The 288,358-nt window shown below is 44.0% G+C and overlaps 2 protein-coding genes across 26 annotated transcripts; one reads left to right on the top strand and one right to left on the bottom strand.

Moving 5' to 3' along the window:
• Positions 1 to 74,541: 74,541 nt before the first annotated feature.
• GPR12 (G protein-coupled receptor 12) lies at positions 74,542 to 80,103 on the top strand. Its single transcript, XM_008536448.2, has 2 exons — positions 74,542 to 74,753; positions 75,487 to 80,103. The coding sequence occupies exon 2, from the start codon at positions 75,502 to 75,504 to the stop codon at positions 76,504 to 76,506; it is 1,005 nt and encodes a 334-aa protein (XP_008534670.1). The 5' UTR covers positions 74,542 to 74,753; positions 75,487 to 75,501; the 3' UTR covers positions 76,507 to 80,103.
• A 66,034-nt stretch (positions 80,104 to 146,137) lies between these two features.
• Positions 146,138 to 268,186, bottom strand: WASF3 (WASP family member 3). 25 transcript variants are annotated; one of them, XM_070578692.1, is made up of 11 exons: positions 268,046 to 268,186; positions 215,795 to 215,888; positions 211,145 to 211,588; positions 189,234 to 189,376; positions 168,640 to 168,774; positions 166,396 to 166,549; positions 162,929 to 163,046; positions 157,656 to 157,831; positions 153,280 to 153,546; positions 151,544 to 151,911; positions 146,138 to 149,434 (listed from the first exon to the last, which is right to left on the bottom strand). In XM_070578692.1, the coding sequence occupies exons 4-11, from the start codon at positions 189,364 to 189,366 to the stop codon at positions 149,277 to 149,279; spliced, it is 1,509 nt and encodes a 502-aa protein (XP_070434793.1). In that variant the 5' UTR covers positions 189,367 to 189,376; positions 211,145 to 211,588; positions 215,795 to 215,888; positions 268,046 to 268,186; the 3' UTR covers positions 146,138 to 149,276. The 25 variants fall into 25 exon arrangements, with proteins under 25 accessions (XP_070434793.1, XP_070434806.1, XP_070434791.1 ...); XM_070578705.1 differs by lacking the exon at positions 157,656 to 157,831 and adding an exon at positions 154,395 to 154,561; XM_070578690.1 differs by having other exon boundaries at positions 211,145 to 211,324.
• Between the last annotated feature and the right edge of the window lie 20,172 nt (positions 268,187 to 288,358).

Here is a 288,358-nt window from a genome sequence, read left to right as displayed (position 1 = left end):
AGGACACCCCCTTGCCTTTTGCTGATGATAATATAAAGAGAATGTGGGTCTGGGTTGCACACGGGGTCACACCAAGGTACCCACATCTACATGTAAATGAAGAGGGAGAACCCAGGAAGATCTAGAGTCACAGGAGCAATTAAATCCATGAAAGGTTAAGAGTCTAATGCTTTTACCTGCCTCACGAGCATCTACTATGTGCCAGTGACCATGCCAACTGATTTATGTACATTATCTCACCTTGTCTTACCCCTAAGAGGTATCTATTATTATCCCCATTTTAGGCATGAGAAAACTAAGATTCAGAAAGTTTAGGATCTTGCCCCAAATCTAGGCTTTAACTCAGGCCTTTCTAACTTTAAATTCTGCCGTCTTGGGAGTGATGTCAGCAACATGGCAGAGTGAGTGGTTTTCTTTGTCTCTCCCACTTTGAACTACAACTAAATGGACATTCATTGATCAACAGAGGATACTCACACAGCACCTCAGGATGCCTGAGAGACCCATGCTGCTATGCATTGGAAGGTGGATGGACTAACCCCAGGAGGAGGTGGAGATAGGTGAAAACTTTCTGGCCCTCAGACAGCCTAGTACCTGTAAGTGACTCTCTCCTGGCTAACATGTCCATAGCACCACTGTGGCCCTGAGGGTAGACATGTGCATCAGCACGACCATGGAAACAGGTGACCACAGGCCTAAGCCCCCATAATTGCTCTGTGGACCCGTGGGAAAATCCACATTCCCACAGCAGCCCTAAGGAAAGTCTCTGGTTGGCCCTAGTGTAGAGGCCCCACGGGCCAAGCACAAAGGCTGGGCAACCTTGGAGCAGGAGTAGCTCAGATGGGTGAGCTACTCGCCGGCTGTCTTAGATGCCCATAGCTCTACTGCAGCCCAAAGGGGGCAAGTGAGACCCAGCGGGATCAGAAGGCAGCAGAGCTGTGAGTCTGGTGAACCAGCTCCTGGCTTCCATGAAAGCCCATAACACTCCTGCAGTCCCTAAGGAGGGAGCGTGTTGAGGTAGGTCTGTGGGAGCAGGCAGCAGCAACCCGAAGCCCCCATGTGGTTGTTCCCACAGCTTATGGGAGGTCCCATAGGGCCACTGTGATCCCAAGGAGTGTGCCAGGCTTGGTCAGGAACAGCTGACAGGGATCCTTGTTGGCAGAGATTATACAGTTGCCGCTGCCTCTCCCCTGAGTGGCAGCAAGTGGAAGCAGTAACCAAACTCTCTCTATGCAGAGGCACAAATGCACACCATCAAGCAGTATGAAAAAAATATATTAAATCTTCAGAACAGAAGGAAAAAGACAAGTACCCAGAAAACAATCCCGAAGGCACAGAAATCTATAACCCAAATGACAAATAATTCAAAATAGCTATCATTAAAAAAACTCAATGAGTTAAAAGAGAATACAGATAGACAACTCAACGAGTTCAGGAGCTATGTCACAAAAGAGTTTGACACTACAAAGAAGAACCAATCAGAATGTGGTAGATGAAAAACACAATGGAGAAAATTAAGAAAAATCTGGACTCCTTGAATAGTAGGACTAATAATATGGAGGACAGAATTAGCAGTCTGGATGATAGGAATATAGAAATGCTTCAGATATAGGAGGAGAGAGTACTATGACTAAAAAGAAGTGAAGAAGCTCTCTGAGAAATACCCAACTCAATTAGGAAATGCAACATCATAAGGATTATAGGTATCCCAGAGGGAGAGGAGAAGGGGAATGGATCAGAAAGTTTGTTCAAAGATATAATAGCTGAGAACTTCCCAAACCCAAGGAGGGAGCTGGAAATCCATGTGACAGAAGCCAATAGATCTCCAAACTTTATCAATGTAAAAAGACAAACCTCAAGGCATATAGTAGTGAAGCTTGCAAAAGTCAATGACAAAGAGAAAATATCAAGGGCAGCAAGGCAGAAGAAAATAACCTACAAAGGAACCCCTATCAGGCTGTCAGCAGATTTCTCAGCAGAAACTTTACAGGCTAGGAGAGACAGGAACGATATATTTAAAATTCTGAAAGACAAAAACTTTCAGCCAAGAATACTCTATCCAGTGAAAATATCCTTCAAACATGATGGAGAAATAAAAACTTTCCCAAATAAACAAAAGTTAAGGGAGTTCATCACCACAAGACTCCCTCCACCCCACCCCGAGACACACACACAATAAATACTCAGGAAGGTCCTCATACATGAAAAAAAAGGAAGAGGTTACAAAAGGCTGAGCAAGGAGATAAGTAGAAAGACAAAATCAGAAAATTGCAGCTTTCCATCAGAACAGCTTAGCAAATGCTTAAGTATAACATTAAAGATAAATGTAAGGGAAACACCAAGAATAAATACAATCTTGTCATTTTAACCACAAACTCACAACACAAAAGAAAAAAGATGTGACAATAACAACTTAGAAAGGGAATAGGAAAAAGATGGAACCAGCTTAGTCTAAGAAAATAAGAGGCTATCAGAAAATGGACTATCTCATCTATGAGATGTTTTATAGAAACCACATGGTAACCACTAAACAAACAATTAGAACAGAGACACAAATGACAAATAAAGGAAAAACTAAGAAAATCAACATAGAAAACTACCTACGTGGATTGGTAGTCCGAAATTCATGGGATGAGAAACAAAAGAAATGCAGCAGAACCAGAAAACAAAAGATAAAATGGTAGCATTAGGCCCCCACATTTCAATAATCACTCTAAATGTAAATGGATTGAATTCTCCAATCAAAAGACACAGAATGGCAGGATGGATTAAAAAACAAGATCCAACAATATGCTGCCTCCAGGAAACACATCTCAGCCCCCAAAACAGAGACTCAGAGTGAAGGGATGGAAGACGATACTCCAAGCTAATAGCGAACATAAGAAAGCAGGTGTCACCATACTTATATCAGACAAAGTAGACATCAAGGCAAAACAGATAAAGAGAGACAAAGAGGGACAGTTTATAATGGGACACTCCACCAAGAAGACATAACATTTATGAATATATATTCACCCAACACAGGAGCACCTAAATATGTAAAGCAACTATTAACAAAACTAAAAGGAGATATAAACAACAATACAATAATAATAGGGGACCTCAACACACCACTAACACCAATGGTCAGATCATCCAGACAGAAAGTCAACAAGGAAATAGTGGATTTAAATGAAAACCTAGACCAGATGGACAAAATAGATATATATAGAACACTCCATCCAAAAACAGCAGAATACACACTCTTCTCAAGTGCTCACAGGACATTCTCAAAGATAGACCATACGTTGGGAAACAAAGCAAGCCTCAACAAATTCAAGAGGATTGAAAGAATATCAAGCATCTTTTCTGACCATAATGCTATGAAACTAGAAATCAATTACAAGAATAAAGCTGAGAAAGGGACAAAGACGTGAAGATTAAACAACATGCTACTGAATGATCAATGGATCATTGAAGAAATCAAAGGAGAAATCAAATATTATCTGAAGACAAGTGAAAATGAAAACACACCAGATCAATTCATTTGGGATGCAGCAAAAGCAGTCCTAAGAGGGAAATTCATTGCAACACAGGCTCACCTCAAGAAATAAGAAAAATCTCAAACAAGTATCTCAAACTACACCTAACAGAACTATAAAAAGAAGAACAAACAAAGCACAAAGTCAGTAGAAGAAGTGAAACAATAAAAATTAGAGCAGAAATAAATGAAATTGAAACAAAAAAGACAGTAGAAAGGATCAATGAAACAAAGAGTTGGTTCTCTGAGAAAATAAACAAAATTGGCAAACCCTTAGCCAGGCTCATTAAGAAAAAAAAGAGAGAAGATTCAAATAAATAAAATCAGAAATGAAAGAGGAGAAATTACAACAGATACCACAGAAATGCAAAAAATTATGAGATAATACTATGAAAAACTATATGCCAACAAATTGGACAACCCAGAAGAAATGGATAAATTCTTAAACTCTTACAACCTACCAAAACTGAATGAAGAAGAAATAGAGAATCTGAATAGATGAATCACAAGTAAACAGATTGAAACAGTAATCAAAAACCTCCCCAAAAATAAAAATCCAGGACCAGATGGCTTCTCTGGAGAATTCTACCAAACATTCAAAGAAGATTTAATACCTATCCTTTTCAAACTATTCCAGAAAATTGAGGAAGATGGAGCACTCCCTAACACATTCTATGAAGCCAACATCACCCTGATCCCAAAACCAGACAAGGACAACACAATGAAGGAAAACTATGGGCATCATATCACCGATGAGCATAGATGCAGAAATCCTCCACAAAATATTGGCAAACCGAATACAGCAATACATTAAAAGGAGCATACACCATGATCAAGTGGGATTTAAACCAGGGGCACAGGAATGGTTCAACATCCATAAATCAATCAATGTGATACACCACATTAACAAAATGAGGAACAAAAACCACATGATCAACTCAACAGATGGAGAGAAAGCATTCGACAAGATCCAACATCCATTTATGATAAAACCTCTCAATAAAATGGGTATAGAAGGAAAGTACCTCAACATAATAAAGGCCATATATGACAAACCCACAGCCAACACCATACTTAATGGGGAAAAATTGAAAGCCATCCCTCTGAGAACAGGAACAAGACAAGGATGCCCACTCTTACCACTCTTTTTTTTTTTTTTTTTAAGATTTTTTAAAATGTTTTCTTTTTCTCCCCAAAGCCCTTTAGTACATAGTTGTGTGTTTTAAGTTACGGGTCCTGCTAGTTGTGGCACGTGGGACGCCGCCTCAGCATGGCTTGATGAGCTGTGCCATGTCCATGCCCTGGATCTGAATGGCAAAACCCTGGGCCACCACAGTGGAGCAAGCGAACTTAACCACTCGGCCACAGGGTTAAGTTCTTAACCACTCTCACCACTCTTATTCAACATAGTACTGGAGGTTTTGGCCAGAGCAATTAGGCAGGAAAAAGAAATAAAAGGAATCCAAATAGGCAACGAAGAAGTGAAATTCTCGCTGTTTGCAGATGACATGATCTTATATATAGAAAACCCTAAAAAATCCATCAGAAAGCTACTGGCAGTAATCAACATTTACAGCAAAGTTGCAGGGTACAAAATCAACTTAGATAAGTCAGTAGCATTTCTATACTCTAATAACGAACTAAGAGAAAGAGAACTCGAGAACACAATCCCATTCACAATCACAACAAAAAGAATAAAATACCTTGGAATAAATTTGACCAAGGAAGTGAAAGACCTATACAGTGAAAACTACAAGACTTTCCTGAAAGAAATTGATGATGACATAAAGAGATGGAAAGACATTCCATGTACATGGATTGGAAGAATAAACATATGAAAATGTCCATACTACCTAAAGCAATCTACAGATTCAATGCCATCCCAATCAGAATCCCAATGATATTCTTCACAGAAATAGAGCAAAGAATCCTAAAATTCATATGAGGCAAGAAAAGACCCCAAATTGCTGAAGAAATCCCGGGAAAAAAGAACAAAGCTGGAGGTATCACAATTCCTGACTTAAAAATATACTACAAAGCCATAGTGACCAAAAGAGCATGGTAGTGGTACAAAAACAGGCACACAGATCAATGGAACAGGATTGAAAGCCCAGAAATAAAACCACACAACTATGGACAGCTTATCTTCAACAAAGGAGCTGAGAACATACAATGGAGAAAAGAAAGTCTCTTCAACAAATTGTGCTGGGAAAACTGGACAGCCACACGTAAAAGAATGAAAATAGGCCATTTTATGCCATTCACAAAATAAACTCAAAATGGATCAAAGACTTAAAGGTAAGGCCTGAAACCATAAAACTTCTAGAAGAAAATATAGGCAGTACACTCTTTGAGATCAGTCTTAAAAGGATTTTTTTGGATACGTCTTCTCAGATAAGGGAAACAACAAGAAGAATAAACAAATGGGAAGACTGAAGAGCTTCTACAACGCAAGTGAAAATAGGACTGCAACAAAAACACAGCCCATCAAATCGGAAAAAATATCCAATAAAGCGTTAATCTCCATAATATATAAAGAACTCACACAACTCAACAACAAAAAATCAAACAATCCAATCGAAAAATGGGCAGGGGTTATGCACAGACATTTCTCCAAAGAAGATATACGGATGGCCAATAGGCACATGAAAAGATGCTCATCATCACTGATCATCAGGGAAATGCAAATCAAAACTACACTAAGATATCACCCTACACCTGTTAGAATGGCTAAAATAACCAAAACAAAAAATAACAAATGTTGGAGAGGTTGTGGAGAAAAATGAACCCTCATACACTGCTGGTGGGAATGCAGACTGGTGCAGCCACTATGGAAAACAGTGTGGAGATTTCTCAAAAAATTAAAAACAGAAATACCCTATGACCCAGCCATCCCACTACTAGATATCTCTCCAATTGAAATCAGCAATTCAAAGAGACCTATGCACCCCTATGTTCATTGCAGCATTATTCACAATAGCCAAGACATGGAAGCAACCTAAGTGCCCATCTAATGATGACTGGACAAAGAAACTACAGTATATATATATACACACACACACACACACACACACACACACACAAATGGAATACTACTCAGCCATTAAAAAGGATAAAATTGTCCCATTCACAACAACCTTGTGAATGGACCTTGAGGGAATTATGTTAAGCTAAATAAGCCAGATAGAGAAAGACAATCTCTGTATGACTCCACGCATATGTGGAAGCTAAACAAACACATGGACAAAGAGAATGGATTAGTGGTTACCTGGGGGAAGGGGAATAGGGGGTGGGCACAGAGGGTGAAGTGGTGCACCTATAAGATGACTGACAAATAATAATGTACAATTGAAATTTCACAAGGTTGTAAACTATCATAAATTCAATAAAAAATAAAAATTCTGCCCTCTGAACCTCTGCAGACGGGGACCAGGGCTACAGGCAAAAACGCAAAGCAGGTCACATTTGTCCTCGGTGGCCTCTCCACAGTCCTGTTATGTGTGACACCCTCTCCCCCATGGTGGTGACCCCTGTTTCTCCCTGCACATGTACACATGCACACACCCTCAGTTATCTCAGTGCCCCAGCCAATAGCCAGCCAACCACCAGTCATATGAATGGAGTCACCCTAGACTAACTCAGCCACCCCATCTGACCTCCAGCTAACCAAAGAAGCATGAGGGAGCCCAGTCAAGATTGGCAAAGCTTGGCCCACATCAGTAAAACTGCCCAGAAGACTTGGAGACTCATGAACAACAGGAAATATTTCTATTTTTTTAAGCCACTGAGTTTGGGGGGGTGGTTTGTTATGCAGCAACAGCTAACCAGTACAGCTCCGTGCACAACAAGTATACCCTGTCCCACAGATATTATACAAAATGCATCCTTCTAATATCAGCCGTAATGAAAAAGTAGCGTTACCTCAGCCATATGAAGTCAAACCAGGCCTAAACTGGATTCATAACCTACCTTTTCAACACATAGTAAAATAGTACTCGGATTTTGTGACAGCCTAGGCTGCATTTCATATAATTTAGATCTGTTTAACCTGCATTTTACTTATTAAAGAGAAGAAACTAAACTTTACTTTCAAAGCAATACTTCTAAAATGTCAGGATCAAACTTTAAAAAGCAGTTTCTTGAAGGCTTGTTTGCATTCCAGGAAGCCTCTGCCCACAGTCGTGTGGAGAAGGCACTGTTCTGCCTCTCAACCGGCTTTGGCAAAATCGGGGCTCAGGGGTCTCCTTCTGGTACGAGTCTCGAAAACAGCGCTCTCCCACGAGGAGCCATACAGGACGTGCTGTAAAATGCCTCTTTCGTTCCTGCTTTTAGCTCCCAGCCCCCCTTCCACTGCTGGCTCTACGCTGTTACGTGCTGAACAACTTTCATTTTCCACTTTAAAACATTGTTCAGAACATAATGATCTGTCACAGAGGATCCAGGGTTCTGCAGGGCGCAGTTTCAACCAAGAGCAGAGCTAGGTCTGCAGGCTCGTGTGCCCCCAGATTCATGTGTTGAAATCCCAACACGCAATGGGAGGCTAGCTGGAAGTGGGGCCTTTGGGAGGTGCTTAGGTCATGAGGGTGGAGGCTTCGTGAAGGAAATTAGTGCTGTCAGAAGACAGGCTCCAGCAAGCTCCAGGAAGAGAGTCCTCACAAGGATGCAACCATGCCAGCACCCTGACGGTGGACTTCCCGGTCTCTAGACCTGCGAGCAATAAACTGTTGTTTAGGAGACAGCCCGTGGTATCGTGCCACAGCAGCCTGGACGGACTCAGACAGTTTCACCAGCTCGCAGGCTGTTAAAGAGTTTCTAAGGGAAAAGTCACTGTTGAAAGAAAAACAAGCTGTTGGTCAGAAGTTAGCATTCTCCACCCAAACATTTTGTTGTGTTTCCTTGGTATTAGCTAGTTGATATAACACTGCAGGTCTAGACAAAGTTTCATGTGTGCTTGTCCCTGATCCGTTCCACTCCCTCCTTCCCTGAGGTAATCACTGTCCAGAATCCCCGTCACAAGCACAAGGCTGTTACCAGGGATTTTTGTGAAAATCTCTGCTAAAATCCTATCTACTATAGCTACAGCTATAAGAAGATCAAAATAAAAATAAAATAAAATGAGAATAACGCTCTAAGAAACCCAAATTCATTCCTAATTATTCATCATACTGTATTGTAAATTATATATACTGTAATAACATATACTGTATTATACATTATATTATAGCATATTTTATGGAATATTTACTCTGTGCTGGATACCGTGCAAAGTACTTTTCACATTTTCATTTAATTCTCACAATGATTCCTTGAGAGAAATATTTTTACCCCTGGTCTGCAGACCATAAAACTTAGCTTAAAAAAGTTGTTCATGGACGTAGAACCAAAGATTTACATACGGCGAGTCCATGTGACTTTGAAGCCTGTGCATTTGACCTCAATCAACTCTTTAAGATTTTCTAGATTTTTATATAAAGCTCAGTAGTAGACTAATTGGTATTCAGTTTTGAAACATGTTCTTTTCATCTTTTTAAAAATTGGAATAATAATCCTTGATTTTTGGAATCCCTGAGTTCTAGCATTCCTCTTCCTCAGGCTTTTAGAGGGGATGGCTCTGAGATCCCATCTGGAAGCTGTAACCAAGACAAGCTGAAAGCCAGCTCATGTTTTAAGATTCAGCTTAAACATCACCACCTCCCCAGGAAAGCTCTTGGCCCTCCTCCGCCTTCTCCAGCAGGTGGAACAGCTGCCCCCTCGGCACGTCACTCCCCTGCTTCCCTGGGCCCACTCCCAGCAGAGCCTCGCTGAGAACGCTTCTGCCGGTCCACACGTTTCCATAGTTGCGTCTCCCGCCCACTGCCATCCCCTCGAGAGCAGCCACTGCTCCTTGCTGCCATCACCTCGTCCTGAGCTTGCAGAGGCACACAACAGTTCACGTTTTTAAGCCTGGCGAATGAATGGACATTGACTTACCTGAAGCAGACAGATAAGTTGAAGCAGAATCCTTGGGTGGCAAAGCATTTTAAAAACAGCGTTAAAAATAAAAGATCTGTCCTGAGGTTCAGGAAACAGGGTTCTAGTCTTGACTCTGCCACTAAACAGCTTTGGGTTAGCTCAGCCTCAGTTCCCTCATCTGTAACAGGAGGTCGTTAGAAACTTTTAAAGATTCCTTCTAGCTCCAGCAACCTATAGTTCTTAGCAATAGCTCGCTACGTTATTTTCAAGGCTAGTGTAGTTCCAGCGCAGTTCTGAGACTGTTCGGCTGCAGTGAGGGTCCTGCTTGTTGAAGTGCGTGGGGGAGTCCTAAGTCTGGAGCTGTGACACAGATATGGTATCCATGTACCCCGAGCCCCAGGGAAACCCCGTCTTGTGTCTGTTGTCCTGGCCAACTTTGAATGGTGCGCTCATTTCGCTCTCAGCATCCTCTGGCCTGGACAATAAGCCATGCGGTCACCCCAGTCATAAAGCTCTAAAGACCAGGGTCGGGGTGTGGCCTGTCAGCCCTCCATGCCCATCTGTGTGCAGAGAGGCATAAACGGCTCAAGGGCACAGCACGTCTTTGTGGGCTGAGTACCCAAGCCCCTAAAACTCTTGTTAGAAGTTCTTTGGGAGGGGAGTTCTGTGCATACAGGAAAGTCTGAAGGGCGTCCTGAGGAGAAGCACACATCCAGGCCTCAGGGATGCTGGGATGGACCAGAGGTTCCCACCCTCAAGGAGCCCAAGCACATACAATGTAATAGTAAAAATTTCAAAAGCATAAAAGTAACCAAAAGCAACTTAAAAAGTGCCACACAGCAGGTGCAGCAGACAAGCTAGGCGTCCTCACTGAGGAGTGATGCGGTCAGAGAATGCGTACAGATGCTTGGGATCTCCTGGGAGACTGCCCCAGGTGGTGGCATCCCGCAGGCAGCCCAGCAGAGTGTGGTACTGACTTGCAGCATGCAGGGCGGCAGCTGCCCCCAAGCAGGGCCCGAGACTGGGGCCCCCTAATTGGGTCTGGGGGCTACCTGTGTCCCTGCTTGCTGGACGTTTCAGCCCCCTCCCTGCAGCAGAATTTGGGGACACAAGGAGGCCCTTGGTTAGGCACAGTGAACACAGGGAAACCACAGAGAATTCCCCCAAAAGCATGTCCATCGCCCAGGGGCCCTTCTAGGCAAGGTGGAAGGAGTGGGGGGCGGTCTTGGGCTCTCTCCCAGCCAGACATCCCCCGCCCCCCAACCATCACACGAAAATATGTCTTGAGTATTGCCGTACCCAGCTGCTCACCTGCTTAACAAAACAACCGGGCTTCCTGTTAACAACAACCCCTCTCTTTAGAAGGCCATTTCCTTGGGTAGGTTTTTTGAGGCTTCAAGCCTGACCACAATGCATTTCTCTGTACAAATTCAGTGCATTCTCTTCAAAAAGAATTTTGATTTTCTCCATCTTGTTATGTGGGTCAGCTGAGGCTCAGAGAGATTAAATACTTTTCCCAAGCTTTTACAAATCCCAGTCAAATTTGAGTTTGAGCTCAGGTCTGGCGCAGGCACTTCTGGCCCTACTATTCCACGGCTCACCCATTCAGAAGGAAACAGAAGTCTGCGCTGGCCCAGGTGACACTGGTCCCCGTGGTCACCATGGCAATGGCAGATATATTCCATGTCCTCCTGTGAGAGGGATACTAAAGTGATGTGCCAAATCCATACCAGTAAAGCATTTGTTGATCTCTTTTGAGCTCAGAAGACCCTCCAAAAGTCCCGGCTTCCACAGGGCAGTCAGAGCTCCGGGCCCGATGGGAGCGGGGAGGCTGCAGCCAAGCCTGCGAGTTGCCTGCACTCCTCTGCCCACCTTCCCCAGCGCTGCAGTGGGGCGTGCAAGCGCATTCTAGCATTAAAAGACGCTCAGATACAAAGCAAGGACGCGGAAAGACTCCTGTCCTCTAACCGAAGCTCTGCCTCAGCCTCGGGGAAAAAAAAGCCCAGGTCAGACATTGCCATGGGAGGGGCGGTGTCGGCTGGACGCTTCCTATTCTCTGCTCTACGTTCTCTTTCCTCCAGGGCCTGTCAGGCCTCCGTCGGTGGCTCTGCCCTCACAAGGAGCCTCTGCCGACGTGATGGCTCTGTCCTGATAATGTACCTAGGAGACAGTCCCTGCCTCCAAGATGTCCCCGAGCCCACCTTAGTATTATCTGATTATCTGTGGTAATAATATTATTATTGACTCCACGACCAGACTACCCCGGCTTAGGGTAATGAACGCCGTTACCATTTCCCAGACCACAGGCAGGATGCAAAGTTCTTCCTCCCACACTGGCCTTTCATCTTTGCCTCCCTGCTTCCCAGCCTACAAAGGCTCGCCTTCAAGACCGTCTCTCTGAGTTTTAGTATCTTCAGGACTCTGCAATAACTCCACCACTACAATAATCATAAAAGGAAATAATGTAAAATGAAAGGTGAAAGAAAATTAAAAGAAATGCCTTTTGGGGGGCGGTGTTTGTGGGCTGGTCTGACTCCCTTGACACAGGCTCCTGGGCCTTCTTCCTTACCTCACCGATTCATTTGTAGACTCGGATGATGGAACCTACCTCACACGGTGGGTCTTCAAGGACCACAGGATCTGGCCCAGCCTCTGGTCAACTGCGAGCCTTGCTCCTTGTTTACCCACAAGCAAGTTCTTATCAAGCACCTGCTGTACAACCAACTCAGTGCTCCTTGGCTCCTTGAGTGTGACCCACAGCTGGGGCGGCATCTCCCTCCCCAATTCAGCATCTCACAGAGCCTGGCATGGCCTACCATCTCCCCTCCCCAGCCCCACTGCCTGACGGTACATTTGTCTTGAATGCCGGTAGTACCCCCATCACATTGGTGGTCCTGTTCCTGACGCTGAGCTCCTGAGACCAAGGACTGCGGACTATTCATCCTGGATCCCCAGGTCCCAACCTAGACCATGTGATGGCATCCCAGACATGGGTGGTCCACGACCCCGGACACCAGATCCTCTCCCAATTCCTCTCTAGACCTAGACACCCCGTCCCTCAACTGCCTAGAGGAGAAACCAAACACTGTGAAGTCTGCTATTCGCCCAGGCTTTTCACCAACTTTCTTGGATGGCTGTACCGCAGAAGTAGAAACTCTCACCCCTTTTCCTTGAAACCTGAGCCAAGGCGGCCTCAGTATTGTGCCCCTGACCCCCTCCTGGCCCTGCCTGGCCCTGCAGGGCTGAGGACAGCCTTACCCCAGAAGAAGCACTCGCTGCAGCGCCCCTGCCCCAGGAAGGGAGGAGAGAGGAGGATGCCCCACCTGGAGAAGTGGAGCGTAGAGCCCGTGTTTGCTCCTGCTCCCTGAGGACCCTGGAGATGTCCCCAGAGCCCCCCTGTGAGGAGCTGTGACTGAGGAGGGGGGCAATGGAGGCAGGTGGGATGTATAGGCAGGTGCCGGCCTCTCTCAGCAAATGTATGGAGTTCAACTGAAATTGTCATGGAAAGTTCAACAGGCCTCAGCAATGTCGAAGCTGAAACTGCCCCGAAGCCTTGTCCTTGGCACCCCATAAGGGAAACCCCGTACCCATTAAGCAGTCACCCTCCATTCCTCCTTTGCCACAACTTCATGCTTTTGCACGGGGGTATTCGGCATTTGTTTTTAAACGTTTAGCTTTATAGCGCCCGGAGCCGGGCTGCCCCAGAGGAAGAAGGCTCTGCAGCTGTGAGGGGGAGGCGCCCCAGGGAGGGCAGTGGGATTTCCCAAGCTTGGGAGGCTGAAGCACAGCAGGGGTCTGCACTCCACCTGCCGGGGCTGCCCTGGGGGCCGTGGGACCCTAATGGCAGTAGCTACGGCCCGGGAGAGGTGGGAGCCTCGGCGCTGATCCTGAGCAGCCTCCTCCCAGGCCCGAAGGTGCAGACCCTGCCTCCAGAAGTGCCCAAGGCCGCGGGCAGAGGCACAGAAGACGGGCAGGGACTTCTCCAAAGCACAGCGGGCTCCCAGAGCCTCTTGTTTCCCTCGTGATGGTCACCCTCAAAGTGATGGCGGTTGGGGGCTGGGCCAGGTGTGAAATGACTGAGAAAGACGAAGGGATGAAACCCTGCTTGCACGTCACATGTCTTGGAACAAATTTGTACCCACTGTATAAACACAAGGTATCTGTGATTACCAGAAGGCCATTGGCCTTCTTGATTGAGACCCTACATTTTCAACTTTATTAAAACATTTACTTGTTTGTTTCTTTTCTTTTCCTTTTTTTTTTGTGAAGAAGATTGGCCCTGAGCTAACATCCGTGCCCATCTTCCTCTACTTTATATGTGGGACGCCTGCCACAGCGTGAGTTGACAAGCGGTGCGTGAGGTCCCGGCCTGGGATCCGAACCCCGGAACCCTGGGCCGCGGAAGCAGGAGGTGCGAACTTAACCACTACGCCCGGCCAGCCCCCTTTACTTGCTTATTTCTTAATTATCAAGACCTGGGCCTGGGCTCCCGTGTTGGCTGTAGGAGTTAGTCTCAAGGGAAAAGGAGAAATAAAATGAAATAAAAAGGCTCAAGGGTTTCTGGACTTCTATGGGAAGTGACAAGACGTTGTGAAGGAGGACACTAAGAATGGTGCCCCGACAGGCACAGACATCAGAAGACTCAGCGGTCACAGCCCAGGCTTCGCGGAGGCGCGGTCCCTCGGCCGCTGCGTGAACTCCTGCCGTAGCCATGGTTACCGCGGAGCCGGGACTGAGGCTGCGAGCAACCTGGGTGCGCGATAGACTTCTCAAAACAGAGATTGAGTCCAGCAGTGCGGAATATAGATAGTAAATCAGCCCCACATCCCTGATTATTTTTATGCCAAGCTAATTTTAAATGCTCTATTTCTATAAGAATCAGTGAGACTTCCACCCATCTGCGGCTCCAGCTTCTTTTTCTTTCTCTCTTCTCACAGCCTGTTTTTTCACAGCACGAACTAAGATCTTGGGAAACCACATTTACACCCCAGATGCCTCAGGCAGCCATTTCTCATACGCTGCAGCGCAAGCTTATTTCTCCGAGGACAAGGACATTCATCATGATTATTGTTTTTTTAAGGCTTAATCTCCAGTGATGCTCTCTCCCTCTGAATTTGAATACTGCCATTTCCTCATAAGAATTTCACATTGTATCCCACGGAAAACCACAGGGGTTACTTACAGACGGGAGGGAGAGGAGGAAGCCACCCCGGAACCGGTGATCGGGAACGGAGAAGAAGGCTACAGTGAGCCAGGTGGCGGGACGCGGGGGCCACTGCGGCCTCACTCCGGGGGCTCTTCCTGCGGACCGGTCTCTCTGTGAGGAGCAGGGATGCCGTCTTGGAGGTCGCCTTGCCTGATTCTTTGAATCACGTCTGCCTTCTCCACTAGACTGAAACCTCCACAAAGCCAGGGTCCTTGTCTTCCCCCCCAGGCCACTTCAAGAGTCTACCACAAGGCTGATGCTCAATTTATTTAAAGAATAGGAGTGCCAGCTTGTTGATATTTTCCAGCAAATTTAAAAAACATTATTAAAGTCTATTTTGTGCAAGGCACTGGGCCAGGAACTTTGAGATTATGTATCGTTCCTTGTTCTTACCAGATCATGCTATTGGCTAACTGGCTCTCTGGAAACCTTCAAGCGAAATTTTCCAAGAGAGAGGATCTGGTCCAGTGAGCTGTGGCCTGTTGGCGAGTCCTGGGCTCAGAGCTCCGGAATCTGTGCCCATGGACCCCTGGCTGGGTGGGTTTGCTGACAGAATATAGATGGCCCAGGTCTACCCCAAACATTTATGGGGCTCCGGCAAGAGCAGAGAGGAAGGCCCACTTACATTGGCATTGTTTTGATTAGAAATTAAAGTAAAGAATATGAAGTTTCAGAGATCTTATTTGATCTGTTCAATTTGTTGATTTAATTAGAATAATTTTCTTTTCTATTTCCGTTTCCATTGTCTTTGTTAGAAATTAAATTTTTATTACATAAAGAATTGGTTACATCCTGTTGGTAAATTCTATGTGGGCTGTGCTCACCAGAGGTCTGCTAAATTCCATTGTTTCTTGCTTTTAAAAATTTAAGCAGAGTGTCCCTTTGAAGTTTTTCTGTTTTTTAGTTTTATTTTTCCATTTTTATATTTCCCAAACCTGTCACAAGCTCAACTGCACTCATGCTCAATGATTCAAAGGATTGAAAAAATACATAGACTTGTATTCAAAGTGTATAAAATTTGAATGTATTTCATCAAAAATGTAAATTAAAATTAGTTTGTTTCAAAACACTCATTTTCCTTTTAAAATATAGTCATTTATGAAATTTTAAAAGCAAATAGGTTACGATTCATGAATATCAAAAGTGTAAGCCAAAATTATTTAAACAAATCTGTAATTTTTATTTATAGTTTCAAAAAAGTGATTAAATCTCATTACACATTTTTATAAAAATAAAGCCATTTACAATTCTAGCATTCAGTGTTCACCCAGTTGCCAAGGCTGAGACTCGGTGTCATTGTCTTGCACACGCATTTGAGAGTGCTACGAGGGGTCCAGGAAGCAAGACCCCGGCCTCCCCTGGGAACACCGGGCCGGCCATCACCTGCCCGGCAGGTGCGAGTCCGACCCGAGGAGAGCAAGGAGTGGGCGTCGGCTCCTGGGAATGAGACTTTGCTGCGCAAGAATCGATTGCATTTATGCCGAAAGGAAGGGTTTCACAACTTAATTAATTTGTCTTTCTCTTATCTAGAAGCTTCCACAGCTCAAATCCCACCTACACTCTGACGTAGCGTCCTTTTCTGGTGTCACACTGCAGCTCCTGCAAGTCTCACAGTATTGGAGCCGCTGAGCAAGAGAGTGGAACGGTGTTTGGAGCAGCGGGGAGCACAGAGCCAGCACGGAGCACGGGGTCCTGCGCAACAGAGGTGCTTGTGTTCCTTCCAGAGTTGATTTTGCAGGTTTGTGATGTGCAGGGCACTCTGAAGCAGGTCCCATGGCAGGGGCCCCTCTTGCTCAGGTCTAAGGGCAGTGCTGTATTGGCCTGCCCCATAGAAACCTGGAGAGAAGTGGGTCTTGCTCTGAAGAGGTAGACTGAGGGAACTTTCCAAGTCTGGGAGAGCATCGTCTGCCATACTTACAGGACTACAAACCCAGGGCTCTCTGCACGTGCATTGGAAGGCAGGCAAGTTCCCTCCAGGCCCCGCCCAGTCAACTTCAGCACAGTGAAATTAGGGGCCCTGCAGAAGGCCTCCCAGAAACCCCACTGCCCTAGAATCAGAGCTCTCCCAGACCTCGGAGGAGAGCGAGCAGCACGCTGCGCTGGCAATGCAGGCCTGTGAGAGCTGGCACGTGTTTCCTGCAGGCACACGGGGGTTATCCTAAACGCTTCTGGCCTCAGGGAAGGTGGGGTTGAAGGAAATTACTTTTACTGAGTTTGAGTTGAGTGTCTGGTAGCCAGGCAGTGTCCTGTGATTAAAACCATCTTTAGTTGGGTTTAGTCATGTTTGCGCTCACAGGCCCAAGACACAGGGATGTTTAACAACAAATGCTTGGAACACATGACAGACAGCATTTTCACCTTCCCTTTCGTGTCACCCAACACTTGTGAGTTCTGGAACATCTACCCTATCCAGCCCACTGATTCCTGCATTAATAATGGCGACGGCAGGGCCTCCCAGTGGTGCAGCGGTTAAGTGCATGTTCCAATTCGGTGGCCGGGTATTCTCTGGTTTGGATCCCAGGTGCGGACAGGGCACCGCTTGGCATGCCATGCTGTGGTAGGCATCCCACATATAAAGTAGAGGAAGATGGGCATGGATGTTAGCTCAGGGCCAGTCTTCCTCATTGGAAAAAAAAGAGGAGGATTGGCAGCAGTTAGCTCAGGGCTAATCTTCCAAAAACAAACAAATAAATAAATAAAATGGCGATGGCTACCATTTACTGGGAAACTGTTGTGTAGGAGCCCCGTGCAGGTGTTACCTTTAGTCCTCACAAAACCTTGCAGGAGGGGCTGGCCCCGTAGCCGAGTGGTTAAGTTCGCGCGCTCAGCTGCAGGCAGCACAGTGTTTCGTGGGTTCAAATCCTGGGCGCGGACATGGCACTGCTCGTCAAACCACGCTTAGGCAGTGTCCCACATGCCACAACTAGAAGGACCCACAACGAAGAATATACAACTATGTACTGGGGGGTTTTGGGGGAAAAAAATAAAAATCTAAAAAAAAAAAAACCTTGCAGGAGAGGCGCCATTATCCACCATCTTACAGCTTCAGCGGTTCAGGGAAGATGAGGAACAGGGTCAGCCACGGCTCCTCAGTGTAGAGCTGGGACTGGAGTCCAGTCTCCAATCAGTGACTCTGAAGCCGTGTCTCCCTCCCTGCCCCGTCCAGTCTGTCTTGTGCCATTTGGACTCGGGCCTTCACAAGAAGCTGCAGCCCAGCAGAGACCATGGTCTGCAGGTTCCCCAGGTCCTGCGGGCACCTGCTCTCCCCATAGCACCTTTGTGGGGCCCCACGACAGACTCCCACTCCTCCGTTCCTGCACTTGCCTCTGCTTAGCTTCTCCCGGCGCCCCATTGGTTGGGAGACTGAGCTCGCCGGTCCTGACTTGCTCTGCGGTTCTGGCAACCCGCCCTGCTCCAGACTCCACGCACGTGGCCTGGGCCTGCTCTCCAGGGCTCCAGGGCTGTCCACTCCTCTCTCTGCACCAAAGACCCGAAGATCCTTCACTCCTGGCCCAGAGGAGTGTCCAGACAGAGCCCTCTGCCTTTTCCTCCCTCTCCCTTCCCAGCTTTGATCCCCAAATTTCTTCTGCAAAGTTTTGCTCTTCCACAGGCCACATTTTGAATGAAAAGCCAAAAAGAGGTCAGGAAATTCAACATTTATGTGTATTTGGGCCAAGTCTCCTGGAAAGGCACAGTTTCTCAGGGTCTTACGGTAACAAACTAGAGGCAAAATGTTTCACTCAAGGAGCTTAGAAAAAAATTTTAACCAAGTGTCCACCATGTATACCCCACATACCCTGTTTTAGTCAATTCAAGCTGAGACAGCAAGATACCAGGGATTGGGCGACTTAACCCACAAACATTTATTTTGTGCAGTTCTGGAGGCTGAAGTCCAAGACCAAGATGCCAGCAGATCCCATGTCTGGTGAGATGCCTCTTCCTGGTTTGTGGATGGCCACGTTCTTGTGTGTCCTCCTCATATTGGGGGAGAGAAGTCATCTCCCTCGTGTTTCTTTCTCTAAGGGCACTAAACCCATCACGAGGGCTCCACCTTCCTCATCTACTCACCTCCCAAAGGCCCCCACCTCCAAATACCATCGCACTGGGGATTAGGGCTTCCATGTGTGAATTTTGGGGGACACAAACATCCAGTCCGTAGTACCCGCACACTATGCATGCATTGTCCAGTGAGCTGCAACCAGCCCTAAGCAAAGCCGTGCGTGGGCTCCTAAGGCAGCCCCGAAACACAGCAGGGACCGCGCTACGCAAACGCGGGGCCGTTCAAAGCTGGGTTCCCTGAACCTCAAGCTTGGGTGGAGAATGAAGGAGAGGGCGGATGCAAGTCTTCAGTTGTGCTTCCGCTGATTTGGTTTGAGTATTAGGCTTCCTTTCGATGAAGTGAGGCCTGGGTAGCATCTGGCCCCTGCAACCTTAACTTGTTAGCACTCTAAGCTAACAAATTGAGCACCTAAATGCAGACACGAGCAGATGGTGTTGCAGGCACTCAGTACCCGCAGGGAGCCTTGCACCCCGTCTGGCTTTGGAGTTATCACGCCGCGCCGGGGTCAGCAGACAGGCTGTTGACGGGATCGCAAGTTCAGAAGCGCGCGTCCGTCAAGCGGGAAGAGTCCGGACTCCATATTGACATCTTCCAGGTGACAACATTTAACTCTCGAATTGCAAGCTGTCTCTGGGTCCAATGTCTAATTTCCAGACCAATGGAGACTGTCACCCTGTGCCTGTGGAGATGTCCCACTCCTCTGAGAGGGCTGCCTGGCGGTGCAGCCAAGAGGCCCTTGCTCAGACCTCAGCCTGTTTCGGGGGGGTTGGGGGGGGGGGGCAAATCCACCTGCGGATTGGAGGCTGAGTTATGTCCCAGTTTGGGACAAATCTCAAAGCAGATTTTTAAAACTTGAATGAAAATTTAAAAACTACTTTCATTAAATTACAAGTAAGACGCTGAGTCCCCCCAAAAAGTAGATTTTTTTATAAAAAGTTTTAATCTTTTCAATTCAATGAAAATATTTTAAAAAATAGTTTCTACTTAATCTCTATTCCATTGGCAGGCCAGCGCGTTCCATTCCAAGTGGTGGGAGCATTAGCACCAGCAGGTGGAATCGGTTCCTCCAACGGTTTAGGACGAGTGTGCCGGACACGCTGTTGCTTCCTGCGGATCACACACCAGCCTTCTCCACTCCGCTCGCAGCCCAGCGTCACAGCTGCGTGGACAGGGCTGCCCGTTGGAGTTGGCCAATGGAGGCAGGGGGGAGGGGAGGGTGGGCGAGGGAGGCCCCGGTGGGCAATGGCTGCATTCCTCTACCAGGGGCTGCACTCAGACCCTGCACCCTCTCCTCCGGCTCAACTCTGAGCTTCCATAACCCCCTCCTCTCCTTGTCCTGTCATGCCTAGGGAGGCGGTGGCTTCCCGCTGTCCTTAGTCCCGGGGCAGGGATTTCACCCTCCCTTGTTGGATCACCTTGACCCTGTCAAGAAAGTCCCTTGGTCACGCTCTCCTAGATTATCCTGGTGTCATTGAGCCATCTGTCTCTTGCTAGAACCCTGACTGACACAGGCAGGAAAAACCTATTGAGAGCTTCTGGGTAAGTTGTCTCCACGTTGTCTGCCAGTTGAGCCTTAGTTCCTCTGCCAGGTAGATCTGTTCACTCTGCAAACATTTACTGTATGCCTTCTACTGTGGAGATGCCTGCAAATAATTTAGAGATTAGAGTGGATATCGGCTCAGTCTTGGGCTGGGTGCGTGGGCAAGGAGGGCTTCCTGGAGGAAGAAACTTATATAATCCTGAGTCTAGAAGATGAATAGAAGACACCAGAAAAGAGGAGGAGGGATAAGAGTGTTCTAAATGTGGGGAACGGAACGTGCAAAGGCCCTGAGAGCACTAGGAACACAGTATAGTGGAGGAACTGAGTTTCTTCAGAATAGTTGTCACCAAGGAAGCTAGGTGGCAGGATGTGAGAAACCAGCTCCAACAGGTATTGTAAACATGGGAGGAAATGTGATTTTATACTAAAAGCAGCTCGCAGCCATTGGGGGCGTTAAGGCAGGTGGATGTGCTTGGATCTGCATCTGTAAGAGTCTTTCTCACCACAGAGCGGAGGAGCAGATGGGCAGAAGCGAGAGGAGCAGGGATGGAGTTAGGAGGCCCTTGAAGAAGCCCAGGTGTCCGGATCTCAGACAGTGGCCGTGGGGTTGCAGGAGGTGGATGGCCTCACGGGTACTTGGGAAGTAGATGCACCTGCCTCTGCAGCCGCCCCGCCTTCACGGCCTGGCTCCGACCGTGGGTCTGAGGCTCCCTGAGGCTGAGCTGCTCGCTTGGAGGTTCCTTGTGCCTCTGCTTCCCCGAGTCTGTTCCCCTCTTTGCCAATCTCCTGCCCAGGGCCCCAGGCCTGCCTCCCTATTTCCCAGCTCTGGCTCCTCAAAGCTCCTGTGAAAGCACAACAGGGACAGACGTGTGTGTCCGTGCAAGCCCAGCACGTGTTTTTAGAAGTGCCTGCTGTGGGCTGGGTCTTCAGGGTGTGATCTTATCTAAGCCTCATCATAATTCTAGAACATTTTTATTATTATTCCCATTTTCCCAACAAGAAACAGCAGGTCCAGCCTACTAAGCGTGGTGGCACAGTGACAGAGTGACGGCAGACAGGAGATAGGTGTGTCTGGCTCCCAAAGCCGTGCTTTTCCCAACAAAATGCACTGTGTTAAATGTAACTCTATTAAGAGACTACATTATGTAAATGCCTGCGAATTAATGGTTGTGAGTATAGGCAGCCTTGATCCGGGAGGCCCCGTCTTGAATCTCGAGCAAGACGAACTTGCTCCCACTTAGCATCAGCCGAGCCTGAGAAGGAGACTTTTCTTTAAACGTAGACCATCTGCAGAGAGGGAGCCGTTCCCGGCTCCTTGTGGCCCCCGCCCCCTATGGCTTTTTTCCTCTTAGCCCATCACTGTTTGTTTTGAAGCCAACAGAAAGCTCACACCTCACAACTTTTGTTCTGCAATTTTAGCACCCAGCTGGTGGTTTCACTGCTTTTTCAAAGCTTTCAGTCTAGCTCAAGACAAAAGTGTGGTTAGAAAAGTAATGTAACTTTTTTTTGATCTCTAGAAAAATGTTTGCCAGTTCATCATAAAACTGTGAGCTCTTCCCAGGCGGCAACAGTGTACCCAGCTCCTAGCACACAGCACCTGCACAGAAAATGCCGCCAGCCGGCACACCCGTCCTCCGGGAGGACAGCATCCGCCCCTTCGCTGCCTCTTCAACAGCTCGCCGTGCTCTGAGCCTGGACCACGGAGCAGCATCCTCCGATCCCCTCTGAAAACTTTACCTTGCTCCTGAAGGATGCACCCTGACCCATTTCACACCCTGATGTCTAACTTGCTGCTGGTCCTCCCACCTTTGGATTCACAAATCGTTCTCCCCAGAGGTGGACTTTGTTGTGGGCTGAATTGTGTCCCCTGAACTTCCTGCATTGAACTCCTAACGGCAGCATCTCGGAATGGGACCTGATTTGGAAACAGGGTCATTACAGATGTAATTAATTCAGATGAGAGCATACTGGAGTAGAGTGGGGCCCTAATCCGAAGTGACCGGTGTCCTTAGAAAAAGGGGAATTTGACCGCAGAGACACGCAGACAGGGAGGATGCCATGTGAAGACTGGAATTGTGCTGCCCAAGCCACTGAGCCACCAGCAGCTGGAGAGGGCCTGGCACAGGTCCTCGCCTCGAGCCTGCAGAGGGAGCATGGCCCTCCCGTCACCTTGATTTTGGACTTCCAGCCTCCAGAACTGGGAGACAATAAGTCAGCCAGTCTGTGGCACTTTGTCACAGCAGCCTAGCAGACAAGAGGGCCTGGCTCCTGGCGCCGGCCCTGCTTCCCCGGCCCTGCTTCCCCGGCCTGGATCTTGGCCTTCTCCCTGGCTCAGGACTGCTGCCCTGCTTCCAGCTCCTCTGCCTCTGGCCGTTCTGAGGGATCGGCTGCCACTCCTGGGTTGTGCGGCATCCAGTGCCCAGGCTACACTGGCCCCTTGAGCAGGAGCCCGGCATAGACATGCAGAGAACTGTGGCCCAGCTGCTGCATCAGCCTTTGCAGGTCATCATCGGTCTCAGAGGTGCCCCTCAGAGGTAACTGGGGGCAGCATAAGGGAGCTTGTGGTGTGGCTCTTTGCTGGGCACCGAGGACCCCACTCTCCTGTGCTCCACTGCTTGGACCACTAGCTTGAAGAATGGGGGCACCCGGGAGTGAAGGAGTCTGAGGAGGAGGCCCAGACCTCAGTATAAGTCTCCATCTTGTGACTTCCACACAGACACTGAGCAGGGAGGGTGTGGCGTTCACACCTTTCCTTCCTTTTCTGACCCAGACTGACTGCACAGCCCTGGACAGGGCAGGTGTTGGGGACACACATGAGGCCCTTTCCCAGTGGCCACTTTGCTGCCCTCATAGGTTCACCCAGGCTAGCCGGTGCTCTGCCCCGGGGCTGTGATGGTGAATGCTGCAGTGACGGAAGGCAGACGTGATGAAAACGTCTAAGTGCCTGGGTGCACTTAATAAACGAGGTGTTGCACCCTCTTTCAGGGGCCATTTCTTCCTCTTGTTGTTTAACTGGGAACCACGGTGGTGCGTGTTTGCCCTGCAGCCTGCAGAGCCATCTCTGAGGAACCCGGAGACCTTGCCTGCAGTGGGATGGCAAGATCCTGACCAGGCATCCATGAGTCCTTGAGGGAAGACCAAAGGCTAGGACCCCGTGGTCATCTTCCAGATGGGCGTTGCTGGGGGCCTGAGAGAGGGGAGGAGCCATGGCAAAGTTGTGTACTGCCTGGTCAGGAAATTACTCCAATAGTTAAGAATTGTTAGAGAAGAAAGCACAAAGCCAGGCTCGGGATGACTGGCAGTCCCTCGGTCTATTCAGAGGCTCCCGACACTGTGTCTCTAGGCTTTTACTAGGGTGGTGCTGGGGCATCTGGTCACCCTGCCCAGCAAATGGGCAGATGAGAGGCTGCTGTGTCCTCCTAGAGCCACAGGCCCCAGGAACAGGGACAAACAGCTAGGAGAACACCCAGATATGGAGGTGGGCGGGACATGTACCTTGGCATCAGCTAGACCTTCGTGACCCTGGGCAGGTTACTTCACCTCCCTGAGCCTCACGTGTCGGCTGTGAAAGTCAGGATCGTGCCTCCCTTTGAGGATTGTCGTAATACTGAAGACAAAATCATATATGAAGAGAACCTAGAACCTGAGAGACCCTGGACCAAGAACGGCTATTACTGAGAGAAGCAAACTCTGCTTATTTGCCAAAGAAAATACAAGGGTGGTTTAGGTCTAAATGTCCCCGAAGCCCCGCCTCTTGTGCTTTCTGGAAGTGTGGCTTCAAGCGTCCCCACGAGATTAGCTCACAGGGCACACGGAGCAGGGTTCCCTGGCACTGACTACAGAATAAAAGTTATTGTGAAGGGAGCGAGTGATGGACGACCAAATCTCCTGACTGATTATTATGTAAAGTGAAATTTAGAGAGGAAAGAGTTCGTAATCAGATAAAGCAGAGAAACTGACAAAGAAAATTGATTTGTGTCCTGAAGCGCTTAACGCAGGGGACACAGAGCCGGTTCATTGACCAACGGCAGGTGGTGCAGGCCGAGCCACCATGGGCGACCCGGACCGGCCCAGCCAGGCCACAGAGCTTGCTCCTGTGCAAGAGCCGCGCCCTTACTGGAGGAAATCAAAGGCCATCTTCCTTTTCCTTAACAGAACCACGATGGAAATGTCAAATAACTGCACACACTTTATGAAAAATGAAAAATCCACAAATGCAGGTATCTTAATTCCACTTTTAAACATATATCCATTCACTTCTGAATAGAATACCATAAGCAAAAATTTGAGTCTCTTTGAAAAATAAAGTAAATAAAGTTAATTACTCATTGCTTCTCCTGACCTGAAATTGGTGACAGCTCTTTTGTTGAAAAGTGACATTTCGTAAGATGCTGAGTGTGAAAGCTTAACAGATGGTAAACAGGTTTTCTACCTCTCCCAACACGTGACTATTACAGAAGGAATTGTGGAGTTTAATACTGTATTTAAAGCCAACATTGAAAATTTCATATGTCAGTTATGTCTCTCCCATTAATAGTCATTTTTTGTCTTCTCAGAAATATACTTCTCTATGTGGTTTTTTTTTTTATTTTGACGTCTATCAAACTTGCAGATATAGATATGAAAATAGATAGGCAGCTTTCCTAGGTCAAGAAATACAATGCCGTTTGAGTTATAATCTGAACTGACAGAGTCACTGGAGACCCCAAGCTCCTTCAGCAGGTCAGGAGAACGGTCCAGTTGGCTCCATCAAGCACCAACTTTGAGACTGTAGATGAGTCACTGACCACTCCGACCCTCAGTAAGGCTCACCTGTAAATGGGGAAAACAGTAGTATTAATTGCCAATTATAACATGTTGCATACGGTAAGCCCCTTACTGTTTGTCGTTAGAAAAACGAGATGCCATCTAAGGAGACAGCTCACCAGGGCCTGTCTCAGGCCCCTATAGGAAAGGGTTTGGTTTCAGTTTCAGATTCAGAAACTGGATTTTGCTCAGTCTTTTAGGGACAACCCCACCAACCAAGCTCAGGGAAAACTGCAAGGGACATCCTTGGAGCAATGGCCTTCATGAGGCCCAAGAACCGGACACCGCCATGGGATGTACTTTATGATTTGTGGTGTCTCTGTCAGTCAGGTTGCAGTTGCAGAAGACAGAAACCACCCTGGCTATTTTCAGCATATTAAGATTTAATACAAGGATTCGTGTTCTTACAGAATCTTTGGAAGGTCAGCAAGTCACGGCAGTATATCCCCACAGGCTCCCAGTTCTGCTCTTAGAAGATAAATACAAAGGGTACCTTTCTCTCTTTGTACCACCCTTGGTTGCTGAGACCTAGCTGTAAGTCACAGGCCACCCCCTGTGGACCCTCCCCCTCCAGTAAACGATGCCAGCTTTGGGACCAAGGACCGTTCAGAGAGATGAGGCATCCACAGCTCGGGCACTGAGCAGGAGCAGTCGGGTAAAATCTATATATCGCTGTCACTGTCTTTGGTCACTACAGGGGGAGGGAAACCCTTCCTTCCTGTGGCCTTTGTCCACTGCAGGCCTGTGATGGTCATCTATTTGCAATCAAAGAGAAAAAAGGCAACTTTCAAGAGTGGAGGCAGCCTCTGTTTGGCAGCACCTAGAACACAAATAGACATCAGGTGAAAAATTAGCCACTTGCCATGAGAAATACAGCTGCCAAAAAGACTAAAGTACTCAGACAGGGGTGGGGCCATAGCGCTTTCTCATAGGAGAGTCCAGGTGCCTTCCCCCGGCAGCACTGGGGCCACAGGGCCACACTCTGGCCTCCTGACTCCCCCATCGGTGGGCTCCATCTCCACCTGTTGGCAGTCTGTCTTAGGACCTCGTGCAGTGCCGTCAGTTAGAATTAGGTTGGCTTCATCCATTCACTTGAGATCCACTTGAGATGATCACCCTTTCCTGAGGATCCCCTTTGCCTGCCAAAACCGCTCCTTAGGACATGATGTTTCTATAAAAGTCTGCTTCTAGCCATTCCAGTTTGGTTCTCCCTAGTTTTGCTCCTAGAGGGAAACCCCATCCGGACGTTCAGAGGGCACATTACAATCCCCGTGAGCACTTCCGACCGTTCCACTTTGCAGCAGCACTAAGAACTGCCACCAGCTTCACAATCATCTCTTTCTCCATCCCTGAGGAAGATGCAGGGCTCAAACCACACACTCCTTCACGGGCATTCAGAGGTTGTCCTTTCTCGGAAAGGTGGAAATGGATACAGGAAGTGGAAGGGTAGGAAGAAGGAATGCCGTCTTACTAGACCAGAGGAGGAGCACCTGAGGTCGGGACCAGGGAGAGGAGCGGGAGGAGGCCCCTCTGTTCTGGAAGCTGAGGAACCTGGAGTTTGGGTTGGCATAGGAAAGTTAATGCAATGCAAAGCAGAAGTTGAGATGGAATACAAGGCTGCGTTTGGCTTTTCTCTTCATTTGCGTCTCATCTGTCTTCTTTGCTTACCTTCTTTATTCGGCTCTTTGATGCCCAAGGTGTTCATCAGTGTGCTTTAGGTTCTGAAGCACAGAGCTAATTTTTGTGTTTGATTTCAGAAATTTACCCCAATATTCTACTTATCTACATCTTTAAACAGTTTTTATTATTATTATTCAATTTTCATTTTTAAGCTTCCTGTTATATGTGTGTTTTAACTTTTAGAATCATCTCAAAATTATTTTGTGGGAAAGTAAGATAACAAAGTGTAAATGACAAATAGCTAAATTTTTCTTCGATGATTTTTACACAGGTGCTCTGCTGCAGTATGGTATATGGGAAAGAAGCTATAATGATTTCCGCTATGGGTGTTAATAGATTATATTTTAATCAACTCGTGTATTCGTCTATTTACTCTACAAAAAACTATCTTAGGCATCTGCTCTGTGCCGGCCTCCTACTAGCTGTGAGGGATACGGAGATGAATGTAACGTTTGAGTCCTGTAAGAACTTACCGTCATGGTCGATGTTTCTCAAAGTGCAGCCCCTGGACCGGCATCGGCATCCCCTGGAAACTTGTTAAAAATGCAAATTCTTGGGCCCCAACCCAGACTCATTGAATCAGAGACTCTGGGCGTGGAGAGGAGAGCAGCAATAACCCGTGTTTTGATAAGTCGTGCAGGTGATTCTAATGCAGGCTAAAGTGTTAGAACTACTGGCCTAGGGGAAGATGGCAGAGACACAATTCCGTGTGATAAGTCAGCCAGAGCTGTGCTCCAGGTGCTCTGGGAGCCCAGTGGCAGTCACCTGGGAGAGCTGGCAATGCCTCACAGAAGAGGTGATGCGGTAACTGAACCTGACGGGCTGTCTGGGGCTTCGCCAGGGAAAGAAGATAGGGAAGGGTGTTGTAGGCAGAGGAAGGACAAGAACATGTGAAAGAGCATGTTGGCTTCAGTAACTACAAGTATTTCATGGTAGAGGGATTTTAAAAATAGGATACTGAAAATGGAATTGGGTTGATCTAGACTGAGTTCTCAGCTGAAGGGGAGAAGGGGGAGTCAACATCTTAAACCCATCTCACTGATTCAGCCTGAATTTCTCTCCCTCTTTATGGCTTTGAAAGGTTAATATTATTAACAACACACGTCTTTGTCTAAGGTTGGATGTGCCAGTGACATCCTACATTACTTTTATCTTAGAATACCTCGTAGTCGCATTTCATGACTAGGCTACAGCCATGAAGTGATAGACAGACACAGGTCCTTTATCTTCCCCACGTCTGCTCTGTAGTTTTGCGTTTGCTTCCCTTTGACATATGATGGCAGATATTGACAGCCCTGAACCTGTCCTTGTCCTAACCTATTTATCTCTACTATTGCTTTATTAGCGACAACTCTTTGTTTTGTTTTGTTTTAGTGGTTGCTCTAGGGTTTACTCACAGTCTGTCTGCAAATAATGTTCCTCTGCTTTGTGTAGAGTTAAGAACCTTCCAGCAGCGTGCTTCCATTCCCCCCACCCCGCCTTTGTGCTATTATTATCATACCTCTTAATTCTACATGTTATAAACCCCACAATACATTATTACTTTTGCTTGAGGCAGTCGGTTATCTTTTAAAGAGATTTGGAAAGTGAGGGAAAAGTATATTTTCCGTTTACCTGCACATTTACCGTGTCCACTGCTCTTCATTCTTCTGTATAATGTCAGTTTTCCATCTGGTGTAATTTTTCTTCTGCCTAAAAGAACCTCTTTTAACATTTCTTATAATGTTAGTCTGCTAACGACAAATTCTCTCAACTTCTGGTTGTCCAAAAAAGTCTTTATTTTGCTTTCATCTTTTGAAGATGTTTTTGTGCAATATAGAACTTTATGTTGACAGTTTTTCTTTCAGTGTTTTAATGATGTCACTTGATGGTCTTCTGGTTTGCATAATTTCTGGTGAGAAATTTGCAGTCTTCATTCCCTTTACATAATATGTCTTTTTCTCTGGCTGCTTTTAACACTTTCTCTTGAGTCACTTGTTTTAAGCAACTTGATTATGATGTACCTTGGTGAAATTTTCTTCATGTTTCTTTTACTTGGGGTTTGCCGAGATTGTGAGTTTATAGTTTTCATCAAATTTAGACATTTTTTGGTCATTCTTTCTTCAAATATTTTTTTTCTCTCTTCCTTGCTATGCTTTTTCCCCCTCACAGAACTCCAATTATATGTTAGATTGCTTGATATTATCTCACAGCTCACTGATGCTTTTAAAAATTTTTTACAATCTTTTCACTTTCTGTTTCATTTAAAATATTTCTACTATTATGTCGTCAAGTTCATTGATGTTTCTTTTGCAAAGTTTAACAGATATTACTCTCATCCAGTGTATTTTTTATTTAATATATAGTATTTTTCATCTCTAAAAATTTGATTTGGGGCTTTTCTATATCTTCCATGTCTCTCATCACGTTTAGGTTTTCTGTTTTAACATCCTGTATGCTAATTCTACCATCTGTGTGTCTTAAAAATCAGTTTATATTGTTGATTTTTTCCCTCATACGTATCGGTCATAATTTCCTGCTTCTTTGCATTCCTGGTCATCTTTTATTGGATGATGAAGAGCATAAATTTTACGGATTATGTTGTAGTTCTTTGTACATTGTTGGGGTTTGTTCTGGGGAGCAATTTAATGCTTCAAGGCTTGCTTTTCTGTTTTATTAGGGCAGATCTAGGACTAATTTGGTCCCACCACGAAGGCAATATCCTCTGAAGTTTCTCCTCAGTACCCAATGTATCACGAGGTCTTTCCACCCTGACTGGTGGGAGCACAAATTACTTCCAGCCTTGTGTGGTCCCCTTTGATTTTGCACCGACTCCTCTCTGTTGGTCTTTCCTGGCCTCAGGTGCTGTCCTTGCACACATGCACAGAGCAGTCCTCATCCTAACACTCCACAGGACCCCCTGCAGATTTTTGGAGTTCTCTGTGTGTGACGCTCTCCCCTCTCTGGTATTCTGCCCTGGAAATCCTAGCCAATTTGTCCTCCCTAAACTTTGAACTCTGTCTACTCCTCTCAACCAAACTGCCAAGTGCTCCTTGGGCTCGGTCTCTCTGAACTTCAGCCTGGAAACTCTCTACAGGCAATAAGCAGAAGCAATTGTAGGCCTCATCTCACTTATTTCCCTGCTCTCAGAGATTAGCATCCTGTGCTGCCTGTTGTCCAATGAATGAAAACTCTTATGTCATATATTTTGCCCAGTTTTCTAGTTGTTAAGGTTGGAGGAGATTCTGTGACTCCATCATGGGCAGCTGGTGTGGAAGTTTCCCCGTCTTAATTCAGGTGGTGCTTTCAAGGACTGTGTGTTACAGTGTCTCAAGGGGCTGAGGAGAGAAAAACTACAAAACTAAAATTTAATGCCCTCCTCCTCTTGTTGGGGGTCCTCGCTGTTTATTGTTGGGTGTGGGCTGCTGTGGTGATACAAGCGGGCTGAGCACCGGGGAGACTCGTGGACAATTTGAACTGTGTGTTGAGTTTGATGCAGGTTGCATTTGTAAGTATTTCGTCCAACGAGTTAGGCTGGAGATATCACATCATATTGTGTTTTCCGAGATATATTGGGAAGTCTACACGGTACCCTGGGAGTCTGCTGCATAATTGGGTGTCCACCTCTACAAGGTTTTTCTTGCTATCCTGAAAAAGCCCCAGCTACTGGTATGCTTATCATTTTCAGTGTGGGTACAGGACAAAGTGCGTGAGAGGGAATCTTGGAGAGGATGGTGGAAAAGAAGGCGAGGATTGATCATGAAGGCCTGAAGACCAAGCCAGGGAATTTTGACTTGTACCACATAGTTACTGTGGAGCCACTGAAGGAGGGTGGGCATTGAGAAACATGTGAGCTGGTGCTCGTTGTAGAAACATGATTTCAGAATCTATTGGTGCAGTAGGTACAGCAAAAATAGGTGTCGAATTCATATGCTGTTCTATAAAATCAAATAGCCAGTGGTTTCATGAATCTGAACTTTGAGTAAACTATTCTATACGTATTTGATAAAAGGGCTTTCAGTATGATCAATTGCAGGGAGGAAGAAAAAGAACAAAGGTACAGAGACAACTTTGCAAATGCACTGCTTTTAAAGGAGGGAGTCTGATCCTCAAGCAAAAACGGAAAGGCTATGGGTTCACAAATCATAAGTAGGATTGAAACGAGCAGAAAATCAACCAGAAACACTTTCTGGCTGATAGGGGAGCAACACCCCCAGAGCTGGACTAAAGGGTGGATTAGCCGGGCAGCCGGGCTCGATGGGGCTGAGCTAAATGTAGTGAGGTGGAAAATATTTTATTTTCCAGAACCTTTCTCAAGTTTAGCACGTCCTAGGTGTGGCTGAAAGGAGTGTTTTGATAAGTCACTTTGGGGGGCTAAGGCCCCAAAAAGGTGTGCCCCCGACATCCTGAGATGTTTGAGAGGCTTCTTTGTAAGGAGGCGGGTCTGGTCAGCTGCAGAGGTGCTGTTTCCCTCAGCCGTGTCTGCTGGTGCTTCTCGGCAGGGTGATACTGCCTCCCTAGGGGCCTTCAGGAACGTAAGAGGAGGGGAAGCTATTGGCATTAAGGAGACAGTGGCCAGGGATGCTGGGACGCCTGCAACGCTCAGGAAAGTCCGCATGATGGAGAGTAGTCCCACCCAGATGTGATGGTAACGAGGGGACACCAAGTCCTGCCAGCGGTGGTCTCTGTTCATCCCTCATGCAGTACCTGCTCTCTCTCCCAAGAAATGGTGAGCATGTATTTAAAGAACACTGGTTGGAAGGGATGCTAAATTATCCCGCCCGAGTATGCTAAATTATCACCCTGCCCAGGGCATCCACACACCCTGTTTGTCTTAGAAGGGGCGACCAAGGGAGATTTCTAGCCCCCTGAAGCTCAGTGCTGTGGGAGTTTCTACTCCTGCTTGGAGCCAGGGGAGGAAACAATGTTCCTTCAACCTGTGGATTTAGAATACCGTAGCATGTGAGTTTCCCCAGGTCCAGGTTAAAAACCAAGATCACAAAAATAGTATAAATAGCACACCTTGGCTTCTGTCCTCACCCCTGCCATTTTTTTCTTCTTATAGGGGAGGTCCTTGAAGTGGCTGCTGCTCAGGTCTCTGATGCTACATATGTGACCAAAAGCCAATGAGAGCCCCTGCAAAGTCACAGAAAAGCACCTCCCATCACAGCAAAGCTGCTGTTTCCTGCGCCTGCTGATGCCTAGTCCACATGATCAGTACCAGGCTCCCCAGTGAGCCTCCGCTGTGAGCCCAAACCCTCTCGTACTGCCGATGCTGCAGTATAGAGTGTTCTGGAGTCAACGCATCAAATCAGACTGGGATCTTTGCCAATTCAGGGAGACTCCTTCTCCCTGTGTCAGTCCCCAAATTCCCCATGACTTTTGCGGGGACTGTTCTTCCTGGTTTTGCCCACACCCCTTCCCCAGGGCTCAGAGTGGAACAAGTTCATGGGGCCGGGCAGGAGGAAAAATAGGATTGGGGCCCTGCTGTGCCCCCAACAGCCCACTAGCTAGCATTGTCCTAATGCACGGAACTCCTTCCCTTGGGTTTGCTCCGTCCCAGCAGAGCCCCTGTTCTGTCACATAAATAGGCACCTGGCAGCCTGTGCTATAAACGTCCACACAAGCCCAGACTTGCCTGAAACTCTGATAAACATAGGCTGTGTCAGGCCAGACCCCTCCCCTCCCGGCCTATGGAGGGTTTAAACTGTGTTTAATGGCGCTCTCCGCGGACCTAAATTGCTCTCTGAATCGTTCTGAGATAGAAAAAGAGACTTTTAGGGGAGAGGCAATGGCTTCCAGGCCCCAGCGGCCTCTCCATGTGCATTGTGGCGGGAATCCATCCATCCGTCCTGGCCTGAGGCTGTCGGTGTGACCCACCCAGCTTTCAGACCCTCACAGGAGCATCATGCGTAGGACAGCAGGTGAGGGGCTTAGGGTCCAACTGAATGGAAATTGCTTCTGGCTGTGAAAGTGTTCCGGTTCTCTTCATGGGTGAGGGAAACAACGACAATTTGTACTAAATTCTGCACTAGAAAATAACATTAATAATTTGTACATTATTTGGTGCATCAGATGGGAAAAGCTACTACTGAAATTCACCAGGCCAGAACCCTGATGGAAGTACGCCAGCAGGGAGGGCCTCTCCATCCGTGGCACCCTGTAGCGGTGCCCAGAGGGCCCTGTCGCACATCACCCACCGGGAGAGGGAAAGCCTTGAGCCTGACTGAGCCGTGGTCTTGAGAAAGTTAATGTCGTATCCAAATTTGCTCCAGACCTGGGGAAAATTGGGTAGCCTCTCTCTATATATATATCTATAAGAATAAAAACAGTACCTGCCTCATTAGTTGTTGTGAGAATTCAGAGAGTTTTTACACCAAAAGCACTTATAGTGCATTACAAGCGCTCACTGAATTTCCAGTCCTGTCTCCCTGATACTCAGTCATCTCTGTGGCTGCAGAAACAGTTGTAGTCGAGCCTGTATTCCCTATTTTGCGTGTAGATGCTCTCACGCCAAGATATCTGTCCTAGAACATCCACTTCAGCATTCTGCACCCTAATGACGAAGTCTTAGCAATTGCTCATATGCTTGCTTACAGTAGTATTTGCAAGCGTAGAGTCTTTCCTGATTTCTAAGGAGGGCTTTGCTTTGCCTGGATGTGAGCTTCCAAAGGCTAGAGGTGCCCCGGCTTCTGTGCCTCTGCCTCTCTCATCTGAGTGCCTGTGTCTGGGCCTATGCTTCGTTTGCCATGACAGCAGTTTCTTCTCCGAGGGCTGTTGCTGCCCTTCTGGATTGGCACTTTGTTACAATGACAGAAGGGCTGGAGTGTGGTGGGTGGGTGGGGTGGGAGGAAACCCATTCTCCCTGCTTGGAGTTGGAACTGAAAGCAGGGTTCCGACTGTCCGGAATCTATACATCATGATCCTTCTGCGCAAGAGTCCTGAACATCTACCAAGAGAGCTGAGCTCCTAGGTCTTACTGAACCCGGCAGACAGTTAGCCATTGATGATTAAGTAGCCAGCAACTAAAGTTTTTTTCCTTTTTGCAATTACTGATTATAGCTTCTAGCTGTTTAACACACCCATTATTAACTGTGCTGCTTAGGCACTATGCTATCTGACTCCCACTAGGCTCCTATAGCTAACATCTCCCCGGAGCCTGGGTCACCATGGTAATGGGTTTGCAAGCTGCTTTTAAGGAATTAGAACTCCTTGTCCACTTCAGGCCAATTGAGACCACCAACTCATCAACTGGGGCCACACAGATGTCTGATAAGTGACCTTTTGACGTCAAGAGGCTAAAAACTCCACCCTCAGATCATTCTAAGGCCACCATTTTGTGAACATGGGTCCTATGAAGAGGCATGAAATCTGACCACGCTTGTGCAGATGATCAATTACCTCACCTCTCCTCACCTCCAATCATCTACCTCTACATTTCAGATCACCTTGCCCCCCATCCCATAAATATCCCTGAGTCCCTATTTTCAGGGAGGCAGATTTGAGACTCATTCTCCCATTTCCTCACTTGGCTGCCTTGTGAGTAAACCCTCTCTCTGCTGCAATCTCGTCGTCTTGGTGTTTGGCTTTCTGGGCGGTGGGCAGAAACGAACCTGGTTCAGTAAACTTACTGTCTCATCATGTCAAGCCCAAGGCTGTGTGGGTTACACCTGCATTTCTCACAGATGCATGGGAAAGTGGACAGGGATCCCAGAGAGGAAGGCTGCCTAGGATGTCTCTCTTCTCTGAAAGATCCTCTCGCCTTTGTCTATCATAAGATGGGAGAGCCACAAGATGCAGCCTGCCTGGATCCCTTAGTCACCACCTGGAAGGGAGCGGCCTTGGAGAGTCACTGGATCCTCAGAAGACTGTGTGAGTGGGAAATAAATTCCTACACGTTAAGTAGCCCAACTATTCTGGCTAATACAGATAATCATGGCACTGTTCTAAGAGCTTTACATATGTTAACGTATTCAAACTTCACCATAACCCCGTGAAGTAGGTACTATTAACACTCCCATTTTACAGATGAGGAAACTGAGACCTCTAGAGGATAAATAACTTTAAAAAGTGTCAAATGAATACAGCAGGTCACACAAGTGCTGTAGGAGAAACCCCACAGCATTGCTAGATAGGACCTTGTCCCTTTCAGGAGGTACTTAATGTCGTTTATCTCATCATCCATGTGGGTAGGTCAGACAGTATCTTTACCCAGAGTTGAAGCTATTGATGCTGAGAGTGAAGGTGGGTACATACGGATGCTCTTACTGTCTTTCTACGTCATCTTCTGTCATAGAATGCAGGCACCAAGCCTGCAGAGGTCATATCTGCTCATTCTGCTTCTGTCTTGATCTAGTAAGAAAACTAACCTAAAGCACTGCCTTGACTCAGAGATGGGGGGCAGGAGGGTGGTGGGGGGACAGACGGACAGACGGACAGACAGACTGACAGATGGAGCCTGTGGCGGAGCGGTGATCAGGATGCAAATTCTCTGACACGGGCTTTTCTGCTTTGGGAATCACCGGTCCCAGGGCAGCTCTCTCTCAGCTGCAACCTTATTTTCCTTAAGAGCCAGCCTCCCACCTCACCCTCAACAGACACCGGCTCCCCCTCCAATACAAAGGGCAGAGGAAGGTGAGCAGCCTGGGGCAGGCATCCTGCCTTCAGCTGTGGACGAAGGGCTGCCCCAGCCTCCCTCCAGGGGAAGACGTGCCACCTCCCGCCTCTCCAGCAAGGCCCCGATTCCTGGCTTCCCCCTCCTGTGACCGAACTCTGTGGCTCTAGGAGGGGAAAGGAGAAAAGAGGAGATCCTTTTGTGACAGGAGGCAGTTTCGTTAGTTATACCTCTGCTCTGATAATAATGTTTTTTTCTATTTATTTTATTTTGAATAATTGACCTTAACTATTTTCTTCACAGGAGCAGAATAGTGACATTTTAAATCCTTCCCACCATATCATTAGCAGCGCTGCTGACAGCCCTGGCACATCTTCCAGAGCCAAATCATTGTTAGGGGGACAAGTCAGCAAGAACTTACTGCTCATGGAAAAAATATTGCCTACTTTGTCACTGCGTTTCCTTTCCAATCTTATGTTAACTCCTCTGCAGGGCTTAGGAAAGTCCATAATCAGGAGTCAGCGACCCTCACATCTCTTTCTCACAGCAAGGGTGGGTACTGGGTCACAGGTGGGCTTGCAGCCGGAGCTGTTCTGACCCCAGAGGGGCGGAGGGGACAAGAGGAGCCTCCCTGGGAAGCAGGGCAACGAATACCCACACGTATCAGACACGATGATCAGCGTCTCCCTTCTCTGTATTCATAAACAAAGACAATGAGAGACACTCGCTAGTGAGCTAGAGAACATACCAGATGTGTGTCAGAAAGCTAAGATGGCCATTGGCTCCTCAGGGCGTGAGTGTGTGTGTGTGTGTGTTGTGGTTTTCAACAAGACCATTTAAAAAACACAGGTAAAAGATTGTATAGACAGGTGATGCTCTGAACGTTAGGAAGCGTGGAGGAACAAATGTTGTTACATTGGTGTGATTTGAGCCAGTTGCTCTAGACAAATAGCAGAATTCCTCGTAGGGAGAGAGCTGATCTTTAGTTTGGGGGAAAAAAAATACTTGATGAGATTTTGTTCAAGGACCACAAATATAGGACAAGTCCGGGAGAAGGTCATACAAAGAGGGAGTTAAACCTCCTGTACAACAAACACACTGGTTATTTTCATAGTCTTCTTGGCCCACATTGCTCCTCCCTCTCTGCTTGTTCTGTGTCCAAGGAAGCTGGCCTCCAGGAGTGCATCTCCCAGGCTCCCCCGCCCTGTGGCTGTCACTGGGCTCAGATGACAGGAGGTACCTGCAGGAAAAAAGAGGAGGAGAGGAAAGAGAGATGTATGTGTGTATCACACCCCCTGCCCCCAATCCCTACCTGCCGCCAAGGGCCCAGTGTGGGCTGCCTTTCTGTGCAGCCTTGGCTCCTCACGGGGCCCCTTCTGTGGCTGCAGTCCTCACCAGGTTCTGGCAACACTGGTCAGACCCAGGGGTGGTAACCGCCTCCCGCCATTGCTAATCCCTGGGGACTTCACCACCTGCTGTTACTTCCCTTTGCCCCTGTGAATAGCCCCTTCATTAAACTGTCTTCAGTCAAACGCTTTCATCCTCTATCAGCTTCCTGCTGGCGCTCTGGCTGCTGTCAGTTAGCTGGGTGATATTATGATTTATAATAAGAAATACGTATTTGGTCTTTATCCCCGCTTCTGGCACAGAGCTAAAAGCCTTGGAATTTCCTAAGTGATGAGAGTGACAAAGGGATCTTTTGTTGTGTTAATGAGGTTACTTTGGGACCTCACCTAAGGATGGGGGGCCGGTTGCCAGGAGAACCACCCACATAGTTAGAGAGTGGGAACTTTCAGTCCCAGCCCCCTGCCTCTGTGGAGAGGAAAGGGGCTGGAGGGTGAATCCATTGCCAGTGGACGATGATTTAATCAGTCGTGCCTGTGTGCTGAGGCCTCCGTAAAGACCTGAAGTGACAGAGTTTGGAGAGCTCCCCGGTTGGTGAACACGTGGAGGTTTGGGGAGAGTGGCGCTCTCACGGGCATGGAAACCCTGAGCCCTTTCCCACATGGCTTGCTCTGTGTCTCTTCATCTGGCTGTTGATTCGTATCCTTCATTATCCTTTGTAATAAACTGGTAATCTAGTGAGTAAACTGTTTTCCTGAGTCCAGCGAGCCCAAGGAGGGAGCCATGGGGCCCCAACAACCTGGACCTGCAACTGGCCTCTGAAGTGGAGGGCGGTCTCGTGGGGCTGAGCCCTTAGCCGGTGGGATCTGATGCTGTTTCCAGGTGGGTAGTGTGATAATCGAGTTGAATTCTAGGACGGCAGGCTGGTGTCGGAGCTTCCTTGTTGGTGTGAGGGAAAAACCCCACACACGTTGGCACTGAGTGCGGAACCCTTAGCAGGGATGTTCAGTTGTCCCCTGAGACAGAAGTGGGAGGCGGCTGTGAAGACAAGGGGGCGAGTGTCAGATTAGGCCACAGGAGCGACTGCTGAGATTAAGTGGCTGTTTTAAGCTGTTTCCTGGTTGGGATTGTTTTCTTCTTCATGTCGTTTTATTTATTTGTTTGACTTGTTTATTTACTCTAATTCTCCATTATCTCCACACTCTCCAAACCTTTATTAACGGTTAGCCGCACTAACTAGCCGTAGGTTAACAGGACTTTGATAAGTGCAGGAATCCAGGTCCCTTGCACATTTTAGGGCAACATGGACTGAGAAAATGGCTCGTTTAGAAACAAGCTCCAGAGTGGGGTTAGAGGCCAGACCCCCGGCTGCAGATGCCTCCTGCCCGAGAAAGCTCAGAAGTGGGGGGGGGGGGGGGGGGGTGGGGGGGGGGAGGGCGCCCCCGAGCTCCCTGCGGCTGCGGCGAGGCCAGCACGCTCTTCAAGGAAAAGGGAAACCCAGAAAACTCACATTATAACTTAAAAAGAACACTGTCCAAGCCTATAACCACAGTGACATGACGTATAGGCAATCTTTGTCAGAAAGCTATGAAATCAATGTCTGAAATTTTGTTTCAATTTAAAAATTAAACTTTCCAGAATTTTAAAATAAATTATGTCATACACATGGGATCTGGGAAAATAAAATCAAAACCAAAATACAGCAGGCATGAAAGGCACAGAAAAGCACATAAAACTCAGGATCAGCCCAGGGCGCACGATCTCCGCCTTAAGCATAACAGCTAGAAAGAGCACATTTCAGGAACAGACATGGCCTTGCCTGTCACAGAAAGGCCAGGGTTTACAATGAATTCTGTCATGAGCTTCCATCTAGAATAGTTACTAAGCGTGTACATATTTTTTAAAGAAAAAAAAGTAGTCTAAAGCAATGGTAAAATGTCTTGAATTTCCACAAACATTTTATAAATATAAAAATTACGCAACGACGGGGCTGGCCCTGTGGCCGAGTGGTTAAGGTCGCGCGCTCTGCTGCAGGTGGCCCAGTGTTTCGTTGGTTCGAATCCCAGGCGCGGACATGGCACTGCTCATCAAACCACGCTGAGGCAGCGTCCCACATGCCACAACTAGGAGGACTCACAACTAAGAATATACAACTATGTACCGGGGGGCTTTGGGGAGAAAAAGGAAAAAAATAAAACCTTTAAAAAAAATTGTGCAATGACTACCTGTTTCAAACACCCTGAATTATATTCAAACATGACAAATGTTGACTAATGAAGGGGGTGCGTCTAGAACCATTTGGCCATTTGATAGTTCTTCTGCCAAGGGACGCCGTCATCTTGTGAACTTCTGCTCAGGAACATTTAGCTATCAGGAATAGTCAACAGTGCTAGAGCCATGCTAGTATTATCCCCCATACCCCTACACTCCCATCCTGCTCCTGCTCTCTCTCTCTCTCTCACACGTGCACATACACACACACACATACACACACACTGAGCAATTACCCTCTAGCGTTAGAATGTTCTGGGGCAGAACAGAGCAACAGACATCCCCCAAGTCACCAGAGCTCAACCTGAGCTGAGAAGGGCCTTCCATGGCTTTAAGGCCTTTCCCATTCTGGTCTCCCCTGCCTGTCCAGTCTTGTGACCCCCCCACTCTCCCTCTACCCGCATCCTAGTCTGCAAACCGGACCAAGGCCCAAAACACTCCTACATGTCCAGGCCTTTGTGTCTTCTGCCCCCTGCCTAGAACATACTTCTCGCTTCTCTCCCTGCTTCCCCATAGGGGCTACACAGTCTCCGAGTCTCCACTCGGGTACCAGCCCTGCAGGAAGCCATCCCGATTCTCCAGCTGATTTTATTTATTTAAAAATAATGACTGAGGGGGCTGGCCCCGTGGCCGAGTGGTTAAGTTCGCGCGCTCCGCTGCAGGCGGCCCAGTGTTTCTTCAGTTCGAATCCTGGGCGCGGACATGGCACTGCTCATCAGACCACGCTGAGGCAGCGTCCCACATGCCACAACTAGAAGAACCCACAACGAAGAATACACAACTATGTACCGGGGGGCTTTGGGAAGAAAAAGGAAAAAATAAAATCTTTAAAAAAAAAATAATAATAATGACTGAGTGCCAAGTGCCCCCTTCTGTGCTCCCAGGACACCTCATGTCGCTCTAGCACTTACCACACGAACTGAAATTATCTGTCCTCCTCTCCACCTTCTGCCACTAGGCTATACACCCCTAACCCGTGCTTGGCATGTAATAGGAATTCAATGAACACGAGGCGAGTGAGGGAATGGAGTGAATGAACACGCCCTCTCTCACGACCTCAATTCATAATCTGGCCACAAGGACTCTCTGTCTTCTTTTTCACACACTCAAGTTACAAACCCTGAATGATGGTTTGTTCTCGAATCTATAGGGCTAGGTTTACAGCTCAGAATGATCCATATTATGAATGTTTATTTGGATCCTCATTTGAGCCTGCTTAAATCTCTTTATATATCCAGTCTTCCCTTAAACGTTATTCCACTGAAAACATTCTAGAATTGACTACCAACAGACACAGGGAAAAAAGCATGGGGATGACCCTCCAAAGACTCTCAGCTTCTAGTCTCAACTTTGCAACCGACTAGCCCTGTGACCATAGTCAAGAAACTGTTTATCTTCGCATTTCATTTTCTCATTTGATCCCAAAGTTGTTAGACGAGATGATGTCATTTATTCAAGAGTGATTGCAGAGTACCTATCCTGTGGTAGGTCTTGGGTTACAGTTCTGGAGTTTACAGGAGGAGGGCGGTGGAGGGACATATGCAGAAGCCAGGGACCGAGCTTCATTTGGCTCGGAGCAGTGGTGACAGAGGCATACACGGTGCCTAGGGAGGGACACAGCCGGTGCTGCTCTGATCAGGCCAGGCGGGTGCTAGGAAAGCTTCCACAAGAGAGTCGTACTTAGTGTACGTCTCAAAGGTCTTGAAGCATAGGGAGGAGTTAGCCAGGTTGAGGGAAGATGGCAGAAGGGACCCCAGCTCAGTGAATCCCAGGAGAAATGGTAAACAATGCAGAATGAATTAAAGACGAGAGTGAGGTTACAGGAAGACTGAGACCCATGACAGTGACATGGCCCTGGGTTCTCTCAATCTGACCACATCGCTGAGGTAGGCAGACACCAGGAGGGACTAATAAGGGGACCTGGTCTAGGCCTGGGGGGCTGTCATGACGAAAGGATTTCTGAGATGTCATTTTTGCTAACATGGGAGGTGGGGCAGGAGTTTGTGGCAGGGAGAGCAGCAGGGTGGGCGGAGGGGCTGGGTGGGCACCAGGTGCAGGGATGGAGCCGAGGGTCGGGTCTGGCTGGAGAGTGAGGGGCGCTGCCTGTGATCACAGCCTCCTCCCTCTTTTGCACTTTTCCACGTTCCAATGCCTCCTTGTTTCTCTGCAGGATTTATGTGCATGTCACTCCCTAGAGAGCAGATGTGGGGGTTCCAGATCTTGGAAATGCTGTACCTGCTCAGTACCTGCAGCCCCAACACAACAACGCAGCTGAAATTCAATAAACTTCAGAAGGAGCAAAGGCTCTCTTCCGGTGGTACAAACCCCATGCCTTTATTTGCAGCTCACAGGTCAGTTTTTCTTAAGGGCAGTGAGGCTGTAATGACGTTCTCTAGATGAGAAGAGCGAGTTTTGAATCTGTCTTCCCTGAAAGCTCCATCTGTAACAATGAAAACCATTCCGACCCTCCTCAGAGGGGAAATGCATAGAATCTCGGAAGAAATCCCAGATAGTGATGGTCCTCCGGACCCCGTAGGCAGTGTGTTTGCTCACCAGCGTGATGCCGACCTCCTGTCTGTGTGCCTGTGAGCAATGCCCATCCTCATTTCCAAAAGTTTTTACAAATGACACAAAATGTAGATTGTGTGTGAAAAAACCCAGATGTCACCATCGCTTGATGTTAAAAGGGTGAGGATGTTGTTATCAACACAATATGTCCTGTGTCCTGACGACAGAAAGGATGCTGGTAGGGGACCAGGGTCCTGAGCGGGGCTTCTTCCAGGAGTGCACTCCTGCCTCACCCTACACGTCCCACACCCCACTGTGTGTGTTGAATCAACCTGAGGAACAGCATCCTCTTGAAAGGTGAGTGCCCAGTTGGAACATGTGCAGAAGGACAGAAATTTCCTTCCCTTTAAAGTTATGAAAATGGTCTTATCTAGCCTCCAGGCTAGATACTCAAATTGAATTTTCAAATTCAAGTTATTTGAATTGTAAAGTGCCAGCAGGCTGTGATGGAATCTACTGCAGAGAAGTTTTGCTTAAACATTGGATGTGAATGGAGGATGTTTTTAAAAAACACTCAAACTTTTACATAAATCATCTCCTGAAAGGTGCTTAAATTAAACGGCAACTGTGAGAGTCACTCTTCTTGGAAAAATCTAGTTACAACTAATAAGATGTGCTATCTTAATATGTAGTTATGTTAATCAAGTGGGTATGACATTTTTATAGCTAAATGGTTTCTGTCTTTTCATCATTGACTTTATTTGTTATTTTTATTATGGTTAATGGGAATAAGCATTTAAAGAGTCGTCAATGTATATGGCAAAATAAAAATTGTTATAAAGGAGGTTTCTGATGAAATAACAAGCAAAAAGGCTACTTTTTGCTGAACTGATTGTCTACACCTGTAGGGAGAACTCCAGGCTAGCCCTCAACTGCAGGTTAGTCCCGAACCTCTGGCCCCAAGGTAAACACTGGGCTCTGTCCACTCCCTGTGTCTCAGGGAGCCTCTTCCCCGAAGAGCACACCTGCTCATCTGACAGTCAGCAAACATCCATGAAGTCTCTGTGTGCCGGGTATTATTTTAGGTCCTGGGACAGTAGCTAAGACACAGCCCCTGCCCTCACTCAGCTGTAGGTCTAATGGGGGATAGAAATAAATAAAGCTGGTGTGTTGAGAACTGTTCTGGGGTAAACCACGGGGTGCTGGGAGCTCAGAGGACATCTGCTCGCACAGGCTTAGAGGATCCCAGAAGGCTTCTGGAAGGAAACACAGTCTAACCTGGAAACCCAAAGATGAGCCGAGCCTATTTAGGCAAGGAAGGCAAGAGAGAGTATTCCAGGTGAAGGAATGGCATGAGCAGAGGCCTGTAGTTACAGGTCATTTAGGGAACTGGAGGTTAACAGAGCAACCCTGGCAACCACCAACGCCCAACCACGTGTTTGTAAGTTCAGACCCCTGGCTCTGGATCTCTGAGTAGCAAGTCAGTCAGATAAACTCTACCGAAACTCCGTTAAAGAACCACCCAGAAGATAGTGACAGACACTTCTGAACAAAGTGGGTCAAACTGAGTTGAGGTAAATCCTTAAGTTAAATAAATATATTTTCACAGAAACAGAGCTGGTGGCTTCCAAAGCTTCTGTGTGTTTCCATCTTGAAGTGGTTGCTGCATCCGTGACCGAAGTCGGGATAAGGGCTGAGCTGAGGAGAAGTGCCGGTGGAGGGAGTGGGAGGCGCCGAGCAGGCAGGCGGGACAGGAAGACAGCTGCCCGGGGATGTGTGAGCCCTCACTGCCTGCCAGCACTGCAGACAGCTGAACCGAGGGCACAGAGCCTTCCTAACCTTGTCATCGCAAACCCTTTCAAGCCATTACGTTTGATTACATGAGAGAGGCCGGGAAGTTAATACACGCACATGCTTTGCTGAACAGTTAATGAAATCACAATGAAAGAATTCAATGACCACATCAATTATTAACATAAAATTTAACTTAATAATGAAGAATAATGTCACTGCCTTCATATCTTCCTAAGTGATGCCTTGCTCTTTTCATTCAACAAGTGTTTATTGCATACCTACTTTCCGTCACACGTGAGATGCTGAGTGCTGGGGATACAGAGATAAATAAGACCAGTCCTGGACCTCAATGGTGAGACGGAAATCACCACAAACAACTGGGGAAGAAGAACACCCTTCAGCCATGTTTCTGTTTTCTCCCCTGCGATAGCCTATTTCCTGTGTGTTCCTTTCCGTCAGTCTTTTTCCTAGAAATCCTCCCTCGTAGTCATAGAGTTCTGTGCCCTGAGGGGTCCTTAGAGGTCATACAGCCTTTTGTTTTCAGCCTGTCTGGATCCTAAGGTTTCTCGGCAGTGCCTAGGGGCCACTGGTGATAAATGCCCATGGTTCTCTGCTTACTCACTCATTCATTTGACCAAGGTATAGAAGACCTGGTTATTCTAGCCACAGCATGAGACATTGAAGGCTTGGCGGTGAGCAAAGGCTGGAGATCCAAATGCTGATGGAGGTCCCTGTCTAAGTGGCTTTTAGAGTTTGTGGGGAAGGACATTAATGAAATCATATCGCCAATGTGTACTTACAACTGTGACACGTGCATGAAGAAGAAGTACATCTCACTCGAGGATGTGGAATAAATATGGGATCTGACCCAGGCAGCAGGTTCTGGAAAGGCCTGCGGAAGTGCGGGTTGACAAGAGGCCTGATGGGGAATGTGCATTCAATGGGGGAGGGGAGGCATTCACGGAGAGGGATGGTGTGTATCAGTGGCTCGAGATGGGAGGGATTTGGGTGTTTTCAAGAGAAAAGAAGAAAGTGATGAGATGGAACTCAGAGAGTGAGGTGGATTGTGGAGCAAAATGAAGCCGAGTATGTAGGACCCTGTAAACCACATTATGGATGTGGGTCTTTGTGCTCAGAGCGATGGGAAGCCATTGAAGAGGAATTTAATGGGAAGAAGCACAGGGATGTTGAGAGGATCACATCTGAACTTGAAAAGTTCGCTCTGGCTCCAGTGTGGAGAATGTACTGGAGGGCACTGCTTGAGAGTCATGCTTGGCAAGGGAGTTATTGGAAGTGGTTCAGGCAAGACATGATGCTGTGTGGACTCAGGAGCTGGTGGTAGAAAGCAGGTGTAACAGCTGTGACTTGCCCCATGACTCCCAAGGGGTGGGAAATGCTCCCTTTCTTTTTTTTTAAACTAAACCAGATTCGGCTCCAAGTGACCACTCAACATCGGGAGTGAGTGATAACCTGGAGCCAGGTTTTATTTGATTGTCATGCTTTCCCTCCCCATCCCTGGGGTCACTCCAGGGCTTACACATGAAAAATGGGCCAGAGGCGTCATAGAAATTTTTCACAGCTTACAGTCTGTTTCTGTCTAGAGAAGACTTCGCTTAGCTGCGTCTATTGCCTGATTCTAAAATGAATTTGAATCTGCATGAGCCCAAATGCCAGCCATCTATCCTTGTCTAGAAGTCAAACCGTAACAAGGGGTGCTGGCACCTGGAAACATTTATTTGAAGTATTTGGCCACAAAAAATAGATTGCTTGTAGATCATAGTTCTTTAGATTCTAGCTTTTCAGTTGCTATAAAATTTTACAATTGCCACCAAAGGAAGGCACTCTCTATGTGTTTAAAATAAACCCAAACAACGTCCCTGCAAGTCTGAGTGCACTCTGTGTTCTGTTGCAGAGCTGCTGGTCAGCATTCACTGTGGCCTGTGCTTTCTGTCCTGCCCTTCATAGACCATTTGGAAGTGGAAAGCTCTGCCAGTGGGATCAACCTCCCCACCTCAGCTTGGCCATGCTTCACCATGGCTCCCAAGACGAAGGTGACAAATCTGAGTTCCCAGGCATCTCTGCAGCCTCCCCCATCCAGGGCCCTGAACCCTGGGCAGTGCAGTGAGCATGGGGCAGGGCTCTGCCGCCCCTGGACCTTGCAAACCTGTCGCCTTTCCCAAATACCCTCACCCTTTTCCCCTTGCAGCCTCCACCTCCTCTCCCTTTTGGGTAAGTTATACCAGCCTAGATATTTCAAATAAAGAGCTGTGCAGCTTGGGGCTGGGGTGATTTTGGGGGTTACTTACCCCAACCTTGCCTGAAACAGAAAAATCTTACCCCTAGGGCAAGGGAACCCACAACTCTGGAACCCAAAGGCCCAGGGCAAGAGGAAAGAATACCTTTTTCCATTACAGATGAATGGAAAGTGCATTCCCACTGCTGCAAAAAAAGACAAGGCACCAATTAATCCATCAGTGAGTCACACTGTGTCTAGCTCTGCCTGGCTCCATATACTGCCATCTCCCTGCCTCAAGGCAACACTTGGAGGTCAGGCAGTTCCTGTGGTCTCTGGGCCCACCACTCCCTTCTGTGTGGATCCTTTCTCAGAGGGAGTGTTTGTACTGCCTGACCGCTCCTCTGTGAGCAAGCGGATTGGACCAAGGATGCACACCTGCGGGGCCACTGCATGTGACTGTGAAGGTTGTACCTTGGATAGGACACATAGCCCAGGGCAACGGGGACTGAAATCCAGGCCATACCCAGCTGCAAAATGGCACACCTTGGCTGGAGGTGCAAGAGCCTGGGGAAGGGACTTCTTTTTGAATTTGTCCATCCAGAGACAGACCCTTTTGTAACTATCTGTCCTGGAGGGGAGTCTTTTTCCAATTAGCATGAAGACGCTGCAGGCGGTAGCAGGAGCCCTGGGCACTGGACCCAGAGAATGGGACAGTTGCCCAGGAACTACCCTGATGCCCAAAAGCTCTGCTGAAAACTGACGCTCCATACAGGATGAGGACTAACCCAGCTGGGCAGAGGATCTTAGGGAGTGAGAATCTTACAAAAGAGGATCTTAAATGATTTGGAGAGACTGAGAGGGGGTTGCAGGGACAGAGCACAGAGAATTTGGTAGTAAGTCAGAGCCACGAGGTGGAGCCAGGCTGGTTAGTGGCAGCATCAGCGTGGCCAAGCCACACTGGAGATGGGGCCTGGCTAGGAGCAGTGGGTGGGTACCTGCTCCCTGGGGATGATGACTGGGGTGGTTCTGTACCCTAGAGCTGCAGGTGGCCACCAGGCTCCTGCCAGGTGCTGAGTGGCACCTGCCAACTCCAGGCTGCTGCATGGCCGTTGACATTTCCTTCTTCCTCTCTTGTACCTTAATAATGAGACCTATCACTTGGGGCAGCCTGAGGGTTTTCTTGGTCCTGGCAGCCTAAAGGAGTACAGTAGCCAGCACAAAGTACGAGCGTGAATGGGCGAGACAGCACACAGAGAAGTGCAGACAACTCCCACTGTAACACACACCCGAGGCCAGGCCACTACTTGCCTCAGTGCGGCACTGACTTATTCTCCAGTCTTGGGTCCTGAGCTCAGTGAAGAGCTTCTCAGCTGCTGTTTACTGCCTCTACTCCATCCACCAGCCCATCCTACCACCGGGGTCGTGGGTCCTCACAGGACAGCGAGTGGGTGTGTGGCATGTGATATAGAGAGGAGGTAGGACTATGGAGCTATCCAGCTCCTGTCCTGACAGAAGCCTGCTTCTAAAACAATTCCTTCACAGCACTTGTTGCAATCGCGATCATTGTTCGTTTATTTGCTTGATATCCGACTCCCCCACCAGGTGATGAGCTTCCAGAGGACTGGGGGCCTCTTCATTGTACCCCTCACGTCAGGCTGCTTAACACATGCGTACCGAGGGGAACTGAACACGGTGCAGTATACGTCTACAGAAATATTGTTCTCTACAAAATAATCACCTTGGTAGGCATTTTTCCCTAAATGTTTTAGAAAAAGGCTTTCAGAATTGTCTTCAGAATTAGTTTAGATGCTTCATGAGAAAAAGAAGCCTTAATGCTTTATGCAACCAACAGTAAATGAGAGCAGGACCACATTAACATACACAAAATCAGCTAAAATCTAGCTGATTAGAGAAATGCTTTTAAGTGGCTGACTCTTGCACTTTTAATTCCCAGGGTTCCTACTTGTCTGGCCTCTGCACCCCTGAGCTTGTTAAAGCCGGAGAGCTGACCCGCTGCTCTAAGAGCCGGAGGCTCGCGTGCACCCATCAGATGTAGGAAAACTGCATTTCCTTTCTGATGAACAATAACTCACTGGCAATACTTAAAAATCCATATTATGCTTTTGTTCTCACTTTTGTTGTTCATATTCAGACTTTAATTCCACAGCCAAGGTTGTCCATACTTGGTGTGGTCATGCTCAGGGCGAAAGAGAATCATCAGCCCTGGGGTTTCTAAGTCCTGTCACCTCCCCCAAGTCACAAGTGTGACTCTTGGACAACGACCTCTGCTCCGCTTATAGGGAAATGTAGATTCCACCGTGCGGTTGGAGCACAGCAAACCTGAGACCACCCCAATCACCCACAGCTCAGCTCAGGCTTTTCATGTGCTCCCGTGTCTTCCCCCTCAGGACATAGATACGGGGACCCCAAGACTAAAGGGGATCCTTGGCTTCCCTGAGGAATTAACTAAATGGGCTCCAGGTGAGAAGAAAACACTTTGCATTGAACTGAAGGTCATGAGCGCCATTCCAGACTTTTCCAGCTTTTGCTGAGTGTCAGAGGAGCGTGATTTGACAGGCACCTGCCCATGGTGCCATTTCACAGGGCCCCACGTACCTTTGAGGACAGCATAGCAGGGCTCACCAGAGCAAGGCAGGTTGTGTTGGCTGGTCCCAGAGGGTCAGCAAGCACGCCTGCATCTTCCTACAGCTTTGCCCCAGCAGGAGCTGTGCCTGCAGAGTTCTGTAGCTTGGCGGTCACAGGGTCACCTCCACCAGGAAACATACATGAAGTGCAGAGAACATTCGCCTGAAAGCCAGACGGTCTGCGGTCTCTTCCCTGGACTGCTGACCTTTGGCTGTCTAAGCCCTGCACTTCTGCTGCCTCGACCTTTGACATTCCTGCTTCTCCAAGCCTGTCTGAACCCCGAAGCATACCCAGTGCCGTCCTTATCGCAGGAGCCTTCCTGACTCCCAGTCCCTGCTTTTGGTCCTGGTTCCTGACCCAGCCCTGCTAACGCCCAGATCCCAGGCAACACTGAGCTGGGGGGCTTCGCTGGGCTGTGGGAGAGCAGTGCAGCACACGTGAGAGAGACTGCAGAACGTGCAGCCAGAGATCCTGGCTCCAGAGCCTCATCGGTGACATTTGTGCCCCAGCCCCATCTTCTGACTCATGTCCCACCTCACTCCAGCCCTGCTCCTTGCTCCATCAGACTAGACTTCACATGGCTTTTGAGAAAGTCATGCTTCCATACCCGTGGTTAATTTTCCACAGGGCAATATGAATACTTTTCTGAAGAAAGGCAATATGTTGCTGTACAAATCTGCTATATAAGATTAGTTTTAATTTGAATTTTTAAAAAAATCCTTACAGATTTTTAAACCTTATGTCTTTGCTGCAGTGGCAAATTTATTACCAGAAATGGGCTTCCATCTGTAAGGAAGTATGTATCAGGCACCTTGCCAGCTGTTTCACTCTATCTCACTTAATTATTCAACAAAGTGGATATTGGCATTTCCATTTACAGATGAGGAAACTTTGGCTTCAGGAAGTTAAGTAACTTGCCCAAGATCATAGGAAGTGGCAGCAACAACCAATATCAAAGGCAAGAATAACATGATTTTGTTGTTAGGAATTTTTGCTAAGATGTATACATATGTTTTAAATGCTTCTCTATGACTATAAGTATTGACTAAACATGTCGATTGGGACAGCAGCCTAAGAGCCTCAAGGAACTCTCCCCTTGCCAAACAGCAAAAGCCTGGAAGAGACACAGCAGTTGACACACTGCTGGTCTCACAAGAGGTCAGAGAGTTCTCCAAAGCTCTCAACATAGGTTCAGGCCAGAGCAACAACCAGCTGGACTGGGGATTATGCAGGGAGGCAGGCAGCCAGGAGGGGTGGAGGTTGTCTGTCAGGAATAACTGATAGCAGCAATTCTGTGGGGAAACGGAGTCAGACAAAGGTCAGGCAGGAGAGTCAGGGACTCCCAAACTGAGCCTAGACTCCCAACAGGGGCTGAAATAATCCTCAGTTGGTGATGCACCCTGGCTTCTGGCAAAAGATGAAGTGAATACTCTCTGCAGGCAAGCTTCCAAAACCCCCAGTTTAGGCTCACAATGCCCCATGGATTAAGATCAAGCAATGAGTTCACAATCCAAGATAACAAACACAAGAAAGCAAGGTACTGTGACTGAGAGAGTTAGCAGAAACAACAGACAACAGATTTAGATGGACAAGGACTGTGGACATTGCAATTGTCAGAATATAGACTAGCTATGTGTTACTAATAAGAGAAATTAAAAATTCAACCACAAAGATTATCAATTACCAAGAAATGGTTAGCAACAATGTGTTTTAATAATTAAAATTCTGGAAATGAGGAAAACTACAATAATTGAAATAAAAACTTAACAAATCGGTCAAACAGCAGATTAGACACAGTTGAAGAGAGAATTGTGAACTAGGAGTTATACCCAAGGAAATTACCCAGAAGTTAAGGATATGGAAAATATTAAAGAGATGGTAACAGAGATGGAATATTGAATGAGATCATCTAAGATACATCTAATCAGAATGCTAGAAGGAAAGAAGAGACAGAATAAAGAAGAGATAATACATAGAGAGATCATTTTCCAAGACTGATGAAAAATGTGAATCTACAGATCTAGGAAGAACAATGCACCCCAACCAGGAAAGACCTGGTTAGATGGAAAGATGGATAGCCTCCTACTCAACAACAGGAACAACCAGCAACCTCTATCTCCCCCTTGTTCAGGTCCAGTCCACAGCTCAGGGGACCAGGAGTTAGGAAAATGAGGGGGAGCTTGGTATGACTTTTAACTTTCCTTGTTCCACCTCCATCCCTTCCCCACACCTTCTGCCTCCTGCATGTTTAAGATGGGATGGGGAAGGAACACACAAATGAGAGGAAAAAGGGGGCCTTTATGTTCAGCTGGCATTGGTAGTGTTCCCACTTGTCTGGCAAACGCCTTCTGTTTTGAAAGACTTTCAAATCCTTGCTTTCCCTTCTGGGGTACTTTTGTGAGCTGCACTCCTGGGCTACTCTGTTTTGACCACACCTTTAGCTCCTGCAACTACTATACACCTACAGCCTCTTTTGGCTATAATTCCTTGTCCCAGCAGGCAGCCCCGTTGGTAGGGTCCTTCAGAATGACATGGGCCTGATTTCCCTGAATGGAGACCCTCCTGCTTCCCTGCCCTTTCAACTGTCTAAGGGCAGCCTGCTCCCATTGATGCCCTCCTGGCATCCTCTTCTAGAGACATCCAGGAGAAGGACATGTAACCGTCTCCCTCTGCGTGTGTGCCCCTGCATTCCCAGGAACATGTTGTGCTCTCTCAAGAACCTCCTGCTCTGGTAGCAGCATGGGCTAGGCCTAGAAGTTGTCCCCCTAGCTCAGCAAGCATTTGAAAGCAAAATGAGGGGCCTACAGGTAACCTCAGTGTCTGTGAAGCCTTCTCCTGGGGCTCCTCACCTGGCTGCAGGTGGGTGGGAGAAGCACCCTCTCTGCTCTGCTGTGGAGCAGGGCCACCACTGCCCTCTGTGTCCGTGAATTCCTTTCAAAAACTTCTCCTCAAGAAATCTCTAGCTTCTTTGTCAAGACTGAGGTAGTAGTTACTGGACTGACCTGGCTATATTTTAACTGCATGAATGGGTCTAGAAACTTCCTTTTGAATAAGGAGTTCTTGTCATTTTTCTTCATCAGCTTTGTGACCTTAGCCAAGGTTCTGAGACAAGAGATACATTAGTTTGGTTGCTTGAAATGGATGTAAACAGTAAAAGAACTGGTCTTAAAGAAAATTACTCTGTGTGTGAAGCAGATACAGACAGTCTCCTACTTATGATGGTTCTACTTACAATTTTTTGGCTTTGCCATGGTGCTAAAGTGATACGAATTTAGCAGAAACCGTGCTTTGAATTTTGAATTTTGGTCTTTTCCCAGACTAACGATATACAGTACAATCCTCTCTCAGGATGCTGGGCAGTGGCAGCAAGTTGCTGCTCCCAGTCAGCCCCGCAATCACGAGGATAAACAACTGATACACTTACAACCACTCTGTATCCATACAACCATGTTGGTTTTCACTTTCAGTACAGTATTCAATAAATTACACGAGACCTTCAACACTTTTTATCAAATAGGATCTGTGTGAGATGATTTTGTCCCACCTGTAGCCTAACGGAAGTGTTCTGAGCACATTTAAGACAGGCTAGGCTAAGCCATGATGTTCGGTAGGTTAGGTGTATTAAATACATTTTTGACTTACAATATTTTCAGCTTATGATGGGTTTATCAGGACGTGACCCCGTGAAGTCAAGGAAGATCTGTGTTGGACAACTCTCTAATTTTACTTAGGATGCTGACTGTGCTCGCAGGCTGAGAATAAATAGCAACAGACACACACACATGCTCTGCTTCTGCACTTTCCTTTTATATATTGGCTGTCATCATTTTTTCGTATCTCACTAAAGGATGGACACAGATCCTCAGGCTTCCCTTCTCCCTCTCACCCTCCAACTCCATACTCCCTACTTTTCTTCTCTGTCCCAACAGGAAATGACTTGCCTGGCTTTGAGTCATCAGCGCGTGGTTCTCACACACACACACACACACACACGTGTGGTGCAGCTGTGAGGGCCAACATTTGTTCCTGCTGGCCTCACACAGAAGAACTCCCAGACTGGCTCTGTTTCTCTTATCATTCGCTTCATCCAACACTTTTGCTCAGAATTCAATGCCATGGGAAAATGGCACACATCTGAAGCCTTTTCATCCAGAAAACAAGTGCAGAAGTGGATCTAATTCTCACTTAGGTTATTTCATTTCCCAAAGAGAGAACCATACAGATGAAACAGCATGCCAAAAGCAATTAGATTTTCTCCTTTACTCATCATTTTTGGTAGCTATTTTCCTCTGGTATGCTAAACAGATCTACAGCCCCTGATTGAAAACCTTTGAGGCCAAATGTGTTTTAGATTTCAGAAATTGTCAGATTTTAGGAAGGTAGTGTAGTGCAAATAACATATTTTATGTCACAGCCCCGGGGTCTAGGACAGTAACTCATAATTAAACTCATTAACATTTCTGTAGCAAAGGTTATGAACAGTCACCCTACACGTAATGAATTAAGATCATAATTTCCTTCATGTCGTTTCAGGTGAGATTTTGCCACCAAATGAGAAAGACAAAAAAACCTCTCAGGTTTTGGACATTGGAATTGCAAATAATGAATTATGGCCTATATTCCCAGTTTTTTACTTGCCCCATAAAAACCAACTACTACATCTTTTTCTTCCTTATGTCTTCCCTCCTTTGCTCATAATTCTGGTCTGATATCGGAGCCTTTTCCTTGTCATTCCTCAATCTTATGATTCTTAAATATCTCAGCTATAACTGTCCAACTAGTTTTTCCTTTCAAATCCTGTAGCTGTGACCCCCTTTGCACACAGAGAACATTCGGGCACAGACAGAAGTGGTCTAGACTTGGATTTTAGGCTTCTTGAAACAGATTTTCTGTCTTACACAGCTTTGCAGACTCCACAAACTGAGGGACTTACCAAAAAAATAAGGCCTCTGGTGTTTGATGGGCTAACACTTAAAAGGACATTTCAAGCAAAGCTCACTCCCTCACTCCTCGTTCATTGGTTAAGTCAATGAGGATTACCTAATGGTTCCTAAGCAATCAGGCTCACAAGACTCCACGAAGACTGCTTTCTGGTTGCGGATGACTTTCTGAAGTAGCCTGGAGTTATACGAGACTGCTTACGCCAGGAAACAAAACCCTCAAAACACAGCCCAGCAGAACGTAAGCAGATGCTTCAGACAGGGGGACGGAGTTGTTCTACCCACCGGCAAAGGCTGATTTTATATCTCTTGGGTGGCCTCCGTTGTGGGTCGTGGCTCCGTGTCTTACGCAATTCACTCAAGAATTACTAATTTTATTTGTGCAAACAAATAAGCAGCATTATTCTCAATAGTCAAAAGGTGGAAATAACACGTGTCCACTGAGGTATGAACGGATAAACAGAAAGTGGTATATACATATATGGAATATTATTCAGACTTTGAAAAGGAAGGAAATTCTGACACATGTTACAACATGGATGAACCTTGAGGACATTATACTAAGTGAAATAAACCAGTGATAAAAAGAAAAATGCCGTATGATTCCACTTATATGAAATATCTAGAGGAGTCAAGTCCAGAGAGAGAGACAGTAGATGGTGGTTGCCAGGGGCTGGGAGGAGGGGACATGCGGTATTGTTATTTAATAGATACAGAGTTTTAATTTTGCAAGATGAGAAAGTTCTGGAGATTGGTTGGATAACAATGTGCAGATACTTAACATGACTGAGCTGTACACTTAAAAAGAATTCAGATGGTAAATTTTATGCTATGTGTGTAGTCATGTGCCACACAACAACGCTTCAGTCAATGACAGACCACACATAGAATGGTGGTCCCATAAGATCATAGTAGAGTTGGAGAGTCCCTATCACCTGGTGACAGCGTAGTCGTCCTAACTTTGTAGCGCAGCGCATCACCCACGTGCTAGTGGTGATGCTGGTGTAAACAAACCTACTGCGCTACCAGTCGTATAAAAGTACAGCACACACCATTATGTACAGTACATAATACTTGACAGTGACAAATAAACGACTATGTTACTGGTTTATGCATTTATTATACTAAACTTTTGAAATCATTATTTTAGAGTGTACTTTTTCTACTTATAAAAAAAAGCTTACTGTAAAACAGTACGCCGTGTTATGCTGGCAGCAGACTCCTACATCTTGTGTTTACTGTGTCTCTTGATTGTACACTTTCTCTTGTGCTTGATTTAATCTCATGTTGTTTTGTTCATCGTGGCTCCTAAGCGTACAAAATCCACCACTAATGTTGCCAGTAAGAGGCCACATTGAGTAATTGACCTGGAAACAAAATTAAAAGTGACTAAGGACTATGAAGGTGGAAAATCAGTGATGGTTATTGCTCGTCAGTCAGGGGTGTCCCATTCCACCATAGCTACAATCTTGAAGGACAAGAACAAAGTGACAGAACTGTTGAAGGATCTGCTTCATCACAGTCAAGGAGACTAACAAAAATTCGAGAAGGGCCCATATCAGACATGGAGAAACTTCTAATGACCTGGATTGAAGACCAGACGCAGAAGTGCGTCCCTCTCAGCACATGACAATCACAGCCAAAGCAAAAAGTTTGTTTGCAATGTTGAAAGAAAAGGCTGGACCTGACTACGATGCTGAATTTACTGCTAGCTCTGGGTGGTTTAAACAATTCCAGAATCCTTACTCATTACATAATGTGAAAGTGAGTGGTGAGTCTGTGCGCTGATGTGAAGGCAGCTGAAGAAGTTTTAGAAACTCGAGATAAGCTGATTGTGGAGGAAAATTACTTGCAAATATTCAATATGGATAGAAACTTCCCTATTCTGGAAACAGATGCATGAAAGGACTTTCATCCATAAGGAGGCCAAGTCAATGCCAGGTTTCAAGGCTCTTAAGGACAGGATAACAGTCTCAACTGGGGCAATGTTGCAGGCTAAAAATGGAAATCCTTTGTGATCTGGCACAGTAAGAACCCCAGGGCCTTCAAACACATCAGTCAGCACACACTGCAAGTGTACTACAGGAGCAGCAAGAAGTCATGGATGACCCAGCTCCTCTTCCAAGATGCCCTCCTGAATTGCTGTGCCAGCGAAATGGAGAAGTGCTGCTGGAGAATAACATACCTTTCAAGATTTTGCTTATTGTTGATAATGCTCCTCGCCATCCTCCTTTTATTGGTGATCTTCATCCCACTATCAAAGCTATGTTTCTCCCTCCAGACACCACCTCTTTGATCCAACCTAATGGACCAAGAAGTTATAGCAGCTTTTAAGGCCTTCTACCTACAGAGGACCCTGCCCAGGCTATTGCTGCAACTGAGGAGGACACTGAGAAGACACAGATGCAATTCTGGAAGCGTTACAACATCTATGACTGCATCAAGAATCTTGCTTGGGCTTGGGGTGATGTCACCAAGGAGTGTATGAATGACATCTGGAAGAACACAATCAAGGGGTTCGTCCATGACTTCCGAGAGTTTGCCAAGGATGAGGAGGTTGCAGAAATCAACAAGGCTGTGGCTGAGATGGCAAACAGCTTTAACCTGTGTGTGGATGAGGAGGACACTGAGGAGCTCCTAGAGGTGGTTCCTGAGGAATTGACTAATGAGGAGCTGTTGGAACTGGAACAGGAATGTATAGCTGATGAAGAGGCAAAAGAAAAGGAAACTGCAGGAGAAGAAAAAGAGAATTCACAGTAAGGGGTTTAGCAGAAGCTTTTGCAGCCCTCACCAAGCTCCTTGAAAAGTTTGAAAACACGGACCCTAACACCAAAATGTTTTCATTAATAGAGAGAAATATTCGCGGTACATTATCTGCTTACAAGCAAATCTATGGTGAAGAAACAAACCAAGTAAACTGCCATGGACATATTTCTGAAACGAATGACACCTCCTCAGGAAGAGCCTCAGGCAGGTCCTTCAGGAGGTGTTCCAGAAGAGGCATTGTTATCATAGGGGATGACAGCTCCGTGCGTGTTATTGCCCCTGAAGACTTTCCAGTGGGACAGGATGTGGAGGGGGAAGACAGTGATATTGATGATCCTGACCCTGTGGAGGCCTAGGCTAATGTGTGTTTGTGTCTTAGTTTTTAACAAAAAGGTTTAAAAGGTAAAAAAATAAAAAATTTTTAAAGTGGAAAAAAGCTTATAGAATAAGGATATAAAGAAAGAAAATATTTTTGTACAGCTGTATAACGTGTTTTAAGCTAAGTGTTTTTTGCGAGTCAAAAGTTTTAAAAAATTAAAAATTTTATAAAGTAAAAAGGTTAATTTACTATTGAAGAAAGAAAAATATTTTTTAATAAATTCAGTGTAGCCTGAGTGTGTGGTGTTTATAGCGTCTAGAGCAGTGTATGGCAATGTCCTAGGCCCTCATATTCACTCACTGCTCGCTCACTGCCTCACCCAGAGCATCTTCCAGTCCTGCAGCTCCATTCATGGTAAGTGCCCTTTACAGGTGCACCATTTTTTATCTTTCATACCATGTTTTTACTGTACCTCTTCTATGTTTAGATATGTTTAGATACAAAAACTCTTAGCACTGTGTTACAGTTGCCTACAGTACTCAGTGCAGGAACGTGCTGTGCAGGTTTGTAGCCTCGGAGCAAGGGGCTGTACTGTGTAGCCTGGGTGTGTAGCAGGCCACGCCATCTAGGTTTGTGTAAGCACACTCTGTGGTGTTCACGCGCCAACAAAATGGTCTCATGAAGCATTTCTCAGAATGGATCCCTGTCATTAAGCGACACATAACTGCATTTTACTACAATTGAAAAAGAAAGAAGAAAAGTCTGACACAAGTTACAACACGGATGAACCTTGAGTACATCTTGCTAAGGGAAATAAGCCAGTCACAAAAGGACTAACACAGCGTGATTCCACTCACATGAGGCACCTAGAGTAGTCACGTCCACAGAGACAGAAAGCAGAAGCGGGTGCTGGGCGTTGGGGGCGGGGACTGGGGAGCTGCTGTTTAGGGTTCGGGGTTTTCGTTTGGGAAGATGAAGGGGTTTGGGGTGGATGGTGGTGATGGTTGCACAACGTGAATGCACAGAATGCCACCAAACTGCATACTTAAACATTTGTTAAAATGGTACATTTTATATTACGGATTTTTACCACAATAAAAAAAGGAACTGCTGACAAAGATAACTCTTGTTTTGCAGAAATGCTTTCTGTTTCAAGTGCTAACATGAACCCAAAATGCTAGAACAAGTCATTGACATATATCTAAAACTAAAAAGCAAGAGAAAAAAATGGAATCAATTACCTTCACTAAGAAAATCTTCAAAATGGTCTTGTACAGTTTGCTTTTGTGTGTGACCATTTTGAATTTATAGCAGTAATGACTATGCAAAAGGGGAACCAAGTAAATCTCAGCTTTAAGAAAACTAGGACAGAGTATCATTTATAGAAACAGGTGCAACTGGTTTTATTTGGAATTTTTTCTCAACTATCTTCATGATAAATAAAAGCAGGCACCATGTCAAATGAACCAGAGAACTTGGCTCACAGCTGTTGGCAAATTGCTAAATTCCAGGAAGATCAAATTTGCCTCAAGTGTCTGCAGCCCTGAGTCTTGGCCCTGTGGCTCCTGCTGCTCCAGCGTCTGCATCCGCTCTGTGGCCATCGTGATGCTCCACGGCCCACACGGTGATTGTCCCGGTGGCTCTCCACAGCCGTCTCGCCTTTTACAGCAGCGGTTGTCAACTTTGGGCACACACAGAATCACCCGGGAGACTTTTTATGTCCCAAGACCCAGCCCTGTACCCCAGTCCAACAAAATCAGACTCTGTGGGACCCACGGTTGAGAAGACTGTTTTAACGTCATTCTATAATCCGTTACGTGATATCTGCAAGAGTAATAAAAACTACCTATGTTTTCTCCTTAAAAAGATATCCTCTGTTTTCTGTCCTCTCTGTGCTTCTTCCCTTAAAAATCCCACGAGTTCACATCCCACTCCCATTCTACCTCACTTCTCGAAATGATTGGTTGAATTTTCATGTAAGAACTGGCTTCCAATGAAGAAATATTTATTCACCACCTACTCTTCTAGACCCTGGGGATATATTGGTGAACAGGACAACTTGCCGGCCCTCCTGGGAACGCGCCTTCTAGAGGAGGCAGGCAGATCCCCTTTGGGGCCCAACACTCATCGTTCTAGCTGGAAGGACGGCTGGCTGCCATGACTCACAGCTGAGCCCTTCTCCAGGCTGCCTCACCCAGGGGCAGCCCACGGCCAGTGACTGGTCCATGAGGAGTGGCGTGCAAAGGCCTGGTCTTCTTGCCTCAATCTGGGGCAATCCAGAGCCATCCCAGAGCTCCCCATGGGACTGGCAGAGGCTTCTGTTTCCACTAACCCTCAGTTCTTCTCCCTCTGCCCAGTCCTGCTTTCCTTGCCCCCACCTGTGAAGGTGGTGATCCCAATAAACTTCCCGCATGCAAATCCCCACCATGGGCAGTTTCCCGGGAAACTTGTCCCAAGACTGTGTGGATAGCAGGGAGGCAGCAGGAGAGAGAGGCGAGATAGAGAGGTTGAAGACGTGTGTTGGAGGTGGAGCCATAAGACAAGCTGATGATCAAACGTGAGCTGTAAGAACAAGCAAGGAATCAAGGATGCCTTCTAGGTTTGGGGCCTGAGCAACAGCGTGGGTGATGCTAGTGCTATTTTGTGAGATCCTGTGGGGAGAACACTGACCACAGAAATTTTGGTGTATCCAAAATAAGGGCTTTCAACTATAGTTTGAAAAGTATAAAATATTCCCCTAATAATAGCTACTAGTTTTTTGTGTTCTAAGTATTTTAGATACACTGGATTCCTTAACTCGTTTAATTTTCACAGCAGCTCTGCAGGGCGGGTACTAGTTTCCTGTTCCTGAAACCCCTCAGACTTCTTATATCTCACCATTCTCTTCTTCCACCTCTGGCCAATAGGCTACACTGGTCTTCTCTCCTTTCTTTGCATGCACCAACATCCTGTGACCTCCGGCCCTTTGCATATGCTGTCCTCTAGTTGGAGTGCTCTTCCCCTCCTCCTCCACCAACATCACCTCCACTCTTCTGGCTGTCACCTTCTTCAAGTATCACCTCAAAGCGGCTTCTCTTGTCCTCCCACGTTTAATCACATTAGGTTCTTTTGGTCTCACAATACCCTAGAATACTCTTTTATTGATTAACTTTATACTATTCTTTTGCTGAATAATCCTACTATACTTAATATTTCTTTTTTTATTAACCCTATAGCATTTCTTTGATGATTCACTGCAATTATAGTTAAGTGGCTCTTTGTGTGATGAATCTTTTCCCTGGCGTACTTTCAACTCCTTGAGAGCAGACTCTGCCTTGCTCTGCTCTCGCCCTTCGCACAACGCCTGTCACATAGTGGGCTCTCAAGAAATATTTGTAGAATGAATAATGGAAATATTAAGGCTTAATGAGATAAAAACATGAATAAACACATTATAATTTGCTGACTCAGGTTGGGTGGGCTGCTCCATCCAACTGGTCAATAATGTCTGGACTAAGCCAGGAGACCCCAGAGCTGAAGAACACTTCCCCAAAACTGAGTTTAAACATGGGTTCCTGTAACACCCAGTTCTCCACTGGGACCCCTCCCAGAACAGCAGGAAGATGATAATGTTCTCTCCACCCAGGCAATTCCAGAACAGATTCAAGTTGACATGTGAGCTCGACATGATGCTACAGAACAGGGGGTGGAACCGGAGCTGTGGGCAGGAGGCTCTGAGAATGTACAGTCAGCCAGAATCCTGAGACTGAGATGAGGTTGTTCTAGCTGAAGAGGTCTTTTCTAACCGATGAAGTATTCACTAGAAAATCCATTTTATTTCCACCCTCACAGTAAATCTTTCTAAAGTGGATTAGTCCAACTTCCTGCAAGAATAAATACTATTTGCTAAATGAAATCTAATTTTTTAGTGATGATAGAAACTTACAGGGACCCGAGGTGACAGCTCTGACAATCCAGGGCTGTCATGGTGAGATGGAGAAAGCCAGGCATGCAGAAGGGAACGCTCTGGGTCTGTGAGCTGAGGACCAGTCCTGCCTCTTCCTCACGCTCAGCCAGTGAGGGTGCAGGGCCATCAATCCTCGTGGACCTGTGTGTCTTCATCTGCAAAATGATGGCACGGACCCCATCAGTGTTTGTCACGTTATTTTGACTGAATGACACAGCTGAGTGATCGCTGCTCAGAGAGTTCATATATACACGTACATGTGGATGTTCATACACAGAATTGAAACAAAAGCAAACATATGCTTTCTTTGATTTTTTTTCTGCTTTCTTTTCTGAGAAATTCTGCTCGCTGATTTCATGATCCACTAATGGACTGCCAGGACAGTTTGAAAACCACCACCCACACCTCAGGTTTATAATTCTCAACAAAGAACTGGCTGAGGAAAGATAAACCTTAACTTGCACTGGGATTAATTTGTTGTTTTGAAAATTGAATGTGGTAGTATCTTTGTCATTTGCCTCATTCTTACAAAAGTTCAGTGAAAAAACCCACTTTCTGATTAAGAGGGATTTCTGGAATGGTGGTAATTCTGGCGGATTGAGATGAATTTAAAACTCCCGCTGCCCCTGCGGTCCCGTAGGATTCACGTCGGGTGAAACGAGAGAGGGGCACTCAGTGCACATAATCAGGGCACAGGCTGGCAGCAAAGAGAATGCGGAGGACAGCGAGGAAGCCAGCCGTTTCCTCAGCTCCCCGTCACCCCATCTGGCACTTTGGGGGTTGAAGTGGTCGTCTCCACAGCTCCTTCCCCTTGTAAACGTCTACGACTGTGGCCCTAGGTCTGCAAATCCCTGAGACCTCACGTGGTTAAAGGGTCTGAAACTTCATGGGTGACAGTGGACGCAGATGACAATGTTCTGCTCTTGCAGTGGGACCCACGACTCCCTTAAGCCTGCCTTGGACAAGGAACCCACCTGGGAGCGCAGGGTGACTGGAGACATTGGTGGCTCAGGGACGAGGCTGGACAACAGAGAGACAACATGGAGACCTTGCCTTTGAGACCTCCAAGCGATTACATGATATAAAAATCTGCTAACTCATTTTCCTTATATGCTGGGGCCCTGAGAAGCTTCAGTGTGCCAGGACTGGAGAGCTGAGGCCCACAGCCCGGTTTAGGCACAGCAGGCAGCACACTCACAGTGATTATCTGTCAGCCACGTGGGTGCTTCTTCCAACCTAGAAAGGTGTGGCTGCCTTTTTGGATCAGAAAGTTACGACTCAAGGAAAAGGACGAGGCCTAGGTTACCCTCAAGTCAGGGACAAAGCTGAGACCTGCATCCCATCTCTCAGCTCTCGGTGCGATCCCTTAAGGCTTATTCTGGGTGCCTGACTGGAAGGAGACTGTCAGGCATGAGAACAACGTCTCGCTGCGAGCACTTCATGAGCACCTGTTTGCGCCCCGTCCTGCACCCAGGGCTTCACACGCGTTAATTAATTTAATCTCAAAACATAGGTGCTATGAAACTGGTACCATTTTTATCCTGGTTTCCCAGCTAAGCAGACTAAGGGTGTTTTCACTTCCTCCAGGCCCAGAGGCCTTTGAAAGCCCAAATCAGGCAGCGTGGAGCCGAATGTGTCTTATCGAATGAAACCAAGATGGCCTTTGCCCAGCCTCCTCTGAGTCATGGATAAACACATTAGAGAAGGAAACGAATTCAATTGAGCTAATTCAAATTTCATGCCATTTAATTTTAATAGGAAGAATATTAACTCATAAATAACACTTTTAAATAGTTGAAATATGAATATGTGCAATTCAATGTTGAACTGAAGACATTATTTCAACATCATTTAATCTGATTTGTCCCAGGGGAAACGAAGGAGGCATTTTTAGTGGCCATAAAAGTAGTTGACTGAAATTCTAATAAATCTTGGAACAGATGAATCAAACTTTGTCCTACTACTGACGGTCAGAGCCCAGAACCTTTGAAGGATAGAGAGGCACAGCCTGACAGGCGGGTGACCCCTCCTCTTTCCATTGTTAACATCCTGGAGTCAGGCGCGGGGCACCCGGGAGGCTGGTCCCGTCACAGGGTCACAGGTTGCTCCACTGTAACGCAGCTCACTCCTCTTTCTCCCTCACTACGCTGCGAGCCCCGGGAGGGCAGGAGGCACATCCTTCAGGGTCTTGTACCGGTAGCCTCCAGGCCAATGCCTTTGGATGAATTATAAATGCCGATGGCAGTAGCCAAGCAGACCCTGACCTCTGGTCTCACACAGGCCCCTCCACCTAAGGCTTCAGCAGCCTGCGGGTCCACCCAGACCTCACCCTGCGCACCCAGCAACAATCATGAAATAAGCCAACTACATACGCTCCTAACTTTTACCAACCCGATGGCAGCATTTCCTGTTAAATTCCAGGAAATGTGCAAAAACACTCTAAGGGGGCTGAGAACATGTCCCTGGCTGAGAAAGTTTGTGAAGCTCTGGGTTAAACTCAACGAAGTGTTTCTTCACGGAAGACTTCTCGGAGGCTTTCACATGCTTCTAAGGTCCATGGTTTTCCTCGAAGGACATACATCATCAGCTTTTCTGTCTTAGTTTTGGTTCCCCTAGAAGAGAGCCTGGGAGAAAGATTTAGTATAAGTAATTTATTTTGGATGTGATCCCAGGAAACATTGGTAGGGGGTGGAGAAGTGAGAAAGGAAAGAGAAAGCAGGCAATAAGCAGGTTTTTTGAGGCAAGTTGCCCGTCATGGACTGAATGCTTATATCTCCTCAAAATTCCTATTTTGAAGCCTTAGCCTCCAGTGTGGCTCAATTGGAGACAGGACCTTTACAGAAGTAACTGAGGTTAAATGAGGTCATAAGGGTGGGGCCCTGACCTGATCGGGTTAGTGTCCTTATAAGAAGAAACACAGGGACTCGCTCACTCTCTCTGCACGCACACACAAACACACCAAGGCAAGGCCATGCGAGGACTCGCTGAGAAGGTGGCTGTCAACAAGCCAGAAAGTGGATCCTCAGCAGAAACTGAGTTCTGCTGGAACCTTGGTCTTGAACTTCTAGCCTCCAGAACTGTGAGAATATAAATTCCTGTTGTTTCAGTTGCCCAGTCTGTGGCACTTTGTTATGGCAGCTCGAGCTGACTAATACATTCCCACTATGAGTAACTGGAGCTGAAGCCAGCTAAGAGTCAGAGCAAAACACGCACCAGGGGCTTGGTTAGACCACAAGGAAACACACTGGAGAGCTCGAGTTTGAAATCTCCAAATAATAACAGGATATAAAGCAAGCTTTTTGTGCTGGAGTGGTTGGCATACTCGGAACTGAGGGGGCAGTGCAACCAGAGCAATTTACACGTCATCCAGGCTGTGGTGGCTTCCTCAATCTGAAAAGACTACAGCAACTTGTTAGTCCAGTTAACTGAGACCCAGAGAGGAGAGAGGGAGCTGGGGTATATATACACCAATTCTGACACACACTCATTGGCTGACGGCTGCTCCAAGGGCACAAACTTCCTGGCACCTTCACCCTGCAGAGCAGGTGGCAAAGCAGGCTCTAGACCAGAGAAAGTCCTCAGACAGGAGATGCAGGTGCTGGGTGCTGGAAGTTGGCTGGTGAGCCCTGAGGGGCAAGGGCACATGCCCGAGGCATCAGTGCCACCTGGTACACTTTCCAAACACGGACTAGCATCACATGGAACAGTAATGTTCCTCGACACACATTGGAAAGCTCTGTTCTAGTCCAATGTCAGGTCCTCCAGAAGAGCTTGACCTCCTGCCAGTCTGTCCATCTGCTCATACTCGTCTGTGTTCACCTGCAAGGGCTGCCATAACCAAACGCTACAGGCTGGGTGGCTGAAACAACAGAAATTTCACAATTCTGGAGGCTAGAAGTCAGAGATTAAGTGGCCAACAGGGTTGGTTCCTTCTGGGCCTCTCTCCTCGGTTTGTAGATGGCCGCCTGCTCCCTGTCTTCAAATGGTCTCTCTTTCTGTGTCCTAATCTCCTCCTCTCATGAAGACAGCAGTTAGGGATATTGCCCTACTCTAATGACCCCATTCTAACTTAATCACCTCTTTAAAGGCCCTGTCTCCAAACGCAGTCACATTCTGAGCTACTGGGGTTAGGACTTCAACATAGGAATTTCAAAGGGACACGGTTCAGTCCCTAATACCATCTATCCCTCTGCTGGCATCAAGGCAAGTCATTTGAAAAAAAAAAGGGCTCTGAAATGAGCAAGACTTGCCTCACACCTGGTCCCACCGATGAGCACGTCTGAAGGAATGTGTTGCTCTGACAGGGAGTTCTTCAGTCCTGGTGGGAAACCCTGGCCGAGGCCCACCCAGCATTGCCCGGAGAGCGGCTGTCCGGCCATGAGCTCTTAATGCCCCAGGCTCCCTGGGCTGCCCTGCCCTGCAGTGAGACGCACCCTGCAGGTGACCCTAGTCCAGCCCTGCAACCTGCGAGTCCCCGAACATCCCGTTCCATTTCCGTTTTCATCCATCGGCAATAAGGCCCCCCTATGCACTAGGCAGTGCTCTAGGCACAGGAGATACAGCAACAAACCAGAGCTAGTGTTGTGGGCAGGAGAGAGATGAACAACCAGGTAAGGAAATGAAACACCCAGCATATGAGTGGTGACAAGTGTTCAGGAGAGAAATGAAGCAGCAAGAGGACTAGGGGGGATCAGGGGTGCACAGTGTAGACGGGGTGGCCAAGACCTCATAGAAGATGTGACACTCGAGGACAGACCTGGGGGAGGCAGGGGCCGGTCATGGAGCAGTGGGGGAAGAGCCTGGTGCTAGGAGGAAGGAGAGTGGCCGGAGGGCTGGATGGTTAGGGACAGCATGAGGACTTTGGCTTTACTCTGGGCGAGATGGGACCCCATCGAGGGCTTTGGCTGGGGGGAAACATAACATCACTGAGGTGCACTGAGAACAGGCTGGAGTGGGGTGAGAGAAGAGATGCGGGGGCTCCTGGGAGAGTCCAGGCGAGGGATCGTGGCCATTAGGATCAAGGTGGGAACAATGAAGGAGGTGAGAAGTGGTAGTTTTTTCCTTTTTAACATTTTTATTTGATCAATCTTATAATTCATTGTTTGAATTTATTTTCTACAGTGTTCCTCTATAATGTTTTTAAAAATAGACTTTATCCTTTAGAGCAGTTTTAGATTAATGGCAAAATGGGGCAGAAAGCACAGAGAGTTCCCATATAGCCCCTGCCCCTACACACGCACAGCCTGCCCCACTTCAGCATCCCCACCAGAGCCGCCACGTGTTACAGTTGACAAGCAGCATTGATGTGTCATTATCACCTAAGTCCATATCTGCATTAGAATTCATTTCTGCTGTTATACATTTTATGGGTTTTGACAAACATATAAGGACATGTGTCCACCATTCCAGCATTATACAGGATAGTTCCACTGCCCTAGAAATCCTCTGTGCTCCACTATTCATCCCTCCCTCGCAACCCCTGGTGACCACTGATCTTTTTACCGTCTCCACAGTTTCGACTTTTCCTGAATGTCACATGGTTGGAACCATACAGCATGTAGCCTCTTTCCACTGGCTTCTTTCACTTAGTGAAATGCATTTAGGTTCCTCCATGTCTCCTCCTGGCTTGATACTTTAGTGCTGAATAATATTCCACCGTCTGGATGCACCACAGTTTATCTATTCACCTACTGTAGGACATCTCAATTGTTTCCAAGTTTTGGCAACTACGGACTCTGGATGTGTTTTGATGGTAGAAGTAAGAGAATTTCCCGACACGTTGAATGGTTTGTGGGCCATGACTCCAAGGAGGATGCCGAGGTATTTGGCCAGCACAAATGAAAGGGCAGGATTCACGTGGATCCCGCTCCCACAAGCAGACGGGGAGATGAGGCACTAACAATGGCCACAACAATAACCATAACTATTATTTATGGACCCATAGCTTTCTGCCAGCCTGGGATAAGTGTACTGTGAGTGTGATCCCAGGTCACGCACACACCAGCCCTGAGACAACATGCTGTTAACATTCTCATTTTACAAGTAGAGAATGGAGGTGAGTTGTTTACTTAGTCAAGGTCACACAGGTCTGCTCATACCTAGCTCCTGAGACAGTAAATATTTATTCTATGATAGTTGGCATTTTGATGGGAACATATCAGCCTAATTAATATAAATCTCTGCAAACCAGGGTATATTCACAGAGAAATTAATGTCACCATGTGAAGATTCACAGAAGGCAGCCGGCTGGCCATTTCCCCAACAACAACATCCAACATGCCAGCATCAGTTGCATGTTTTCTAATTCCCATAGAGCGAAGGCTCGGGGCAGGTCGGCACACAGGTGTGCTCCAGAGACACACGCGGTCAGCACAGAGAGTGGAGGAACGCTCCCCACTGCCTGAAAGAAAACTATACAGCATCTGAAAATTTGCCTGGACGTTTTCCCTATGGATTTAACAAAAAGTACGAAATCTCTTCCATGGTTCCTTTGAGTGGATGTAAAATCACCACGTCCATCTGTGGTTCTCGAGAGCCATCAGATGACCAACCTGGACTGTGCCGCTTTCCACCCATCTGAAAACGGGTGTTCAGAGAAAAGTCAGAACAATGCAATGCAGTCAGTTTTCTTAAAATCAGAGGTACTTCACTTAAAGCACTTTCTTTTTGTTTGAGATATGTCTTGAGTGTGTGCTAAAAATGTCCTTTTTACTATGAAAGAATAGTGAAAGTAATTAGAGCTTTGCTTGCTTAAATGAACTCATTTAGCAAGATAAAAGTTTGGAAACTCCCTGCCAGTCTCTCTGTTTTGTTGTTGTTGCTGCCGGTGGTGAAATTTACCAATCCAAGAAATCCAAATTTCTGGGTACCACTGATCTTCCATAATTGATGTAAACTCAGTCGACTGTAAAGCAACCAGAAATGTGAGCCTCAGATGTCGGATGACCAAGGATTAGAACGGGTCAATTGTATTAGCAAGCAAGCATGCTCTAACCACCTGCCCACATATTACCCTGGGCTAGGTAGGCATCATCCAGAGACAACCATAGAACTAATCCTTCTTCTGCCAACAAGACCACCGCCAGAGTTCTTCCAGTTGCACATTGTTCCACCCCGTGTACACATCTTGCAGAATCTGGGGTGTACTTAGCAGCCCCAACCTGTCCGGGTCGCTGAAGGAGTAGAGTCGGGCAAAGATACATTACGCCCCACAGAAGCCAAAGGCAGAGCACTGAGCCAGCCTCCCGGGCCCTGGGGGTCCCTTCCTCTCTGCCTCTCCGCCCTTCCTCTCTGCCTCTCCGTCCTCTCATTTCACCCACCAGCATTTCATGACAGCATTTCCAGAGCCACAGGATAGGGGACACGCCGAACAGTCATGTTTTGGTTAAAATTTATTGATTACTATTGGCTGCCTAAGCCTCTTGATACAGTAAAGGAAAATTTGGAAGCAAAGCGGCACATCATCCAAATATACTGTTTTCCTCCTTTTGGCCACTCTTGGACTAGCCTTCTAGTTCCTCTTTTTTTTTTTTTTTTGAGGAAGATTAGCCCTGAGCCAACTGCTGCCAATCCTCCTCTTTTTGCTGAGGAAGACTGGCCCTGAGTGAACATCCATGCCCATCTTCCTCTACTTTATATGTGGGACGCCTACCACAGCATGGCGTGCCAAGTGGTGCCACGTCCACACCTGGGATCCGAACTGGCGAACCCCGGGCTGCCAAGAAGCGGAACGTGTGAACTTAATGGAACCACTGGGCCAGCCCTATTTCCTCTTTGAAAGAAGGCACAGTGGGAGGATGCCATAATTTTAAAATCTCTTTAGAAGAAAAGGCCATATCTTTGCCCACTGTACACATTTCCTCCAAACCTCACAGAGCAGACCATCAGATACACTTGAATGTAGGTCACAGGAAAAGAGAGAGATTGAAAACACATGATTCACAACCCATCGAGTGACACATCCCCTGGGAATGTTCCTTTGCAAAAAAAAATCCCCTGTGTTGTCAAGCTGGCCTGGAAGACGTTCCACTCCTCACCTCAGCTACAAAGCCTCTGGGTTGTGTGAGCAGTGCTCACTCCTTAGTGATTTGCAAAATCCACGCCAAGCCTGACCACCCCGCCTCTCTCCTTGAGTCCTTGTGCAAACATAACAAGAGTGTCAAGGCCCAAGAAGATGCCTTTCCAGGATCTCTGACCCATGGAGCAAGGCAACCTTGAGCTGGCAGCACGCTATCATTCATGGCTACAACACCAAAATCAGGGCTGACCGTCCTCATTACCAGGCCAGACAAGAGCAATCTCTCTTCTGTTTACAACCTGAATGAAACTCCAGGTGAACACTTCCTTTTCACATCCAAACAACAGTGGCCCAGGTCTCCACTGACTTGATTGCTAAAAATTAGAGGCCCTTGGGCCAGCCCCGGTGGCCTAGTGGCTCAGTTGAGCACACTCCACTTTGGCGGCTAGGGGTTCGGTTCCTGGGTGCAGACCTATACTGCTCTGTTAGTGGCCACGTGTGTTGCTGGCCCACATACTAAAAAAATAAATAAATAAAGGAAGATTGGCATGGATGTTAGCTTAGGGTAAATCTTTCTCAGCAAAAAAAAAAAAAAAAAAAAAATGAGATGCCCTTAAAGCATCCTCTAGTGATCTGGGGAGTCCCCAAGAGGTGTCTCAAGCTCAGCCTCCTCATCCTCACACGTCCATTTCATCCTCCTCTGCTCCCACCTACCTCAGGTGGAAATGCTGACCCTGCTCGTCAGGGGGTGACCCTGGCACGGATACTGGTGCCCATCTCTGTCCACTCTGATGCTTCTGATGTTCTGGGTGAGAGGAGGTCTCAGGATTCCAGCAAGCGGCAGGGGCATGGCTTCCCTCCGCCTGGTATCAAACGCCTGTGCCCACGGTACTAAGTGAAGGAAGTCAGCCTGGGAAGGCCACATACTGTATGATTCCAACTCTATGACTTTCCAGAAAAGGCAAACTATCGAGACAGTAAAAGACCAGTGGTGGACAGGGCTTGGGGAGATGGAGGAACATGTGGAGCAAAGGGCATCTTTAGGGCAGTGAAACGATTCTGTATGGTAATGTGAAGGTGAAGACAGGATATTGCGAATTTGCCAAAACTCAAAGAATGTATAACACTAAGAGTGAACCCTAATGCACACTATGGACTTTAGTTAATAATAGTGTATCAATTAAAAAACACACATGAGGCCGGCCTGGTGGCACAGTGGTTAAGTTCACACATTCTGCTTTGGTGGCCCAGCGTTTGCTGGTTCGGATCCCGGGTGTGGAACTACTCACTGCTTGTCTAGCCATGCTGTGACAGGTGTCCCACATATAAAGTAGAGGAAGATGGGCAGGGATGTTAGCTCAGGGCCAGTCTTCCTCAAATAAAAACACGTGAACAAATTTATGCTGAAGGTCAGAAGTAAAAAATGGGTCCCCAGAGCTGTGTTACTTTCAGAGGCTGAGAGAAAATCTGTTTCCTTGCTCTTCCAGCTTCCAGCGGCTGCCCACCTCCTTTGGCTCCAGGTCCCCCTCCTCTGTCTTCAAGGCCAGCACCACAGCATCTTCAAATCTTTCTCCTTCTGCTTCTGTCCTCACATCTCCTATGACTGACTCCAGTCCTCCTGCCGCCCTGCTAAAATGACCTTTGGGATTATATTTGGGGCTCACTTGGACAATCAAGAATAATGCCCCCATCTGGGGATTCTGAACTTAATCACTTCTGCAAAGTCCATTTTGCAACGTAAGGTAATATTCACAGGGTCCGGGGATGAGGACCAGGTAGCTTTAGGGGCCACTATTCAGCTGACCACAAGGACCAAGAGGCAGGAGGAGGAGCTTGAGGAAAGGCTGGTACAGGAGACGGAGGGAGAAGAGCAAGGGGCACATGACATCTCAGGGTGAGCAGAACCGCCCCTGCCCGGCCGCCGGCATCCTAAAGCACTGGGACAGACTAACCAGCAGCTCAGAATCCAAAGAAAACTAAAATAATTGCTCCATGCACCAATGAGAAGAAAATATTTCTAGAAATAATTCCTCAAGTTATTCTGCCAAAAAAAAAAAATCCCAAATAAATCCATTAAAAATGCCTATTAAAAAAGTTCACAGTGGCTCTTTCTGGAAGTCAGAATACAGGTAATTTTACTTTTTAATTTTAGTTGCAGGCCCCAAAATTTCTATAATGACTACGTATTACTTTACAATCAGAAAAAGACATTTAATTTTTAAAAATTATACAATTTTTAAAACACAAAAATATATATAGAAATGAGGCAATGCTGATACCGATGACAGAGCTCTCCTTTCGCAGAATCTCAGACTGAATGTTGCCTTTATGTGATGTTTCCTTTCTGTCTGTATCTCTTTGATCTTCCCATGAACTCTGCTCCTCCTCTATTAAAATGGGAAGTCTAGAGGGACTTATAAAGGGGGAAAGGAGGAGGTGTTATGATTTTTCATAGGCCCCTCACCATCCTCAAATAGCAGCCAGGTTTTGTTTAAATCGAAGATTAAATATAAAAGTGCGCTTTGATCCAGCAATTCTTCCACCCTTAGGAACACACCTAACAAAAATAATTACATCTGTGCGTCACATGACGTGTCTGAGACCCGTCATTGTGGTTTTATTCACAATAGCCAAAACCAGAGAACAACCCAACGCTGATCAACAAGCGAATGGATTAAAAAACTGTGGCATATTTCACAATAAATACTACACAGCAACAAAAAAGGATAAACTACTGCTCCATGCAACAAATAAATAAATCTCACAGAAATAACGGCGAGTGAAAGAAGCCAGAGAAAAATGTATACACACTGTCTGATTCCATTCATGTGAAGTTCACAAGCAGGCAAATCTAACCAATGGTGTTCAGGTGTGGAAAAGTGGGGTCCTTCTCCCAGTGGGGCTGATAACTGGGGGGGGGCAAGAGGGAGGCTTTGGGGTGCTGCTATTACCAGTATTATTACCAATATTATTCTATTTCTCAAGAGGGTTCATGATGACACAGGCAGATTCTCTTGGTGTCTCATCCTGCTGCACGCTTGTGAATATGCACTTTCTTCATGTAGGTTCTCCTGCAATACAATTTACTGTAAGATAAAGAAAGAAAGAAAAGTTAAACTTTAAATGTTTTATCCTCAGGTGTGATATAGCGCCTTGGCTAGGCAGAATAAAGCACGGTCAGTCTGGTTCAGGTTAGTGCACCAGTGAATCAAATATATAGAAACTGACTAGTAATCCTCACACAAGCAGGAGAGAAGCTGCCTAGGAACGTTTCCACACAGACACCATGCGCTCTGTATAGTACTGGCTTGGTTTACGACCTGCTCCAGCCAGCAATCTGGGACAGCCCCATGACTTACAAATTCAAGTACAAGGAAGGGCTAGTAAATGTGGGGACAGGGTTGAAGTTGGCAAAGACACAATGTATGATTAAGATGGGCGCAGAGCCTTTCTCATACAAAACAGCAATTGTTAGTGTAGGCTGTGAACATGCCAGACCATGCTTGCAGGTTTATAATTTCTTGCCAAAGTTATTAAAAAAAAGGTGACAAAAATGATAAGTGATGAAAGGTAATGAACATCACATGCTGAAGGCGTCTGCTGCAGTGTCCTGTAATGGATGGTGACTAAATTGAGAAGACAGCATGGCAGACAGCTACTTTATGACCTACATTACTAAGGGCCATGCAAAATCTCTTGACTGCCTGCTGGATTCCAAGCTGCAGAGAACATCAGTTATTCCACTGCCTGGTGTCCCACCTCTCTTTTCCTCCTTGGGAAATGACTGTTCAGCAAAGTTTAGATGGAAATTCCATTGCAGGACTCTATGCACGATCTGGGCCTAGCCAACAGATTCATTCCATCCCATTAGCCGCACGGTTGGTTCAGAGCAGGGCACACACAGGCTGGGCCAGAGTTCTCCGTGGGAATTCCTTTCCCCAGCTAGGAAGATGGTCTCAGCGTGCAAACTAGGGGCTGCCTGGGAATACTTCCACGGCTGCATGGGGGATGCCTGTCTAGGAAAGCACAGTTCGAGGCTGGCACACACAGAGCAGCAAAGATAAGAAATAAGTCAGGAATAGGGACTGACTGGGGGCCTCAGCACACAGGTAGAATTCTCTTCCTGCAGTTTCTCCTTTGTCTCCATGAGCTACGCCGGGACCTTTCCCAGACATGCCAGACAGCAACATCCATTTTGAATCAAGCTAGCTTGATTTGGATTTCTGCCCCTTGGCAACAGAAGTCCTAACAAATACACCAATAAACAGAGAAATAGGAGTACAGTAAAGCTTAAATTCTTTTTGTTGCAAGTAATCATTGAAGGGAGAGGAGTAACTGAGCAGAACTGTGAACACATGCTGATCCTGGCAATCTGGAGGAGCTGGGCACCCACACTGCTGTAGCCCCTGGCTCCTCGGTTCTGCTGTTTAACCGTATCCAACCGTCAGGTGCAAGTTCCCTCAGTTTCTTCCTCTAACTATTCCCACATTTCACTGCAAAAACACGCATATCTCTGCCATCCACCTCATTGCCTTTTTTCTTCCCCAACCCTCGATTTTTTCTTTTTTCCTATTTCCTGAACACATTAAAGAGGGGATAAATTCCACTACTAACAGCTCTGTAGGTCGGCCCATCTCAGTGCTATTGACCAGAACCGTGTCTGGCTCATGCTGTGCATTTACTCTCCCTAAACTGCACTGCTGTTGTGAATAAAATTTTGGCAGGTAATTTGAACTGTGTCATGCTGAAACTGCCATGTGTATGTTTAAATGACTATTTTTCATCGCTTTATTCTCAAAAGCTTCAATTCATCATAGAAATTGAGAGGAAGATGTACATCCCTTTATTACAGCCTTTGTTACCTAGTATTATGGTTGCTTTTTACGTGCCTGTCACCACTAGGCTATACATGTCTGTGAGCAGAAAGACCACGTCTTACTGAATTTGTGTGCCAGCCCTTGGCGTGGTTCTTTGGCAGGTACAGGTGTCTGATGCCTCTCCACCAGGCACAAGCGATTCTTAAAACTCCATAGAACCTTGCTTCTCAAAGTGTGGTCCGTGCACCGGGAGTATTAAGGTCACTGGGAGAGAGGGTTGCAAATGCAGAATCTGGGCCCCAACTCAGAACTACTGATTTGTAGTTCAGAACTGGAGTGCAGGGAGAGCTGAAGTGGTCTTGCAGAGGCAGGAGCCGACTGATGGAAGGAGCAGAGAAGGGGGAAGAAGTCAAGGGTGGGTGAGCCTACTGGGCTGGAATAAGGAGTGACAGTGAGCACCAGGGGAAGGCAGGACCGCCAGAGTGTGATGCTCCTGTAGGAAGGAGTTCTAGGGTCCTGTGTCCTGCAGACCACCTCTGTTCACACAGGAGCCCCTCTGCGAGTGTGGAGAAAAGCTATTGGGAAAAGCTTCACTGCCGACAGGGAAAGAGCAGCATATGGTGCCTTTTCCTTCTACCATGTTTGAACTGGGAGATCATCTTTAAACTTAACACCTTCTAGGTGCTCTGGCTTTTGTATCCAGGGAAGACATAGGCTCATAAAAGCAGCCAGCTGGCTATCAAGTCCTTCATCTTAGAAACTAGTGATGTGTTAAAATGAAAAAATAAATTGACACTGCCTCCACAGTACCTAAATGAATTGGTTTTTGGGCAGCATCTGCGGGAAGCTTCTGCAGGAACTCAGTAAATGATTTCCATTTGAAAACATAGCTCAAGGAGCACTTAATAAGTGCAATTTGATGATGATAATGATGATTCACATAGCAGCACCATATATCCGGTTAAGCAGATGTTCCCAGGGAACAGTAATAATGATCCAGGTGCAGGACACACCTAAGGAAGGGGGCCCCTTTGGGATCGGAATACAACGTGGTCCACAGCAATTCTAAAATAGCTGGCTGAGCATTTTGCTGCTTTAAAGATCTGCCCCCCGAACTTGCTCCCCCCGCACCCCTGCGGCTGATCCTCAATACCACCCCAGCAATGCTTTTGACCGTGAATGTGGCAGTTTAAAGAAAGACGTGCAGAAGCTGGCCGCTGGAGCCTGGGACTCCCCAGGGAGACCTCAGGAACGAAATAGGTCACTGGGCTCCCAGGCAGCGCTCCCCTGCCCTGCCCTGGCGCAAGCCCCGGACCGCCGGCGGGGTGGGATGCGGGGCGCAGCAGGCGGGGAGGGTGACGGTGCAGTTCTCAGCCTCCAGGTTCTCCCTCCCTCCCGGAAAGCGCTCGGGGTTCTCACCGCGCAGGGCCGCCTCGCCTGCCCTCGCGCCCCGGCGCAGCCCCGACCCGTGGGGCACGCGCTGGCTTCCCGGGGCTCCCGCGGGCGGGGGCGAGCGCGGGGCGGGCGCGGGGCGGGGGTGCGCGCATGCGGGGAGCTTGGGGGCCGGGCGGGCGCGCGGCGGGGAGAGCCGGGCGCACGAGCCCAGCCCGCCGCTCACCTGCCGCCCGCCGCTCACCTGGCGTGGAGCGCGCGCCCCGCGCCCGCCCGCCGACTCCCGGGCGCGGCCGCCGCCCCTCGCCGCCACGGGCCCCGCCGCCGCGCCGACATGCGACACCGATAGCCCGCGCGCTTCGGAAGCACCAGAGGAGCCCCTCGGCCTGGACGCGCCAAGGTGACCCTTTGTTGACCCCCGCCCCCTTGGGCCGCCAGTCCCGGCTCCCTGTCTGTCTCCTTCGCGTCCGCCGCCCGTCCCGGCCGCTAGGGGAGTGGCGGCAGTGCATGGGCATCTGTCTGTCTGTCTGTCTCCACACCTCCATCGCACACACCTGCCTTTTGTGGCCGTGCCCCTACTGCCCCGTGCACCCTGGGGAAATCTGGGACCCCTCTTTGTTCTGGCTGAGGAGTGTGTATGAGCGTGTGCACGCGCGCGAGGGATTTTTTTCGGAGGGTGGGAGTTCGATGGAAACAGGCGATTTAAATATTCCATCGAGGATGGCGGCCCCCGGCTCGCGACTTGTCGCTGCGGCGTGGTCTCCTCGGCAGCAGCTCAGATGTCAAACAGTTGTTCGTTTTCAGCATGCAAGTCGTGATTTTCACATGTGTGTTCCCAGCACTTTAGCAAACAGACCGCCGCGATTCCGTGTGTGCTTGCTTCACTCACGCTCGTGCTTTGAAGTCTGCTCCTGTGTTTTCCCCAGTGCCGAACGGCGTTTTTTGTTGTGGGTTTTAAGTCACGGAGACTTTGGCTTTTGTTTAATTTCGTAACAGTTTATAATTCACGAAGCTCGTGGCGTTTGATAGTAGTATCTGAATAGGGGCTGGCTTTCTGTTTGTGTGTTTTTTGCATGATCTGGGATTGTCACCTGCTGTATCTAAACATTAAAAAGCCTGTCTTTTCGTTGAAGAGGACAGGGGTTAAAATGAATGAAGACCTGAAGGTCAATTTAAGCGGGCTGCCTCGGGATTATTTAGATGCCGGTGCTGCGGAGAACGCGTCGGCGGCCGTCTCCTCCCAGGTTCCTGTCGTAAAGCCAGAGCCAGAGCTGGTTGTCAACCCCTGGGACATTGTGTTGTGTACCTCGGGAACCCTCATCTCCTGTGAGAATGCCGTGGTGGTCCTTATCATCTTCCATAACCCCAGCCTGCGAGCGCCCATGTTCCTGCTGATAGGCAGCCTGGCTCTTGCAGACCTGCTGGCCGGCATTGGCCTCATCATCAATTTTGTTTTTGCCTACCTGCTTCAGTCAGAAGCCACCAAGCTGGTCACAATCGGACTCATTGTCGCCTCTTTCTCTGCCTCTGTCTGCAGCTTGCTGGCTATCACTGTTGACCGCTACCTCTCCCTGTATTACGCTCTGACATACCATTCGGAGAGAACGGTCACGTTTACCTATGTCATGCTCATCATGCTCTGGGGGACCTCCATCTGCCTGGGACTGCTGCCCGTCATGGGCTGGAACTGCCTCAGGGACGAGTCCACCTGCAGCGTGGTCAGACCTCTCACCAAGAACAACGCAGCCATCCTTTCTGTCTGCTTCCTCTTCATGTTTGCGCTCATGCTTCAGCTCTACATCCAGATCTGTAAGATTGTGATGAGGCACGCCCATCAGATAGCCCTGCAGCACCACTTCCTGGCCACCTCGCACTACGTCACCACCCGGAAGGGCGTCTCGACGCTGGCCATCATCCTGGGGACCTTTGCTGCTTGCTGGATGCCTTTCACCCTCTATTCCTTGATCGCTGATTACACCTACCCCTCCATCTACACCTACGCCACGCTCCTGCCCGCCACCTACAACTCCATCATCAACCCTGTCATATATGCTTTCAGAAACCAAGAGATCCAGAAAGCCCTCTGTCTCATCTGCTGCGGGTGTATCCCACCCAGTCTCTCCCAGAGGGCACGGTCACCCAGCGATGTGTAGCAGCGTTCCATGTAGGAGGATCCTGCACACTGAGTTCTGCACTGACCGAGCACTCCTGCTGCCTGGCCAAGAGGCTGAGATGCTCCCCTCCCTTCTTTATGTTGGAGTGTCTCTTAACCACAGAACACTTAGCATTCGTGAAGCATTCCTTTAGATGAGTTAAGTGATTGAAGTGAAAATCATGTTACCCATGTTTTCACCCTTCTAAAAAGATCGTTGAGTGCTTTGCTCAATATTGTTTTCTTTGGGGGTGCGGGGGGGGGGGTGGTTTTATATTTCCTTTAGAGGACTGCTGGTGGGTGGGAAAGGAAAAGATATGATGTGGCCACGATATTATAAAAGGTAAACTGTCCCAGAGTTCTTACCTGGTCTTTAAAATAAAACTGAGTTATTGAGGAAAATGGAGGAGAAGTTACTTTTTCCGGACTTTTTTTTTTTAACATCAGGGTAGATTTTCAGTGCTGCATGTATCTAACAGAATACAGTCTCTTTCAAGCCAATTAAAATAGTTTACATGATTATGTTTGGAAGAGACCTGATTTTATTAACGTGAACTCAGTAATAAGTTACCCACACTGAAACCAGGACCCCATTCTTATTCATTCTTTCTTTACTTTTGGCAATTACTTTTCACAGGAATTGCTTTGGTGTTTCAATGAATGTTGTAACCCTTTCTGCATGGTTGCCTGTGTCAGCTAGACCACTAGTTTCAAATGTTGCCATGTAAATTCAGAATCAAATGAGTCATTTTTCAATATAGGTTTTCAATATATCCTTCTAAAATGAGTTAGGAAGTTTGCTTTAATTTACATATGAAGTAGGATTGGTTAGATTCACCATTATAGTTTCTTAAGCTACAGTCTGATTGTTTTCAGGAAACAAAAGAAAAAAATTAATAACATGTATTGAAAGTAGATTAAATTTATTTTAGTCTATTTTGAAAATAATTCAATGTAAAGCTATCACAAAATATGAAAAACATCACCTTTCCTTTCTCTCTATATCTAAGAATGTATTATTAGTTATTCTTGATTGAGACAAATAGAATTAAATGTTGTAGACCAAGTATTTCTGGTTCCTATTGTCTGTGGTGTGAAATGCATTTGAAACAGGTGGTCTATTTATCGGTTAGGTTTGTTTGTGAGTGCATAACATACATACCTGACTGTGATATCTGTCAGCTATATCGTGTAAATTCACAAGCAGAATGACCATGTGGCTGCTCATGGGAAGATAAGTTTGAACTCTTCTTCCTTCTTTTCACCAAAAAACAACTTAAATGCAATAAAAACTGCATTGCCTGTTTTCAGAGAGCAAGGATTTAGTCAGGAAATGGCACAGAAGAGATAATTTTAAACATATCGTAAAATCCTTGCGTCTGGGCATCACTTCTGTTAGCACAGACAGATATTTTGGGCACAGATACCTTCCCGACATTTGTGATGGATTTATCGCTGTGTCTCTAGAGCCAGTGGAAGAATTTCTGTACAGCACATCGGCTTAGCCCATTCAGATGGTGCAAGGCCAGTATTTCAGAGTCCTTGGGGAATCATTTGTAATAAATTAACCTCATTGGTTTGTCCCAAATGTTATGCCCATGGTGGTCTCAGGACCATTCTGGCAGCCCGCATGCTGATGCCATCTCTCCAAAGCCCCTTCTTATGTAGCACAAGTGTGGATAAATCCTGTACTTGGATCTGTGCCTCCTCCCTCAGGTTGCTTACAGAAGCAGTGGAGGGACTGAAATGTTTCAGAAGGGAGAAAGCATTTTCAATACGTATCACTGTATGATCAATTCCATCAAGTCGATGCCTTTAAAAAATTCTTCAACATATGATGGAGTTGGTAATTGAATTTGATGAGTCTGTTTGTTTTTAACCATTTAAAAGTTAATATCATCTCCATGTGAGAAATGACTAAGGTAAGTTGGTTCTGACATGGGCTGGGAAATAGATCCGTGGTGAGATTTTAAAGCAATAAATGATGCTTTTGTAGAAATGGGTGGTTCCCATTTGCATGTCTCTAATGCTAAGAATTATAATGATAATAATATGCACTGTGTTCACAACATGTTGAGTGCCAGGCCCTGTACTGGCTGCTTTACCGGCTCTGGGGCCATAATCACCCAAACACACTTTTACAGATAAGAAAACTAAGGCTAGGAGAAGCTAAGAAATTTATCCGAGGCCACAGAGCTTCAAGGGTAGAACTCGGATCAGAACCCAGGTTTTCCAGAGTCCACGCCTGTCTCGACCCTGCCCTGGGCTGCCCTTGATGCCTCACCGGATATGAGGGCTGAGGGAAATGATGTATAACATGTTGCTGTCACTCGGTTTTACGTCTACAAGTAAGACATTAGCTTCCTGTTTAAAATTACATGTGACGTGACTGTCAACGTGGTGGGACATGAAAGAGGTCTGTTTTCAGTGTTCTCTTCCTCACTAAGCATTTTCCTGCCTTTGGAGCCAACCCCCAGAGCTCTGCACGTTGCAATATTTTTGTGCAAAGGGGTGAGGGCACTCTTATTACACAGAGAGCTTTCCTTCATTTATTATTTTAAACTTCATATGATACACTTCCTTCAGGATGTAATGGTCTTATAAGTACCAGTTAAATGGTTGCTATTGACCCCTGTTTTTAAAGCATCTGATTTCAACTAAGATTTTTCAATTCAACTATAACATGTCCTTACTGTTTACTTTAAATTGTGAAGATTTTTGGATGTTTATGTGGTTTCCTACAAGGCTTCTTTGCTTCTATGGGGTTAAGAAGAAGTGTGCACATGTCTTGATATATGTGTATATGTTTATGTATGTGTGTGCTTGTATACATATATATGCATATATGTTCAATAACATTAACTTTGCAACAGGACTAAATACATCATGGAGAACAATCATGTTTCCTACTGTCCTGAGGTAGCATGTCATCTTTTACCCATGTGCTTAACATTTTTAGCTACCAAGGAATTTGTATTATTTCCAGTAGAAAGAGTTATCCATGTAAGGGGGACAATTCAGTGACCTGCCAGGATCCTTGCTGGAGGCTAATTACCCAGGTTGTGGCTGTCCAGGGTTTCGTTGCCTTTTATCCCTGTAACTTTATTTCTTTGCGTCAGCCAGGTTTGTTTCTTGATGGTGAATGGGGCCATCTTCCTTCCTGGTTCCTGGAGGCAGAGTGGGGTGGGGGAGGAGGGGAGCACCTCCTTCCCGGGAGCCTCAATTGAAGGGCTCTGCTCAGGAGGGGAGAATTCCTCAGTTGACTTGGTGTGAAGGAACGGTCTTGGAGTCTCCCAGAATTTAAAGCATGATTTAAAGGAGTTTAAAAGAAAAGATGAGAAATAAAGATATTTAGTGCCAACAAAAGTATCTTGGAGACTTGGTAAACTTTTTTTTAGAGAAATGCTTAATCTATTAATAAAATAATTGACTTTATTTCATGACATTAGGTTGACTTAACCATTTCCGATGTAAAATACATATTAAGTACGTGACTACCGTGGTGTCATAGTGAAGAGTGTTGTGTTTCCACTTTGATTCTATGCCTGTGGTAATAAAGGAACAGATTGATTTCTTGCCCACTTCAAAATTTTAATGATTTTTGCATGGTTTTGATATCTGACTGGAACCTTAAAATTGGGTTAGAACTTCTGGAATCACCAAATGTAGTTTATATACATCAAGGAGGTAAAAACATGGTTTGAATTAGCAGACAGACCTGTCCTCTAGCAAACAATGCAGAAAAAAAAGAGTGGTAATTTTGACTAAGGATCCTCGAATTTTAGGTGTTTAAAGGGCATCTAATTCACCTGAGAATCTTGTTGAAATGCAGATTCTGCTTTAATAGGGCTGAAGTATTGCTGAATTTCTAACAAGCTCCCAGCTGGTGCTGATGCCGATGGTCTGTAGACAACGCTTCGAGTTGCCAGGACAACTGTCATACCCTCAGCATCTTATAAAAAAACACAAAAAACTGTGTGTGTGTGTGTGTGTATATATATATATATAATATATTAACTTCTGACAAGAATAAGCAGTTTTAAAATATATACACTTCATATATATGTATTATATTTAATATATTATGATATATAAATCTATGTAATATATATTTTAAAAGTGTTTATTCTTGTCAGAAATTGATAGATAACTAGTCTGTGCTCAGTGGATATGAACTTTGAACTTTTCCTAGAATTTCTCAATATCTAGTAAAGATCTACAAATATATTTTTCCATGTTAATGTTCTCACTTTTTAAAATCCTAATGACCATTATCTTGAGGTAACTCTTTCAGAAACTTTATCTATATATATATGCATTGTGTCTCTGTACGCATGCGTGAGTACACCCCGCAACAAAGGTTTCCACCTTCATTTTTTCAAGAAGGACTGTTTTCTCTATGACATATGTGGTTTGTGTTTGGGGGGCTGTGTGTGCTTGCACGAATTCATCTTGAGATGATTGAGGTAAAAATTTTTGTTCTCTATGTTCTAAAATTCAACTGAAATCATCCTAAAGCAACCTTTTTCTAGCCAGGTACATCAGAGAAATTTAAAAACATCCCACCTTGACGTTGACGTTTATCTGTAATCTTTTATTATTTTTCAGCGTCAAAAATACTATTTATGTTAATAGCTACAATGGTCATTACGTCCACTGTGCTTCCTTTCTGCCCAAGGAGGCGAGGACATTTTTTCTCCAATAGAAATATGAAGTACATAGTTGAAGTGGATTTTAATATATAACTTAAATGTCTCCATAGTATAAAATATTCACAGAAGAAATCTAGGAGTTTTTTAATCATAAAGATTCAAATAGTATCATCAAGCACCAGTGAACAAACTTTCAATTGAAAATAAGTTTGGAGCAGAAATGAAAACATTTCCCAGGGCGCGGATTTCCCTGGTAGTTGGCTATTTGAACAGACAGTTAAAAGTAGAATATTTTAAAAGGAAAAGGAACATCTTTATGGCATTCTCTGAAAGGCTTGGATCTGCATTTCTCACCACACAGTGTACTTTGAATCTGTGGGATTCTCTTGGGTTGGTGACAGTGTCATAACCCTTTCACAAGAGGGTTGATGGCCTGTCCTTCACAGACATCTTGGTTATTGGACTAAAACCTGAGGGAAATGGGTTTGATCCAACTGTATCCTTACTCCTTCCGGGATCCTTTTGAAATATGAGCAGATTTACTCTTGGACACTATAGAATCTGACAGTTGGAAGAAAACTTATGGAGTGGAATTTTCTGTGTGGAATCTAAATCATCGAAGTCAAGATATCTTCGGAAGCTGGAGTCCGGCACGTCCTCTCCACGCTGAGCAGTGCGTTAGCGCTCCTAGCCTCAGCCTCCTCGGTACACGCTGATTCTCTTGATGTCGGCCCAGCGCTGGAGATGCAGAGACACGCTCGTCACAGTCAACATTTGTGTATTGAAAATATCAGTTGAACAATATTGTTCTCTTCTTCAAATAAAATTGTCCCAATTACTTACATCGTTTTTTCTGATTTATTTTATCTTGTATCCTTTTGATATTTTCTTGATCCTTTGCATCGTCTACCATTTTTCTCAGCCTCTTCAACTCTAGTAATCCAAACTGGGCTACAATAGCCACGACGTGTAGAGCTGCCAAGGGCAGGAGGATCCGTTACCCCGGCTTCTGCTTGCTGTGTAGCAGCGGGCCTCTGAGTGTGGGCCCCCACCGGCAGCATCAGCATTTCCTGGGAGCGTGTTAAAAGTGCAGTGTCCCCCTCACCCCAGACCTGCTGACTCAGGGACTCAGGGTGTGAGACCCTACAACCTTCTCACAAGCCCTGTAGATGGGTTCTGATGCAGTTTGAGTTTGAGGACTATGCCACATGGCTCTGACTGAGTCCTAACATTGGACTAATAGAACTAATGACATTAACATCTCAGCATGACTAGGACCCTCAGCCTTTTCTGCCAGCCATGCCAGGCCATCCTCACGTTGCGCCCTGAGAGACAATTCTGGTTCGCAGTGTGCTTCCTCGCACGGATTGCTGGGCCACTTGTTGCTGTTTCCGAGGTTGTTTTCTAATTCCTCAGGCTCAATTGAACTTCTGCCCCTTCCATTAGGACGGTACCACTGTTATCCACCACAAAGGCCATGGTGGATGACAGTGAGATGACACATGACATGGTGGATGACAGTTTAATTGGTAAAAAGACAATTCAATGAGAGGGAAAAAGTCCAATCAGACCTCTTTCTTGGCATCATAGAGGCCAGTCTGTCCTTTTCCTGTTCATGACCTATCTGTGAACTTTCCAGAATATTCCACAGTCAGATCAGTCATCCAGCTATGCCTTCTGTATCCACACTCACCATCTCCAGTAAGTGATTTGTATGCGCGCATGCATACATGTGTACACAGGCACGCTTACATATGTACCGTCACACTCTTCTCCCTGCTCTGTCACTGTACGTACTTCCACCTCCGTTCTCTGATGCCCAGATGAGGAGTCCTCAGTGAGGTTGATTGAGTGTCTGACCTTCAGGCTAGTTCTGTGGTGTCCCAGAGGCAGGGCTGGGCGAGCCCAAGTCAGGACAAAAACACTTACGTGATTCCTACTGAACATGGTTCCTAGGATGCAGGTTGGTTGACATCACATCCCCCCCTTACACTAACTTCATGGCCCTGTGGCTTACAGTCCAGAAAGATCAGGAAATAAGAGTAGTAGTCGGATTTTCAGCAGGACTTCCGTGAACTCAAAAATGCTTATTATTAAAGACGCTCTGTTTTCTAAGTTCAGGATCCCACGTGAGCAGCAGCAAATCCATCAGTAAGGACACAGAAGGCCCCTTCCCGCTCTGAATAGGCTTTGGGACGGAGGCGGCTGCTCGCTCAGCCCAGTGACCAAATGGTTCTTGGATGTGAGTTCATTTTACTTGAGGATTTGGGATGCTTTCAAGTGAAAATCCGGATATTTCGGAAACATCTGAATCCAGAGGTTATGACCAAGGTAACTAAGAAGACTGGCCTGGCTGCCCCGCGCGCTCACCCAGGAGCCCCGGCTAGACGCACCTGGATGGGCCCGGGGCCTCGCTCCCTCTGAAGGCTCTCATCCCCACGAAGGGCCTCGCAGGGACAGGGCCTCCTCCCCACCCCACCCCCGGGGAACTGGACACAAGCACGCCGTGGGCGGAGCAGAGAGCAGGGCGGGCGGGGCTTGGGGGCAGCGGACGCAGGCTGTTCTGGTTCAGGCCTCCACTCTGTGTAAGGTGGTTGTTTCAGTCCAGGAGCAGCTGACAGGTCCCGAGAGTGTGTTCCACACGGTGTGTTTCGAAGCGCATTTCACTCTACCGAGTCTGACTGTCAGCGGGAAGTTTCTTCCCCTTTTCAGAATTTGTTTCACATCTAGTCACAGCTGGCTCTTACTGACTTATTCCAGGAGGTCCCCCAGGTTGAAAACCTAACATCTTCGGGGCCCTGCCTCTGCCTACAGACCTGGCAGAGTGACGGACGTGGCTTGAACAAGCAATGTTGACACTAGAGGCTGTTTCTATTGCAGTGAAAATAGGTTTATAATTGTAAAAGGAAAAGATGTAAACCAGTAATTATGTAGTCTTCATTAATAAAGTGACTAGGAACAGGGCTCTGGACACAGACCTCTGGGCTCACGTCCCCTCTCTGTCACTTGCTGTTGCTGGGTTTGGGGCACGTTACTTGCCTCTGGATCTGGTTCTATAAGATGAGCATGCTACTAGGACCCACCTTGCAGTACTGGGTGAGAGACGACAGGTGGAGGGTCAATATAGTTTAATGTAGGCACAAACCTACTTGGATGTTACTTTTCATTAGTGTTATTATGACTATAGTCTTGCAGTGCTTAACGACAAGGACACGTTCTGAGAAATGCATTGTTAGATGATTCTGTCGTTGTGCGAACATCACACAGTGCGCTTACACAAACCTAGATGGTGTAGCCTACTACACACCTAGGCCATATGGTACTAATCTTATAGGACCACTATCGTATGTGCAGTCCATTGTTGACGGAAACATTGTTATGCAGTGCATGACTGTAATACTGCTAATATGACTTCCACTATTTGGTGAGCTAGGTACTGGATAAAAGTTTTACATACATTATCTCGAAGAATCTTTTCTTCTATGCTATGAGGCATGTATTGATATTCTCCATTACAAATAAGGAAAATGATGCACAGAGAAGTTAAGTGACTTGCCTAAAATCACACAGCCTTTGTGTGGGTCACTGTGCTAAGCACTGTGAATACTTAGAAACAAGCAGTGCCTGCTAAGAAGTGCTCAGTCAAATTAACAGAGTGGCCTGTGTGTGAAAGGTCAGATGGCTCTGGAGGTAGCCTAGGCTCAGTGTCAGAGGAGTGGCGCAGATACACCGCAGACACTCAGAGGCCTGGATAGTGTGCTGTGGAGTGTAGACAGGCTTCTGAAGGCAGTAGGCTGCTGATGGGTCTCAAAGGGCAGGGTGGGCCTAGGTAAGTATAAAGAAGGCAAAAGCATTCTCTGGGAGCAAGAGCTGTGGTGGAGTCAGGAGTCAAGTGCAAAGGATTTGGGGCTGACTATACAGAATGTTTTTAATTACATTTAATTTAGGCACCAATTCTTTAAAAAAATTTCTGAAAACTCTATTGAAATGAACTTCAGCATAATCACTAAAAGCCCACGCAGGTGCTTCGTAAACTTTGTGAATGTAAGATTTTTAAAAATTTATTCATGTTGCATTTGTATAGACAGGTATTTGCATGAGTAAAAAAACTTTTAGAGATATTTGTGTATTTATTTTTGAGGAAGATTAGCCCTGAGCTAACATCTGCTGCCAATCCTCCTCTTTTTGCTGAGGAAGACTGGCCCTGAGCTCACATCCGTGCCCATCTTCCTCTACTTTATATGTGGGACGCCTCCCACAGCATGGCTTGCCAAGCAGTGCCATGTCTGCACCGGGGATCTGAACTGGCGAACCCTGGGCCGCCAAAGCAGAACGTGCTCACTTAACTACTGTGCCACTGGGCCAGCCTCAGAAACATTTATATTTTTTTAAATCTGTTAATTTATGTGCAGACTTGTCAAACATAAAACATAGCACGGATTTTTACGTTTTACATGGATCCTTTACATGTCTTAGTGGTCACGGAGTCCACATTCTCAGGCTGGAAAGGACTTTGCAAGCCCCTCCATTCCCTGACGAGGAAGCCCAGACTCAGGGGGGCTGTGACCTTGCCAAGGTTGTTGGCTCAGAGGCGACAGACCCAGAATGTGATTCCTTATTCAGAACTTCTTTCTGGGGCAGATTTTTATTGACAAGGAAATCTTGAAATGTGAAAAGCCATGTCTAGTGTTCCCTCCTGAGACTGAATAATTTGCTGTTACTACTGACTAGCCAGCCCTGGTGGTCCAGTGGTTAAGACTTGGTGCTCTCACCGCCATGGCCTGAGTTTGTTTCCTGGTCAGGGAACTACGCTACCTGTCTGTCAATTATCATACCGTGGTGGCTGTGTGTTGCTGTGATGCTGAAAGCTGTGCCACCAGTATTTCAAATACCAGCAGGTCACCCATGATGCCAAGTTTCAGGAGAGCTTCCAGACTAAGACAGATGAGGAAAGAAGGACCTCGCACCCACTTCCAAAGAATTGGCCATGAAAACCCTATAGCCACGAGAATAGCGGCAGAGCACTGTCTGATGTGGCGCAAAAAAGACCGGGCGGAGTTCCGCTCTGTGCTCAGGGTACTAGGAGTCTGAATCAACTTGATGGCACTGCCAACAGACTGACTATTAGAAATTATAATGATAATTTGAATGATAATTATTGCTATAAGGGCCAACACTTTCTGAGCATGCACTGTGTTAGGCACCATTTTAAGGGCTTTATGTGTATGTTCATTCTTCATGTCCTCAAAGGTGGCAGCTGAAAGCATAAATTCCAGCCTTAAAAAGAGGAGTATTTATACATGCTTTTAAAAGCAGACAATTCAATAATTAGTGAATTATTTTTAATGTCAGTGTTTCCTGTTGATGTTACATATTTTGGATTGTATAATTTTAGTTGGTAAATATTTAGTATAGAACCATCCAATCTAAATGGTTACTTATTTTAAAAGCTTTATCAGCTATATATTCTATCTATTTTGATCACCTATGAAAACTCTGAAGCAGGGCTGTCTGATGGAACGTTCCGTGATGATGGAAGCGTTCTATGTGTGTGCTAGCCAGCACGCTAACTGCTGGCCTCATGTAGCTACTGAGTATTTGAAATGTGGCTAGTGAGACAGAGGAACTGAATTTTTAATTTTTTAAATTAAATAAAACCATATGCGACTAGTAGCTACTGTATTGGGCAGCACATGTCTAGGTATATGCTAAATTTCTCATGGAGAAAACTATAAGAAAGACTATTTTAAAAATAACTACAGGGGGCCGGCCCAGTGGTATAGTGGCTAGGTTCTCGTGTTCCACTTCGGAGGCTTGGGGTTCATGGGTTCGGATCCTGGGTGGGGACCTACACACCAATCATTGAGCCATGCTGGGGCAGTGACCCACAAACAAAGTGGAGGAAGATTGACACAGATGTTAGCTCAGGGACAATCTTCCTCAAGCTAAAAAGAGGAAAATTGGCAACAGATGTTAGCCCAGAGCGAATCTTCCTCACCAAAAAACAACAACAACAAGATAAATGAATAAAATGTCAAATACTGAAAATATATTAAATTCTTTCCTCAATGTCCTCAAGGTTTCACCTGTGGGTTAAAATCAGCTTTGTGTGATTCACATGATAATTAATGCACCTTATTTTAATTTTTTAAATGGCACAAGTGATTCTTCATTAAATATCACAGTTGCACCATGCTGTAACTCTGTTGCTGAATTGAAAATGTACAGTTTTCTAGCTCTTGTTGTCATAGCTTAGTTCAAAACAAAACAAAACAATTTAAAAACAAAACAGTTGTCTATGAGATTCTGGTCATTTTATGTGTGGTATGGATGACAAGTAAATTTTACTTCCTAAAAAGCTTGTGCATTTCTTAATGTTGAATAGATACATTGATTGTTTCAGTTTCTCTAAATGTGCCCTTTAGAAACAAGAGATCGCCTATCTCTCTAATAAAGTGTAAAGAACGTAAAATATGTATATAATCATTTATATGTGAGTTTTCCCTCCTGCCCTGCCCACCTGTTAGAAGGCAGAGGTTGTCTCAGAATCTAGGTGTAGGTTTCAGAAAAACAAAACCTCGAAAAGGTGGCAAAATTTCATTTAATTACATCTCTACAGAATCCTGATTAGACTGATTTTTGCATAGACTGAACAACTTAAAATGTACAAAATCTGAGACAAAGACTGCAGGGGCTGAGCCACAGATTAAGTTGCAAACAAATAAAACTTACATGTATCCCCAAAACTGAGTTCTGATCTTGCCTTTGAAGATGTAGCTTGTTTTAGGACTATTTCTAGGCGGATGTGTATTGCAGTCTTTCCTGGGCTGGGGAGAGCCCGGGGCCTGCCTGTGGGCACAGGGAGGGAGGGGCACCAGCCTGCTTGTCTCTGCGCCCCACCGTGGCCCATACTTGGGACATAATTTCAGCAGGCGCACAGCCCTGGGAGGGTACATGTGGAGAAAGACCAAACCCAGGCAACACACCTCTCCTGTGGGTCAGAATTCGCGGCCCCTCTTCCCTCTCCCAGCAACCAGAGTTCGTGCATAGAGTCATTCTGTGCCTGGAGCTCCTGGTGGTGTTCCCTCGCCAGCTCTCCTGCCTGGAGGGCAGGGTACCAAGTCAGAGGAAGAAGGCAGACACTGGGTTCACACGCCGGCTGAGATGGCGCGCTGCCCCCTCACACATCACTGATTTTTTCGTGAGCTGCAAGTGTTCGAGTCCAATTTCAGGGCAGTTAGTCCACAGCTCCTTCCTCTTCCCGACAAGGAGAGACTGCAGAGGATGGGAAGGGAGCCGGAGCGCACCCTCCTCTCCGAGTCTGGCTTCAGCACTCCCTTTCTCTCTGCGCATCTAGATGGGGGGACACACAGGCGTGCCCTGGGAGGAGGCTGTCTCTGCCAGTGGCGACTCGTGTCCCTTTCTGCCGGGGGTGCGGGGCCTTGCCCTTCCTGGCAGGAACTTCTGGGGGGTCCACCTGGGCCCAGCCCCACCGCAGAGAAGGAGGGACTGTCTCCAGCCACGGGGCTGGGGGGAAAAGAAACAGAGAAATCTACTTCTCTCTGGTCTAAAACATTTTGCACAAGTTTGGGGTAGAATTATTAGGGTGTTGTAAAACTGTATGCAAACTGAGGTGGCCGTGGCCTCACGAAGGGTCTCCCTCTGTCTCTGTCAACCAGAGACAGGAGGAAGGCCTCTCCCCACACAGCCCATGTGCCTGACAGCCTGCTCCTCCCCCCGGGGGGCCCGGGTCCTTTGAGCTTTCAGATCGAGGATGAAGCTAGTTAGGTAAGACCTTGGATGCCGGGTCAGATTTAGAGAACGGTCACCCAGAAACTTCCTGGAGCGATGGACATGGGGCCAGTATTACAGAGAATGATTTCCCACGGCCCAGTCCCCTGGGGTTACAGCAGCTCCCAGAGCCACGAAGGAGAGCAAACAGACACAGCACACCATCCCCAGACAACCGAACCGGCCCTCTCCACTTCTAGCCCTCAGGATCTGGTGGCTGTATGTGGGAATGTGTCCTCACCACAGACTGGCAGTGTGGACAGGGCCATCCTCTCAGCTCACATCCTCTGTCCCGCATGTGGACGCTGAGGTCTGGGTCAGATCCATGTCACCAGACATGCAGAGTGCCACACCATCTCACCCCTTCTTACAGTTGGACCACAGCCCAGATCCACCCCCGACCCCGCTGGCACTTTTCTTTTAGACCATCCTGGGTAGAAGTCATGTTCTCGAGCTGGTTGCAAGGTACGTCACCTGGACCGACTGTCCTGTGCTAACTAGGGTCGTTGGTCGGTGACTGCAGGTGGAGAGACCTGTCGAATCCTGGAGCTCTCACTTTCTGTCTTTGTCACCCCAGCTGAGTCACTCCATTTCTCTAAGCCTGAATGTCCTCATCTAGAATATGCTAGAAGATGATTAGATCATGGAGACCCAGCCGCGTCTAACCTGGGCTGAAGAAGTGGAGCTGTTTTTATTATTGGGAATGAAAATTCTCCCGAGTGTCAGCATAAGCAAGGATCCTCTAAGCTAAGAAAGTCAGATATTATTCCCTAAACAGGTGACGAAGCCCAGAGAGGCAAAGGGAAGTATCTAAAATCATAGCCCGAGGAAGTGGAGTGGGGCTGGCCCGTCTCCCACTTCTCAGAGCAGAGCTCTTTGTCAAAGACCGGTCTAGGGCCACAGGGCTGGGCAGCTTAGCAGACTTCAGCAAGACTTTTGTAACTGTAAAGTCCTATATCATTGCCGACACTTCAGAAAATTCAGAAAAGCACCAAGAGGACACATAAATCTATAAGTCCTCTCCCCATTAATAACCGCTTGAAATGGTCATGTATTTCCTCCCATTATTTATGAATGCTTCTCTGAAACCTCTGATCATACTGTTAAAGTGACGACAGGGAATGCTCACAGACCAGGAGAAGTGCCACGTCTTTACCTGCGTTTGGTCTTACAACCCAATTTTTTAACTTGCTGTTTTGTCACTTACTGTACAGTGAACATATTTCTGTAGGTGTGGCCTATGTAGTCTTTATAAAGACTATGTAGTCTTTAACCACATACTTTTTAAAGACTCTATAGAATTAGATCAATGGAAATATTGTTGTTTATTTAGCCATGTCTCTTTTTGTTGACTATCCACATCATTTCCAACTTTATTCTTGGAAACATGCTTTAAGGAATATCCTTGTGCACGTGTTTGCCCACACCAACGATTTTTCTTAAAAAGTCCTAGAAGAATTATTGTATCACAGTTCCAGATAACCATTTACAATCCTGCCAGCAACACATGCGAGTGTTCTCCATAGACGTCGATTCTGTCCTAGATACATTTGAGCACACAAAGGGAGGACAAGACGACTTTGATGACTCTCTTGAGTGAGTGTCTTGCCCTGCAGGTCACACCCTGGTGGTGGCTATTGGTGGCTCTGTCTCAGCCTAGAGCATGGGGTGGGGGGAGACTAGTAAACTCAGAAGTGGGGCTGAGAGGCCCCTTTCCTCTCACCTCTGCCCCCTTTAGTCACATTTCTACGGGTCCATTGTGCCCATTCAGGGACACCATATTGGAAAATGATTGGAGACAAATTGGAGTAAATTCAGTTTTAAAGGTGGTTACAGGGTCAGGAAATAGACCCAACGAGGGAAGATTAAAGGAATTGGGTTATTTGTCCTGTTGAAAAGGAGGCCAGTAAGTGACCTAATTACTGTCTTAAAGTGATAAGGAACTTTAAAGAGAGTGCTTTTTTCCATATTAGTGAAATACTGAATCAGAAGAATAGATTGTCTTAAAGCAGGACTCTTCCAGTTGGATGTGATGAAAATGTTTATTTAATCCTGATGACAACTTTTGATGCAGGTGTCATCTCTGTAGGTGTCATCTCTGGTTTACATCAGGGCACTTAAGGGCATTATTCAACTTGCTAAAGCCCCAGAGCTAGTACCCCTACCCCTGTTGTAAACCCAAACACCTAGCACTGAGTCTGGAAAGGAGTTTGTGCCAGTAAACATTTCCTGTCTGTTGACTAAAGGTGGTAGAACTAGGACTTGAGCCCAGGTCTGCTAGACTCCAGCCCGCGCTCTTACCCACGCAGATACACCGTCCCCAGTGTACAGTCAACGCTTGATGCATTTTAAAGCATCAGTGTAACCTAGACATCAGCTCTTCCCTTGCAAACGTGACATAAACCATGGTCCTGTCATCGGCTCTCATTCCCAGCACTCTGTGACACACTTTGGTCTCCTCAGCACTTGCGGGTTAAGGCAAGGGTCCGTGGTACAGTGTGTCATCTCATCCCTAGTCCTCCTTGGACATGCCTCTTCTCCAGACCTAATCTCCGGCCACCCCATCCCAACAAAGCAGGCTTCCCACACCCCTCCTTCCTGGGGTGGCAGTCAACCCACATCGCCCTCCCTCAGCCTCTTTCAGGAGGAAATCCTTTCTTTGCTCATCCCAGCTCTGCAGCTCGTCTGTTGTGAGCAGCAGTGGGCCCACAGGCCCCAGAGCCCGTCCCCTACCTGAATCCTGAGGAGTCTGTGGGAGCTTTACCTTCCCAAAGTAGGTCTTGTCCAGGGCAGAGGCTCACAGCTGCGGAGAAGAGGGCGTTTACTCCCAGTCCTCTTATGTAATAACATGCATCAAGATAGAGAAACACTTCCTTCAGCATGGGCCACACAGACCTCCTGGCAAAGCTCCTCCCCCTTCGCAAGCTGCCTTGGGACCCCCACTTCCCTGCCCACCCACCTCTAACCAGCATCCCCAGCATTGTTCCAGTAGGTCCCGTGAACCACCTCTGGGTGGGTCGCCTGGGCCCCGGGCTCCAAGATGCTAAAGGTCAGTGGGTTCGTCTAAGAAGAAGAAAAGGCCACTTGCCTGGAGCTGAGCAAGCCATCCAGGCCCAGCTCAGGAGCCACTTCCTGGGTTAGGAGTGGCCAGTGAGGTGTGCACAGTTTCAGGAGGAAATGAAGGTGGACAAGCACGATGTCATACCAAAACTCATCTTTCATCAGAGAGGAGAAGCAGTTTGATTTTCTAAAGCATCCTCTGTGCCTGAGATTCAGTTGAAAATGTGGGCTTAGAACCTGTGTAGGCAGAAGAGAGCATGTGTAATTTTGCATATAGTCTGTCCCTCCTAAATCTCAAAGCTCAGTGGCCGGGACCTGTGCCACTAGCTGAGATTCCACTCGACAGAGCTTGCATTTCAGGCAGCCTTTCTGCCCCGACAGGGTGCGCGGCGTCTCAGATGGTTCTCAGTCCACACTTGCTCCTACGTTTTCTTTCTTGGTTGGTGGAGGAGCAGTATTTTCCAGTTAGAGAACACCGCATGAGAACGTCTTGAGGCCAGAGAGTAACAGAGCGCCAGCTCAGTACCCACGGCGGGGGATCTTCCCGGTGACACACTCCTGAGCCCAGTCACCTCCACAGAGGCTGTAACTCCTCCCGTTTCAATTTCACTCAAGAAAACAGCCTGGGATGCAAGTGACAATGACAGTCACCCTGGAGACGACCTTGAATCTGTTTTAAGTGATTTGGAAGAGTAAACAATTCATGCCCCAGCACCTTCTTGACAGTCACAATTTGCTCAGGACACACGGGCGGGACGTTACACTGTTATGAGAACTTCTGAAACAGAGGATAATATTCTCCACCATCTGGAGGGACAGCATTCTTACCGTTTCCACAGGACAAAACATCGGCAGGCAGAGCGACAAGCTGAGGGCAGAGGGGTCTGCTGCTGCTGACAGAGGGGTGGGCCACGGGATCAGACCCCGGGAGGCAGGAAAAGCTGAACAGAATTTTGGGAGAAGTGTGAACTCATCTTAGTGATGATTTACTCAGATGCTGCCTCAAACTCCACATCCAAGCAGATGGAAATTAACACTTTGGACTAACGCACATCTGTGAAACCCTGTGCACATGTAGGAGACGAGGTTTTCCACAACAATCCTCTTCTAAGGAGAACAGGACTCCACTCACTCACTTCCTCCTCCCCCGACTCCAGCCCAGGACAGCTTCCTCTCCAGGACAGGAATGGAGAACTGCAGAGGCAGGAGGAACCCGAGGAGAGACATGGAACAGCCCTGTGGCCTGGGTGAGGGGTCAGAGCTGGGGAGGGGTCAGGGGCTAGTGATGAGTGTTTTCCTGGAGTCTTGCTGTGGGTTCATGAATTGGGTCTGCTTTGACGTTCCTCAAAAGATGTAAAAAATACTGGACTGTTCCAATTAAGGCAGGGTGGGGGCTATTATACATGCTTCCTGCGATTCAGTGATTTAGTGGATCGAGAAAAATGCATCATGCCCCTCTGACTGCTCCTGCCAAGGTCACTGGTGGTTTTTCTGTTGCTAAATTCAATGGGTACTTCTGAATCTGCATGTTGCTTAGACTTGCTGCTGCTTTTGACATGCCGTCCACAGGCTCCCTCCATCCCACTACGCTTACAACCTCTGCCCGTAGCAGGCCTGTGGCTTCAGTTAACACCTGTGAGCTGATGTCTCCCAGACTCAGTTGCGGTGGCCATGCCTTTCAGAATGTGACCCAAGCGTGTCTCTCGAGCAACTTACTGTTGTAAAGTGGGAATAATAAAGGCACTACCAGGTAGGTTTTACTCGTCAAGCATCACTTGAGCCCCTATTATGTGGCCAGCCCTCTTCTAGGGACCGGGGATGCAGTCACGGGGCCAATTAGGGAAGGGCCGGGAGGAGGAGGCTGCTCTCACACCTCCCAGCGCAGAGCTTGGTGCCAAGTTGAAGCCTTTCTCAAATATTCCTTCCCAAATGATCGCGAGGCCTCCTGGGTGCCAGCCAAGCCCCGTGCTGGGTGCTGGCAGTAGAATGGTGGGACCAAGACAACCTGAGTCCTGCCCTCGCGTGGGGAAGGAAGAGTCTATTCCACGTTAGCCTCGTAGTGTGCTTGGTGTCTCTCCCCTTCTAGCCACTGGCTTTCCTCCATCACAGCCCAGACTATCCTTGGTTGTCCCTGGTTGGTGACAGGTCTGTCTCCCCAGAGAACTGTGTGTCCTGCAAGGACCCAGGGCAGAGTGTCCGGAGTCCCCAGCCTAACCCATGGTGGGTGTGTCCTGCACTGCGCAGATCCCCTCCAGGACCCAGGCTCATTCGCCAGCTGCTGACAGCTCACGGCTGAGTCCCTCCTGGGCTCCCATCCAGGGACTGGCCAGAGGAGCAGGGTCGAGGTAGAGGCCTGGCACCCTTGCCTCAGTTCAGGATTACTGAAAGGCCGTTGCTCCGTGTGCCGGACCTGCTGTCCTCACAGGAGCTGGCGCTCAGAGCTCTCCTCTGCAGCATCCTGCGCCATCTCTGTCTCAAAGTCTGTTTCCCAGGGAACCCGATCTAACCAGCAGGCATTCAGGGAACACTCGGAATAAATGAACAAGGCCCATTCCACCCCTCAGCCGGTCCAGTCTGTTCTCTGGCTAGATTCATACATGTGTGAGATGAAGCGGAACGATAGTTATTGTAGCACTGTCCACAATTCCAAAAGCAATGGCAAAATCAGGCCTAAATACCTTAAGTTCTTCCCATACAACGACTACAATGCCCCATTAAAGCTAAAGAGACAGCTCTTCTGTAAAGATATGGAACGATCACAAGCATGTAGTAGTAAGTGATGAGGAAATAAACGACGACCAACCAACCAGAGCAGGTGAAGGCCATCTGTCCTGAGCCGGCTCAGTCGCCATCACTGCGTGTGGGCCGAGACTGAAGGCAGGCAGGGCTGGGGAAAGCTCCAAACCGAGAGAAGGGAGGCTCCGGGCAGCCCTGATGGCGGCGGAGAGCTTGGGGCAGCTCAGGCGGGCGACTAGAAGCGGGCGTCCTGTATGATTATTAGGGGACATATTTGACTTTCTCCGGTTGGTCCTAAGTTGGAAGCAGGGACAAAAATTAGGGAAAGCTTATTTTTCTCGTCAGCAGAATCTTCTCTAGAGTGAGAGCTGCTTTTGTTTGAGTGAATGATTGCCTGTTCAGAAGCCCGTGGATGCCTAGACTAAAAAGACGGACATGAGCGGCTCTGCAGAATGGGGGGGGGGGGGGGGGCCGACTCAAAGGCTGAGCGGGAGGAATGGTTGGGAGATCGAGAGAGACCCCAGGACTGGCCGCTGCAGAACGGCTTTAAGAGAGAACAGAAATATCTAAAGGGCATTAATGCTGCTGGTGGTGTGGAGTGTGTGAGGGTGGCCCTCTCGCCGCTCTCCCTGTGGACTCCTGTACAGCCAGCCTTGCTCCGAGGGCGCTCCGGGAGGGGCTCGCCGAGCCCGGCTGTGCGCGCGGTCAGTGGGAGTCGCCCGAGGCCGCCGCGAGAGAACAGACTCGTGAAGCGTGCACAAACCTGGTTCTTCAGGTCACATTATCATAAGGTGAGGCGTGCCTTTTTAGAATTTTATGTCTACTCAGATACCGTATTTTCCAAAGTAGACCTTAGTTGTAGTTTGGCTTTCAGGTAACATTATCATTTCAGTAAAACAGCGGCCACGGAAAAGAGAAATTCTTGAGAGGTATTCCAAAATTGTGAGGGATTCCAAAATAGAGGATTTTAAAATCAGCCTCAGGCCACATTCAGTGCTCCTCTTTTCCAGATAGTTCGTAAGACACCAGACTTTTAAGGTGAGCCAAGGCACAAAATATCCAAAATGATGAGTAATCCAAAAATGTGCCCATCCATCAGAGTTCTCATTAAGGTGGGACTCAGCTTAGCCTTACTGGGACTCGGGGTCAGCCTCTTTGAGAACAAATGGCCTGGGTCTCCTGAGGTCCTCCCCTCCTTTGTTTTAGTACAGAAATTAAAACTACCCAGAATAAAACTACACTTACTCACCTTCCTTGCCCCTAGGGTGGCCAGTGAGAGATATAAGCAGGACTGGTGTCTACACTACCTAGAAATGTACTTGAAAGAAAAACACCCTTTTCCCCTTCTTTCTTCTAGCTGGCTGGAATGTGTATGTGATGGCTGGATCTACAGCAGTTATTGTAGCCATGACATGAAACCCATGTGCTGAGAATCACGCTAGAATGACCTGGGTCCCCAACAATGTGGCATGCCATACCAGTCTGTACTGGTTATACCAAGTAAATTGATTCCTCTCATTATTAACAAATTGCTCTTCAGATGCCAATTTATGGTTCTACCAGCCAGGTGTGCACTGCCCTCAGACAACTTTTATTCTGACTCGTCTTTAAGTAAATAATAGAAGGATTCCCCCTCTATTTGTTTAAATCACTGTTATTTGGGATTATCTATCCCTCACACATCAACTCAATTTTAGTTAACCCTAGCCCCATCCCATGCATGGGAGAATCCCGGGTCCTCCTCAGTGCACTCCCCCTAACTCTGGAGACCCTCAGGGGAATTCCGTTTCTTCGAATCATCTTTTGTTCTGATTTCCTGCCTCTGCTGAACTTGCATTCTCCGTATGTCTGATCTCTGTCCCATTTTCTTTTTGTAAAAACCTAGAAAGTGGCTGGGAGAAACAGATCCAAGAAATCCAGAGTTCCTTGAGCTGGGACACATGCAGCAAGAGCACTTGCCACAGCAGGCAGCCGTGAGAGGTGCTGAGGACGGGCCGAGGGAGCAAGGGAGCCACCACAGGCTGACCCCGCAGGGGCAGGCCGAGCCATCTGGAGGGCAGGAGACACATCAGCCCTACTAGGTCAAGCCAAACCCACCCCAATTTTTATCCCAAATTGTCTGCATCAAGATCACAGCCAAACCTGAGCTTGGACTTGGATCCTCAAACTTAGATGTAGATTTACACTGAGGAACAGCCCAAAACACAGAGGTTAGAATTCAGGGCAAAGAAGTAGCTAGACGCCCCCAGCAGAAGGTGGGTGGGAGAGGGGAGGGAAGGCAGATGTAGTAGACGACATTATTGCCTTTGATTGACCATTCCTGAATGCCTCCCAATACCTGGATGAATTCCCCACCGCTCCTTACAAAGCCAAGGATGCTGGAACGTCACTCTCCCAGTATCCCTTACAACCAGGCCAGGCATGTGCTGTGGGTTCTGCCAGCCAGATGCACTGCCTCTGGCTTGAATTGAAACTGGTGCTGAGAAGCAGACACCCTGCAAAGCCTGGGCTGGGGACAAGCTGTGACAGCCGCAAATGCCTCACTCTGTCCCACAGCAGCAGGTGGACAGGCAGTGCTGGTGTCCCTGGCCAGTGCCTGGTGGCAGTGCCATCATGGGGCTCCTGTCGCATCTTGTGCTCACCAGCAGGCTGGTGTCCTCACAGGACCAGTTCTGCAGAGTGATTGTGGGCATTTTCCTGGTGACAGACTCTGAGGCTGACTCTCCAGCACTTTATCTCCCTGTTCCTATTCCTTAAGTCTCAGAGTTGGGACCTATGATGGTTAATTTCATGTGTCAACTTGACTGGGCCACAGTGTGCCCAGACATTTAGTCAAACACTATTCTGGGTGTGTCTGTGAGGGTGTTTCTTGATGAGATTAACATTTGAATTGGTAGACTGAACAAAGTAGATTGCCCTCTCCAATGTGGGTGGGCCTCATCCAATCACTTGAAGGCCTGAATGGAACAGAAAGGCTGACCCGCCCAAGAGTAAGAGAGAATTTCCTCCTGCTTGACAATCTCGAGCTGGGACATCAGGTTTTTGCTGCCTTTGGACTTGAACTGAAACACTGGCTCTTCCTGGGTCTTGAACCTGCTGACTTTTGGACTAGAACTATGCCATCAGCTCTCCTGTTCTCCAGACTGACTGATCTTGAGATTTGTCAGCCTCCATAATCACATAAGCCAATTCTTTATGATAAATAAAAATGCATTTATGCATATATATATAATAAATATACATCCTTTTGGTTCTGTTTCTCCTGAGAATCCTGACTAATGTAGGACCAATCAGAGTTGGTTTTTGTTGCTTGAAGCTAAGAACCCTGGCTAATAAATTGGCACCGGGAATAGCTGCTGGCATCAGGCGTCTGGGGAAATAGGAAAAATTAGGGACTATAAGCAAAAGACACCTTATTAGAAAAATGGGCAAAAGTCTTCATAAAAGAGGATAGCCAAATGGGCAATAACATATGAAAAGGTGCTCAACTCCACTTGTAATCAGAGAGATGCAAATTAAAACCACAGTGAAGTAGCAGGACACACACACCAAAATGGCATCACTGAGAAAGATGGAAAACACTGGCGAGAATGCGGAGCAACCAGAATGTTCATACGCTGCTGGGAGTGTTACATTCTTGGAAAGAATTACGTTCTTGGAAGATCTCAAGCTGAAATAGGCACGCTCTGTGACCTAGCAATTTTACTCCAGGTGACACAGTGGATATATTCGCCGAGAGACACGCAACAGAATGTTTATAGCAGCTCCACTCGCAATAGCCCCCAGGTGGGACCGACCCAGTTCACATCAAGAGTAAAACAGATAAATAAACTTTATGCACATGACGGAATATTCCAGAGATCAGCAAGCTACAGCCCACGGCCTGTTTTTGCACAGCCTGAGAGCTAGGAATGGTTTTGACATTTTTAAAGGTTAGTAAACTGCACCCCCCCCCCCCCAAAAAGGAGAAGATGATGATGTGACAGAGATGACATATGGCTTGCAAAGCCTAAAATATTTATTATTTGGCCCTCTGCAGAAAAAGTTTACTGACCCTGGCAATACTCTATAGCAATGAAAACAACCAAATGACAGCTCAACAAGCAGAATGCTGAGTGAGAGAAGCTAGACAGGAATACATGTGGTATGCTCAGATTTATAAAAACTACAAAGCCAGGTAGAACTAACCTCAGCTGTTAGCATCTTCCCCGGGAATGGGGGCAGTGACTGGAGAGGAGATGACAGGGGTTCTAGGACAGTGGCACTGTCCTGTTTCTTCATTTGGGTGCTAGTTACATAGGTTTCATTTGTGAAAATTCAGTGGTCTGTTTATTTCTGATTGCTACAATTTTATGCGTGTTTGTTGTGCTAAAAAGTTCAAAACAAAAAAGTACACTCTCACCTTCTCCGACCACGTTCAAAGTCACTAGACAGGTCTGGCCTCCATGGGGGGAGAAGAGAGAGGCTTTCAAACAAACAAACAAGAATAGGATTAAATATCTACTGAGGTGAGACTGTTTTAAAAAACAAAAGTTGGTGAAGACGTATGGAATCTGAACTGTCCTTTCCCTACATGGCAGGAAAGTGGGGTTCAACACAGCTCAGAAAAAACTCGCAAATACAATCAATTGGTCTCTGACAAAGGAGCAAAGGCAATTCAATAGAGAAAGGAGAGGCTCTTCAACAACTGGTGTTGGAAAAACTGTCCATCTACGTGCAAAAAATTAATCTAGACAGACCTCACACTTTTCAGAAAAATTAACTCAGAGTGGATCATAGACCTAAATGTAAAATGCAAAACTATAAAACCTCCACAGGATAACATAGGAGAAAATCTAGGTGATCTTGAGTTTGGTGATGACTTTTTAGATACAACACCAAAAGCACAATCCATGAGAGAAAAACATCGATGTTGAACTTCATTAAAATTAAAAACTTTTACTCTGCAAGAGATATTATTAAGAGAATGAGAAGACAAGCCACATGAATTCAAAATATACAAAGAATTATTAAAACTTAATAACAAAACAAACAACTCAATTTAAAAAATGGGCAAAAGATTTGAATAGACACCTCACCAAAGAAGACATGCAGGTGGCAAATACGCACATGAAAGATGCTCCACATCATGTGTCATCAGGGAAACGCAAATTAAAACGACATTGAGACACCACTACACACCTCTTAGAATGGCCACAACCCAGAACACTGACAACACTAAATATTGGCGAGGATGCGCGGCAGCAGGAGCTCTCGTTCATTGATGGTGGGAAAGCAAATGGTACAGGCTTGTTGGAAGACAGTTTGGCAGTTTTTCACAAAATTGAACATAGTCTTACCATATGACCCAGCAGTGGTGCTCCTAGGTATTTATCCATTTGAGTTGAAAAATTATGTTCACAGAAAAACTTGCACTTGAGTATTCATAGCAGCTCTACTAATAATTACCAAAACTTGAAAGCAATCAAGATGTCCTGTTATAGGTGAATGATAAACAAACTATGGTACATCCATATAATGGAATATTATTTGGTGACAAAAAGAAATGACCTCAAGCCACAAAAAGACAAGGAGGAAGCTTACATGCCTATTACTAAGTGGAAGAAGCCAACCTGAGAAGGCTGCGTACTGTACAGCACTGGGGTTGATAGGGGAAACTGTGTGTGGGCAGAGAGGGGACATGTGGGAACGCTCTGTACTTCCTGTGTAATTTTGCTGCAAACCTAAAAATGCTCTAAAGAAAAAAATCTATTAAAGATTTATCATTGTTTTTTTAAAAATACAAAGTTGATGAAAAGATGTAGAATCTGGCCAAGTTGTCATTTCCCAATACGGCAGGAAGAGGAGGTTCGAATGAGGAAACCGAGAGTATCCTGTGTCCAGAGCCCAACCCAGCATGTTCCTCAGGAGAGCAGTGACTTCCACCCGTTGCAGAGGAGGAGCGCTGAGCCCAGACAGTTTCCTAACTCGCCCAGGGGCCCACAGTTGAGACCAGCAGAGCCAGGATTTGAATCTAGCTCTTCTTACGATGAAGATCTTCCTATCATGCCACAACCACCCCCGCACCGCGCTTCCCTTGATGGTGGAGGTGCTCATGGGCAGCAAGCTATACGAAATCAGAAACTCTGATATGACTTGCACAAAGTAGGCACTCGATATGTTATTGTTTCAGATGAACTGGGAAAAAATGAAGTTTCCGTAGGATGAGCATTTGGGACAGAGTCAATACGCCCGACTCTTATAGAGATGAAAGTAAAAGCACAGTGCCATAAAGGCAGACCAACCACAGTCAAGGTAGTCTAAATACTGTATTTAGGGGAAAATAAAGCATAGTCTAAAATAGTCCCCTCCATCAGCAAGTCGCTGGCACAGGCCACCCACCCACCCTTCCTTGACTGCCAGCTCACAATAGCCCAAGTGTGAGGTCCATTGTTCAGCACTAATCTCTACTATTAGAGCTGTTCTTTGGGCAGACACGGTTAGAAAGCACATCACGACTGTTAGAACATGAGCTGCTGTGTTTCTGAACACATGCAGCACGGAGAGAGAAATCGGAGGCTAACTGTGGGAGCTCAGGCCTGCAGCTGTGCAGAGGGCGCTGCCCCTCCACCGACATGCCCTGGGCCTCCTCCGCAAGGAGGACTCGGTGGGGCCACCCAGGCACAAACATGATGCTCATTGTTGTCACGTTGAGCCTGCAGGGACTGCTCTGAGTGTCGGCATTTTGCAGAACAGCAGAGGTCACTGCCCCGCACATGTCCCACGGTCCAGTTGCACTCAGTTATACACTGCAAGCCGGCTTTGCGTGCGGGCCTGCCCTTAATAGTCAGTTCCAGGAAATGTCTGAAGCCACCACGAGGGGGACTGTGCAGGGAATCTGTGTTGTCCTAACAATCTGGAGGCAAACAGGGCACGTGCCTTTAAATAGTGTGAAGGTGCAGAAAGCCCTTGCCCTGGGAATGAGTGCCTGGTGGACAGGCCTCCAGGATCGGAGCTGGCTCATTCCAGGCAGTCTGCCTGGCTCGGTAACTGATTTTGATATTGACGTGAGGGGGGTATAAGGAGGGATCATGCTCCCTGGGTCCCCTCTCCTGCCAGGGAGTGGTAGATGCTGCTGAGGTCGCCTCGCTGGGCAAAGCAGATGCTCCTTCCACCTCACAGGCTCCTGAGGATTCTGTCAGAGGGGACCACGTCCTTCCCAGGGCAGAATTTTGTGCCAAGATTGTGTCTCTCTAAAGCACATCGGTCTGGCGTTGCCAAGACCAAGTTCCAGAGTATAGGGGAGATGAGCGAAGCTCGTGGGTGACGTGATGCTCGTGGGTGACTGTTATGGTCTCAGTCTTAACATAAATTGCAGGACCCATGCTGTGATCCCAGGACTTTGTCCATTTCACCTGCAGTTTCAAATGTATTGGCAGAATTGCTTCTTATCGTTTTAATGATTGCAGGTCTTTAGCAAAAAATCCCCTTTATAATTCCTGACATTGGTTTTTTTTACTTCCTTTTTGTCTTTAACAGACTTGCCAGGTGGTTGTGAGTTTTATTAGTCTTCTCAAAGAACCAGGCTTTGGCTTTCTTTATCCTCTTTTGCATGTTTATTTTACTGAGTTATTATTTTTGGCTTTTATCCTTATTATATCCTTACTTCTGCTTTCTTTGGCTTTATTTTCCTGTTCTTTTTGAAACTGCTTGAGATAGGCTCTTAGGTCATTGACTTTAAGCATTTATTCTTATCCAATATAAGCATTTAAGGCTATAAATTTTCCTTAAGCATGGCTTTAGCTGTGTCAAAAAGTTTTGATACATAATAGTTCATCATAATTTAATTTAAAATGTTTTCTATTTCCATTATGATTTCTTCTTTGTCCCATTGGTTCTTTAGAAAAGTAGTGCTTAATTTCCAAACAAATAGCAATTACCTTTTTTTTTTTTTGAGGAAGATTACCCCTGAGATAACATCTGTGCCCATCTTCCTCTATTTTATATGTAGGACGCCTGTCACAGCATGGCTTGCCAAGTGGTGCCATGTCTGCACCCGGGATCCAAACTGGTGAACCCTGAGCCACTGAAGCAGAGCATGCAAACTGAACCACTACACCATTGGGCTGGCCCCACAATTATCTTTTTGTTAGTGATTTTTAGCCTAATTGGGTTGAAGTGAAATAAATATCCTCTGTATGATTTGAATCCTTTGAAAATTTTGAGACTTACTTAACAGCTCAGCATATGGTCGAGGTGTCACTGTATCCTTAAAAAGACTGTGTATTCCACAGCTGTCGAGTGTAGTGTTCTAATAGATTCATTAAGTCGTTTGCTCATTATATTGTTCATGCCTTCCATAGTCTTACTATATTTTAAATCTATTTGCTTTATTAGTGTCCAAGACAAGGACATTAAAATCTCCTACAACAATTGTGAATTTGTCTTTTTAACAATTTTGCTTTATATATTTTAAAGCTATATTATTCTGTGCATGTAAATTAAGAATTATTGCATCTTTCTGGAGTAGTAAACCTTTTATTATTATGAAGTCTTTCTCTGTACGTATGATAGTATTGGTTATTGTTTTCCTTCTAAAGCATAATATGTCTAATATTAACAGAGCAACACCAGCTTTCTTTTGGTTAGTGTTTGCATACTGTATCTTTTTGAACCCTTTTCTTTCAAACTTGCTATATCGTCCCTATATTTTAGATGTGTCTCTTGTAAACAGCACATAGCTGGGTTGTGTTTTTATCCAGTCTGGCAAATTTTGTATTAATTAGAGCATTTATCACATTTACAATTAATGACATTGTATGTCACAGATTCTTTTTTATTATCTCATTTTTATTATCTCATTACACACTTTTTCATATTCTTCTAGTAGTTACCATGGAGATTACAATAACTGTCCAGATGCGTCCATGTCCAATATTAACTGGTTGGTCTGCTTATTTCTGCTGTGGCTGCTTCCTGTTCCTTTTTGTCCTCAGCCCTGGGCTGGGGAACGGGTTTAACCAGGTGTCCTGGCAGGGCCAGAGCTGCGGCTCAAATCGTCCAGCAGGTGGAGTCCTCACTTCCTCAAGAATCTGCTTGCCCCGAAGACTTTCAGTTGGGGGACAACACCATCTTTGTCTCCAGCTGGCTCTCAGATGTCTATCTGCAGGCCCATTTGATACATGTGATGGGGGTGGCAGCTGAAGTCAGATGTCAGTGAGAGATATCAAGGCTCCTGAGAGAAAATTCACCCCAGGGGAGGAGGAGATTCTGCAAGACACACAGAACCTCTCCAGGTCGATGCTCAGAAGGGTGTTGGTACTTAGACTCACCCACTCCAAGACACCCTGGCCACATGTGTGGCCCCAGGTGGGTGTGTGACCTGAGGAGCAGGATTTGCAGACTCTGTGATGTGCTGGGTCACCCCACAGAGGGTACCATCAAGGGTTCTCTTTTCTCTGCAGGTGTCACTGACCAGGAGGAAATTACAGGGACTTGAGATGTGAGCAGAGGAAGATCTGGTGCACCCGGTGGAACACTGGTGACCCTGCCACTCCTCCACAACGGACCCGTGCCACCTGGCACTGATGTTAGTGTTCACATGATTTCTTTTAAACTCACCAGCAGGTAAGCCAGATACTTGGGTGCTTGGTGAAAGCAAAGAACACAATCTAAATGTGAAAATCCGCGTGGGGATATTTTGTCCTACAGATTGTGAGAAAGGGGCTTGACATCACCAGGCAACCTGCTCCTCGACTTGACGGAACAGCACAGGATGCGCTCTACCCAAACCTCCCAGGAATCTAATCAAAATTACATCTAAAGCCGCTTCAGTCATTTTTCAGAAAATCTCTGCCACCTTGAGACAGGATGTTTTTCTCTTATTGCACCCATTTCGCAGCTACCCTGGTGAAGCTCCTTTCTGGAGGAGAAGAAGGCCCCGCGACACCTCCCCCTCGCCCTCTCCCCGACCCAGACCCACGGCTGGTCAGGGAGCCCCGGCGGAGCGCTTGCCTTTGTCGCCTGTGGGAGATGCAAACCACAGGAGCGCGCTGCTGCAAGTTCCCCGCCCTGGCCTCCTACTTAAATGCCAACAAACCCAGGCCAGGCTCCTCTGGCTCTCAGGACATTTTGGGACCTTCTCGGTAAGCCTGCCCTGTCCTACCCAGGAAGCCTCCTTATGGGCGTGACAGACCTTTCCGTGCCGTCTGGCGTGTGCGCGGTTTCCTCACTATCAAGCCCCGAGCCGGCTCTGGCTGAGCGTCCGTCCTGAGTCTGTGGGGCGCGCTCCACAGGCCGCGGACGAGCAAGGGGCTGGGGCCCAGCGCAGGGCGGCCCACGCCGCCGTCCCCGCCCGCGTGTCGGCAGAGCGCCTGGCACTGTTCGTCTCACGGATGCACGTCGGGGACCAGGGGAGAGTGGGGCCTGGGACTCGGACCAGGCAGCTTCTAGCCCAGCTGTGCGCGTGTTTCCAGTGAGAGCAGGTGACCGGCGTGCTACGTGGTTACAGAGGTAACACTACCTCCAGGGCATCAGATGATGCAGGACAAAGCCCAGCGTAACTAGAACCACCTGTGCTAAATGTTATAACGATGAAACAATGAATACGTGACCACTCCGCACTGGAAAATTCCACAAAGCCGTGTCCTGCCTCCTGTCTACCAGTGCCTCCACTTCCGGCCCGCTCCGCCTGGGCGCTGGATGCCCCAGGCCTTGCCCGCAGCCCCGAGGGCTGAGCGAGGGAGGGCACAGGCGCACTGGAGCCCCTCCCGGACACGCGGCTGGGGAGCCTGACGCGGCCTGACACTGGGAAGAGCACGTGCGGGAGGCGGGAGGGCCGGCAGCTGCAGGAGCCCGCTCACTGGACGGACACGCGGCTTCAGCAATCCTTTCCCCTCTTTGTCGTAGTTTCCTCAGGTCTCACTGGACGTCCAACGAGACAACATGTGCCACAGCACCTGAGGTTTAACACACCCTGAATTTTAGTTTCTTTCCTTCCAGTCTGTACTTTCAAGGGAGTTGTTAAGCTGTTCTGATCGTAGTCCCACCACCTCCGGCTGGTGCTCCAGAACCCCCCGACTCCCTTCCCTGCTGGGGAGCCCCGGAAAGGGCGCCAGGAGGCCACGGGGAGGCACGTGCGTGGGCTCTTCCCCTCAGTGCTTTCAAACTCCCCTTTTTGTCTCAGGCAGAAGTGGTCATTGCATTAATCAGGAGATTTTTGGGTGACACGAGTGGATTTTTTGGAACTGAAAAAAAATGTTAAGGCTCTCAAAATATTGTGAAAAAAAATCTGAATAGTCTCCGTGAGATCTGTGTTCTTGCTAGCATTAAAAAAGGATTCTGAACTATACAATTCAGCCCTGCCTCCTTATGCTGGTTTCAAGGAAAAAAAAAAAAAAAAATATATATATATATATATATATATATATATATATATATATATGTCTTTTGAGGGAAAGATCTTTGGATAAAATTATGCAGGTCAGGGGGCTGGTGTAGAAAATGGAGCACTCGAATCTCCAGCGCCAAACTAGCCCTGGACTACCTACCTTGTCTTGAAAGTCAAGTAAATCTAAAATTTTGGGTTTTCCCCTAACTCACAACTGATCCCAGTGTTACCCGTACAGATCCACAAAACTCTGCGCTCACAGACAGCAGCCACCCAATTTGCAAGACTAAATGTCCCCTCCAGGAATGCCGTCCCAGGCAGCAGGCTAGAAACCAGAGCCCTGGGCTGTGGCTCCATGAACTAAACGAAAGACAGCTGCGGCTGGGAGTGCAGGCGGGGACCCTTCTCACCTCGCACTTGTCACTTGTTCACACGGCTAGGATTGCAAGGAGGTGCACCGTGTGCTCCTCAGAAGACATGTGCGTAATGCCTTTTAGCTAAATTTGCTGGCTGACAAATTCATTCAGATGGGTGAGGCATGCTGCTGCCGGGCCTCTAGGGAAGTCCATCCCGGCCCTCAAAGAAGCTGAGTCTTGTGACAATCTCCTGGTCTGCTAGGGCTGCCAGAACAAGGTAGCACAAACCAGGTGGCTTAAAACGACAAACATCTACTCCCTTGTGAAGCATACATTCTACTGTGAGAATGGACACAAAGTGAACAAGAACATTGGTAATTAAAATTGTATTAAGTGCAATGAGAGAAGGGAGCAGAAGGGAGCTTCTTCGATGATGCTGTCAGTGAGAGCGAATGGCCAGGCAAAAGGAGCCCCACGTAGGAAGGACCTAAGGGAGGAAAGAACTTGACACAGTTAGGGCTGAAACCCAAAGGCCGTGGATCTGAGCACAGTGAGCCTGGAGGATGCGCAGGTGGGTGGCCGCAGGGGCTCCGGGGCTGCCCCGTCCAGGAGGGAAGCCACTGTCACAGGAGGCCGCTGAGCACTGGAAATGGCACTGAGCTACATCATACACGTAAAATACACACAGGATTTCAAAGACTTAGTAGAAAAAAATAATGTCAAATAGCTCAGCAACTTTTTATGTTGATTTCATGTTGAAATGGTATGATTCTGGATATGCTGTATTGGGTTAGATAAAATATATTATTAAAATTAATTTCACTTTTTAAAAACGTTTCAACCTGGCTGCTCGCAATAGCATTTCTAGCTACTAGAAATTGTGTCTGTGGTTTGTGTTATGATTCCACTGGAAGACACAGCTAATTGCAGTGGTTCAATCGGGGATGCTACGCCATCACATAGCCACTCTGTGAAATGTGGATTGCAGTGAGCGGAGGAGAAGGAACAAGACCAGTGGGAAGGAGATGACGTGAGACACCAAGAGCCAGAGAGTCAGGGAGATTAAACTCTGACCCAGATAAAGGATTGGCCCTTGAACATGGAGAGAAGGGGAGAAGGAGATAGAGTCAGACTAGAGTCAGTCTGGAGCATGCGTTTGCATGACCCAGCACTGACCCACATAACCCTGTGCATCTGGGAAGAAGTCTGATCTTGAGCTTTCTTCTTTATTATCGAGTCTTATGTGTGTAGCACATAAAAATTTGCCTATGTCCCTTAGCCTGTTTTGATATATGTGTGTCAACTAGAGCCACCCGCCATTACTTTTAAGATCTGGGCAAATACCTCATCTCAACCTTTACATTAATATTGGGAATATTTCTATTTTGAGCCAGAGGGCAGGGGATCAATATTTTGATCATTCCTTCAGGAGCTTAATTCATTGTGCATCATCAATATTTATTACAACTTCATCAACAGGAAAAGCTCTGCTTCTTAAAAAAAAATCTCTTTGCCCTTTGCAGCCGTGGAGCTGACAGAGCCTGTAGCCAGGAGCCCTGGGAGCCGTGACACTCATCTTTCTCCTGAGGTTACGTGCTTCTCTTTGTAAACCTGCATTTTCTTGGGACAAACACATCTGTGATGTTTTGAAAAATGACAAAAACTCAGCTTTCAGGAGAGAGAGTAAGATCTCAGCATCATCCCTCTTTGTAATGAAGAGAGATAGGAAAGCTGTGGGCCGAGCGAGTGACTCAAGAGAACATTAGGATTTAGGGCAGGAAGGGCCAAGGGCTTCCAAGATAAGAGGGTTGTTGATTTCAGGTCTTACATTCAAGTCTTTAATCCATTTTGAGTTGACTTTTGTGCATGGTGTAAGATAATGGTCTACTTTCATTTTTTTGCATGTGGCTGTCCAGTTTTCCCAACACCATTTACTGAAGAGACTGTCCTTTCTCCATTGTATGCTCTTGGCTCCCTTGTCCAAGATTAGCTGTCTGTAGATGTGTGGTTTTATTTCTGGGCTTTCAATTCTGTTCCATTGATCTGTATGTCTGTTTTTGTGCCAGTACCATGCTGTTTTGATTACTACAGCTTTGTAGTATATTCTGAAGTCAGGAATTGTGGTGCCCCCAGCTTTGTTCTTTTTTCTCAGGATTGCTTTAGTTATTGGGGGTCTTTGGTTGTTCCATGTAAATTTTAGGATTCTTTGTTCTATTTCTGTGAAGAATGTCATTGGGATTCTGATTGTGATTGCATTGAATCTGTAGATTGCTTTAGGTAGTCAGAATGGCTATAATAACTAAGACGAAAAACAATAAATGTTGGAGAGGATGTGGAGAAAAGGGAACCCTCATACACTGCTGGTGGGAATGCAAACTGGTACAGCCACTGTAGAAAACAGTATGGAGATTTCTCAAAAAATTAAAAATAGAAATACCATATGATCCAGCTATCCTGCTACTGGGTATTTATCCAAAGAACTTGAAACCAGTGATCCAAAGAGATCTCTGCACCCCTATGTTCACTGCAGCATTATGCACAATAGCTAAGATGTGGAAGCAACCCAAGTGCCGTTCTACGGATGACCGGATAAAGACGTGGTGTATATACAATGGAATACTACTCAGCCATAAAGAAAGACAAAATCATCCCATTTGCAAACATGGATGGACCTTGATGGTATGATGTTAAGCGAAATAAGCCAGAGAAAGACAAATGCTGCATGCTTTCACTCATATGTGGATGATAAACAAACACATGGATAAAGAGAACAGATTAGTGCTTACCAGAGGGGAAGGGTGTTGGGGGCTGGGTGAAGGGGGTAAAGGGGCACAGATGTATGGTGACGGACAAAAATTAGCTTACTGGAGGTGAGCACAATGAAGCGTATTCAGAAATTGAAAAATAATAATTTACACCTGAAACTACACAATGTTATATAGACCATTATGACCTCAGTAAAATTACTGGGGGAAAAAAAGAGGATTGTTGAGTTGAAAGTGCTTGTGTTGGGATCACCTTTCAACACCCCTACCCCCGCACCAAGGGGCATCAGCCCCAGATTGGTCCCTGTGATGGTTAATTTGGTGAAACATTATTCTGGTTGTGTCTGTGAGGGTGTTTCTTGATGAGATTAACATTTGAATCGGTGGACTGAGTATAGCAGATGGTCCTCCCCAGTGTGGGTGGGCTTCATCCAAGCCACTGAAAGGCCTGAATAGAACAAAAAGGCTGAGTAAGAGGGAACTCCTCCTGCCTGATGGCTCCGAGCTGGAACACCCTGTTTTTTCACTGCCATAGGATCCAAAACTGAAACATCAGCTCTTCCTGGGTCTCAAGCCTGCCAGCCTTCAGACTGGAACTACATCACTGGTGCTCCTGGGTCTCAGGCCTTCAGACCAGATGGGAACTATACTACAGGCTCTCCTGGGTTTCCAGTTTGCTGATGTACCCCACAGATCTTGGGACTTGTCAGCCTCCACAATCATGTGAGCCAATCCCTTATAATGAGTCATATATGTCTGTATGTGTGTGTGTATATATATGTACATCTATTTATTCTATTTCTCTGGGGAATTCTAACTAACACAGATTTTGGTACCAAGAAGCGGGGCGCTGCTGTAACAAGTATCTAAGAATGTGGAAGCGGCTTTGGAACTGGGTAATGGTGGAGACTGGAGGAGTTTTGAGGTACACACTAGAAAAAGCCTCGACTGATATGCAGGGTCTGTTGGTAGAAATATGGACGTTAAAGGACATTCTGGTGAGGTCTCAGACAAATGAGGAACAGGTTATTGGAAACTGGAGGAAAAACCCTGTTACAAAGTGGTAAAGAACTTGGCTGAATTGTGTTCTAGTGTTTTGTGGAAGATAGAAATTATGAGCGATGAAACTGACATACAGCTGAGGAGATGTCTAAGCAAAACGTTGAAGGTGCAGCCTGGGTCGTCCTGACTACTTACAGTAAAATGTGAGAGGAGAAAGGAGAACTGAAGAAAGAATTGTTAAGCAAAAAGGAACCAGAATTTAAAGACTTGGAAAATTCTCAGCCTGCCTATGTTGCAAAAAATGGGGAATCTTGTTCTTAAGAGAAGGATTTAGCTGCAATATCACTCAATAAAGAGATTAAGAGATGTTTTTTCAGAGATGATGGAATTGTTTCTTTTTCCTGCTCCCAGTCTCTGAGCCTTTGAGGCCTCCACGATGATGTATTTGGATGTCTTGGGCCTTCCGTTACCAGAGACCACCCCAGTCCCTCTGCTCGGGTGCAGACCCCAAAGGGCACGTCAGTTCCATCGGCAGCAGCTGGCTCCTCCTCAGCTGCTCATGGACCCTTCTAAAGTGGGTCCGGCTGGTGGTGTTTACTAGCCTTCCTGTAGGAAACCCGTGCACAGTGCTGGCAGCCATAGCTTCCCCAGGCGACCGTGAGGGCAGGAGCGAGGGGGGTCCTCTCATCACTCACAAGCTGGTTTATTTGGGATCCAGTGAGGCCCTTCCTCCCATTATTACTTGTCGTCATCTATAGACCAAGCCACCCTTATTCCAGAAGGTGGGGCAGGAATAACACACTGCCCACTGCCAGATGCGCCCGTCTTGCCTGGGCCCTGTGGTGCACTTGGCTTTCAAAGAAGACATGAGACAAAGGGCCGGGAGGATGCTCAACTTGTCCCCAGTGGGCTGGTTAGAAACAGAGGTCCAGGAGCCAGAATACCAGGGTTCAAAGCCTCTTACCATGTGACAGTCATAGGCATGTGAACTCAATCCTCAGAACGACTCCCCCTTCCCATAATACAGATGGGGAAATTGAGGCATGGAGAAGTTAACATGTGGAGAGAATTTAGGAGAGTGATCATAGCAAGTCCAACATAAACGTCAGTTATTAAAAAACTGGCAGGTGGCTAAGGGCTACACACGGGATTAACATGGTTCATCTTTCTAAAACATCAGCTCTTTCCACTCCCTGTCTTTTAGTTAATTGGTAGAAAGCCTCAGACATTGTTCTATAGGCTGTTTTAATAGAACAGTAGACTGGCTGAGAAGCAGGCTAAAAAGTCAGGAGTATGAATGGACAGTGTTAAAGTTGATGGGTGGTGCTACAGAGTGCAAAATTATCACGTTCAAAGAGAAAACCCATCTCGCCTCAAGTTGCCATTGGATCAGTTAATCCCAGCATTGAACTGGGTGAATGGGCATAGACTGCTCAGACTGCAGGCAGTCATGATTCCGAAGCTGCCATTGTTAGCTGTGCAACCTGTGAGGCACAGAGCCCCTAGCTGGCTTGTCTCCGTGTTAGTAAGAGGGAGAAAATAGTTCCATCCTCCGTGTGGTTTTTGTGAGGATTCAAGGGGATTTTATTTACTAAATAACAATTCTATACCATGATGTGCCAGACTCGGCTCTCAGTGCTTGATAAAACATTTGCTTATTTAATCTTCAGCATAAGCCTATGAGATGGGTAATATTATCCCCATTTAACAGATGAAGAAGCTGAGGCTCAGAAAGCTGAATAAGTTTACAGAGAATAACATTGCCAGGGGCACCCACAAAGTTTGGACACTTAAATTTTATCTCATGTTCATGTCTTCAAATCAGTTCATGGGGCTGGCCTGGTGGCACAGTGGTTAGGTTCACATGCTCCACTTTGGTGGCCTGGGGTTTGCAGGTTTGTATGCCTGGTGTGGACTTACACACTGCTCATCAAGCCATGCTGTGGCAGCATCCCACATACAAAATAGAAGAAGATTAAAACAGATGTTAGCTCAGAGACCATCTTCCTCACCAAGAAAAAAGAAAAAAAAACAGTTCATAACTGCAGTATGCGGGCCACTTTGCCTGTATCCCCTGGGCAGGGCACTCGGGAAGCCAAACAAGCAGGTGGAGAGACGACTCTTTGGACCAAGGCAGGAGAACACAAAAGCACCCGGCCGTGCACTGGAGATGGGAGGTGGAGTGGGATCTCTTGAGTCTCCGCGACAGGAGGTGACCCAGCCTGTCCACTCACTTATTCCACAGAGGCAGGGACCAAGGTCCTGCTGGAGGGGCTGTGGTCCAGCCAGATCCTGCTGTTGGACCTCAGGTATCAACAGGAGCCAGGAGAAAGTGGGGCTTTCCTGGGAGTGCACAGCCAAGGCCAGGCTGTTCCTCAGGGGAGAAACAGGTCTGATGCTGGCTTCTTGTCTCATGGAGGCAGCAGGGAAAGTGGTCCAGCAGACCACAGAGACTCTGCAGGCCCTCCTGGGAGTGGGGTCAGGGGTCTCCCAGAGCTAGATGGAGAATTGCTGGAATTTCCAGTTTGAGTGACAGGAGCTATCAGTTTGAACTGAAGGGGACAGAGACGGGACAAGATGAAGGCAGGCTGTGCTGTGTGTTAGACATTTTGGAGTCTATGGGATGGGCTGATGCAGCTGCTAGGCTGTGGTTGTGTGCTATTCGTCAAGAGAAGGAAAGAATGACCTCAAAGTCACTTCAGAAGTCACCACGGCTGCCTCCTTGCTTTCAAAGGGTGGGGCCACTGCTGGGTTTCAACAGGCCAGGCAGCCTCTACCCAAAGCCTCGAGGATGGGACCACCCCACAGAGCCATGAGGGCAGGACCCACGCGAGGATGGGACCACCCCACAGAGCCACCGGAAGATGGGGCGTCGGACCAAAGAACCTTAAGATCCAATGGGGCTGCCTGGCTAGATCTTGGACTTGCTTAGGAGCCGTCACCCACTTCTTCCTTCTGAGTTCTCCCTTTTGGAGTGGGAATGTCTGTCCTATGCCTGTCCCATTACTGCATGCTGGAAGCACATAACTTGTTTGGTTATGTGACCAAACCAGCTGGAGAGAATTCTGCCTCAGGATGAATCGCACCTCAAGCGTCACCCATATCTGATTTAGACGAGACTTTGGACCTTAGACTTTAAGGTTGATGCTAGAATGAGTTAAGACTTTGGGAGCTGTTGGGAGAGAATGAATGTATTTTTCATGCAAGAAAGACATGAATTTGGGGGGCCATGGAGGAAATGTTATGGACTGAATGTATCCTCTCAAAATTCCTACGCTGAAGCCCTAACCCCTAGTGTGACTCTATTTGGAGATGGGGCCTCCAAGGAAGTAATCAACGTTGATGAGGTCATGAGGGTGGGGCCCTGATTGAGGGCATTAGTGTCCTTATAAGACAAGACTCTAGAGAGCTCCTTCTCTCTCTTCTCTCTCTCTCTCTCCTCTCTTTTTCTCTCTGTATGTGAGGACACGAGAAGATGGCTGTCTGCCACCCAAGGAGAGAGCTCTCGCCAGACACCAACCCTACTGGCACTTTAATCTTGGACGTCCAGCCTCTAGAACTGTGAGAAAATAAATTTCTGTTGTTTAAGCCCCCCAGTCTAGGATATTCTGTTATGGCAGCCCTAACAGACTAACACAGTCCTCTCTGGCTCTATCCCTTATTTGACAGATGAAGAGACTGAAGTTCAGAGTGGAGAAGTAGGATGTAACTCCTTAGAGGGACACCTGGTGGCACCTGCATTTTCTGACTCTTTTTCCGGTGCTCTTTCCACTGTAACATCCTACAAGTCTGCATTTCCCAGTAACCCTCCCTTTCATAAAATTCTTCCATGGCTGCTGCTCCCTACAGCAGCAAGGCCTTCACACGATTTCTACTCAACCTATTCTAATCTAGACTCTGCTGACCCTAGACTCCATGTGGCCCTTAATCTGATTGCATAAAGAAGATTCCCAGAGTTTCCTCATGTTGCTAGATATGAATACTTCTGTTGCTAAAAAGAGCAAAGCCATTTTTATTGACATCCTTCTATTCAACAGAACATATAGTCTACATGAACCCCTTTACTGTTTCCAATTTTATCTGATTGTTCTGTTTGCTATTGAAAACTCTTGAAATAAACATTGTTGAACATTTTTTAAAAATGTTAACAGTGGCTGCCTCTGGGTGGTGGATATGAGCTATTTTTATTTTTATTTTGTATTCTCTTCTGTATTGCTGGTAGCATCTTTATAATCAGAAAAAATAATGGAACAATTTCATTGGGATGAAAAGAAACAAAGTTTCTGCTCAGTGCTCAGTGCTGTGTCTGCAGCGTCACAGACAATCAGTGAGCGAGTGTGGCCTGAAGGAATGGGTGACCACCAGTGGACGAGCCTGTCTGCACACTAAGTCACACTCACGCACACAAACTGAGTGGGTGAGGGCTGTGGGTCGGTCTCTGGGAGACAGTGTGTGAGTGGCTACAAAACGACCTCTGGTCTCCGCAAACCAGGCATAGGGGGAGCTTCCCCATCTTGATAAAGAACATCTACCAAAAACCTACCGCTAACATTGAACCCGGTACCTGAGGGCTTCTGTAGGTACTCAGTAAGAACATGATTGCCTTGTGACCTTGTTCCCAACGCAGACATAGATGAATCCCGTCAATTTGCTGTTTTCTTGTTTGACTTGAGGTTGTGACAGGGTCTCGAGGCCTTGCGAGCTTGTTTGCAGGAGAAGGAGAATGCCATGGGGGAGAGTGCCATCACTGGGTGGCCATCCGGCCCTCAGCAGCGGTTGAGGCCTGGAAGTCAGACTGCCCAGGGGCTTAACAGGAGCGACCCCTTTGCTTCTCCGAAGCTCCTCCTGCCGAGCCCCCCAGCTCTATAAACCCCCTGCCTTCTGTTCTTGGGGAGGTGGATTTGAGGGAACCCAGGCTCCCACCTTCTCATTTTGGCCAATTTGAATACATTTTCTCCATCTCCAAGCACCGATGTCTCAGCGTTTGGCTTGCTGCGCATCAGGCCATGCGAGCTTGAGATTAAGACGTTCGGTATCGACATCTCACTCAATGGCGAGAAACTTGAGGCTTTGTTGCTAAGATCAGGAACAAGGCAAGGATGTCCCCTCTCACCACTGCTTTTCAACTGGCACCAGAAGTTCGAGCTAACGCAATAAGACCAAAAAGGGGCTAGGGCATACAGACTGGGAAAGAAGAAACAAAACTGTCTTTATTCGCAGATGACGTGATTGAAAGAATTGGCCAAAAAACCTGCTGGGACAGTGGTAAGCAATGATAGCAAGGTTGCAGGTCACAAGATTAATAAGCAAAAGTCAATCACTTTCCTCTACACAGCTAAGAGCAAGTGGAATGTGAAGCTGAAACCATAACACCATTTACACGAGCACCCCCAAAATTAAATAGGTATAAATCTAACCAAATATGTACCAGATCTGTATGAGGAAAACTACAAAAGAAAATTGAAGGAAGGACCAGTGGGTGAATGCTGGGACTTGAGCACGTTCTCAGCCTTGGCTGCACCCTGGAATCACCTGGGGCTCTAAAAAGTCCTAATGCCTGGGTCCAAGCTCTCAGCCTTGCAGTCCTGATGTACCTGGTCTAGGGTACAACCCGGGGATTGGGATTTTTAGTCTCCCCAGGTGATTGTTTGCAGCCAGCATTGGGAAGCATGGCCCAGGTTACCTAAGGCACCCCTTTCCCACTAACCAAATGAACAGAGAAACAACCACAGACGGCTTTAAATGATCACAATATCCAGTTTGCATTATGCTAAGAAAATTCAGCTATCTTGCTATTTTGCTTACCCTAATCATCATAAAATTGTAGTGCATGGCATAATTTGGAATCTTAATGAGAAACGCTTTCTTAGTCTTAATTGGATTCCAAGTTACATTAATCCTTTATAAAATCTCTCAGTATATTATGCTTACTATGCCAAAAATATTTTGTTAGCACTGCATTTTAAACATGCGAGAGAGAAAAAAAGAACAGAGCAGATAGCTCACTTTAAAATACTCTAAAAGGCAAGAGCAGCCCCTCGCACACGCCAGCACTACAGACGTGGATGTAGTCCAAGCTCGCTTTGTAGAAACAAGACTTCTGCTTGCAGGAAACAGAAACACCAGCCCAGGAAGGAGCGAGACTCAGGACGTGACTCTGCTCGTTGGCAGCCCCGCGCCCCTGCCTGGGCCGCCTCTCCTCTTTGAACTTCCATTTCCCGGGTTGGTGAAGAGAAGGCCCCTAACTCTCTCTCACTGCCTAGTACGTGTCAGGCACTGGGCCGGGCGCCTATGTTTGCTGTCCCACGGTCTTCCCAGCAACTCTGTGAGATAAATATTATAAGACTTGCTTTAGTTCAGGGGAAACTGAGGCCCAGGCATATTAAGTAAATCATCCAAAGTCACACAACCAAGACAGGCAGAGACAGGAGTCAAAGCCAGGTATCTCTGAGTCCAAATTCTTTCTGTCTACACCACTCTGGTATAAAAATTCTGACTGAGATCAAAGACCAGTTCAGAAAAACAAAAAAAAAACAAAACAGTTCAGCCATCAGACATCAAGCCGAGTGAAACACGCCAGTCACAAAAGGACAAACACTGTCTGTTTCCACTTCATGACGTCCCCAGAGCACTCAAATTCATAGAGACAGAAAGGAGAATGGTGGCCGCCAGGGGCTGGGGGAGGGGGTGTTCAATGGGTGTTTGATGGGCACCAGGTTTCCATTTGGGAAGAGGAAATGTCCTAGAGATGGTGGTGTGATGGCTGCCCAGCAATGTGAATGTACACAATGCTCCTGAACTGTACACTTAAAAATGATTAAGATGGCCAATTTTACGTTATGTATATTTTACCACAACAAAAAAAGATAAAAATATATTTTAAAAATAAAAAAAAAAACAAGTTCAAGGAAATGAGCACATAAAGGGATTGTGACCCACTTTATAGCAGGAAAAGCAGGGGAATTCCTAAGCCTGTGACTGCCAGCCCTTCAGGTGGCTCCTCCCACCCAAGGCTGAGACCACGGGTTCCTCCTCCAAGGAGCTGGAGGAGAGACAACCCAGAGCTCCTGATGTCATGCACCAGGCGGTCGGTGACAACTCCTCGATGACTTTTCCAAACGCCACCAAGAAGCCAACAGCATTAACTGTCATGAGGGGGCAGTAAGACAGAGGCTCTGTTTCAGGCTTACGCCCCTCATCTCGGAGGGAGGGACTCATCTCGTCCCCGATGAGGACAAACACATGACCGAGGGCAGAAATGTTCCACTGCACAGAGCAGCGGGTCATCCAGTGCGGGCCTAACCAGCTGCAGCCCGGCAGCCGGGAATCGTCAGCACGGCCCCAGCCAGACGGCCTGAGTCAGAGATCCAGGGAGTGGCCCCACACTCTGTGTTTCAATGTGTGCTCCAGAGCATTCTGCCGCATGCTAAAGCTTGAGGACTACCTGCATACATCACTCCCCGGAGGGAAAACAGTCAGTCACCTTTGTACCCACAGGGGCTTTTGCCCAAAGCAAAAAAAAAAAAAGGCAGGGTTCTTAACCCTTGGTTGTGTATTAGAATCACCAGCAGAGTTTTTAGAAAAGATTGGTGCCCAAATCCCACCCCTGAAATCCTGACTTAATGAGTCTGGGGTGGGAGGTCTAATGAGGACAAGGATGTCTAGACCACTTGACAACTTGCCCCTGCCCTTTAATCCTGTGCCAGCCCCGACCCCAGTCACAACTTTTCTTCTGACCCGATCTGGAAAGGTAGGGGCTAAGTTCCTGAGGAGGGGGAGAAAGAAATGCCTGCTCAGTTTAGTTGAATAACAGTAGGAGAGTAAGCGTCTTGGTACTTCTCCCTCATGGTTATTGCACAATTCTGGGCACAACATAGAAAGCTTGACCTGCCAACATAAGAATCAGGGTTCAGAATGATGTATTTGTGAACCCCCAAGGGGAGGATGAGCAAACCATGAAGATAACTGTGGGATCAATAGAACATAGGGAAAGTTTTGAAGGAAAATTAGGAAGATTGTTGATTTCCAAGTGGAACAATCTCCAAACAGCTCCCTTAGACTTTGGTTTATTTCACAAAGACTTAGACTTTCCCAAGTGGTAAATAAATAGACCCTTCACATTTTGTGGTGAAGAGTTAGAGAAACAGAGAGACGTGAGAGGTATAATGATAAATGCAGACTCGATGGGGATGGTCTTAATGGCCCTGGCAAGTATTGTCAAAGTAGCCAGCACAGTCAGCGTGGTCAGGGGTCAGTGAAAGAGATGTGACTAGTAATGTTGTTGACTGTTTCCGAAACCAAGGAAACCAGAGTCTGTCCTTAGAGAACACGGCAGATCAGGAAGGGAAAAGTATGACCTTGAGAAAGGAGTCAGTGAGCAGCATTAGAAGAGTGCACAGGGGAAATAAAGACCAGTGTGAGATCACATGGCACACAGATCACAGAGGGCGGAGAGACAGGGCAACTGCAGCAAGTTGGGAGCAAAAATAATAGACAGCTCTTCCCAGGAAGCGTAGCAAGCCCAAGTCCTATTATTATTAGAGCTTGAACAATAGAGATAGTGAGGAGGTCCTGTAGACAGTCCAGTGTGAACAGCCTGTTCACACTGAACATCACTTCAGTGGGCTGACTCAGGTGTGCTGTTAATTGTCCTACTGTGGTCTTACACTCTACCCCTGTTCTACTGGAGTCTATAAGAAAAGGCAGAACATTTTCACTGTCTTCATACAGAATGTTAAACCTTGAAAGGCAAGACTTATGCTGGTGAGAGTTGGGTGTTTAGGAGTTGCTGGATGTCATTTTCTTGTGAAGAAATACTAAAGCATCTAGAACTGCTCCTCTGCTCATGCCACTGTAGGATAGGGTCACAGAAGGGCTCTGTCACATCAAATGACACCAGGGATTCCAGGAGCTAGGCGGAGAAGCATGTAAAATGAAGATAAATAGATCATATCTTATAATTCAGAAAATCCAGGTTCATATTACCCTATTTCCTTTTTTTTTTAAAGATTTTATTTTTTTCCTTTTTCTCCCCAAAGCCCCCCAGTACATAGTTGTATATTCTTCATTGTGGGTCCTTCTAGTTGTGGCATGTGGGACTCTGCCTCAGCGTGGTTTGATGAGCAGTGCCATGTCCGTGCCCAGGATTTGAACCAACGAAACACTGGGCCACCTGCAGCAGAGCATGCAAACTTAACCACTCAACCACGGGGCCAGCCCCTATTTCCTTTTTTTTTTTTTCAATCTTCCCTAGGTTTAGGTAAAGTCTTCCTTAAAGTCTAGCCCAGTCTTAGCCACACCCTGGGGATATGAAGATAATAGTCATAAGTCTCTTCTTAACTGAATGAGGAGTAGTAACTTCCCAGAAAACCAGCACGGTTTAGCAGTGTAAACAAGCAAGAGAACCCCAAGGGGAATGGAAATATGCAAAGTCTAGCCACCCCTCCCATAGAGACTCTCCCTCCATCATTAATTTTGGCAGATCCGGGTTAGATTTTTATTAGTAAAAGCTAGTTTCCTTAGTGGGACCCCAAGAAGAAGAGAACTAAGGAGCAGGAAAAGAGAAAGTGATCCTCAAGGATCAGAAGCAGGCATGAAACCTTGGCTCTTGATGCCCACAGATCATGGGACATATGAATTTTACTGTGTCTCTGGGTTTAAGCTTATATGTTCTTTTCCAACTAATTCCATATTTTCTATTTTTAAAAATCTGAGTGTTACTCAGAGAAAACATGAAGGAACGTATAAAGTGTTTTGAATTAACAGAGTTTCTGGAGGTCACACAGTGCTGAAAGACATCATAGATTTGACCATCCAAAATGGAGGGATCCCACAAAGCACAAGCATTCAGATAAAATCAGAGAAAGGAGATTAACTCCTTCAGGCCAAGAGTAAGAGCTGGTGTGAAAAGCCCAAACCAAGCCTTGAAAAGATCAAGTCAGTAAATAGATAACCTGCCAGAACAAAACACAACACTCTTTAAAGAAGAAAAAAGTTGAGACTTTCGACAACGTTATGTCCGCAATGCCCAACACAACTTCAAAAATAAATAATCACACAGAGAAGCAGGAAATATGAGACATAATCAGAAGAAAAATCAGTCAATATAAACAGACCCAGAAATGACACAGATGTTGGAATTAGCAGATAAGAACTTTAAGACAGCTATTATCAGTAAAGAAAAAGATGGATATAATGACTGGACAGGTAGAGAGGCAGTAGAGAAGTGGAAACAATTTTTATTTTTATTTTTATTTTTATTTTTATTTTTTGAGGAAGATTAGCCCTGAGCTAACATCTGCTGCCAATCCTCTTCTTTTTTGCTGAGGAAGATTGTCCCTGAGCTAATATCTGTGCCCATATTCCTCTACTTTATATGTGGGACACTTGTCTCAGCTTGGCTTAATAAGTGCTGCATAGGTCTGTGCCCAGGATCCAAACCTGAGAACCCTGGGCCACCAAAGCAGAGTACATGAACTTAACTGCTAAAAAACAAATGGAAATTCTAGAATCAAAAAATATAATCTTTGAAATGAAAACTTTACCAAGTGGGCTAACAGCAGACATAACACTGTAGAAGAAAAGATCAGTGAATATAAAGACATGTCAATAGAAGACTATCAGAACTAAAGCACACATACACAAAAAAGTCCTTAAAAAACTCAAACAGATGCTCAGTGAGATAGTTTAAGCAGTCTATCAAATATGTAATTGGAGTGCAAGAAGGAGAAAAAAGAGACATTGGGGTTAAAAAAATACAATCAAGGGGATAATGGCTAATTTTTTCCCCAAATTTGAGGAAAATTATCAACCCACAGACACAAAAAGCTCAGCAAATCCCAAACAAGATAAGCACAAAGAAAACTACACTTAGGCATATCATCATCAAGCTGCTGAAAGTAAAAGAAAAAGAAATTTCCTTTTTTTTCTTTGAGGAAGATTAGCCCTGAGCTAACATCTGCTGCCAATCCTCCACTTTTTGCTGAGGAAGACTGGCCCTGAGCTAACATCCGTGCCCATCTTCCTCTACTTTATATGTGGGACGCCTACCACAGCATGGTGTGCCAAGCGGTGCCATGTCCATACCTGGGATCTGAACCCGCGAACCCCGGGCCACTGAAGCAGAACGTGCGAACTCAACTGCTGCACCACCGGGTCGGCCCCAAGAAAAAGAAATTCTTAACTGCATTTAAACAGAGAAGACGTATTACATACAGTGGAATAACGATAACAATAACTGATTTCCCATGAGAAACAAAGCAAACCTGTACTGAAAGGAAAGAAGAAAAGTCAACCCAGAGTTCTGAACCCAGGCAGAACATGTTCACTGTCTTCATGCAAATGTCAAAACTTGAAAGGCAAGACTTATGCTGGTGAGAGTCGCAAATGAAGGTGAAATAAGTTTAAAAGTGAAGGTGAAATAAATAATTTACTTTCAGAAAAACAAAGGCAAAAAATAGTAGTAAAAATACAATAGAAAGAAAGTTCTGCAATACAAGAAAGGTTAAAAGAAGTTCTTCAGGCCAAAGGGAAACGGTGCCGGGTGAAAACATGGATGTGCACATGGGATTAAAGAGAGCTGCGCATGGCGAACATGTAGATAGACACAAAATACGTTTTTCTCATTTTTTGAAAAGCTAATAGACTGTTTAAAGCCCCCAAAAATGTATTACATGGTTGACAGCATTTATAGAAGTAAAATGCATAACAATAGCACAAAAGTCGGGAGAGGGATGAATGGAAGAGCGCACGGTGGTCAGGTTCCTCTACGTGAAGAGGCACAATAGTAATCCAAGGGACACTGTGAATAGTAAGGAACGCAGGCGCATCCCTAGGTTGCAGGGCCTGGAGCAAAAGTAAACGAACGAAACCATCAGGTCTAGTAGAAAAGCCAATGGAGGATGTAAAATGGAATACCGAAAAATACCTGATCAATTCAAAGGCAGGGAAGGGGGAAAAAGGAATAAAGGATAGATGGAACAAACAAAAATGAAGAGCAAGATGCTGGAATGAAAGCCCACTACAGCAATAATTACATTGAAAGTAAATGGAATAACACTTCAATTAAACATCAAATATAAAAAGACTAGACTCTCCAATTAGCAGACATTATCAGATTGGATGTTTTTTAAAAACCCAAGTATAGGGCTGGCCCTGTGGCCGAGTGGTTAAGTTCGCGCGCTCCGCTGCAGGCGGCCCAGTGTTTCGTTGGTTCGAATCCTGGGCGCGGACATGGCACTGCTCATCAGACCACGCTGAGGCAGCGTCCCACATGCCACAACTAGAAGAACCCACAACGAAGAATACACAACTATGTACGGGGGGCCTTGGGGAGAAAAAGGAAAAAATAAAATCTTTAAAAAAAAAAAAACCCAAGTATATGTTGTCTAGAAGAAATGTTCTTTAAGGGTAAAAACATATACAGGTTAAAAGTAGTAAGATGGGAAAAGATATATGACACAAAGTCTAGTTACGAGAAATCGGAGTCACTATCTTAATATTAGACAAAGTGGACTTTGAAACAAAAAAATCAAGAGAAAGTATTTCAAAATTAGTGTTACTCAAATAAGGAAGCACATTCCATGGTGACGAAAGGGTCACTGCAGCAAGAAGATGTGACACTCCTGACTGTGTGTCCGTCTGCTAAGGAACTCCAAAATGCATGGAGGAAAAGCTAACAGTGCTTAAGGGAGAAACAGACAAACCCAAAACTGGAGCTGAAGATTTTAACACGCCTTTTAAAGTAACTGATACAACAATATTTCGGTTACCTATTACTGCACAACAGGCTGGTGACTGGGACGGAGGTCTCCTGACACCAAATGCAGAGTTTTTCTCATTATATTCCTCCTCTCTGAAGGAAAAAAAATTTACTAGACTCAGGTTTGGGGAGGCCTTTATAAGTAGACAAAGGTAAAAATAATAAAAGACAATTTTGGCAGATTTTACACTTTAAAAAATTTTCACCCCAGAAAACACCCTCGAGAAGATTGAAAAGTAAGCTACCATTGGGGAAAAATACTTACAAAACTTTAATTCATCAAGAGCTAATCTCCATAATATATAAAGAGTTACTGCAAATCAGTAAGATAAAAAACCTAACGTACCAATAAGAAAATGGGAATGAATATAGACAATTCAAGAAAGAAGGACTGTAGTCAATTCCTGAAAAGAAATGTTAATTACACCAGGTCTCAAGGAATGCAAATTAAAATATTCAACACCATTTTTCACTTATATTAATAAATATTAAGCAGAATCATGATGTACAATATTAATAGCTTTGAGAATGACACTCTTATCCATTGCTGGTGGGAAAGTTAATTGACATGATCCAGCTGAATGATGCTTTGGCAGCATACATCCAAATCCTTGAAAGTGGCTGCAGTCTTTCACCCAGTAATGCACTTCCTAGAACCCATCCTGAGGGAATCAGCGATCTGTAGGGTCTAGACAGAATAGATATACAAAGATGTGCACCAAGCTATTGTTTGTCACAATGAAAAATTAGGAACAACATCAATGTCCTGCCATATAGCCCCATGACACTTTGTAGCAATTTAAAATAATTTTTAGAATAACATGATCATGAGACGAAAAGCACAAAATATTTTAAGGGATAAAAGAAAGGTATGAAATGGCATGTAATGTGTGATTTGGTTATTTTAAAATGCATAATCAGGCCCAGAAAATGTGATGGGAATGACACGTATCAAAATGCTAAGGAATAGAGATGAGTTTCTTTTCTTTTTTTTTGGATTACTGTACTTTACAAATCCTCTACCATAGATAAATATTATTTTTGTGTCCAGGAACAAAAGATTGCTTAACTCTCTCACCCCAAAAGGAGTAAAAGTGGATCTGACAGAATCCGTGTCTGTTTCCCTCGGGAAGAAGTGAAGTGGGGGAGGGGAGGAGGGAGCCATGACACCTCGGTCGCCTCCACTTTTCACTCTGGCTCAGCCTCTGGTCCAATTGTGTCCTGTACCAGAATGCTGTAGCCATCAGACTGCTGTATTGGTCGGTGTTCAATTGCAAACAACCAGAACCCACCCCAGCTAACTGAAGCAGAGGCTTCCTTACCAGTTGTCAGCTGTCGTATATAAGCACTGACAGGGCTGGAGCAGCGGGAGGCTGCGCCCTGAGGACCCTCCCGGAACAGCCTTGCTGAGCTGCTCACTGAAGAAGCTGTTGACTCGCCCCTAACAGGAAGCTGAGGGATCAGTAAAACGTCAACTGCTGGCTCCACGCAGCCTCTGCTGTGGCCCATGCCTCCTCAACGCAGGCAGCTACGGAGCTGGGGACCAGACGCCAGGACCTCTGCTGCCGCATCTGCACGAACTCTACATGCCTCCACCACCTTGCTGGGATGCAGAAACAACAGATGAGGCGGAAGAGCAGCCTCTGTCTCAGAATGTCCATGTTCTCCGAGAAAACCCTGCAGTTCCATACAGCCGAAGCTGAATCCTCAAGCCAAGTCCAACCTCTGCGGGAGGGTGGGGATGCAGCCTTAGGCTCTGCAGCTCTTTCCAGCAGTGAGGCAGCGGCCAGGGAGAGGCAAGGGAGCTGACTGGGCCAGTCTGCTCTGTCTTCCATAATGCATTTGGCTGCAAGGAAAGAGATTACCCACATGAAAGTGGCTTAAATCGTAAGGACATTTGCTGTCATGCATAATAAGTAGCCCAGAGGGAGGCAGCTTCAGGATTAATGAAGTCAGTGGCTCAGTGAATCCAGGGCTCCTGTCAAGAACTGGGGAGGGTCGGATATTTTATCTTACTTGCACACTCGTAGGTTAGCCTGCCACGGTTCCATGGACGTTGACTGCTACGGCCCCTGCCTTCACACACCAATACCTAGCCGAGGTCTCTTCAGGCTACCTTGTGAACAGGGCTGGAGAATTGATGTGGTCTTGAGTGAAGAAAATATAGGAGAATTATTAACACTTCTCAAGCAACTCAGTCCTTTTACCGGAAAGTCAGGCTGCTCCCATAAGCTCCAAGCTGCCCTCTCCCAGGCTCCAAGGCTGAGCCACGGCTCCGAGGCTGCGCTGGTCTGCTTCTCGGGAGAACCCTGACTCACACAGGGGACGTGAAGAGACCAGTGATGATTCTGCATCTGGACAGGCTCATGCCGTGTTACCTCTTTTTCTGCGTGGTGGGAAGAGGGTTGCTCATGTCACATGGCAGCCACCAAAGTCCAAGTAGACACAGAACTCAGGAGACCCGGCCCCAGGGAGCTCTTTCCTTCAGAAAGACCACCGCTCTCACACTACAAATGTTCACCTGGCTGGCTGGAGGATCATGGGACCTCTGCTTCAGCTCTGTCCAGTCGGTCGGTGCTGTTTGGCAGAAGCAAGGAGGAGATCTGGCCACAGCGAAGATCCTTGGAGGCTTGGAGCTCTCGGAATCCCCCACCTCAAGCCCTGCATTCCCCAGGCAGGGAAAGGTCACGTCCCACAAGGGACTGTGACACGGAACAGGCCCCCAGCTGCTCTGCTCCTGCCTTTGTCTGCCGAGCTTTCTTACTGAGCACAGACTGAAGGCAGAATCCTCCTCACAACACCAGACTGCCCCAGAAGCTTCTGCCCTGGGGAGTGCGCCTTTACTGCTCAGGATAAACGAGCCCAGGCTCAGGAAGCAGAGAGCTGCCATGGGCGATCAGGAGTGTGCTCAGCCAGCTGGAAGGCTGGGCCATGTGGAGGGCTCGCGTGGCGAGCAGATGAGGTCATGTTCGAGAGCAAAACTGACATGTCCGCTTCCTAGAACCGACCCTGAGAGATCCGAGGAGCTCGTGGACGCGGGGCGGCTCCCTGTCGATGTGTGTTGACTTTCACAGGTGGATTTTAGCTTCAGAAGAGACTTGAACTTGAAAACGATTAGGCTAACCTCCGTCCACCTTGCCCTTGACAGAGCTGTGCTGTTACTGAACCAGCTCTGTTGAGATTCGCACACTGTCACATATTTAGGATCAAAAGTACTGATTCGGAAAAAAGTCCTCCAAAACCTTAAATAGAAACCCCACCTGCTGCATTAATTTACATAAAAATGGCTTACCTCCAACATCAGATTGGCTGTTAGCATGGATGTGCTTAATTCTATTTCTGGGAGAAAAGAAAAGTACTCCGAAATCTTCTCCAAGACAAAGCAGAAAACTAAAGAATCCTGAAGAAACTGCTGACAGGAAGACGATATCGTGTAAGGAGTGGTTTCTCAGACCCAAACAGGTAGCACAGGAAAGTGGGAAACCAACTCGTTCTTTTACTTGAACCGCCTTAGGCCATTTAACCAGAGGGTAGGAGAGAGCCCAGGAGGCGCCCTGCTCAGCGCCTTCTCTCCTCCATCATAGAACTGGTCCCTCCACTCCTGTCAGCCAGGGATGTGCAGGGGGTGCGAGGGTTGGGGAGGGGAGGGAAAGTGGACAGCGATAGACACTGCTGAAGCCACAGCCAGAATCCTCCATTGCCATCTGTGGAGGGCCTCGGGCGAGAAAATGGAGCCATCCTTGCCTTCCTCTCTCCCTCCCCCTCCCACGTCCCCAAGAGCGACTTTGGGGTCCCAAAGCTCAGATTCAGACAAGTCTATGAGTTTCCACCTTCACTCGACTCCCCATCCCTAAGCCCAGCCCGTGGGCCACGGTGGCCTCGGCTGGGTGCTCTGGCTTACTCTTGCCTTGGTTTCTGTCTTGTATGACAGGTCGGCAGCCCCGAATGCCGGACTGACTTACTCTTCTTTTTGTGACTTCTTTCTCTGTGTCAGCAGCTCTTCCTCAGCTTCATGAAACAGAGAGGACGCCCCGGAGAGAAGCTTCCAGGGTAGAGAGGCCACTCCACACACACGGCTGCTTAGTTTGAAGTGACAGCCTCCTCACGTTTAACCCGCGGCTCTCTTCCATACAGTCCTGCGCTCCATCGAGGTCTCCTGAAGCATCACTCACGCCTGCTCAGCCAGCCTTTAGACAGCACGTTGAGGTGACACTCCACGGAGACGCAGCGTCTTGCTCCGGAGGACTCACCTCCAATCCACTTGTAATGATCCTTGCGCTCGTGTGCAGCAGGCACCGATGCAGGCATTTGAGGTGCGTCAACTCCTGTAATTTTCACTACAACCTGTTAAGCACGAGCTGAGTATCACGCCCATTCTGCGGAAACTAAGGCGTGGGGGTGAGTTCCTTGTCCAAGTGCGCCCACCTAGTGAGTGGCAGAGCTGGCATCCAACCCAGGTAGTCCTGGCTGCAGAGCCACCTCACCTTCCCCAAGCCCTGGCACTGGGGGACAGGCCTGTGGACAGAAGGAGGCCCCGCAGTGAGAGAAGGGGAAGCGAGCCTGAGGAGTCTGTAGCCGGAGGCGCTCTGTCCAGGAGGCGGGAGGGAGGCAGAGGGGACAGCGGCGGAAGGTGGTAGAGCGGCAAGAGTCAGAATTTCCTCAGCACTTTATCGGCGCCCGGCCGTGCCAGGTGAGGGACGTGGACGAGCAGGAGGCAGCGTGGCTGCTGTCCCCACGTCGGTCGGTTGGAGACGGGGCAGCGCGGGCCCCGGGCCACTGCGCGCCTGGCTCTGCTGTGATCGGCGCCCGCCGAGGGCATGCAAACGCCTCGGTGGGACCCAACACCGCGGCAATCCGCAAAAGCTACAAATCAGGACTTCTTGTAAATTCTCTATTTTTATTTGAGACCTGCATTGACCAGCACCCTCGGGGGCCAGCTTGCCCAGAGTCACCCGGGAAGCCAGCCGTGGCCGACTCCAGGGCGGGCTCCTCAGGGAGGAAGTCAAGGCGCCCCGGCCATTGGGACGCACCTCTCAATCCAGATCTGAAGACCTTTCGGGTGCAGGGGGACAACTTGTTAAACGCCTGCTCCTCTCAAGTGGGAATGAGGACCCAGGTAGAAAAGGGAAAGGGAGCCGCGAAGCTTCTATGCGCAGCCTGCAGGCTCCCTCCCGCAGCTTCCATCAGGCAGGTGGTCCCCCATGGAAAGGCCTGTTTTCAAGCAGAAGGAGCCTTGGGAAGCAGAAGCTTTAGGGCGGATCCCCTAATTCCGTGCCCTTCTCTTAGAAGACTCCACTGACGGACGGGCTGGGAGGGCCGTGGGCTGCAGGTCTCTGGAGGGCAGGCCCAGGGGAGGTGCCCACCTAGGGACTGGGAGGCCAGGTAACCTGAGGACAGGGGCGTGACAGGGTAGCGGGGAGGACCCCAGGCACCACTCCTGGACCCGCAGGGGTGCTGAGGGACCCTGGGGCCTGGGGACGCCTCGTCGTAGTCCTTTCAAACACACTCAGACACAGGGAATCTTCCTGAGGCGCTCTGAGGCGCCACTGACACCCTGTGGAGAGCCTCTGAACTCCTCTAGAATTGCTTCCCACAAAGGCTGGCTGGACCATCTCAGCTCATAAGCACGGGGTGACAACGGCACTCAAACCACGACTAGCACAGGCCCCGCCCTTTCTGTCACTGACTTTGGGTTCATGATGCTCACAGCCACACTGTGGGGTAGGTGTTATTCTCACCACTTTCCAGACAAGACAACGAAGGTTCAGAAACAGTGAGGGACCTGCCCAGGGCCACACAGGAAGTGACAGCAGTGAGTGACTGGAGCCCTGTCCCAGGTCAGGGCCTCCCGTCCATCCTGTGGCCTCCACAGTCCTGGGGTGCACGTGCAGGCCCAGTACTTTGCCCCACTGCCTGCTCTTTCCCGGGACCACATGTCTTGATGACTGCAGCTTCACAGTCAGTCTGGAAGTTGGCCAGTGTCCCCCTCTGACTTCGTTCTTCTGCTTCAATATCATGCTGGCTCTTCTGCCTCCACCTCTGCAGACCAGCCCTGGCCCACCCACGCCTTCGACCAGCAGTGGGCTCCTTCTAGAGACCAGCCCCCCATTGTCCCCCCACTCTAGCCAGGTCAGGCCGCTGTCAGACGAGCTCCAGCCTGCCCACGTCCTCCAGGGATGGTGGGCTCTCCAAAGACCAGCGCCGGCCCACACCCTCTGGCATGGTTTGGTTTGGTTTGGTTGGTTTGGTGCTCGCCACCAGCAGCCCGCATGCTTCTCTGGCAGCCACCCCCTCCTTGAAGAGGCCTCAGTCTTGTGGGCAGGGCTCCGTCTCCTGGTCCCTGGTTCCTTCCTTGCCCACTCTTGCTCAGCCTAGAAGCAGCAGCTGTTCCTTTGTACCGCCCACCTCTGGACTTCCTGGGGTCCTCTTTAACCCCTGTTAGTGATTAACCACCTTGCCTTATTCTACTTAATAACTGTTTATTTTAAAATATCCCTGTTCAAATAACTGACATAATTTCTGTCTCCTGATTGGACCTTGACTGACACAGCCCCTTACCCCCAGCGTGTCCCCGCAGAGCCAGACAAGGAGCCGCTGGCAATGCAGGCATGTTGCTGGGGGATCCCCAGCTCCAGGGCACCAAGCAGAGTGTGTGGGCGGGGTGGGGTGGGGAGGGGGTGGTTTGAGGATACGAGAAAATTGTTCAACAGCAGGAACAGAGGGTGAAATAAAGATAGTCTCAGAAAACATAATAGTTTTCCATCAGTAGAGCCTCACTAAAGAAAAGTGTGAAATAATGTACTTCAGGAAAAAACAAAATGATCCCAAATGGAAGGTCTAAAAATACAAAGAAATGCTGAGCAAAAGTAATGATAAAGATTGGGATAAATCTAAAAGAACATTGACTACATGAAACAATACTATCTTATGAGGTTTAAAAAAAAGAGAAGAAAAACATGTAAGTCAGACAGGGGTTGCTGTGGGCCAAACTATGCTCCTCCAAAATCCATGTGTTGAAGCGCTGACCCCTAATGTGAGGTGTCTGCAGACGGGGCCTTTGGGAGGTGATTAGGGTTAGATGGGGTTATGAGGGCGGGCCCCCCATGGTGGGATTAGTGCCCTTGCAAGAAGAGGTATCAGAGAGCTCCGTCTCTCACTCTCTCTCCCCACTTATCATGTGAGGACACACAGAAGGCCCTCGTCTGTGAGGCAGGAAGAGGTGCCTCACCAGACTCCAGCCCCACTGGCACCCTGCTCTGGGACTTCCGGACTTTAGAACGGTAAGAAAATAAACTTCTGTTCTTTAAGCCACTCAGGCTACGGTGTTTTGTTATGCAGGCTGAGCCGACTAAGAAGGGACGCATGGAATGAAGGCCCTTTTCCTGCGCCCGAGGAGTGCATAGACAGGGCCGGTATCCAGGCTCTGGGTGCTTGCACATCAGCCCGAGCGACTGGCCACTGTGGGTTCTGATCGGTCCACACGTGTGTCATAAAACAAATACTTTTATTACCGCAGGGGAAGATTATTGACTAACTCTAGACTTTGATAAATTAAGTTTCCATATTGTAATTCTTAGAGTAATGACTCAAAAAATGGAAACGGTACATGAGTTTCTAACTTGTTGAAAGAAAAAATAGAATGATTTTTAAAAAATCAGTCCAAAAGAAAGCAGGAAAGGAAGGAAAAAGATAGACATAGGAGACAAAAAGAAAGCATAACTTCATTTATTAGCTCTAAACAGCACATATGAGCGGGCATATTAAATTTAAATTTTTCCACTTAAAACATAAACTATCAGAATGAGGAAAAAGTCCAAATATTTGCTAACAAGAGACATATCTAAAACATAAGAATACAGAAAGTTGAAAGTAAAAGGATAGAGAGAGATATACTAAAAAAAATGTTAATCAGGGGCCGGCCCGGTGGCCCAGCGGTTAAGTGCGCACATTCCGCTTCGGTGGCCTGGCGTTTGCCGGTTCAGATCCCGGGTGCGGACATGGCACTGCTTGGCAAGCCATGCTGTGGTAGGCATCCTGCATATAAAGTAGAGGAAGATGGGCATGGATGTTAGCTCAGGGCCAGTCTTCCTCAGTGAAAAGTGGAGGATACGCAGCAGATGTTAGCTCAGGGCTAATCTTCCTCAAAAAAAAAAAAAAAAAAAAAAAGTTAATCAGAAGAAAGCTAGTGGAGCATTATTAATATTAGGCACAGTAGATTTAAGGCAAAGACAATTACTAGAAAGAAGCTTGTGCCATAATGATAGAAGCTTGTTCAGGAGAAAGAGGTAAAAGTTTGGTTGAAAGAACAGATTCCAGAGTTGGCCTGTTCCAATCTCAGCTCTGCTCCTTGCTGTATGTGTAAGCTTCAGCAAAGTGGCCAGTCTCTGCAGTTTTCAGTTTCCGCATGGAGCTGGGGATTCCAGGAGTGCCCCCTCCCAGGGTGGACGTGAGGACAGCCAAGCTAGGCTATACTTAAGGTAACTGGAGCAGCGTCTGGCATGTACGTACACAGTGGCCATTGCCTACCCTAATAGCATGCATCAAAATGTGTGAAGGAAAGGTAGGCAGAACTTCAAAAATGAATAGATACTAGCCTAAATTCTTAGTGGGCTATTTTAAACACATCCTCTCAATGATTAAAAAAAAAATAAGTAATGATATAAAACAGTTGACAATACAAAACATAAAAAGCATTGCATTCAATTACTTCATATACATTATTTTCCAAAACTTGCTATACACTGCTTTACAAAGTAAATCACATCAAATTTCATGCAAAGCATGCATAAATCAGGCAAAACATATTCTGGAACTACATGCATTAAAGCTAGAAATCGAAACCAAAAAAAGCTAGAAAATTCTCACATGTTTGGAGATTAAGAAACATGCTTCTAAATAATCCACACATGCAAATCAGAAAAATATCTTGAACCAAACATTAATTAAAAGAGTTCATGTCACAATTAATGGAATTCAATTCAGCAGAATTTAGAGGACAACTACAGCCCTGAAACGTGTGTACAGTCAGGCATCGCTTAACAACGGGACACATTCTGAGAAATGCGTCATTAGGTGATTTCGTTGTTACGCAAACATCACAGGGTGCACTTACACAAACCTGGATGATGTAGCCGACTACACACGAGGCCGTACGGTACTAAATTGCATGGGACCACCATTGCATATGCAGTCCATTGTTGACTGAAACGTCCTTATGCGCTGCGTGACCATGTTGGAAAAGAAGAAAGGCTGAAAAATAATGAACTAAGACTCCATCTCAGGCAGCTAGAAAAAGAATGGCAAAATAAACCCAAAGAAGGGAGAACTAAGGAAATATTAAAATTCAGAGCAGAAATAAATGAAATTGAAAACAAACATAATTGAGAGAATCAACAAAGCTAAAGGTTGTTTTTTTTGAAAAGACTAATAAAATTGAGAAAGCTCCCGCAGGCCCGAATAAGAAAAAAGGAGAGAAACCACTCATATTGCAGTAACGAAAAAGGGGCAGCCCCTAGCTGCTGCTGGCATTAAGAAAGATAGGAGGGTCTACGGGGCAACTTTTCCTCCAAATTTACAAGAAACAGTCATATTTCCAGAGCAAGATAATTTATCAGAAATGACTCAAGAAGAAATAAAAAATTTAAATTGCCCTATAAACATTAAAGAAATTGAATCAGCAAAAACCTTCCACAGAGAAAAGCCGGACTCAGCAGGCCTCCCTCCCTCCTGAAATCCACCAAACCTTAAACCAGGGACCCCAAACGCCAGCCTTACACAAGCGCCTCCACAGAACAGGAAAGAACAAAAATACTTCCTTTCTAACTTCGTAAGGCAAACAGAACCGTGATACCCAAACCTGACAGTAGTTTAAGAAAGAAAAATTGTAGATTAATCTCACCCAAGAACATAAACACAAAACCTCTAAGCAAAATATGAACAGAGTAATAGAATCTGTAGTCGACAGATTAAAGGTGAGAAATCACAGGAATGTCTAAATCAATACAGAAAGTCATTTATAAAATTCAACACCTACTTATGATTTCTTTCAAAAATCTTATCAACTAGAAATTGAAAGGAACTTTATTAATGTGATGAAGGGTTTTTTTGTGACATATCTACAGCAAACAGCATATATAATAGTGACCCACTAATATAGTAAGGCAAGAAAAAGACATAAAAGTTATAAAGATTAGAAAAGAAGAAGAAATAATGCTGTAATTATTAAGTGATATGAATGTATACATATATGTGAATATGTACATATGTGCGTGAAACATTTAAAACAAAAGAAAACAGAAAGTTAAAACAAAAAGTTACTGAACATGTCCCTGGCAAATATAACCCAAAAGAAAGCAGAGGCCTGCCTGGTGGTATGGTGGTATAGTGGTTAATTTTGCGTGCTCTGCTTTGGCAGCCTGGGGTTTGTGGGTTCAGATCCTGGGTGCAGACCTACACACTACTCATCAGGCCATGCTGTGGTGGCATCCCACATACAAAAAATAGAGGAAGACTGGCACAGATACTAGCTCAGGGACAATCTTCTTCACCAAAAAAAAAAAAAAAAAAAAAATTAGAAGCTTTCAGGTGGGAATTCCCTTGTCTCCCCACCACCAAATCAACCAGCCCACCTGCCTTTTCGCCTGCCTTCCTCATCCTCACTCCCATTACAACCGATCAGGTGCTCCTCCTTCTCCCTGAGGCCCGTCCATCCACTGGGCCCTTCCATTCACACATACATATTAACACTTGCTGTGGACCAGCCACTGCTCTGATGGTGGTGATAGAGTAAAAAGAAAAGAAAGAAAGAAAGCTAGTGTAGCAATTTTGGTATCAAAACTGTTTTAAGGCTAAAATTTTAAAAATCAGTTAGAAAAGGAAAGAATATTATAAATGAAAAGATAATCAACAATTGAGTTAGAGATTCTTAAATGTGCCCTTTGAAACTGATAGAACAAGCTGACAAATAATAATGAAAGTATGGAAGATTTGATTAATGTGTCTAATAAGCTTGATCAATTAGATATTACGGAAGGAACACATCGCCTTCAAGTGCATAGGGAACACTCAGAAATGCAGACTGTACGTAAGGCCACAGACAGAGGCTCAACTCAACACATGCCAAAGAATGAGCATCATTCCAACTATCTTCTCCGACTTTATATGAAATAGAATAAACCAACACCGAAAGGATCAATTTATAAAATCAATCCCAAAATGAATGAAAACTAAAAATAAACATAACATGACAAAATAATCTTTGGAATAAAGAAGAAATAAGGGAAATTATTAAATCCTTTAAACTGAATGACGATAAAAACACCACATGTCAAAATGTATAGAACAAAGAAAGCTAAAGTGATATTTAAAGGTAAAATTGGTTTTAAAAACACTCATCAGAAAACAACAAATGAGTTAAGTTCTGACTCAATAAACTCCAAAAAGAATAAGAGCGAACCCAAGCAAGCAAGCAAGCAAACAAACAAAAACCCCAAAGGGCAGAGTAGAAATAAAAGAATTAGAAAATAATGCAGAAACAGAGATGATGAATAAAATCAAATAACTGGATCTTTGAAAAGAATCCTAATGTAGACAAGCCAGGAGTAAAACTACTCAAGGAAAGAGAGGAGATTCAAGTAAACAAAAATATAAAGTAAAATAAAAGATGAAACGGACACATTTCTATAAAAGTTAAAAATGCTTAAAGTGACACAAGGAGTAGAAAATCCGAATAGATCAACAGCCAGTGGCTCAAAACTCAACAACCCCTTGGGACACGACCTTTTTCTCCCCCACTGAACAGAGGAGGAAACCACAGAATTGGTCATTTGAGTAATTTGCCTGAGTCACAGAGCAAAGCCAGGATTGTCAGCCAGCAGCCTGATTCTAGAAGCTTCACTCTTCACCTCCTGCTTTACTGTTTTGCCTTGATAGGACAGCAAGAAGATAAATTTTATGATGGTGAGCAGCAGCTATGTCTTTCTTCTCTATATCCCCATGTCTAGCATGCCAAAAACATTTTATACATTTAAAAATAATCAGTATGTTCTTTAGATAGGCGAACATTCACTTGGTTACAAAATTCACAAGCACTCAGAGGGTCCACAGCGGAGATTCCCCTCCATTCCAGCCCCCAGGTCCAGCCCCCATGCCCTGTGCCTCCCCCGAGGGCATGCTATCACTTTCTGTTGATCCTTTCAGGAATGTTTATGCACATATAGAGACAAATATTATTTCTCCCTCTTTTATCCAATGAATAGCACATACGCACTTTTTTCCGCTCGTTGTTTCTTAACTTTAACAATGTATCTTGAAGATCACATCAATTCCTTTTAAACATCCTCCTTCTTCGCGTGGTTCCAGAATATTCCATTGTGTCTATACTATAATCAATATTCTATTGACAGAACAGTAGGATGTTTCTAATCTTTTGTTATTTCAAACAACGTTGTGGTGAATATGTCATTTTGGACATGTGCAAAGAAATCTGAAACATATCCCTGTTCCAGTTACTAAAACATATCTCTCAATTACTAAAGCTGTATAACAATTACCCCAAATCTTAGTAACCTAACACGATGATGACACTTATTTTTGCTCAAATCTGCAGTTTCCAGGGCAGAGCTCCGCGAACCGGTCGCCTCTACTCCGCTGGACATCCGCGGCGGCAGCTCCTGCCCGCTCCCAGGGCCGGCAAGAGATGCTGGCCGTTGCTGCGACCTTAGCCTGGACCAGACCCTTGCCTGCGGCCTCTCCAGGTGGCCTGGGCTTCCTCACAACGTGGTGGCTGAGCTCCAGAAGCGGCATGCTGAGAGAGCCAGGCCTCGCTCCTCTTGCGACCTAGCCTCCAGAGTCAGGCAGGCAGCGGGCGGCCCCCAAACCCCACCCCGCTTCAAAGAGAGAGACATAGAGCTGCCTCTCCATGTGCAGTGGCAAGGTTCTGGAAGGGAATGTGGGCTCAGAAATACTGTGGTCACATTCCTGGAAAATCCAGTGTGCCACGGGTATACTTCTAGATATGGAATTGCCCCATCACAGGTATGTACAGTTTTAATTTTGACCGATGTTTGCTAATGCCCTTCAAAGAGAATGCGTACCAATCCGCTCCCAAACTCAGTGCACGAGAAACACGTGTGTTTTTAATGAAGGAATGAAAAAAGGATTGATGGAAAGAACAAATGAGTGAGTGAGCGAGCGAGGTGAACGCACGAACCTGAAGCTGCTCTTCAGAGAAGCACGTCATCATCCGGCCACTGGAGGGCAGTGTGTTCCCGCAGAAGCGTGGAGGCGCCTCTGAAAGGTTTATCCGGAACACTCCAGGGACATTTGCTTTAGGAGGAAGGGGCCAGAATCTCCCGCCATCCAGCCCCCCCCTTGCACTTGATAGACTGGAGCAGGGAAGACGGGAATCACAGCTTTCCATTTCTTTTGTTCTTTATTACAGGAGACCTCTGATTCTTGTTCAAAGTCCGCCCAGAACCACAGGCCCAGAGCTCAGAACTGACCTATCCTCTTCAGAGGCCTCAGGGGGGTTGAGGCAAGTCCTTCAAAGGCAGGTTTCCAAACGGTTTTAGTTTTAAGCCTGCAAATGCCGGGGATTGCTGGGTCCTGGGAGAACTGGAGATGTTGCCCGGCAGAGGCCCCCCTCCGGCACCTCCCCAGGGTGACTGCAGGCCGGTCGCTCCTTCCCACGCTGTCCTTCATGTAGGACCCTTGGGCGCTTCCAGGGACGGCTCGGAACCACCGAGAGCCACACCTCGCCTGCCTTGTCTCCCCCACCCAGAAAGGGCCGGTGGCCCAGGTGTGGCATCCTGGGGGCATCAAGCAAGGTTTTGCCCCCCAGATCTCCCCAGGCAGCCCCACCCTGCTTCTCTCTGTCCCCATCGTCTGCTTGCTGAACTCCACATCCTGAGATCCTCGGCCCACTCAGGTCACTCATCCGCACAGCGGCCTGTTTCCTGACATCCCCGCCTCCTCCCCTCGGTCCTCGCTGGGCCTGCTCTCGGAGACACCCACCTTCCTGTCTCCCCATCCACCCACTGGCCAGGGTGGAGCCACTGCTGCCCGAGCACAGAGCTGGCTGCGCACGAGCTGCTGGTGTTTCACACGGGGACGGGTCCCCAGCCGCAGACGGGTCAGGCTGAGCAGCCAGCCCTGCTCTCCCAGGCGGGCCCCACAGTCCGGTCAGCTCACTGCCTCCCTAAACACCACTTCTTACACACTGGCCGGGAAGACGCAGGACATTTTGATGATGCAGCTTTGATGTCAGCATGATTCCACTGCGTGAACTTACTAAAAAAGCGAATGAGGCAGTCGGATGTCACCTCAACCACCGAGAGCCAGAGCAAAGCTCAGGGCGGGGGGTGGGAGTCAGCTACAGTCCCCGGAAGCAGCACAGTGTTTCTGAGCGTTCAACAATTTGCTATTAGTCCAAGTCATGGGGTCAGCCAGCCTTTGCAGCCAGCCCTGCAGCCTGCCGTTAAAAGAGGCCACGCTGTCGCTTGCACCAAGCCCATCCACTTCGGGGAGGCCCTTTAGGCCCCAACCCAAGTGACGCAAGTCCAGCCCATTCGCCTTTGATGTCGCAGTCCTGCCTTAGTTTCGAGGCACTGCCGGCTGAGGGCCCACGAGCTGACCACCCAGGTCCTCTGCATGGTCCCTCCCAGCGCCTGGGGGCCGCGCTGGCGCGGGAGGAGCTGAGCCGCATCAAGCAGGCCTGGCTTGAACCTCAGTTCTGCTACCCGGGGCTGCTCACCTGGCCTCGGTTTTCTCACCTGGGAAACGGGCCACGGCCCTGCTCCCAGAACTGCTGTATGGAGTCAGGTGGCAGACACAGAGGTCCCAGTGGGATGCCTGGCACAGAGGGGCAACCTCGTAATGCAGGCGCTGCTCCAGCCTTGTGGGCCACACTCCCGGCAGGGTGGGTCAGCCCGAGATTCAGCAGCACTAATGCTGACGGGGTCACGGGCCTGCCTCCACCAAGCCCGGCCACACTTCTTTTCTTCAGCTGACCTATGGGGCCCTCCGGGAGGCAGCAATTGCTTCCTGCTATCCTCTGTCCTACAGAGGCGCAGTCTGAGTGTCAGGCCCTGAGAGCCATCCCCAATTAGGGCCAATCACCGAGTCACTCCGTGCTGGGTTAAATGGGACCCCAAGCTTCACCCCGCTCCGGTGTTGGTGGCCCCTACCACAGAGGGGCGGGCTTGTCCTCCTTTGCCCCCCGGCTGACGCTCATCTTCCCTGGTTAATGTCCACTGAGGAGCGGACCACAGGAAGCCCACCTCCCACCCTCACGAGTCCCGACGGGAGACATCTGTGCTAACCTACTTTCAAAATCTCTCTCGCAACAGCCTCAGAACAGACTGCGCGGCTCCCTCGCTCAATGGTCGCCAGGAATGACTCCAGCGGGTGAGACGGGAAGGGGTCGCTGGGGCACCGGCGCCACCCCACTCACCCCACCGCTCCCTGTGCGTCCTGGGCCATCAGGTTAAAGGCAGATGTGGGTCTTTTCCATAGCGAGGTTGCCCCCAGGGTGTCAGTCAGTCTCTTCGGCCTTTTGTCTTAGCAGAGGGCAGGTAACCATTATTACTAGGTGTGGGGCCAACCCAAGAAGGTTTTTCTGTTTCCCAGTTAAAGCCAGTTAACTAAATGGGGAAGGACACTCCTGGGGACCTCCCCCAGCAGGGTACCAGTTAGGGACCTGCCTGCTCTGGTCAGCTCCCCAGACGGAGACCCTGAGGGAGAGAACGCTTCCTTCTCCACTTCACTGCCGGTGTGACAGACCACCGCCAGCCCCCAACAAAAGCAGCCTGTAGAATGCGGGATCTAAAGAAAGTCAAAGAAGTGCCCTGCTTCTTGTGTGCCTCCTTTGATGCTGCCTGCACCAGCAGGGGCTGAGGTTAGAGGTCCCGCCACTGCCAGCTCCTGCCTCACACATCTGAGCTGCCTGGCAGAGGAGGATCATGCTGCCAGGAGCTGGCTGGATCTGGAGGGAAACCCACGAAGCAAACCCACCCAGGAAGAAGTCAGGGAGGGAAACGGGGCCATGAGGGGAGACGGGGGCATCCACGAGAGAAGCCTGGAGCTCCTGGGCTGAGCCGCAGCACCTGCCAGCGCCACCCCGAGGAGCCCACGGCGGTAGACCCAGAACAGACACTAGACTAACACCTCCCACTCCAGCCAGGGAAAGAAGGCCTATCCAGGGAGCGACATCAATGGGGACAGCCCAAGGGCAAAGATCAGACCCCAGCATTTCTCCTCCCTGGGTTTTGACGACAAGAGCTGAAAGGAGTTTCTACGTTATCTGCTCCAGACCATAAAGTCTCCCATGTGCTTTGTGCAGCCAAGACCCGTGGACAGAAACAAGTGAGAAATTGGGGGGCGGGTCAGCAGGTAGGGACAGCTGCTCTGAGAGGAAGACGGACTGGGCCACCAGGTGTGAAATTAGGATGGCAATTCTGTGTCCCTATACCCGAGGTCTAAAGATGAAAAGGACCAGGTCATAACTCAGTCACCCCGTGGGCACCAGTGCCCCTCTGCCACCACTCAGGCATTAGTGATGGGCAGCCCCAGACTCTGGTGGGGTCTGGGGTCCGGCGTCGAGCCCATTTGGTGTGATCAGTAGGCTGGACCAATAGCCTGGATCACTGCAGGTGGCATCTTTGGGCTCCCAGCAGCCAGGCAAGGTCAAGTGCTAAGATGGTATTTCTTAAACTTTGGTGTTCCTCTCTCCAGGTTACTGGGTAAACGTGGATTCCAGGATCCCCGTGCTCATCCCCGTTTGAGATGGAGCCCCCAAATCTGCATTTTAATATGCATCCCAGGTAACTCTGATGTGGGTGGTGTGGGAAACACTCTTGAAGAAAACAGACTCAGCGGATAAGACAGTGAAGGGGACGTCGGGCTCCGCTCCTTCTGCACCGGCCAGGACCACCTCAGCTCAGACAATTTCATAACCATTTCTGACAGGGCTTGCTCCTCTGTTAACTTCCTTGGGCTTCCACACCCCCAATGTTGCCTCAAAACTCAGGTGGCAGGGTCTGGTCAGGCAGGAAGTGAAAGCATTGGGGAAGAGGAGAGGAGGAAACCAAAAGCTGGCGGGGGCCGGGGGCGGGGGGAGACATGGAAGGATGGATGGTGATTGAGATGGAGGGTGAGGGCCACGTGGCTGACAGCCACTGTGAGAAAGGAGCCTGGCAAAAGGGAGGGTGGTGTAGGTAGAGGACGTCTTACATTGGAGAGTGACACGGGAGTCACCCAGAAACTGGGAAAGAAGGGGCACAGGGCTGGCTGGATCCCCAACAACGCTGCGGCTGGGTCCAAATGGCCTGAGACAGAGCTCCTGCAGCTGCAGGCGCTCATGGGTGGGGCGGCACGGGCTGTCAGGGTAGAGAATCCAATGGGACCCACTGTGTGCTCTTTCCCGAGACCTCGACCTCGATGCACATCGCGTCGGTACAACTCTCTAACTTGCAAATCAAATGAATGCCTAAGTCCTTGAAATGTGAAAGGCATTTCAAAGGAGCTGAAAGTTGACACCCTAACTTAATTATCAAGATCATAAAGTCTTGATTTCAACAGTGTAGAAGGTACATTTCGAGCCACAGTCAGGCACACACACAAAAGGCAACGTCTGATCCTTGTAAATGCTAAGCCACACTCACATTTTCAGGATGTGTAGGTCACATACTCTCAAATTGCTCAACTTCTATTTAAACTAGTTTTTGGCCAGAACAGCTGAAGCACATCCTAGAATATTAAATGCTTTTAAATGTCACTTCATGGTAAGTACCACTTGGTAGGTTTTATATTACTCTCAAAGGGCATATTTTCTTAATTTTTCTTCATGGTAAATCACCTACCAATTCACCACTTCTAACTAATGGTGCTGTATTTGAAGCTAATTACTCAAATCGCAAGCGCACAGGATGAACGCGGTGGGGGGTTCAGAAAGATGACATATGCAAATATTCCCAACAGAGAGCTATTGTGTTTTGGCAAATATACGTCCACGTGTCAGGTCTGTGAAGAAAGCATACTTTGAAAGCAAATCTCTTTATCATCTAAGCCCCTGTCAAGATACCTCTCAATTAACTATGTAAGTCTTCTCAAGCTTTTGACACACCTCTGTATTGTGTGTCTTCAGAGAATTCAAAATCAGACTACAGTGCAACGTGCTGGAACGGTGGGAGCACTTCTTGGTCTGAAGATAAGAAAATCAGATTGAGATGAGTCAAGCAGCGGTTTTCCAACTTTTAGGTAGTGGAACCCTTTTTTCAAATGAACCCCCAATAATAAAAAATAAGTAGTATTTTATTTGTATAGCTTTACTCGTAAATTTAAACTTATAATACTCAAGTGAAAACATTAAGGTTATTCTGGTGAACATAAAAATTTGAGACTGGGGTTAAGGCTGGAAATTTGTTAAAATAGTCTCAGTTTCCACATTATTTATGTACTATGTTTTGCTTGCACAGTTTAGAGAATATTCTGGTTCACAGACATAAGGACATGCAAATGCCAGTGTTTCACAGCACAGCACACAACCCTCGGATACCACTGGGTTAGTTAAAAAAGACGTCACAAGTCTTATTGCAGGGTCCTTGCAAAAACAAGTCTGCCTGGCAGAAAAACCAAAATGCTGGTCATCTCTTATAATCTGGTATTCAACAAGAGTCTGCATTTTAAAAAATTACATTTAACAATATTTTAAAAAATAAATGTTACATCAAATATTTATAAAATGAGGCTCCTGGGAATGGAGGACGAGCCCATTCTAGGCCAGTTCCTTACAGGTAACGATTATAAATGGACAAAACACATCTCACAACTACTGAAGATTCCCGGAATGGAGAGGAATCAGAAACAGAAAGTCATTGGAAGAGAGTTGACACTTGGAAGTCACTCTGGGTGCACTTCCTGCTTTTTTTTAATGGCTCTTTGCCTGAGGACAGGCCTCGTCCTGCCAAGCAGGGCAGCTAAACTTGAATAGAAAACCCAGTCTTGCTTAAAAAATAAGTGGACCAAGTTCAGAGTGAGCAGAGCAGACAGAAAGTGAGGGAGGACACTAGAAAGAAGAGCCAGAGGGGGATCCGAGAATTCTGTGCAAAACTGCCCAAACGTCTGGTTGACCCTGCAACCAGGCCTGAGCCAGGCAGACTCCGGGCAGCCTGGCTAAGCCAAAGAACCGAAGAGATTCCTGCGGTGGTCCATTGCAGGGGGCATCGTGCGGGAAGAGCGGGAGCTTAATTCTAGCCATGTTGATTGTTTCTCTTAAAAAAAATCAGTACAGTTACACGTCACTTAGTGTCGGGGATACGTTCTGAGCAGTACGTCATTGGGTGATTTCATTCTTGTGCGAACGTCATAGAGGGTACCTACACTAACACAAATGGTGTAGCCTACTACACACCTGGGCTACATGGTACTAGGATCATAGGACCACTGTCATACATGCAGTCTGTCACGGACCAAAACATCACTGGGCGGCAGGTGACGGTACTTTTCAGAAGAGCCTAACACAATCCAGACTCTCTAAAATGTATTATTCACAAAGTTTAGGATATGATCCAAAACTACTAGGCATGCACTCAGGAGAAAAGGCAATCAATAGGGCTTGATTCCAAAAAGATCCAGATGTTGGAATTAGCAGGCAAGAATTTTTAAAGAGCTCGTGTAACTATGCTCAAAGACGTAAAGGAAAACAAGCTTATAATAAGGGAACAAGTAGGAAATCTCCGCAGAGAAACAAAACAATAAAAAAAGAACCAATACCCAATTTAGAATGAAAAAAATAATGTCTGAATAAAAGATTTACTAGATGGGCTTAAGAGCAAATTGCAGATGACAGAATACAGAATCAGTGAACCTGAAGATAGATAAATAAAAATTATCCAATCAGCACAACAGAGAGAAAAAGAATTTTTAAATCAAAAGACCCTCAAGGAATTGTGGGCCAGCATAAAAGGTCTAATATATGGGTCATAGGAATAGAAGAAGCAGACAGAAATGGACAGAAAACATACTCGAAAAAATAATGTCCAAATATTTCCCAAATTTCATAAAAGACATAAATTTACAGATTCAAGCTCAGTCAACCCCAAGCAAGATAAATTAAAAAAAAAAAAAAAATCACATCGAAGGATGTGGAGTAACATTGCTGGTGAATGTAAAATAGTACAGCCACTTCTCAAAAGTCTGGCAGTTTCTTATAAGACTAAACATATACCTACCTGTAACAGAGCAATGTCACTCCTAAGTATTTATCCAAGATAGATGAACATGTATGTCCAGAAAAGACTTGTATTACTCTTATCCAAGAGAATGGATAAACCCTCTGTGGTATATTCATACAGTGGAACACTACTCAGTGATAAAAATGAGTAAATCACTGATTCATGTAATGACATGAATGAATTTCAAAAACATTATGCTGAGAGCCAGCCCTGATGGCCTAGTGGTTAAAGTTCGGCGTGCTCTGCTTTGGTGGCTCGGGTTTGGCTCCCAGGTATGGAACCACACCTCTCACCTCTCAGTAGCCATGCTGTGGTGGCGGCTCACATAGAACCAGAAGGACTCACAACTATACACAACTATGTACTGGGGCTTTGGAGAGGGAAAAGAAAAGAGAAGAAGATTGGCAACAGATGTTAGCTCAGGGCAAATCTTTTCCACCAAAAACAAACAAAAAAACAAGGAAACAAAGAAATCTTAAAAAAAAAAAAAAAGAATGGTTCTCAAGACTTTCCTAAAAAAGACAAAACATCATGCTGAAAGAAGCCAGATGCACAAGGGTACATACTGTCTTATTCCATATATATGAAGTTCTAGAAAAGGCTACATCAATCTATGGTAAAAAGAAAAACCAGAACAGTAGCTGCTCCAGGAACTGGGCTAGGAGAGAAGTGACTCTGAAAGGGAACGAGGGGAGGTTCTGAGGTCATAGTGATACTGTCTGTCTTGACGGGATTTGTGTTACACGAGTGTATACATTGTCAAAACTCATTGAATGGTACACTTAAGATGTGTGCATTTAACTAAGTATCTTTTACCTTAAAATACTAAATAAAAATATTAAATTCTAATTTATGATATGTATACTGAAGCGTTCAGGGTGAAGTATACTGGAACTTCCTTTGAAATGCATAAAATAAGGTGGATTGATGGATAGATGGATGGATAGATATGGGCATACGGGCATTTAGTGAACAATTTTCCTGTAGGTTTCCATTTTTTCATAATAAAATGTTGGGGTTGGGGATATTTACCTAACTCCTGACGGTCTGCTGTGGAACAGGCAGACCATAGCTTGAAAAGTGAAGCTAAGAGATCAAGCTTTGAGACCCAAGCAATGCAAGCAATGGCCAGTCTCCCCATCTTTATGCTAGGGAGCTGGACTAGCTGAGCACTAAGATGCCTTCTAAAGAGAATACAAAAAACCAAATACATAAGTAAAATAGATCTAAGATGCCTTCTAAATGTAATATTAGTACTGTCTAAGGCATGAGGCTGTCAAGACCAATGAATAACCAACAGGCTGCAAATATGGAGGGATTTTCTATACGTCCCTACCTGCTGCTGTGGTGTGTTTGCAAAAAGCTCCCTCAGCTCTGAGTGCTGGGCACGGGAAGGTTCCCACCATCTTTGTATCCCACCTCATGACACTTGCTCTTCCATTTTGCTAATACTTTGGTCCCATTATCACCTCATACTGTCCTTCCCACCTCAGGGAATGCAAATGCTGCTCCCGCTACTTACTGAGAAGCTCCTTTGCCTTCCCCTGGCCCCCGCTAACTTCTGTTCATTCTTAGGCCGCCTCTTCCCTGGGCCCACAGCCAGCCTGGACACTCCCCGCCCCAGCCCCAATGAAAGCAACACAGAACACGATCTAAATTACTCATCTGACAATATTTAACGTCTCTCTTTCTCTTTAGACAAGAAGTTCCATGAGGGCAGAGACTGGCTTGTTCCCTCATCTCCAGCAAGTGACCTGGAGACGACAGTAATGGCTCACACTCACCGAGTGTGCGCAAGTGTCAGGCGCTCTTCTTAGTGTGCTACATGTCTTACCACATATATGCTCGCTTAGGCCTTCAAACACTTGTTGGCAAAGAGCCCCCCGTTCTGCTTTATAAACGACAGTCACTCAATATTTGTCAACACCTGTTCAGCGCCAGGCGCTGGGCTTGATAAAGAGGCTGTAACAGGACACAAGAGGCCCCATGCCTGCTCACCGAGCTTGGTCTCTTGGGGAAAACACCAAACAAAGTGGGCTATGCATCCAGTGACAAGTACTAATAGGGAGGACACACATGGTTCCTGGTAAAATACCTCACATTTTTAAAGTTACACACAATAAACTTTCTTGTAAAAAAACTCTCAGAAATCCATCATTCACCTAATCATTCAACAGGAGCCGCTCACTGTCCAGGAGATGGGACCCTGTACTGAGGCTGTCAGGATATGAATGCAGTTTACACAGAACACAGTCTCGGGGGAGACCACGCAAAGAAGCCGCTTTGACACTGGGTGACACGGGCTCCGGGAGAGGGGGACACCATGTATGCGGGCAGCTCAAAGGTGGCTGTGAGAGAAGCCTCGACGCCAGGCTGCTTTCCCCAGCACGGCCCCACTCACCCACCAATCTCAACACCCACTTGCTCCCCACAGGCAACTCTACCCCGTGACTGAGTTTTCTGTCTACCGGGCCCTTGAGCGAGCAACCTGACTTCACTCTAGCTCCCTCATATACGTAAGAGAGAGGAAGCTCCTTTGACAGGATTATTTTAAGGGTTAAACGAAAGCATCCTATAAGCAATGAATGCTACAGAGTAATTAGTCACTGTTATTATCACGACTAGATGTGGTTAAAACACCTTTATCTTCTGAACATGTTGCTTCCTGCTCCCGAAATGGCTGCTGCTTTCTAACTGCGCTGGGGCTTCTCTGAGTCACTCACGGAATCCCACCTGAACTCTCGGCTACACACAGATTATGCAGAAATTTAAATGGAAATCAGAGTGGTATCTTTTGTAATCTAATAACGAAATTAAATGTCCTTAATTAAAAAGCCCACCCTCCCCAAATTCTAACTTTTCCTCCCCCAAAAGAGTTAAACATATAATACTATTATAAATAAGCAAAACCTTTTAGGGTTAAAAGTGTAACTTTATTTAGATGTTACTTGTACATAATCTATAGTAAGATATACAAACAGATAAAAATTGTTTAACAGGAGTGTTTTTTTAACACCACTTTAAATTCAATTTACAACAGCATTGGTAATACTCCAAGATGACAGATACTCTGATTTATAAAACGAAAATTACTTGCTACTCTGGCTGATACATTCCCACTAGTCTTTAATGGATTAAATGTATCATGTATTTCAGTTGCAAATTATTACAAAACTTTTACAACCTAGCCACTTGGTGCTCAGAAAAGATTCTGATATTCTAAAATTTACTGAACTGAAAATGTTAATTCTCTAATAGTATACTTACTAAAGAGAAACATAAGTGCACCAAATCTTATGGTTTGGGGTGAACAACAGAAAATCATGTGCCTTTGCTCAACCACATCGAGTCTGTGTAGCTAATGTGTGGTACTGAGTGATTTTCTCACCCCCTCTGCCTAAATCTACGACATGAGAAAAAAGCTTACAGGAAATTAAACTCAAATATATATGGAGAAAAAACTGGGGACAATTTAAAATAACCTTACTATATATAACTACTTTAAAATGTAAAATTCATAGATATGAAATATACTTTTAAATGTTTTTTTCCATTTTTTTCGTAAATCCTTTTTGAAAATGAAAACTGAAAATTCAAAATCTTCACTTTCTCCTTTTCATGTAATACCATATTAGACAAAGCCTGGACTTAAATTTTAGAATAAATCAAATTTGCTGAGAAAAATACTGCAAAAATAATCTAAACTGGATTTTAGTCCTTTTCCATTCTTTTAAAGGCTATATAACACATCAGGGCAACAGCTTTTTCACAGTCAGAAAATCAAGCTGAAAATAACTGGTTGATTAAGCTACAGGAAGACAACTAATAATTAATAGGCTTATGAATATTTATGAATAAAGTGCCACTAATATTACTGTACTAGATATAAACAGAAGAAATCCTGACATGGGTGGTAGCTTTATGCATTCTCTCCATCCTGAGAAGAGAAGGAACATAGAAAACAAAGAAGCATTACCGAATACAAGTTCTAGAATTATACAGGGAGCTCCTAATTCAACATAACAATAAAGACAAAACATTGTAATAAACACAAAGTAAGACTATAATGGTAAAAGTCCCAAGAATAATGCCAACACAGTAGGCCTCTACATGGAGGGGGAAAAAGGAGAGAAATTAGAGAGAGAAACTTAAAAGTTCATTAATGACTATTACTTATATTCAATAAAATTATGGTGACAGCCAATTGGTGACTAGCTCCAAGAAACAGAAACTCAAGAGGCTGTGCCCAAGATGCTCGTCTGGCAGAGGAGACTCAGCTGCCCTGGTGGAAACATGGGCTTGGAAAGAGGACGCAGACATTAGGCATTTTAGAGTTTCAAAATCCATGTGACTAAAATCCAGCGGACAGGCTTCATGTGATGACCACCCACAAACCCCCAAGTGTGCACTCAGTGACATGCAGACAAGATTTGGGGGGCAGCCTGATTTCCTCAGGAGAACTCAGTAACAAAAACCCATGAGTCACATCCTGTTTACATTCCTCCATCAATACAAACAACTGTCTTTAGCTAAAGATGCCTTCGCTACAACAGAGTCACTAGTAACTGCAATGCGTCTGAAATGCTGTACACAGGTAAGAATCCCCTAGTTAGTAAAGTGTCTTAGTGTCTTTGTGAAATCATATCTACGGTGAAAGCCTGGGGCATTTATCTACTCTAAACAAGCAGTTATCCTTCATCTGGAATTACAAAATATAAGCTCTCATTCACGGGTTTCCCAATGGTTCGCAGTCGCCAGGAAAGCAAACCCCATGGGACTCTCATATTCCCGTGGGGAAGAGTGACAGGAAGGGCAACGGTGAGAGGAGACGGCCTTGCCACGGCTACAGGTCTACTCCAATCTGAGGTACTTCTGAAAACGTAATGTGCCAACGACAACATTAGTGAGGACAGAGAACGTGTGCTTCTAGGAGAGAGCGAAGGCCCTACTCGGTGATTGATCCCTAATCTGGCCGCAGCACCAGGAAATGCGAATAGCTGTCAATACCTACTTTCATCTAAGTCTAAGCTTTTAAAATTCAGCACAAGTGGAGTGAGGTACCACGTGAAGCGCTCTCTGCAGCACGCTGAGGAGCTAAAACTCCAGCTGGCCGCACCCGGGACAGGGCTCCGGGAAATAACATGGGCAGGTCTCCTGTGCTCCCCGGGCTGACACCCAGCAGCTCTGCCCACCTCGGCCCTTAGCCCCTGACCACTCGTGTCTGTGCTGGCGGGCCCCCAAGCCGAAGCGGTGTCAAATGTTTGAGTGTCATCCCCAGTGGCCTCTGGAGGAAAAAGAACCCTGTTCTTCATTTTCATTCTGATTGAGCTGCTGAAACCTCTTACAAACATCATCAAGAAGCAGGGACTAAGTGAACGCCCACAGGGAATCCTGCCTGAAAATGACCCTTCCAATTTCACACTTCATGAGAGCGTGCAAAGAAAATGAAATTCTTCAACAGAACATCCAAATTCACACAGAGGATACCAAGCAAAACACTGAAAGCAGAAACATTTGATTCTCCTTACTTGTTAAACCTCTCCCTCTAGAACCAACTTCTTCTGAAACACGTTAAAAAAACAAAAGTTGAAACAATATCACTCACTGATTGGAAGACATCACTCTGACACACAGTCGTTAATCTTGCAAAGACCTAACACCAGGCAGCTTCACAAACACAGGGCAAGTCTGCAAGATTATAATGATCAGTGAGAGTAAACCCAAACTGCACTGAACACTTTCATGGCCAAGAAAAAGGAAGCAGAATGCTGTTTCAGGACAACGCAGTAGTTACAGCGCATTTCCTCATGTGCAGCACGAGTTGCTATGTTTAGTGGCACTTAAGTATTACACAGTAAATACTGAAAAAACCCAGAAGTTTTGGATGTGCAAAAGCAATATCACATTATTAATACAAAAGTTGCTAAGCTACAGGATTATAATATCACTATGTGAGTGCTGAGACCACTTAAGATCTTCGATACACTTCCAACACACGGTCTCCTGGTGGGCCACCGGCCTCGTCACCGAGCTGTCCCCTGCGCACAGCCTCAGTCGGACCAGTCGTTCTCATCGAACTCTGAGTCGTCGTCGGAGTCGCTGTACTCCACGGCAATGCGCCGGGACAGGATGGTGGCCACGTCGTTCCCGACCGGCTCCCGCCGGGCCTCCTGCTCTCGCTGCTCCTGCACCTTCTTCAGCTGAATTCCTGAAGACACGGCACACAGTGGAGAGTTAAGACCCTCTGCCTGCTCCAAATTAAAACAAACTAGCAAGTCTGTTTGACTTTTTTTTTTCTACTGACACTAAGGATAAAAAGTTTTGGAAATTTGAGAGGAGGAAAGCTTGGGAAATGGAAGTTTCATGACTAGAAAAAAGACTGTGCACTCAAAGTCCTAAGTTGTTTATAGCAAAGTAACGTGTTGAAATATAAAAAAATTAAGTAGAATTTCTGTGCACGTGTACACCATGTGGAAATGGCAGAGGTGCACTATCCAGTAAGGCAGCCACCAGCCATGGGTGGCTATGTGATGGTAAGTTTATTGTGGCTACTGGCTACCCTCCTGGACCATAGAACACGGAACATTTCTACCATTACAGAACACTTTCCTGGACAGCGCTGTACTCTAAAGGCTTGGGGACCAGTGTTCTACACCAGTAGCTCTTGACTAACCTGGCGAGGTAACAGAGAAACCTCTGTTTCAACATTTATTGTTGAAAATGAATATAAAATACAATTGTCTACTCTCTTGCTTAATAAGTAACAAAATATCTGATGATTTAATGTATTAATTGTTTAACTTTTGAAATAATTTTAGATTTACAGAATAGCTGTAAGACTGGTAGAGGAACATTCCCATATATACCCTACACCCAGATTCCCCACCTGGTAACACCTGATCACATTTGTTTTGGCAGTCGTTCTCTGTCATTCTCATTTATACACACGCACATACTTTTTGCTGGGCCATTTGAGAATAAGTGGCATATAATGTCCCTCTGCCCCTGAAATACTTCATGTATAATTCCTAAAAAAAAATAATGTTCAAGACCAGACTACTAGCACAGATACAATCTAATAGCATAGATTCAATAATACCATCTATTCTACAAATTTTATTTCAATTTTGCCAATAGACCTAATATAGCAAGTGAAAAGCATTCCACCAGGTTCGGGATCCAATGCGAGATCACCCATGGCATCAATTGCCACGCCTCATTAATGTCCTTTAATCTGGGCAGCTCTCCAGTCTTAGCATTTTATGACCTTCACGTTATTGAAGAACACAGGCAACTCTTCTGTAGAATGTCCCTTGATCTGGGTTTGTCAGAGGTTTCCTCACAATCAGATCCAGGTTACGTGTCGCTCTTACTGGACAGGGCTTACAGGCGTGAAAAAGCAGAACTACTGTCGTACTATGACCCCAAATTCCTTATCAACCAGGTGTTATAACTCTGGGACTCTTTTCTTGACAAAATCAAAGTGTGTCAAAGATGTTCTAGACACACAGAGAGCCCTGGGACCTGCAGGAAGGCGTGTGTGCCTCACTCAGGCTGCTCGAGCAAAGGCAGCGGCCGTACCGTCCTGTCCTGTGAATGATGCCGCTGCTGCTGCAGCCAGGCTCCCCTGAGTCATCCCCACACAACTGTGACCGAGAGGCATGCAGCACCCCTGCATGAGGAACGCCTGGAGTATTCCCACAACCTCAGGGTGGCCCTTGACCGCCAGAGCCACGCCCTGGGGTGAAGAATAAGTGATGTGGAAGAGACGTCCAATGTGGCTCTGAGGGGCAGGCCCACATGGGTAAGCAGCCGGGCTCCCACCCTGACCTGACCAGAGATGCTCTACTTCTGGATGTTTCATGTTCTGGGGTTCAGTGCAGGACTTTCATCTGACAAAAGAGATTTGCTGCTGAATAAAGGTTGAAAAACTACTGGCTGAGCGCATCGAGCTAAAAATATGAAAAGTCGAGGACATATCCTAGATTTTTTTTAAAAACTAGATCACTGATATGAGCTCATTTTCTTTCACTTATACTTTTACCCTTAGAGTAGAATGCAGAGAAAAGATCCAACTAATTAATGATCACTTTGATTACCTATTGCTAGTCAAGTAAAGCTTCCTTGAATTCTCAATTCTTTATCATTACGTAAAACACACTTACTATTTAAAAAAAAAATCAAACAAGCCTGCTGTAATTTTATTCTAAAAGATGACTGAGTGTAGAGAGTAGATATTTGAAGAAGACTAGGATGTAGCTGGTTGGAGACAGTGAATCTCTCTGAGGACGCGTGTGCATGTGGGTGCTCCACTTACCCATTCGAATAGCAGCAAGCAGATCACTCCGGGCGTCACTTATCGGTGGTTGTGCAGTGTCCTGTCGCTTTGCCTCAGCTACTGGGGGGCCATGCATGGGGGAGGAAGAGAGAGAAGAGCCTGCACCAGGGGGGCCTGGTGGGGGCGGTGGGGGGCCCGGAGGAGGCGGGGCTGTGACCAGGAGCCCCGAGGAGGGAGGGTGGGGAGGAGCCGTGTAGGAGGAGCCAGCCGACGCCGGGAAGGAGGGCTGCATGGGAATCTGGAGAGGACTGACGAACGCAGTCTGTGCTGAGGGAATCACGGGAGGCGGCGGTGGGGGCGGCGGTCCGGAGGGGCTGTAATACTCAATTATCTGCGCCGGGAGCATCCTGAAAAAGAGACGAAACACACAGTCACCAAAGCAGCAACAGAGGTCACATCCCCTGAGCTTCGCATATGCCTCACAGAAAGGCTCCCCCCAAACACAATACATCCTGTCATTTGAATTTAAACCATGGCAGGATGTAAATATCCACACAGGGCCAGTTATTTCCACAGGTCTACATTACTCACTATGATGGAACTCAAGATCATCTACTGAAATGTGCCAAAAAGATAACCACTCAAAAAGTCATCTTCTGCGGAATGCTAGAATAAAATAGTTGAGGGCAGAGGTTAAGAAAAGCAGCAAAAAGGCATCCTTTATACCAGGCATCTCAGAAGTGGGTGACTCACAAACCTGTCTTAAAGGGTTCTGTGGTCAATCAGATTCGGAAATTTCTGTATTTTATATCCCATCCCATGGAAATCCCCAAACCCACAATGCCCATTAGAACATCAAATGCTTTGAAAAGTCCTACACCAAGAAATCTGCTGTATTCTATTTAGCCAAGGGTTTTCCAAACCAACTAGACCAGAGACCCTGTCCGTCTTTGCCTGACACTTAGTCACAGCCTCAGAACACACTTGAGAATCCCGACTTAGAGAGAACCCAGGACTGTGTGGGCAGGGGGAACATGGCTGAAAGTTGAGGGACACAAGTTTAGAAAGTGAAGCATGACACTCTGGATTAAAGAATACACTTGTTAACGGAAACACGTATTCAACCTTCCTGGGCACTGACTTTGAGGAGACTAACTCTTTAAGGATCAGGGTCAAAGCGAAAAATGAGGGCACTAAAGACAGCCTGCTAGAACACAGACAGGTGCTTAAATTAAGAAACATTTGAACATGAGGGTCTTTTTCAGGAGGTGTTTGAATTCTACTCCAATGACAGAAAACAAGAGAGACTGGTGCCAGAATAATGTCAGGGCACCAAGAGACCACGAAAGGAGATTGTCCAGCCAAGCATAAGAAGTGACGCCTGGGGTGCTGTGTTTTAGTTTCCATCTGTCATATTTCTCTGCGGCTCACCTAGGATATGTAAAGAAACTTCAGGATGTAGGACAGGTTCATAAAATTGGCATATCATCCTTTATCAACACCTTGGCTTAGGATCCATTCAAATATACACAAATATGTGTATAAAGGGGATGTGTACGTGAATATAGACACAAACCTGAGATTTATCTGTAACAAAAAAGGGGAGTGTTGACACTATATTTTTTAACATAGAATGTGTCATAACTGATAGTATCTCCATCCAGTCATTCCTGGCTGCATTCTGGCCTCTAAAGTATGACTGTTCGGTTAAAATTCTTACACAGCACACAGCAAGATTCCAAGCAGCGAGCAGAGCACAAGGCATTCTGAATTACCCGTAGTCTGCTGGAGCCATGGGTGCAGAGGCCTGCGACCCCTCTGTGGCCTGTGGCGGGGGTGGCGGTGGCGGCTGCTGAGGTCTGTTCAGGGCCATGTGCCTCGCCGAGGCAGAGGGCGGTCGGTACTCATGCTCGGGGGCCTGGCTTGCGGGCCCGTGCGGTGGCGCCTCGCCGGCAGCGTAAGAAGGCGTCACAGGCTGCGGGTGCAGAGAATGGTTGGGAGTGGCCGGATAAGAGTAATCTGTAATATCCGATGCGTGGGACCTGAGGGTCAAGAAAAAGGGGTGGAAGAAATTTAAAGTAAGTTAAAAAGATTTCCCCTAACAGGCATAAGCATATATTTGAACAATAACATTGCCAGTGCACAGAAAGCACACATTTATTTCTTCTACTATCAACTAAGTCCAGCCCCGTGCGAGCTTCCAAGCAACAACGTAATTAGGACTTTAGCAGCAAGCCCAGGGTTACACGGATTCAGAGTCACAGCCTGGAAGTGAGTCAGGCAGAGATCGGCAGGCGGGAAACCGCAGAGCCCCATTTTCAGAATATTTCAGCACACTTTTTTCTCAGAGAGAAGGCTACAAGATAAATTCCATTTAATTTAAAAACAGCATCTAAGACAGAGGATTTCAGTGGCAATGAAACTGACAGTATATAATTAGAAATTATAAAATGGCAGGTGAACTGGATAAACATTAACAGTAAGATCAGAAAAAGAAATCAAGAATGCAACACAGTGAATTGTGTTTTTCCTAAACAGAAGAAACCTGTTTAGCCAAAAAACAAAGAGAGAATGTGGTGCAATATGGAAAGGCCTTCCTGCTTCCTCTGAATGCGCAGTTGAGCGAGGCTTGGAAAGGAACAGAAACCTGGTGTTAGTTCGCAGGGCTGAGCGAGAGGCCGGTGCCCGGACGGCAGCGGGCCCCTGGAGGGAGCGTGGGAACCCGGGAGAGCCGCAGCCGCACAGCGCCATGGGCGTTAGTAACAGGTAGTGCTCCCGGCCCGGGTTACGGCTACAGGACACGCTGTCAGTAGGGGTTGCACGTCCTCCCCTGACGGCCAAAGCAGGACAGAAACCAGGGCTGGGAACCCAAGAAAGCAAAACGACAAACCCTCTGGCCACTCTGTCCTCTTTCGTGCTCCCTGCCTGCTCCAGTTTCTTTGCGTCACTCATAAACTCAATGCCCATTTTCCTTCTCTCCCACTCTTCTCTTCTTGTTCTTACTTTTCTCACATTTATTTGCAGGTTTCTGTTAGGATTCAGCTTGTGTTTCTCTCTCTGAAGGAAACAGGCAAACACACATTGGGGATGTGGAGGGAGCGAGGAGGACACCCACGAGCTTCCACCTGTGGATTCAGACGCAGCCTCCCTTAAGCGGAGCGTGGCGCAGCCCAGAAAGGCTTTCTAAATGAGAAGAGACTGCTTTCTTCTTTTTTCTTCCCTAATTGCAGCATAAATTCTAGATTACGGTGAGCTTATGACTGTCTTTCGAACTATGAAAACTTCTGGCAAGTGAGTTAAAAATACGTTTAATGGGGGAAGCAGGTGAGTGTATTTAGATTTAGCAGAGTTTAAAAATGTAAACACCTAAAGCTCTGAAGTCACTGATGACGTGTGCTTGACTCTGTATGTGTGACTGCTACAGACTGGGCACAACCTTCTAGAGGAAACAAAGTTATCTAGCTAAATACACAGTGCTTCTGATAAGATGAGGGGCCAGAAATTACAAATATTCTGGCATAATTTAGAGTGCTGTCCTTATAAGGCAGCTTTGTGACACCAGGCCAAAAGGAGCGAATGACGGCGGCGCAGAAGGAGGGAGTGAAGGACGGCAGTGTGTGTGAGGTGGACAAGCACTGTGGCAGTGTGCGGGAGGGCAGGACTTCGACGAAGGGCAGGCAGGAGAGGCGACTGGTGCACTGAGGAGTGGACACGGACATAACGGGGACACCAGTGGGCTGGAAGAGACAGGAGGAGGAGGGCAGCTGCGGGGAGAAAAAGACCCCCGACAGGAAGGTAGGAATCAGCCACAGATGACACTGTGCCAATGTGGAGAGGAGTGGGGTGGTCCTGGCGCTTCCTGCTTGTCAGTAATTATCTATTACAGAACACAGAGCTGGCGGGAGTGAAGACGACGTGGAAACGAGAAGTACAGCAGTGGAGACCCGGGGGAGAAGGAAATGAATCTCCCAGGGTCTTGTGGGGAGACATGGGCAGAGCAGGGTGCTGTAACACAGGGCCAGGAAGGATGAGGAAAAACACAGGACGGTCAGCATGGAGGTAGCGCTCCTCCTGAATAACAGTGACAGAGAGCAGCGGGCAAGCATTTCAGCAGTTCCCAGCCTAAGTTCACACTTGGAATCAAACACTCCTGACCATCTATAGAGACCACAAAAATTGATGATTAGTCTATATGGACTGGGTCAAGATCTATTACTTATACGAACAGCTTATACACATGCCATGAAATCTGACATTCAAATTTCCCTCAGTCATCCTGGATACATACATTAAAAACCGTGTTTTTAATAATACTTAAAACATGAATATAAGAAATAAAAAAGTCAAAAGATAGAAAACATAGAGCATGATTTCAATTTTGTAAAAGAGAAACACACTTGTGCACAGAAAGAAGACTAAGGAAAGAAATACAATAAAATGCAAACAGTGGCCTCTTTAATAGGATTATGGACAGCATTTTAATTTTTCCTGTAATTTCCAAATATAAAAAGATAATCTAATTTTATAACAAAAAAGTGATACACTTAAGTAAAATAAAAAATAAAAATGTCTTAATTAATTTAAGGGACGTAATCCAAGCTCAGTGATGAATTCTAATCTATTTACCTGGTGCACGAACATAGTGAGAGGCCATAGGGAACAATAAAAGACAAAAGGAAATTATAAAGAAATAAAACATATAATTCCATTTGCTTTTCAAAAAATGAGAGAAAGATATATCTAAATAACATAAATATGAAGGCAGAATACTAAATAATCTGAATTACCATCAATTTTAAACCCAACATGGATCAATCTAATCTCAGATGCCAGAATGAATATCAATCATTCAACTGAGGATTTTTAAAAATCATTTTCTCTCTGTACCTATTGAAATAAAATGAGTATATATGTAGTATTACAAAATAAAGTGTATGTTTTGCATGAGTAAACAATCACAACTAAAGTAGTTGGGAAAAAAACGAAAAGCAAGTTGACACCCTGGGGGCCATCAAGTTCAAGTACTCCGCCCCCCCTCCCCCCACCCCCAGCAAAGAACTATGGGCAGAATTGTATCATCATCTTATTTTCTATAGAAATAAGCTGACAAAAAGATTCAAACTTGAGGTTGGAGCTCAAAGTCCAATAATTTTCTAATATTTAACAGATAACAGCTTGTACAGAAAAATTACCTAGAACTTGCCTCGTATCCAACCAATGACTACAACCCTTCTACGGCAGGAATATTTACAGGCACTCCAAATGTTAAGCATCTTCTGTATGCAGAGTCTGTGCTAAGCACTGAGGTTATAAAGATAAAAACTTTTTAAAAAGGACAGATACAACACAATGTCCAGGTTGTGGCTGGTTTTGAAAACTTCTCGGATCGTGTACAAACTCTCCTCACATTTTTTAGTGCTGATGGAAGGCTCTGAGAATTCATGCAAATGGAAGATGACCCCTTCACAAAAGCAGAAATAGGAAATTAAACCCTAAGTTAAAATTGACTAGTCAGTTCCTCTCGTTCAACGAATCCCTTTTGCGACAAATGTGACTCAGTGACCACATCATTCACACCTGCAAGAAATATTTTTACTTAATTGCTAACAAATTTTTAAAGTAAACTCCAACAGAATTCTTCTCCTGGAATTAGAATACGTAAGATTAGTGAACCGAGGAAATAAGCGTCTCCTTTGTTCATCACTTTCTGAAAAGGTTATCGAAAATGACAATGAAGTTACTCCTTAATCACATCAATTGCCACCTATCAATCATTTCTAGACACCGAGGGCAGAGGAAATTCAACATTCTAAGCTAAAGAGGAGGAGAAAGAATCAAATGGTTATTAAAATTAAAATGAACTTCATTGGCAGTTCCTAAGCCCAAATTCAGAATTGATGTTATTAAAACACTACATCTAGATTAACTGAACAATAAAGGTAAGTCAGAGATGGAAAATCATACAAAGTAACCCAATGTAAAATAAAAGTTTTAAAGTATTATTTCAAAATTTAAAAATATATATATTTAATTTTTAAGGAAAGTTTTGAGACATACTGTCGGTCATATAAACACCAAAGCTACTGGTGCATTTCCAATTTATAATAAACCAAGTACTACTCAGAGGCTTTGCCACAAGACACACACACACCTAGTGTCTGGGGACAGGGATCCCTCGGAAGACGCTCCGTGGTACACACTCTGAGACAACCTGTTGTCGGGTCTAAGCTCTTTGTCATATGCCATCATATTCCACTCCTGGCGCCTGTTTCTGGCTTTTCTAACCTTTTTCACCTCACGGGTTGTGCCATCTATACGCTTTTGCTCCTGATGTCCAGGAAAAGAAGGCAAGCATGCCGAGACAGAAGGGAAGGAAAAGAGCAGGTTAATGCAGTTGTAACGCACAGGTAACAAGCCTGACGTGCACACAAGAGACATCCCCATTCCATTCACTCCAACGTCAAGAAAACTCTAACACAGACCCAACAAAAATAGCTACACTTAACTGTTCAACCTAAATAAGCGGAACTTACTGTGATGCAACCGCAAGAGACGTTCCCACCCTTTTTGGTAAGGAATCCTCACTCTCCTCGGCTTTCAGCTGTTTGACACGTACTGTACCTGTTAGCTCTGTATTATACAGACGACATCAGGCAACACCACCCAGAGAAATCATTTCCTACCACTACACAACTCTCACTGACTTGTTAACATGCAATCACCTTGCAAAAAATAATTCAAAATGTTCTATTTCCAGTTTCTATGATTATTACAGAATATTTAAGCTAATCTTGCTAACTAGCTTAACATAAAACAAAAACAAGAAACAACTTACCTGCCCACACAAAGAATCATGCTTGCTCTGGTCCTACTTTGCCAGCAAAAATGGATTCAACACATACATAGGTGCTTCTTTAAAGGTGAGGACAGTTCTTTCTATGTGTGTTAACAAGTTTTCCCTGCTCCCCTCATAAGATCTGCTGATCTTTAAGAGAACTATGTGCTTTTAAGTCCTACGCTCCTTCTACGGGACCTCCACGCATGGTTTCACAGAGTACACACTCAGTAAATGTGACTCAGTGCTCGAGCCCCATGAGCTTACGGTGCCTACTATGCCCCCGGCACTGTGCCAAGCACTGATGACGCAAATAGCAAACAAAAAAGGGACAGGTATCTGCCCTCATGGAGCTTGCTGTCCAGTGGGGGAAGCCTACAAAATCATACACATAAATGTCTAATTACCAAATGTGGAAAAAGGTTTAAATGCATTACAAACAGAATGCTGTCTAGTCTGGAAGTCAGGGATGGTATCCTGGAGTGCGTGAGAGACAAGATGTGTAGGGTGAGTAGGCACAAATTCTGCAAAGGAGTATGGATGAGACATGTGCCAAGAGCGGACAGAATGTGCAACAGCTCTGAGAAGGAAGGGGAGAGCATCACATTAGGAGAAGTGAGAGAAGGTAACGGGTGAATTAGGGTGAATGGCTCTCAGGAGCTGAAGGGCAGGCAAGACCTTGAAGGATAGGTTAAAAATGTTGTTCTTTATCCCAAGAGCAGTGGGAAACCACTGAAGAATCAGAAGGGAAGGGATGACATACCAAGGCATTTGTAAAGATGCCTGTGGAGAACAGATAAAGGAGAAAGGTAGGGACACCAGTTAGAAAGCTACCCAGGTGGTAGGTGAAAGGAGGGCAGACGGCTCACGGCTGGTAGCGTGACAGAGAAGTGGACCGCTTTTGAGGTATTCAGGAGGCGTAGGTAATGTACTGGTGAAGGATGTGAACGTGAAATTCCCAGAACATATATAAATGGTTAATAAAGATATTATTAACTAATTTGTGTAACACAAATTAAGTTTTTTTGAGGGGGCGGAGGTCACCAAAATAACAATAATAATATCCAGGACAGGAGTAAGCTTGCTAAGAGTATAAATTGGTTCGTCTTTTAAAGGTCAGGGACAATATGATGGTATCTTTCAAAATTTAAAACCCACATTCGACTTCTAGGAATTTATCCTGAGGACATGAGTACACATGAGTACAGGGGTACGCACTGCAGTACTGTAACAGCAACAAGCTAGAACAACCCAGATATTCATTAATACAACAACAGGTAAATAGTTTATGAAGCATCCATACCTTGGAATACTACACAACTGTTAAAAAGAATGAAGTACATCTTTAATGATGTCAATATATGTATAACATATGTATATGTCTGTATGTGTGTGCATAAGTCATGTGTAGTCCAATTCTATGTATATAAAAATACTTTGTGAAATGTATATGCATATATTTATGAACGCTTAAAAGGTTGGAAAATATGCACACCAAACTGTTAACAGTGGTTAGTTATGCTCGGGGAAGGGAGAAACTTATCCCCAAGTTTTCTAAACTGATTTATTTCCCTCAGTGTTATCTGAGCATTTTACAACCAGCAGTATTGTTTGTATACTTTTAAAAACCAAAAGAAAAAAGAGAAGGAGATTTCAATGTGATTCCAATACACGTCCTGATTAAGCAGCTCTGTATTAAATGGATAACTACTGCCCTTACTTTTAAGAGGTGTACACTCACATATTTAGGGATTAAGTGTTAGGATATCTGCAACTTTCTTTACAACGTTCAGCCCCCAAATCTACCCATCAACACACATGCGACACATACACGTGAACCAACTCTGACAAAATGTTAACAGTGATGCATCTATACTCCCAACCACACTGGCCTACATCAAATCCCTAGCATATGCCACACTGTTCCTACTCCAGGACGACCTGAGCTACCTCTGCTCAGACTGCTCCTCGACGCTGAAGCACCCCCCCCCCAGCATGCCCTCACCCCCCAGCATGCCCTCAGCCCTCCAGCATGCCCTCACCGCCCAGCATGCCCTCAGCCCTCCAGCATGCCCTCACCCCCCCAGCAGGTCCTCACCCCTCCAGCATGCCCTCACCCCCCAGCATGCCCTCACCCCCCAGCATGCCCTCACCCCCCAGCATGCCCTCACCCACACACACGCTCCCACACACCTACTGCTGCAATGCTGTCATCCATCCTGGGATCTCGTGAACGACCCTCGAGAGAGAGGCCTTCCTTGACGCTCCACTTCATTCACATTATTCCCCCACCTTGTCATCTCACCCACAGCACCCCATTTTTTTCCTTCACAACAATCCAGCATTGTAACTACATACTTACAACTACATATTTATTTGAATAATTATATTTTTTAGTGTTTTTAAACAACGAAACTAAGGAAACTTAAAGTTCAAGAACAGTGGATTTCTTATCCCCAAATTTTCCAAACTAATTTTTCCTCCAGATAAATTTGTTAGTTCCAAACTGAAAGTGACTTGGGCTCCTGAAATCCCGGGAGATGAAGGATATCCTGCCTCATCTTCTATTCCTATATAAAGCAGATTTGTACTAGAATTTTCAAATTTCTCTGCCTCTTTATGAGTTCCAGGGGCTGCATGATAATTGTCTCCCACTATACTCTAATCTTCACAAGGCAACAGCTTTCTTTTTCACCACTGTGCATCCAGCATTTAAAGGCATTAGAAACAAAAAGACTCATTCTATAAATGAATGAATAGGAAATTCTTATCAGAACTTTATGTGTTTGAGGAACAGCAGAATGAGACAAAACAGTCAAGTAAATGACAAGTAATTTTAAAGACACAATAATCATATATAGATTAAGACTTTTCCTCTGAAGAACACTGGCGAAAAAATTAAATACTTTTGCCAAAAGTACTTCCCTGAGAAGGGAAACCTGGAAGGATGTGTAAAAGGGGAGGCATGTTCAGGGGCTGGCCCGGTGGTGGAGCAGTTAAGTTCACATTGCTCCAATTGGGCGACACGGGCTTTGACGGTCCGGTCCCTGGGTGTAGACCTAGCACTGCTTGTCAAGCCATGCTGTGACAGGTATCTCACATATAAAGTAGAGGAAGATGGGCACAGATGTTAGCCCAGGGCCAGTCTTCCTCAAAAAAAAAAAAAAAAAAAAAAGGACAGGCATATTTTAAAGGCAGGTACTCTTTTTTTTTTTTCTGCTTTATCTCTCCAAATCCGCCCTGGTACATAGTTGTATATCTTAGTTGCAGGTCCTTCTAGTTGTGGCATGTGGGACACTGCCTCAACGTGGCTTGACGAGCAGTGCCATGTCCATGCCCAGGACCCGCCGAACCAGCGAAACCCTGGGCCGCCACAGCAGAGTGCACGAACTTAACCACTTGGCCATGGGGCCAGCCCCGGCAGGTACTCTTTTAAAACCCTGGAGTGTTTGCCCTGTTGCTATAAAAAGGTGTGGGGATTAAGACCAACATGCATTTAAATATCTGTTTCTTTTCCATTCAAGAGATTAGGATCTTTCTCTTCTTCACTTGAATACTTTGTATCTTCTCCAACTGAACACTCAGCAACTCCTGCAAGACTTCCCAATTCATCTCCCCAACTCGCCAGCACAAAGACAGCAGGAATGACCAAGCTGCTGGAATTCTTTCCTAGAATTCCGTGGTAACACCTTACACTGCAGTCTGCAAAATGTTTCCCTGTTCCCTTTCTTAAATCCTGCTTTCAAATCCCAAATTCTCTCGCACCCCAAACTGTCACTCCTACTGGGCCAACACACCTAAACGCCTCAAAATCTGAAGGCTGCCAGCCCACAACATGCACACCATCTGTGTTAACTGAAGCACTCTGATGCCTGTCAAACAAAACAGGTGGTCATTTTTTAAAACAAAGCTTACATATAAAAGCATTGGCAAATATTTGCCTATGGAGAATTAAGTCTTCTGAATGGCTTAAGTCTAATTTCTGGGCCCCAAAGGGACAATTTTCAAAACAGAAGTAGCCAAACCTGAGGGGGCTTGTCCTTCCGAGGGGGCTGGCCATGCAGATGCTTCTCACCCTTCAGCCTTGCAAGCATCCCGCCCACTGCACCCACCACAGGAGCCTCGCTTTCAGCACATGCACCCCCTAAACGTGCGGCTCACATGCCTTCTCAGCCCAACGTGAGCATCTCGCCAAGGTGTTAATGCAGCTAGCTGGCAACCAACAATTAAGAATGCTTTAAAAACATGAAAGCAGGTCACTACATCTGACATGGCACGTTGACTGCTTTATGAATTTTGAAAGAGCAGAAGAAGTTACAAGACATGGTTACAAACAAAACTGAAATTTTAGCCACTACTTTTGTTAATGCAAAGCAAATGTTAAAGAACAAATCAGACAGTATTTATTGAAAATGGTATTACTGTGTTAGATTGAATTGTATCTTCATGTAAAAAATTCAACCTCTGAAGAAACTTCAGCACTCAGTCCAACATCTCAACCATTTAAATAAAGAATTTACTGATTTATTTCTAAATAAGAATCCCATTTACACATTTATATGCAAGTTTTCCATATGAGAATTATTTACCTTTTGACGCCTTTTCTCTTTCCTTTTGTCTTCTGTGTCCTGTAGCATTTTTTCTTTCCAGAGGTCAAAGAAATAGGAAGGATCAGTATAGAACTTCAGCCCATCCTTTTTATCATCTCTATAAGTCAATGTATTACAAGTCGGGGAAAAAAAAGGTTGTTAGATTATTTTCATATAGAGTTAATATTAATTCAATTTTAACTCATGAGATTATAATATCGGCATAGGGCATTTTAACTGTCCTATACTTATTAAACTAACCCTGGTGCTTCAGTGGTTAAGATTTGGTGCTCTCGCCACCTTGGCCTGGGGTTCATTTCCTGGTCAGGGAACCACACAACTGCCCATCGCTGGTTATACTGTAGCAGCTGCCTGTTGCTGTGATGCTAAAAAATATGCCACCAGTATTTCAAACACCAGCAGGGTCACCCATGGTGGACAGGTTTCAGCAGAGCTTCTAGACTAAGACAAACTAGGAAGAAGGACCTGGCCACCCACTTCCAAAAAAACTGGCCATGAAAACCGTGTGAAGAGCACTGTCTGATACAGCGCTGGAAGGTGAGAGGATGGCGCAAAAAGACCAGGCAGGGTTCAGCTCTGCTGTCCACAGAGTCGCTAGGAGTCAAGTCTCAAATTTCCTTATTTGAAAAAACATGTAAACATGCAAGAACAGTAACTTTTTCTAGAATAATTAGGTAAAAAATATTCTTGCAAATTTGGACTTCAGTATAAAAACATTCTCCTAAAAGATCACAACATGGCTCATAAACGGCAATATTTAATACCTCAATTATTTGAGGAACTGTCTTGTTTATTCCAGGAGGGGTCTATACACAGACAGGGACAGATTTTTAGGATATCTACATTCACCTCTACTCTGAAGCTTCATTATCAGCATAAAAATTAGTAAGTTCTCTGTCCTTTTTTCTTAATCAGGTTTGCCAAACATCTATAAATTCAATTGAGAAAGAAGCAGACTGTTGATGGTATATAAATGTGACTCGGGAAAAAGTGATGAACTATATATATTTTAAGTGGAAGTACTAACCCACAAAGAAAATTCACTTCTAGCCATTTCATTTTCAAGTACTGCTACAATTACTGTGGTCTCAGGAACAGTCCAAGTCTTATATAAGTTATTCATTTATCATAAAACGAATAATAATATAGCCAATATGAATCCAAAGTTGTAATATAAATCAATAGTAAAGGTCCAAGTAATCATGATATGAAGTAAACACTATTCTACTAATGCTTTAAAAAGTATGTGGTCTGTAGATTACCTTCAAGAGGAAGCAGAATATTTACATTTTAAATTAGTATTTCAAGAAGTCATTTAAGGCACACAGAGAAAGCAAAAATCAGCGAAATGAGTACAGGAAAGAGTTTACGCCCAAATAGTCAAAGAAAGCTGGCTGAACTATTCGGGGGAAAAACCTGTGTGTCCTTGAAGTTCCTGCCATGCCACGTCCTGCTGGGCTTCTCATCCTCACATACCAAGGCCCATGTGGGCGATTCTGGTCACTCTCACTGAAAAATCACTAACCAACCAGCACAACTCACTCCATTCGTTAACCTGGACTTACTTAAAATCCTTCCTTCTTTTCTAAGTTTCCTAAGTGACAAGGGACCTGCATTATGGAGATTTTATAAATAACATCATTGTGAAAAATATAATTTGATTCCCCAAGACACTAGGCTTTCAATACAGGTAAAGATATAGAAAAACCAGGGAGTAACTTGCTGTAAAACTTAAGACATATGTATAAAATGCACACTTTTTAAAAAAATGGAATACTTTAATGAAAGCAGAAACTCACATAAGTAAACAGAAGTTAACCTTGACATAAGAATATAAGCAGAAACGTCTTATGTTTGTAGTAACTAAGTACTCATTTTTCAGTCACACTGCACTTGTCCTATGTTAACACTGTGTTGCGACAGAGTCACACAAGTTCAAATGCAAAAGTTTGTTTATGTGTTTTATATACCCAAAATATTACTGTATTAACAAAAAGTAGATTAGAGTTGGCACTGCTATTCTTAAACACACTATTAAAAAGTCAAAGGCATTTTTATTTTCCATAAAAATGAATACACACAGACAATATAAATGAAAGTCAATTCATTTTTATGCAATTAAAATTTTTAAATCACCACAAATATTTAGTCATGATGTTGATTAATCAGATATAAGTGGTTCATTGAGTGTTCTGGTTTTTTCCCTTTAGAACAGAATATTTAGTGAGGCTTCTTAGGAAAATTTTAATAAGCAACCCCTCAAGGATCCCAGTGCTAAGTAAAACTGAAATTGCCCCAGAAAAATGCCTATTGAACCAAAGCAAATCACATGTTAAACATGAGGCTGACAATACCATGATTCACATCTACATTAATTTTTAAATAAGTGTGTGAAACCCCAGGAAAGTGCACTTGTTTCCTAGAGAAATGCGGCATCTTGGCCCCCTCGCATCACAGAGTCTCTACCACCTGACTGTGAGGGACACTTTCCGTCCATGCTGAAAGGGATGCGGCCTGAAGTGCTGCTGCCCCAGCAGAGCTGCAATAAACGGAAGGGCCAACATTCCTTCTGGACCCTGAGAAGGGACGGGATTCGGAGCAAGAAATGCTTTGGGCCCTCCCTAAGAAGGACCAGTGGGCCCACGGAGGCAGGAATGGAAGCAGAAGCAGAGGACTCACTGATTCTAGGCGTCCGCAGGAGCATCCTCAGCGGAGCTAAGCCTGGGGGCAGAGAGGACCACGCCCCATCACAGGCCAGGCTCCTCAGAGGCTGAAGGAACGAGCCTGACAGGAGGGTGAACTGATGGGAGAGGAACAATGAGAAACCACATGCAGGGAGGTTGGAAAGAAGGGCAAACTACGGAGAGAAAACACTACTGTGGTAGGACAGCTGTTTTTAAAAAGTGTTTTTAGTTGGTCTCTTAACATGAATTTTTTGCACTATTTATTTTCCATTCTGTTTTTGGGAAGTTTGATCCTGATAATGCGTCCTACCATTTAACAGTAACAGGTTAACCTGTTGACTTAATATTCACTCTTAAAAATCCCTAATGCTGCCGAACAAATTTTTCTGAATTAAATAACAAATGTCTCTGCAGTGCTAAACCGCTGAGATGGGTATTTTGCTGCATTATAAATGAATTATTCAGTTCCTTTAAAATTGACTTTGAATATGAGGAACAACTTAACCACACACAATATTGTTTTGTAATGTACCCACTGATGCTTAAACTATCTACATTTAATAGCTAAAATTAGAGCTCTCTTGGTAAGTTTATTTATATTTTGAAATACTAAAACTTAAACAATTCTGAACAAATAACTAATTTCACTGTGTATAATACCGCAATTATTATTTTCAAAGTTTGAAAAAGTACTTTCACAGCACTGTCCACCGCCCTCAACTTCGCGGTGCTGAGACGGTCTGGGAGCGCGGGCATCCATACCTGTAGGGAGTGAGGATGTTCAGAGGAGGCGGCTTATCACTCTGGTTGTAAATGTCAGCCACGGGATTGGGAATGCTGTTCTTTGAAACCACCTGCTGGTCTTGGACCGTGGAACTTTTGAAAGCCTTTTTCATGTTGATATCCTGTAGTGACACTATTTAGAGAAAAGTCCCCCAAGTTGAGTCACATGGAAATATTTTTAACTGTTTAGAAATAAGTATAATTTGAGCCACAATCATAAACATCTCCTAGAACAACAGTGTTTGTAACTGTTCATTGGAAGCCATCCTTCCTTCTTCTAAATAACTGTTATCTCTATGAAATGAAGTCAAATCCTGTCTGCTCTTCCTTTGTGGTGATCTAACTATTTCCCTGCACTAATATCAGAGCACCATTCTTTAACAGCATTTCTCAGAGACCACACAGGAACACAGCTGAGTGTAACAGGCATGTAAATACAAAGGTCTGGGTAGCCTAGGGGAAAAAAACATTCAAACAGTTAATACCAGTTTAATTATAATACATGCGGGAAACACTTCTGCAAAAAATACACACATGTCAAAGTTACATTAAGTTTTCCGACACTAACATTAAGGAAAGATGGCAAAGCTTTTCAACATACATATAGTCTTAGAAATTAAGTAGCATGATATAAAACTACACTAAGGAGTGAGACAATCAGGGCTGATTATACCTATTTCTCGTGTTTGCACAACACTTTACATCTCATGGATTAACTCATCTGACTCTGACACACTTCTGAGGCCGGCAAACTGGTCCGTTAACCCACCTGACCAATGAAGAGGAGACTCAGGGATGTTAAGTGACTTTTCCAAGATCACCCAGTAGAAAAGTAGCAGACTCAAAGCAGAATACAGATTCCCTAACTTGGTCAACTGTTTTTTCTACTATAACATCTGTACCAAGGAAAGTCACAATGAAAAATCTTGATTGGAAAGGGAATTAAGGATATGAAATATACTGTAAAACTTCATGAAATTTAATCTACAGAGTAACCCTTTCCAGTGTAAGGTTTATCACAAGCATTCCAATGGCAAGAGCCAATAAAAAACTAAAGGAAGATGAACAAATATTTAAAAATCATTTGTGATACCATTTGAAATGAATGAATGATTGAAGATGTTAAAAATTCCTTATCTGAATAGACCAAGTAGCTACTCAAATTTTTATTTTTTCCAAATAATTTTTAAAAATCTGATTAAAGAATATTCATAACAGATATTAAAATTTCAATGCTCTATATTTTTATTAAATTTCTAATTCACTTAATTTAACTTTGACCTTTGAAAAAGACATGAACACAAGTAAACATTTTTTTAAATGATGAGGTATGAATTCCATAAATAACTACATTTTTAAAAAGTAAAGTCTTCATTTTTTACTAACACTACTATTATAAGTCTAGTAGAAAAATCAGATGCTAGGATTGTTTTAATGCAACAAGAGAAACTTTAGCTACTGTTATATAAAGTTAGAAATAATTTTTAATCTGAACATTTTTCTTAAAGTAAATAAGAAATGGCATTTCTTAATACAAAAAGTTGCAGATTTTTTCCCAGTCTAACCTCAGCTTTTCATTTAAAAGATACAGAAGGTGAAATTTTTAAAAAGGGATTGTTGAGTTTTAATTTTGTTGAAACTGCCACCATTTCAGAGTGTATCATCAAAATGATTATCAGTTAACTGAATAGTGCCTGTCAATATTAAGTTTATTCTTAAACCCTGAGGCCTAAAGGTCTTCGGTAAATGCTCTTTCTGAGAAGTTAAATCAGCAGGATCTCCAAGATTATTTACAGGCATCAACCTCAACAAGAGTACTGGGTAGAAGCCCTCACTCTGTCTCTCTACCTATATATAAGCCCTCTTAGCTGGACCACGCCTTTGGAGTGATTTCTTTAAAGAAAGTATCTTTAAAATAACTACCAATAACCTAAATTAGGACTTCTAATACTGAATACATTTGAAGAATCCTTGAAAACAAATACCATATGCGTAATTTTTTTTACAAGAGAGTACAGCATATGAGGCAAACAAGATATGAATCTTTTAATCACTAATTAACCCAATGTTGTGGGGTTTTCCCCCCCTCAATATTCTTTTAGGAAAAGAGAAGATGAAATATCCGCATACCACCCCAAAGAAAAAGCAGTAATTACCCTGCAATTAATTACTACCGTCTTGTCAACATCACTTCTAGCTCATTGCTTTCATGCAATTACCTACCTTCTTCCACTGTTGAGTCCAGCTGGGTAACTTTGACAGCGAGGCGATCAATCCTGTCTTGAAGAGAATTTGCTCTGATGTAGAAGTTGTTAGCCTCATTAAACAGCTCACCAAATATGTCTTCGGCATGTTTGCCTATGGAAGAAAATGAATGGAGAAAGCCATCTGTTAAGAACTGCTGAAGCGGCCTTCACACATTCTCCCCAGCGCCGATCTCGCCACGTGGGATTCTGTGCAAACGATTACAAAAATAAAGTGTCAGAGTCAAAGGCCTTCAGAATTTTTGAAAATTTATTAGTGACATTCATACATATGTGAAATTAACCCAAAGTCGCAGAATTTTTAAATGCCCCAGATAATAAAAAATGTTCATTTAATTGCCACATGAGCTATCACACAAGTTGTTTCCCATTAAATTAAATTTCTTTGGAAAAAAATTACTCTCATTTTGCATGCTTTATGGATAAATAGAATCTCAGGACATAAACTCTCCTTTTTCTTTCCAAGATAATCATGTTGGTTTCTAAATTTAGGATTTTATCTCATTCACAATCAGAAACATTAGATATACTGTGCCTAACACTTTCCAATAGCATTAATTCCAGTTCATATTTTGAAATCCAGGTATACACTGCTGACTCTGGCACTCTCTAAAAATCAATATTTTGAATTTTGAGTTAAATTTTTCTGTATGGATCACCTCTATACTCCTACTTTTCTTAGAATGTAATTAATAACATTTATGAAAATTTAACAAGCAAGACAGGAATCAGTACCAGCTTACAGTAAATTTCCAAACCCTAACACCACTCCTTTATTTATGCAGCAAACATTTAATAATTCCTTACTCTGAGTGTGCAAAGCATTATCTGCCTTCTATCTTCTCTGACAGAGATACCACTTTTTTTCAAGACTTTATTTTTGAGAACAGTTTTAGGTTCACAGCAAAACTGAGCACAGAGAGTTCTTATATACACACTGCCCCCATTCACGCACAGCCTCCCCCACTATCAACATCCCACATTAGAGTGGTACATTTGTTATAACTGATGAACCCACACTGACACATCATTATCACCCGAAGTCCAGTTTACAACAGGGCTCACTCTTGGTACGTCCTATGGATTTTGACGTATTTATAATGACATGTACCCACCTTTACAGTATCATACAGAATAGTTTCACTGCCCTAAAAATCCTCTGTGCTCCATCTATTCATCCCCTCTCCCCAACTCCTGGCAACCACTATCTTTTTACTGTCTCCATCTTGGTTGCTTCCAGTGTTTGGTGATTATCAATAAACATTTGGGTGCAGATTTTTGTGTGGACATAAATTTTCAACCGATTGCTGGACCATATGGTAAGAGTATATTAGTTTTATAAGAAACAATGAAACTGTCTTCCAAAGTGGCTGGACCATTTTGCATTCCCACCAGCAATGCATGAGGGTTTCTATTGCCCCACATCCCCACCAGTATTTGGTGGTGTCAGTGTTCTGGATTTTAGCCATTCTGGTGGATGTGTAGTGGTATTTTGTTTTAATTTTTATTTCCCTGATCACATATGATGTTGATCATCTTTTCATATGATTATTTGCCATCTGTACATCTTCTTTGATGAAGTATCTGTTCATGTCTTTTCTCCATTTTTTAATCAGGTTGTTAAATTTTCTTATTATTGAATTTTAAGAGCTCTTTGTATATTCTGCATAACAGTCCTTTACCAGATTATGCAAATTTTTTTTTGCAAATATTCTCTCCCAGTCTGTGGTCTGTCTTCTTATTCTTAATAATAGAAAGATCTTGATAGATCTTTCACAGAGCAGAAGTTTATAATTTTAATGAAGTCCATCTTATCAATTATTTCTTTCATTATTGCACCTTTGGTGTCATATCTAAAAAGTCATCACCATAGGTCATCTAGATTTTCTCCTATGTTAACTTTTAGGAGTTTTATAGTTTTATATTTAGGTCTGTGATCCATTTTTGAGTAAATTCTCGTGAAGGGTGTAAGGCCTGTGTGCAGCCCGACCACTTCTTTTTATTTGTACATTCTATCAATTTATCACTCAAATAAGAAGAGAACCTGAACTTTCCAGGAGAAAACTTACTTAAAGCAAGAATAACTAATGTTTTCATAGTGCTTTTCAATTTATACAATGCTTCATATCCACCTGCCGTATGCTTTGCTGTAGTCCACAAGACTGTAAGCTCCAGGAGAGGAAGAACCCTGTCTGCCTGCTCGGCACTGCAGCCCCGGCCCCAGGACAAGGCCTCCTGGGACACACCTGTGCGACGGACAGGTCAGCTCCTGAGTCAACAGGGAGATGACCAGACTGAGCCTCGGAAAGGTGGTCTAAGCCTCAGGGCTAGTAAGTGGGGGAAACAGACGAAACAAAAACCTGGTCTTCTAACTTCAAACTCCCTGCTTCTATCACATACTTCCCTGAACTTTCTTGGTTAAAAATTAGCAACTTCCATGAATTATTTCAGGCCATGAGATATTTGGTAATTTCCTGTTTACTTAATGAAGTGGACTAAAATATTTTGCTGCTTAAATGCTTACTCCCAGACACTGAATAAGCATTTCTTATGAATTTAAAATTAGTACAATTTCATAAATTCTAATGGTGCAACTGTCTTAACAAGAGGAACTTTCTCTTAGAAAATAAGAGTAATAAAGAGACCAACAAAAAACACACCCTCTCCTGCCGCAGACCACTGACTTCAGTGGAGCAGTAAAGAGTTTCCCCTGAAGCCCAGTATCTACAGTATGGTTCTCGGGAGTCACATAAAGTACTGCCCACAGTTCCCACTCCCACGGTATAGAGAATGGTTCCAAGAAGGCAAAGAAATAAAATAGTCTTCACACAAATTGTATGTTTTAAAAGACCACAACTAGATGGTACCTGGAGTGGTACCAGAATTCATGTTCGCTACCTTATAAACTCTTACCTGAGCACTGGACTTGAGCATCTAATTAGCTAATGTACATCTCCACAAGGATGCCCTATGAAGAATCTCAAATCCTGTACAAGTTCAAATAGGAATTCATTTTCACATTAACTCAGACCTTGTTGAAAGGCATCAACCATTCAGAACGCAGCCCAAGTCAGAAAGAGTGATCTGTGACTGCTCCCTCTCCAGCTAACTGAACATCAGATCTCGTCACTTCTGGCCCCACCACCCCCTCAGCTCAGACCCTCCCTGTTTACATCAACAACTTTGTTTCTTCTGCTTTCAGATTCACCTCCCACCCTCAAATCCATTCATCACACTGCCGCCAAATGATCTTTCTACAAGAAAGATCCGACTGTGCCCTTTCAATTTAAATTCTTCATTGCTCTCGTCAACTCAAGATAAAAATCAAAGCCTCTCAGTGGGACAGAAGGCCCCATACAGCTCACGTCTGCCCCTTCCCATGCTCCAGTCGAAAGAAATACGTGCAATCCCTAAACCCAGCCCACTTCCTCATGGACCCTGTCACTCCTCTGCATTTTCTATCTCTTCTATGCCTTGTCATCTCGCTCAGGATAAAAGCCAAAGGTCATGTTATGGCTAATAAGGTCCTATGTGACCTAGCTCCATTTACCTTCCTGGTCTCAGCAACTACTCCCTCTCTCTTGCATATTCCACTCCAACTACGATAGCTCATTGCTGTTTCTCAGACACACCCACCATATTCGCTTCTCCTCAGGCTTTTGCATTTCCTCTTCCTTCTGCCTGGACCATTTCCCCAGAGATTCACTTGGATAGCTCCCTCACTTCATCCAGTCTCTACCCAAATGTCACCTTCTAAGTGAGATTTTCTGTAGCAACCCTGGCTAATCTGCAGTCACCTCACCAAACAGTCACACACACACCATTCTCCCCACCCTGCTGTGGTTTTCTCCTTAGCACTTGGCACTATGTAATAAATTATACACCTGTACTTATTCACCTTGTTTCTTGCCTGTTTCCTTTCACTAGATTGTACCATCCAAGCGGTCAGGATTCTCCTTTGTTCTGTGCTTTTGCCCAAGGCCGAGGGCATGCCTGGCTTACAGTAGGTGCTTGAAAAGATTTTGTAATAAATGAATAAAAATGCATGAGCTTCAGGATGCAGACTGGGGTATGTAAGACCAGATGCTCCTCTCTGTGTTCCCACATTACCCTAAGCATCCTCAATCACAGGCCTCACCATCTAACTCTGATCTTGTCTTTATTTACGCAAATTCTTTGGGGCTTTTATCTCTGCTTTTTATCTCTGCATTGCCAGTGCTGAACCAATGCTCAGGGAGTCTCTCCTGGATAAAAAACACATGGTCTATAACAGTGTTTTCTTGTTAACAAGTACACAACCAACAAATGCTCCCTGCTCAAGTAAGTTTGGGAAATACTGGGCTAAAAAGATTAAAGATGTTTCTATGCCTTGGGGCATCTCAAAATCTTTAATATGCTAATGTGCATTAGGAATCTGCAAGAGAAGCATCCAGCATACTCTATTTTCAAACTGACTGGGCCTGGAAACAGCTAATAACATCTTCCAGAACTATGGTTTTATGAAGCCCATTCAAGAAAATGGCCGCCCCTTCAGCTGGATGTTCTGTAAGACAAAGCACCATGTTCCAAATGCTGTATATCAAGTCTATCACTTGTTCATTTTCAATGTCAGGCATAGTCAAAATGTAACCAACTGATTTTTGTTTTTCTACTTGACTATTCATAGTTAAAAAAATTCCCATGCAACTCCAAAAAATCCCATGCCTTTCCCTTCAGCTATGCAGAAATCTAATTAATAGAGACAGCACAGATCACCAAGAATATGGGAGTACATATCGTAGTCTCTTGCAAAAGTTACACCAACATTCTCGAAGCACAGCAACTACTGTGGAGAACCACACTCTGCTCGATGCTGTACAAGTTGAAAAGGATAAATAACATGTGCCCTCTGTCTTCAATGCTCAACCCTATTTGAAAAAACATGCAACGGATACTATACTTCCACTGGAAGTTCTCAATTTATAAAAAGAAGCAGAAATTAAAGACTTGCATACTTAATTTTTGGCCAGCTGCTGAAAGCTGACAAGTGACTAAAGAGAAGAAAATAGAAGAAACTATATTTTCTGATGCACAAGAATAAAGTGTTGCAATTACAGTATTCAGTTTTGCAAACAGCAACTTATTTGAAAAGCTTAATTTTACTCACTCTTTCAACAGCAAGTCCATTAATAGCTAAATTAAAATAATTCTGAATTGAGTTAAAAACCACATTGAGGTAAAGGCAATTTACTCATTCTTTACTGACAAACAATCCACTTATGGATTTATTAGGACCATTATGAAGTTGCGTCCAAATAGGTCAGGTTGAGAAGTATGCGTCCAAACTGCCAAAGCATAAAAATTATGCATGGATTTTCAACTGATTTTAAAAGAAAGATGATTTATTGGAAACAATCAGAGTGTCTGATATGAGTCCTTTCTGCAGAACAAGAAATCAGCCATAACAAGGTCCTTCAGATCTTGGTTTGTCAAGATTTTGGCTTTTCCTTCTCCGCTAAAAGAAACCAGGCTCCTTAGAAAAATGACTGATTCTGGGGCTGAGGGTGGAAAAGTACAAGATGAGCTTAGGATAGCCTGCTGTGCTTTTCTAAAAAAAAAAGTAAAGAAGTACTCAGAGTCGGGGTGGGGAGACATGTCAAAAAGACAGAAAAGCCAACCTCAAACCACTCCCACTGGCCAAACCTGAGAAGATGTGAGCATCAAGATGAATAATGCAGACAATGGATTATAACCCACAGAATAAAATAAGAATCCCTGAGTCTATACCAATATAAATAAATCAATGAATGAATAAGTAAATAATAGGGAAAGAAGTGAAGGCACTTAGAGCAGAACGACAACTAATAAATGTAGAAGAAATTATGGAATTACAAAATCTCCATTCTGCAGCCACCACCACAATAACTGTTTGGGGCAAGAATCATCAAGGGGTCCTAAGACTAGTGCGTAGAAGTGGGATGGGAACAGGATGGGAGTACAGTCTCCGTGTGTTTCCCCATAAGATACTTAATTACACAGAGAAAAAAAACTTCACAGTAGAGAAACCTATGGACAAAGTGTTAACCAGGTGATTAAAGTTAATGTGGGCAGTTATGGGACACACAGATAACAAGCTTCCTGAGAAAATGCACTGAGGATCTGTCATCACTCTGTGACAGTCCTGCCAACATCCTAAATCTGATCATGAGGAAACATCAGAAGATCCAGACCAAGGGAATTCCACAAAATAAATCACCAGTTCCCTTTAAAAATGTCAAGTCATAAAAGTCAAAGAAAGGCTGAGGAACTGCTCCAGATTAAAGGAGAGAGGCAAATATATAAATATATACAATATATAAAACACTAAATATATACACACATATTGGGGGAGAGGGAGGAGGAGAAAGGAGGGCAAGAAGAAAAGAGAGAAGTGTCTACAAAAAGGAAAAATGTGGTAAAATGATGTAGAGGTGAAAGTTTATGAGAATTCTTTGCACTATTTTTGATCTTTTTTATGTCTGAAATCATTTCCAAATAAAAAGTTAAAAAAGAAACTTTATTACAGTGTCTGTAGTTAAAATTTAGTTGCTACTGAATTTCATAAAATAACAAATAATTATTGGGCCCTAAGGGTTTTTTTTCCCTTTTTAAAATTTTATTTTTCTACTATGAAAGCAATTCATGCTCATTATAAGAAATATAGAAAACACAGAAAAGTAAGCAATAGGAAAAATGTCCAAAAGTCCAATCTCAGACATCTACTGTTAGCATTCTGATTTATTTCTTTTGTCTCTGTTGTGATTATAAGTCTGTGTAAAAGTCAAAAACCACAGTATACACCCTGACTCTCTGAAACGTCTCTGAGTACAACAGTAATACAGTGCTCATGGTAGAAAATTTAGGAAATTCAGAAAAATAAAAACTAAAAAATGTCACCCATAGTTAACCATAGTTAACTTTTTTGTATACTTCTTTACAATACTCTAAGAATTTTATAAGAACTAAGATAATAGATGTTGATTAATTCAGTTTATTTGGCAGACATTTATCAAGCACCCACTGGGCATCAGGCACTGTCCTAGGCACTTGAAGAAAGAGAGCAGTGAACACAGCCACAAGGCTTATATTCTATACGGACAATACACAAATAATGCATCATCACATGATGTTAAGTGCTATGAAGAAAACAAGACAGTAAGGAGCTGGAGAGTGGCAGGCAGTGGCTGGTACTGAGGTGGTCAGAAAAGGCCTCTATGATGAGGTGATATTTTAGGCAGACAGCTGAGTGACATGAGGGAGGGGACCACACCGGCATCTCGGAGAGTAACTTCCCAGGCAGAAACACACTTGGAGTGCGAGAGCAGTATCCAGGAGGCCAGTATGGCTGGAGCCCAGTGAGCAGAGGGAAAAGTGCACAAGAGGACCGAGAAACAAATGCCCGTCCCTTTGGAGTGGGGTGACTAGAGCGAGGCAGCAGGGACATCAGACAGGGGGCTACTGGGGGGCAGTGAGAGACTGAGGTGGCTTCGACTAGAAGAGTGGCTGGGGAGGTGTACGGATTTGGTACATATTCTGAAGATGTCTGGAATGAGAGAAAGAAGAGACAAATCAAAAGCAACTGGAAGACTAGAGTTCCCACATGCTAAGATAGAGAAGGGGGGTTAGGAGAGAGATAAGAAATCATTAATTCAGTTTTAAATATGTTGAGTTTGAGACGCCTATTAGAAATACAAGTGAAGATATCGAGTAGGCAATTGTATATACCAATTTGAAGTCTAGGGGACAGGTCAGAACTGAAGACATAAATTTGGAAATCATCAGGGTAAGGATGGTATTTCAAGCCATGGGACCAGAAGAGACTGCCTAGTGAATGGGAGCAGGCAGAGAAGCTTCAGAGACCAAGCCCTGGAGCACTCCAACACGCAGAGGCAGGGAAGACCCCAGGAGACTATTAAGAAGTGCTTGTGAGGTAGGAGAAACACCCAAGTGTGCTGGGCCGGAAGCCAGGTAAAGAAAGTTTCTCCAGAAGGAGGAAGTCGTCGACTGAGTCAAATGTCGCTAATTGATAGGTAACAAGACTGAGTTTGGAAACAGAGAAGTCACTGGTAACACAGACAAGCAGTTTCAAGAGTCGATGGGACAAAACTTTAATGGGGACAAGAGACAACGGAGAAGTGAAGGCAGTGGAGATATGAATAGTTCTTTCAAGGAAACTTACTGTGAAGGGGAGAAAGGAGATAGGCAGAGGATGATCTGAGATTTATTAAGTTGGGATAGTTCTCAATGTATTTACATTTGGTAGGAACGATGTAGACACAGGAAGAAAAGATGATGCAGGGAAGAGAGAAGGCTAACACAGTCCTGGAGTGAGCATGAGGGAATGGAGTCCAGTGCTTTAGAAACATGAACATCATTCATTCCAAAGGAGGGGGCGCAGCACACACTGGTACAGATCAGATCAGCGGGCTCATGTGACAGAAGGGGAATCTTTAGTTCTCTCCTGTTTTTATTTTCCCAGTGAAATAACAAGTATCAGCCCAGAGTGGGGAAGTTTAAGGTGGAAAGAGAAGATATGAAATAGGCACCATAAGGGCAGGGAAACTAATGAAGAAAGGAATTACAGCATGGTTGCTGAGCAACAGCGAGGGCTCACCTGAGAAACGTGCTCATGATTTTGAATCTTCTTTTCCAACATAAGCATTTCAAGCTACAAATTTCCCTCCAAGCAGTTCTTTAGATCCCACAAAAACATTGGTACTTTGTGTGTTCATTATCACATAGTCAGAAATAGTCTCTAATTTCCCTTCTGATTTCTTCTTTGACCAATGGATTATTTTAGAAGATACTGATCTTCCAATATTTGAGAATTATTTTAAAAGATTATTATAATTATCTCATTGTCATCATACTCTTTCTGATCTCAATCTTTTCAAGTGTATTACTTTCTGGCCGGGCATTTGTTCCATGTTACTGAACACTGCATGTGAACGTTAAAAGAGCGTATATTCCACAGAGTGGGAGTTAGTGTTCTATAAAAGTCAATCAAGTCAGAGTGCTTGGTAGTATTGCTCAAACCTCCTATATCCTTAAAGATCTTTTTTATTTCTTGTATCAATTACTGAGAGGTTTTTATTAAAATTTCCAACTATGATTCTGGGTTAGTCTATTTCTCCCTTCAGTTCTATTTTACTCCATGTACTCAGGAGCTTTCTTATTAGCTATATATACATTATGTGTTCTTGACAAATTGACTCTTTCATCACTATGAAATATCCTTCTTTATCTCTGTTTTATAATCTATTTTACTTGATAATAATATAGCCACATCAGCTTTCTTATGCTCTGTGTTTGCATAGTGTATTTTTTCAATTATTTTCTTTAAATCTGTCTTCATTCTTAAAAATGCATGTATTTTAGTGTTGCTTTTTTATTCAGCCAGATAACCTCTGCCTTTTAAGTGGAGTGTTTCAATGCTCTCATTTAATGCAGTTATTGCTATGGCTGGGTTTAATTCTATCACCCGGGTATTGGTTTTCCATTTCTCCTTTCTGGTCCTTGTTCCTTTGTCCTTCCTTTCCTGCCTTCTTTTAGGATAATCAAATAATTATGAGGGCTCCATTTTATCTCCTCTATGTGTTATCTTAGAGGTTACTGAAAATTAAAATATGCATCCTCGACTCACCCTAATGTACTTTCAAATAATATAGTATTTCATAAACAATGTAAAATACAGCAGTATAATTCCACTTACCCCCTGCCACTCTTACAGTTCTTACTGTCATACATTTTAATTTAACATAGGTTATAAACTCTACAATAAATTTTAAATAGTCAAGAATCTTTAAACACAAGATATAAATATGTAATTTTTAATAAACTGTGATTTTGTGATTTATAATAAAAAGCATATATATTTGATCTTCATTTTCATTTCTGGCATAGAGCTCCTAAAACACTTGGAATTCCCTAAGTGATGAGAATCAGAAAGGTGTCTTATGTTAATGAGCTGACTTTTGGGCCACACCTAAGGCTGGTTGCCAGGAAAATCAACCCTGTGATTAGAGGGTTGGAATTTTCAATCCTCCAGGGAGGGGAGAGGGGCTGGAAGTTAAATCAATCGCCAATGGCCAATGACTTAATCAATCATGCCCATGTAATGAAGCCTCCATAAAAACCCAAAAGGAGAGAGCTTCCAGGTTGGTGAACACATGGCGACTGGGGGAGAGGGCTATGCTTAGAGAAGGCACGGAGGTTCTGTGCCCTTTCCCCACCTCTTGCCCTAGGCATCTCCTCCATCTGGGTGTTCTTGAATTATATCCCTTTATAATAAACCGGTAACATAGTAAAGTAAAATGATTCTCTGAGTTCTTTGAGCTGCTCTGGCAAATTAACCTCAAGGAAGGGGTTGTTGGAACCTCCAATCTGCAGCCAGTTGATCAGAGGCACAAGTGACAGACTGGACTTGCAATCGGAACCTGAAGAGTGTGTGCATGGGCGGAGTCTTGTGGGACTGAGCCCTTCACCTGTGGGATCTGACACTACCTCCAGGTAGACAGTGTCAGAAGTGAGATGAATTAGAGGACACCCAGATTATGTCACCGAGAATTTTTGTTGTGGGGAAACCCCCACACACATTGTAATTGGGCACAGAACTGTACAACTTCTTATTTTTACTCATATATTTACTCTTTCTGGTGATCTTTTTTCCTTCTTGCAGATCCAGACTACCATCTGGTACCATTTCCCTTCAGCATAAAGAGTTTTTTTAGCATTTTTTGTAGTGCAGGTCTGCTGAAGACTAATTTGCTCAGATTTTGTCTGAATAAGCTACATCTACTTCACTTTCGAAGGATATTTTAATTAGCTACAGCATGACAATTTTTTTCTTTCGGGACTTTATTCCCTGTTTTCTGGTTTCCATTGTTCCTGATGAGACGTCAGCTGTCATTCTTGACACTGTTTGCTCCCTACACGTAATGTACTTTTTTCCTCCAACTCCTTTTATGAGTCTCTCTTTAACTTTGTTCTTTTAGCAACATTACTATGATGTGACTAGATGTCAAGTTTTCTTTAATTTACATTTCATGAAATCTGCTGAGCTTCAGATCCGTTGGTTGCTATCTATCATCAATATTCAGAAATTCTCAACTGTTATTTCTTCTGCCCTATTCTCGCTCTCTCCTCTTCTTCTGGGACTCCAATTACATATGTGTTAGACCATCTGATATTGTCCCATATTTTGGATGCTCTGGGTTTTTTTCTTATTCCTTTTCTCTTGTCAATCAGTTGGATAATTTCTATTGACTTGTCTCCAACCTCACTGATCACTTCTGCTATTAGGCCCATCAAGTGAATTCTTTATTTCTGATAACAGTCATGTGCTTTACAATGACATTCAGGTCAACAAGGGAATGCGTATATGACGGTGGTCCCGTAAGATTAGTGCCATAGAGCCTAGGTGTGTAGTAGGCTATGTACCATCTAGGTTTGTGTAAGTACACTCTACGATGTTCACACAATGATGAAAGCACCTAACGAAACATTTCTCAGAACATATCCCCATCGTTAAATGATGCATGACTGTACTGTATTTTTCAATTCTAGTATTTTTTTCTTAATAGTTTCCATTTCTCTGTTGAAATTAACTATTTCTTCATGCATGTTGTTCACCTCTCCCAGTTTGTTCTTCAATGTATTTTTTTATTCTTAGAATTTCCATATCTCTGCCCACATGACCCATCTGTTCTTGAATGTTGTCTACTTTTCCATTAAAGTCCTAAGCTTTTTAACCATAGTTACTTGAAATTCCTGGTCTGATAATTCCCCACATCCATGCCATATCTGAAATCTGGTTCTGACATTTACTCTGTTCAAACTGTGTGTTTTGTCTTTTAATATGCCTCTTAATTTTTTTGTAGAAAGCCAGAGACATGGCATACTGAGTGAAAAGAACTGGAGCATGGAGGCCTTTGGCAATGTGTCTGTAAGGTGTGGGAGAGGGGAAATGTTCTAGAGTGTTAAAACTTTTTTTCTAGCTTTACTGAGGTATAACTGACAAAATTGTGTACATTGAAAATGTACAATGTGGTCATTTGATATGCATATACTTTGAGAAATAACTACCACAATTAGGTTAATTAACACATCATCACATCACATATATATATATATTTTTTTGGTGAGAATGCTTAAGATCCACTCTCCTAGCAAATTTCAAATATACAATATTTTTAACTATAGTCACCATGCTGTACATGAGATCCCCAGAATTTATTCACCTTATAACTGAAGGCTTATACCCTTGACCAGAATCTCCCCCAGGTCCCCCACCTCTCAGACGCCCCCCACCCCCTGCCACCACCTCCAGTTTAACAACCATTCTACTCTTTGTTTCTATGAGCTTGACTTTCTTTTTTTTAAATTCCACAAATAAACGAGATGACACAGTATTTGTCTTTCTCTGTCCAGCTTATTTCACTTAGCATAAGGTCTTCTAGGTTCATCCATGTTGCAAATGGCAGGATTTCCTTCTTTCTCGTTTCCTGTCTCATAATCCTGCTAAATAACATTCCACTGTACATATATATACACATCTTCTTCATCCACTCGTCTGTCGATGGTATATGACTTGGTCTCAGTCATCCTATGAGCTGGGCCCCTGAGTCTCACCCCCTACCCCTCTGGTGAGACAGGGAGTCAAGAAGGGGCTGGAGCTGGGTCTCTCCCTTCCCCCAGGTCTGTTAGGCTCTGATAAAATCCAACTGCCTCAAGGCTCTGGTGAAAAGGTTTCTTCTGAGGGCAGGTATTTAAGAACAGAATGCTCTGGCTGTATTTCAAAATAGTTACTCTTCCCCTCCCTCTCAAGGAAGCACAACGGGATTTTTCTCTGATCCTCACCAAGAGAACCTGAGAGGGCACCAGACAGGAAAACTTACAAAAGTGTAGGAGCCCCACTCGCACTGGGCCCCCTTGGAGCTTTTGACCCTCAGACTTGTTCTCACTGGACCTCCAGCATTTCTCCAGCTGCAGGGCAGGTCTCCCTACCCAGACACTGGCTCCCGCTAACCTCCCTGTGATTTCTGCCCGGTCTGTTGTGAGCCTCTGAATCCAACTGTCTGCCTCTCCAAATTTCAGTGCAGCAGTTTGTCCTGTGACCTCAGTTCTCTGACAAATCTAAGAAAAGCTGGTTTTTCAGTTTGTTCAGTTTCTTTCTCACTGTATGGGTGGGAGTGACTTCTAAGCTCTTTAAATCACTAGACTAGAAACTGGAAATCCCTTCAATAGACTTTTCATAGCTATTTTAAAGTACTGGTCAGTTAAGTCCAAAATTGGAGTCATTTGTGGATCCTGTCTCTACTAACTTCTTTTTCTCATGATTAGGAGTCACATTTTTCTCCTCTTCTCCTTGTCTCATATTTTCATGTTTTGCTGAACAAGGGGTATAGAAGAATAGTAGAGACTGACGTCAAGAACGTTTACTCCTATAACAGGGCCTGCTTGAAGGAAGGATACTACTTTAGGCTGCTGATAATCAAATGAGGAACCTGATATGACAGTGATGATAGTTAATAAAATTTTAGAAAAAATTAAAAACCTTTGAAATCTTCCCTCAAAGTTTTTATACGATCTGCTCTAATAACAGTGCAAAGCAAAACAATCAGAAAAACAGCTATAAATCACGCAAGACACTTTTCCATAAGCTTATAAACTCACGAAACGGGAAGAATACAGATGATAACACCAGAAAAGTTTAATGACAGGCAGGACTGAATGTCAGATGTGCCTGACTCTCCAACTTGTGTTCTTAAGAATCATTCTACATTTAAATCCTGCTATGTTGAAATCTCTCTAGGGAAAGGAGAAATGAAAAGCCACCTAACTCATAATCACCTCTACAACACCCTTGAGGAAGCACTTCCGATATTCCAGGTCCAACAGTGTGTTGGGAAAGTGCTTCAATTCCCAACAATCCTTGGGGCTTAGGAGCTCTCATTCCATCTGCCTCCAGTTCTAATCCTGACAGAACTTCTACCCTAGAGTTTCCTAACTATACGTTACTTCTTACCTCCCTTCTCTGGTTTTCTTTGTCTCCAAGAAATACAAATACTTACCTCAGTTTGAGGCATTAATTTTTTTTTTTAATTCTTGCTGTTTCTTCTAGTCACCTTCTGTCCAGATATATCAATACATTTTCTCTTAACTTACCCTTTACTCTAGCCTTAACCTGCATGGAAATGTACTTTTGATCTATTTTCTGTATATACTGCATTTGAATCTCCCCTTTTCCTCTCAAAATCCCATTTGGCTAAAAACATTCAAGAAATCTATTCAGTGCACGCCTTCAGAATATTTAAATCTCCATTCTGCGTAGAACTGCTCTGGTATAATCAATTAATACAACTGCGAATTCCAGATCTAACCACAGAAAGCAAAGACTACAGGGCAAGCCCTTAAGGAGGCATTTTTATGTCGACTCAGAATTCGGCTTGATATGAAACATAACATGTACCATAAGGAGCATTAATAAAAATATTAATCACTTATTAAAATCTTTTAGACTAAAACAGACTTCCTTTCTCATTTATGCAATTACTTGAAATGTGGAAATTAATGGAAAATAGATTTTGTAATAATTTTTTTTTAAAGAGAGGTATATTTAAAAGTAATGGAGTCTCAGAATTTTGGACCATTTGTAAAAACTATCTTTGCTCTTTATGAGGACATTTGATGACGTGTAAGACATAAAAAAGCTTAAAAAAAAAAGATGCCAAAAATAACCAGAGATGTACTGATTTTATACAAGAATTTGATAGTGTTCCCCCCATAAAGAAACAATGTATATATCCAACAGTAGGAAAACGGTTAAATAATTTTGGTATATCAATATAATACAGTAATCTCCAGCTTTCAAAAAACCTGTCTTAGGGCCAGCCCCAATGGCCTAGTGGTTAAGTTCAGTGCATCGACTTCAGCAGCCCAGGTTTGGTTCCCAGGCACGGACCTACACCAGTCATCTGCCAGTGGCCATGCTGTGGTGGTGGCTCACATACAAAAACAGGAAGATTGGCAGAGATGTTAGCTTAGGGGAAATCTTTCTCAGCAAAAAAAGAAATGTGTCTTAGAAGAATTAATAAAGATGTTTATGATATATTGAGTACGTAACCATGATAGACCAATTCTTACTGGCCTTATTGTATCAACAACAAAAGATCAAAGTTATCTTATAGGCCCAATGAGCAACAACTGCCAGTCATGTAGCTGAAGCATGTAAGAAGATGGAAACCTTGTCCTCAGATGACCTTGAGCCACCTAGGAACCCAAAGTTCCCTAACCACGGAACTCGACGTGATGAGAAAGTGGCTCTAGTAAGAAGCAGGGGTTCCTTGATTTGTAGTACACAGGACTTATAAGACTCTTACACTCCCACCATCCCATCAGATTCTGCCAAGCTAGTGTTTTGCATAACCACTCCCACTCCCAACTCCTGAAAAGTCTGTCCCTGCTTTGCTCAGGGAAACAGACTTGAGCTTCGCCTCCTGTCTCCTTGCTGGCCAGTCATACAATAAAGCTCTTTCTTTTCTCAAAAGCCAGTGCCACAGTACGGGCTTCTATCTGGCAGCAGGCCTTCGCTCAGTAACAAGTATAAGCTATAAAACCATATGTATAATAAAATACCATCATTAGAAAGATATATACAAAGCATTATCACTGATTTCCTCTGATTAATGAAAATTCTGTAACTTTTTTCCTTTGTGTTTTCCTGTGCTAAGTTCTCTATATTATCTTATTAGTACCATCAAATATAACCAAAAACCTTGGGGTGGGGGGATGCACTAAAGGTCTCATTCATTTTTTTGTGACATCTTGGGAACCTTCGTAAGAGGGAGAATATAAGACAGTTATTATCACAAGAACAAAGAGAAAAGAAGTATAAAACCAAGTCTATTAAAAAGGACTTGTGTCACCCTAGGCACGTATGCCTTATGTTCCCATTTCCTTTTTTAAGCAAATTATATTAAAATTACCTTATATTATCAGTAGGAATTTGATTGCAAGACACTGTAATTTTAATTGAGCAACTAGCTGATAGGAACAAGAGCACTCAGATTATTAATCAAGGAGAATGAGGAAAAGCTCTCCTGATTGAATGTTAATTGCTACACTAAACTTAGTATTTGAGAAAAAAATCAATATTCTACAGCTAGAAAACCAAGTAACACACTACTAACCAAAACTGTCTTTAAAAGTGGCTTTCCTGCCGCCTTATCACTCACATTGGAAGTTAGTAACACTCAACGGAACAAAGATATGAAAATTATTAAATACTAATTTTTTTATTTTATTGGATAAAGATGTGAAAGCTTTTGATCCATTTTCTTTAACTATAAGGGTATTCAAGTTATAAATTTCCTCTCTTTCACTACTATGACTGTTCCTAAACTCAATACCAATATCAATATTTTCTCATTGAAAATATTTCAATTCCCTGAAGAGCCTGGTAAAAATCTAATACTGACAAAATTTCTGGCCCTTTAAAGTCAAGTGTCTAATTTGGATGTAATGGGAGCATGGCAACTGGTAAAAACCTATAGATTTCCCAAATGTTATATAGAGTTGTAGGGGCTTCAGAGGTCTATTTGGTATCTTTTCTTGCTTTATGCAAAGTCATTTATATCCTCACAACCCTGACCTGCCCCCAGAGATGTGATGAGAAACAGAACGATCAGGTAAATCAGGCCTCAATTGCTAATATTCCTTTTTGGGAAAAAACAAAGAAATTCCTTCTAGACTCCAGGTCTGTTCTTCCTTCCCTAGAACCACCAGAGAATTAATCACCCTGAATTATCAGAGTAGGTCTCCCAGGGCAAGTGTACGCTGCTTAAGGCAGGTATGACTAGTCTAGGGGCAAGGCAAATCCTTAAAAGTTCCCACCGAGATTCCCCCCCGCCCCAAGATGGCATCTGTAGACAGTCTAGTCTCTCTCTGTATCACTTACAGGAAGTTCAGATAAGTGTACATCACCCACCCTCATCTGAGGAGTGGAGAGTTTTTTTGGGGGTGGGGGGTGCTGGTTAACACAGGTATGGGAGGGTGGGCAGAGAAGTAAGGAAAATTAAGATGGTCCATTTTTATCTGGACCTACTGAATAATGGTCAGATACTCAAAGGAATAAAAAAATAGATTCTGTTTTGACTTTATCTTGGGAATTAATACTCAGTAAAACAAAGACTTCTAATATGACAGATTCATTCATTCCTAAAATTCTGCTTTAAAAACCTGATGAATGATTACAAAATTAGAAAATAACATAAAATATTCTTTCAAACTTGCATTCTTCCTAACAATTTTAGATCATAAAAAAAACTGCATATAACTTTCCTCATCTCCCATAATATATTTCTACTTAGTGGAAAACACCACAAAAACTAAAGATTCACCCAAAATGTAGGTGTCATTTATTAAGTGCTAGTGTTGTAGTAAGTCATAATAATTCAGTGTTTCCTATTTTATGACCATATTGATGTCAATTATACATGCTTTTTAACTTCTAAGTACTCACCAAATTGATTTTATTTACTGTATGTTGCACCTAGAGGGGTACTGAGTGAATGAACACCAATGAATAAATTACTGGTAATCATGCTATTCTATCATCAATTAATAATTTAGTATCTTAGCTTCCTAAAATTATATCTTTGGTGTACATATCCCCATACTCTCACTCCTCTTTTTGTAAGGTTCTTTGGGTTGCAAGTGCAGATGCACACGAGGACCCTGAAGTCGGGGAGGGTTTTCTCTCAGGATAGCTGAGCACTGCTCCCCGAACAGGAGCTGGAAAGCCGTCCTGGGCAGGTCTCAGGGCCAGCTGCTCTCTCCACCGTGCTGGGCCCTGTGTCTCTCCCGCGTCCAGCCCCTGTTTCTCTCTGCACATTCCTTTCCCTTTCTTTACCTGCTGGCTCTCTCCCTTCTCCTAACCTCTGCCCCCTCTACAACTTCGGCTTGCAGGTGGCCATCAGGACTTCTTCAGTCCTGGATGACATCTCAGCAGTAGATCCTATAATAAACCAGCAAATTCACTGTGCTTCTTAGTTCAAACTTGCTGCAAGAATATGACTGACGCAGCTCATCTTTTCAGTCCAGACACATGGTGTCTAATGTCGCAGGTCGCATCGCTGGTACACACTCCAATCACAATCTCTCGAGTGACTCCTAGCCTCTTGTTTCAAAGCTCCCCATGAGACTCTACTAGAGGCGGAGCTGAGATCCACTGAGGCAGCCCAGCTAAGGACTGACCGCCCTTGAGGCCAGTACAAGTCCCTGGTCCACTCAGAGGCTACCGTGATTCGTGTGTACAAATGTAACCAAGGCCAGAGTGGTGCGTTAGTTTCCTACAGCTGCTATTCCTACTGGCTCAAACTACCACAAACCTTGAAACAACACAAATTCATCATCTTACAGTTCTGGAGGTCAGAAGTCTGAACTGGACCTCACTGGGCTGACACAAGGTGTTGGCAGAGCTGTGTTCCTCCTGGAGGCTCTCGCGGAGATCCGTGTCCTTGCCGTTGTCCAGTTTCCATGGGCTGCTTGCATTCCACGGCTCTGGGCCTCTCCTTCCATCTTCAAAGCCAGCAATGGCCGAGTCTTCCTCACGTCACATCCTTCTCACAGTGATCTTCTACCTCCTTCTTCCGCACTTAACGGACCCCAGTGACTACAATGGGTGAGGATAATCCAGGACAATCTCCTCCTCTTACGGTTAGCTCATTAACAACCTTAACTCCTCCTTGCTGCGTCACATAACATATCCACAAGTTCCAAAGATTAAGACGTGAACGTCCTTGGACGGGCTACCATTATTCTATCCCAAGTGGACTACATGGAACAAAACGTACTCTGTGGGTAGTTTCAACTTACCAGAGACTGTGGCCAAGCAGGCACCATAAACACGGCTAACATAACACTATGCTGAATATTATGCATGCGATATAGCTTGACTATTAAAACTTTAAGTTTGTGTTGGTTTTCATCACTTATACTCTACGCCAATAGACATTTCAGCGATAAAAACAAGAGACTAAGACGTTCTTACAAAAATGTATGAAGGCAAACAGAAACATTTCCACCCCTCAATAATTTACAAGGTATCTTCCTGTAATTATATGAATTTCCAGATTCATCAACAACCACTACCAAAAATCAATTGTAATTAGTTTAGATTCTAGAAGAACTCGAAAACACATTTTAAGTAATTTCCAAGCTACTTTTGCCTTAGTCAATGGTTGCAGATATATTAAAAATCTATCAATAACAATATATAGTGCAACTCTTTTAAAGAAAAATATACTTATCACAATACTTCTTCTCCAAAATAAATAAAAGTACTTGAGGTTTTTAAGAAAGTTCTCCTGTGCTTGAGGCTACTAGCATCTGAAATTTCATGGAGGATTTTCCAGTTGTTAACAGAGTTCCTGAAAAATTTAACTGTGAAAACGTGTCACCCAAAATGCCGTGTAAACCATCTAAACTAAAAAGGAGTGGATGAAGTGAGAGAACAAGATTACAACATAAATGTAAAAGTTACTAAGGAAGAAACACAGCCACGCACCGCATAACGACGTCTCAGCCAACAATGGACCACACATACGACGGTGGTCCCGTAAGACGAGGATCACACAGCCTAGGCGTCCAGCGGGCTGTACCACCGAGGTCTGTGTGAGCCACTCTATGACGTTCACAGGACAACGAAATCACCCAACAAAGCATTTCTCAGAATGTTTTACAACTTCAAAAAGCTTTGAGGAGAAAAGCATTTTCATGCATATTTGGGTCTTAAAACATGGAATATCCTTTGGGTGATTCACATTAACGTTCAATTTAGAATAACAGAAAGTCTATTCTTCCCTATGTTTGCATTTGCTTGTATGTACATAACCTAGGTATATAATACATGGTACTGTATATACCTAATAATCATATTTGACCTCAATTCGGAAGTCAGCACCTGCATTTGAACTTTTAGTAGGCTAAAATCAGCAGATCTCACTAATTTTGGACTTTATTCTTCGATTCATTTGGAATATTATTTAATCAACAAATACTTACAGAGCATCTACTGTGTGCCAGGCATATTACAAGCGTTAACTTGCTTTCAGTTTATTACATTTTTAAAAAACAATTAGTCCCGTCCAAAGTTTAACAAAATAATTCACTAAAAGTTTTTTAAAAACCACCGTTTATCTTATCTTCATTTTAATAAGCTTTTAAAAAGTAACACGACTTTAAATCCACACATTTGGTCTTCTCTAATCATTTGAGAATCGGTCATTCTAACTGGACATCGTCTTCGTCACAGAGCGGTACCGCAAGGCCAGCAGGGCGCAGCCGTCCCTTTCACTGGGAGCTCGGGAGGGAGGGAGCGAGGCAGGCTCTTTCCTTCACAGCTACAGTCTCTTCTTTGGACAATCACATAATTGTTGAACAGAGATCAAATTAAATCAAATTTAATTTAATATTTAAATTCATAAAATGTCACTGGTGGTCAGAACAAAGGGATTCTAGAAATGAGAGACTCACTCAGGCTGCTCAGCTGGCGTATGATGGCAGCAAGGGTGCTGTTGGTGACGCACTCCAGCTCACTGGCGATCCCCTCGGGCAGCGCTCCTCGGCACAGGTGCCGGGGCTCGATGTTCCGCTTCACTAGCGGCATGGCTCACGAGCTGAAAATTAAAAAGACTTTTTTAAAGCTCACATTCACATTTTAACAAATCTAGAGTTTTAATTCTCTTGAAAACTGATTCCTTCCCAGGAAGTTTCATTATCCTATCATTTCTACACGAGAAAATCAGCTAAATATGTAATAGATGCTGAATTACTAAAATGAATTTTATAGATTTCAAAGACAGACGTACAGTACACTCCTATTTTTATAAAAAATAATATATGTCAGATCTCCAGTTAAGCACGAGCAAATGAACACATGCATTTTCACCTCCCCTCCCTCTCCACTAAAATGGCAAGAGACAGAACAGGCACAAGCCCACAAGCACTCAGAGCAGGAGAGGACACCACAGCCCGACACTGTGGGCAGAGCTGACCAGGTTAAGACACAGAAAGGCCAGACTGAGGCTGCCAGGGGGAGGCCGGACATGAGCCCACCTGCACCACAGAACCTCCCCCAGAAGAGCCCGGGAAGAGGAGGCGCCAGTACCTATGAAGTAGGGGAGCAGGGGAAATGGAGGCGTGTGAGAACAGGACTGGCTTTTAAAAATCCACTCGTGGGGGCTGGCCCAGTGGCATAGTGGTTAAGTTTGCACACTCCGCTTAGGCAGCCCAGGGTTTGTGAGTTCGGATCCCAGGTGCAGACCTACACGCCTCTCATCAAGCCATGCTGTAGCAGCATCCCACATACATAATACAGGAAAATTGGCACAGATGTTACCTCAGTGACAATCTTCCTCAAGCAAAAAGAGGAAGATTGGCAACAGATGTTTGCTCAGGGCCAATCTTCCTCACCAAAAACAAAAACTAAAAAACAAAAAACCACTGGTGAATTCCTTCTCCCTTCCTGTGTTGCCCCTCCTCCACCCCATCCACCATGATTTACCCTCTGGAAAGGTGAATTCAAGAATCAGGACTTGAGACACTAGGCACAGCTAAAGGTCGGGGTAGGAAATGCACTGAAACCAGGAGTATTAAGCCAAAGCCCATACTGAATGGTCAGAGCGACCACTCCCCTCCTCCACCCCCAGCTCCCTTCTCCACCTGGCTCCCTGAACACTGGCAGCCTGTGTTTACTCCCCCTACAAAGAGACTGGAACATTTTTCCCTGGAGAATGTGTTAGGAGAAGAGATCTACGAACACTGATGCTGGGGCGGGGCGCTTCCCCTGCTGAAACCGCCAACTAGGACAACCCACAGGACACCTGTCAATCACCTCTCCCGACAGGCAGTTTTCCAATCAACTTTCAGTGCCTTAAATAAGAACAGACAGTAAAGGCTCATGAGGCACTTCAGGAAAGCCGCCTTCATTATCCTGCGAATTACTTTCACCTCTCCTCAGAAAGCACAGTATAAATAAAATAAAATCTCAACTTTCTCTTTCAGGAAGTATGCACAGTTTCAAACCTACGACTCATGCAACAAATTTACTGTTCACACAGCAGCAGAAAATCCAGTGGCTGTCGTTTTGACAAGACGATCATATTGCCCAACTTGCAGGAGCAGAAACACAGCAAGCCCTAGGACCTTGGTGACATCTGTTAGCAGTCAAGCCAGCCCTGAAACGCCAATCTGGAATTCTTGTTATGCGAGACAAATAATGTCCTATTTGTTTCAAGCCCTCTAGCTGGGTGTTCGGCACAACAGTGGAATGGCACACGGCACGGTATCCTGCGCCTAAAGAACCGGGGATGCGGTAAGCACGTAATCAATCTCTGTCTGTCTTCCTCCTTTCTTCAAACCCTTTCTTCACGTACCCAATAAATACTTGCTGAGCACCCACCACAGACACAGCAGCATCTGAGGTGACAAGGACCCAGTGGGGAGTGAGAGCAGACAAGGTCCCCAGTGGAACTTTATTCTGGCAAGGAAGGGCGACCCTGATCCAACAGCACAGGTTAAGGCTTGGGGTCATGGAACCATTTGTGGGGACCGAGTGCTGACCTCTCTGAGGAGTCATGGGCAGCCTCTCTGAGCCCACGACTGCTGACCTGCAATCTGAAGGGTGAATAAGGGCTAACTCACAAAGGGTCCCGGGGCAGAGGTCACGTGGGGAAGGAGGCAGAGGAGGGCAAAAATGCGTGGCAGCTGGAAAGGAAAAGTTCAATTATGCCAATGTTTTTATGACTACTGCTGCCTTCTGTCCAGTAAGGTGGCCGCTGAACGTCCTGACCTTATTTTCAGACTCAAATACTACTTCACCCGTGGACACAGGCGCACTGCCTATGGCACATCACCTCTCTGTGCCTCAGTTTCCTCCCCGTAAAATGGAGATAATAACAGCACCTACCTTAGAGAGGGAGGATTTAATGAGTTATTACATTATTAGAAATCACTCACAGCAGTGCCTGGCATATAGTACATTAAAAAATTTCACTGATTATATTAATTTTATTACATCTTATATGTTGTTATCATGTTAATTATTCTTATAGGAATAAAAAAGGAACAGATTACTGTTCGAGGATAATGCTGAACTACAGAAAATAGATAATATTTACACAAAAATTATGAAAAGAAGAGGTACACCCCCAAGGAAAGAGTGCTAAAATAGGAAAATTCTAGATCTACAAGTCTCTAGGTGAAAGTACAAAGATTTACCATGAGTTGTCTTTTCTTTCTGGGAGAATTGATTAGAGCAATAGGATGGTAACTAATCAAAATAAAACAAACTAGAAAACTAGAATTCCTCATAGGGAAAAAAAGCAAAAATCATTAATAAACTTAATGAAAACATAAAGTATGGGAAAGAAAAATACTGACAACTGATCAGCAGGGATTCACTCCAGGAGAACTAGAAGGAAATGAAGCAACAAAAACCATGATTCCACACAGAAGTGCAGAGCACTGCAGGTGGAGTGGGCGATGGGAGGACGGGCGGCACACGCTTCCAAAGGTGGCACAGGTGGGCTAACGACCCGATGGACACAAGGCTCTCAAGTCATCAGCAGACTGCTGGTGTGTGAAACTGGCCCAAGCATGAATTAGTTTTTAAATCATTTCTCAAAAGAGGGTTTTACAAGAATTTGGGATAAACACAAGATTTAGGAGCTGAATGCTGACGATGTATATAACAGTCCCCTCTTCCATATTCATTTCGCATTTATTCAGGATGAAATGTCACTCTTTCCCCATATTTTTTAACTGACATGCCCAGAAACATCCCAGTACAGCATCTCCCCAGCCCACCACGCACACTTCTTTGGACCTGCAATTGTTCAAATACACAGAATCCTAATTATACACACACCACACAGAGGTCCCACCAGCACGGCCAGAACATGGCCAAAGCTAGTTAAAGACCTTCTCCTCCTTCCCTGAACTGAGGAGCTCCCTAATACCAGACGTGCCGTGACTCTGGCATACCTGGGAGCTGGCACAGGCTGTTTCCCACACAGTCAGTCTTGAAAACACACACAAGACTTTCCCAACGTTCTCAGTTAGAAGTGCTCTCATCTGCTCTGATGCCCACTCCATCCCTGCCAAAAGCCTTCAGTTTTATACTTAAGACACCCCCCTCTCGTGTCACAGTGAACTGCTGACTTAAAACGGGAGGCACAGGAAGGTTCCACGTGTATGTGGCAGACTTACTGAAAGTACTGACCTAGAGACTTGCTTATGATGGTATTAGGGTACAAAAGAGAATGGCTTAACTCTATAGGTGTATTAATCGTGTCTTTAATTTTTTTTTTTTTTGAGGAAGATTAACCCTGAGCTAACTACTGCCAGTCCTCCTCTTTTTGCTGAGGAAGCCTGGCCCTGAGCTAACGTCTGTGCCCATCTTCCTCTACTTTATACGTGGGACGCCTACCACAGCATGGCGTGTCAAGCGGTGCAATGTCCACACCCGGGATCTGAACCAGCGAACCCCGGGCCGCCGAGAAGCAGAACATGTGAACTTAACTGCTGCGCCACCGGGCCGGCCCCCCATGTCTTTAATTTTCTGTATTCTGATGCTCCGACACCCGGGACCTTGCTGACCCTGAAGGGACTGCCCTTCCCAGGGTTAGCCAAATCCTGGAGCTAATAAACTCACCCAGGAGCTCATCTTTCAATGCAAACCTACCAACCCAGAGCCCATACCCCCACAACCTCCTCTATCGGGCTCTCATGCTCAGGGCCACTATCACCCCAGGGCCGGGTACCAGACAACTAGGGACAACACTGTGCCCTACCACCTGCTGAAATTGTTCAAACTAGCCAATCCTGAACCTGCTTACCCTGCCTCACCTGTTCCTTCATGCAAAAACCATCATAAAGGCTTTTACACCAGCTCCCCCTCACTCCTGCCTCCTGACCAACCCTGGTGCTTCACCATGTGGCCCCCTGTGGTGTGGCGTGCCCCCTCCTCTTGGGATCTGTAACAATCTTTCCAGTGGTAATTGTCTCTTGATCTGTGTTGGCTTCACTATACCTCACATTTTCTATTAATACATCATATTTTAAAACAGTAGAGAGGTCTGAGAAGGATTCAGAAGAGGCAACATGTCAGCTGTTTGTTCATTTCTCCACTTATTATTCCAAGCAGCCTGCAGGAGTCTATGTGCCTGGTACTGGGCAAGCAATGACGACTGTCTTTTCTCTCAAGGTGGACTATAAACTCCCTGAATTTAGAGACTGAGTCTACAAATTCTGTATTCCCCACAATGCCTTTCACAGTCCACAACACAACTCAAACATTTAAAAATCGTCTGCCGACTATATTCGCATGTAATACACATATTTCTATTTGGCCTTCTCTTTGGGCTCTTCACCTGTTGTTACAGTATTTCAGCTCTAATTAATCCTAGCCTTCAGTTCTCACTACCATTATCCCTTTATCTGGAGCTCCCACACTTGTCTAAATACAAAGGACAACAGAGAGAGGACATGCTACTGTCTTCACAATTTTAGAAATAGGGTTTTGCAGTTTCTTTTTAAAGTTCTAATCACCTAGAAATGACTTTCATGGCTTTCCAATTCAGTGTGAAGTACTCTAATAGATGCATTTTTTCCCAGATAGCCTTTATGTTATCTGACACTAATCCACTTTTGAATAAATTGAAGAGCAAGGAAGAGGTGAAGGAGAAAATGTTGGGTCAGTCATTACTCTTGAAAATGGTTTGCAATTACAAAAACAAACATATAACGCACTAACCCAATTAGTCACCGATGAACTACTTAGTATGCCTCTCAGTTCCCTCATCGGAAGAACTATGACCCATCCAACTCATTCTTCAAAGTCATTCTATACGCTAGGAAAAAAATCAAAGATTGCTGATCAAATATTTAAGGATTATTAGAGGTTACATAAGGTATTACTGGTAAATCTGTAGTTTGTCCAACTTCTCTGGGAAATGTCTCAATTTAGAGAGACACAGCCTGGTTCACATAACTGTGAACTAGATTCAAGACACAGGTGAAACCAGGTCAGAGTCCTTCCCTAGGAATTTGGAAGTGGGACCATGATACCCAGATTAGCTGCCGCTCTCTTGAATGGCAGAGATGGATAACTCTTTCACCACATGAAATGGAGACTGACAAAGTTAGTCAGTAGCAAGAAATACGAGAACAGAGAAACTGGCAAAGACAAGAGACAGACAAGGACTGCCCAACGGCTTTGCCCAATCTCCCTTGGACCACAGACAACTATGAGAGAAACTGCTCCCCTCTCCCCTTCACTAAGGGTCAGACTTGCACCTTCCTGCCTTTTCTAGCTTCCTCTCTATGTCCTTTCACACAGGCATTTACCCTAATCAAATCCTTGCAGGTGTGGATCCCTTCTTGGCATCTGTTTCTCAAAGAACTCAGACCAATACAAGTGGCCCCGAGAGTGATCTGAGCAAAAAGGTTGTTAAGATGGGGATTCAGGACTTGTTCATGTACCACTCTGCAGATGAACAGGATACTGTCCTAACTGATGGTCCCTGCTGCAAGGTCCTGGTCCAACTGCTAAAGATTTCACTGGTAGTGTCCCGGAAAATGTCCTGGTGGAGTAAAATGCCGTGATAGGCATAATAACACAGACACTTGGAAAATACAGAAGGAAAAACACCTACAAAAACAGCAGAGTTGGCTAGTTACTGCTAGGTTGTACTGATACCCTGCATAAGGATAATGAGATACTGCAAGCTGTTAGTAAACAGTTAATAGCTAAGTGTGAGAACATCAGAGCCTTCTTGGCGGGTCCTCATCATGACCTGTAATGGAACTGCAGGCTGAAGACCCAACTGTGAGAGTTATAGAACTCAAAACATTTGAATACTCAGTCAAGGTAGGTCTATCATGCAGGTCCGGGCTATGGTAGAGAAAACCTGGGATCCTAAAAACTGGAATAGGGACTTCTGATGGATGCCCATGATGATGTTGAGTCTAAACACCTCCCCATTGCCCCACTAGGACCCTCTAGAAGTGGTAAGCACACCAATGGGCTGGAAGATGCTGCAGAGGCCTCTCTCCCACAAGTCAGCAGGTGGCTTCTGCAATTAGCTGCAGGCACCTCCTCCTGGATGTCAAGTTGATAACTAGTTCTGGACCTGATGAGGGAGGAAAGAGATTGACAACATCATGCTGAATGGACAGAACGAGCAAGTGGTGGGTGGTTTGTACACTGGAGACCTTGGTAAGACACATGCACTCCCAAGTATGGAAGATAAACCCTACGAAGACTCAGGGTCTGGCAACTACAGTGAAGATTCTAGGGGCCCAGTGGTCAGGGGCATGCTGGGATATCCCCTCCTAAGTAAAAGACAAATTTAACATCCCGCACCACAAAGAAGGAAGCATGGCGCCTGTTAGGTTGGGTCCTGGGAGCAACGCATCTATGAATACTGCTCTGGTCCCTAGACTGGGTGACATGGCAGCTGCCAGCTTTGAGTGGGGCCTGCAGCAAGACAGGACTTTGCAACAGGACCAGGTCGTGGTGTAAGCGAGCTGTTTAGGCCACATGACCCAGTGGACCCTGGATGGTATGGAGGTGTCAGAGATGGGAAAAGACGCAGTATGGAGCCCATGGCAAGCTCCAGGGAGAGAATCAAACACATGCCCCTAGGATTCTGAAGTATGCCCATGCCATCACAGCAGAGAACTGCTCGCCCTTGGAAAAAAGTTCTTGGTGTATTACCAGGCCCTGGTAGAGAAGATAGAATACCAAGGGACCAGGCGTTCAAGGCTCCCCACGATGAGCTGTTTGTCAGCCAGGTTACTAAGTCAACACACATCACTGCTCACAGTCGGGGTGTGTTCTCTGCACCCTGCTTCACGAGAGTTTCCTCATAGAGAAATTTGGTCTTTGTTTCTACTGAGACTCTGGCACAGAACTGGGCCTCTAATTTCTCATGGAAGAGTTTGGCTTTTTTTCTTACTGCTGGAGCCCCAGACAGATGGCAAGCTATTTCTCAGGGCTGGTGAGCACAGTTTTTCTACTCAACTTTTAAGGGATTTGACAACCCTCTGCAAACCACAGCGTTCATTCCGAGAACTCAGTTCTAGCTCACTGCCTCAGCCTGGCCCAAGACACACTTCTGGATATGAAATGAAAACCTAGCCTCCGGCATCCATTTCAGTGTCCATTCCCCGCTCAACTCCCTTAGCTTCTAACAGCTATAGCAGAGCTGCCAATTCGTTCTTTCCAGCACAGCAATATTTTTTAAAAGATGTATATGCACACGCACACACTTGGTTATATTTCATCCAGCATTTGTACATGCTCATAGCAACCTGAGTAACTAATTTCACTTCACAATGCCATTTGTGAGGAATCTCTTAAGAATCCCTCCCCTCATCTCTGACCCTCATTACTGTAATGCATCACATTTCACTGCCCCATAACCCTCCCCAACGCAGTCCTCGAATGTATTTCGAATGATAAACAGTGACTAGGTATAGTGAAAAATCGAAAAGGAGAGTGGGTGACCAGCAGAAAATGACATAAAGTGGATACTAATTACAGAAAATGGGGTAGAATGTTGAATACAGAGCAACTCTGATTTACATATTACCTCATCAAATTAACCTCGTGAGTCCCTGCGTACACTAATTACATCTTCCCTGTCTGCCTGACACAAAAACGTGCGCTGGGCAAAAAATGTATAGTACTAATGATATTATTACTTTAATTTTAATATTAACATCATATTCATTACTAAAATAAGATACTTAATAGTTTCCCTCTAGTTTTACTTATTGTACAAGTAACCTGAATTTTTCCTATAATTTTACTTACTATGCAACTAATGCTTGAATGGCATCTAACCTCTCCAAGTAGGACTCTTCTAATTAAAATCAAATGATTAAAGAATTTCAAAACCACATCAATGTGTTTTCTACTTTAAAGCACCTCTCCTATCTTCCAATAACTTATTTAACCTCTTTTTAAAATTCCATATACTGAAATTAAGTTTTCCTATAATGAGATTAATTGCAAAGTTTCTAAAAAAGTTATAGAAGTAATTCAACAAATATCTAAAACAGTATGAAGCTCTCTGAATGTCCCTTTCCATATCCATTCCTGTCCACACTGAACCACCTGGAAGGTGTCTCTGCGATGAGCAGTCACCTTAGTAATCCAATTAGTGGATTTTTCCTGATATCTTATTGTTAGTGATTTTCAGTTTAATTTCATTGTGTTCAGGGGACATGCTTTGTCTGATTTTAATTCTTTTAAATTTGTTGAGATTTGTTTTATGGCCCAGAAAACGGTTTGCCTTGGTAGCCGTTCCACGTGCACCTCAAAGGAATGTGTATACAGCTGCAGTGACTGATGACGATGCTGCGTCCCTCTGCTCCCTTGGCTGGTTCTTAGTATACTTCTTCTACGCGTTATTGAGAGGAGTGTTGAAGCTGCCACAATAATTGTGGATTTGTCAATTTCTCCCCTGAATTCTATCAGTTTTTGTTTATGTATTTTGCAGGTCTGCTGTTGAATATATACAAAAATTTAAGATTATCATGTCTTCTTGGTGAAGTGAATCCATTGTCACGATGTAATGTTCCATTTACCCCCGGTAACAATTGCTGTCCCAAAGTCTATTTTGATATTAATGAAGTCATTCCTTCTTCCTTTGATCAGTGTTTACATAGTAAAACCTTTTCCTTTTAATCTTAACTTTTCCATGTCTTTAAAGTGGGTTTATTTTAGACAGCATATAGTTGGGTCTTGCTTTTTTATGCAATCCGACAACCTTGCACTTTTAATTGGTGTGTTTAGGTCATTTACATTCAATGTAAAGGCTGATATGGTAGAATTTACACCGCCCATCTCTCTAGTGGTTTTCTATTTGTCCCATCTGTTCTTGTGCCTTTGCCTTTTTGTGCCTGTTCTCCTTTTTGCCTCTCTTTATGCCCTCTTTTAATTACTTTTTATGATGTCATTTTATCTCCACAACTGGCTTTTATTCACTTTTGTTTTAACTTTTTTTAGTGGCTGCCCTAGGGCTCACGATATACATGTTTAACTTATCACCTTCAAATAATACTAAAACACATCATGCATAGTGAGAGAACATCATATATTTAGAACCGTATATTTCCAATTTCTCCCTCCCGTGCTCTGTCCTATTTTACTTCTGTTATAAACCCACAATACATTGTTATTGTTTTTACTTTGGACAATTGTTGTTTAAAGTAATTAAAATAATGAAAAATATGACTTTTATATTTACCCTCATTTTCACCATTTCAGGGTTTCTTCATTTCTCTGTGTAGATCCAAACTGCCGTCTGGTACTCCTTCTGCCTAAAGAACTTCCTTTAACATTTCTTATAGTGCAGATCTCCTGGCAGTAAATTCCCTCAGCTTTTGTTTGTTTGAAAAAGTCTTTATTTTGCCTTTATTTTTAAAAGATACTTTTGTTGGGTATAGAATTCTGGATTGACAGGATTTGAGGCTTTTTACAATTTTGGTCTTTCGGTACTTGAAAGATGTTATTCTGGGAACCCTGGTTTACAGCCAGTTGGTCAGAAGCTCAGGTGACAACCTAGGACTTATGATGGGCATATGACGTAAAGGCAGTCTTGTGGGACTGAGCCCTTACCTTGTGGGGTCTACACTAACTCCCACTAGTGTCAGGATCGAATTGAACTGTAGGACAACCAGCTGATGTCACACAGAATCGCTGATGTGGGGAAACACACACCCTGGTGTCAGAGGCACAGCGCTGTGTGTGCAGTGGAGAACTGAGAGCAGACAAGAAACACAGGAGGAGTGTTTTTTTTCCTACACATTCTCCTTTTCTCTTTTCCTCTCTCTTTTTATGTTTCATTTTATGTTTCTTTTTATGTTGTACTGACTTAAGCTTCAGTTAGCTGATTCTTTCCTCAGCTATGTCCAGTTTGCTGACAAATTCAATTTATCATATTTTTTGTTTCTAGTAGTTTCCATTTAACTTTTTTAAAAAATAATTTTAATCTCTCTGTTGATATTCTCTATGAGTCCATGCATGTTGTCCACTTTTTCCACTACATCCTTTAATACAGTAATCATAGTTAAAGTCCCTATCTGACAGTTTCCATACCTGGATTCTCTGAGCCTGCTCCTGTTCACTGCCTTATCTCCTGACAACAGGTCACTCCTCCTCGCCTTTTTAGTGCCATGGTTTTTGCTGAATAATGGACATCATTTGTAGAACAGTAGTAAATGAGGCAAACAGTATTTCCACCTGGAAATGGGCTCGCATGGTCTTCTGGCTTGCCATCACTAGATTAAGTCAACCTACTCAAGGTTGAACAGATATGTTGCTATTGTTGTCTACTACAGCACAGCACCAAAATCCCCTAGCGATGGGCTATTACCTTGTGCCCTGTATGGGGTCTGGAATGCCAGATTTTTCTTAGTGCTCCTGCTCCACCCTGCAGTCCCTTCTCACTTGTGTCACAAAGGTGGTCCCTCTCCACATTCGCCATCCAGCAGAGGGCTGCTGTTGCTTTGTTTCCAGGAGCTGGGTTCACAGTCGCAGCAGGGAAAATTCTTGGCTCCCTTGGCCCAACCTAAATCTTAGGAAGGACCTGTGGACCTGGACCTCAGAGTGGGGCCTCCTCAGCACCTGTGCCTCTCTTTCCCATGGCAGCTAAACTCTGCCTTGTAACTGTCCCCATCTTGGGCATGAGAGTTTCCTGTCCCTTGTGCAGCCAAAGGAGAACTCTGCTTTGTGCCAGTGAAAGATCAGGGGCCTAAGAGGTGGCCCTGCTTTTGCTGCTATGCTTTGCCCCAGAAGCAGAGGATCTTTGCTGGTTACAAAGGGCAGGAAGAAGGGTTTCCTTAGCCTCCCACCAGAAGCAGTAGCTATTTGCTTGGGTCCTGGGGGTTAGGGGATCTGCTGCCCTCTGAGCAACTTTCATGCCACAGGAGAGAAGGGTCTGGGGGAGCAGACGGTACGTTACATCGTGCCTAACCCCCAGCATGATGAGCTCTTGCATGGCTCCACCACCAAGAGGGGTTCTGTCTGGTCTCCAGGCCTCTAATCCTATGAGCACCTGGTGGAAGCCTGTAGAAAAGAGTCTTTGAGCGAATGTGAACTTCCCTTGTACCTGGGCTCCTGGTTATTCTAAACTGATGTGTGTTAACCCACATTCACCCTCTAAGACCTCATTTTACCTGCTTCTGTGGGGTACACCTGATCCTCCCACACTCTGCTAAATGTTAAACAGCTCAAGTGTCCCGTCTCTCCTCAGGAGGCCTTGACCCTCTTCAGAGTTCAAGAAAAATGATTACTTTGTACATCATCTGGTTTCTCTTTCTTATTGATGGAAGCAATGTTCTCTTGTAACTTTTTACATCCTAACTGGAAGAGAAACTCTCAGCCACCACAGTAAGAACAAGATGAACATATCAGCTTCTTAGTTAAGAAGACTTTGAAGTTTTAACTGTATTCCCAAAGGAGGAAGGAAAGTAAAGGACATTTCTGATGAGTGAACACTTGAGTGTACTCTGAGTATTTGTGTGTGCAGACCCCAAAGTGAGCAGATTATTTTGGAAAGAAAAGAATAATGCTACTATATTTGCACAGAGCACAGCTTTCAGGCATGGAATACACTGCAATGGGCAGTATAAATTACATTGAAACCCGCCACTCTGATCATTCCCCAATTTATACTGTGACTGTAGAAAGGGCTGATAGGATGCAGAGTAACTATATTAACTGCACTGTCTTCATTCCACACTTTAAAACTATAAACTTACGGCTAGTTAGAGCTGGTTGAGTGTACAAAATTGAATGAACAGATTTTCTGACAGATTTTCTTCTCCACTATGCAGCCATAAAGACTACCCTGTGGTTGTGAGAACTTGCACAGTTTGCAGACCCTGACGGTGTTAATGGTTCTGTCTTTCCTATTCTGATATGCTGGTAACCTTTGCTCTGACTGCTGCGTGCCAGGCAAGCGGAGTGCCACGCCTGGCAGAGCACAGCCACACAGCACAGCCTTACCACATACACCAAACCAAACGTGCGCCTGCTGCAGATGTTGGGCTTTTTAATCACGCGGACTCCTATGTACGAGTTCTGTCCTCAGAATGAAAGTCATCCAGGCAGAAGTGGTCCTGTCCCCAGGCCCACACAGAGCTCAGCATGGTGCTGCCCGAGCCCTTCCCCTGACTTCCCATGGTACTGCCCACTGGGCCCGTTTCATTCTGAGGGGCAGGGCCATGTCTGCTCACTCCAGTTTTACAGCACCCTGCTTGCCGACTGACATTCTCCAGGAGATATGCACCACGAATGTCATATCCCCACAGCCAAAGGAAGAGCGTGGGCTTCCTCAACTCCCACCCTGCTACACTATCTTCTAGAGCTACACGGCCTCATCTCTTCTTTTAATTAAGCTTTAAAGGAAAGTTGTGATGGAGCAGGGGGTGAAGGGGGAAAGACGGCATGAGACGTAATCAACAGTGTTTCACTGGGATCAAAGTTTACGTTTTCTACTCAGAACATGGTCTGTATGTTTCTGCATGATGAGACAGGAGGGCACAGTGACACAACACTGGATTAGGAACTGGGGGACCTGCGTGCCAGTGCCAGCACTGCCTCGAACACTGCATGGCCCTGTGCAAGCTTCTTAATCACAGCGGGCCTCAGTTTCTTCTTGTGGAAAGCAGATGCACCCCCTCAGCTTCCCTCCAGCTCTGATGTGCTCCATTTCCTCTCAGTTAGACCTTCTGCTGCCTTTCAGAAACACCCACACCGGATTCACCTGCTCTCCACACAGCTAGTGCGTTTTTATTATGCTTTAGCCTATGGAATACAAAGAATAAACAGACAAAAATAAAACAAAATCCCTTTCCTCAAGGAATTAATGGTTTCATGAGGGAGACAGACATATAAATAAAGTTACAATCCAGTGTGACCAGCACTATCTTAAAGGTATTTCTCATACCTGGAAATTAAAACAACCAGAAAGACTCCACAGGGTGGGGACACACTGTGCGGCACTCCCACGGCACCGCGCCTGGCATGGGGAGGCTCCCCCACAAACACCAGCGGGTGGAAGAACGGTGTTCTTATTCAAGTAGCATGCCATTAGTTTTAAAAAGTTTTCTGGTCTTTGCTGAAGAGCCTCAACAAGTAAATAGTAAGTATCCCAAGAAACAAAGCAGATTTATGTCTACATGATGATATATCTGAAACCTCTGCCAAGTACCTATTTTTGGAGGACATATCAGAGGCAAGAAGTGATCATTTGTCTTCTGTGGGCTACAAAATGGCACCTTAAGACACTCCAGGTGGAAACTGACCTCTGGTTTTAATGGAAAAGGTGGAGAGAAGACAGCTAGGTTGTGACTTCCCTCCACCAAGGTTTCCACCATTGGCTCCTGTCTTGTCGTTTCTCTGCTGTGCAAAGAAACCTCAAAGCCAGTAAGGGTGGAGAAAAACAATTGCTCATGAAGGAGAACATGGAAAAGCAACATGGGGAGCCTGTTAAAAAAAAAATCCTTTCTCTTACCCCTGTCCTTCTCTTCTGGGTGTCATGAGTGAGGGTGAGAGAGGCTTGAAAAAACTTGTTGTAGAACCTTCCACCATTTATTTCTACTTATCTATATTGACTTTTATGCTCTGTTATCTCCTTCTTTAGTTTGGATTTTTTAAATTTTAAATAAATTACTGAGTCCCTACTAGATGGAAAATATTTTTTACATATATTCCTATTTTATTTCCGAGTCCCTAGATGGGTCTGCTGAGCATATGACCAGATACTCAGTATATCTGGGACTTCAGAATACATTTTATATTTGAGGCTCCATTTGTTTTATATTCCTTTGTCATGCATAAAAATTTATTCTGATGCATGTTACTAATCTAAGAACCTCACAGATGATTTTACTAAGAACTATTTTCCTTCCCTGTTTTGACTAGTCAGACAAAATCAGCTATTTGATAAAGTAATAAACTTTCTTTGGATAAATGGAACCTGGGAGATCTAGACCAACTTCTTCATTTTACAACCAGAGATTGAGACAAACAGAAGCAATATCTCCTGGATCGCGGAGATCTGCCAAGGACGAGAAGACACTAGAATCTCAATTTCTGACTTCTGCTAGTGCTCTGCCTACCACACTCTCATTTGTAAACATTCCTCCTACAAGTCCTATTTGAAAATATACCAAGAAGCCAAGGCTCCTTCACTTGAAAATATACCAAGAAGCCAAGGCTCCTTCACTTCTCTGTCTTATCGGTACATAAAAGCAGCCCAGGTAGCAAAAACTGTCTGCCTCAATATCCAAATAATCCTTGACTTCCATGCTTCTAGTCTCTCTCCTTCTCACCACCCCTCCCACTATGGAACTAAGCACGTAACCACCTGCTGTGAGGTCAACTGACTGTAAAAGGAAGAAGTTGGTCTACATTTCCAAGATTTCGTTTATAGAAGATATTTCATCATTTTATTTTTTATTTTCATTTTTTTATTGCAGTAAGATTGGATTATAACATTATATAGCTTTCAGGTGTATATCGTAATATATTCCAAATTCTGCGTAGATTACATCATGTTCACCACCCAAAGACTAATTACAATCCATCACAACACACATGTGCCTAAGCACCTCTTTCACCCTCCACCCTTCCGCCCTTCCCCTCTGGTAATGACCAATCCAATCTCTCTTGCTATGTGTGTGTTTGTCACTGTTTTTCTCTTCTACTTATGAGTGAGATCATTCGGTATTTGACTTTCTCCCTCTGACTTATTTCACTTAACATAATATCCTCAAGGTCCATCCATGTTGTCACAAGTGGCCAGATTTCATGATTTCTTATGGTTAAGTAGTATGCCCTTGTGTATATATACCACATCTTCTTTATCCATTCTTCCCTTGATGGGCACCTAGGTTGCTTCCAAGTCTTGGCTCTTGTGAATAATCCTGCAATGAACATAGGGATGCAAGTATCTTTATGCCTTTGTGTTTTCAAGTTCTTTGGATAAATACCCAGCAGTGGAATAGCTGGATCACATGAGAGGTCTATTCTTAATTTTCTGAGGAATCTCCATACTGTTTTCCATAGGAGCTGCACCAGTTTGCACTCCCACCAGCAGTGTATGGAGTTCCCTTCTCTCCACATCCTCTCCAACACTTTTAGTTTCCTGTCTTATTAATTACAGCTCTTCTGACTGGAGTGAGGTTATACCTCATTGTAGTTTTGATTTCCGTTTCCCTGATAGTTAATGATGTTGAACATTTTTTCATGTGCTTGTTGGCCATCCGTATATCGTCTTTGAAAAAATCTCTGTTCAGATCTTTTGCTCATTTTTTAATTAGATTGTTGGTTTTTTTTGTTGTTGAGATGTATGAGTTCTTTGTATATTTTGGATATTAACCCCTTAACTGATATATGGTTTGCAACTTTCTTCTCCCAATTGTTAGGTTGTCTTTTCGTTTTGTTGATGGTTCCTTTGCTGTGCAGAAGTTTTTAGTTTGAAGTAGTCCCATTTGTTTATTTTTTCTATTGTTTCCCTTGCCTGGTCAGACATGGTACTTGAAAAAATGCTGCTAAGACCGATGTTAAAGAGCATACTATGTTTTCTTCCAGAAGTTTTATGGTTTCAGGTCTTACACTCAACCCTTTAATCCATTTTGAGCTGATTTTTGTGCATGGTATAAGATAACATTCTACTTTCAATCTTTTGCATGTGGCTGTCCGGTTTTCCCAACACCATTTATTGAAAATACTCTCCTTTCTCCGTTGTATGCTCTTGCTTCCCTTGTATAGATGTGTGGGTTTATTTCTGGGTTCTCGATTCTGTTCCATTGATCTGCGTGTGTGTTTTTTGTGCCAGCACCATACTGATTTCATTATTATAGCTTTATTCCAAAATCAGGGAGTGTGATACCTCCAGCTTTGTTCTTTTTCCTCAGGATTCCTTTGGCTATTCGGGGACTTTTCCTGTTCCATATAAATTTTATGATTCTTTGTTCTATTTCTGTGAAAAATGTTGTTGGAACTTTGATAGGGATTACATTGAATCTACACATTGCTTTAGGAAGTATGGACATTTTAACTATGCTAATTCTTCCAATCCAGAAGCACGGAATATCTTTCCATGTCTTTGTGTCTTCTTCAATTTCTTTCAACAGTATTTTATAGTTTTTGGTGTACAGATCTTTCACCTCTTTGGTTAAGTTTATTCCTAGGTATTTTATTCTTTTTGTTGCAATTGTAAATGGGATTGTATTCTTACTTCTACTTCATAGTTAGTGTACAGAAACGCAACTGGTTTTTGCATGCTGATTTTGTATCTTGTAACCTGACTGTATTCATTTATTATTTCTACAAGTTTTTTAGATTCTTTAGGGTTTTCTATATATAAAGTCATGTCATCTGCAAACAGTGACAGTTTCTCTTCTTTTCCAATTTAGATCCCTTTTATTTCTTGTACTTGCCTGGTTGCTCTGGCTAGGACTTCCAACACGATGTTAAATAAGAGTGGTGAAAGTGGGCATCCTTGTCTGGTTTCTGTTCTTAGAGGGATAGCTTTCAGTTTTTCTCCATTGAGAGTGATATTAGCTGTAGGTTTGTCATATGTGGCTTTTATTATGTTGAGGTATTTTCCTTCTGTACCCACTTTATTTAGAGTTTTCATCATAAATGGATGCTGTGTCTTGTTAAATGCTTTCTCTGCATCTATTAAGATGATCATGTGATTTTTCTTCTTCATTTTGTTAATGTGGTGCATCACGTTGATTGATTTGTGGATGTTGAAGCATCCCTGCATCCCTGGAATAAGTCCTACTTGATCATGATGTATGATCTTTTTAATGTATTGTTGTATTTGATTTGCTAGTATTTTGTCGAGGATTTTTGCATCGATGTTCATAAATGATATTGGCCTGTAATTTTCTTTTTTTGTGTTATTCTTGTCTGATTTGGTATCAGGATAACGTTGGCTTCATAGAATGAGTTAGGAAGCTTCCCCTCCTCTTCAATTTTTTGGAAGTGTTTCAGAAGGATAGGGATTAAGCCTTCTTTGAATATTTGGTAGAATTCACGAGGAAGGCCATCTGGTCCTGAACTTTTATTTTTGGGGAGGTTTTTGATTAGTGTTTCGATCTCCTTACCGGTGACTGGTCTATTCAAATTCTCTACTTCATCTTGATTCAGTTTTGGAAGGTTGTATGTTTCTAAGAATTTATCCATTTCTTCTAGATTATCCAATTTGTTGGCGTATAGCTTTTCATAGTATTCTCCTATAATCTTTTGTATTTCTGAGGTGTCTGTTGTAATTTCTCCTCTTTCATTTCTGATTTTATTTATTTGAGCCTTCTCTCTTTCTTTCTTGGTGAGTCTAGCTAAAGGTTTGTCAATTTTGTTTATCTTTTCAAAGAACTAGCTCTTGATTTCACTGATTTTTTGTATATTTTTTTAGTCTCCATTTTATTTATTTCTCCTCTGATTTTTATTATTTCCTTCCTTCTGCTGATTTTGGGCTTTGTTTATTCTTCTTTTTCCAGTTCCTTTAGGTGCACTTAGATTATTTATTTGGAATTTTTCTTGTTTGTTGAGGTAGGCCTGAATTGTTATAAACTTCCCTCTTAGAACCACTTTTGCTGTCTTGCATAGATTTTGGTGTGCTGTACTTTCATTTTCATTTGTCTCCAGGTACTTTTTAATTTTCCCTTTGATTTCTTCATTGATCCAATCGTTGTTCACTAGCATTACATTTAATCTCCACATTTTTGTGGGTTTTCTGGTTTTCTTTCTGTCGTTGATTTCTAGTTTCATACCTTTGTGGTCAGAAAAGATACTTAGTATTATTTCAATCTTCTTAAATTTATTGAGACTTGTTTTGTGGCCTACTATGTGACCTATTCTAGAGGATGTTCCATGTGCATTTGAAAAGAATGTGTATTCTGTGGTTTTGGATAGAATGTTCTATATGTATCTACTAAGTCCATCTGGTCTAATGTGTCATTTAGGGCCAATGTTTCCTTATTGGTCTTCTGTTTGGATGATCTATCCATTGGTTTCAGTGGAGTATTAAAGTCCCCTACTATTATTGTATTACTATTTCTCCTTTTATGTCTGTTAATAATTGCTTTATATATTTAGGTGGTTCTGTACTGTATGCATAGATATTTAAAAGTGTTATATCCTCTTGTTGGATTGCTCTCTTTATCATTATGTAGTGCCCGTCTTTGTCTCTTGTTACAGTTTTCGTTTTAAAGTCTACTTTGTCTGATGTAAGTATTGCTACCACAGCTTTCTTTTCATTGCCATTTGCATGGTCTATCTTTTTCCATCGTTTCACTTTCAGTTTGTGAGTGTCTTTAGGTCTGAAATGTGTCTCTTGTATGCAGCATATATAAGGGTCTTGTTTTTTTATCCAATTGGCCACCATGTGCCTTCTGATTGCAGCATTTAGTCCACTAACATTTAACGTAGCTATTGATAAATATGCATTTATTGCCATTTTGTTACCTTTTTTATGGATGTTTTAGTAGTTCTTCTCTGTTCCTTTGTTCTTCTCTTGCTCTCCACCCTTGTCGTTTGATGGCTTTCTTTAGTGATATGCTTGATTACTTTCCTCTTACTTATTTGTTTATTGATTATAAGTTTCTGGTTTGTGATTACCATGAGGTTCCTATACAATATTCTACTTATACAGCAATCTATATTGAACTGGTAGTCTTTACTTTGACCTCTTCCTAAAAGCTCTGGTCTTTTACTTCCCTCCCCTAACATTTTATGTTTTTGAAATCTTATCTAATCTCTTATTTTGTGTGTGTATCCATCATCTTCCTATCATTGAAATGGGTAACTTTAATACTTTTGTCTTTTAACCTTCATATTATCTTCATAGGTGGTTGATCTATCTTTACTGTATTTTTGTGTTTACAAGTGGGTTTTTTTAAAAAAAATCATTTTCTTATCCCTATTTGTGGTCTTCTCTTTCCAACTTAAATAAGTCCCTTCAGCATTTCTTGCAGAACTGATTTCTTGGTGATAAACTCCTTTAATTTTTGCTTGTCTGGGAAATTATTTCTCTCTTCTTCCATTCTGAATGATAACCTTGTTGAATAGACTATTCTTTGCTGTAGGCTTTTTCCTTTCAGCACTTTAAATAAGTCATGCCACTCTCTTCTAGCTTGTCGGATTTTGGCTAAGAAGTCGGCTGATAGCCTCATAGGCTTTCCTTTGTATGTCACTTGTTGCCTTTCTCCTGCAGTGTTTAGGATTCTCTCTTTAATTCTGGACACTTTAATTATAATTGTCTGGTGTGGGCCTCCTTGGGTTTATCTTGTTTGGTGCTCTCTGTGTTTCCTGTACCTGGATGTCTGTTTCCTTCCTTAGGTCAGAAAAGTTTTCAGCTACTACTTCTTCAAATAGATTCTCTGCCCCTTTGTCTCTCTCTTCTCCTTCTGGGACACCTATAATACAAATGTTAGTGTGTTTGATGATGTTCCAGATTTCTCTTAGACTGTTCTTATTCTCTTTAATTCTTTTTTCTTTTACCTGTTCAGCTTGGGTGATTTCTTCTAGTCTTTCATCCAGCTAGCTGATTCCTTCTTCTGTATCATCTACCCTGCTATTGAGTCCCTCTAGTGAACTTCTCATTTCCAGTATTGTTTTCTTCATTTCTGACTGGTTCCTTTTCATATTTACCAATTCTTCGTTGATGGTTTCACTGTGTTCATCCAGTCTTCTCCCAATATCAGCGAGCATCCTCATGAGATTTTGCTTGAATTCTCTGTCATGTAGATTTCTTTTTTTTTTTATTTTAAAGATTTTATTTTTTCCTTTTTCTCCCCAAAGCCCCCGGTACACAGTTGTATATTCTTCGTTGTGGGTCCTTCTAGTTGTGGTATGTGGGACGCTGCCTCAGCATGGTTTGATGAGCAGTGCCATGTCCGCGCCCAGGATTCGAACCAATGAAACACTGGGCCACCTGCAGCGGAGTACGCAAACTTAACCACTCAGCCACGAGGTCAGCCCCCAGGTAGATTTCTTATTTCTGCTTCATTTAGTTGTTTTTCTGGGGTTTTGTCCTGTTCCCTTGCTTGGAACGTATCTCTTTTGCCTCCTCATTATGCCTCTTTCTCTGTGCTTATATCTATGTATTAGATGAGTCAGCTATGTCTCCTGTTCTTGGAGAAGTGGCCTTATGTAAGAGACACCTTTTGAGGCCCAGCAACATGCTTCCCTCTCATCACCAGTCCAAATGTTCCATGGGTGAGCCCTGTGTGGGTTGCTTGTGTCCTTCTTCTGTGGCAGGGTTGCTCTTAATGCAGGTACCCAGGGAGTCTAGTCTTTGCTTCTCTGGCCAGTTGTTTGTAAATAGGGTTCGGGATCCCCAGCACCATTGGCTACAAGGTCTAATAGCACACTCCTGTTGCAGTTTTCCCGTTAAATGAGTAGGTTGCCCAGTGTACCTGGTTGCCAGGCTCAGGGGCTTACAGTTGCTGTAGGCCTTAGGCCTGCAAGGTTGTCATTAGCTCTCTCAGGATTGCAGCTGAGTGGGGCTGGCCCTAGGCACGGGAGCACCCAATTGTTTCAGGCTTTGGGAGGCGGGGCTGATCCCCTTTGTGGCTGTTTGTGAAGCACAGGTCTTCTGCCACTGGTAAACCCCACCTCCCACAGGTCCACACAGTTTGTCAACATAGTCCTGGCCCATGCACACTTTCCAACCCCCTGGAGCATACCCAATCCCCCCATTGCAGAGGCCCCCTCCTCTCCACCAATGCACCCTACAGTTCACCTGGTCCTCACACTGGCCCTGCCCCACAGAGGCAGACATACTCACCTGCCTGTAGGGGATCAAGGCACCCAGTCTCTGCAGGACAACCAGTAGCCTGAGGGCTTGCTGGTGGGTGAGGTCAGTCCCTAGCATGCACTGCCACCCTGGCTGACCTGCATTAAATCTGTGCTCTAGTGGATATGGCAGATCCTGGGGTAGCAGCAGGGGAAGAACTTAAACGGTATCTACCAGTGTCTGTGTGAGCAGGCCTGTACTAGGTCACAACAATGGTCGCCACCAACGTCTCAGACTCTGGAGAGGTCTCACCTCTCACTGAGATGCACTCAGAGCCTACCAGGTGAATCTCTTTTCACCAAAGGACTGTAAAGCCTTCTTTCTGGTGATTTTAGGTTGCTCTCTGAGACAGGTGAATTTGTGCATGAGCCCTTTAAGAGCTGGCTTTATTCTGCTTAAGTCAACAGCTTTTCTGGGGGTATTTCCCACTGTAGTTAGTAGCCAGTGAAGCCAGATAGCAGGACACTTATCTCAGTTGTGCTGAGTCTGAAGGATGCTTATAGCGGTAACATGAGCCCGGCTCAGGTCCCCACTCCTCTACGGAAAGCTGCATACCTTAGGGTGCCTCCCCGCTGGCCGGCTGTGAAGCTCCACTGCTCATGAAGGTGGGTTTTTTCTCTCCAGAAGGAATTCCTGCCTCTTTTGCCTCAGTCAGGACTGTCCCTTGTGGAGTTCTTTTTATCCAGTTTTCAGTTCTCTCTCCAAGGTAATTTTTCCAAGAATAGTTGTAACCTGCTTTTGATCGTAGGAGAAGGTGAGTTCAGAGTCTGCCTACGCCGCCATATACTTTATGTTAGCATATTTGGTTGGTATTCTCTTTCATTAGGGCTGCTTCTCTTCCAGGGTCTTGCCCCCTCTCCAGGAAGAAATGATCCCTTGTTAGTCAGTTTGTTATTGGCTCAGGATGCTTACTTGCCAAGTCAAAAAAACTTTAACTGCCTCCTTTTTCACTTTAATTGGATAGGAAGAGGAGGAAGCCATTTATCAGCACCAGTCAGCCTGTAATCACATTGTGATGAATATGAAAAGCTCATAAGCTGTTAACTGCAATATTATTACTCTTATTTATAACCCACATTCAATATTTGTTAAATTAATGCCCTTTTAAATAAAACTAAAATTGTTAGCTCCTTATTCAAGGTACAATAAACATACGATCTACAAACATTTTACAAACACAAGATTAAATTAAGCCAATGTTGCATTACTATTATAATATAAAATACATGAACAAACACTCAGGAGCTAAAACCATCAAAAGTAATGTAACACTTGCTGGGAAGATGTGACTTTGAAAAACACTGATCTCAAAGAATCTGAAAAATTCACCAAGAATTTTCAGGTACTCAGAATCTACCTGCCTCAAAGTTTAATTCTTAAAAGCTCTAGTTTTTGTTTCTAATTATCTAGTTAACCATAAATTAAAAGTCTTCTCAAAAATTAGTTACTATCTCCTCTTTTTGTTAAGAAAGATATATCACGTATTTTTTTCTACTCTACTCTGTCGCATCAATTATTTAAGAATGACATTCACCAAACAAGTTAACAAAGAAAATGCAAAATGCATTAAAAATAAATTTAAGTTCCTAGAGGAAACAAACTATAAGCTACAAAATTAGATGATTTGCCAAGTGTATGAAGAAAAGTCACCACACCCTGAAATATCAAGGTGAACCATATGAAATTACCACTTTTATATGTATTATGTCATTTATGTCCCACTACAACTTTCTAGATTTGTATTGCCCCCACTTAACAGATAAAGAAACTAGAGCTTAAAAAGCAATTTATCCAAACTGACAAAATTACTAAGTATAAGAACTTAAATTCAAAACCAGTCCTGTCAGATGCCAAAGTCTTACAATGTTTCTGCAACTAAGATCTGATATTAGCGTCACTTGAGTGCCCACTGTCTGCTGGATGCTCTGAGTATTATTTTTAATGTTTTCAACAGCTCATCAAGATTATTATCCTCCTTTTACAGATGAGGGAAATGAGGATCAAGGATTTAAGTGGATTTTGTTCAAAAGCTTAAGCCTGTATGTTTTTAGCATTTGAATTCAAGATTTTCCATTAACTCCTAAACTCACTCTCCCTCTGCTATACCACTCTGCCATGCACCGAGTTCTCAGCATCAAGTGATATGGCCAATAACATGTAATTAAAGTAGAAATGCACACAATTATTGAATTACATATTTGTTTAACTTTGTAAGCATTCTACTTAGGCTGAAAAACTATTTCACTGCAAGAGACTTAGAAACAATTCCAGTAAAAACATTCAGAGACACTGTCTTGTCACATAACTACCCCAGGCAATTGGAACCAAGACTCAAGATTTCCTCAGTTTTATACTGCCAACTATCATAAAAATAAGCTAGTACTTGGAAATTACTTAGCAGAAATCTACAGGCATAATATGTGTTTATATTATTCTACAAAACGTGTCAATGTATTCTAAGATGGAGACAGCAAACATAAAAAATTTTAACTCTTTCAAAGCTAAATGATAGTTACAACAGATTTAACAAATAATTTTTTTTTTGCCCTCTTAGAATTCAAGAGGACATCCTAACATTGTTTCAGACAGCCTTTTTCTTTAAATTAAACAACTAGAGCTATTAAATGTAGTTTAAACCAACGCATAACTTTTAAGTGCTACATACAGCTTTCCAGTTATGTTAGCAGAAAGAAGAAAACACTGAAATAAGACTCTCTCAACAGATTATGCTGACTTTGAACTTTTCATGTTAAAGAAAACAGTATTTTAAAACCCCAAGTTTAAATGTTGCCTTGCTTTTATGATTTTCAGATCATAACCACAGAAACCAAAATGAGGTAGATACTGTCTACTGGCATTCAACATCTATGCCTATCTCCTTCTGTCCTCTGCCCTAGATCACAGAGGCTAGAAGGCTAAAATCTACATTTCTCAGGTTCCTGGCTATGGGAATCCTGAATTTGACTTTTCTTCTTTCCCTGTCTAAATGCCTTTTATTTCTTTGTCCTGCTTTACTGCACCAACTAGGGCAATTCTGAATAGGATTGGTGAGTGACCATCCTTGCTTTGTTCCTAACATCAGACAAATGCATTTAGGCTTTCACCAATAATTATAGTTTGCATTAGCTGCAGGTTTTCCATGGATACCTTTTATCAAGTTGAGGAAGCTCCCTTCCATTCCTACATTTCTGCGAGTTCCCTTCTATTTTCCTGATCTTTTATCATGAATAGATGAATGAATATTGTTAAATGCTTTTTCTATATCTATTGAGATGATCATATGGGTTTTTAAATTTTTGCTATTTTGTTTGTTGATACTGCAAACTATACTGATTGATTTTAAATGTTGAACCAACCCTGCATTTCAGGAATAAATGGCACCTGGGCATGATGCATTATCCTCTTTATATAAACTACACTCAATTCCTTAATATTTTGTTGAGTAATATCTTTGGTTTTTGTATCAGACTAATACCAGCCTCATAAAACAGTGTTCCCTTCTTTCTATTTTCTGAAGAGTTGGTATATAATTATTAGTATTATTTCTTTCTTAATAGGTAGGTTGAATTTACCAGTAAGTCCTTTGGGGCTCAGAGTTTTCTTTTGGAGAGGGTTTTTAACTATAAATTCAATTTCCTTAATAAAGAGCTATTCAGGTTATCCATTTCTTCTTCAGTGAGGTTTGGTAGCTTCTGTCTTTGATGGAATTTGTCCATTTACCTAAGTTATCAAATGTATAAGCTGCTCATAATATTCCCTATCTTTCTACTATCTGTAGGATCTGTACTAATGATCTTTCTTTCTTTTCTGATATTAGAAATATGTCTATTTCTTTTTTTTCCCTGATTATTGTGACTACAGGCTTATCAATTTAATTGCTCTCTTAAAGAACTAGCTTTTGGCTTCAGTGATTTTTTTCTATTGTTTTTCTGTTTTATAGTTCATTGATTTCAGCTCTTTATCGTTTCCTTCTTCTGCTTATTCTGGGTTTAATTTGCTCTTTGGCTTCTAATTTCCTAAGGTGAAAATTTAGATTATTGTTTCAAAACTTTTGTTCTCTAATAGAAGCATTTAACACTGTAAATTTCCCCTTGAAGTACTGCCTTAGGCACATGCCATAAATTTTGATATGTTGTCTTTTCATTTTCATTCAATTCAAAATGTTTTCTAATTTCTCTTGTGACTTCTTCTTTGATCCATGGGATTTTTAGAATGTGATATTTAACTTAAAAATATTTGGAGATTTCCCAGATACCTGATATTGATTTCTAGCTTAATCCCATTGTGGTCAAATAATACAGATATATTCATAAAAATTTACCCATAAAGTCTAAGTATGGGAATCAAATCCAATTTTCTGATAGTAAATTAATGTAATGATATGCCCAAGGTCAAGGTGAGATAAACTCAGAGAATAAGTCTTCAGCATCTTTTTCTCTAAAGGATATTAAGAACAATATGTTCTCTCTCAATACCATCTCAAAACCAAAAGACTTTTGTTATTCTCTCCCCCTACTCTTCCAAAAAAAAGGACAATTCCACATAAAGCATCTCATTTTATTTTTACAACTCTATAAAACAGGCAAGACAAATGAATGACAGCCTTTTGCACATGAGGAAAGTGAGGCTCAAAGGAATAACTTGCCTTCTAGTTGGCTATGTCTCATTGCTCTTGAATTAGCCCTCAAAGATAGAGCAATATGGATAATTTACAACCATAAATAATTCAAAACCTCATTTTAGCTACTGTTGGAATCACCACCACCTCAGTTCAGAGCAAGTTAGAGTAAAACCCAACTATGTTTAAGTTTTGTCATCCTGACTTCGCATGCCCATTCATTATTAACAAGATTCAGGTAATAAAGTACTGGATAAACCCCAGGAAATAAAAAGTAAATGGGAAAATTACATAAGGAGGAAAATGAGACCCCAGTTTAATAAGTCATAAACTATACAGCCATATTTGTTTTTCACACTTAAATTAATATGAAATGAATATATCAAATTACATTTTTTTCTTTCAAATTCTTCAACTGTTGATTAGGATCTAAAGCTCTAGAGTATTATCTGCTATAATTAAAATATATTAGCATTTAATATTTTGAAATACTAAAATATTTTATACTATTCTGATTCAAATTAAAATTCTAAACTATCATGTTATAGAAATTAAATGGCTTTAGAGTAAAAGGCACACACTCTTACCGTGGAACTGTTGACTCATGGGTTGCAGAAATTCCCCTCGGGCAGCATCACCACTTTGGCTCAGCATCAGTAGCAACAGCAATCAAAATTAAAACTAAAGCAAACAAACAAAGTTAACTATCAGTAAGTAAAATGCTTTCAAGTCTTCAACAAAGTCTTAAATTCAGATTTCACATTTCAACAACTTCATCAAGGCAGCTCTAATCCCTGAACTCGATCTTTTTTAATTAGTTTAAGCAAGGAGCTAATAAGGTATATGAAATTCCTGTGTATTTCCAACTCCCTATCCTGGAATAAGCTCTGAAATTAACTTCAAGGAGTCACAGTAAATAACAACCAAAGGGCAGAAAAAGCCAAGCATATTATAGGTATATTCAACTGAACCACTCAATGCATTTACTCAACAACACATACATTCTAGGTTCTGAGACTGCCCACAGTGAAGCGAATACTGATCACTCACACAAGAACTCTATCAGATAGGAGCATTTGTATTAATTTTTCACACAAAAATATTTAAATTTGATAAATATCTTGATCACTTTATAAATATTTTAACAGCACATATGGGGATAAAACAGTAACAAAGATTTAATACCTGCTGAATTGACCCTATAAAGTGTTTCCAGGATAAGTGATACTGACAGGAAGCCTATAGAACAATCTGATATGGTTTACCAATGTGCTGGAGCTATGAGGTACTAAAATATATGATATAGCTTCCAACTCAAACAGAGCTATGGAAGAATACATACAAGAAAAATTTAGAGAATAAGCATTCATTCATTTAGCAAATCTTTACCAAGATTGTCTAAGTCAGCCCCCTTTAAACACTGCAGACACAAAAATGAGTAAGAAAATGTCTGCTCCTGAAAGAACTCACAGGCTGGTGAGGGTGACTAATACGCGCAGATAATTATAATACAACAAGGCAGATGCAGGAAAGCAAGAGCATGGGACCCAGAAGAGGGGTGGGTTGTATCGACAGCTTCGGGAGGAAGTCAGGAAGGGTAGGGAGGGAAGAGCGAGGCTGGGCAAGGAGAAGTGTGCAGCTTCTGTTTGGAAGAAAAGCAACTTTACAGAAAACTACCTGGACATGCATGAATCACATATAGGCCGGGAGACAAGGACAACCCACAAAGTGAAGACTGTCACGATCCTTTTGAAAGGACGGAAAAAACAGATCATTTAATGATACGCTAATTTATACACTTCCTACCAGTTTGCTTGTTTAAAAGCAGCACACAATTTTCTCCCCCTTCCTTAGAAGCAGCTGTACAGCATGGTCTCAATTACGCAGAGTAAAAGAGAAAAGTGAGTTTTTCCTAAGTAATTTGCATAAATGATCACCTATTTCCAAATACTGAGACTTACTCCTGCATTTTAGACTATCAAGGCCAAATTTTACCTCTACCAGATCATCTTATTTGCATTATTCTGAAAGTAACCAGCACTACAGACACTTTGCTTTAGAGATGGTTATATCTAGCTGTGCATAAGGGCAAGGAAAGGGTCCGATACACAGACCACTAATGTTTAGCAATCGTGTTAGTAACTCTTTCTTTGGGAAACACAACTATGAATTTTCCCATTTTGTGAAAGGGTATGGAACTATTATTTTGTTATTAGCTATCACTTTGTGAACGCTTTACTTAGGATTAAGCATAGCGCTAACATGTCATATACATTTAACTTAATCTCCATGAGGCAGGCAAAATCTCCATTAAAAATGAGGAAATTGAGGGGCCTGCCCGGTGGCCGAGTGGTTATGCTCATGTGCTCTGCTTCAGTGGCCCAGGGTTCGCCATGCTATGGCGGGATCCCACACAGAAGAACCAGAATGACTTACAACTAGGATATACAACTATGTACTGGGGCTTTGGGCAGAGAGAAAAAAAAAAAGGAGGAAGATTGGCAACAGATGTTATTAGCTCAGGGCCAATCTTCCTCACCAAAAAGCATACCTTAAAAAAATACCCTCATGTAGAATAAAGAAAAAAAAATGAGCAAACTGAGGACCTGAAGGTGACCTGCCCAGGATGACACAGCTTGGAAGAGGCGGGATCAGGATGGGTCTGTCTGGCTCCAGTCTCTCTTCTTAATTATTGCATTAGACGGCCTCCTTTTTGAGGTGTACACATGCATTTTTCTTTCCTACTACGCTGCTAAAATGTCTAACGTAAGTCAGGAACCAGAACAGTCTTGAAGAATTAACTCGATTTTATGAGTGTGTTGCCTAAGTTTACAGGGCAAAGCATATCTTTAACTCTTTTGAAGTTACAGGTTAAGGTTATTAACTGCGAAACTCAGCACCTCTACTAAGAGGTGTCATATTATCAAGCACAGGGAAACACGTTTATATGTAAGACCAGAATTCAAAGTCAGTTTGTGTCCCAGGGTGAAGCTCTGAGTGGTGCTGAAAATGCTCCTCTACGGCTAGAGTCTAGGAGCACAGCTGCCCTGTAATTTCCTGGCTCTTGGCTTGAGTCTATGAGGCTCCTCCACCATGAACGCCCTCTTCTCTTCTAGCTTCCAGGCATCCAAGTTGTCCCTCGGCTTCAGAACGCAACACAGTGCAGCCTCCTCCACCACCCACTCATTTCTCTATCTGCTCAAGAAACACTTACTTACTGTGGTAATGTGTCAGGCACTGGGGGTGTCCCTATTCTGGAAAATCAAAGGGCAACCCAGCATCCCTAAGAACCTCTTGGTCCACCAGAAAAGTCCAGTAAACAAGGAATTAGCATTCAGCGTGATAAAGATGCATCCACGCTATTAAGAGAGCAGAAGGATGGAGTGGCCGACACTTGAGGGAGGAAGTGGCAGGAAAGGCTTCACAGCCCTGGTAATACTGGAGCCTTAACTCAGATGACAGATGATGATGTCTTAAAATAAGACGGGAGAATTTTCTAAAGGGAACAAACTTGAGACGTAGGTGTTGACTGAACAAGTGGACAGGATGCTGAGATGTCTCAGAGGGTGGAGACAAGGAACAGTAAGGCAGCACTGTCTAGCTGAACTCCTGCAATGATGGACATGTTTTATAGATGGACACTGTCCAATACGGCAGCCTCCAGCCACATAGAGCACTCAAATGAGCACTTGAAATGTGGCTAGTATGACTGAGGAACTGATTTTTTATTTTATTTTATTTTTGCTGAGGAAGATTGGCTCCGAGCTAACATCTGTTGCCAATCTTCCTCTTTTTGCTTGAGGAAGATTCGCCCTGAGCTAACATCCATGCCCAATCTTCCCCTATTCTGTATGTGGGTCACCACCACAGCACAGCTGCTGACATGAAAGGTGTTGATGTGAAGGGTCTATGCCTAGGCTGCTGAAGTGGAGCGCACCAAACTTAACCACTGGGCCACGGGACTGGCCCCTCTCAAACTTTAATTTTGTTTCATTTTATTAATGTTAACTGGAATAGCAACATGTGGCTAGTAGCTACTGTACTGAACAAGGCAGCTCTTAGGGTTCAGGCTTGAGGTGAGCTGAGGGGCTACTACAGTATCTGAGAAAAGAAATACCAAGATGAAAAACATACAGAGACACAAATATTTGTCGAATAGATGAATGAACAAATCAACAAACAGAGGAACAAACCGGGTGATCTTTAAGGACTCCTCCCTTTAAAAATCCCATTAGAGAAGTACCTATCCTTGGTCATCCCGGTTTCAAATAATGCTCTCAATATGGTGGCATCAAAATCTATTTATGTTGTCTACAGATCTCAGGCTAATTCTTAAAATACTACTACTAATTAAAACCCCTTATGCCATTCAGTATAAAAAAAAAAGAAAAGAAAACTATGTTATGAAACCATATCAAGCCATAATTTAGGGAGTAATCACAGACCAAAGATAATCAATCAAGCTGGGATAAATAACCATCTAGTAAAACATGACTTTTTCTAAAAAAAGAAAGAAAGGGGGGAGGGAGAGAGGACCAGAAAGTTTTATGATGAGTTCAGGTAGTTTCAAATATATTACAGAGCATTCACCTCCTAAGCAGTTCAGTTTACATTCCTGTGTACTCTGGTGAGAGAAATGACTGAATTTATCTCATGAAATACCTAATTTTGTTCTATAGAGCATTTTAAAAGGTCAATGATAATAAAGTTTCCCCTAGTAATATGCCCTTTAATCTCAGATATCCACAACATCCAAAGTCAATAGGAAATAAATAACTGTGACACGAAAATGTTTAACCTGAGAACAGGTTGTATCTAAACAACTCATTGTTAATCTGCCAACATTATCCTAATCTGATTATAGTAGGATTTGTTTACTATTTTGGTCCTTGCCACCTCTCTTAAGCTTCCAAATTCCAGTTTTCCTGAAATGAGAAGTGAGTGTAACACGCACACGTGTTTCAGATGTTTCCCCACTGCATTTCCCAGTGCTACCTTCTTAACCAGAGTCAAACCGTAAGCTCCTCTCTCTCCATGAGATCACAGCATCAATGCTGCTAACCATTCATATATAAAGCTCTACTGACAAGAGCGTTAGACACTTCAGAACGTGCAGCCTCTACTCTCTCATCAGAAGGCCCAACATGAATATTTTCAGTAAGAAGCGCATGTCTAAGAACAAGAGAAAACAGCAATCTCTGTGCTCGCCTCCTTGGCCTCTTCAGGGTGCTTATCTGAGCTCCAGTTCCCATGGCTGGGAAGGGTAAACAAACACAAAAAAACATACAACAAGCAGCAGAAGGGGGACTGCTGTAAGTAAGATGGAAATGTCAGCCAGCTGGCGTTCTATGAGCACCTACGTGTGTCACATCCTCAGCCAGGTATGCTTTCAGTTAGTAATTAACAAAGCCACATTAATTATCCTGAGAGTGAAGATGAAGAAACACTCCCCCAGTTTTGACTAAGTTGTTCATTTAAAAATTATTTATCACAGACTTAAATATAAATGTCATAAAACAGTATTTTCTTCCCCTTCACTTGATGAACAATAACTGCCCAGTAAAATATGAAGAAAGAAGGGTCAATTCCTGATATAAAATGACTCTGCAGAGATCCACGGCTGGCCCATCCCTCTGGGCTAACAGTCCCTGGCCAGAGAATCGAGTAGCCCAGATAAAGATCTGGGCCACATCAACTACTCATCGATCCATTCAAACATTTACTGTCCTCCTGTTATGTGTGAGAAATATAACCATGAATCAGACAAAGGCGATGCTACATACAGAAAGTCACCACACTGCAAGTTCAAAAATACTAAGTGGCAAGAAAGACACACGCAAAGTGCTGTGAGAGAGGACTAGTTCCAGCTGCAATTAACAAGAAAAGACTTAAAATTTGCATGTGGAACAAAGTGACACCAAGAGACTGATTACTGTCCTTTGAGAGGCACAGAGCATGCAAGGTTAATGTAGAGATAAGTGCTGTCTCACCATCTAAATGTTAGGACGTCAGGAAGTCAGGTGTGTCGGATCCCCTGCCAGGCTCCAGGGAGGCAAGGGGACACTCTCAGGCACTTGCTGGAAGGGCAGCAAAGGTGAGAGGTGCAGGGGCTGGCAGACCCGCCCCTGTGGCCCCTCTACCACATCCCTGCACGCCCTGCCCAGCACTGCTCAGGGACAGCGAACTCAGGAGTTTGCAACCCCGCTCGTTAAGAAACACTGTTTGAAATAAGGCTTTCTTTATATTCTGTTGAAGCCTACATCTTTATAACTTCACACCAATGCCCTCTGTTCTGCCCACTGAAACCCATCTAGAAGCTCCCCAGTGCCTGAGGGCAGGATTAAATGTTCGTCCCTGCAGCCTCTCCCAGGTGCTCTCTGGGCGTCCTTTAGGAGATGCAGTGCTCAGAACCACATCCATCAGCTGTGGCCTGAGGGAAGCTGCATGCCCTTTCACAAACACTGCCAGTCCTTGTGCTTGAATGGCTTAATCTTCCAGTTCCTGATGCTGCTGCCACACTGGGTGCACTCCTGCTCAGAAAGACCCCTCCCTGCCCCACGATGGGGCAGCGGAGGCCAATTCCTGGGAACAGGATCCCTAGGCTTTCCCTCCTGCAGAGCGGCCTCCCGTCCCTTCTCCTCTTGCTGCAGTCACACCAATGCGACACGACACATGCATTTCTCCACACCTGCCCTGCCCAGCTTGCTACCCCTCCAGGCCCCTTTCTGACCAGGGAGCAGAACTCATTGGTCACTCCTACTGCAGGGCACCGCTCAGCTCCCTGGCAGGTCCACTTCCCCCTTCTCTGCGCCCACTAAAGCAGAGGGCAAAACAAAACGCCACAGTGCAGTGGGCTCTCGAGCCAGACTCAAGCTCAAACTGGCTGCCCCGGTGACACCCTCTCAGGCTCCGAGCAGTCTGTCTAAGTTTCCCTGAACTACACAAACGAGACCTGAGGACTGACTGAGCTGACTCGAGGCAGTGGCCTGGCCTCGGGCACGGTACACAAGCAGCGAAGCGCCCCTGCCAGCTTCTCCCACTGAGCACCGGGCCACCTCCAGGAACCACCTGCACAGCCTGCCCCCATCACACCAGGACACCCCGCCTGTCGGTCCCCAGGGCTTCTCACGGAAGGGAGCTCATGGCAACCCCTTCCTCAGTGTTTGGTCCAGAACAAACCAAACAGTGAACAAACAAATGGGCACAAAAACCTAAAGCCAAGACGACTGAAGATGCTCAGATTTAGTTCTACTCTTAAATTTGCCTATTTTAATCATTACCATGGCAAAAAGTACTGCACTGCTAAGAGATCAAAGAATTTAGAGGTTGAAAATGTTCATAAATTTACAACAATCAATCAGTTTTCAAAGGAAAAATGGATTATCTAGTCATACAATGCTTCTGCTACATGTGACTATTAAGCTTTTTGTCTGTTTCTGGCATTTCTAATGCTCATGGTAGAGGGGTCGGGTCTGGCCCTGGGCAGCCACCTTATACTTTTGACCCTTAACTCCACTCTTCACTGTGAAGTATCTTTTTCACTTTCTTTTTTGTAATTCCTAGTACTTGGTTCAATGCTTGGCACACAAGCAACACTCAAAAAACATTTGTCAAATAAGTGGATTTTCTTGAATGCCTAGGTTTTAAAAAAACAATCCCAATGCATCTTCCTGACCTACTTCAACCATAAATGCTGGACCCGCCTGGCATTGGTGACCTCATGTTGGCTCCGTGGTCACCACTTTAAGCGCTGGGCTCCACCCAGGCAAAGAGCAGGAGAATTTGGGTCAACACAACATTCATTCTTTCAATTCAACCAAACAGTTAATGAGCTTTTGTGCAATGGGAAAGATAAAATAATAATAATAACTTGCTCAAAATAAAATGAGGCTTCCAGCTTGAGGAAAGATTGCTGACTAGGAGCAAGTTTTTAAAAAGCTGTTCAGCAACATTATACAACAATCTACAATCATTAAATACGAATGTGGAGCGGTCCAACTGGCATCATCTCGCAATGTTCTTTCGCAATACTCAGGGGCAGCCTGAGAATGCAGAAAAGAAAGGAGCAGGCAGGACAGACACAGGGAACAGAGGGGCAGAGGTCCTGATAGGGGAGAGAATTGACCAACAGGAAGGACTTGAGGACAGGAAAACAGGGTGAAGCCAAGGGACCCCTGAAAATTTGTTCCAGAATTCTGCAGATAACATAGATACAACAAACTTACTCGTTAAGAAATCCCAGAATTTTTTAAACGTCCCTTCTTAAAAAGTAGGACACTGTGTCCTTGGCTGACGTTCTGGCGCTTTTCCTGTTGCTTTTGACCCCAGAAAGATGACAAACGAATGATTTCAGGAAGGTCCCCAAAGATAACAGTTTAAACCTTGAAACAGATCCAACTCAAGTAAAAAGATTTTCTTGCCTCAACGATGTTATATTTTTCTCTGCTTTAATTACTGAATCCTGTAACTGGAATTCATCACTGATTCAAAGAGATGCTAAAAATAGTCTGTTTTAGAATGGAGAATGAGAAGCATCATGTAATTTTGCTACTAAATGGACTCCTATTTTTTTCACAGCTCAGCAGCTTACTCTTCAAATATATTTCCTCTTTTTATTAACCAAAAATGTAAAACACTTCAGTTACACATGAAACATTAATTTTCAAGACGAATTATTTATTTATAAGTTTATAAGTGAAATCTCAGACATATACTACCCTTACTTAAAAACAGTCTCAACTCTTCCTCTACATCTAATCATGACCTTCATTAAACACCTTTGATTGCAAGAGTGCAATCTCATTTACATATGATGAGTGAATTAAACAAAGCTGTTATCCAACAAGCTCTCCACTGCAAACGGCAAATTATTAGTGACAACTTCCATCAGAATCCAGGGTGCCATTTACAAAGGGCTTTCACATAAATTGTCTCATTTAATCTCCACAACAACCCTGACACCAACACGAAAGGTGGGGATTACTTTAACTTTCTCACAAATCAGGAAACAGGCTCCACAGTGAAACAGCAAGCCAAGGTGGGAGAGGCACTCCCCTGCACTCCTCACCCCACGTCCCACCTCGCATCCCTCACTCAGCTCCTCTGTGACTCACTCTCCCTTCTTCCCCACGTTTTCTGGACTATTCAGCCCAGCCGAACTAGGATGAGTATCACCATGTGATACCCAACACATCCACTTTCCATGTGGTTTATCTTCAGATGCACATGCTCTGTCTTCTCGACTCAACTAGAAGCTCCATGAAGGTAAAAACTGAATCTTACATTTCTTAATGTCTACAACACCATGTACATAACAGGCATACACTAAATTATTGTTTATGATGCCATCTATCAAAGAATCAGCAAGCAGACTAATGTCTCTCTTTTCCTAACTTCAGCATCCCAACTACGGCATTACTCTTTGCTTTGGCCCCACCTTCCGAGCTGCAGTTAGGTTAGAAAATCCTGGAAGTCATTCCCAGGCCATCATAAATAAATATGCAAGAGGTTTTCTTAACAATGGTTAAAGCTACTTTCCATCTTTAAGTGGTCTGAGTCTCTGCCCTTCTCCCATACCCATAAACTGTCCCTGTTTTCTGACTGCATGTTGGTTCCTGAGCACCTGTGAACCTGATCCTCTGGTTGTCTGTGCTCTTAATTCCTTGCTATGACCTGCCTTCATTCGATATCCACCTGGTTTCTGTTCATGCCAGGACCCACACCTGTAACTTCCAGGCCCACCTTGGTTCTCTTGACCCTGACTTTCCAACCCGTCCTCACATCAACCACAGTCCAATTCCCACCACAGATACCATCCAGGCCCCTACACAGGGACCTGCCGAGCCTTCCTCAACTGGCCAAAACACGGAGACTGTTGTCTTTTTTTATTTTCAGCTTAAACCTAGAGTTCTGCATTTCCACAGCTATTTCAAGAGAAAGACCAATGTAACACAGGTACCAGCCGCAGTGACACTCACCTCTCCATGACCCTATATCCTTCCCCCTCAAACTCATACCAAACAACACGACAACCTAGGCTACAATACCATGCAGTCAGCAATCAACATCCTGTTGGATACCAAACAGATCACAACCTAATCAGGATTACTGCTTAGTTTCATTAAATATGTGGAATCTTAAACTTGGACACAGAAAATTATTACTTAAATGCACAAAAATATGTAGGAAATCTGCAGATTACCAGATGAAAACAGCAGATGTAAATGCTGCATTGCAGGTTTTGCAGGGGCTTTTTTTCATTTCCATGATAATTTTTACATATTCCAGAATCAAAATATATTTCAAAGCTAGCCATGTAGTACTAAAGCTGACATAAAGATTTCATGTGCAATTCAACAAGTAACTTCAGTTATTTTTTTCTCCCTGAGGATGAACTCCAGTCACAGCCACTATAACAAATGGGCCCATAAACTCCCACCCTCAGGGGAGACTGTGTTCAAACAAGACAGACAAGCTCGGCAGTAACGTTTTACAACACGACTACATTCCGTTCTCCCGAGCCTCTAGTCAAACCCAATGCACACTATATCTAAAGAAATCAGGGAGCTGATCGGCTCCCCACCACACTACAAGAACACCACAGCTTACAAGAGAAGACAAAAACAAGGAAAAACATTATCACCACCCAGAAATGAACGTAAAATTTCAGTCACCTAGAAAGTTACTTATTACCACTGAAAATATTTCTAACGTTAAATTCCCTCTCCTATTAAGCAGTAATCATTTAATTAGTGGCTTCCAATACGATCTCGTGGGAAACATATGCAAAGGGTAGAGAACGAGGTGTGGGCATCAGAGACCTGAGTTACGCACCTGGATCAGAAACCCAAAGCAGTGGACTCTGGGAAAGTTACTGTCTGGGCTTCCATCCCCCCATCTGTAAAATAAGGCCAACAGTACCTCCCCTTAGAGTATAAAGACGGCTGGGGGGCAGGGGGTGGCACGGCACAGCAAGGTGGCAGAGGCACTTAATAAATGGTAGCTGCTAACCCCCTACTACAAAAAGGTAAACACATACCTGTCATCAGACAAGGAGGGGAAAAGCACCCACCACAATCGGGCGTCACCCAGGCCGCTGTGGCAAAGGGGAAGTGCTGATACCACCGCATTTGTGTACGCAGAGAACACGCCACTTTCTCACCCTCCTCAAGTTATGGCAGCAGCACCATCTGTCTCCAGGTGACAAAGCTGATGCTTGTGGCAAGTAGCCAACGTACTGGACGTGGCTGACCCAGCTCTTCTTTGATTTCTACAAGAAAGGATAATGACGGCCAATCTACCCACTGGAAGGGCACAGAAATGTGGATATTCCAAACAGTAGGTATTTTGATACCTGAAATCTTCTTGTTTATTTTACTTAATGAAAGCTCCTTTTACTTCTGTAGTTTTCTGTTAATAGTCTGAATTCTGCATTAAATCCTAGCTGAAAGTGTCAACCCTGAAGGAATCAAGATATCAAGATCCAGATTCTGCTTCTATTCCCTCCACTGCCCACCATAATCCCTAAGAGTTGACAGCATTCTTCTCTCAACATCGGAAAAAGCCCACCCTCCCAAGGGCAGACCTCAACTCCATGAAACCTTCCAGCACAGGGATCATGACTAAAAGACTAAATGAGGAAATTAAAGTGGCAACAATCTACACATAGGGACAGTCAACAGACTTGAAGTCAAAATGCACTCCAGCAAGTTTCATAGCCAATTATTATCTTCTCCCCTCACAACTAGTGGGATAAATGAAATTCCAGAAAATTTACTAAAATAAATACTGTATAACTTAGATACCAAAGATGTATAGTTGTATTAATTTTCACATAATTACATAGATTAAACACCATTTTTATCAATCTCAATGCTTAAAATTAATGAGCCCTTAAATCTTAACATAAAAGGAGTAAGCAATATTTAAAATCCATTTGAAAACAAGTAAATGAGTTATTGCATCTAAAAATACTGAAGACGTTAAACTGACAAAATCATGCAATTTCAACACATCATTGCCCTCCCTAGTACATAACGTATAAACTCAAGAATTTTCAACCTAAAAGAAGCATATGTTGATAGTCTGTACAGACTGCCACCAGGGTAGCCTCGCACCAAGAAAGCAATCACCACCAGTACACAGCACATTCTTGCAACAATTGAGGAGAGAAAGAAGGATGGAAGGGAGAAGGTGGGCAGAGGATGTGGAGAGGAGAAAGCAACACCAAGATCCCCCAGAGCTGGGGACTGGTACTTCTCAAGGTAGTAAGAGAGGAAGGGTGGGTACGCTCCTCTTCTGCTGATGACTCGAACACAAGGAGATTCAAGTCGTGGAAAGAAGAGCTGAAAACACCTGGCTTCCAACGCTAGCCACCCAACAAAAGAAAGAGCACCCCAGCTCCCACGAACACTGTGAGATTTCTTATTTAAAACCCCTTTTTAGGTGGGATTTTATCATGCATTCTCTGCTGGGCTGAAATTTACCCAGGATCATATCTGTCCTCACACAGGGGCGTTTGGAAAGGGAAAAAATGAGAAGCATGGTAGCTAACACTTACTGAGCCCACAACGCTGAGCCAGGCACTCTGCTTCTGTGCTTTCTGTGCTTATGTCTATCACTTAGTCCTCACACTAACCCCATGAGGTAGGTGCCATTATTATCTCCATTTTACAGAAGAGGAAACTAGGGAACAGAGAAGTTAAGTGATTTGCCCAAGGTCACACAGTACATAATGGAGTTGAGATTCAAACCCAGAAAATCTGCTTCCAGAGACTATGCTTTTAACCTCCATCCCACCTTCTTTCATTTGAAATTAAATAATAATTTAAATTTAAATTGTAAATTGTAAAGACAACTCAGGAAATGGAAAGTTATTGGGTATCCACTCCACTCACCTTACTGTGCACTCCACTATTACAGGTTAATCTCAAAATGTCTCTCTACCGTAATCCTAGGTAAGCCAGTCAAGCCCTGGGATGTCTCCTAGGCACTGCTGCATACAGTACATCATTTAATCCTCAGAGCCTGAAGAGGAGGGTAGGGGTGGGTATGATAACCCCCGGGTAACACGTGAGTCATTTTCAGAGAGTAAATAACTGAATATTACCACAAGCTTCTAAGTGACAAATGCAAGGTTTGAACTCCCCAGTCCATTTATAGTAGATGATGCCTTTGGAAATATTTCATCCACTTCGTCTGAACAAATCGAATCCCATGAGATGACTGTAACCTCCATTCTATAATGTTAGGAAGAGACAGGTGGTCGCAGGACTTATCAGGGGGCGTCCTTCCTGAAGGACCTGCTGGGCTCTAGACGGGGGCCTGTCAGGGGCCCGGGAAACGGCTACTCTAAGAGGGTCCGGGAGACCACTCCCTGGACAGAGGCAAAGATGCCTCTGAGAACACGAAAGGAGTTGCTTCCAAAACATATACATGGTCCCAGTTCTCTGGGTCAATCAATGATCTACAGAGTGCAGAGCACTGGGGGATGGAGACACACAGTGACTGATGTGGGGGAGAGAAGAAAATTCTACTGATATTTAATATACGTAAGACATGATATCTTCTTAGGGACCATAGGTCAGCAGTCACGTATCACACAAGGTACAAAATCACCCTGTAAGGAAAGCAGAGTTTCAGCTCCACAGTTTGTCGTTGGTAATGATTTTCTTCAGGGGCCCAGGCAAGCGGAATTACAAACCATTTTAACCAGTTTTAACAAAACTAATCCTCACGAACTGGAAGACAGGTATAAAGATAAGATTCCCAGAACAACAACAACAAAAAGGATTACAAATAATTCTGATAATATACGAATAACAAGAAAACGGCAAAGTTGATACTTCTCCAGGTATGAACTGCTCTTGTCAGCTAGATGAGTTAAAAACAATCATGATCTAAACAGATCTACAAGAAACTCGTTAAGAAAACTTTTTCAAAATCATCAAAACAATGAATTGAAATAGATATTTATATCCACTATCATCAATAATGATATCAAATAAAAATAAAATCTTTTATCAATCTTATAATGTTTAAGGTCTTAAAAATGTGAAAAAAGTAGGCTGGCCTGGTGGCACAGAGGTTAAGTTTGCACGTTCTGCTTTGTCAGCCTGGGGTTCGCCAGTAGAGATCCTGGGTGCAGACACGGCACCACTTGGCAAGCCATGCTGTGGCAGGTGTCCCACAAATAAAATAGAGGAAGATGGGCATGGATGTTAGCTCAGGGCCAGTCTTCCTCAGCAAAAAAAGAGGAGGTTTGGCGGCAGATGTTAGCTCGGGGCTAATCTTCCTCAAAAAGAGTGAAAAAAGTTCAATAAACTAGTACTTATCTAGAATTTATAAGACACACATATATTGGGGGTTTTTATTATTTTATGATGAGATACATAATCAAAAGGTTTTGAAGACCACTGCTTAAGGGAAGAGGTTGCCTAAGGATTGGAAATTAATACAGATACCATCAATACGTCACTAATGAAATGTTAAACACATTTATAGCTAAGAAAAAAAAGCAAATTTCGCTAACAATGAACATAAGCTGGATAAAGCTATAAAACTACAAGCTTAACAAAAGAAAAAAAAACCATAAGAAAGCTTAGAACATAAAGAAACGCAGATGAAGTAAACACCAGTTACTGACATGGCCTTCCCAGGAGAGAAGTGACACACACCTGTTTTCAGGCCTGGCTGCGGGACAGGAAGAAGAATCATCTGTAGGCATAAGAAAATGCCAGCGGAACTGCTAACCAACTTTTAATGTCTACATATGAGCCAAAATGACAGATTAGAATCCCAAGGAGCCCCAAACACAGAGCAAGTCTGCAGCCATCTGCCACTCTTTCTCCCAGGTCTCCAACAAGTAGAATGGGTAGTGCACAAGGAGACAGAACAGAAAAGCTGAGAGACCCCTATCTCAGGCACCCGTGAACTTCCCTGGATGCAGAGCAGCAGGCTATCTAACACAGGGGAAGGCAAGAGAGCTGAGGGAAACTCCTCTAACGAAGAGCAGGGCAAAGAGAGATCTCTCGAGGAGCAGAAAGCCACTGACTGGAGAGCAGAGAGAACACATCAGCGTCCAAAAAAAACTAGCAGCCAAGCTATGAAACAAAGATCATTGTTCAGAAAGTTGGCAGCTTGGCTATCAAGCACAGAGAGATCTCCAGGGTCTTGCTGGGCTCATTCTGAAGCTCTGCTCAAAACAAAGTCCTGATCCCACTCTCAAAATGCTTGACATTAGTGATGAACTGAAGCTAACCCTTGCTCCTATGAAGTCCAAACCCAGCTCAGGCCCCACATTAGCAGGATGACAAAAAAAAGGACAAGCCCTTTTCTGGGGGTAGATAGTCCCCAGTCTTTACTATTTTTTACATACAGGGTCCAGCATACAACAAAAAATTGAGAAAAGAGGAGAAGAATATGAGTCATAAAAAAGGGGAAAAGTGTCAACACAAATAGACCCATATATGACCTTGATGTTGCAATCAGCAGATATAACTATGATAAATGCACTAAAGAATCTTGTGGGCAAGATTCTACTTCAATGAGCTTGACAGCAAACTGGACATAGCAGTAGAAGATTCTGTGAATCTGAAGAGAAAAAAACAATGAAACTTCCTAAGATTTGTGTGACAGTGTCAACTGGCTTGAATACATGTGTAATTGGAGTCCCAGAAGGTAAGAGAACAGGACAGAAGAAATAATGTCTGAGAACTTTCCAAATGTGATATGAAGGACTTCAACTCAGAGATCCAAGCAGCTCACTCGACTCCAAGGAGGATAAATACAAAGAAAACCACACCTAGGCACAGCATAACCAAACTGCTAAAAACCAAAGAGAGAGAAACATTGAAAGCAGTCAGAGGAAAAAAGCCATAATAGATATAGGGAACAGGAACAAGGACAACATTTAAGAAGGTTACACGTTATCAAAAACAATGAAAGTGAGAATACAACGGACTGACATGTTTAGAATGAAAAGACAAAAAAAAAAAAAAAAAAATCAGCCACACAGAACTTTTTATCCAGCAAAAACAGTTTCAAAAAAAAAGCATCAAAATTTAAAACTCTTGGGGCCAGCCCTGTGGCATAGTGGTTAAGTTCTGTGCGCTCTGTTTTGGCAGCCCAGGTTTGCGGGTTTGGATCCCAGGCACAGACCCACACCACTCACCAGCTACGCTGTGGTGGCAACCCATATGCAAAATAGAGGAAGACTGGCACAGATGTTAGCTCAGGGCTAGTCTTCTTCAAGCACACACACACAATTTTTTAACTCTTCAGCTGTGAAAGACTCTGTCTTAAGAGGATGAAAAGCAAGCTTCAGACTGGGAGAAAACATCTGGAAACCAAATATGCAACCAAGACCTCATATCTAGAACATACACAGAACTCTCAAAACATAGCAGTGAGGAAAAAAGGCAAAAAATCCAATCATAAATGGGCAAAAGACATAAAGAAACACTTCACCAAAGAGGAGATATGGATGACAATCATCATTAACATTAACAGTCAACATCACTGAGCCAACATCAATGGCCATTAGGGAACTGCAAATTAAAACCAAAGTGAGATGTCACCATACACCTATTAGAAGAGTTAAATAAAAAATAGCAATAATACCAAATTCTAGTGACAGAGAAACTGGATCACCAACACTGGTGATGGGAATGTAAAATGGTACAGCTACTCTGGAAAATAGTTTGGCAAGATCCTATAATAAAACAAAATACAAACTTGCCATTCAACCCAGTAATCACACTCATGGGTATTTACCTCAGAGAAATTAAACTTATCTTCATACAAAAACCTATACAAAAACATTCATAGCAGCTTAATTCATAATATGAAAATACTGGAAAACAGCTCAAATGTTGTTTGGGTGGATGGTTAGACAAACTCTGGTACATCCACACTACTCGTGAAAAGGAACAAACGACTGATACATACAAGAACCTGAATGAACTTGCAGGGCATTTTGCTTAATGAAAAAAGGTAAATCTCAAAAGGTTACATACAGTATGATTCCATGTATATAACATTCTCAAAATGACATCACTGTAGAGATGGAGAACAGGGAACAGGGAACAGCGGGTAGGGTAGATGAGATTACAAAGAAATAGCACAAGGGAGATCTTGTACAATGATGGAACAGTACTGTATCTTGTTTGTGGCACTGGTTACACAAATCTACACACCTGATAAACTTGTACAGAACTTGACACACACACACACACACGAATGCAATTTAACACAGTGAAGAATGAATAAGGTCTGTAGCCTAGGTAACGGTAATGTACTAACGTCAATTTCCTGGTTTTGATATTGTGCTACGAGCTATATAAGATATCCCCATTGGGGAAGCTGGGCAAAGGGTACATGAGACTCTAATTTTTTTGCAAGTTCCTGTAAGACCATAGTTATTTAAAAATAAAAGGTTTAATTTTTTTTCAAAAGAAAGCAAAGACATTTTCTGATAAATCGAAGCTGAGCAGATCCATACAACAAAAGACGCTAAAGTTCTTCAGGCTGAATCAAAATGACACCAGACAGCAGCAGGAAGAACACGAAAAGGCATCTACTCAAAGTGTGTTTCTACTGAGATATTCATTAATTCAACTAATATTTGTTAAATATCTTTCCTACAATCATACAGACTAGCATACAAACCTGTAAGTAAATATTACCAATAGATAATACTAAAGATTCTGTCACACAAGTACTTAAACAATGCCAGCAGTTGTACAGAAAAGGAAGCTGTCATTGGAAAAGGGTAGGCAGAAAAAGTCTTCTGGGAGCTGAATTTGCAAGTGAATGTTAAGTGAACAAGCGAGGGACAGTGTTCTAGGCAATGGGTCCAGCCAGAGCACAGCCACAGAAGTATAAACGAGTTAAGACACACAGGGCTCCAAGGGTTCAAGATACCTGGGGAATAAGGGGGAGGAAACTCCCGAGGAAATGATGAGGGGCAGATGGGAGGAGGGCAGGCAGAGCACACACAGTCTGCTGCAGAGTTCAAACATCACTCTGCAAGCAATTGGGAGAATTTGAAGGAATTTAATTTAATTAGGAAAGCAAGAGAAGATGGGTAACAGAAGATGTAGGGAGATAGCTTTGGCAGTGAGGATGATGTATTAGAGAAAAGTGACATAGGAGGTAGGTTAGGGCAATAATATAATAGTCCAGGAAAGCAGTGGGAATAAGCTTAAACCAAGGCAGAAGCAAAGAGCACAGAAATAAAAGGGAATACACAAACTAGTTAAGGATAAAGGGGAAAAAGGAAGAACTGAGAATCACACCCACACTTCCGACTTGGGTGCTGAAAAGATGTGACCTTCATTTACCTTAAAAGGGAACAGAGCAGTAGGAGCAGATTTTGATGGAAAGATGATAATTACACTCTGGGGAAGGGTGAGCTCGAGGTGCAGGGGGAACCGGCAGATGCCTAGTAAACACAGAGTTAGAGCCTAGAGGAAGAGGCCACAAGTCATCAGCGCTGGCTGGTGGAGGAATGGAACAGAGCAGCAAGGTGGGGCTGCCAAGGGGAATGCAGACAAACAGGAAGAAAGTAACATCAGAGATCAAATTCAGCAGAAACAGTTCTTGTAAAATGCCAGTGGGAGTAAAAACTGTTCTACGTGGTTGTCAGGATATGTTAAGAGACTTAAATTATTTAAATTATTTCAACTAATAATGCTTTTAGTGATGTATCCTAAAGGAATAAACACAAATGGGGGCAAAGATTTATACATAAAGATGTTCCCTTCAGTGTTATTTATAATAATAAAATACAGAAGAAACTAAATATGTCAAATGAAAGAACTAATTTAAAGCAAATTATGCTAGATGCATAAAATAAATTATTATGCCACCACCTATGCAGCATTTCAGAAGACATTTTAAGTATGTGATAAAATTCTTATGCCATGCCATTAAATGGAAAAGCATACAAATACTGTCTACAGCATTTACTTATGCAAGAATATTTATTCAGTACCTATTACTACTAGTACCTAGATACGAGAGATAAAATGTAGTGAAAGACAGACAATTCCCTTTTTTTGTAGCGCCTGGATTCTACTGGAAAGTGACCTAGAAATGGTAAATAAACAAGTCTGCAAGAGAATCTCATCTGAAATAAATGCCAAGAAGACACACACAACAGGTGATATAATAAAAGAACATTATCAATTACATAAAAACATCTGAAATTGAATTAAAAAAATTAACCACAAGATTAATAGTAAAAAATGTAAAATAAAAATTAAAAACAAAGCAAATTTCAGGTGGCTTAGTAAATGGCCTAGAAAAACAAGGGTGTGATTACAAATGGGAAGTGCTGGCCCTCAGGTTTACCCTTCAGCACTCTCAGGAGGCAGAGCTCAACCTGGAGTCTTTCTCACCCTCAAACCAAAAGCTCAAAAGCACAGGAAAGCAACATGCACCCAGCAGTAACACTAAAGTAGAAAATTTCACAAGGTAAGCGATCCTTCCATACACGAGCTAAGACGATACTTTTTACATTTCCGTTTTCATTACAGTACAACCCTCTCCCTCCTTCCACACACACACACATTCACCTAAGTTCATTCATTCACTGAACCAATACCGTATGGCAGGGACTCCCTTAAAATCACAACGTCCCCTGGAAACAGTACTCAAAATGCTATAGAAACTTAAGGACTAATTTCCATTACGCAAAACATCAGACTGCTTAAGCAATTTGGAGAAGACTACAACTGAGGGAAAGCACTGAAAATACTGACATGAATTGTACAACAGATTGCAAATAATTTATCTATATCTAAAACAGACACACAGCTGAATGACATTTATCCTCAAAAAATTACCCTTCAGTGGATAACGGATGAGAATATCCTCGTATTACAGATAGAGAAATTGAGAAAACATTGTAAAGTAAAAATACTACATAATTTCAGGGAAAAAAAAACTACTAGGATTCAATCCCCAAAAAAACCTCACAAAAATATACCTAGTATTCTGGAATATTTCCTGAAAAGTAAATAAGATTTAACTTAATATTAATTACTTGCTTTTGAAAGAGTCAACTGTCAGAATGAGATAGTATTAGAGACTGGTTAAATAAAGTACTTTGCAGAGGGTGGTGACATCACAGACGTCATTAAAACCGTAAAGCAGTAAAGCTTACCAGTACAAAGATCAAGCAAAGACCAGAACAATCTAGAATCACTCTGGTGCAGAAGTAAAAGAGAAAAACAACTTCCTCCTTCCTTTCAGGTCCTTTTGAACTACTACCTAATACTTCCTCCAGTCAGACAGCCACTCTGGAGTAACAGCTGAGTACACTGGGATTAAAGCATAATGGAGAGCCAGGTAGAGAAGGAAGCACCGCAAGGAGTAACCAAGAGCTAAAGTCATGTTCCCAAAGCTTCCCCAACCTGACGCACCCACAACTCTGTCCTAGGACCTTTTCTCTCTTCTATCCACGTTCCTTCCTTTCATGATCTTATCCAGTCTCATGGTTTTAATGCCAAATGTACACTGACAACTCTCAAATTTACATCTCCAGCCAAGACCACTCTTCTGAACTTCGAAACGGTATACCGGACAGCTAACTCAACCTCTTCACCTAGACGCCTAAAACACGTTCCAAATTTAACTTACCCAGGATGAACTCCTCATTTCCATCCACGATCTGGCCTTCACAGTCTTCGCCATCTCACTTAATGACTACTCCATACTGGCAGCTGCTCAGATAAAAAACCCTGGGGCTATCTTTAACTTCTCCCTCACTACCTCACATCAGACCCACCAGAAAATCCTATTAGTGGTTCTACCTTCCAAATACATCAAAGTCAGACCACTTCTCCCACCTTGACTGCTGCCATCCTAACCCAGGCCACCATCAGCTCTCACCTGATGACTCTGCTAGCCTCCCACCTAGGCTCCTGCCTCTACCCTTTGCCCCCAATAGCCTGTTCTCCTCTACACAGAAACCACAGCAATTCGGTCAAAGAGAAAACTGGATCCTATCTCTCCTCTATTTGAAACACTCTAACAACCATTCATCTCACTCAGGTAAAAGCCAAAACCCTTACAATGACCCAAAAGAGCTACATGACCTGCCTCCTTCCTTCCCTTTCCCACTCTGTCCTCATCTCTCACTCTCTCTCTCCTTCGTTCTACTTCGGGCCACCTCCCTGTTCTGGCCGCCTCCCCGTTCTTCCACACACCAGGGAGCACCCCGCCCCAAGATCTTTGCACTTGCTTCGACCTCTCCTGGAATGTTCTTCCCCAGACACCCCACACCCTGTGGCTTAGTCCCTCAAACCTCCTTCAAATTTCTGCTCAAATACTATCTTCTTTGACCCCACCCCAAATAAAACTGCAGCTCCTGCCGGTCTTTGTCCTTCTTCAGTGGTTTCTTCTCCACAGCACCCATCATCTTCCCATATGCTCTGTGTGTATTGTGTGTGTAAGTTACTAATTTCTCCGCCTTAATGCTTCTTTCTCTCACTAAAACGTCAGCTCTGTGAGGGTAGGGCAGGGATGTTCTAAATATTTTGTTCACTGGTGGATTCCCCAGGGCCTAGAATAGGGCATGGCACACAGTAGGTGTTCAAGAACTCGTTCCTGAAAGAATGAAATTCATGTGGCATTTCACTCCTTCTTATTCAGGAGAAACTAGGGAATTATGAGACTGCCAGAGTTTAGATATATTTATTTGGACCTTGTCCTCAGTGATCTCATCTAGTGATCTCATCCAGATCTGTGTTACACTTAAATCTCATCCAGATTACTTTCTACGAGTAGATTTTTAGAGGCTATTTCTGGCTTAAGATCTACATTTAAAGATGACATCTGTAGGAGGAAGGACATTTAAAGAGAATAATCAACAATTTTCCATCTTATGACTTCCTTTACAGTTTTTTCCTCAAATAAAAAAGGTCAAAATTCAAAAAAATTACTGAAGCAAAAGTAAATAGTGTATTACATCTTTATATAGAGACTAAGCGATAGCAATCTTATCAGTACAGAGGCAATTAAAAAGAGATGTCAGAAGTCTTACCTTTTTTTCTGAGTGTGATTAAATAGGGGGAAAAAACCCTGCTCCACAGAGGGTCACAGATAAGAAACTAACAGGATGGAAATCAAAGCATGCAGGCTTCACACCAAGAACATCCTGACGATGTCTTGCAAACGGAGGACTGACAAAGCATATTAATGAGAAACACACTTAGAATGCTATTCAGATATGGGTCTGCAGTCTCAAAGGAACTAGTTCCAAAGGGGAAGGGGAAAGTTACACAGACAAGAGCAAAGGCCTGCTTATGTTTTCCATTCTCTCCTGGACACTGAGCTGAAGAGTACAGGGGCAGAGACCCAGGGATGGAGAGTAGCCAGGGAAGAACTAATGCAAAGAAATGCGAAAATGCCTTCAACAGCACGACTTTGGCTTTAATTCAACATAAGAAGCACGACAACAGTCTCAAGAATATCAAAATCTACAGAAATGTCTAGCCAAACTGAGTGTATGTATCTGTGTTCAAGACAAGCCAGAGCGTGAGCTCTAACATTCTCTCAGAGGTAGAAGGTACACTACACCCCAACCTACACTAACAAAATTGTTTTCAAGAGAAGTACACACATAAATCTGCCCAGCTATGCTGTGCTTTGGAGAAATAAGAAAAAGAAAGGTTTAAATACTAGATATATGAAAAATCATCCTAAAAGTATTATCATGGTACCAATTTTATTCTTAACATTCAACTAACATTAAACAGCAAAACCCCTCATACAAACGCATCTACTGACAACACCACACCAGGCCGAAATCTCTAAGCCTCCACAGGACTTTCCCATTTGCCTACATAAGTAATTTTCTAAACCATACAGTCTGTGAACCCCGCTGAGCTCAATTTGCAGTAAGGCTTTGCTGTCTACCAATCACAATGGTTCCCACCATGACACCCCATTCCGTGATCACTTCCCTTTAATGCTTTGCGGGCACTTGCCCACTCCACTCCGCCCATGCCTGTCCTGAGATGAACCATTTTTAGTACTAAATCTGGTGCCTGATAGAACAAGTTGAAACTTCTTCCAAAGTAATACTCTCAAGAAACAAAAGACTTCCTGTAGCCCACAAATTTGGCTGAACAAAAACAGAACGGAACCAAGCAATGACCTATCTAGTGATCAACAGAAAAGTAGACATGAAAAACACCCAACAGCACACAGTATTAAAGAAATGCGAATTAAAGCTGCAATGTGTTATACCCTTTTCACTTATTAGACTAGTAACATTAAAACACATGAAAAATCGCAGTGTTGGCCAGGATGGGGGTACAGAGGCACTCTTACACTTTACAGGTATAAGTACAAACTGTAAAATAAGCTTTTTAAGACTCCAAGGGTTCACAAGATCAAACTAGACTCCAAGGAAAAAAATATGTATTTCCCAAAATGTAATCTGTGTTAACAACTGATATAGAAGTCAATTGGGGGATACTATTTGACTTTAGTAGAAACACGAGGGGTTAATGATCCTTGTAAGCCCTGGACTTTGTGGCCCCCACCCCACCTCCTGGCCACAGCCGACTGCACCAAGAGGGACTACCCAAAACGGGCCAGTCAGTTTCCCTGCCAGGGATGTGGGATGGGACTCTGATGCCGGTTTACTCTGGTCACACGCACTCTGGACTGAAGGAAACGTAAACTCCTACCCAGAGCTTCCCTCCAGAAGCCCCGCCGCCTGGCCTCCTGCGTTCCTGTTCAGCACACAGACAGCACTTGAGGACTCGGGACACTGACTTTCATGTTGAATTTTTCAAATTTATACTCCAGGATTATTTTTTTGCTTCTATTCTTGTTTTCCCTAAATTCCCTCCTTTAATCTTTCTAATTTCAACAATGATAATTTATCTCAGTTTATCTGTTTATCATGTTTACTCCTGCTTAAGAACATTATTTATATTCTTAATTAGACTGAGGGCGGTGTAACTACACTTAACAAATCCCAAACTTCACCCTCTACTTCAGAACATTATTCTTGATAGAATTACATGATTTTCAATAAATTTTGTTAGGGATTTGTTTTCTCTTTAAGTCCTGTAGCAATTTTAAATCAATGAATCCTGAAAGTAATTTTCCAAAGGGGGCCAAAAAAACTGTCAGCTCTTCATTTTAAAAGCTCACTTTAATTTAATGGTGACTGCCTCTCACCAACAGATGAAGGCCAATTTTCTCTCTTCATTTGTTCCATTATTTTCCAATCTGTTACAGAATTACACAAACTATAGATTTGATTTGCCCTTCAAAATGTAAAGTTTGACTTTTGAGAATTATCACAGCCTTGACTGTCTTCTCCCATAAGCCAATCATTCCGTCCAGAGGCTCTAGGCTCTCGTTCAACCTAACAATGAACACTCAGAAAGGGAAGAAGATACACAGTCCATACTTATTTCAATCATAATAGTCAACTATGACAACACAGAGAATTCAAGCTTTCAAAGCACTTAATTCTGCTGAAGAGGCAATCATGTTACATGCTTCGAAATAACATACTCCCCCATCCTGTTTTTAGAGAACTTCGAAAATCTAGACAATATGCTTCCTTTCAAAACACCAAATGCTTACAGAGGAAAAGAAAGAAACAGAAAAATGATCTTGCCAAGAACCATTTCTGCAGTTTCTCTCAGTAGAGTAGCCCTTTCAGTGGCTACAAAGATTTAAATTCAATCCTTGATTGGATTGATGATATACCACCTTTTATTTATTTAGAATTGAATTTTAGAACAAAAAAGAGCTTAGAGGACTCTATTCAGTGGTTTCCAACTTTTGCAAGTATGAGGATCCCTTTGCAATGCTAAAAACTTTTGAGGATTCTTACAATAGTTGTATCTAGTAATTGAGAAAGTAAGGAAAAATCTACCAGTACACAGTAATTCTTTAAAAGCACTTGCAAACATCTCTAAAATAGTAAAAGATGAATCTAATGTTTTATTACAGAGCCAGTTAATGTCCAAACTAGGTCTAAAACCAAGTGTCCAGACTTAGAATACAGATGGGGCTCTAAGAATCCAGAGTGTGATTCAGCACGGAGGAAGGTTTTTTAATTATCTCCAACAATTCTCTCAGGAACTGGACAAGCTGATTTTAAAGTTCTTACAGAAAAACAAGCAAAGATAGACAAGACAACTCTGAAAAGGAAGACTAAAGAGTAGAGAGCATCCCTATCAGAAACTGAAACACTATAAAGCTACAATAATTTAAATAGTGTGGTGCTGACTTCTGAGAAATAAACCTATAATGGAAGATATCAGAAAATGCAGAAAGTGGCTAATACATAACCAGGAACTCGGTACAAAATGGATGCGGCATTTCAAATCACTAGGTAAGGATTATTCATTAAATGCTATTGTAACAACAACTGAGTACCTAATAAAGGGGAAAAAATCAAATTCGGTCCTCATCTTACCCCTTCTACCAAAAGAAGTTCCAAATGAAGCAAAAATGTACAAATGAAACTACTAAAGAACTAGAAGAAACACAAAAGAATTTTTTTTAATAACTTGTAGTGGAGAAAGTCTTTCAAAGCATGACTGAAAAACAACAGGAGCCAAACATTAAACTACTTGAAAAAATCAAATATTACTTCATTATAGAAAATTCTATAAACAAAGGCAAGACTGCATTAAATGAGGTCTTCTCGCAGCATTACAATTCTAACCAGCATACAAACCCAGGGTCTGTGCCACCCAAGTACACACTTTCCATATTCCATACAATCCCAAACCACTCAGAAGGAAGTTTTAACACAACAAAAAATCAGATCTAACAGAATCCACTCCAAACCTTTCTTTCTGGGTTAGGCCTATGAAGTGAGATTTCCACAGCAACATCCTCTACCACTCATTACCTCCACTCACAAACAAGAGGCAATGTCTTTCATTGTGCATTTGGGGCCACAGTTAAGTGTTAGCAAAACATACACATAGTAAAGCAATCAGAGGCCAATAGTTTTTCAGAATAAGCTCGCTTTAGGATATGTGCTCTGACTGTCAACACGCAGGTTCAGCAGTGAATGCTTACCAAATTTACAGTATCGACAGAGACTACTGAGCACCTGCTCTACGGAAGTGTGCCATCTAACTCCTCATTAGGCAAACACACCACGAGGAAAGGGTGTCTGCTCATCAAGAGCAGTACATGTTATGCTTCAGTCTCCAAATCTCCCCACATGACCCGCCAAATAAAGCAAAATGACAGTTATCTAACTTACCACTACAAGCAAATCAGATCTAACCATTTGATTTTTTAAAACAAGTTTATGGGTATACCTACGTGCCTGCCTTCAGCCCACACCTGAAGCACTCCTGTAACAGCATGCCTGCGGAGTGAGGCGCTCCATCACAGGGTCACGTGAACAGCTGCTGAAATTCGGATCTCAGTGCAGTATCATCGTGATCCCAAAACCAGGTAATTTTTATTTCCATAGACTTTCCCCCCTTTGTCCATATATGGTATTTCTCCAAGTTCTTATCAATTCATTCTTCCTTTTTGACATGGAAATATTATTTATTATAATTATGTATTGGCTCATTTCAGTAAATTTTTTAAAGGTTTTTGTTCCTTTTTTTGCTTCCTACGCTATTGCCTGGAGAGTTATTTTATGTATCTTATGATGGAAGCTCCAATTCAGAGGGAATCTGCCACCCCATCATCTCTTGTCCTGGAGGATGCGAAGCTAGTCTCCCCCCACTCCCCTGGCCATTTAGCACGAGCTATCAGAACTACCAAAGGAGTAATAACTGTTTTAACTTTTTCATTTACGAAGACTCTGAAACAGCTATGACTTTCTGTAAGGTGCGTCTACAGGGCAATACACACTTTGAAAGAGATTCCAAAACCTTGTCCTGTATGGACCTTGAACACAAACACCAGCAACTAAAATTCTCCACGTTTCTTTGCGGCTCGTGAAAGTTCCCTAGATAACCGAACATAAAACTGAGGAATATTTTTACAAGTTCCTTATTTTAATGTAAGGAAGTCCTCGAACTCAAATCATCCTTTTACCTGATAATTAGGAAGAAACGACTGAAATTATAACAACGCCAATAAGCTGTCCTTAATAAATTTCTATAATAAATAATTCCACTGATTAACAACCAGAACTCTACATGTCCTGCAGATCAGGTTAACAGAGGCCATGGAGTCAACTCCAGAGCCTATGACTACTGTTTCATAAAAACTGTGCTCACTGCACGGTACTAGAAATTAAAATCACACTTTTACTCTAAAACTAAGCTCTCTAGAGAAGTACTCTTAGCAAGTATTTCCCAGGAATTAATAAGAAGACACTTTCATTTGCCACAGCCAGAGATTTTCATAGTACAGATCTTTAAAATCCTGAGATTTTTCATTTGTACTCCAGCAGAAACCATTAGCCCTCAAGAAAAACCAAGAAGAAGCCTCCACCATTTGATTAATTTACTGGTCCCTTGCAACTAAGTGACTAATCCATGATGCGAGGGAAAAAGAGGCACCTGGAAGGAAGTGCCTTTGGTAGACGGCGCTGAATCTCCATAATCCTGCAAAACCAAGTGCGTCCTTTTTGGAGGGGCAGGAGGAAGACGGAGAGCACCAGGGGTACCAATAAAGTTAGGGGTTTCAGTAAACATTAGGCAAAGATGCAGTATTTTACAGGAGGTCACAGATTCAATGCACTGACCCCAAAATGTACTTCACTGAATTGAGTTCTCAGGACCTTTTTGGGTGGATCACTTCTCTGTGAGTCTTTTGGCTTCTGCACTCCAAACCTTTCTGGACCACTCACTCAGGTGGCAACCATCCCCCTGACTCCTATTACTCTCTGCTGTGGCTATCCAAGGAGACTGAATGGTCTTCAGCAGCCTCCCAACCCACAAGCAAACAAAGGACAACAAAGCCAGAGCAGCTTCAAAAGCCTGGCGGGCCTTCAGGAACAGGGACACTCCGAGAATCTATGACAGAGGGTGACTCCAAGAGAGTCCAACCCAGAGCACACTGTGTTCAGGGCCACTTTTCTGAAAAACTGTTCAAAGAAAAAACAAAAACAAGGAATATAATCAATTTGATAATTTAAAAAAGTAACTTTCAATGGAATAAGGAATTTTCAATTAAAATACCACCTAGCAGAAAAGAACGCCAGCTTGGGTTTATGAATCCCTGGGCTTCAGCTCCACCCTCGCCGTGCCCACTCTGACTAACTGTGAACTACTGTGCATCTTCATGTACTCCCATTCGGGCAGAGACAGAATAACATACTCGCTCCAGGGGAAAGAGCCTTACACTAGAATCAGGAATTCTGGGACCTGCTTTATGCACTCACTGGCTGTGACTGACCATGGGAACTTTCCTGTGTCTCACCATTAAGGAAAATACTTTTACTTTTTCCGATCCCTGCTTGTTCCCCACTGCCTTTGGAACTTGCCCCCATGTGAACCAGGAACCAGGATGGTCTGAATAATAAGCTACTTTACAGGGTTGTTGTGACATCAAATGTGATCATGTAATTAAGACACTTAACACCATAAATCATTATATACTGACACATATTATCCATACTTTACCATAGTTGTTATTCTCTTTTCACTAAGACCCCAGGCTTCCAATTTCCCACTTACATTAATTTCTTCCTGCCCCATTTTGACCATCATGGAGGTGCCTGCCAGCATCTTTCTTACTGATTAGTTATGCCCTCCAAGTATCTACCCTATTAGAAGATACATCAATAGCTGATAAGGACATCTAGGCTGTTTCTGCCCCTCTTTCAAGGTGTGGTCTCACACGCACACATAGAGCTGAAGGTTTCTTAGGGATTTTCTTGCTATTGCTGTGGTTCTTTATTCTGCCAGTTCTGGACAATTTTCTATTCTTGGTACACTACTCAACCCTTTATTTATTATTTACATGCTCTGTTTACTTCTTTACAATAGGTCTGTGGGCTAAGCATTGTTCTTCTTTAGACGACGGAATCAAGGCTCATAGGAGTTAAGAAATGCCCCCCAAATCACCCAACCAATTAACGGCAAAGCCAAGATCTGAAGCTGAACCAGTCTTGCCCCAAAGCCCCTGCTCTTGACCGGGCTGTAATTTTGTCTCATTGGGTCCTGGGGGAAGTTAATCATCTAGCCCTGACCTGAAACCTGCACAGGGGCAGGTCTAGTCAGGAACCACCCAAGTACGACTGCAGTTATGTACGTGCCACTGTGTGCTGAAAAGTAAGACAGCATTTCATGGGAAGTAGGTGAAAAAGAAAATAAGAATAGAAGTATTAAAGGAGCTAGAAATGAAGCATGCAAAAGGCACCCCTAAAATCCTATACACATGCTTCAGGTGAACCACAAATTTGGTTCAAGAACTTCAGAAGGGGAAGCTGAGGCATCATAGAACTCAGTGTTTAAAAGCCACAAATCTACCAACCACTCATGGAAAATACCTCTATTCCCACTTCTAAGACCCAAAAGCAATAGCAGCAAACATGTTTAAGTCTGCACCTGTTAACGTCTCAAAGCAAAGACTGAACAATCACCCCACATATTCCTCCTTCTTCAATATTCCAAATGTCCCCTCTGTTCTTCTGATAGCAAAGCCTAGTTTATAGCAAATGATGGTCAAGAAAAGAATCTCTAGTAAATGGTAATTAAACACAAAAAGCCAAGAAGTTCTTATTGTCTTCCATTAATAACAAGATAACTTGGGACCCCCTACCCACAAAAGCAGTGGTTTTGTAACTTTTTTTTAACAGAACTTTTTTTTTTTAATAAAATTTCCATCAGAATGTCAAGCAGCTAGAAGGTAGTGACTCTGGTTGGAACAAAGGTGGAAGGCTTCCACCTGATTTCCCTACACTAACTTATCTGAAACCTGACAGGTCACTCGTGACTATCCCCTGTCCTCCTCTGACATTCACAGCTCACCTATCTCCTAACGATCTTTCTACCACAATATGAATTTGTCAAGTTTATCCTTTATTTTCCTTCCAAAAGAAGCAATTACCAACAAAAGTTGAACTCATGGTAACAAGCCTATTAAACAAATACATACATATATAGACACACATACAGGAAATCTCATTGGAAAGGAAAAACAGCACATTAGGAAAATAAAGTTAATTGAAGCAATTTATATACAGCAGCAAGAAAATATTAGTGACTAAAAAAAGTTACAGAACTATGCTAGATTTAACTTCAATACACTATAACCAGAGAGAAAGCATTAAAATATAACCTTAGGATACAGCACTTATCGTTTCTGTACTGGGGGAGAGGGAAGGGAACAGATCGAAACACTGTGGTCAAGTCAAAACACTCTGGATTTCTATTTACTCGACTTTTTAAAAATGTGGTTTAGGAGGCGGCCCAGCGGTGCAGTGGTTAATTCACGCACTCTGCTTCGGCAGCCAGGGGTTCACTGGTTCAGATCCTGGGTGCAGATCTACACACTGCCCATCAAGCCAAGCTGTGGTGAGGTCCCACACAGAAGAACTACACGGACTTACAACTAGGATATACAGCTATGTACTGGAGCTTTGGGGAGGAAGAAAAAGGAGGAAAACTGGCAACAGACCTTAGCTCAGGGCCAATCTTCCTCATCAAATAGCATACCTTAAAAAAAAAATGTGGTTTAACTATTTAATTGTTCATATTCCCACCACTTCAGAAATTCTGAAAACTTAAATTTAAATGAAATTTGCTAAATTTTATGACTTATTTTAGCACTTTATGAGAATACCAGGAAAAATCAAATTATACTCAATTTAGGAACAGAAATCACATTCCACCCATCCAGACAAGGGTTCCTCATTTCATTAACAGCGAATGCCCGCAAAACAAACAAAATCTTAAAAAAGAGAGAGAGGGAGAAAAAAAATTCCAAAATTACTAGAAATAATTTGAGGCTGACACTAGAATTAGGAAAAAAGAAAGTCAACAAGGACCAAAATATATGAAATCCAACACTTCAGAAATAGTATCTGAATGCTAATTGGAGCTACAAAAGAATACAACTCTAACGCTTGGCCAGTTTTGTACAAAGTCCACTGACACTGTTAACACCATTCACTGAGATTCGTTCAGGTGTTCCTGACAGAAATGGAAAACTGCACATATTTTTAAACTGCATTATGCTACAGCACTTCTGAGGGAAAAAAAGAAAGCCAACTTTCAAACACATTTATAAGAGTCTATCCTAATACTCTTCTAAAAGGGAAAGTTTAAAAGGTTATTTTTAAATGAAATTTTATGTACTGGAAAGCCAAAAATACTCAGTAAGAAATTACTGGAAATGCAGGCATCTCCAATTTTCAACATCTGAGGTTTCAGAAATGCAGTCAATCTAGAAATCATCAGCTTTTCAGCATGATTCGGTTTCATTTTCTCTGAGTTCGTTCATTAGTTTCTGCTGCCCGTTCACTGATCTCTGACGACCAGCATAATCAGTATTCACACTAACCATTATGAATGTCATCTCAAGGCAGAAAAGGGTCATTGCAAGGGTGTATATATCATGTCTATAGATCACTATAGGATGGGGAGAAAGGGGGGTTGCAAAGAGAATCATCTTTTTCTATCTTTTCTTTTTCTTCCAGGAATTCACAGAGACAAAAAACAGTTTAAAAATATAAATAAATATAAATATCTCTTCAATAAAGGAGAACTATTATTTTCAACCTTATTTCCTATCCTTGGCACTAATTTAACATTTGTCTGGAACCAGACTACCCACCTATGTAATGCACAGAACATTAAAATATTTTAATTTTATTTGTCGACCATCCAAAATTCTCAGTGAAAGGTAAGCAAAGAATAATTATTGTAATTAAATACTTTACAATGAATCATCACCATCCTTCCCCTTCTCTAGCTTGTCTATTTTACTTACTTTTGCGTTTTAACCTAGTTTCTCTCTCCTTGATATTTTTACAAGAACTAAATATCAGTTTCACATTCAAAAGATAGTCCCACACAATCACCATTCTAAAATTCTATAGTCTAAAATGCAGTCACAGACATCAGATAATAACCTTTTTTTTTGTTTTTAACAACTTTGAGGCTAAATCCTACCTAGATGGTAGGAGATCAACAAAATTGACAAATGAACAAATGGGATTTATTCCAGGAACGCAAAGTTGGTGTAACCTCGAAAAATCAATTAATATAGCAAATAATAAGGACAAAACCACACGACCATCTCAATAGTTGCAGGAAAAGTATCTCATAAAATCCAACACCCATTTGTGATTAAAAACTCCCAACAGAGCCAGCCCTGACAGCTCTGGTGGTTAAAGCTCGGCACACTTCGCTTCAGCACAAAACCACACCACTCGTCTGTCAGTAGCCGTGCTATGGCAGCAGCTCACAAAGAAGAACTAGACGGACTTACAACCAGAATACAGAACTATGTACTGGAGCTTTGGAGAGGGAAGAAAAAAAGAAAGGAAGACTAGCACCAGATATTACCTCTGGGAAAATCTTTCCCAGCAAAAAGAAAACACAAAGCTTTCAACAAACTAAGAATTGAAAGAAACTTGCTCAACCTAATAAAGGGCATCTACGAAAAGACTACAGCTAACATCATACTTAACAGTATGAAGAATTGAATGCCTGCCCCCTGAAATCAGGAACAAGAATGTTCTCTCTAACCACTTCTATTCAATATTATAATAATGGTTCTATCCAGTGAAACAAGGCAAAAAAGAAAGAAAGAGGGAGACCATCAAGATTGGAAAGGAAGTAACACTGTCGTCTTAGTCCATTTCATGACTAGCACATGTCATGATCCTATATGTAGAAAACCCTAAGGAATCCACAATAAAACTACAAGAACTAAAAAACAAGTTCAACATGTCAAATGATACAAATCAATATAGAAAAATCAACTGTAGTGACTGCAAAGAGGAAGTATGAAAGAGTTCCTTTGTGGGGATGGAACAGTTCTATAACTTGATGTGGTGGTTACATAAATCTATACATGTAAGTTGCACAGAACACACAAATGAGTGCATGTAAAACCTAGTGAAATCTGAATAAGGCCTATAGACTGTATCGATGTCAATTTTTTGGTTTTGATAGTGTATCATAGTTGTGCAAGATGTTATCATTGGGGAAACCAGGGTGAAGAGTACAGCTGACCTCCCTGTACTACTTCTGCAACTTCCCCAGTCTACAATTGTTTCAAAATAAAACATTTTAAAAAATCTATTGTTTTTCTACATAAGAGCAACAATCAAAAATGAAATTAAGATTTCCCAAATGATTCTTTTATGCAAATTTGGGAACCACTGTCTTACACTCTTTTCAAGACAGCAAGTACAAAAGTTAAATAAGCATATGATATACCATCATTCCCAACTATATATCAGTAAAATTCCCAAGTGTATCTACATATTAGAATCACCTAGAGATCAGTTAGAAATTTCAAAGCCCATGCAACAGCCTACCCCAGACCAATTAAATCACAATTTCTGGGACTAAGACACAGGCATCAGTATTTTCAAAACTCCCTACATGGACCTCTGCTGTATGAAGCAACAATTCTCAAACTATCATTCAGGACCTCTTACAATTTAAAACCCCAAAGGGCTATCATTCATTAGTTGTATTCATCAATATTTACCACATTAGAAATTAAGAGAGAATGTTCTAAATACTTATTAAATCACTGAAGAGGACAAAATAAACTCATGTGTTAACATAAACATATTCTAAAGAAAAATAACAGTATTTCTCAAAACAAAAAATTATTGGCACTATTATATTTTTGCAAGTTTCTTTAAGGTTTGCCTTAAGACAAGACAGCTAGATTTTCATATCTGCTTTCTGAATTCAATCTGTTGTGATATGCTGTTTTGGTTACAGTATAGTCACGCATCACATAATGACATTTCGGTCAACGACACACCACACATACAATGGTGGTCCCATAAGATTAGTACCATAGAGCCTAGGTGTGTAGTAGGCTATGCTATGTAGGTTTGTGTAAATATACTCTATGATGTTTGCATAACTACTAAATTACCCAACACCACATTTCTCAGAATGTATCTCCACCATTAAGTGACACATGACTGTATATGAAGACAATTCAGTCTCACACAGATATCTAGTTGGAGGTGTGTTTAGTAGTCTTTTCAGGTAATTATGGCTCCATCATGTTGCCTCTGAAAACGGCACTGTACACTTTGAGAGAATGCAAGTAAAAAGGACAGATAACGTCTCAGCATAATTATGAAAATAAGTATGACCTCACTGACCCCTAAAAGGGTCCTAGAGACCACCAGGAGTCCCCATACCACTTAGAGAACTGCTGCTATAAAGTACAGAAGGAAGGAATCTAATGAGGTCTGATGCTGTCAAAGCCTTTACAGAGAGGCAGGACTTCCACTGAAAGTCGGGCAAGTAAATGCTGAATTAGATGGAGAGAGAAGGGAAAATCTGCGTTAAAAAAAACAAAAAAAAAAAAAGTTGATTTTCACTCACTCTCTCAATCAATCAATAAATCCCACATCCACATAAAACTACTGTAAGAAAACAAAAAATGCAAAGCAAAGCATTTCAGCTAATAAAACTTCCCCCCAAAAGAAAAAAAAATCATATTAGAAATGAAGATTAAATAAAAATACGCCTAAAGGAGAATAAATTTAAATGAAAATTTAACAAAAGGCATTGAGAAAAAACAAGAAACCAACAAAAAGAAAAATAAACTAAGTATGCAGAAAAGAAGTGGCTGAAACAGAAAACAGGCAAGAAGGTCAAGCATTCACATAATTGGAGGTACACGTGCTCCATGGTACATATATACCAGACTCTGGAAGAAGATATTCTAAACACTGAAACAGAACATTTAAAACAACTATCCAAGAAAACTTTCTGGTGATACAAAAAAAAAAAACTTGGATCTACACAGTGAAAGAGTCAGCTCCTGGGGGCTGGGGAAAACTGACCAAGAATGAACAACTCTAAAATGTACCCTAATAAACCCTAATTCAAGGATACAGAAAAGATCCTCAGGGCCTCCAGGCTAAAAAAGGAAATAACTTACAAGAAAAAAGAATTAGACTGGCATCAACTTATTAAACCAATATACAAAGCAAGACAAAAGAAAAAAATCATTTTAAGGAATCACTTAAGGAAAAAAGTGAAAACATGGGTTTTATATCTAGCCAAGATGTCCTTCAACCATCAAGGCCACAAAAAAATACGTGGACAAGAGAGAACTCACAAAATACTTAGACATGCATCCTTCCTGAGGATTCTAATCACCTTTCTCAACCCAGGATCATCATCTGGGTCACAGACACAGAAAGTGATTTGAGTGACTATTTCCTCAGTACTCCCAAAGATACACAAGTAATATAATCCTAGATGCACAGAAAAGAAGTTAATCCATTACATTCAATGGATGCATTTGGGCTTGAACTACATCCAACCAAGGGATGACTGAAGAAATTTAAACAAAAGGACTGATGAAGAAGTGAGCAATTTATGTTGCAGAACTAACACTAAAAACAAGACCGGGGTCATGGACAGAAGAACGGTATATAAACAACTGTCCTGACAAAGTAGAAAAATGCAAATAAAATAATGTGACGAGAACGGAGAGAAAAGAGAAAACAGAGTAAGATCGCTGACCACTGTATGGGTAATAGGTCAGAATCAAAGGATGCCATTTAAAGCTGACCTACAAGATAGTAAAAGGAGAGTCTAAAAAGAGAAGGGAACCAAAGGCACTACGAAACTTGTACAACCGAAAGGTAACGACTGGAACAAAACTTTAGTCCTCCCTCGACAGCAAAAGAAGGGTTCTTTTAACTCAAGGAAAACATGTCTAATAATGAATGAACATAGTATAATACAGACAGTAATTACAACAGAGATGACGACAGAACAGGAAACAAATATATCAATTATAACAATTAATGTGAATAAGTTTAACTTGCCTATTTTAAAGATTTTCAAATTTGCTTAGAGCAAAGCCCAGCTCTATGCTGTATATATGAGACAAACTTAAATGCAATGATTCAAAAAGGCTAAAAATAAAGGGATGGACAAAAACTTATCAGGCAAATGGAAGCTATTATTAGGCTGCAATCATAACAGACAAAACAAAATTTAAACAAAAGTACCCAAATGGACAAATCTTAAAAGCTGTATTTCACAATGAAAAAACATGTTAATATCTATGAAACAAGGAACAGAAACTACAGCCAATGCAAGAAGAAACAGAAATTCACTACAGATAAGAGACTCAAACACCACAAAATACAAAACAGGACAAGGGGGAAAAATAAGTAAAAGACATAAAGGATCTAAACAATACAACCAACAAGATAGTTTTTTTGGACATATATTGGACATTACACTCTAATAATAGAGAACATACCTTCCTTGAACAAACCCAAAACATTTATCCTATATTAAGGCACAAAGAAATAATTAATACAGTCACAAAATAAAAACATTACAAACAATATCCTCTAAGTACAATGCAAAAAACCTAGAAATAAAAAACACTGGAAATAATATAAATACCCTCCAAAGGGATAAACGGATAAATGAATTGTGCTACAGTCACACAATGGAATAAAAGACAGCAAAAAGAATGAATGATCTATGAGTGCTTGCAACAACACAGAAGGATTTAACAAAACTGCTAAAAGATCTAAACACAGAACCATATACAATAATCATCTAAATTCAAAACCAGGCAAAACTCATCAAGTTAGAAGTCAGCATGGTGGCTGCCCTTTGAGAGTGGGGTGGTCATGACTTGAATGGGGCACTGTAATGTTCTGGTTTCACAAGTAAATTCATTTTGTGAAAATTCATTAAGCTCCACACTTTTGATATGTAGACTTCTCCGTATCAATAAAACTTACAAAATTTTTGAAAAATAAAACTAGAAATCAAATACCAAAAAAAGCCTTTGCACCTAAAAATTTAAACTCTTGGATGAAAGAGAATATATAAACAAAGCACAGAATTTGTGAAAAATGATAATGAAAACAGTACACATCAGAGTCCACGGAAGAATTTAATAATCAGAAGAAAATTCAGAGCCCTAAGCACCTAACGCAATTTTTTAAAAAGTAAATAAATGAATTACATTTCTAACTCAAAAAGCTAGAATGAAAATAAGGTAAATCAAAAGAAAGCACAAAGATGGTAATTATAAAGATAAAAGCTGAAATTAATGTGGTAGAGAGAACAGATCAAATTAATAAAAATTCTGGTTCTTAAAAAAACGAAATCCCCTTATAGGAGGTCCCTAGTATGCTGCAAATTCAGAGAGACAGAAAGCAGAATGGTGGCTGCCAGGGCCTGGGCCAGGAGAGAATGGGGAGTTAACTTTCAACTGGTACAGAATTTTGGTGTAGGAAGCTGAAAAAGTTCTGGAGACGGATGGAGGTGATGGTTGCACAACAATGAATGTACTTAATGCCACTGAACTGCATACCTAAAGATGGGTGAAAAGGTTAATTTTATGTTATATACTTTTTACCACAATAAAAAACTGAAAGGAAGTGCAGTCAAATTTTATCAAAGAAAAAAGGAGCAAATACACAAACATAAAAAATATAAATCATAAAATACTACTTTACTCACTTAAAGGCAAATACATTTAAAAACCTAGATGAAATGGATAACTTCTTTTTTTTTTTTTTAAAGATTTATTTTTTTCCTTTTTCTCCCCAAAGCACCTCGGTACATAGTTGTATATTCTTCATTGTGGGTCCTTCTAGTTGTGGTATGTGGGACGCTGCCTCAGCATGGTTTGATGAGCAGTGCCATGTCCGCACCCAGGATTCGAACTGATGAAACACCGGGCTGCCTGCAGCGGAGCGCACGAACCCAACCACTCGGCCACGGGGCCAGCCCCTGGATAATTTCTTAAGAAAATATAGTGTATCAAAATGGACCCCAGCAGAGACAGAAAGCTTAAACCAACTAACTTCCCTAGAAGAATCAGAAAAAGTTATCAAACTAAGCTACCAAAAAAAAGTAAAAAGAACCAAATCTAAACAATATCACAGAGAATTCTTTCAAATCTTTAGAAACCAGCTAGTCCCATATTACATAAATTCTTCTAAAACATAGTAAAGGAAGAGTAACTTCCAAATTCTTCTTCTTAATCAAGTATAACATTAATACCTAAACCTGATTAAGATAGCACAAAAAAGGGAAAATTACAAACCAATACCACTTATGAACGTTGATGCAAAGATCTGAAATAAAATATTAAAGAATAGACTCCAACACCACATTAAGAGTTTACACCAGGAATGCAAGAATGGTTCAGTATTTGGAAGTCTAGTAATATGATTCACCACACTTATAAGTCTAATGAGAAACGTCCTATAATTACTCCAAGGAAGCTGAAAACCGTTGACAGAATTCAACATTCATCCCTAATAAACAAATCTCTTGAATAAATAGGAATGGATGAATACTTACTTCTTAACATGACTTTAGATAGAAAGACAGACAGACAGATAAAACATGCATGTACGCACACACATGTAAACACGAGCACCAACATCTTAGTGGGTAAAACTAGCAGCATTCCCACTAAGGACAAGAACAAAGCAAAGAGGCTCACTATCTCTTCTACTGTTAACACTGTCCTGGAGGTATTTGCCAATGCGGTTAGACAAGAGAAAACAAAGGCACGAACAATGGACAGAAGAAATAAAACCCTCCATTGGCTGATGACATGACAGTAAACCTGAAAAACCGAAAGAATAAAACTCAAAAAATAAATCAGCAAAGTAGCAGGATATACAACTAACAAACAAAAAACAACAGCCTTCACATACACAAATAATAACCAGTTACAAGGTGTAACGGAAGAGAAAATCCCATTTACAATTGCAACAGAAAAGAATAAACTTAAGAAATATTCAAAACCTATATGAAGAAATCTATAGATTTATACACTCATTAAAGGCACACAAAATTGGACTTGAGTATCCATTGTTCTTGGTTAAGACATCACAACATCATCAGATTGTCAGTTCTCCTTAAATTAATTTACACATACAATGCAATACCAATGAAAATTACACAGTAGCTCTTATATGTAACGACACAAGTTGATACTAAAGTTCATGCAGAAAATCACACAGAATAGCTTAGTAAAGATTGAAAAGGAGGAGCTATAAAGGAGAACTAGCCCTACCAAATATTAAAACAAAGCTCTGTGAATAAAAGTGTGGGGGGCTGGCCTGGTGGCGCAGCAGTTAAGTTCACACGCTCCGCTTCAGTGGCCCAGGGTTCGCAGGTTTGGATCCCAGGCATGGACCTAGCACTGCTCATCAAGCCATGCTGTGGCAGGCGTCCCACACAAACACACACACACAGATGTTAGCTCAGTGCTAATCTTCCTCAAAAAAAAAAATTGTGGTAGTAGCACATGAACAGGGAGACCAATCAACGGAATGTAATAGAAAAGCCAAAAACAGACCTAAGCTGTATACAGAAATCTTATAACAATGGTGGCATCTCAAATAACTCAGCAAAGACGGACTTTACAAATGGTGCTGGGACAACTGAAAAGCCATTTGGAAGAAGATAAATCTATTCCTCACACCACACACCAGAATAAACTCCAGCTGTATCAGAAATCTAAACGTTAAACATGAAAAGTATTCAAGCTCCTGAAGAAAGCATTGGTGAAGCCTTCTATAACATAGGTGTACAGAAAGATTTTCTGACCTTGACTTAAAATTCACACCCAATAAAAGAAATGCTTGATAAATTTGACAATATGAAGATAAAATCTTTGCCTGGCAAAAAACACTATCAGAAAAGTCAAAAGACAATAAACTGGCAGAAAGCAGTTATACTATAGAACACATATAAAAGGCTATTATTCCTAAGACAAAAATGAACTTTTAAAAACTGAAGTGGGGGCCGGCCCCGTGGCTGAGTGGTTGAGTTCGTGCACTCCGATTGGTGGCCCAGGGTTTCGCCGGTTCAGATCCTGGGTGCAGACATGGCACTGCTAATCACACCATGTTGAGGCAGCGTCCCCACACAGCACAACCAGAAGCACTCACAAGTAGAATATACAACTACATACTGGGGGTCTTGGAGAGAAGAAGAAGAAGGGGAAAAAAAGAGTGGCAACAGATGTCAGCTCAGGTGCCAATGTTTAAAAAAAAATAAAAATAAAAACTGAAGGGAAAAAGAGCAGAAATCCTATAGAAAAATGGGCAAAAGACGTGAATAGGCAACTCACAAAAAATATTAAAATTTCCTTTAAACATATGAAAAGAGGTTCAACTTCAGCCATAATAGAGGAGATGCAATTAAACTATACCAAAGCAACCACCTTTCACCTATTATATTGGCAAAAATTCAAAAGCTTGTGTAGAAAAGGAGGCACTCACACACTGCTGGTAGAACTGCAAAATCGTACAATCTCTACAGAGGGGAACTTAGCAATGTCTAACACAATGACATATGCATTTACCCTTCAACCCAGAAATCCAACTTTTAGAACTTTACCCTCCATACAAAACCTTTAGAGCTCCAACACAAAAATACATATCCACAGGGTTATTCATAGCAACATTATTTGTAATTGCAAAATATTGGAAATTAACTAAATGCCCAAATATAGAAGCCAGGGTGGCCATACCACATTATATACACAGATCTATGCACCTGTAAAATAAACAAATTAATAAAATACTGAAGAGCTCTAGGGTTTGACATGGAGTACTTTCCAGGATACATTCCTAAGTGAAAAAAGTAAAGTTCAACAGAACATATATAGTATATGACCTTCTGCATATGAAAGAAAGGCAAATAAGAAAACATACATATATCTTCACAAAAAGAAACCAGAAAATGGTGAAGTCAGTTACCTGCAAGGGGGAAGGCAGGGCAGAGTTAAAGGGACATAGAAAAGAGTGATATTTCTCTGAGCATACTTTTTTGTATAGTTTTGATTTTTGGAAGCATGTTAAATTATGTTGAAAGAAAATCAAATCAACAAGGATGGGAAAGACCTAAAACTGAACACATACTAAAACAAATGAACCCAGGTCTTATTTAAATGAATAACAAAACCACAATGACAGGAGAAATTTCACCATTTAACTTAAAGTTAAAATTTATTAGCACATTTTGTTAAATACCTTTAACGTCTGTAGGATCCTTTGTGATGCTTCCTTTTTCATTCCTGATACTGGTTACTTGTGCCTCTATCTTTCTGAAATTGATTACTCTCACCAAATTATTGACATGATCAGTCTTTCCAAAAGAACAACTAGCACTGAAGATGTTCTCTACTGTATATTTGCTTTCTATTTTATTAATTTCTCCTCTTGTAATGTGTTTAGTTTGTTGTTCTTTTTCTAATTTTGGTCTTTCTTCTTTCCTAATATGTATTTAAGGCTATAAACTTTCCTCTAAGCATGACTTTAGCTGCACCCCACAAATTCTGATATACAGTATTCTTGTATTACTTCTCATCAAAATATTTTCTCAATTTTTCTAATTGCCATTGGAATACATCTTCTAAGACCCATGGGTTATTTAGAAAAGATTTTCTAGTTACATTTTGGTACTGATTTTAGTTTAATTTAGAGAACACTGTTCTGTTCAATTTCAATCCTCTGAAATATTCTGAGCCTTGCTTCTGCCCTGCAGGCTAACAGTTTGGGTGAATGTCCACATGCACAAGTAAAGAAGGTGCATTCTGCAGTTGTTAGGGTCAGCGTCTAGACATGCAAGGCAAGTTTATCAACTGTTGTTTAAATCTTCCATATCCTTACCAAAATTTGTTCTATTAGTTACAAAGACACTATAAAAAAAAAAAACCTCCCTCTCTGATTGTGAATGTATCTATTTTTTTCTCCTTATTTCTTTTAAAAATTGTATTGTAATCAGTAAAATTCTTTTTGGATGATCTAGACACTCTAGTATAGAGAAGAGAAAGGTGAATAACCTCCTCTACACCAATAAAAAAGGCAGCAATTTTTTCAGCTAATTATTATCCAAAATGGCTTAACATCACCTATCTTAAAAATAAATATCATTTTTACGGATAACTTCCAAAGTTTAACTGGGTCCTATCTAATAACACCAGACAGCAGACCAATTTGTTTAATTACTCACAAGTACCTTTTGCAACTAATTCATGCTGCTGGGCTCATGAGAAAAGTTAGCACGCTCTACAACACATTCCATAGAAAAACACAAGACTTCTCTACAGCCCTGTGGTACTAATCTCTTCAGTCTAAAATCACCTTGGTCCTGCTCTCTGGCAAAGATGGCAAAGATCATCCTCGCCTCTTAGTGCGCATTGCATTGGATCCCATGAGCCTCGACGCTGCCTTAGAATCATCCTCTCACAGGGCTCCACAGATCAACCGTTAGGATCTGAAACCCTCTGCCACCTCTGCTAGAACCCTTGATGATTTGGCTGTCTGTTCACGTGCTCCTTCCAAGAATCTCAGAGCTCAGGTATAGAACAGCCACGAAATCAGTCTTGATTAGTGTCCTCCATTTTCTCAGGTCAAGCGTCATCTCCCAGTTTGGATCAAGCACCCCTCCTATGCGATCCCAGGGCACCTTTTCTTCTCCACCTACAGCACTACACCACAGTGACCTCTTACTTGTTGTTCTCCGCTACACTATCAGCCCCTGGAGACCAGGGACTGTTTGCTTCGCCTGGATATCCTCAGCATCTACAATGCCTAGCACACCAAGACACTCTCCTCCTACTCTTGTCCCCTACGGTTACTCTCTACACAGAAGCGAGCCTTTTAAAATCGAAGTCAAATGATATCATGTCCCCGCTTAAAACCCTGCAATGACTTTCCATCTCACTCAGAATAAAACCCTAAGAGCCACCAACCTGGTCTATCAGGCCTCACAGCATCCGACCCTTTATTGCCTCTGTGACCACACACACCCACACACACCCACACTGCCCTCCTTGCACCTGAAAGGGCTTCGCACTGGCTACTCCTTCCTCCATAAAGCTCTTTCCCAAAATATATGCCTGACCGGCTCACTCCTTCACCTTCAGTCACACCTCTGCTCAAGTGTCACCTCAGAGACACCTGCCCCGCCCACACGATAAAAATGGCAGTCCCTGAAACTCTCTCCCCTTGCTTCTTTATTTATAGCCGTTATTACTACACGTACTTAGGTTGCTTATTTAGTGTCTTTCTTCCCTAGTAGAATGTGATCTCCAGAAGAAAGGGCAGAAATTCACCCTCTGGAATACGGATCAGGAAGCTTGGCTGGGAAGGGTCAGGCAGTAAATATTTTACACTTTGCAGGTCAGACAGTCCCTGTTGGAACTACTTAACTCTACTCAATTCTGCCTTGTAGCCTGAAAGCAGCCACAGGCAATACGTAACAAATGGGCAAGTCTATGTTCCAATAAAATGTTCTTTCCAAATTAGGCAAAAGGCCAGATTTGGCCCACAGGCTACAGTTTACCAACCCCTGTTCTGGAAAAAGCTTATCATGCAGTACATTGACTTTGAACTAACCAACCATCTCTCTGTTCTTGGTCTTTAAAGCTATTTTTAATTAACAACACAAAATACCAGCACTTCAAGCTCATCAAGAAGATAACTTCAGGGGCCTGCCCGGTGGCGCGCCCGTTAAGTTCCCACGTTCTGCTTCAGCGGCCCCGGGGTTCGCTGGTTTGGATCCCAGGTGGAGACCTTCGCACCACTTGTTAAGCCATGCTGTGGCAGGCGTCCCATACAAAACAGAGGAAGATGGGCACAGATGTTAGTTCAGGGCCGGTCTTCCTCAGCAAAAAGAAGAGGATCGACAGCAGATGTTAGCTTAGGGCTAATCTTCAAAAAAAAAAAAAAGATTATTTCAAACTAGTTTCTATACACCGTTTACCAAAAAATCTATTTGAGATTAATTTTATTCCCGAATGGCTGTTTGAAGGATATGCAATGCGTCCTTTCTTACACTAGAAAGCACATAAACCATGTTAGTTTGACCCTCTGAAGAAATGAGTACGGCCAGTGGGATGAGAGGTGCTGTGTGCTGGCCCCTAAGATGTCCCCTACAGGGCTTCTCTTTCAGCCACCAGCTGAACTGAGCAGGTTCCCGCTTCCTACCAGACGCTAAGCCACAAGGTAGAAAAAGTCTGACCACCTGAATGGCCCCATGCAAGACCACCCCACAGGGACCCCAACACTAAGTTTCAACATGGGTGAGAAATAGATATTTCTTGTGCCGAGTCACTGAAATCTTGCAGTTATTAAAGCAGTTAGACCCCCGCGTCTAAAACACTGAACCAGGCGGCCCTCAATCTTGTTGAAACTATAGGTCTTACTGTTCTAATTCCTGATCCTCACATTGTTTTAATTCCCATTATTTATATTCAGCTTTATTGTGAGTATTTCCCATAAACTAACTCAAATCTTTATTTAATGGAGGACAAGTGAGACAAGCCTCCACTGTTTACACTTAATAAAGTCATAAGCATCTCAAACAAGAGAAATTAGGGTAAAGTATATATTCTACTTAAAACTGTATTTGTAACTTTCACTTATATGCAGTTGATCTAAGTTATATCAGTGTCCAAAAAGGGAAAGAATGCTGAGTAAATATTAAAATGCGCAGCAACATATTTTGTCTCAAACGAAATATGACAATCTTTAGAAACCAAATAGCCTGAGAAATGAAACCACAAACTTCTAAACTCTTGTCTAGCAAGAAAGAGTAACCACAAATGCAGCTTAAAAGAAAAACTCTGTTCTAAATCCTTTAATACCTAATCCCTATACAATTCTTTCAAATGACGTCCCTGAGGTTTTGTCATTTCCATAATTTTTTTTTTTAGAGTACTATGAGGGACGGGTGGTCTAGTGGTTAAGATTCAGCATTCTCACCACCGTGGCCTGGGTTCGTTTTCCAGTCAGGGAACGAGACTACCTGTCAGTCAGGTGTCACACTGTGGTGGCTGCATGTTGCTGTGATGCTGAAAGCTATGCCACCAGGATTTTAAATGCCACCAGGGTCACCCATGGTGGACAGGTTTCAGTGGAGCTTCCAGACTAAGACTAGAAAGAAGGACCTGGACACTTACTTCCGAAAAATTGGCCATGAAAACCCTGTGAATAGCAGTGGAGCATTGTCTGATAGAGTGCAGGAGGTGAGAGGATGGAGCAAAAAAGACTGGGCAGAGTTCCACCGTGCTGTACACAGGGTGTCTAAGAATCAGAACTGACTGGATGGCACGAACAACAAAAAGGGAGGAAACTGAACATTTCGGAAATGAAGGGAGCTTTTAATTTGCCTATGTAATACAATGCACAGACAGCACAAAAGCTGTGAAAACTCGAATGATGGCTCAGGTATGAACTTCATTATCATTGATAAGCTTTGTAACTATTCAAAATTACAACGCCAATTTTTAAAAAGGAGTAACATTTTAATAATCTTCCTCCCTGGGATATCTCACAGAACAATTCACATTTTAGTAAAGACCTTGGAAACAATGTTGTTTCCAGCGTGTAATTAAAATCTGAAGAATGGTGATTGGGGAATTTGGGGGTTTATGTGTATTTCTAGCATTTAAATCAAAAACCAGGATAATTAACTCGAAAAGACTCACAAAAATAGGAGACAAACCCTATGGAAAACCAAGAACCAAGCTATGTTTTAAACAGGGTTGGTTATAAAACAAAAAGTGTTTTCCTATTTCTACTGAAAATGGACATGTGTCTTATATTAGAAAATTACAACCTTCCTCCTAAAATTAAGATGTTACTGTCTGTTCCTCCTCATTCTAAGCTGTGCAAGAGCCTCTCTCAGAATGATACAAACATAAGCATAAATTTCTCCCTCTCTGTACTTGCTACCTTTCTAGTTAATGTCATCCCTCAAATTTGACTAGATGCTTTACTCCCTAAGTGTTTAGACACTATTCCTTGCATGCACCACAGGGAGCAACTTAAATCCATAAGCCTCTCCATAAGCATTAATTCTAAACCTAGGAAAGAATACAGCCCAGCAACGATTTACAAAGGGAATCCAGGGCTGAACTCCGCCTCAGTAATTCCCTAACACAGGACTACACAGCAAAACAGGCAAGAAACAAAACAACCTGTCATGTACATATTCTGAGGGGCTGAAAAAACAAGCATGATATGAGTAGGACAAAATGACTCAGCTAAGTTTTTAAAATTACATAGTTGTGATAGTGTTCAGCTTATTACATGGTCGTGAATCAAAACACATGACATATTCAGTCAATGAAAAAATATTTGTTAAGGATCTACTATGTGCAAAGAATACACCACTCCTCCATTTAGCTGACAGAATATGGCCACACGGATTCTAGTTCACAATCACACCCATACTTTTTTTTTTTTTTAAAGATTTTATTTTTTCCTTTTTCTCCCCAAAGCCCCCCTGTACATAGTTGTGTATTCTTCGTTGTGGGTTCTTCTAGTTGTGGCATGTGGGACGCTGCCTCAGCGTGGTCTGATGAGCAGTGCCATGTCCGCGCCCAGGATTCGAACTAACGAAACACTGGGCCGCCTGTAGCGGAGCGCGCGAACTTAACCACTCGGCCACGGGGCCAGCCCCCACACCCATACTTTTATATTACAATACAATCCACCAAACACAGAAAATGGGTAACAGCACTCAGTGAGAGGATGCTATGAGACGACCTAAAATGGAAGTGCTGCCGCACAGCAATAAAATCTTTAGCATGCACTGCAGCACACCTTTTAAAAATTCAATATGGTTTTCAATTGCTAGAAAACAGAAGACTCAAAGACCAAAGATCACAAAGCCTGTGGGCATATGGCCGGCTGGAGGGGAGAAGGCACTGACTGTTACCCCTGTAAGCTAAGGTTACGGCCTGACAACAGTCTTGACAGGACCACGACGTTTATGAGGTTATCTGACAAAGCTGGAACACACCCACTAAGCACTGATGTGTGCAAGGCACCATGCTGTCTGGCTCCTGCCCACAAGCACTTTACGGTTACTCAGCCAGACAATTTACCCTCTATTATCTCTCCAGCTTTGTGAGGACAGGAGCTCGGTCATACCAGCACTGCTATTCCCAGTAACCAGAATGATACAAAGGAGGCATTCAACCACTTGTGGATGAACTGAAAGGAAACATAAAGCAAAAACTACAAGAAAGAAAAATTTTAAGTAAGTGAAACACCAAAAAAGTTCAAGAATATATAACACAGCAGAAGATATCTTTGGATTAATTTCAAGGTCATTGCTCCAGGAGGTCGGAGGGCATCCTAAGAACAGGCACAAGGGGAAATTTCACAAGTAAAAGGTGGAAAAATGATCCCAGATGCTGAGCTCAGGGTCAAGGCCCTAGAAGCTCTAGTGGACCCGAAAGAGGAGAAAATTCTCTGGGGTGTTTGAGATGTGTAAAAAAATTTTTTTTTAAAGTCAAAGGAAAAAAAGCGCTAACCTCAAAGAAGAGGAAGAAGAAACACAACAGGGTGGCTCCAAAGATTAAGAGCGAAATCTGCGTATGGAAAAACATTCTCATCCGGGGACATCCATTAAGATGGGAGGAGAGGCTCTGACACAAAACAAACAAACAAACTGGCCTGGAGGGAAGCAGGAGAGAACGCACTGCAGGAGAAAGGATGCCTCAGAGAGAACAGGGCAGCTAGAGGGGACAGGCACAGAGAGAATACGACCTCCAGAGGACACCAGGACCTAGAAAGAGGCAAGCATGCCCAGGGAACACACCCTGAGAAGGACCAAACCGTCCTAAGAAAACCATGCCTTGAGAAAGGAAGTAAAAAGATCTTAGTTTTTTTTAATGAGAGAAAATAAAGTCAATGTTAAAAAAAAAAAAAAACAACACCCTGTACCAGACGTCACTCTCTAGTGACTGCCTCTCTTTCCTCTCTAACATCAAGTTTTAGAAAGAACTGTCTACCCTGCCTGACTAGCTTCCCCGCTTGGCACATTCACTCCTTAATCCACAGCAATAAGGCTCCCCCGAGACTCCTCTTGCCAAAATCAGTAATTACATCCCAGAGCTAAATCCAATGGAAACTCTGAAATCACTATCTGACTGGAGCTCTCTCTAGCACCCTCTCCCTCGTGGTTCTTTAACATGCTCAAATCCCTCCATTTAAAGGAAGAAAAGGTTCCCCTTCACCTACCCTCCTATAGCCACCCTTTACCACCACACTTACTAAGAGTGGTCCACGCACACTGGCTCCACTTCCTGCTCCCACCCACTATTATGTAAGAGGGTTCTCTTACAAACTGGCCATCTCGCTCCTGTCCCCATCACTGTGTCGCCATTGCTGTCACCTATATTACTAATGACCTCTTGGCTGAGGTTCTCTTGGACCATGGCCTCCAAGCCACCGTTCATGCCCCCAGGCCTCATCCTTCTCAGACTCAATGTGGGAGCCTAGTCTCCTGTCCAACTTTTAAACACAAGAGTTCCTCCGATCACTTTCTACACCACTCCTCTTCTCACTCCATACACGCTTCTTGAATAACCTTATCTACTCCAAAAGCCTCCATTAACAAATACAGGCAAAGGCAGAGGTTCTAGAATTTTCTCTGTTCACTGCGCCTAGTGTTTCAGGCCAAAGAAATGCCTAATGATTAATGGAATCGTTAGGTAAGTTTTAATTACTTAACTATTTATGCCCCCAACAACTTAGTACCCATTTGAAAAAAGTACCCTTCAATTGAAAGAAAATGAGTATTTTTATTCCATTCTTAAATAAACCACAAGTATTTACTAATGGTATGTGTGCATGTGTTGAGCACCTCACAACTTTGCAAACCTAGGAGTCAGACTGGATACCACCTCCCTTATTTCCTGTTCCACACTGATCTTCACAAAGGGCAGCAACCACTGAAAACCCAGCTTTACAACGAGGACATCATTGAAAGGAACGCAGTGCAACCTACTGCAGAGACTTAACTACTCTGAGCTAGTAGTTTCCACAGGGTTCGACACGTCACGTATTGCTGTGTTTCCTTCAACGACTTAATTTAATATCCCACAGTCTCCCTGCGAGCTCATCGCAGCACCTCAGCAAACAGCTCAAATGTGTGTCTCTAGGCCAGACCCCTCCCAATTTCTAGATCCCTAAGGTAGCCAACTGAACACTACGGCCCACAGGCACCTTAAATTAACAAGGCCAAGTGTAACCCATCATTTTTTCCCCAAAATGGCTGCTGCTGGCCCTCCCGCTCCCTAAGAATGGCACCATGATCCACCCAACCATCCAGCCAGCACTTGGCACTGCCCTGAACTCCTCACTCTCCCAATTCCCCCATCACAGACACACAAACGCACACACACACATCCAACCAACAACCAAGTCCCAGCAATCCTACCTCCTCCTTCCAGCCTTGCCCCCTCTTATCCATCCATTCTCCAAAGGGTACATCTGATTCTGTCCTTCTTTGGCTCAGAATCCTCCAACCATTTCCTACTGCCCATAAAGTGGTTCAAACTCCTTATAACAGGAATCACAAGACCCTATGTGGCCAGGCCCCTAGTTACTTTTCCTGTCTCATCTCTGGCCACTTCCCTGCCATTGCACTCTACTGCACCACCATACTAAATTTCGTTTTTAGTTGCTCCAATGCACCATCTCCCCAACAAGACTTTGTACACTCTCCTCAACCCAGACTTTGATGGATTCCTTTTCTCCTACTTCTCCTGGAGGCTTCTCTCATCTCTGAATAGTCCCAAAGCTTGGGTTTGTAGGCATCCTACAAGCTCCTGCAGGTAGCCCCTCTCAGGGCACTTATCCTACACTGCACTGTGACCAACAGTTAAAACTCTCTGAGACCTGAGCTCAGCAGTCAGCTCATCTGGGGCTGACAGAGGTATCTGCCTTGTTTATCTTTGCATTGCCAGCACATATTATAAACTCTGAAGTACACTAAATGAATAAAGCCAGTGAATGAATGGATTAGGTCATTCATGGATGCTCCACAGCCCTCACTGCTGACTGACTCTCTCATGGCGCTTATTGCACTGCATAGAAACTGTGTGTCTCAGTAGACTAGGAGCATCTTGAAAGCTCTCATCTCTTATTTCTGCAATCCCAGTATTAAAATAGTGCCTGGTTGGGCCAGCCCCAGTGGCCTGGTGGTTAACTTCAGCACGCTCCGCTTCAGCAGCCAGGGTTCAGTTCCCAGGGGTGGACCTACATCACTGTTAGTGGCCATGCTGTGCTGGCAGCCCACATACTAAAAAACAGAGGAAGACTGGTACAGATGTTAGCTCAGGAGGAATCTTCCTCAGGGGGAAAAAAAACAGTGCCTGGTACTTAGGAGGTGTTCACTAAGTGGATTTTGAATAAAAAAGGTTACTGAAAAAATTCTGGAAGGCTATATACATGCCATAACATTAAGTGTGGTTACCTTTAGGGAAAGAAACAGGACAAGGGCAGCAATAAGAAGAGGAAAAGGGAACCGAGACTTTTTACTCCATCTATCTCCATAGTGACAGTAAATTTATTTCACAATATGCATTATTTATGCATTTCTGGTCTACAACATTCCTGTATTTCCAGCATAATATTAAGTCATGGGTACAGAACCACTCCTGAAGAAGAAGACATGGACTCAAGCAACATTTGGTTCCAAATGCCCAAGGGCAGGTCTCAAGAAAACCCGGCCTCAAAGAGGAAAACAGGGTACTAAAGAAAAAAGGACTGAAAAGAGAAGTTGAGAATTTAAGGTCTGTACAACAATGTGGAGGCACTCCCAAGAAAACAGAAGGAAGGATAACAGCACATGGGAGCGGAAAACATAATCTGTAAGTATTCTTCAAAGAAACTTCTTGGAACTCTAAAAGGACACCACTAGCAGCGGCCCACTAGTACAGGCAATTCTTTTAATACTTACCATAGGTCGTTGTTTTAGTAGAAACGTTCCAATAACCAAATGGTTATTCGCCACATGCAGGTTTCTATGGGAAGTGTAAAGTATGTCTACGAAGACACATTGAGAATAGCTAGGAGGCTACAATGTTGGCATGACCACTTAGCAAAGTGTTTCACCTTTATTTTCAGAATTTTTAAAAATAGTGAGCACATCATTGTCTACTACGTCATAAATTTTAAGCAAACAGATAAAACAATTTATAAAGCAACTTCATGTCAGCAATTGGAAGTGCAAGAACAATTTGTATATGTTGAGAGCTCAAGAACAAGCTTCTTTGAATGTTTCAAGAAAACAGTGAATACAGGTCAGACCATAAATATATAAAGTCAATCAAACTTTCTAACCTAATGAGCTTCAAACATTTGAAAAGACACAGCTTTTGTGAATAGAAATTAAGATCTTTAAATATAAAGAAAAATGAGTACTATGTGGATGCTATTAGAAAGGAGACCAGACACACAATAAGAACTGCCTATGGGAAAGGTCAAACCCAGCTTTCTTTTGTTTAACCTCTCAAGTAGATAAAAGAACTAGCTTTAAAGAATCACTGCATTGTTTCACTGCTAGAAAAGGAAAGTTGGGTAAAGCAAATACAAAAACAAGCAACCAATGTTCAACAGAATTTGCCCAAGAGGCAATAGAAAGATAAGTCAATTACAGCACTTTGAACTTGGTTTTGATAGACAAGCAGACATTTTAAGCCTTAGACAAACCTAATTTTTAGGATGCAAAAGATTCAAATGGCTAGCCTCTCCCCTTATAAAATGTGGATTCCGAATCTTATTAAAATTTCATGCCCCATTATGCATTTGATTTGGATAGCTTTAAGGCAAAAACTGGCCTTTTTTATTTTCAGTTTTCAAAAACTCAAAAATTATTGCTGGGAGTAACCGCGAATTTAAAATTAATCCCCAAATGAGAAAGAGCTCCTATTCCGTCCAATAGCAGCTAAGAAAATGAGATGCTCCCATTCCTCCCTAAGCCCATTGCTCAGCTTCTTAATAATTAAGAACTCTGCTCTCCACCCGGGAACGATCCCTCGCAAGGAGATTAAACGAAGAAGAAATCGCCATTGCCCCTAAGTATCACAGACGGAGAGGAAAAGGTTTTCCACTCGCTGAAGCTCTGGCGCGGAGGAGGCGCGAGAGCCAGGCGCCGCGGCCCCCGCCCGCCGCGCAGGGAAAGTCTCCCGGGGACGAGCCATCCGGGCGAAGCGGCTCCGGGCGCGCAGCCCTCTCCCCTCGCCCAGCAGCACGCCTCTCGCGGGCTGCCCGACCCCTTCCCTGCCCTCGGAGAGTCAAGACTCGCTGCTGAGGCCGGGAGCCCCGCAGGCCCGCAGCCCTGGGGCGCAGAGGGCTCGGGGAGGGCGAAGCCGGGGCTGGGGAGGGCCGGAGCCCGGGGCGGGGGGCACGCGGGACTGGGCCAGACGCGGAGGAGGGCGCGCGGAGCCCGGAGGGATGTGGAGGTCCCGGACGCGGGGCAGCCGCGGGCGCCGTGCATGGGGCGTGAGCCAAGGCCCGCACGTCACCTGGGGCCGGGATGGCCGGCGCCTGCTCCGCAGCCCGGGGAGCGCGCACCGGGCAGCGCCGGAGCCCGAGAGCCGGGGGGCGGCGCGGGAGAGAACGGCCGCCGGGCCGCGCCGGCGGGAAGCCCCGGTCGGCGAGGGAGCCGGCGGAGAGGATGCAGCCGGGCTGCAGGGTGAAGCGCGGGGCGGCGCCGCGGCCCGCAGTGGGCCCCGCCGCCCGGCCGAGCGCGCCCGGCGCGATGCAGCAACTTCACTTGGCCGCGGGGCTGCGGGGGCCCGGCCCGCGCCCGCCCCTCCCCCGGGGCAGCCGCCCGGCCCGCAGCCGAGAAGGAAGGGCTCAGGACCGGGGAGCCCGGCCGGCCGGAGCCCGCACTCACCGGTCCGCGGGCCCGCCGCCGCCGGCGCCGGGGCAGCGCTCCGAGCTCCATGGTCCCGCCGCGCCGCGGCCGCCCGGCGCCACCGCCCCGCACCACACCGCACGCAGCGGCGCCCGCGACGCCGCCTCCGGCCCGGCCACGGCCGCGGCCACGCCCCCTCCCGGCGGGGGGCCCGGCCGGAGCAAGAGGGAGGCTCAGCGCCGGCTCCACCAACCAGGGCCCGCTCGCCCGTCCGCTTCACCAGGATTGGCGAGCGTCTCAGCCAATGGAGAAGCGACAAGAGCGGCGGAGCGTCGGCGCCGAGGGGCGGGGGATTGCGGAGGAGGTGGCTCCCACCCTTGGTCCTCCGCCGCCGGGTCGCGATGAGGCTTTGACCCGGCTCCCTTTCAGAGCGAAGGGGTAGGGATACTTTGAGCCGAGTTTATCGAAGGGGCCTTGTATCACCCCTGCTGACGATGTGCCCACTGCAGTCCCTTTTGAGTTTCCACCTATACCCTAGGCTCACCTGGGTTTTGAGGGCTCCTGGAAACAGAGGTCTACCTGTAGTGTCAGACGTCCTGCAGGGCTGAGGGTTCAGGCAACCCCGAGAGAATTATAGCCATGCCATCGGTTGGTTTTATGCCCTTCTCAAATCCGTTAACATTCTGCCAAAATCTTCTCATCTCCCTCTACAGATTCTTCCCTTTTTCTTCACCCTATCTCCAAACACCGTCTACCCCAGATGTGAGAAAATCTACAGTAACTATTAGATACAGGATATCCCTGAAACTCCCAAGCTAAGCCCAGTGACAATGGAAACATAGCCAGGTGGTACTTGATGACTCCGGCGTAAACTTCAGAAGGGAGGAGGAAAGGAAAGGAAGAGAAGAAAAGAAAGGAAAGCCAAGTCTGTTCTCCTAGGTCCTGAAGGAAAGGAGTTTAAAAACATCAAATAGAAATGTTGTCTTTATTTTATCTGCGTGGTTTTCTTCTTTATTAGTTACAAACAAGATCACTAAATTGAAAAACTTTTAGGAAAAAGGTTCAAATTCCAATAAAGAGTCCAATAAAAACTAATTTAGGTTGTCTTGCTCTTGTCTTTACAGACGTGTGATAGCTATCCACACCTGTTCCAGCTGTAACAGCAACTAAAAGGTAGGAAAAATGGATAGAGGTGATAACAATTTTAGCAAAGTTTGCAGAACCAGAAATGCAGAGGAAAAATCACGCATCCGTCTTCCTGTGTAATCTGTTCATCTACACTGCTTCCAAAGGAAGGATTTTAAAAGCTCTATTTTAAGATGACATATACTTAGTTTCCACATCCTGTCGCCATGAAATATACTGGTAATTAATAGGGTAAACAGGATTTTAGTGAATGATTACAGTGTCCCTGTATTTGAAATATTGTAACCAGAGTGATAAATTTCTGCTGAATTCAAAGCTGAATTGGCATGCAAATTAAAATGACTCTCCTTCATTTTGTCTTCAGTTACCCAGGAAAACAGCTTCCATGTCTATATTTAGGTCACTGATTTAGAGCTCAGAAATGTGAAGGTATAGGCTACCCAGAGTGTGTTTTCAAGGTTGCTAACCACATTTCCTTTGCTTCTTCCCTCTTCAGTAACCCCGCCTTATATGAACTGCTGCTACACTGAGTTTGGCATCCACTATTAGCCCTTAATCATACTGTCCTGAGGTGTTTGGGATTGTATCATGTAGGCCAGTCTTAGCTCTCTAATTAGATGGTAAGTTCCATGAGGTAAGGTCCTTATTTTATTCTCCTGTTTCCGGCCCCCATAATGCCTAGTACATTGCTGAACATGTAGTAATTATAACTCTATCCTTAGTATTGTGTCCATAATATAGAGAAATTCTTTCAAATATAGTGCTTCTGTGAGCCAGTCCTTTAAATAAAAATTGCTCAGAGTAGTCTTGTTAGGGGGCCTCACACTTAATAGTGCTTGAAAAATGTTGCCGAATCAGGGAGTGAATTAGGCGCCTGTGACAGAACCTTGACTAAAGTGCTTACCACATGGGGGTGCTTCTTATCACATAAAAAGTCTGGAGAGAGCCCTGGGGTTTCTTCAACGTCTCCACAACGTCAATCTATCTCAGGCTCCTTCTATCCATTGCCTCTACTGTCCTTGACATGTGACTTTGTCTTCATCCTACAAGATGGCTGCTCCCCTCATGGGCATTGTATCACATTCTGGAAAATGGTAGGGGGATGGGTAACACAACAGGCAAAAGATCAAAGAGGTGCATGCCAGCCAAGTCTTGCCCTTTAATAATCTTTCCAGGAAGCTCCGACCAGCACCTTCTGCTTGTTTCTTATTGGCCAGACCCATGTCACACTGACCACCCCTAACTGCAATTCTGAAATACTAAGTATTTTAAGCTAGGGACCTCATTTACAACATTGTCAGGGTTCTGTTACTAAGGGAGAAGGGAAGTGCATTTTCTGCCATAGCTACCAAACAAATGAATACATTTGAACCCTGACTCTGTTCATGAGATGACCCGCTTAAAAAAAAGCCATTCAAATCTCAATAAGAAAACAACCCAATTTTAGAAAGAGCAGAAGATCTGAACAGACACCTCATCAAAGTAGAGATGGCAACATACAGATGGCAAATAGCGTATGCTCAACATTATATGTCTGAGAATTGCAAATTAAGACAATAATGAAATACCACAACGTACCTTCTAGAATGGCTAAAATCCAAAAATTAATAATACTAAATGCTGGCAAGGATGTGGAGCAACAGAAACGCTCATTCACTGCTGGTGGGAATGCAAAATGGTACAGCCACTTTGGAAGACAGTGTGTCAGTTTCTTACAAAGCTAAGCATAGTCTCATCACACAGTCTAGCAATTGTGCTCTTGGGTGTTTACCCAAAGGAGTTGAAAACTTATGCCCACACAAACGCCTACACCCAAATGTTTATTTATAATCACCAAACACTGGAAGCTACCAAGATATCCTTCAGTAGATTAATGGGTAAACAAACTGTAGTTTATCCAGACAATGGGATTTTATTCAATGATAAAGAGAAATGAGCTGTCAGGCCTTGAAAAAAAGTGGAGGAATCTGAAATACATATTGCTAAATGAGAGAAGCCAGTCTAAAAAGGCTACACACTATATGATTCCAACTCAATGACAAAACTATGGAGACAGTAAAAAAGCTGAGTGGATGCCAGGGGTTAGGGGGAGGGAGGAGTGCATAGGCAGAGCAGAGAGGATTTTTAGGGCAGTGAAAATACTCTGTATGATATTATAATGGTGAACACATGACATTATATATTTGTCAAAATCCATAGAACGTACAAATTCTGTTGCCCTTCAACTACTGCTAAATCTTAAAAAGTTCTTCATCACATATGTTTTTTTAGTTTGGGGGGAGTTTCCTCTAATTTTTTATAGTGAAAATGTTCAAATGTAAAGAAAATTTGGAGGAATGGTCCAATGAAAACCCGTATACCTTTCGTCCAGATTCACCGATAGTCTAGACACAGCGACATTTGCTTCATTTGTCATCACAGTCTCTCCCTCCCTCCCTCTCCCGCTCTCTCTCTCTCTCTATCTCTCTCTCTCTCTCTCTCTCTGTATGTGCTCATGACTTTTTTTCTCAACCTCTTGAAGGTAAGTTGCTGACACCAAGACACATTACTCTAAATACTTCAGTGTGTATCTCCAAGAACAAAACATGTAATTGTTCTAGTATATAAAAGACACACAGAGCCTGTAAAGTGGGGTCATGGAGACTAGCTACTTCTAACTGCCCAAGACTCTGTTACTCCCTTTTTTTTTTTCTGTAAATCTTTGTCCAACCTCATATACAATGCCCTTATCCCCATGAAGTGGTATCATGCTGAGGTAGTAAAATTAAATTTGGGAGCAAGAGAGGTGGTGACATGGCATCATGCAAAAGAGAATTCCAGTGCAGCAAGGCAATCAATCATTCACGTTCCGTGATCTGATGCGTGTGAAGCACGTGGTACACGGGCCTGGACCCGCGAGTGAGCTGAACGCGTGCTGTCCAGCACTATTACAACTCTCATACATATGAACGAGCTCTCCAACGCGGTCCTAATAAGATGTTCACAACTCCATTTTTAAAACCTCTTGAAATGTGCCATCTTTGTTCCTCTTTACCCTTGCCTGGTCAAAATGTTGGATAAATTTCCAAAGTTGAAATGCAGGCAGTTTTAGTGTCATCTTTACTTTGAATCCGATGAATGTGATAGAGATGACACAGTGACTTTTTCAAGACGCTTTATAAATTAGATACTTGCTCAGTGATTTGCTTAAGTTCTCTTTTATCATTACTAAGTCTTTAGTGGAAAAACAATTGTCATTCTTTTTACTTAATAGCGTGTCATCTTACATAAAAATTACAAACTGTTTTGCATTAGGAACTGAGTTCAGTCTCACTTTGGAGAAGTAACGAACAAAGACTGGTTGCTAATTAAAAGAATATAATTAGAATATGTAAGAAATCAGATTATAAAAGCATAATAATTGTCATCGTTTTTGACATGTTCATTTGTACTTGTTCTCAGAATGAAGTGAAGTAATGATTACAAATACCTCAGTTCGTAAGAATTAATTTAGCTCCATACATAAATCTTTATAAACACGCTCCACTTGCTCTAGCCTTCTTTTGAAGGATAGTATCTATTTTTATCTTGACACTAGAGTGAAATAAATACCCACATCTACATACCTACATCTCACAAGAAGAAAATCCTCCCCAGAAAAATGAGGAAATTTATCTCAAATTGGAATATTAACCCAATTATCTGATGAGAGCAGGACAGTATATTGTTTTAATCTTATTTTAAAAGGAGGAAAATTATGGGAAAGTGAAAATAAGTCACACGTATTGAGAATTCATTATCTGCGGTACAGTGTACTTGTTATATTTAACATTCGTAACATCTGCTGGTTACATGATGTTAGGCCCATTTTACAGATAAGGCACAGAGAAGTTACGTTATTTGCCCAGGGTTACCCAGTGAAGAGTCAGTGACATTTTCGTGGGAAAGCTGTTTCTCCAATGAACCGGGACAGCCATGGAAGCTGCTAATGAGACAGCAGAGCAACAGGCACGTGCTCTTCTGACACCCAGCCAGGGCTTCCCTCGAGCCTGTCCCCCACTCCTTTCCCACTGCCACTACCCAAATTGAGGTCACTGTCATCACCTTCTGTGCTGTGACAGTATTTCTAACACATTTCCCTTGGCTTCGTTCCCCTTCAGTCTGTCTTCACACTATTTTATGGGTGATTTTTAAAATATAGGTCTAATTGCATCTTTCTGCTTCTCAGAAACCTTCCGAGGCTCCCACCATCTACAGGATAAGGCAAATAAGCTTTAATAATTATCCAGCTCTGACCAGTTTTCCTAACACATCCTGCACACTAGCCTTCTCCCCGTGTGCTGGGCATTTTCTGTCTGAATACCCTTCCTGCCCCTCTTCACCTGGGAAGCTCACCTTGCCCAGCCCAGCTCAGATGTCAGCCTCGCTTGAGTCTTCCTGCAGTCGTCCATGCCCGCTCTGGCTCTCCTCGCACTCCTTCACAGGCCTTTCCTACCACGGTTACTTCATGGTCCCCCCACCAGACAGGGAGTTCCTATAGGGCAGAGACTGTTTCTTATTCATCTTGAATCCTAGCCCCTAACACATGCCAGGCATATAGTTAATATTCGTTGAATGGATTTTCATGATATCATAGGAATAACTAATATCCAAGCAACCCAAATAGCACTCAAAGACAGAGGGCTCCAAGGTATCAGGCTTACAAAGTTCCACGGTAGCTTGTGGAAAACAGGCTTCCATCCCCCACGAAGGCATGAAGCTGAGGGCAATAGCATCAGGAAGGTTGAGGCGTCCCTGGCGGCTGGGTGCCTGGCCGCATGTGTAGCCCCAGACACATTGGCCTGTGTATGCTGCCCAATCCCACACTGCCCCACCAGATGCTTGTCAGCTTTTCTTGACCCTCATCCAACAGACCCAGAGCCCTGACCTTTCTGGGGGGCGAAGGGAGGGAGAATCTGAAGTTACCTGGCTGCTGCATGTGTTACGGCAAGATAAGCACAGGCCATAATTAGATGCCATTTGTTGTCTGCTTACTCTGGGCCCCAGAACCTCGGGAGGCAGGTAGATGGGATGCAAAGAGCATGAGCTCTCGAATTAAACCACTCAGGATTGACAGTCCACATCTACCGTTCACTTAGGAAAATAACTGAATGTCTCCGAGCCCCCATTGCCCTCATATAAAATAAGCATAAAAGTAGTCATACAGGGGATGGACCTGATGGCTGAGTGAGTTTGCATGCTCCGCTTTGGCAGCCCAGGGTTTCCCCGGTTTGGATCCTGGGTGCGGACATGACACTGCTCATCAGGCCATGCTGAGGCGGCATCCCACATAGCAAAGCCAGAAGGACCTACAAGTAGAATATACAACTATGTATTGGGGGGCTTTGGGAAGAAGAAGAAAAAAAAACATCGGTAACAGATGTTAGCTCAGGTGCCAATCTTTAAAAAAAAAGTAGTCATACAATTGCCAGTGTTCAGGGCATATTAATTATTCCCTCCTTCACCCCTCTCCCTTTCAAGACTGCACTTGGTGATTGATTAGGTCATTCCTTTCACCGCCTCAAGGAAATCTGTTTGAAGTCAGTATTTAACGAACAACACAGAAGCATTACGTGGAAATGACAGAACCAAAACTTATGAAGCATTGTCATTAAAGTTCACTGTACACTTGCTATTAAACAAACACAAATAGGGTATAGGATGGTCCGATGTGTTACAATAAGGAATTTTTTTTTAAACCAAACCCTATAACCTGATGTCACTGACGACGATGACCCTGTGCTGGTCCCATATGGAGCCTCCTCTAATTCTCTAATTTGTTCATCCTCATCTGGGACCTATGCTGTTTTTAGATCCACGTGTACCTTACTTTCATATTATTACAAAAATTGAGGAGCAATTGCTCCAAATTCAGTTATTAAACTACAGAGTCTTCATTTTATTGCTTGGGTTATTACTGTTGCTAATTTGCTCCTGAAAGAAACGTACAACACTCCCTTGCAATGCGTAGTCTGCAAAATTAACTGTTCCAGTTGCCCAGGACGGCTTTTATCTCTGTGCTGTAGTAAGGTAGAGTTATATAAGCCTCCTGGGCTTTGACAGGAAGGAAATAACTCCCAGACTGACGCTACCTGAACAACTTGCCTTTATTATCAGACATTCTCTTTGACCATGAGGGCCTGGGGTTTTTGCTAGTTAACCATTCCAAACCCATTTATATGTGGGCTATTTATCCAATGACTTTTCCTATAAAATTTAAAGATCTGAATGGGTGTCTTAAAAATTTTATTTTTCCTCAGAAAAGCCCTTAAAGATAGAATATTTGACAGATAAGTCATCTAAGACACAAAAAATTCAAATGACTTGCCTGGGTCACAGAGGATTTTTATTTTAACGCATCCTGGAAGATTTCCTGATTGCCTCGGTTCCCAGTGTGAGTCATTCTTGGTGGAAAGGGCTGTGTTTTACTCATCTTTAAGAGTCCCATGTCACATCCACTAGCCCTCACTACCCATAAGTGATAAACAAGTTTTCTTAGTTACTACAAATTGCTAATTATATTCAATAAACATTTCTAAAAGGAGACATTGGGTTGCAAGGTGCTCTGGAGGATGCCACGTCAAGTGTTTCTTCCTGCCATCAAGGAGAATCCCTAGAATGGAAGGGGAAACTCAGGCATATTTTCAAATGCAAAAATTGTAAGTCAAGAAAAAATGTGGTAGGTTCTAGGAGAGAAGTTGATTATGAATTGAATTCCACTGCAACACCATGGAGAGGGAAAATATATCCATCCAAATAGAAGCAGGAAAGAAGTAGCATTTAAAGTTGAACCTTAAAGGGTAGATGTCATTGTGACGAGCAGAGATGGTGGCAGAAGGGCGCTCCACTGAGTACAATGGCATAGGTGGGGAGAAGCTGGGGAGTTGGGAAAATGCTGGAGGGATTTGTGGTGAAGCTGGAAGAAGAGATCAGGACTTAACTATGTAGGGCCATCAATGTCTTGCTAAGAAATTCAGACATTATTGCATAGACTGAGGAGCCACTGAAGGTAGTTTATCTGTTCAAGGAAGTGTATTAAGCCCTTTGGTTGGGCCCAGCTCTGCGGAGGAGAGTGAAAGGAAGAGCTGTGTGCATTGTGAAGACTTCTATCATCCAGGCATAGTAGTTTGGAGAAGAGAGATAGGAGGCAAAGAGAGGAGTTATAAAGTTCACACAGTAAGTGACAGGTAATGAAGGCCCAAATTGAGAACATGGCAAAGAGAATAGAAAGAAAAGACCAGATATGTGTTGTATTGCCGTGGTACAATCTGTGGGATTTGGCCTTTGACTGGAAGCAAGATGAGAAGGAGATTAAAATGTCAGAGGTTATTTCAAGGTTTCAAGCTTCTGAGGAGGAGGAAGAAGATATTATTACAGATGGGGTAGACAGGAGAAGGAGCACGTTTGAAGGAAAACATCTGGAGTTTTATGGTAAATGCTAAAGAAATATGTATTGGCTGCTATATAAATGACAAGATAAAAATGCTTCAAAAATATACTTGTGCAGATGTTTACTTGTTAGAATCTGAAAACTTGAACTCCCTATCTATAAAACTGAGTATAAGGTCAATCCCTATCAAACCAAATAATCTATTATGACAGATATTAATAGGTGAAACCTTACTCTGCAAGGGAAGCCAAGCCATTTTAAATCACGTCATTCGTTGACATTGATTCATGATTAAGTGACTAGATCAAAATCTACAAAGAATATAATTCACCCAAACAAAGGTCCTTGCCTCTAAAATTGCTCTTGTTGGTTTCTATTTTATGTTTCGTCACTCATTTCAATGTGGACACGTGTCCAGAGAGCATTTTACTTGCACTTACCGGAAATGTTTGAAAAATTAAAGTCTCAGCCACCAAGAAACTCGCAGTTTAGTGGAGAAGATCAAGAGAAGCAAGTAAACTGTTATAGTTAGGATACACACTATTCCAGAGGGTTCTCTGAGAGCAGGGAGAAGCATCTTAATCAGAAATGTAGGAAAGAGGGAGACTGATTGAAGGTTTCTCAAGGAGAAGATTCAAACTCCTAAAGAATGAGTAGGAACCAGTAAGGTTAAGCAAAGAGCCAACTCTAGGCAGAAGATATACCAAATGCCAAGGCATGAAGGATATGTGGTGAATTTAGGTATCTCTGCTAATTCTGGATGGCCCCAGGAAACTGATATATGTGGGGAGGGGTGTGTGTGTGTGTTGGTAGGGAATAGGAGAGAAGTATGGAAAGATTTATACAGAGATGAGACTGAGGAGGTAAACTGAGGCAGGTCATATTCATTTAATCAATTGTTTATATATTATATTATTATAAAGAAGATTTAAGATGTCTCATAACATATTCAACAAAACAGGATTAAAAATTAATGAGGAAATCAAAGACCGAACATATGTTGGGTGGATATTTGTGAGATAATGCTGAAACTAGGAATAGTAGTTAAAGGTGGGTCACCTATTTGGTTCTGAGCTTCATGGCTCCAACCCAAGGAAGAAACGTGACTCACAATATCTATTAAATGTAAAGAATATTCAGTTGCTCAGAAGAAACAGTGGCACTTGGAATGTAGGTTCACTGGAAAGAAATTGTGGTGATAGGAGCATTGAAACCTGGCGAGTGAAGATTTGGGGAGAACCATCATTGAAAGGTGTGAAGCCTGATGAAGAGGGGGAGAGAGGGTGGCTGCAGCAAGGAGCAAGGCCCCCAGCTCCTCTGTTCGCAACGTGAGCCTCTTTCCTGACGATATGAAAACAAATCAAGGTCACACAGTGGAGTCTGCCTGCCACATCCCCCCAGCAGATGTGTTCTGCCTGTCTGGCATACTGTTTTGTTATTGTTGTCTTTTACTGTTGTTTTTTCCTTTTTCTCCCATTATTACAAAAGCAATACATTTGTAAGATTTTGAAAATATATACAAGCTAAAAGAAAAAACCAATACTATAATCCTGCTCAGAAATTAGCACTGTTAATATCTGGTTTTTATTAGATATTTGCTTCAGTGGTCTTTTCTTCATCTGCATCTTTTAGGCAGGACATGCCATCTCTAGGTGCCCATGCTGCCTGCTCCCCTATTACCTACATCTGGCTTGAGGAACATGTTTGTGTTTCCTATCTAGTCCTTCTGATCCCCCCAAAAATCCTAAACTATGTATGAGCCCTAAAATGAAATCACAAAGTAGATAAAATGTCAGAGAAAAGAATATAGGGGAAAGTAGTCATTCAAGAGGAGAAGAACTCAAATAAGCTAAGATTAATTAATGGTATTTTAAAACACTTAATAAACATTTTAAGTAGGAGAATTTATTAAATCACATCAAGATTGAAAATCAAAGAATGTTTAAATAAAAAATAGAGATAGGATAAATACAATATAGGCTAAAAGATAAAAGTCTAGAAAAGTAAAAAAATGAAAATACAAAGAATAAAAAATTAAGAACAAGGATATAAAAGATAAAATTATTGCAATCAAAATAAAAAATATAAACCAGAAGGCATTACAGAAACTAACAGATCAAGAGGAAAAACAAAACTGAAAACTAATAGAATTCGAAGTGAAAACAATTTTAAAGAAAATAAATCTAAGCATTCCAAAAATTAGAGGAAGAGAAGGAATATTGAAAATATAAGAAGGGACGATGAAAACCACGTAAATCAAAGCTGTAATGCACCTAAAGTATCTTCAGGGACAAGCTAATGTACTCCAGAAACTCCAACGTTTCTGTTAAAATGAAGAGAACGAAGGAAAATTAGCAGAAAGCGAACAGTAGTAGATATCCTAACAACAGCCTCAATCTTGTCTGGCTTCCCACGCTGTTTTCCCTCTGTGTTCACAGAGATGGAGAGTCTAGGGGGCAAAGGGTAATATGATGCTCCGAGCAAGGCCAGGCCTGCTGCCTCCAGCCCAATATCTCCTGCCCTGACAGTCACTGCTCCTTTCAGCTGGTACCCGAAATTAGGGATGGTTTGCCTTTAATTCAGACATCTTGAGGGTGCCCCGTTCATTCTCAGAAAATGACCTTCAGTTATTTACACTTGTCAGTGGAAGGCATACTTAGTATATACACCACATCCAAGGTTTCATCTTCCATGGTTTCAGGTACACTCCATCAACTGCGGTCGGAAAATATTAAATGGAAAATTCTAGAAATAAACAGTTCATAAGTTTTAAGTTGTGCACCCGTTCTGAGTAGCATGATGAAGTCTCCAGCCATCACGCTATGTCCTACCTGGGGACGTGAATCATCCCTTTGTCCCGCGTATTTATGCTGTATACACTACGTGCCTGTAGCCTGTTAGTTGGGAAAAAACATAGTATATATGGGGTTCAGTACCATCTGTGGTTTCAGGCATCCACTGGGGGTCTTGGAACATACTCCCTGAGGATAAGGGGGGACGACTGGACTGGGTGGAATTTGTGCATAGCCAGGGTTGCCCTTGAGAAATGGAAACAGGCAGAAAAACGGGCAGAGCAAGTGCAGCTTAATTGGATGTCCAGCATGTGGTGGGAACAGGCTGGCCCAGAGTCTGGTCTTCACTTGGACAGGTTTAGGAGACCTCATTCAACAGCTCACTTGACCAAGAGTCCTGTGGTCCCCATGGTCGAATATGCTACCAAATGGACTCCATATACTTGTTTATTCTGAGCAATATAACGCAGATGGACAGTGGAAGATTCTTATGAAAAGAATGACATTATCTCAGACATGTTAAAACTAATTAGATTTTGGCTTAATTCCTATTATTAGTAGTCACATTTTGGTGTTTTCGATGAGAGTTGAGATTCACTTAACATTCTTTTTGATACCAAGAAGTATCCTTGAGGCTCCCATTCTCTTGGACACACAGTCACTGCCCCTTCTTTGTGTGGGCTGGCCTGAGGGAGACATCGTGCTGAGTGAGAAGCACTCTTGCCAGCCCATCAACCACACTTTTAAAGTTTTCCTAATTTTTGGTATAAACTCTATTTGAGGCTTAGATCTTACTATGCATGTTATGTACTTAGATAACGGTTCCCTATGAGACGCCAAGAAGGATGAAGAATGGGTAAGATTGTGATTACTTATGGATCCCATTTCAAAAAGAAAATTGAGAGCTAAAATTCACCTTGTGTTTTTCTATCCATTCTTAATAATACTCAGCCCTTTCTTTCACCCTTCCATCTACTTTTGGCAACTAGATTACCTTCAAAACAGTTCCTAGATGCTCCCGTAAGGATTTCCTTCGTAACCCTGGCTTAGGATCCTTAAAAATTCTTTCTATGACTCTTAAATCATAACGTTGTTACTGGAACAGAGAAGTTATATACCATCATGAACCTAAGCCTCCACCCATCCATTCATCCATCCACTCAGCCATCCATCCATCCATCCATCCATCCATCCACCTACCAACCCATCCATCCAGCCAGCCAGCCAGCCAGCCACCTACCAACCCATCCATCCATCCATCCATCCATCCATCCACCTACCTACCAACCCATCCATCAATCCAGCCATCCTGCCAGCCACCTACCAACCCATCCATCCATCCACTTACCAACCCATCCATCCATCCATCCACCCATCCACCCATCCATCCATCCCATCCACCTACCAACCCATCCATCAATCCATCCATCCACCTACCAACCCACCCAGCCATCCATCCACTTATCCATACATCTATCTATCTACCTACAAACACATCCCTCCATCCCTCCATCCCTCCATCCACCCACCCACCCATCCTCGCTCCCTTCCTCTTGCCCTGGCTCTCTCCTTCCCTCCACAGGACTGAAATTTCATCCCTTGGGGAGAAGTGGGGCCAGAGGTCACTGGTTTCTTATTTTGTGATCAATTCTCTGCACCTTTTCTTCTTCCTACTTTGGCCTCCTCCTCCCTGTTTCTTTAATGGACCTTTATTTTATCTCCATAGCTGCTGTACAAAACTACTTGCTTACCTATTCCTTTCTTCCTCCTGTCCTGTTTTTGTAGCACAAACCAACCTGCTACAAAGCCACTCTAGTCAATCTGGCATAGACCTAAACTAGGCTAAAGAGAAACCTAGAGAAGATTCAGGGTGGGAGATGGTTAGGAGTGGGCAAGAATAAATATGACTAATGGAGGACTTCTTTTGTGCCAGGGGCTTTCAAAAGATTGTTTCATTCACAACAATCCCGTAAGGAGATATTTATTATTCCCACTTTTTAAAAATGAAGAAACTGAAACTAAGAAAGATGCTATAGTCACAGTGAAGCACAGGGTGTGGGGGCCTCGTTCTGAATGTTGTAGCTTGTCTGGAGTGGATCTATGAGAGATCGCCAACCATCTCCACGAGCTCACCTGCGCTGGCCATTCTTCACACCTGCCCTCATCTATTCCCCACCCCTCTGTGACCCGCACTGTAGACTGGGGGCTGGCCTCGGAGGACTGTGTCATCACACAGTCAGGCAGGGGAGGTGCTGGCAGAGTTGAGAGGGTATGAGAAGAGAGGAGACAGCTTACTTACCCCCTGCCCAGTCCCCGTCACTCTCTGCCCCTGTTTCTCTCTACTCTGAGACGTTCACGCTCTTCTGTAGCGACAGCTCTCCAGGGGCTCCAGCAATACCATTCCCTCCCCTTGTCCTCTGGGTCCAGGTGTGCCAATGGCTTCCCACTGTTGCTAGTCCCTGGGTTTGCCCCATCCCTCCTCAGTCCTCTCGGCCCTGCCCACACGTCTGTAAGTCATCCCTTCGTTAAACTCTCTTCAGTGACACCCTTGGAGCATACCATCTGTTCTAACAAGACTCTGTCTGAAATGCTTCCTAATCTGCTCCCCAGCAAAATAAGTACCATGAAATTATGTCTGCTTAATGCTAAGCTACAAACGTGCCCAGAAGTGATCCAGCCCCTGTACTAGTCTGCTCAGGCTGCCGTAACAAAGTACCTCAGGCTGGGGGCCTAAACAATAGAAATTTATTGTCTCACAGTTCTGGAGGCTGGAAGTCCAAGATCAAGGTGTCAGCAGGGCTGGTTTCTGCTCAGGCCTCTCTCCTTGGCTCTCACCCCACTCTCTTGGGGTGTCCTCGCATGGTCTCCCCTCTGTGCACGCACCCCCTGCCATCTCGTCCTCTTCCTATAAGGACACCAGTCATGTTGGATGAGGGCCTGCACTGACGGCCTAATTTTGACTTAATCACCTCTTTAAAGACTTTATCTCCCAATATAGATACATTTTGAGGTACTGGAATTTGGGGATTCAATGTATGAATTTCGAGGGGGCACAGTTCAGCCCATGACAGCACCACTAAGAAAGTCCACCTGGAAAACATTGGCTTCAACTTCTAGTACATTCATACGGTGGGTTCTGATCCTGAATCTGCGCCAATACATGTGAAAGATACGTCCCAGGCCTGCTTGTTAGACCCTCCCAGTGACACGTGCTCTGAAGAAGAAGGCAATGAGGGAGCACGTCCCTGCCCCAGGCAACAAATCGGAGCTGTGGGATGGGAGGAGAGCAAAGCCCCACCCCAGATCTAAAATCATTGTTTTTTAAGGATTTTTTAGGGAACTGGCCTTTATGTCAATAATAATTGCTGAGATCTTAGAGATTGATTCTTGTAGGTTTAAATATAGCTCAGTAAATGACTTATAGATTACTGCAGTGAAGCCCTGCTAAAAGCAGTGTCCCACTCCACTGCCAGCGGAAACCAGGGAGAGGTCAGGCTCAGCCAGGCTAGGAAACTACGGGGCCCCACAGCCTTTCTGTACTTCTGGCTTTTTGAAATAGAGAACCTTCGGGCAGGTGCTGTGAAATGATGGCTACGGACGTGCGTAGTGAGCGCAAACAGATCTGTCCTCCACACACTGGGCAGGTTTGGGTGTGTAGCTCTGTCCCGTCCTCCCACCATGGTCCACCTCCTCCTCTCTTCCTTTCCCTACAACTGGGCCTTTAGATCTGCAAATTAAGAGAGCATTAATCTACTACTCTCTGCGCATCACCCCACATGCAATAATAATAGTAGTATTTCTCTTCAAATGACTCAAAGTGAAGTCATTTTCTCTTTTAAAATGATCCCTGTTGTACTTTTAAAATTATAAATGAAAGCTAAAAGCCTTTCTGAATCAATAAACAGGACATTTTTATTCCCAATCACTTTACCCATTTTGACCCACATTATTTCCCAGTTTTAAAAGTTTGTTTTCAAACTGAGTCGACATCCTTCCATCCATGCGTCTATGCCTAAAGTCCCTCCCACACACAGGGAGGGAGTCCTGAGAGCCAAGGAGAAAAGCAGGAATGCTTCCGGATAAACATGGACCCCAGGGTCACAGCGGGGCAGACATATTCCCACCAGCTGCGTGTCACCCCGACCTCCTGCTGCTCAGAAATGCCTCAGAGAAGTGGGGCTCAGCCTTTCAACACAGCCCATCCACAGGCCATGGGGTCCCAAAGCCCTGCACGACCCTCCATCACATTTTAATTTTCTTTACCTGTGTTACATTCTCCCCTTCTCCAGCCCAGCTCATAAGTACTTCATCCCATTAAAACTGTGGGCTCCATACGTGCAGACACTGTTTCTGTAGGTTCCATTCATTGCCTTTCAAAAAGTAGCATTAAATCAGTGTCACAAGGCATTCATCGATAAGCATTTCTTGAGCGTCTAGTCTGTGCTCAGGGCAACAACAGCACTCTGGTCAATTCTCAGTGGGCTTTGGGCAGGAGGCGGTGTGCAGTGCTGTTAACCCAGGTAACGCGTCAGGGGTGTGACGCCGAGCTCTCATTTCACATACGTCACTTCAGGGTGTGTGGCTAACATGCGCCCTGTGCAGACAGGGGCCAACACCCCCTCCACTTCGCACTGATGGGTTTCCATGCATCACTACAATTAAGATTCTGCAGCTCTCTGGCAAATGTAATACAAAAACATTTGAAAAGGAAGTATGGTCTATATGCAGGATAACAAACGATTTATAGTTTCTTTGCCAAGACATGTAGGAAGTAAATATAAAACAAAACTAGAGCAAGTTTAGCATTTTCCTTCTCCAAATACAACGCTGCTGGCTACAGGCCAACAGCACAGCCTTGACGGTTCCTCCCATTGAAACTGGCCGGGAATGAGACACCATCACCGTTTGACATTTGGATGCCATCACAGACATTTGCTAGTTTGTGGCCAGATAGTGGTTTACTCAAACAACCTGCAATCTTATTTATAACCTAGTTTGCAAATAACAGAGATGTTAACGTGGTACTCTTTGACACATCGAACCTTTACATCTGACCAGGATCATAATTTTAGGACTACCATTAGTCTTTCTTGTATGTGTAAAGTGACAAGCCCGCTTCCATCAGAGCAGTAAATCTCCAGGTGAGAGAAGGCAGTGAGCATTTTTGTAGGGCAAATTGATCGTCTTCAAAATGGGCAATTGAACTCGAATAATGAACGTGCGCTACAGTGTAGAAGGTGCAGCACTGTTTCCCGGGACAGTTCCAAAGAGGAAACAGAACAAGCACCCCACCGACAGAGAAGGCAGGCACATCCTGGCTGGGGCGTGCTGCAGAGGGACGGACGGACGACGCGGAGGAAAGTGAGGCCACTCCTGGTCGGAGGCTCGCAAAAGGAAGGCTTGAATGAAGGATGTGGCATCTGAGACGCACTTTAAAGAGTGGGTGGGATTTCAGGGCTATGAAGAGAGTGTTAGGGGCCCAGGTAAGTTCTTGACCCAGTCCTGCCTGCCTTATTTCCCATAATAGCTAACAATGAGTGCGTACTTACTGTGCACCAGGCACCATTTGAAATATTTGTTACGTAATATGATCCATTCAATTCCCAAATATTCCTGTGAGATTATCCATAAAATAATCTTATCCCATTGTTCATATCAGAAAAACAAGGCACAGAGAGGTTAAGCAACTTGGCCAGGGTTGCACAGCTATCAAGTGGTGAGCTGGAATTCAAACTCAGGCAAGCTGCTAACAGTTGCAATCTTAAGCACCCCCTTACCCTGCCCTTGGGAGCTTGGGCCCAGCACTTTGGGACTTAGCTGCCACCTCTAGTTCTTAATTTGACTCTGCTTTTGGACCAGTGCTCTCAGTTGGACCTCTGCCTTGCTTCTGAGAACAAGGATCCTTGGAGCTACCTTACACAGTTTATTTGTAAAAATGACATGTTTTTATTGTTTTCCTTGTTTAAAAAAAAGCAATACTTATTTACTGCAGAAAAATTAGATGATAGAGACAAACAAAAAGAAGAAAATGAAAAGACTTCCATAATTCCACCCCTCAGAGACAACCACTCCTAGCACATTGCTGAGTGCCCTTGCACGTGTTTCACACCTGGGGGAACACATACAAATACAAACTATCTTGCAATCTGCTTTTCTCACTTAGCACCAACACAAACATCTGTCTGCATCAATAAATATTTACCTATAGTCTGATGTTGAAACGTCCCCTCTGTGTCATCTCGTAAAAAGGGCTAGATGAGGCCAGAGGCAGAGCAGGCGGGTGGGGGAAGGGGTCGTTTGGGGTCTGAACCGAGGAAGAAGGCCCTGGAATTGACCAGACAAAGGATGAAGCCGGAGCAGAGGCGTGGCCTTGGAAAGGACTCACGATTATAAATCTCGTCCCGCTGGGGCGACCCCAAAGGGCAGAGCAGAGTGTATGGGAGGGCCAGACGCAGAGCCGAGCCAGCCAGGGAGTGCAGAAAGCCAGGCAGCGAGGTGCAGGAGAGCAGGGGCCGGGCCAGGCAGGGAAGCAGGAGAGCACGCCCAGGCGGGGGCCTGGGTGGCCTGCCGGGCCTTCAGGGTGCAGCAGCCAAAGACTGTGCCAGCCCTGCTGATGGGGCCGGGGCTGCAGCTATACTCCAGGGGCAGATGCTGCTGCCCTGGGAGAGGGGGAGCGGGTGGCAGATTTCTGGGTGCATCTTATGAAAGACTGGCACGCAGCAGGGCTGGGGCTGCGATTGACGTGCCACCTTGTTCTCATTGCTCAGCTAGGCTTGATAATCAGTCCTTCCGTGGCTTGGCGACCACAAATCCATGGCTGGGAGCCTGCTCTGATCGGTGATCTTCCTTTCAGCTCAAACCTCTGAATATCCCTCCCCGCGCCTCACGGGACTTCTCCAGGCCCTGCGTTGGCCTGTACTCAGACACCGCATTCTGCCAGCCAGGTGGGCTCTCCTTCCCACCCCTGTACCTGGGCCTGCCCCTCCCAGGGCCTCTGCGCTGCAGCAGTTAACCAGGCTACAGCCAACCACGTCCAATGACATTGCGGGAAAACCACAAGTGAGGCAGGGAGAGGAATGCAGCGAGCTACTGGGCTAGGGGTAAGGTGGGCTGGGCCGTGACACGAAGTGTCTCAAGCGACAGGCCGAGGAACCTGGGCAAACTCAGAAGCAAACAGAGAACCACTGAAGGGTTCTAAACATGAGACTTTGAGAGATTTATCTGGAAGTAGAATGGAGGATGGGGGTACAGTGGGAGAGGCTGAAGCAGTGGTTAATTCTGCGGACTTCAAAATCGCCTGGGAAGTGGCTGTGTTTCAGTTAATGCCTAGGTCCCACCTTCAGAGGCTGATTTAACTGGTCTGAGGAAGATATTTTTAAAATACCATGACAGTCTTAACTGAGAAGGGAGAGTCTTAGAGAAAGGAAACACACCCCACACACAGCCGAGCAGTAGACCGATTCTTTCAAAGGCAGTCAGCGAAAAGCTATTTACAGGATTAAATTCCCTTCTCCATTTCCTCCTGGGGTCTCTGGTTCCTGCTCTCTCATTTTCACAACAGTTCCTGAATTCAGGGTCCCCTCTCCTGGCATCCAGCCCTCTCCCCCACAACCCACCACCCCCACTTTCCAGTCCCCCCCGCAGCTCTTGGTCAGTCTCCCCAACTCTCAGTCACTGACTTGGCTGTGGTTCCACGGTCGGTATTTGCCTTCCAGACTTGAGGTGCTGTGTCCTCACTGTTTTCTGGCGGGCCCGCACCCCAGACGGTGAGAGGAGGATCTGAGGGGCACTGCGAGAAAGAAACACGGAGGTCTTGGAACTGATTGCATGTGATGGGCAATGCCTGTGGCATTACGATTGAAGAAAGAAGAGTGAGATTCCATTGAACAACCAAGAATTCGTGCAGCTTATTAACATTTTCTGAGAATGCAGCGTGTAAAGTCTGTCGGAAGAAAAACATTTCCTAGGTTGCACGTCTTTAGCTGTAGGAGGATTTGTGTTTCAGGCAACAGTGCGATCGTGGTGGGTAACTGTGAGAGGAGAATGAATTGACAGGTGTGGCACAGCAGAGCAGGAGCTGTCACAAGGAAAAGACAGTAGACAAGGAAGCCCACGGTGGGAGGATGAGACCTGCGCAGGAGCCCGGGCTCCGGAGAGGCCCGAGCAAGGAAAGGCTGGGTGAGAGGGAGGGTGCTAGGGTTTGACTCAGGCCGTAATTTGACCAGAATGAGCTTTCTCCAGTATAAGGATTTTCCCTCCCAGTATAAAACTAATTGATTGCAGTTTAAGATGAGTGTATGCTTAATTTTCACATTTCCTCTGTGAGTTTAATGGTTAAAATGGACTTGTTTTAGAATTGGTGCATAAGACAAAGAAGTTCTGGTCTAATGGGAACAGAGTTCTGCTTTCGTTGGTAAGCTCCTTTCCCTTTGGTCTTCTTTTTAAAATCCAGACAGTCTCATTTAGGGATAGCACATTAAGCACGTTTGCACCAAGGTGTTAATGATTTCTCAGATCTCCTTTCCTGGTGACAGAATATTGAGTAAAGGTGAAAGCACCAGAAACTTGGGTTACATTACAGAAAGACGGAGGCAGAGAAGGGTAGTTATTTGTACACTTTTGTTCATAGCAAAATTATTCGTAGTAGCCAAGAGGTCCATTGACACATGAATGGATAAACGAAATGTGGTATATACATAAAATGGAATATTATTCAGCCCTAAAAAGGAATGAAACTTTGGCACATGCTACAGCATGGATTAACCTTGAGGATATCATGCTAAGTGAAATAAGCCAGCCACATTAGGACAAATACTGTATGATTCCACTTGCATGAGGTACCTAGAGTGGTCAAGTTCATAGAGACAGAAAGCAGAACGGTGGGTGCCAGGGGCTTGGGGAGGGAGAGAAGGGGAGTAGTGTTTAACAGATAAGGAGTTTCAATTTTGCAAGACAAAACAAGTCTGGAGTTTGGTTGCACAACAATGTGAATATACTTAACACTAC

Source organism: Equus przewalskii, chromosome 16 (genome assembly GCF_037783145.1).
Source record: "Equus przewalskii isolate Varuska chromosome 16, EquPr2, whole genome shotgun sequence".
Lineage (NCBI taxonomy): Eukaryota > Metazoa > Chordata > Mammalia > Perissodactyla > Equidae > Equus > Equus przewalskii.
The sequence above is the reverse complement of the archived record's forward strand: the minus strand, read 5'-3'. Positions and strand labels throughout refer to the sequence as shown.

What these genes read in the sequence shown, in the direction of transcription:
- GPR12 (XM_008536448.2), top strand. Translation starts at nt 75,502, where the DNA reads ATGAATGAAGACCTGAAGGTCAATTTAAGCGGGCTGCCTCGGGATTAT.
- WASF3 (XM_070578692.1), bottom strand. Translation starts at nt 189,366, where the DNA reads ATGCCGCTAGTGAAGCGGAACATCGAGCCCCGGCACCTGTGCCGAGGA. An exon ending in AAGAGAAAAGGCGTCAAAAG is followed by an intron (nt 157,832 to 162,928) that starts GTAAATAATTCT and finishes CCTGGACATCAG; the next exon opens with GAGCAAAAGCGTATAGATGG. An exon ending in GCTTGCTGCTATTCGAATGG is followed by an intron (nt 149,435 to 151,543) that starts GTAAGTGGAGCA and finishes CCGTGTCTTCAG; the next exon opens with GAATTCAGCTGAAGAAGGTG.